The sequence below is a fragment of the Rhamphochromis longiceps genome, linkage group LG11, assembly GCF_057381845.1.
Source record: "Rhamphochromis longiceps isolate RC_006_pf linkage group LG11, R_longiceps_female_GT1.1, whole genome shotgun sequence".
Lineage (NCBI taxonomy): Eukaryota > Metazoa > Chordata > Actinopteri > Cichliformes > Cichlidae > Rhamphochromis > Rhamphochromis longiceps.
Window position 1 is genome coordinate 26,742,726 of NC_140567.1, and position 223,180 is coordinate 26,965,905.

General features: G+C 40.7%; 7 protein-coding genes across 15 annotated transcripts; 6 read left to right on the plus strand and 1 right to left on the minus strand.

The window, feature by feature from the left end:
* The first annotated feature begins 49,708 nt into the window (after positions 1 to 49,708).
* On the plus strand, positions 49,709 to 84,905 carry erfl1 (Ets2 repressor factor like 1). Its single transcript, XM_085421866.1, has 6 exons — positions 49,709 to 49,857; positions 76,216 to 76,289; positions 76,986 to 77,220; positions 78,865 to 79,042; positions 80,742 to 80,871; positions 82,433 to 84,905. The coding sequence occupies exons 2-6, from the start codon at positions 76,229 to 76,231 to the stop codon at positions 83,242 to 83,244; spliced, it is 1,416 nt and encodes a 471-aa protein (XP_085277992.1). The 5' UTR covers positions 49,709 to 49,857; positions 76,216 to 76,228; the 3' UTR covers positions 83,245 to 84,905.
* A 2,288-nt stretch (positions 84,906 to 87,193) lies between these two features.
* Positions 87,194 to 128,168, plus strand: arhgef1 (Rho guanine nucleotide exchange factor (GEF) 1). Of its 7 annotated transcripts, XM_085423385.1 has the most exons (32): positions 87,194 to 87,476; positions 104,288 to 104,374; positions 104,484 to 104,597; positions 105,609 to 105,707; positions 106,857 to 106,899; positions 107,010 to 107,115; positions 110,309 to 110,449; positions 112,220 to 112,249; positions 113,075 to 113,183; positions 113,379 to 113,448; positions 113,587 to 113,619; positions 114,188 to 114,376; positions 114,816 to 114,951; positions 116,012 to 116,023; positions 116,745 to 116,909; positions 117,829 to 118,016; positions 118,128 to 118,274; positions 118,593 to 118,675; positions 118,924 to 119,049; positions 119,238 to 119,352; positions 121,494 to 121,594; positions 121,774 to 121,848; positions 121,964 to 122,039; positions 122,398 to 122,565; positions 122,654 to 122,741; positions 122,834 to 122,950; positions 124,772 to 124,824; positions 124,917 to 125,060; positions 125,184 to 125,309; positions 125,952 to 126,133; positions 126,573 to 126,677; positions 127,169 to 128,168. In XM_085423385.1, the coding sequence occupies exons 2-31, from the start codon at positions 104,324 to 104,326 to the stop codon at positions 126,642 to 126,644; spliced, it is 3,159 nt and encodes a 1,052-aa protein (XP_085279511.1). In that variant the 5' UTR covers positions 87,194 to 87,476; positions 104,288 to 104,323; the 3' UTR covers positions 126,645 to 126,677; positions 127,169 to 128,168. The 7 variants fall into 7 exon arrangements, with proteins under 7 accessions (XP_085279511.1, XP_085279504.1, XP_085279506.1 ...); XM_085423378.1 differs by lacking the exons at positions 116,012 to 116,023; positions 116,745 to 116,909; XM_085423380.1 differs by lacking the exons at positions 116,012 to 116,023; positions 116,745 to 116,909 and having other exon boundaries at positions 114,191 to 114,376.
* A 2,961-nt stretch (positions 128,169 to 131,129) lies between these two features.
* cd79a (CD79a molecule, immunoglobulin-associated alpha) lies at positions 131,130 to 134,460 on the plus strand. 2 transcript variants are annotated; one of them, XM_085423386.1, is made up of 6 exons: positions 131,130 to 131,503; positions 131,889 to 131,949; positions 132,408 to 132,731; positions 133,354 to 133,469; positions 133,691 to 133,753; positions 133,905 to 134,460. In XM_085423386.1, the coding sequence occupies exons 2-6, from the start codon at positions 131,910 to 131,912 to the stop codon at positions 134,028 to 134,030; spliced, it is 669 nt and encodes a 222-aa protein (XP_085279512.1). In that variant the 5' UTR covers positions 131,130 to 131,503; positions 131,889 to 131,909; the 3' UTR covers positions 134,031 to 134,460. The 2 variants fall into 2 exon arrangements, with proteins under 2 accessions (XP_085279512.1, XP_085279513.1); XM_085423387.1 differs by having other exon boundaries at positions 131,130 to 131,344.
* Positions 134,461 to 134,712: 252 nt separating this feature from the next.
* Positions 134,713 to 163,518, plus strand: lipeb (lipase, hormone-sensitive b). Of its 2 annotated transcripts, none has more exons than XM_085423388.1 (13): positions 134,713 to 134,832; positions 142,125 to 142,366; positions 143,247 to 143,531; positions 144,266 to 144,356; positions 145,405 to 145,550; positions 145,977 to 146,162; positions 148,667 to 148,819; positions 151,474 to 151,618; positions 153,267 to 153,494; positions 156,070 to 156,255; positions 157,193 to 157,374; positions 158,320 to 158,586; positions 159,366 to 163,518. In XM_085423388.1, the coding sequence occupies exons 1-13, from the start codon at positions 134,742 to 134,744 to the stop codon at positions 159,765 to 159,767; spliced, it is 2,604 nt and encodes an 867-aa protein (XP_085279514.1). In that variant the 5' UTR covers positions 134,713 to 134,741; the 3' UTR covers positions 159,768 to 163,518. The 2 variants fall into 2 exon arrangements, with proteins under 2 accessions (XP_085279514.1, XP_085279515.1); XM_085423389.1 differs by lacking the exon at positions 134,713 to 134,832 and adding an exon at positions 138,272 to 138,312.
* Positions 163,519 to 164,429: 911 nt separating this feature from the next.
* tmem145 (transmembrane protein 145) lies at positions 164,430 to 213,061 on the plus strand. Its single transcript, XM_085423391.1, has 15 exons — positions 164,430 to 164,706; positions 181,302 to 181,376; positions 181,825 to 181,902; positions 186,072 to 186,158; positions 186,805 to 186,906; positions 200,373 to 200,457; positions 201,052 to 201,123; positions 203,862 to 203,930; positions 204,539 to 204,619; positions 204,926 to 205,004; positions 206,586 to 206,679; positions 209,581 to 209,753; positions 210,441 to 210,561; positions 210,915 to 211,103; positions 212,572 to 213,061. The coding sequence occupies exons 1-15, from the start codon at positions 164,596 to 164,598 to the stop codon at positions 212,809 to 212,811; spliced, it is 1,656 nt and encodes a 551-aa protein (XP_085279517.1). The 5' UTR covers positions 164,430 to 164,595; the 3' UTR covers positions 212,812 to 213,061.
* On the plus strand, positions 173,618 to 176,785 carry LOC146659377 (uncharacterized). Its single transcript, XM_085423390.1, has 2 exons — positions 173,618 to 174,013; positions 174,455 to 176,785. The coding sequence occupies exon 2, from the start codon at positions 175,168 to 175,170 to the stop codon at positions 176,299 to 176,301; it is 1,134 nt and encodes a 377-aa protein (XP_085279516.1). The 5' UTR covers positions 173,618 to 174,013; positions 174,455 to 175,167; the 3' UTR covers positions 176,302 to 176,785.
* Positions 213,062 to 218,003: 4,942 nt separating the features above from the next.
* Positions 218,004 to 221,170, minus strand: mrpl17 (mitochondrial ribosomal protein L17). Its single transcript, XM_085423392.1, has 3 exons — positions 220,794 to 221,170; positions 218,657 to 218,725; positions 218,004 to 218,550 (listed from the first exon to the last, which is right to left on the minus strand). Exons 1-3 carry the CDS (start codon positions 220,965 to 220,967, stop codon positions 218,296 to 218,298), a joined length of 498 nt encoding a protein of 165 aa, XP_085279518.1. The 5' UTR covers positions 220,968 to 221,170; the 3' UTR covers positions 218,004 to 218,295.
* Between the last annotated feature and the right edge of the window lie 2,010 nt (positions 221,171 to 223,180).

Here is a 223,180-nt window from a genome sequence, read left to right on the forward strand (position 1 = left end):
CACACTATGGAAGAGAGCCCAAGATTAATAATGACTAATGATTACATGCAGAGTGATGTGTAAGCACATAGTGAGTGAAAAAGGTAGGTAGGAAGGCCCCAGTCTTGGCCTAGTGCAGAGGGAGAATCCAGGGTTACCTTGTTGAGCCCCAATTATATGCTTGAATATGTCAGCATTAAGTGGCTTAACAAACAAGACATGCCTCGTAAAATGGTCAGGTGCAAGGAGTCAACTGAAAATGAGTGAAAAAGCAATCAAATCCAAAGACCAACATTAAAGGACCTGTAGAAAGCCTGGAAAACTATAAATCGAGGCCACTTTTAAAAAACTCACAAAGTCTGGCTCCTTGAAAGCAGACTATCTAGAAATCAGGGATGGCTCAAGACCTTTTCACAGTACAGGCATTTGAAGTAGGCATTTGCGTTAGGTCCTTAAAATGACCTTAATCTAGTATGCATAAACCACGGCTACCCATTAAGTGGCATGCACCACTGTTAATACACCTGTGCTTTTCCTGCTATATGTCAGATTGTCAGCTGTGAAAAGAAGGTATGCCGGCCAGGATTGCCTCCAAGACATGTCCAAGACTGTGCTGTTGAGCATCATATGCTTAAATTGGCCTCTTCAGTTTGTCATATAATCAATAACTTTCCCTTTGTATTTAAAATGAAGCGAGGGGATGTGACATATTTTCATTTGATATGTTTTTAGTTCACACTTCTGCTTTCAGAACTACACAGATGATGTAGAAACACTGAAAATAATCTCAGCAAACAAAAACCTCAGAGACTGAAACCTCATGGGATTTAGGCATTAAGTAACAAGCCACAGAAGTTCAGTTTGAGTCGGTCCTGTTTATGATATACCTCAGTACTACTCTTTGTAATAATGTAAGCATTTACTTTACATTACAATGACATAATAATAAAATCCCTTTTTAGGTTAATATATGACATTAAATGTCTGTACACTGCAGTTATTTTTGTCTACACTGATGAGAAGGCAGCTGGTAAGATGACCAAGCTTGCTAAGACAGATCTGCAGTCAGATTGCAAACACCATGCAGAATTCAAAGACATACAAGACTGCCATTATAAGCCGGAGACTGCAGGAAATGAGGCAGATCTTTGGCGAGATTGTGTTCCCCAAAATCATTTATTGACCCAAAACCAAAACTACAGTTTTCAATCCCACAAAAACTGAGGTATGTTGACCAGGATTGCCTCCAAGCAGTTCTAAAAAAACATTACACACTTTGGGAGAATGACAGACATTATCTTGCACTGAAAAGAATACTTTACAGTGCAGTGAAGTACACACCATTAATAACAACTTTGTCAAGTCTGCAAAATGAGCTAGAATCACACTGTACTAAATATAAAGGAGAGCTGAGGAGTGAACAAGAGAGCTCAGGCTGGAATAATGTTAACTGTAAACAATTCAAAGAGGTGCCAGCAGAAACCGAGATGCATGAAACGTACCTTTTAACAAAGTTTGGGTATTGGGAATTTAAAGGCTTGGAGGCATTTGTTAAGGAAGATACTGATGCATGCTTAACTGGACTCTATGAGGTGACACCACAAGCTGAGGCAGTGGAAAGCAACATTGGTAAGTTGCTTCATACATAATCTTTTACTGATCCTTGTCTTTCAGCTAGATGTATGATAAGGTATTTTAAGCTTTAAACAATTGGAACTCTCATTGGAATATCTTTTTTTTATTTGTTCAGATCAGAGCAGGGTTGTTTTCAAGATTCAGCTTTCGTTTTGCCATTTCTGCTTATTTTTTGTTATAGTTCCTGCTGTAGCAAACAGTCAATCAAGTTCAGGAGAACTCATACAATCACATTTGATACCTTTTCAAACCATTCATTACAAGTAAACCATGTACACTCATGCAACTCCTCATCTAAATCCCTTTTCAAACAGAGTAGTTGTATTGTGCTGGTCAACACAAAGTTATTATTTTCTGAACAGTAAGATTTGAATGCTGTAATTTGTCTGGCCTCTCAGACCCAGATTGAGAAAAAAACTCCTAATGCTGCCACTATTGTTGCACTACAATAAAAAGCAGAGCTGAATTATTAAAATGTTCAGTCTCCAAGCAGTTCTTTATAACTTCACCATCACAAGGTTTTAACTTTCATCTAAAATAAAAACACCTAAGAGAAAAAAATCAGTTTCCTGAAATGAAAGAGGGTTTTTATTTTTGCAAATACCAAAGGACTAAATGCCAGCACTGATATTTGATGTTTGTTGTGTAGGAAACCAGAAAGGTGCTGAGCAGTATGTAAAAACAGATCAACAGGCTATAAGAAACAAGAAGAAGAATGTTTCTCGTTTTCATGTCGTTTCTGGGAAATCACACATGCCCAGTTTGTTTTGAGGAGTTGCTGTCACCAGGTATAGCATGGTATTGGGAATAGTGGTAACTACATTGCTCCCATTGTACAGGTAATATCTATAGTTCCTGGTGACACAAACCTCATGAGTGTGTTTACAAAAAACGATAGAAAGGTGCAGGAGTTGAAAGTATATTCGCATGAAAATACCAGAGAAAATGCCTTATCACTGCAAGGTGCATGACAGGCTGTGGGATTTATTCTATGTGTGACGTGACACAGTGGTAAGACGGCACACGGATGGTGACAGACCTAAAGGTGTAACTGCATTAAAGGCCCAGCTGAGCATCTCACAGTAGGAAATGTAGAACTTGATGTTGTCCATGGGTCTCGAGTTCAGACAGTCACTGAATGCAAAGGATTTGATTATGATGATTATATCTGCAAAAGATTAACAGACTAGCATAATAAAGGCCTGTTTTGCCAGTTAGAAATGCTAGATTATTATAGGGCTTATTATAGGGCACACAAGACATCTGATTTAAAAGCCCAAAACAAAAGTATATTTTGAACATGAGAAAAAAAAAACCCAGTGGGCCTAATGGAATGTTTAGTAGGAAAAAAATAAATGATAAACTTAATAAATGACAAAGCTCTGTGAGAGGGAAACATATTCTGAAACAATGCATAGAAAAGAAAAGCTCCATTTATATCTTTCAGATGCGTAAAATGCATTGCTTTGTGTCTTTTTCACTTTATTTCCTATTTGGATTGTTATATATAAATATGTGTGTATATCTACCTCTAGTAAGGCAGTCATCAGAGGAAAACCTTGTTCACGTTCATTTACACCCAGGATATGCATCACTAGGACACGGGCCGCAACCAAACCTGTCTCGATCAATCCAGTGGGAATTGGTCTATTATTTTTATGTCCGCAATTACAGGGACAGAGTAGTAACTACGATTCCAGCACAGATAACAAAGATATATTTAGGAGTAAATAATATTGACTGTACCTTTGTTTAAAGCTGGAATCAATACTTCTTAAAGCGTGTCCATTTTTCATTTAGCTGCGTCATGTCTGTGTGGAGGAGGGGCAGAGAGATGAATGGGTGGATTCTCTAATTCCCCCTGTTGCAGTTATCATAATTGTTGAACATCCACGGTTTTTAAAGATCGGGCTCGAGGAGAGGCAGGCCACACAAAGAAAGTTAATAGATTTGGAAAATTGAGATAGATTGCACAGCAGCCATTTTTGGAATGTTCCATCGGCGTGGCAGGCAGATGGACAAATATGATCCAGGGATGAGAAAGTGGTGGGGGGAGCGATGGAGCACACAAACACAGGATGGGAGAGAATGGGTCCTGATAAATAATGGTGTTACTCTTTACCCTTTCCATACAGTGTTATGCGTATCTTATCCCCAGTTGAGTGACAGCTGGATGCGTCACAGTTTGAGGCCTACACCAGTCTTAGACCGGGCGAGCTGGCTGAAGATTTCTCCCCAAAGAGACCACCTTTTGAAATGGCAGTAGTTCCTCTCTTGAGACACCAGGGGGAAATGGATAGCTGTGGAAAGGATGCTTCGGGGAATGAGTGAGCTCAGGAAATGTCTCCTGCTCAGAAGTTTAGGCGATTTGTTTGAACTACCGTATGGAGTGAGCGTGCGGTTGGCACTGTATGTAGAAAATATGTTTTATGTTCCATTGTAAAGTAACATTTTACCTCCTCCCTCATCATAAACAGTGCTGCTTCATCTTACAGCGCTCCCCGTGAAAGACCTCTGACCTTCTCATTTGTCAGCTGAAGATGGCTTTTAGGATCTCTAAAAGAGATTTTACAGCAGTGATTTATCCACAGGGGCCCGCATTTGTTTCCATCCGTTTTGATATCCGTCATTGTTTTCACATTTGATGCATTCAGGCTTTCCTCTGCTCTTCAGAAATCTTTCCCATATCCAATTTTCGCCTTTCCTATGTCCAATTTTCCCTAATATTCAGATGATTATGGCAGGATGCTTTCCTTCCCCCCCTCTCAGCGTTCTGCTCTTTTCCTCCCCTGCTTCTATTTTCCCTTCATTCTCTTTCACTGTCCTTCTTGGATTCGAACATGCAGCTGTATTATTTCAATGTTTACAGTGACATTACATTTTATCAGGGAAGATATAGAAGCACTAAAATGGCCAAGAATCTACTGCAAATCATCAACAAATTGACAACGTAAAACCTTACATTTATTTAGGTTTCCCCGTCTGAAAGCCAAATGGCCAAAAACATTTTCAATCAGCCACCTTTGACAGACACTTGGTAGTGTTTTAGGTTGCAGACTGAGAATTAAATTACCCCATATTGAATCTTATAAAAGTCCAGTTGAGAGGATTTTCTTTTTGTGATGTAATTTGAGCTATCCAATTTTCCTTGTATTTACTGTCTATATTTTTGTCAATTTGGCAGAGGAACACATTGCGCGCGTTGGCGCTGCGTGTCACTGATGTCGTCATGCTACAGTGGTTTTGGTGTTGGCTGGCCTCCGAGGTCAGTGTGTGGGAAGAGATGGTGGCTCTGCAGGGCTTTGCGGCGGCTCTTGGCCTGTCCCTTTGGGCTCTGGTAGGCCCACATCCATTCCTCTCATTCATGAAGGGGTCAACACACGGGTCAAAACACACAGTTTGACTCGCTGCAACACACTGCTGCATGTAGGCGTAGATGAAACCAGGTATTTTGTGGGCCTTTGGTAAGCTGCTGCTGGTAGCGGCTCTTACTTCTCTCCCTCTCAAGTCCACTTTGCCTAAAAGCATGGCTCACACAAAGGAAGGAGAGAAAACTGAGAGTGGGCTGCTGAGTTACACATAAAAGGATGGAAAGACGCTGTTTATTCCCTATTACCATCACCACATTGACAGCTTGGTCGAGAGGTACGCGGGATTTCTCTCTCACTCCGACGCCAAATGCTAGCATTGACAAACTATGCTAGTCCATACTAACGTGGTCCCCACCAGGCCAGCTGCTATCGTGCTGACTGCTGAAGTGGATCTCTTTGCATTGGCCTCCCTCCTCCTCTCATCCCACTGTAACCTCTTGCTCTCTCTGTCTCTTTAGTGGAGGAATAGAGATGTGGAGGGCAAGAGAGACTGACAGTGTGCGCTCCCCTGCTCAGTAAATATGAACTGCACCCAGCAGACAGACTCATTCATCACAGGGGAAAGAGGGGGAAAAGAGGGTGTAGAGGCAGGGTGGAGGGATACCGAAAGGACCAAGAGAAGTGTCCAAAAGACAGAAAGACAGAGGGAGGAAGAGGAGAGGTGGGAGGAATAGGAAGCAGATGGAGAGAGAATGAAAGAAAGGAAAGTGTTCTGGGAGAAGTGAGTGGGAGAAAGGGATAACAGGCTGAAAAAGAAGAGAGTGCCTTGGATGATTGAAGGATAAATAAAGGATGGAAGAAAGGATGTGCAAGGGAGGAGAAACCTCAAGCATGGGAAAACTGATGAAATATAGGAGGACATTTTATATCTCATCACCAAGAGATCTTGTGTTGTGATCGGTGCCCTTAAGCATCTTGTTACAACAGAAATATTAGTTTTTCTGCCCTGCAGTCAGAAAGCTTGCGTCTCACACAGACTTGGTGTTTTTAGCCTTTTTTTTTAACCTTAAATATGTAGTTGTACTACATAGTGAGTGTATTAATTCCTGCATAAACATACCCCCCCCCCCCCCCCCAAAAAAAAGAAGTTATTAGGTTTTCAAAAAAGTATTAACATTACATTAAGAGTACCTAGTTTGCTTTTTTTTAAAGAGAAAAAAAATAAATGTCTTGATTTATTTAATGTGGGAAATAAGCCGGTATCACATATCTGTGCGTGGATGAAGTATGTGATCCTTGTGTAATAGTTTTAGAGGTAACTAAAGGAACAAGGCTAATTCAAGCCACCGAAGTCCTCTGTCATATTTGATCATGCTTATGGTGGCCCATCAGGAGAACCCTAAACAACAATGAGCTTCAAAGATAAAGTCAGTCTGAGCAGCAAAGAACATCATTGGCCATCTGCATCTTGCTAAATATCACAGGAATAAATTGGAAGGTTGTTTTAACTATGTTAATGAATGAGACCAATAAGAAACATTCTGTTGGGAGGAAGGTAAATACCTTAAATAGCTCATCTGTGAAATGGGGTGGTTGTAGTATCATGGTGGAGCAATGAATTGTGAAATATGCCAGCACCTTTTAATGGAAAATGTCTTTTAACTAAAAAGAATAAAGTTGGTCATGTAGAAAGACAGTGTTTTACCTTAATGCTTTTAATGAAGATAATGCTTTGGAAATGTAAAATCAAAGTCCTGCCTGTAATCTAGCTGAAAGATTTGGACTTTTGAAAATATTTGAAATAAGCAGTCCATGAGAGCACACCAACCATAAAGGCTATCTTATATCCAGGGCTGACTGACAGATATTTAAATGCATTTATTGCTTCACAAAGGTACTGAAATATCCCCCCCCCCCCCCCCCCCCCCAACACACACACACACAGATATTTTGATTATGTAATGACAATGTATCCATCTGCCATTATCTCTACAATTCACAGGACTCACTTCTTCTCACATAGTTTGGGTCTTCACCCAAACTGCACTTAAAGGGGAAAGTCACATTTGGAGTTTCACAAGAATTGCTACTCCTGCTACAGAAATAACTGTTTGTGAGCCTCCTTCACTTCTCAGTGGATTTTAATTCTCATCATTTTGAACAATTCAGCAAACTAGTGATAACTAAACTTAGAACTTTCTTTCTGTAGTCCACAAATTACAAACCTGTGAATTGTGATGGATCATGAGCAGGGTGAGCCACTACATCACTGACATTCTGGTTTTCTCGTTTGTTGTACTTTAAGGATGCTTTAGGTCATATCTCTGCAGAAATATAGAAAATATTAAAGGGTTGACAAACATTGTGTATGCATTTGGATATTAGGTCATATTTCATCACTGGAAACAATGATTTTTTTTCATCCATATTATGAGTATATTTCCAGTTAGGACTCAGTCAGGAGAATGTACTAGCTGTCTATATCTAAATTTCATGTTTTTAAAGTTTAAGGCTAACAATGCTCCAGGTTTTATTTTTGTCAGTAAGTCATGCATAAAGCACTCCCAGTACTTTATATGCCTCAAACAAAATATTTCTTGGAAACCCCATATAGTCCTTTGCCCTTTCTGGTCCATGTCTGCAATTTCCAACAACTTCCCCGTCTTCACTCTCACCAGCACCACCTCCTTTCCATCTTTTTCCACTCCAAAGAAAGACAGGAGAGAGGGAAGATGATGTGTGACAGATGCCATATTTCGACTTTCTGTCAGGGAGATTAATATTGACACATTGTGTTTCTTGGGGCTTGTTGACTGTGTGTGTTGGGCTTTGATTTCATTATCCTCTGCTCAGCCACTTTTTTCTTAAGAATCAGACAATAACAGATGTGGCGACTGAAATAGAGACAGCGATATTGGAGGGGCTGAGTGAGCAAGTCATATTGGGTGGGTCGGCCATCAGTCCTGTTTGCTGTGGAAGTGCAAACCCCCCAAGGATATCCAGAGTACAGAGACCTTTCCATCTTATCAAGCCTTTCAGCTCATCAGTAGCACGAGCCTTAAGCTTGTCCTACAGTAGTTTCCATGCATAAATGCTTTAGTTTGAACTTAATGTAGCAGTGTATCATTATAACATAGAACCTGCATGTTTTACAATTATTTAATTTTCTGTTATAGACTGATTTACTCCCTTCATAGCCACATATTGGACTTTTAATACATGTATTTGGCAGTTATAGTCAATAATATATTATATTAAGAGTCTGAGCAAAAGATCAAATGTATTTTAACACAATAACTATGAAGCAAGACTGATATGGAGCAGATTTTTTGAAGTTGGTATTTGAATTTAAAATATTCTCATACAAATGTATCTGCCAGTGCACCTTTTATAAAGAGAAACACACCTTTTAATAAGAGTTGAGCTTTAACACATTTTAAAGATAATATAAAGTGAGTGAAGTTTAATTGTGTCACAGTTTTTAAATGACTTAAAAACCATAAAAATCTGTCTATAAATATAAATGAATGAATATGCTGTTTATACATGATTTTGGATCTTTAATCAAGGATTGATGATGTTTTAGCTGAATGACAATTATTTTGCGATATATCAAAGTACTGGTAACTGTGGTCCCTTTGCCTGGCCATAGATTGCCTTTCAGGGCTATAAATGAACTCCTAAATTTATCAGTGTAAAATAAAATCAAATTAGTTCAACATTAATTACTTTGCTGATCTAAAGTTGGATCTGAAAGTGGATTCATTTCTCTGAGACAAAACTCACCGGCCTTCGTCTCCAACCTGTAAGCCTTTGAGAACTTTCTGATGATTATCGAAATATTTCTGAGGTGGATACGAGAGATGGATTCTACAGCTTCCTGATTTTGTAATTTCAAAGTGTGGAGCTTGCTGTTAGTGGAAGAATAAAATCAATAGGCCTCTCTTGAGAGGAATAGGTATAGGCTTGTAGTCCTATGATATGAGAGAGGATCCGAAACAGGAAACACAGGCAAAGGATGAGGAAATAGGGAGGAGCAAAGCACCTTCAGTGAATAAACAAATAGAAAGCAAAGCAAGAGAGATAATGCAAGAAGGAGACGAGAGACCAAGGGGGGAAACAGTTGTCACCAGAGACTTTTATTGACTTTTTCCCCCCTCCTCTGGCCACGTGACTACCAGATAAATTCACACAGAGAGGGAGAAGGGTAGTGAGGGGAGAGAGAGAGAAATGAGAAAATAAATTACTCTGGAAAGATATGACGATAGGCTACACGCGGCTTTAAATCTAAAAGGGAATTCACGACACACTCGACCAATTTGTCACTGTGCTTTTTGCCTCTTTTCATTTCTTTTTTGATACTTTGCCCCCCTATTATTTTTCACCCCCTCTATACCCCGATGCCCCTAATTTACCCCACTTTTCTCATGCAGGCCTGTCCAATTCTTCTTCACTTCATGTTTTCCTAATCTTCTTCAGGATCTACACATTGTGGAGACATCATTGAGTCTTTCTTTTGTTCGTTCCTTTTTCTTTCTTTCTTAAACGAATTTCCCATGAATGGAAAACCTGTAAATCCATCCAACCTAACTCATCCTACCTTCATCTGTAACTACAGTCAGATCCACGCCGCCACCAGCTTCGCAAACGCGGGTCTATCAAAATCTAAGAGAAAAGAGGAAATGAGATGCATCGTAAAAAAGGAATGAGCGGGCGGACGGTAAAGGATGGCTGGAAAAGAGGTGGAAGAATGGAATGGAAAAGAGAAAAGAAAGAAAATGCAGACTTAAAGTATACCCCCCTCTCTTTTATTTAATTTAGACGCCAGGCGAAAATCGATCCTGCCATTCGATACGCAATCCGAATCAAGGCGAATTAAGCGGGCGGAAATTAACTCTGAAAATATTTTTGATGGAGTGGCTTGTAGTCTCTCGGCCAAATGGACTGCAAAGTGGAACAAATGACAGGGGCCTAGTGGTGGAGACAGCGCCGCTCCATCTTCCATTAGGCCGTAATGGGATAGGTCCAGCCCCCTAGCTCGACTCGGCTGCATTAATCAAAACAGCCGCTATATGAAGATTTATGGTTCTCCACTCCAGCGAAGCTGGAGCTGGAGCCAGTTCTCGGTGTGTATGTTTGAAGGAGGGGGTCGGGAGTCTTTCTCCCCTTCTTTCTCTCTCCTTCCTTTCCATCTATCCTGTAGACTTTGCCCCTACCTGTGGGCCTACACACACACACACACACACACACACACACACACACACACTGCATCTTTAATCCAGGGACTGTGTAATCGCATCTTGTCATATATTGTCAACATTCATGTCAAGTCATTCATGTCAAGTAATATACCTGTAATAGCCAGTCTATATGCATATGAGCATGCTCCTTAATCAAACATTATGTTAAGTGATGTGGTGGGAAATAAAAAAGGGATCTAGATGACCTTCAGATGATGTAAGGTAAACTATAAACAGTAAGTCGGGCATTAGAAAAAAAACGACCACATTTTCTTTATTTAAGAAAAATCTGTATTGTGGATAAGTGTGTTTTTCTTATCCCCTTAGATCAGAACAGAAAATGTTGCCAACACTTGATTTGCTGCTTTTTGGTTTTTTCAGATCTTTCATTTCTCCTTCTCATCCACTGCCTGTGCAGTTTTCCTATTGCCACATATTTCTCGTCCAACACAACAAACAGCAGACAAACTAACACGGGGATCCTCTGCTGTTCAGAAGTGAGACTTTAGATTATAGCCTGTATTGCTGCAGCTCCTCTCTCTGTGGCAGCTGATTAGGAGCGTATAGCCCAGTAAGCAGGCCACTGCTGTGACGAGCCAAAGGGACAGACAGGGGGAGACAGTGTGACGGAGAAGAGTGTGGCGCCTTGAGTAGATTGGAGCTGGAAGCCATCCAAAAAACTTCAGCCAAGTTTTGATGAGATGAGACTGATGGGACCCACTGCTGAGAAACCCTGTTTTACTTTCTTTCATTCTCTTTGTTTCTCACTGTTTCTTCAATAGGGGGAGGATGGATGAACTCTTCCCAACAGATGGATCGTACCTCCATCTATTCACACACACACACACCTCTATTACCTAACTTTCACCGCTCTTTCCTATTCTCCTCTCCCTTAACCCGTGTATCTTGTCAGTGTTTTCCCCCATTATTTGTGTCCTATCTCTGCTTCTTCTAGCTCCCTATCTTATTCCACTTCAGTCTATATATTCCTCCACTCTCCTTTCCTCTCCTCTGGCCTCTAACGATCCCATGCGGATAAGCAAACCAGCACAGAGACATCTCAATATCCATCTATCTATCGCTCCTTTCCTTTTGCCCTCCCTTTTTTCCCTTTTTGCTTTCTTCTCCATCTTTTCCTTGCAAGCAAAGGGGAAGCTCGCTGCCAGTTTCAGTCTGCCAAAGGGTTTATTTAAATTAGAAACGCTTCAGTCTCCTCATCCCCCTTTCCCATCTCTCCCCCCTCTCTCTCTCACACACACACACTCATTTCCTTTCTTACCCCTTTCTCTTGGCTGGGGGTGAGTCCCTCTCTTTCCTGCTGACAGCCTCTCGGGTCCCGTCAATGCCAGGCAACTTTGTTTTGTAGATGTTATTGGTGGAAAGGAGGCTTGGAAGGAGAGAGGAAGAGGAAAAGTAGAGTTGGGAGAGCGGGAGTTGGAGAAGGGTCAGGGGAGACCTGTTAGTCGGTGTACTTTAGTTCCTTCTTCCTCTCACGGCTCATTCCACCCAGATTAGGACCTGTAAATGGCTTTAGACTACCTCACCTGGCTTTGGATTTCCCCATTTCACAGGAACACAAGCAAACTATTACCTTTCACTCCCTCATTATCACAGCCTCAGATATGCCTTGTACTCACCTTTGTCATTTTTTTCCAGTTCTGGTGCAGAGTTTGACCTCTAATTATTGCCAAACAACTCTTCCACTGTTTCTGTGACCAGGAAGGGCCACTCATTGCACCTAATCATCTTGTCTGTTAACAATGACCCATCTCCCTGATAATCCTTCTATTCCTCCCTCCCCAGGCTCTAATCCCCCTCACGCCCACCCTTCTCCCCCATTAACACACAATTATCTCGGGGTGGGGGGGGGGGGGGGGGGGGGGGGGGACACGGGCGAGGGGGAGGAAACGAGGTGTGGAGAACACAGAGAGTCTGTCTCTCTAATGGCTGACTGACATCAGACGAGCTCATAGATCATGGAGATTATTAATACCACTGTTAAACACCCCATTCAGGGGCCACCACTATCCGCACGCGCTATCGCACACAACCGAAATCCACACACCCACATTCTCAGATCCCCCATCATATCTCATTCCCAGCACACATCTTCATATGAGCTGTCATTCATGCTTGGTGAATCGGCATCAATTTAATTTGAGTCATTTAAAAAATGCCGGGTGTTCATTACAGCGTGTGGTTTAGGGGTAGAATCAGATTTACAATTACAACTCTCATTGGCAGTGTTGGCTATTATTCACAGAGTCTTTTCCTTATGATTCGCCTCCTGCAATATTTCTAATGATGGTAATCCCAGGTTTGATCTGATTATTGTGCATACAGTGAGGTGAGAGATTCTCTTTGACTCACTAGTAATGACCAGGGAAATGTGGCCTTTATGTGGGAGTGGGGCCTATCTAGGGGAAGGGAGATTGAAAGATAGGCAGAGAGGGGGTGTGTGTGCGCCTGTGTGTATCAATGACCTGTCCGTTTAACCGGTGGGGTTCTGGGGAGATGGCAGTGGGAGCCAGGCATCCCTGGGGAGCAGGGTCTGGGGAAATCACACTCTCACTTTCACCAAACAACAAGGAGGCTGCATGGCAGCTGGCAACAGCCATAAGCACACTCCCACTCTCCATATTCTAGTTTATATGCAAAGAGATTGGTAAACACACTTGATCTGCTATGTATAGACTATGTAAAAAATGATATGTGGCTCCTCTGCCAGAAACAGCCACTGGTTCTGTTTCTCAAACACACCGGAGAAGGGAACCCAAATGCATCCAGAGCTTCATCCATTATTGTTAATATTTATTGGAAGTTTTATTTGGCACTTGAGTGGCTTTTTAAAACATCCCTTGCTTTCTGGATCGGGAGATTACGCTTGCAGAAACGAGCCAATAACAAAAGGAGTTTGTAGTCAGAGCAGGGGTGTAAAAGCTTACTTTGGAGTTCTACTGCTCCATTAGCTGATCCCAGGTCTCCCTCTGAGCTCTGCTAGTGCCAGCTCATTGATTCCTTAACTAATCACTCTAATTAAAATGCCTTTTATTCATTCAGTGGTTTACATGCCAGCCTACTGCTTGCATTTAAAGATCAATTGCCACTCAGATATACAGAAATTTCTGTCAACAATTTCAGTGTCTGCTTGTCTGCCTGGTGTTTTTTTTTTTTTGTTTTTTTTTTGGTAAAGCTCTGCATTTGTACAGATTTTTTTGTTTGTTTGTACCCTTGTTTGGCAATTCACTATTTAATTAAGTGAGAAGATTCTGGTTCAAGCGAGTAGCAGGCCAGGACCACATGAAGCGTGAATGTAGCCACTGGCTGGCTTTTCCTAAAAATAATTTGTCACCTGAGGAAGTTAGTTTCCTGTTTATGCTGCATTGTTCTCTTTGTCTATGAGTAATTCAGGCAGAAAGAACATACAACCTCATTATTTGAAGACATTAGAATGGTATAGTCATTAAATAATTAAATTATACTGCCAAAGAATTATACATTGTCTCAAGCTGTCTTGTTTTGATGGATGTCTGTTTATGACTCGTTCCGCCTAGAAATTCCTACAACATTTCTTTCCTGATAATATATCAATTTATCAGCAGAGATTTTTATGTTAATTTCCTCCCCCTCCCCCCCAAAACAAAGTATCTCACTCTCAAACGATCTCGAACTAATTAAGCAAGCGTTAATTAAAAATTCGAGAGAGAGAATAAACGTGGTAGGATTGTTATGGAAACGTTGAAGTTAATCAAGCTTTCAAATTATTGATAACATCCTTAGTACAGTGATCGATCGGGAAGACATTAAGTGGCAAAATAAAGCAGCAGCATTCAGATGTGATGGGTGTCCTTGCGTGCGCGCGCAAAGCAATGTGCAAAAACAATTAGGCCCATAATATATAATATTAGTCCGCGTGTCAAAGAGGATATCTTCTGTGTCATTCTAAACTTGCCTGCGTGCGCGTGCGAAACCACGCGCCGTGCACGCGCACACGCATGCGGGTGACTGAGTGCGGGGCGGAGGCATCTCTTTATCACGCGAACGCCATTAATCAAATGCGTGCGTTCAAATTGCGCCGTGAACTCCGCCAGACTGAAATATTGACGTCTGCTGATATGAATATTTCCCTGTTTGCGCCTGTTTTAAAAGCGGCGCGCTTCCCCGCGTGTTTACATGTTTCTCCCCGGCCTGCATGTCTGTTTACCCCGGTGTCAAAGCCTGTGTGGCATGTACTTACAAGGCGCTTCATCATCCCACCAGCGATAGGAGCAATTCACCCATAAAGTGGGTCTTTCGCCCATAAATAATATTCAAGTCCCTCTATTGTTAAGTGAAAAGTTGACTGGTGTTTGATTTTTTTCTTATTTTTTTTCTTCTTCTTCTTTTCCGCAGCGACCTCGGGTTAGGACTCATACATCACGGGATGACAGCTATAGAAAGGCCCTAAATTAGCAACTAAATCGAATATTGATCAGCTATGTGCGGCCCTGCGAGTCGCGCCTCCTTGCCGTTTTTTTTCCAGAGAGAAAGAGAGAGGGAGTTAGGGGAGTGGAGGAGGGGGGGGGGCGAAAACGAGAGATAGAGGGGAGACGGAGGAGAGGAGGAGAGGGGGGGGGGGGGGTGAAAGGTGCATCACTCCTCTCTTTCTCCTCTCTGTTTGAGTTAAAGTGTTGTGTGCATTTTATTGTCCATCGCTAGAGCAAAAGCATATGTCCTGAAATTGTTATTATTATTATTATTATTATTATTATTATTATTATTTATGCATTCGTACGCCTGTTTTGTTTGTTTTATAAGCTGCGAGTCTACAGTGACACTAGTCTTTATATTTATATATTTATATTTAGCCAAATATAGCTTCTTATTGTTATATAAAGTCCCTCATTACCCGCTCGCCTATTGGCTCCTGTTTATGGATCATTGACTATGTTGCATCGACCCCCCATCCCCGCTGCTGGGACGTGTGGGAGGTCGGCGGCGCGCACTTGCGCTTAAGCGGGGACGCATTTGATGAAACGATCAAGCGGGCTCTTTTGTCTCTCCTGGGAAGCTTGTGTGTCCGGGGCGGCGATGAGCCAGGCACAATGCTGGGGGGAGTGGGTGGTCAAGGTTGCGCCGGGTCAGTGAGATTACCCCCGGCGTGCTGTGTAACAAAGGGCCTGATCGTCAGGTACCTCAAAGTTCGGATCAAAGTACTGGTTGTAAAACAAGGCTGCCATAAGACAGGGATGAGCTGTGGATTATAGGGGGCTAATTGGAGAGGGTACTTTCCCTTTGCTGGTACTCTTATATGGATCAGGGTTCCTTAATTGTTGATGTTTCTTTTACTTTTGCAAAGATTTTGAATAAGGGTCCGGAAATATGCTGCATTTCGCAGCATAAGCGTTTGGTGATTTGCAGGCAGTTGTGGACGAAGTGCTGAAACTCTTTAGTGGAATTACCACGTCGTAAAATGGTCTGTTGAGTGAAAATGTATCTAAAATGATATTTAATATACCTGGATTCGTTTGTTTTTTTTAACAGATTTTGTTTTTTAATTCTCTCGTTTTACTGCGATTTGTCTTGTTACAGTGGCATCACTCTGTCTGACACGCAATCATTCAATCGTCGCTCTCCTCTATTTAGTTCGCCTCTGTCCATAAATGACACAACTTCAGTACTGTGATTACCTCACCAAGGTCAGCACTTATCGGTGTTTTTCGCTTCGCTGTCCACGGTGCTGAATTTGCCGACCCCACCGTGAACATAAAGTTTGCTGTCCAAGGTGCTGAAACCACCACAGCGCACACTCTTCAAGTTCAAACTCTCGCCTTCTTTTCTTCTTTTAGCCACTTCTTGAGTTCGACGCAGATGAAGAATGCCAGTTTATCTTCCCAGGGTTTTTTTTAATAACAAAAAAAAGGTTAGACTGAAACAACCAATAAATACCCATCTGTAACCAAGTAACCGGAAACCACATCTCACCCTGAAGAGGTCACGTCATTTAACTCCAAGCTTCTCTAGCTTTGTCATATCAGCGACCCATGAAACAAGACATGCTTCCTGCTGAAATCTGTTCATATCAGCGGGGATGCAGTGGTGAAATAAAAACTGGTAAACTTAACCTGACAGAGTGGCTTATCATTCCCAGTCTAAGACATAATATAGCTACCTCTGTTTGTCTTTTTCCCAGATTTTATGAGTTGGGAAAATGTTGTGTAGGTGCTTCCACTACAGCTCTGCATCACTGTTTGTAGTCTAAACAACAATGGTGTTAGATGATAAGGTAAAGTGAGTAAGATAACAGTGAACTGAATCTGCTTTAAGAGCTCACTGCGTGGCAACATAATCACATTGAACTATTATTAAGTATCCTAATGGAGCGGGAAGATGGAGAGCTACACAGAGAGAGAGACACGAGAAGTTAAGTTTGTCTGAGAGACATCGCGCTCCCTCCCTCCTTCACGCGCCTCGGAGGCTAGTCGCAGCTCCTCTGAAGTCTGCTCGAGGACATTCCGGGAACCATCTGTTTCCGGGAGAGTGCCGGGCGCGAGGCATACAGGAAGCGAGGCTCACAAATTTGCGAGGAAAGGGTGGTTGTCTGCCAATGTGCTTGTTGAGAAATACCCCTCCCCTTGAATTCTTATCAGTCTTGTTATAAACCTAACAGGAGCAATGAAGTGCTGCAGAACAGAGCATCGGCCTAATAACTCTGCAGGAGGAGAGAGGGTGAAAGCACAGTGCAGTATATTACAGAGTAGTTGACTGCATACAGTCGTGAGCAACTAACCTGTTAATGGCAGTTTGGCCTGGTCCAGGCAAACACAGAACAGGTGTTAGGGCAAGTCCTAGGTTGCTAACGATATTACACATGGGCGTAAATACACTTCAGATGAAGTCCCCTCATTTGCAACATCCAGTCCATCAATGCAAGAAACATATGATCCATGTTTCTGCTCTGCGGATCTGCTTACGCACATACGGAGAGTACTGTCAGCAGCACGGTGACTAATAGCATGCTTGTTTCAGCATACAGCAATAAAGCCTTTGTGCCCTCATCTCTTTTGCATTCTGTTGCTGGATTTGGGGCTAATCCAGGAAAATTTGCTCGTTCTCTCTTTAGGAGGCAAGTTTTTTTCTACTCGGGTTGATTGTGCCCTGCAGAAGTGGCACCTGAGACCAAAGTAACCTACAGACACTTTAACAGTGAGTGGAAAGTGTTAACAGGTCTGTAGCCTAAGGTCGAAGCGTGCAGTGCCAATTAATGTATATTCAACAGAACACATTATTCCATTCCTGTGCTGCGAATGGATTTCATTGTTGTATTTGCTGCTTTTTTAATTAAATAATTCAAATTACCACATACAGAATCCACACAGTGCTCTTGTTTTAAACTGTATAGATTTTTTTTAATTTCTCTTTAAACCTATAAATGACAGGGTTTTGATAAAACAGTGCAAACTTATAATGAAACAGACTTTAAATACACACAACCTGTAAATAACTTAATCACAATTACAAATGCTGCAACAATCATTGCAGGTACAATGCCAATTAGCAGGTATCCTCAGCCAAAAACAGGTCTGGCAATTAACGCTTTGATCTGTGAGTTTTCAAAGAAACAGAAGCTAACAGAAAAGTCAGGCTATCTGTGAAAAAAAAAACCCATTTCAGTCAACAAAACTGCAAAATGATTTCCCCGTTTCAGAAACAACTTAAAATCTGGACAAATAGCATCAAATAATTACTTATTCAACAAAGGGATGCGATGAATATATTTATATAGACCTAGCAGACACTGCAGATGGTCATGTATCCTAAAGTAGCATACCTTTTCAATGCTAAATCTTGAGTAGTAAATTGGTGGTTGTTTTTCTCACCTCTACATTTGTTCACAAGTGTAATGTATGTTTTTTTTTCTTTTTTTTTTCTTGGCCAGATTGCAGAGGCTCAGAGAAGAATGTTACACATTTGGAGAGTGATATTGATTAATGAGAACCTTGTTGTCACACACAGAGGATACGGGAGACTGATCACTAAAGATCAAAACAAAGAAGAGAGCCAGGTAAGAGCAAACAACCAGGAACAATAAGTACAACTGACAATGGTAGACACGGTGTTGTTAGCAGAACATGACTGGAGAGACAAAGAAAAAGAGGAAAGAGACACTAAAAAAAGAAAAGAAAAGAAAATCTCAGAAAGTGAATCTGAGTAGCGCCTGGAGGAGAAGGATAGAAGTCGTATAAAGAGAGGGAAAGAGGTAGGAAAGAATGAATGAGGGATAATTGCATTAGAAAGAAGAGAGGCCCAAAAGGAAGGAAATGATTAGAGGAGAAGGGACTGATATCCGATAGAAAGAAGGAGCATGAAGGAGAGAATGGGCGGGAGAGGAGGGCTCACTTACCGCCCGCCGTTCAATACATGCTGACACTCTCTCTCTCTGTGTCAATACACACTGTATGTGTGCGTGCTGGTATAGGTCTGTTAATCCTAGTCTAGCATCCTATCTCATCGCTGTCCCATGCAGACTCTTCAAGAACCTTCATGTCAGCCTTGCTTGATCCCTGCTCTTCAGTTCCTATTCAAACTTCCATATTGCCACCTTGAATTTAAAGAAAAGACCTGGCAAAATAAAATTTTCATCATTTGTTACCTCCTGCTCAAATCTTTTTGGCAATAAAATTAGTCAAATCACATTTACTACAGTCTGAACCATTACTAAATATTGTCTTGTTTGGTCTTGACACCTTCTCTACTTCATGTTTCTCTTTCTTCCTCTGTCTGCCATCTTCCCATTTGTTTCTTTTGTCTTTCACCTTTTACGTCTTTTTCTTCAGCTGTATTATCTCAGTGCATATCTTGTGCCTCCCTATCTATGAACCTTCTTCCCCTCCTATCCCCTCAGCTTTCTCTCTCCTTTCTGTGTTCCCTCTTTCCAGGCGGCCTACCTTTTGTCATTGACCCCCTGCCCCGGGTGTCTGGGCATTGACTGGCTCTCTCCGTGTCACTGGAGCTCCCTGTCAATACTTACCAGGTTTGGCCACCCTCTGCGCTGTGGTCAGAGAGTCGGGGAGAGAGGGAGATACACGAGATGCTCCACAGCACCGGGAGATAAAATAAAAATGAATGTGAGGGAGAGTAAAACAAAGAGCGATGGCGAAGAAAATGACAGAGTGAGGCTGTGTGTGAAACAGCTGGTCAGCAACCTTATAAGGCTGTTACACTTTGGTGGCAAACTGTAACTCTACATCTTCTTACCCTGCAGCAGATTATGTCTGGCACATAAAAACAAAATGAAGAAATATGACATCGACCATTTTTAAAATAATTAAAACGGCAATTAACTTAGCCAGTTTATGGGCAGACAGCTGCATTTAGTCAATATTTATTTTAAAATTACTGTTACAAGTCAAACAGCTGTTATATTGCTTATTAATGATTGGTTACATGATTGGATTCATTTTGGCTAGCCTGTATTTTTGCTCACACAAACTACAGTTAGCTTAGCTTCACATAGTCACTGACGCACATAATCCCTCACCCCCCTATTCATGTTTCTTAAATATGAAAATACCTTAAATATGATATATTTTTGTGATGTAGCCTCGTGGAAATAAATCAGTACTGGTATATTGGCTAAATGTAATTTAAACTTCAAGTATATCTGAAGAATTTAAACATATATATTTCGGTTAAGCTAAAAATCTTGGAGTAATACATTCTAACAATCCAAATGTCCAAGGTCAGTCAGAAAAAAATGAATAAGAACTGTAAAATATTTGTCAACGTTTGGAAATTCTGTTGTGATTGGTGGACAAACCAAAGTAAAACACACCCAAACAGAAGAAACCAATACTGAGAATAAGTGAAAGGCAAACATAATGATTGCTGGTAATAAGTATTTATTGTTCACACTGATTCTACACACATTCATGGTGTACGCTGAGGTAAACAATGACATGTATCTGGTATGAGGTATCCCAAATCATGGTTTGCGGTTGTCATCGTAGATTCATAAAGTATCGTTCATAAACTATGTGGGCGTCACTCCCTGTTTTACAGTCTACTCCATCTGCAACACGCTCGGCCTCCCATTCCCTCTTCCCCTCTTTCCTCTTTACTCTTTTCATTTCCTCTAATCTCTCGCTCCCCCTTGCTCTACCTCCATGTCACTTTGATTTCCCTATCCACTGGCCTGTGGCGTGTGTGTGTGTGTGAGTGAGTGAGTGAGTCAGAGAGAGAGGAAGGAAAGAGTGTGCATGTGTATTGTGTGTTAAGAGAGCAAGACTTAATTGTGTAAAGCAGTCTCACAATTGTAAGTGAATCAGTGGATGTGTCCTTTAGCACATCAGTAGACGTGGCATTGGAATTACATGGAAAGTCTTGTGTAATCCATGTACCCCAGAAACACACACGCTCACGTTTTTATTTTGCTTGCAGATGTCCCAAAACATTTTCTGCTCTGTTTAAAAAGAGTTGATATTGATATCAGCGAGAGAGCTTTTCGTGAATACATATGTGTATGTCTCCATATATATATATACATGCATGTCTGCGAGTCCATCCGTGCATATGCGATTGTGTCGTGCATATGTCTGTGTTTACCAACGTGTGCGTGTAAATGCAGGCGTAAATCTGTGTGTTTTCGTACTTGTGTGCATGTGTGTGTGTGTGCGCACAGATGCCCCCGCGTCTGGGCTCAAGCCTGGATGGGCCTGTGTATATGAGAGTAGACAGTGTGCGCGAGGAGAGCAGGGGAGTGAGAAGGACGTAGCGGCAGTTGGGGGGGGGGGGGAGGCAGGCCAGGCCGAGGGGCCCCCCTCTTGTAGACAGTTTGACTGATGACATGCATTAAACAGTTAATCTGTCTGATTGAATGTTTGCTTCCTCCAAATTGAAACATTAAACAACAAGGCGAGAGAGAGAGGGAGGGGAGAGCCCGAAGAGGAGAGAGGGATATGGCTTCATCTATTGCCCAAATCATGCAAAGCATGAGACTGGAATATATAATACTGTCCTGTGAGCTAGAGAGAGGGGGAGGCAAGGGGAGGAGAGAGATTGGAAGGGACAGAGCGAGGAGTGTGAATGAGGGAAAGAAAAAACGAGTGAGGGAGAGAGATGAGAATGGAAAGGTTCAGGGTAGGTGGATGGGATCGGGGGGGGGGGGGGATGGGTGAGACGCAGAGGATGCAGCAGAATAGGCCCATAGAGAGGAGGAGGCTCTGTAAAATAAAAGTTTTATTTATCCTACAGCTCAATGGAAATGCACAGATGAAATTGTATCTTTAAAAGGATCATATCTCTATTTTAAACAAGGAAAAACTTTAACAATTAGGACAGTTTTGTCTCTTTGGAAACTTCTTCGGTGAAAACAAACTTTTGGGCACTTCCATTTATTTATTTGTCAAAAATGCCTTGTCTGGCTTTAAGTTCCAGGCAGGAGACTTTGAAGCAGTTGTTGTCTGGTTTTACTTCCTGGGTTCATGACCCTCGAGCATCTTAAAAGCTCCTTATGTTATCAGCGCTCTCCCGGTGGAACGGACACAAAGTAAGGTGCTGCTTTTCAAACAACATAATGTGATCATCGATTACATCCATCTTTGGGTAATTTCCTCAGTATTTCTGACACTGGCAGGATTTGTCTTTAGTGAGAGAAATGTACAGTAAAGTAGAAAATTGCTCTAAAGTAGACCAATTATATTCACACTTTTTTTCATAAATCATTTTATGGATCAAAGATGCTCTGCTTTTATTTTTTTATAGCACATCAGATGATTTCATGGGCAGAAGAATAGAAGAACACTAAAAGACAGACATATAAACGAGACATTAGTTTTGAACAGAGCTGTTGCCACAGAAATGCTGCTACTAGATTGGGAGAAATTGGGTGACCCCTAGCTGGTAATGTGATATGTCATTTAGCCTTAGCCTGACCCTGTCCCCTCCCAGGGTTCACCATCATCACCATGTTCCAAATGGGCTTCCCTTCCCTTTGTCTCAAGTGCATATTCTCCTCTGTCAAAATGACCCTCATTTTCTCCAACAGCTGATTTTGGTCCAGCTCTAAGACTGTGGTATAATTGCACAAACACACACCTTGTGTCTTGATGAGCACATGAGCTTAAAGCCACTTTTCCACCCAACAGCCGGCACCCAGAGAGAAGGGGGGGGGGGGAACAGGGAAAGATGAAAACATTAATGGATAGGTTGCAGGATGGACGGATAAATTGATAGATCTTTTAGAGAAGGTCAAACTTCTGTGCCCACACGCGGGACCATCATGAAGAGAAGAGAAATTGATTGCCGCTCACAAAGGCACTAAAATGACTAGAGAAATTATTTTCTGGGCAATGAACATTCTAGGAGGTATGGTGGTGGTGGTGGTGGTGGGGGGAGCGCTGGGGGAAAGTGCAAACCTTTCTCAAAGGGTACAAAATGGCTCAAGCAAGCTGCTGTCAAGTGCAGTTGTTGGTGAGAAAGCCCAATGAGTGTATCTTCAGGTAGATCCTCAACAAGCTCAGGTTGTTAGGGCATGTATGTGTGTAAGTGTGTGTATGTACAGTACATATACACACCAGGTGGTGTGGTGTCTAAAAAGGCTGTGTGGGGTCTTCTATTATTAGATACCTCATCCAAACTGCAGCAGAGCCTTGGTATTAAATAGCATCTATCTTTTGTAACTCATGTGTAGGGATGGGTATTGATAAGATTTTCACGATTCCGATTCTATTTTCGATTCTGTTTAACGATTCGATTCTTTATCGATTCTCTTATCGATTCTTTTTTTTTAAAAGGAGAACACTAAGGTCGATTAGCATAGAACTTTGTTTCATATCTTCTCTTTGAACAAGATAGAAATTTAGGAGTAACATGGCCTTACAAACCCAACAGTGAGATCTTAAGAGATCAGCCTACAGCTCTTCAATGGGGTGTCACAGGGTCCCCAGGGAAAAAAATTGTAAATGTAAAATAATAAAATAAATATTCTTCTGTAGCAATAACAAAGTATAACATAAATTATTCTGTAGAAATTACACAAGAATATCCAGTAATGTCCCTGCCTACAATTAAACACATTCACTTACTGAAAATCGGGGGCATCTTCTGTGGCAAATGGGTTCAAGCCTTTTACCACAAACTTAGTCACTGCTCGGTGACATTCGTCTATCCTGGCCTGAAAGGAGACGCTACCGGTAGACTGCAGGGAGAACTGCCAGCATCTGAGCCAGACTCTGTCTGTCTCATCATGGTCACCTAAATGCACAGTAATGGCAGGTTTTGTAATAAGGCAGATCTCACTAACATAATATGCACTGTTAGTTGATTATTTACCTGCCGCATTAACGGGAGAGGACGTGCAAACGTTACCGCTGCTGCTGGGTTGAGATTCACGAGTCCGGAGCGGAATTAAAAACATGACATTCATTTAAGGTCATCGCGTGTTTTGTGAGCAAATGCTTTTGCATATTCGTAGTGTTTCCTCCCTTAAATGAAATATCTACTTTGCAAGTTGCCCTGTTGCAAGTATAACCAAACTTTTGAGCCGCCATGTTTCCTGCCAGGTAAATGACGCTCCGCAACGTGGTGACATCATTTGGGGCGACTGGAATCGATAAGGGATTCGTTTGCAAAAATGGCAAACAATTCCAAGGAATTGAATCAGTGGGAACAGGTTCTCACCAAGAACCGGTTTTCGATACCCATCCCTACTCATGTGACAACTGAATTGTCAGCACCTTCTGAAATTTTACAGATCATTTTTCCCAACATAAATCCATGGACACTGCTGCGGTTTAGGTTTATTTAAGCACAGAATAAGTTAAGCCTGAGTTAAAATTTGTGGAAACAGTTAAAACTCTTCTTTTCACCGAAGGACGGGGCAAACATGCCTGTTAATGTAGTGCAAATGTGGGAGAAATCTCCCTGCTGAAATATTTGCTTTGGGTGAACTATAGGCTATATTTCTATAAATTCCAAGGAGTATGAATTTTGATTTGCCATATTATCTATGTTTTAGCTCTTTGAGTGCACAGGTAGAGTAGAAGAGCGCTGTATAAGAACTAGTACACTTACCATTTACTTTCAGACATCAAACAGTGATGCTGCACTTGCTAGTCTTTAAAGAAAATACAATAACCTCAACAGCTTTTTGCTGTGACTCTTACATGGTTTTAACTTTGCTCCCTTTTTAGTCATCATAAAAGCTATTTCCAACATGTCCACATGTGTGCAGTTTTATCCCCATCTGAACATATCGTGGCCCTTTTGTTTGACGATCCTTTAACTGTGGTCCTTTTGGAAAAGCTATGAACATCTTTATCATCGGCTGCTTCTACCTCATATTTTCTGCATTTTCCCTGGAGTTGCACTAGGAAGGGAACTCAGGTGAGAATGATCTCAATGGCAAATGGATCTTTCACTATACATATATATACATATGTCTTTACTAACAAAGGCCCAGAGTGGCATCACTAGTATTGCTCATGTAATTTAGCTATCAGTGTTGTATTAAACACCTCCATCGTGAATGCGAAACGATAAACAAACTGCTCCCATGAGACTTCAAATAAATTCGTTTTCATCACATTACAAGAGTCACACTCCTTGAGCGCTCCCCCATTAAACCCCACACCTAAAATTACAACATAATGAATTAATCTCATTCTTGTTTATGTTGTGGATTTGATGAGGGATGATGAGTGATCCCTTGACACACAAAGTCTTCTTTCTACCAACTTATTGCCGCACTTGGTAAATATATTAATTCCTTCATACATAAACAAATCTTTGACCTCCGCATCTAAACCTCATCACAAAAATGAGTGATCCTCCTGTCTGCTGACAGTCCCCCACTTTCTGATGACAGTGGGGCCCCTTCCTCCTCTGAGCTTGCCTAATGACACTCAGATTGATAGAGACCTCCACCAGCAGCCCAATAAATGGCCCAGCTTCAGGACCAGAAGAATGGAGTACAGTGGCGGATATGTAGATTGGGGGGAGAGCAGACAGAGATGGATCAGGGGGGCTTATGTGTGGATAAACAGAGTGAGTTTGATTGCTAGCACAGAGAGGGGCCATTACGGCGAATCCGCACGCTAATCATAATGAATCACTTACTTATTAAGCGTTAATTATGGCATGCAAATACATCCCATGCAGGCGAGCGAGCAGGGATGGTGCTTGCCACCGTTCTGGGGGGTACAGGAGGAGGCGAGGAGGCCACATTAATTTATTCTTATTTATTAATTTCCCTAATTAAAACAACAAGGCTGTGGAATAGAAGTGTTTTCTTTGGGTGAAACAAATGAAGGCCCTGGAAAAGCGATATGAAACCAGGCGTGGCATGGTGTAAACATTAAATCATGTGAAGTGATGGTGCTTGTTCAGCTGTTCATTATTAGAATAGCTTTATCCAATTGGGCTGCCCCCTCTTACCCTTTTTCTTTGTTATTATACCACACGGCAGCCCCTCCTCAGTCATGACGAACACACACACATTCCCAAACACTTGTACTCTGGTGATGGGGATGGCAGATTTCATCATCATTATTCAGTAAATGGTTTACTTGCCACAGGCAGTATCACAATAAGCCACAGTTCCTCTTTAAACGCATCCTGCACAAATGCCATAAAATCAGACAAACGCCCCATCTTCCCCATTTGATTGTCAGATGTTTATACCTCCTCTGCACAACTGTAGAGGCCTTTACTGAATCTAAACTGCTTCTCCCATTTTCTCAAATTCATCTATCTCATCGTTACCCTCCCTCCTTCTCCACAGCGCCTTCTCTCAATTTCCTGATCTCTCTCTTTTGGTCCCGGAGTGGCCCACCTGAGCGGGCGGAGCGCGATAATGGCGTTAATGCCCAGTAATACGGGCCAGATATTATAATCTCAACACTGTCACATTGCGTTAGCTGCGGGAGACTGACGTGTCAATGCCACGGCGAGCAGGTGACGCGCGGGGCTCAGGAAGCGTGGCCCGGTAATCGTCCAATACAGACACATTTATTTTAGAGTTGAATATTTCGCCACGCTGCTTTTGCAGGAGCGCAGCAGGTATTTGTGGGGAAACTTGTGTCAGCCTGTCCAGGGATGAGGCACAGCTCCTTCTGGTATAAACTTTTTAGCTGCTCTGAAATAGGTTTCTGTTTTCTTGAGCTGGTTAAAATTGAAATCTCTGTGATTTCTCTGCAGTGCATAGGTGGTGCTGTGAATACAGATTACTATAATAACTACAGGATTTATAGAGTATCAGAAAGTATAACAGCATTTGTATTTTACAGGTCTGAAACTGAATTTTTGAATCAAGAAATGCAGCAGCCTGGTTAGCATTTTTGCTTTTTCATGTTGATAAAAATCCAAAGCCCAACTTTAGGTCCTGTAATGTAAAATATTGCTATAATTGTATTTTAGATTGGAAAAATTCACAAATGGTGAATTTTGCCTGATTTTGCTGAAAAAAAGAGCAAAATCTTTGTGATTCTTTGGATTTTCATGTAGTGCTAATACTGTTATTTTACGCAAAACATCATCAGCATCAGAAGACCTTAAAAGGCTGCTTTTGGTTAATTTGTGTCACTCCTAGTATATTTAAACACTGCAGATGACAACATGTACAGAAGGAAACAGGCAGTATTAAATCCTTATTAATACACAATATTATCACACACATAGCGATAGTGCTATTTACAGATACAAACATTTTCCTTACACATACATAATGCAGAAAAATAACCCGTGGAGTAATTATTTAAAAATGGTCTTATCCCATAATTTGTCTACTTAGGCTCCTGATTTCATTGTTTACAACATGCCCAGGCTGCAGCACATGTAGCTGTGTAGCATTACAGCTGAACAGACGGTGATATAAAGCAAAGTGTTGCCTTCACAGCAATTTAGTAAGTTTATACACAATGACACTATCATTTTTTTCTTTTCACCTCAACCATCCAAAGATTTAAAAGCAGTATCAACTCCTAAAACTATCAGCTGGTGCTCTACCAGATAAGATAACATGTAACAGGATACATTTCATACTTTAATATTGATTGTTGGGGGTGTTTGAGAAATCATATTTGTTTGTGAGTCTTGCAAAGTTCTTCACATTCAATATTAAGTAGTGCAATATACACTCATGGGACACTTTACTAGGTACTAATGTTGGTACTGAGTTGGACCCCCTTTACAGCAAGGTGCTGAAAACATTCCTCAGAGGTTTATACTCACATACTGACGTGATTACTGGTAATAATCTGACTCTCTGCTTTTGGCCTGTCTCTCTCCCCTCACCCCCAACCAGCTGCACTAGATGGCTCCTGTTTCCTGAACCTGGTTCTATCGGAGGTTTCTTCATGTTAAAAAGGAGATTTTCCTTGTCCTTGTCACCAATTGCTTGCTCATAGAGGATTGTCTGATTGTTGGGGTTTTCGCTCTGTTATTGTAGGGTTTTTACTTTACAATATAAATCACCTTGATGCCCCTTCTCCCAAAGGTGCTCTGTTGGATTGGATTAATGACTGTGGAGGGCATTTAAGTACATTATCATGTTCAAGAAACCAGTTTGAGATGATTTGTGCTTTCTGCCGTGGTGTGTTATCTTACTGGAAGTATAGCCATCAGAATATGGGATGGACGGGTAGCTGTGGAAATACCTGGTAGGCTGTGGAGTTTAAATAATCCTCGCTTGGTGCTAAGGGGCTCGAAGTGCGCTAAGAACCATTACACCATATGAGGCACTGATACAAGGCAGGATGATCTGTGCTTTAATGCTGTTTACGTCAAATTGTGTTGCAGCAGAAATCGAGATTCATCAGATCAGATAATGTTTTTCCAATCTTCTGTTGTTCAATATGGTGAGCCTGAGCAGATTGTAGCCTCAGTTTTCCACCCCATCTGACAACAACAACCACACGACGCTTAAAGTCACTGTAATTACCTTTCTTCCCCATTCTGATGCTGGGCTTGCACTTCAGCAGGTTTTCTTGACCATGTCTACAAGCCTAGATGCATTGAGTTTCTGCCATGTGATTGGCTGATTACATATATGTATTAATGAGCAGACAAATAGGCATGCCTAACAAAGAGGTATCATATGTTGCATTTCATAACTTGCTGCATGCTAGGTATATAGACTGCTTACAGGTACGTGGTGTAATGTTATACACAATATTTTGATAGCATTTTGATTCCCAAACCGGTCTATCTGCAGTGACTCCATATTTTTTCCATATTGTTTTTATCTAAGCCCCATATCTTTGCATTTTAGGAAGACAGTGGGACAGAGAGTCAGTAAAACCTCCCTTCGTAAAGGTTTATAGCTCATTTTGGTGATAAATCCAACAATTGTTTTTATTTAGAAGGTGAACTTCGTTTGCACTGGAACTTTGATTTTGGGACACGGCCAGACAAATAACATATTATTACATATGTTATGCATACATGGTCTCGTATTTTCAAACCAAGAATGCACTTAATAAATACTTTGTAAGCTCACACCATTCCAACTTTGCCTGCAGCCGTGCTCTTCCTTCTACTGTATATACGTCTGAAAATCTTTGTTCTTTTCTAGCTGCAGAAGAAGAAGAAGAAAAAAGAATGGAAAAAGAAAATGATCCATCCCTCAAATGTCTGTGTGGGGACTCATGGGTGCACGGTTCGTCAGTGATTTATGCGTGTGTGTAATTGAGTGTTAATAAAAAGTGTGTCCGGAGCGCGTGTAATTGTGTGTTTTCAAGACCCACCATGTGTGAGCTTGTGTGTAATTGGGTGTTATCGATGTTGTGAGAGTATGTCGGGGATGAAAGACCAAATGGACAGGTTACAGTGTGATTGCTGTGTGAAAAGTCGAAAGTTTATTTTTATTTATATATAGTTGGAAGGATATTTTTATATTTTCCAGGAAGGAATATTTTATTATCTTCTTGAACTTACAGTTAACAGATTAGAAATAATAGCAGTAACCTTTACTCTGTGCTCTGTTTGCGTGAGAACATGGCAATGACTAATTTATCATATAACACAAAAGACTTAAGAGCAGGTACATTTCAAAGTCAGTCTTTTTTTGTATATATTTAGAAATCAATTGCGCTGGGAACATATAACAAACCAGCATAGCTATGAAACATAGATCACTAAAGATAGAGTCATTTATTTTTTGCATTTTGCTTTTTTTGTGTTAGTTTTGATATGCATGTATGCTGTATTTGTGCACACGCCTATGTTGAGTGTTGCGGTAACAGAAAAGGCATGTGTGTGGAAGGTGTGTGTGTTTGTATGTGGTGGTGATGGTAGTAGATAGAATAGGTATATGTGTGTGTGTATATATAGTGCGGTGCAGGTGCTGTTTAATTGATGCGGGCTGGCCATCGATCCCTCCCGCCCAGCCTAATGAAGGCCTGATTGGTTTGTGAGGGCTGGCTGGTTCTGCTTAGCTGCCTCTGTCTGCTGCCCTGGCTGCACACACTATAACACACACGCACACACTAAATTCAAGATCATTCTTTTTTCTCTCTCTCTCGGTCTCATGCTTTGTCTCTGTCTCCCACTTTACATTTTTGTTTGGACTTTCTCTTTGTCTCACTGTCTCTAACGGTCTCTACAGCCTTCTCTGGTTTACTCTTTGTGGTGGCGAATCCATTCTCTCTGAATCCTAAAATGGCAACGAAATTCCCCATAATTTAGAGCAAAGTGCTACACTTACTGATAATGAAAATTCATTTTGTGGTGAAATTTCAAGATACAACACTCAGTGATCCATTAACTGGAAATCTTGTGTGCTCAAACTTGACCCGAGCTGTGTGAAATCTTGGCCCGCTCTTTTTATGATCGATTTGAAAAAACTTGGAGTCGGCGTGTCAGTACAATAAGTAAAATTATGTTGACATATTCCTGTGTGTTGCTATCCCATGTGTAAGCCTTGTAGAACATGTGACTCTTCCCTTACTCGGACGTGATCCATGTCCCATCTCTTGTCTCCATCGCTGTTTCGGTGGTGTCGGTGTCTCTGTGTGCCTTTATCTGTCAACCAGCTTGCAGTCCACTCACTCAGTCAGTCAGATGTCACAGTGCTTCTCCTGTCATGGCAGTGCCCATAAATGTCTTTCTGTGTCATTCAGCTCACTACAGACACAGGCATTACACCACCCTGTTAATGGCTTTGTCAGATGGCCTTTTCACAGAGCCACTCACGAAGACAGACGGGACCTTCTATCAGTTCGTGCATGTGCGTGCGTGTAAATGTGTATGTTTCACTCACTGGCATCTGTTCAGGAAATAAAAGACCACCCAAATATCTGCCAGTCATGTATCAACAAAATTCCTCAGAGTGGCTTTTCAGTCAGGCCACAGAACAGTTATTCTTTTCTGTCACTGTCATTCAACCTGCCATCGCACTGAGGAATCTGTCTGATACATTCTTCCTCTAAAAGCAAAATTACTTCCCAAACCAGGTCACTTAACAAATCTGCATCACATAAGTTAGAGTTTACGTCTCTGCGGTGTAGTGCTATGATCCCACTTAGAACTGTCATTGCTGTGGGGCCAAAACTGGATGCTATAAACTGTGGAAACAGAACACACATCCTAATTTTTCTAGTGTGTTTACAGTATTATGACGTGCCTCGTAATGTGATCAGGGAAATGTATCTTTAATGTAATGATGCAGTTGCTTTTAGCTATTTTAAAGGTTGAGGCTAGTAATGCTTTTGCCATTTTAATAAATATAGCTCGCATTTAATCCAGATCAACGTACATGAAACAATATTTACATCACCAGGACCTGGTTTTAAAAAACAACAAAAAACCTCTCATTAAAGAACACAAGTGGGTTTTTAAAATGTCTTTTTAATATTTTGAGATTTAGTTGTGACGTGTAAAAAGTGGGAAACGGCCAGACGAGGCTCACAGACAGTATAAAAGTGCAGACACCACAAGCCTTATTCCATAGCGTCTGTATAAATATTCAGCGTTTTCTGTAACCATCCACATTGCGGTAGTTGCAGTTTTAGAGCAAAAGGGTGTCGAGAGTGACCGGCAGCGCACTGATCAAACTGCTTTTCAACCTGTTGTGCATCTTTATTTCACGTCTGTCCGTCTGCTAAGGCAGCCAACACCTCTGGCCTCATATACCACAGCCTTCACCTCTCCAGCCTTCACCAACAAATACACAACAGCATACACTGTGATAAGTGGTGTGTGTTTACAGCTTGTTCATTTCCACTCTCCAGCTCTCAGCAGAGGAAAAAGAACGGGGGAGAGTGGGAAAAAAGAGAGAAGGGTAGAAACGATGGGGAGAGAGAAGGGGGCTATCGGAAAGTAGAGGGAGGGCTTGCGGGGAGTGTTTTTGTCCTGGAGAGAAATAGCCCTCTAGGTTGTAATTGGAGGTAGAGAAAGGGACAGAGGGAGAGAAAGAGAGTGAGGGAGAGGAGGGAGGAAGAGACAGCAGAAATTGCTTGGCTGGGGCTGTGTGGGATGATAGTGTTTTTGACAGGTAAATAAGGCTGTGATTGTCGACAGTTACACTGCACCTCGCTGACCCTCACACACACCGGCCTCCTCCATCTATATTTCACTCTGACACACATGCTGACTCTCTGCCTCTCTCATGTCTCTGCTTACACACACACACACACACACACACACACACACACACACACACACACACACACACACATAAACAAACACACACGCATTTATGCACATGAATGGCATGCGCACAAGTTTGCTTATGTTATATTAAATGCACATGTTAAGAGTGCTGTTGAAATGATTTTAAGCTACTGTCATATGAATGATCACTGAATAGCAACTTCCCACTTCCAAGAGCATTTCTCATTTGTAGTGATCCTTAAGTCCATACACATTACTTGAATGATGGTGACTCACTGCAAAGTTTACCACATAACATTTTAAAATGCACAAAAAAAAAAAAAAAGCCCAAACAACATTTAATCAGTGTACCATCCATCTACCCTAGCATCTAAATCTAGGCAGGGAGAAAATAACAGGAAACATCATCAAAAATAACTACAGAGTTATTGCAACATATCTTTAACAAAATAGAGACACACATAAGATTCTCAAATATGGCAGTTTTTATTTCAAGTGGATTGTACGTCTAATTTTATCCACCTTTGTGTAGATCTGCCTTTATCTTCTGCTTTTAAAGATAGATAGACTGCTGCTGTTTCTGCAACACCACCAGTAGTATCTCTTCTTCCTACCCCCTTTCCCCTTCCTTCCATCTTCCCATTCTCTTTTATCAAGTCAACAGCAGTCTCCCCCTCCCCTCCTGCCTGCCCTTGCCTCCCTCCTCTCCTCGCTTCTCTCTTGCTCACTCCCTCTCTCTCCCTCTCTCACTTCAATCTCAAGTGTTTTCAATTTTATTCTAGAGTGGAATTAACTACCCCCGATGTCAAATTGCCGACGAAATCGATAATAATATCTTTACAAAAGAGGATATTCCAGTCTCTCGCGTCGGCTTTTGAAAAATGGAAAATTTAGCCGAGATTGATTCATTAGTTGACACGTTATAGGACGGTATAAGTATTGATCGCGGCCTGTCATGTCCCATCTCGGCTAATCGAAGCTGAGGCGCTCTGTCGATGGGCGCATTTTTCATAATTCCGTCGCCGGGGAGAGAGACCAGCCGGCAGAGGCGACTGCAAGGCACAGAGAGAAAAAGGGGAGAGTATAGGGGGGCAGAAGAAAGATAGACGGGGGGAGAGAGATGACTTGGGGGGAAATAGGTAGGGGGCAAAGAGTGGAAGAGCGAGAAATAGAGTGAAAAAGAGGCATGGGGTAAAAAGGAACAGGGAGAGAAAGAGAGAGCGGTTTTGTGTGTCTGTGCGTGTGCGCGGGTATAGCCGTGTGTCCATACGGCATCTCCTGCCCAGAGGCCTCGGGGTGAGGCAGTGATGGAGCCACGGGAAGGAGAGGCTATGTTAATGGTGCAGGTATTGGGGCGTAGATAATTAATGCATTAACTAATTAAAGCCAAATGGGGGAGATAACGAGGTGGAGGCAAGTATAAGGAAAGGGAAAAGACAGCGGGGTGGAGAATTAGGGCGACAACAGGGGGAAGAATGGATTTTAATGGCGAGCGGGGAGATGCGGAGAGGTGTGAAAAGGGAGAGATGAGAAGGAGGATGAGGGAGACGGGGGAGGTGTTGGGTGGCGCGGGTGGGAGAGCTTGAGGAGTGGAGGGGTGAAATAAATAGAAATTGAATGGTTTGGGTGCGAGCAGAGAGAAGTTCTGAGGCGGAAAAAAATATATAAAGAGGAGTGAGAGAAGACACAACGACAATGATGGAGAAACTTTTGATAGTTGTGCAGTTCGTTTGGAAAGTTGGCATTGGCGTGCTCAAGACTTATAAGTCCAACATAATGCCACTCCTCTGGCAGTCTTGTCACGAGCTGCACAAATCCAGGGTCCCCGTCAATCAACAAAAGGAGTTTGTTGGAAAGGAATGGAGCCTACCTGTTTGTCTTTTGGTCTAAAGTCTCAAACCCGCAAACTCCATTGTCCCATGTTGGGTATAAAACGCTAGATTATAGGCCATCATATTGCACAGGGATCCATAGAGGTTTTCTAATAAATGCCAAAAAGGTGCAGTCACCTACTCCACTGAAAGATCCAAACAGACGCCCCAAAAACACACTTGGTCAATAGTGCCTGTGCACTTTTATCCTTTAGATTTTTTTTTCGCTGGGCTCTTTTAAGCTTTTGTTTTTGTGTTAATTCATCATAAAGAAGGCCCTACTGTCCCAAGAAAGGGTCTCTCAAAGGTCAAGTGGATCTGTCATGAACTCATCCTTTCATTATTTATCATCTAATAGCCCCAAATAACCCAAATGTATTGTTAATTTCTTGACCTGCCTCTACATTTTGGAAACTGTGGCAAGGAGCTTCACACAGTTTTACGCACCAAAAAAATAAAATTAAAAACCCCATAAAGAAAAACCAAAGAGTTCACCAGGAGACAACGTCAAAGAGTTGCTATGTGTTGCAGTGGCTAGAGCCTTTGCTCTAACATCTACGCGGGAGAGAACCACGCGAATCTCAATCCCATAATTGATTTTGATAAACTAACATGCATGGTGTGAGGAAGTCCTTTTGCACTGAGAGAAAATGAGAGTGTGTCCAAGAGGCCACCCCCAAATCAGCAATGATAAAAGTGGAGCTGAAATGGGTTGTGGGATGGAATCAAGAGAAATGAGATACACCAAATTAGAAGAGATTGGCCTGATGGACTTGGATTAGAAGGAAAAGAGGTATATAGGGAGGGGATGACGAGAAAAGGAGGAGAGTGAGTGAGGGACTGTGTGAGTGAGTGCATATGTGGAAGATGGGGGGGAAAGGGGAAGGGAGGAGGGGGTCTCGGTACTTGGCAGTCTCTGGGTATCTCAGGTTCTCTCCGGCCGGGAAAGCGGTCGATATTTAATTGTTATTGCTAGCATGGAACGCACGGAAGCGGGGCCTGTACGAAAATTTCTCATTTATTTGGTATTCTTGTTTTCTCTCCTTTTCCTCCCTTCACCCACCACCCCTGTTTGCGGGGTGGAGGAAAGTGAAAGGAGGTGTGGGGGTCTTGTGCGCACACTGGGGGCAAATGGAGAAAGGGGATGAGATCCTTGGATGACTCTGAAGGGGGGAAAAACACTGCGTCCTCCTCGCCCAAGTTTAGTTTCTGTCCCTAGACACATCATATCCACCCACCATCACCTCCACTCTGCCCCCCACCTCACTCACTCTATCTACCCCCACCTGTCCAAAATGAAAAATCCGTCATTTTCATCAAACGTCCAACCAAATATTATCTACACTCCATTCCCGAAGATCGAATCTTATTTAGGGGCGACGGGATTCGCCATCTGTTTTTAAATTTCATTCCTCCATGAACTTTATTTTCCCTCGACTTTTGGACAAAATTATAACCCGATCGATCCGCTTTCTGGCCACCACCCGTCTACATATATTTTCCTTGTGCGGTCTCTTCACTGTGTGGGTCAATTTTCTGTCTCACGTCCACATGAACACGTGCAGAACACCGTCTGCAGCTGATAGAAACTTAAATGCAGTCCGGCTGATGTGGGGTGGAGGTTCAGGCTCTGCACCTTCGTTTTTTTTAAACCTTCCCCCTATTTCTGCGCTCTCATCCTTACATCCCTCCCAGCGCCCGGATCTCTACCTTTTCGCGCGCTCTCCCCTCGCACCTCTGACCGTTTCTCCTTGTTTTCCTTTTCATGTTTTGCTAACATTGCTAATATAAACTATATCATAACAGAATAGGGACACAAGCAGATTGGGGTCCCTTTTTTTCTTCGTCAACTTTTTTTCCCGCTCCGAGGATAACTTTTCTCCGGCTATAGTCCGCGCGCTGTTTGCTCATCTTGATTTTTTTTTCTGACGCCCTACGGGCGGTATTCACTCTTATTGCCGCTCATACGTCATGCCAGTGTAACACTTCACCAATGTGGTTTAATGCAGGAGGAAGGATTCGCTGTCCGATCTGTTAAATTGCTCGATTACCACCAGTCCTCTGCGCACGTCGACAGGATTCCCATCAACCTAAGTAGGAGCTGCCGGACAAGTCAATGAAGGTGCTTCGATGAAGGTAAGCATCCTACTTTCCCATTCTGTTACAGACAAGTGGCATTAATAATAGAGAAAAGCGTCAGGAATAAGAATCCCACGAGAAATATAATGCACTTTAGTGCGAGGGAAACATGCGCACCTACTGCAGAAATTGATTGATGTAGGCTGTGTACGCTTGTGCGCCGGAGTTTGTCGAACAGCGCGCTGTACGCGGTACTTTCCCCTCAAATAGATCGGCAACAACTCCTAAAAGGTTCCTGCTTTAAAGTGAAAGCGTGTTTATGCGTTGAATTCGTGGGTTTGTATCCTACAGCGGCTTCGGGGACTCAGACGCTAAGGAGAGGGGATGAAGGTAAACAAATGTGCGGTGGAAAGTATAGCAGCTGTCGGGGAACTGAAACATGAACTTGGCAAATGAAGATATTCGCTTCAAAAACTTGTTCAGCCAGGATGGAGCGTGTCCATTTGCGAGCATATCTCAGTACTCCATGCATTTAATTCCAGTGTGCATATGCATGGAATTATGGATTCATTTTAATCGTAAAAGTGGCTAAAGACATAGATCCTCTCAGATGCTAACCTGTACCTCTAGAAGAGTTTACACGGGGGTATTTAACAGTAGTTTATGTCCGTAAAGCTAAACCACAATAATTTTACCAGCTGAAAATTCAAATGCAGCTCCTTCTTTTGTGTATTATGCTTCACAAACGCCTATCTTATTACTTTTAAAAATATTTACCTTTTGGATTATGTCAAGTGTAATGTGTGTGGGTGCTGCGATGAAAGGGAATTTCACACAGTTCAAGATCCCAGCATCATCCTCGTGCTTTTGTCGTGCGTTTTCGTGTTTTTGTGATTATGAAGAACAACCCAAACATAGACAGCAGAGAAATGAGACTCTAATCTTTGAGGTCCCACTGATGTCACTCTGCAGCTGCTGCTTTGATGCAGGAAATCAGACTGACTTTGTGTATTCATACAGCGCTGGAATTTTTATACTTTTAATACTTTTTCATGCATTTTGTTGTGTTAATTTTAGTTACAAATCAGTGAAGGTTGGCCAAAAGGTCAAGGTCACATGGACCTTTCCTCTATACGTGTATAACCTTTTTTCATCTAACAATTTTTCACATTCCCAAACCTGAACATGTGCAGTTTTATTATGATAATTTTTATGACCAGTCCTTAAATAAATTTAAGGTGATGGCTTTTTTATGTGGAATAATGAAAAATGTACTGAAAAGCGCTGCGAAAATTTTAGTGTAAAAACTGTTTCTCACACTCTGCCCTGCTTGTGGGTCCACAGTGGCCTGAAGGGCAGTCTGGATACTGTCAGCTTGACCTTTGCATTGATTTCAACTTCACGTCACACAAGGTCAAAAGCATCACACTGATGGCTCGGGTGCTTTTCAAATATACACTCAAAATGATGCATTTACATCGACATGTGTGCACGTCTCAGTAGCCTATGCAACTGCATGCAATTTATTTATCTATGTAATTATGGATTAATAATAATGTATTCTATAATGCATAATTATTAATCAATCAGTATTATTAATCATACAGATCCTCTCAGATACTAATCTAAGAATGTAGAAGAGTTTACATATATTTATGTCTGTGCCAACAGACATAAAGCACCCAGGAATTATTTTGGAAAATAAGAAATGTCGTCCATGTCTGTGTTAGCCGTGCAGTCATACGTGAGAGAGCCAGACTGCTGCTGCTGTTGTTAGATGATATATAATTTACAGTGTTTAGGTAATATTCTGAAGTAGTGTAATAAAAAAAATCAGTGCAAACAGCCTGAAAATGGCTGAGAGTGTTTAATCTCAGCCAAATTGATTATATGTTTTTGCTGCTAAGATGTGACAAAATTGGTTTTCCCTATAAATCGTTGAGCAGAACCCAAAGACAAAGCATGAGCTTTAACTCCCCCCCCAATTAATCTTGAATACATGCACAAATTCCATTTTAGAGTCATATTAATTATTACTTTTCATAAATGTGCATCATTGCTGTTGCCAAGATGCTGCCTATCAGTGACATCTGTGCCGCTAATCAGAAAGAAACCTGTTAAGATATTAGAGAAAACTTTTGCGTGACTAAAAGTAGAAAAAAAAAGCTTTTTCTTGTTGTATTTCTGTATTGTTTGTGTTTACTTTGTTTTGAAAGATAAAAACTCATTTGAACATATTTTCAGATTGCTCATATGAAAGTTTTCACATAACTTAGTGTTTTACTCCTTGAAGTATTTGAAATGTAACAGGGTGCCTCGCTTAAGGCTTCGGAAACCATCTTATCTCACTTAATCACACGAGAAACCTTCCTTTTGTGAACTGGGAAATGTTTTGATTTCCTAGGCTTGTAGAACCTGGACTCACAACTAATCTGTAACACCGGCACCCAACAATGGGAGAGTGACCCTGCCGTAGAGTTAAGTCTGAATTTCTCTCAGGGGCAGGCAGGAAGGTGTGTAGTTCCCACTGCAGTCTTTTCATGTTTTTTTTTTCAACAGCTATCCCAGTACCCCTGCAGTTTTTACTTCTTCCTGAAAAACCCTTTCCTATTGACACTGATAATGTGTTAATCAATATGGTAGTTTTGTGCTTATTCTAAACAACATTATATCCGCACCCACAGTATGAATCAAGGCTCTGCGAGGGCCCACTCCAAGAGAGTTCCCCTCCATTGATTAAGTATTAGCTTCAGCACCTCCAACGCCCAGCCACTTGTTTGCAAACGGTGCTCTATTTCCGAGGTAATTCAAACGATCACTAAGCATGGGAGCCAATATTTATAGAGGCTTTAACAGGTTCATTATAGTCAGAGGAGCCAGTTCCACCGGGGGATGAAGCACTCATAAAGGGCCCAGCAGAGTTAGTCCCTATCCACTGAGCATTTGACAGTACAGTCAATGGCTCCAATCATTCCTCATCTGCTTTATGGCTGCATCAATGTTTATAGCTGTTATGGGGTTAAAATAAAGCATTAACGGATGCAAAGGGTAAGGTGGTGCATTTAATCAAAGGTCACTCTGTGTGAAGTCTATAATCCACTTGGTGACAGCTAGAGCCATCCAGAGTTTTGACTGTGTGCACACTTTGTTTTGTTGACAATTGTTGAAATGCATTTTACTGTTTGGGGGGGGGGGGGGGCTGTCCTGAACACTGTTGATCACTTATACTCAGTCTAGTTTTGATGCTGAAAGCTTCACCAGCTAAAATATATACAGACAAAAGTATAAGTATCCATAATTTTGCATCAATTTCATCTATTGATAAGCTTTTTCGGGAATACTTTCGGTATTTGTTAAATATAAACACTTTAAAATCCCTGAATGCCCCAAGTCAACTTTTACTCCTTTATACTATTTATATGTATTCTGACATGCAAGTGCTGCTGAAATGTAGTTTCTGTCTTAACACACACTTTTATTTCCTTTCATGTGTTCAGACGTAAACTTAAACTTGCAGCTTGTGTATACTAATTCCTCTCTCACATCATTATTATTCTCTTACACTTCCTGCTTTACCTTCTTCAGCCCTGCTGAATGTTACTAAAACTATCCATTTGTGTTCCTGCTTCATTTTCTATCATCGCCATCTTCTTCTGCTCCTAAAGCAGCATTTCTTTTAGACAATTTGAACCCTGTTTTGGAGTCACTGACCCCACTACTCGGCTTCTCTTCTCCATACCCCGTCTCCCACTTAACCCCATATTTCACAGCTGAACTACGGTTAATTTCCCCCCAGTCCTGCGAACAACGCTCTCTATACTGCTGGAGCACGCTTAATTACCCACAATTAAAGCCAAACGCTAACAAGAAAATTGCCCTGTTATGAAATGACTTCAAAAGGACTAGAGTAAGTAGAATAGATTGAAGGAAAAGTTGGGTGGTAGCCTCGGGTGGAAGGGAAGAGATTCTCTGCTGTGTTTTCCCCTCAAGCTGTCTCAGTGGAAGTCAGTAAGCAAAGTCTCTGTTGGCAATACCCAAAGCTGTAGACTCCAGTTTTTAACAGCTAAATTAAAGCACTGGTACTGAGAAAGCACAAGTAAGGCTGTTCATTTTACTAATGGAAGAAGGACTCTGTGAAAGCTTTGTTTTGAAAAGGGAAACTTTGGCTTCATCTTTGGTTTCTTTTATAACATCAGTTCAAAAATATACTCACCTGGACAGCTTAACTTGCGTCTTATGTGTCTCACTTAAAAAATATATACTGTGGATCATGTTTCATGACTGCACAGGAATAATCATGGTCACCGGAACAAGTGTGGCCAAATGAATTCCAACAGTTTGCCATAAATAACTCTCAAAGATATACATGATGTGTAACCCTGTTACAAATGTAAAATGTAAATCACAGAATTCAGTGTTTTTATAATAATTAAAAACCTTCATCCATGTGTATTTGAAAACAGTACCAAAACAACATATCAAGTGGCAACAATTAAAGTTTTACAGTAAAAGATCAAGTGAATGTATCTTCAGAGTATCCAGTTCAGGTACAATGTGGAGCTAATACACCCTGAACAGGCTGCCAGTTTTTCGCAGGGCTAATACAGACAGATGGGCCGCCCGTAATGCTCACATTCATTTTGGAATTTTAGAATCGCCAGTAAACCTGATCCATGCATAGCTTTGGACTGTGAGAAAACACCAGGGAAAAACTCCTGCAGATCCTGGAGGAACATGTAAACTCCACACAGAAAGGTCTCTGCCTGGTTTCAAACCCAGGGCCTTCTTGCTGCAAAGCAACAGTGCTAACCACCACAGCTCCTCATGTGGCACCGGCCAGAAAAGACAATTCAGTAATATAAGATCAATACATGAGCTCTGAAACACTCTATCCATGAGTGCAAGTTTAATCTTCCATACAGTGACAAAAACGTATTTACATAAGGTCCTGAAATTCCATTAAATGCTCTTGGTACACCAAATAGAGGTGAAGTGGAAAGCGCACCTCTGGGTTGAAGAGGAGACGGATCATCCAGCTTATTAACAACACACTTTTTAAATGTGTATCAACTCCTTGTGTTCCTCTAGGCTTGATACGGTAACTTTGCCACCACTGCTGTGTGAGCCTGTGTCTCAGTGGGTGAAACACATTATAAAGCTCTTTATAGACTCAAGCTAAAGTTAAAAGATATAAGTGCAATCCTTTTTCTGCTTGGTTATTTGCGTATCTATGAAGGCTGCATTAGGAGAACTTATGCTGCCATACAAACATCTAATATATCATAGACCTAGCTTATTTCAACAAGACAACGCCAAAGCAGACTAACCTCATATCACAACAGCATGGCTCCATGCTGTTGTGATATGTTAGAAAACAGTCACATTCTCTGTTAAAATGTTTCCTGTCATGTCCCTATGCCCTATTTAGCAGTTAGGTACATTGTTCAAATTATTGCGATTTTTGTGTATTTGGTTTTTTTTTAAGCTACCCTCACAGTATCTGACTTTTGGGAGACCGGCGATCTATATCAGTCGCAGGTGCATCTTTGAAGAAACAGCTGCAAAGGATTTTAGTCACGTATTTGGACACAGGGCTGCAGAGTTTTGCACCCTATAGGTGAGGGTTCACAAAAACATGTTTTTTTTCCCAACTACAACAAAATATAATGCTGCACAGTCAAGAATTTGACATGATCAGCTCACTCAGATGTTAAAACTGAAACATTTGGAATCTGCAACTAGTCTAGCGATTAAAAAAAAAAAGGGCAAATATACTCTTTTAAAACATTTGTCTAGAAAACATCTGCTTTCTTTACCTAACGCCATGCTGAACAAAAGCTATTGTCAGTATTTTGATATATACAAACTAAAAATGTTCAAAAGGTTTAACTAAATTTAAAGTTAAGGGACTGCCAAGTTATTCGAGTTTGGAAGACATGGATTTTACTATGGTGTTTGAGGAAAATTCAGGGAATAACCAGTGCGAAGGGGCTTCTTCCCATGGTATTATTGGATGGTAAATGTACTAATTGTTGAAAAACATTTATTCTGTAAAAAAGTAATCAACCAACCACAAAGGGATACATTTTTCTAGAGAAAGGGTTGTGTCACTCTGGAAAATTCACCAGTTTTATTAAGAAAAGCATAGAAAATAATGAAATTCTTCACATGTTGTGTGTGGGCTGAGAAACGTATTGTTGGGAAGAGATACTGATCTAAAATGTTATTTCTCCTATTTCTCATCACTGTCAGCACACAGCTGTAATTCCATTCAAGTCCATTTTTGGGGGGTTGGGATTTGAGACCCATGTAGTTCAATATGAGGCCACAAAAACTGAAGATATACACATGACTAGTCAACAGACGTAAGACAGAAAATAGAGTACTGTGAAACAGTTCCTAAAACCAAAAACTAAAGCACAAACTCAAAATAATTTATGTGAATAATATTGCATAATGGGTAAGTAGTCTTCAAAGTGGATGAGTGGTTAGCATGGTTGCCTCGCAGGATGGGTTCCTGGGTTCAAACCTGGGTAGAACCTCCTGTATGGACCCTGTATGTCCTCATCACGCTTAAGTGGGTTTTCTCCAGGAGCTCCCACTACTGAAAAACATTGTAGGTCTTGCAAAAAATGTTCTTAATCTCAAGAGTTTCAGTTTCTTGTTAAAGAGAAAGGTTATAAAAGTGCCTCGTTTTCTTCCACAACACTTTATCCAGAGTATTTTCTGTTGTGTTTAGGTGCGCCCCCACCATTAAAGCCGAGGATCTGAGATGCCTGACAGAATTAAAAAAAAATAATGGTGCAATATAAGATCCAGAACACAACCACCAATAAGAAGATCGTGAACACATTCTTGTAACAAAACAGTACCTATTGAAGCCCTGCTGGTACAACCTCACAGCAGCTGAGAGGAATTGAGACACCCAGATGTTGGAGTGTGTCTAGGACAATATAACTGACCACAGATCCCATTCTCTGTCACTGAGGAATGGGCCGAGCCTTCAATGCCATCAACAACCCTCCATGCACGCTTCCCCTCCATCCTCCCAAAGCAATCCAATCTACAGCTGGCAAAATGAAACAAATAAACACTAATTTGGATTATTTACGTCCAGTTTACACCACAGGAGGCAAGGTATGAGACGGAGGAAAGAAGAGCTATATGGTCGGAGGATAATTGTAACAGTGGTAGTAATAAGTGCAGCAGCTACAGTGATAACAATTAGATTTGATTTCATTTGAGAATGCCTCCACAGCTGCTCCTCACTCACCCCCTTAACCCCCTTCTTTCCCTTCCCCCTCCTCTCCCTCCCCTCACTCCTCTCCCCCTAGATTAAAGTGGGTGTGTTAATTCCGTGGTGTAGCGATCGAACAGCTCTGGCAACAATGGGAAATGGGCTATTGATCAGAACAGCTCAGATTAAGACTAGGCAGTGGAGCTCTTTCTTGCTCTCTTTCCCCTCCTTTTCTCTCCATTTCCCACCTTCTACTGCCTGTCTTCCTGTCTGTCCTGCTTGTGTCACCCCCTCCTATACACACACACACGCACACACGGACACGCACACTTCTCTCTCTTGTCTTTCAACCTCAAAGAGGAAGAGAGTGTTTGCATGCATAAGAGTCTATGAGGATTTCCTGTCCTTTCCTCCTTGTCCCTTCTCTCTATCTCGGCTCCTCCCGCTTCTAATTTCTCTGCTGACAACGCCTCTCCTAACTCAATGTCCCAAAAACATAATATTTTAGCTTCATCAAAAGCAAAGAATGCACGGAATCCAATAACTACGGTAGTCTCAAAAGGCATAGAGCTCGAGTCTTTTAACGGTTCACTCTGCAGCAATTTGACATCCATTCACATGAGATTTTATATCAGTCAGTCACAGGGAGGCCTTGTGTTGTGCCACCACAATTAAAATCTGCCCTATCAAAATGCCTCGCATACCAAAATTAGCTGTCATGATTGTGCTGCAGGACGGAACACATTGAGTTTGCATTGAATAGACATAGAACATGCCAAATGTGAGGAGACAGCAAATCCATACAGTGAAAAGTGAGCTAAGAATCCCCAGCTCTACTTATATTAATTAACTCAGTCAATGGGGATGTGATAGGTCATTTATTCATCCTCTTCCAGTGCCTCCCTACTCTGTCACATATACCTCCCAGGTGTCAGAGGCTCAGACGCTCCAGCTGCTGAGCAGATATCATTGGGAGGGAAAAAAACATGGATGAATGGGCTGGTCTGAGATCAGTGGCTGGAGGTTACTAGCATGTTTCAGTGTTTCTCTATGTGCTTTTGCCCTTTTGGATTTTAGAGGTGACATGGAGAAATGCAGCAGACACCGTATACATGTACATGCACCAGCAATATTTACGCACACACACACACCAGTGGTCACATCAATATTGCTGTGACCCTCAGGGGACTCAGAGTACTGGCGAAGCTTTTATCTGCAGAGTGTGTGAGTGTCCTTGCTCCTGACATGGCCATCCGTACAAAGCTGATGAACATTAAAGACAAAAGCTATGCGCACAAGCAAATACACTCATAAACTGGTGTTGCAGCATGGCGTTATGTCCAATGTGAGCCGAAAATCCGGGCAAAAAAGTTGAGAAGCACTGGTGTCTGCTGGAAGCCTTAACAAGCTGTGATGGAAGGCTGAGATCAAAAGTGGACACCAGAGGGCGATAAAGAGGTCCGTGTGTCGTTGTCTGAATTTATTGTATGGACTCCGTGTGTGTGCGTGGCTGTGGCCATAGCCGTGTTGTGCAACTGATGCTCATTCAGTAGTTTTGGCCCTTCCAAATATTTTTGGAAAGATCTTTCTGTTTGTGTGTTTTCGCGGGAATTAGAGCCAATTTGCATTTTTCTAATTGCTGATTAGGACAGAAACTAATAATATTTTGCTTCACGGCTGATTTTTTAATCAATCAACAAGCCTTTGAAAGCTTCTGAAAACACTGAAACGTACTCACCGTGTTTTTGTAGAGTCCAACGTGTGGCTTTCAGCTTCTTTCCCATGCTTCCATCTCCAACCCCTTCCCTTGATACCCTTGTCATAGGCTTTGGCTCTCTGCACTCAAGTGAGTTTCATTGGTTTACCTAATTGATTATTAACTTGCTTATTGAGGATCGATTAAATAATTAAAGTTTGTTAAGGGCAGAGTTGATTCAGTCGCACAAGAGCTGGGGCATTCTTTCCGCTGCGCTGCGTGCTTGTGCGGGTGTGTGATTTTCATTTATGCAGACACTTGATGGAAGTCACGAGTTGAAGGAAGACGATTTGTTTCACTGTAGTGTGGATTTTGCTACAGGGACAGCAAACAAATAACAGTTTGCTTAAGCCAGACTGACAGGTGGGGCTCGACCTTTAGTGAGTGTCGTTTAAGGTTTCCTTTATATTCATTGAAAACAAAGAAAATATTGCTTTGGCTAGGTAGCATTTTATTTAGCACATAGGAAATCACAGTGATTCCTCTAGTCTCAGACTTCAATCCGACTTCAGCTGTAGGTGGAAGGTTTTTGTGTCATAGAAAACACTGTCAGGCACATCAGTCCCCAGTCGCATTGGCACTGGAAACGCACTGAAGTGGCCACTTTCATTGCTTGTTTGGGGAATTGGTGCCCAATTCAATGTGAGTAACTTTTAGGGTCAGGTCAACAGGGTGGTGAGTACTGTGACTCTTCAAAGCCGGCGGGGGGAGACGCGATGGAGGGGCTCCTCTTGTGGCAGCAAAGAGAGCCCTGAATAAGAGAGAGGGAGAAAGAAAATCACACCCAGTCACAAACACACACAATTACACTACACACATACACACACACACACTCTCTCACACACAGAGACCTCATATATGAGACACGGGAGCGGAAACGGGTCGAATCCTACTTCAAATTCTCTTTCCTCTCGGCTTGTCGACCGGGGAAAACAAACCGACCCGAGGCACAGCGAATAGGGATTTACTAATTAACTGCTTACACACACACACACACACACACACACACACACACACACACACACACACACACACACACACACACACACACACACACACAGGGAGAAAGAGAAGAGAGAGAGAAGAGAGAGAGAAAGATACACACCTTCTCTCCTCCCTCCTCCCCCCTCCCTCTGCTCTCCTTCCCGGGTTCAGGCTGGTAGTAGTGCTGCCTCTCCGGTCTCTGGCTCGGTGCGCCGTCAGAGTGAATGCGTGTGGATAGACTGGTCGCCGGTGAGAAAACAATTTACTAAAAAAAAAATCATACTAGAGGTATGTTTTCCTCTTTGTGCATTTTATTTATTGCGTGTAATATTTATAGACATTGAATTTGATATTTTTATTGTTTGTTTTGGGGGGTTTTCCCCTCGAGGAAAAAAGTTGGGGTTCTAGTGAGTTAGTAAGTGTTTTTAAAAAAGCATTTCACGATACGTCTGCGCTGGGCGATATTATTCTTCACGGCTGTCATTTTTGCTATAAATAAGATGTTTATGTTTTCCTGTATGGCATTCTCTCCGCAGTGTAATCTTGTAACAAAAAAGTTGGACTGCACGTAATTCACACAGGCTCTTTTAGCCACCATTACTGGGATTTTGTGTTGTTGTTGTTTTTTGTTTTTAAATATTTGTCTTTTTTGAAATATTGCAAACGTTTAAGTGCTCTTTGCATCCTTTGCAAGTAGACACTCACACAAACACACCAGAAAGGTGGTTAAATAGTCCACTTCTTCAGTGCATGTGTGAAGCCTCGCCTGTTCGGGCGCACTTGGATGCGTTCAGCTGTCTGCGTTGGCCCGGATTAGCCTTTAAATGTCTCTATTTGTTAAGGCGTCCAGATCTCACCTCCACACCGCCTTATCAATCAGTCAATTAAACAGCCACTCACACGCGGCGAGCTGCACAAGTCCTCAGCCGGTGTATCTCTCTCTCTCTCTGTCTCTCTCTCGCTCTGCTCCATTTGTTTGTGTGTGTGCGAGTGGCCTCATGCAATTTATAAATATTGTATAATAAAGTGTGCCTGTGTGACGTTTGGATCTTGTTTTTTGTGGGGGGGTTTCATTGTGCGAGTGCGTCTTGTTGCCTGCATGCTTGTGCCATGTCCTCAACTTTGGGACGTGCACGTGTTGCACGTGGTCATATTTTGATTTGGTTTTAGTTTATTTCATTATTTGACTTTTTGTTTTCTTTAATTTCTCGTCTTTAAGTTAGAGTCAGCTTTCACGGTTATCGACAGTTTTCCAATTTCTCAGTACAAGCTACCAACGTTTAGGTTGTTCGAGTTTATTCCAAGTTTTGGCCCAACACACACACACACACACACACACACACACACACACACACACACACACACACACACACACACACACACACACACACACACACACACACACCACAAGAGAAAATAAATAAATAAATCAACAACCAAGCAGCAAAGAAGTGGTTTGCTCTCTGTGACCATCCTTCAGTGTGCTCACCACAGAAAAATATTGAAGTTTACTCCAGCAGGAATGAAGCCGGCGATATGTGTGTGTGTGTGTGTGTGTGTGTGTGTGCGCGCGCGCGCGCGTGTATCTGCCTGTATATGTGTTTTCAGACTCACATGGGAGTTTGTTTCAGAAGTGGGCGCATCGATACATTTCGGAGTCTAGCTTAAAAATATATATATTTGGAATAATCTTTATTTGATTTCGCTGGTCTCTCCCTCATATGGTGTTTTCTTTTTAGGTGTTTGCCCCTTTGCAACTTTGATGCATATTTATGCGCGCCGTGGGTGTACTCCATCAATTATTTGTGCCAGTATAATTCTAGATAAACAGTGTTTGTAAATCAATACATGCATGTAACTATTGCAGATTAAGAGATCGATCAATGGATCCACCGTAACCCCAACCAGTGCTGTTTTTTCCTTCCTCTCTCTCTTTTTTCGAGTCAGTTACAACTCACATCTAACTTTTCACATCTGTCTAAAAAGAAGTTTTAATGCGTGTGAAAGTGCTTGTTTGTGTCTGTGAAAAACATTTTTGACATTTGAGGAAACTTTAGAGTTTTCTATTTTATAATAACCAGAAATTACTTAAATATGCCCAGATTGTGCGTAATAATGTTAATAATAATAATAATAATAATAATAATAATAATAATAATAATAATAATAATAATGTCTTGTTCTTATAATTAATTTTGTTTTTGTATTTATTTTTCGTCACCCTCGTGGCCTCCGTCAGTTTTCCCCTCTCTGTGTTTCCTGTGTGTGAACTTTCAGACCAACGTGTTGAACCTCGGTAATTGGATAATATTCCTGCTTTTTGCGCCGCTCCTTGCCAGTCGCCTCATCCGTCTCACTGCTGTCAATACAATAACATAATAATGTTGGAAATGTTTCCGACATTAAATGCCATTCGGGGAAATTTCTCTCCACGTCACTCACCCTCCCCTCCTTAATCGTTCACCTCTGCACGGCTTGAACTTGTTAACGTGTCCAATTTATTATAATACCAGCACTTTAACGCAAATGTTTATTTAAACACACGGTTCACACAGTAATTAAGAATATGTCTCCGTTCCTTCCTGCCTAATAATAATAATAATAATAATAATAATAATAATAATAATAATAATAATAATAATAATAATAATAATAATAATAACTAGTGTATTTTCGTTTTAAAATAATGGACATTTTCGATTATTATTATTATTATTATTATTATTATTATTATTATTATTATTATTATTATTATTATTACATCAAATAACATGCCTTGCCTAAATGCCTAAAACTTCAAATTTCTCTTTCCGATTATCTTACTTCGTTGTTAGGACAATTGTTTATTAATTTAATTTGCTCGGATTCATATTTTAGTTTTTCTTTTATGTCTACAGAAAAAAATACATTTACTCTTGCTCTTTTTTCTGCAATTCATTTGTATTTTACCTGCCGTCACTTCTAAAAGGTAAATATAAATATCGTTTCTTCCTTTTATGTCCGTGTTTTTATTCGTTTCTCGCTTTGTTATTATTATATTTTATTATTATTACGTTAGTTTTTTTTTAAGCCGTCCCAGCTTTTTAATGTCAGTTACATCAAATCAAACTTACTTTTCAGGCTTATGATCATAATTATTTGATAAGGAATTTGGATATTGGATGCGCCCTCGCTTCCTCATTTTCTCCTTTGTTTTTCGCCTTTTTCCTTTACTCGTTTCTGAAATAGACTATTGACTTCATTTTATTCATCAAGACAATCCACCTATGGGGTCTCGCACCTCTCCTCATCTCCATCTCGTCTAGAGGAGAAACTTCTGACAGGTGCGAGAAGCGGGTTTGATTTTTAAAAAATGCTCTCATCCTTAATGTGTTGTCATCTGGAAAGCAATTTCGTATGATCAAAGTGCGGCTAGTTAGTGCGGTCAATATTCTTTCCAGCAAGCATCTCATATATCGATAACAAGACAGCAAAGCCTCTCGCCGAACTGCATTCAGGCCCTGTATGTGCCGATAATCCCGGGTACATCCTGTGCGTAAAATGCGTTATAGCCTCATATACATTTCAGGAAGCTTTAATATAAATATAGGAAAGAATATACCTCATTTATAAGGATTTTATAGGAATACTGCAGAGAGAAAAACTCGAGGAAATGCTGTCTAGTGCGATAAGGTCATCCACAAATGGGTGGCAAATACGCACGAAGTCATTATGTGAGTATTATAAGCTCTAACTGGCTCTTCCTCTCTCTTGCTGTCACGGTTACTGTATGACAGTAAGGAGTAAATAAGGTGATTGATCTGTGGTCTATGAAGCAGCAGTGGTCCTGCGGGAAAACATCAGAACACAAGCCAAAGGATCGACTCCAGTCAGCTGGGCCAAAGCGCCACCTCCCCTGTTTCCTGTTACTTCATTTATTTTCATTAATTATTTGAATTGAGGGCAACCCCGCGTACGTACTTGTCCTTTTAACGGAGGATCTTCCAGTCGTACTAATATATATATATAATTTTTTTTTCAGTGACGCCTTCGTGCGACAGCGACACTTTCCTCCTTGTTTCCTCCTTTCCGGTCGGATCAAGCGAAGCAGCGAAGAAACTTCAAGTCCAGTCCGTGAGACCGTGATCGGGCTTCGGCCTCAGGTGCATCTCTGAGGCGGAGCGACGCGGAGGTCCAGGTGGGTGAATTCAACCCCCCCCCCCCCCCCCCCTCCTTTTTTATTTTTTTTAACCGTGTGTCTTTAGTGTTTATTTTCTTCCATTGCTTCTCTTCTGCGGTTGCATTTTCTAATTACAGTCGAACCTTTTTCTATAATAATTAAAATAGTTTAAAATGTTTTTAAGGTAATCTGAGGTCACTTAAGTCAAGATGCTTTCCAGTGGGTGGAGTCATTTGTTGCTGATTTAAAAAAAAGAAAAGAAAACGGAACTGTATTTTACAAAGAGAGTCCGTGTAGAGATGCAACGTTAAACCAACGTAACCATTCAAAGTGGTAATTTAAACTTTATAAGACAGCTTTCTGCACTCTATGAAATCTTTCAGACTCACCTATTTCTTAAAGATTCACAGAAGAACAACTTCTAAAAATTATGAAAAGAAAATAATTTTTTTAATGTGTGGAAATGCTTTTCAAAATTTCAAGATTGTCCTGTTTTTCTATTTTAAAAAACACTGCAATTAAAAAAATAAATAAATAAATCCAAACACCTCTTTTTGGATTTTGAAAATGTGTCAGTGACAAAGTGGCACAGAACTATCTACAAATAATCAAAGGTGTCCAGTCTACTATCCAGTAACCCTTGGCCATGTGCAAGATTGCTCTCCATCAAGGTAATGAATGCTTCCTTCGTTTCTTCTGCACCCGTCTAATTCTTCCCGTTTGATATTACACTCTTAAAATTTGTATTTTAGTATTTATGATTCAATATTCATTAATGTCTGCTGGAAGAGAAAATTCTACCTCTTACTCTCGTAGCCTTATAGGGGAACTGAAGGACTTCTCCATATCTTTTCCATCATCTGCAAACACTCCCTCTTTCTCCGCCCCCCAACCCCCTCCTGTCGTCTTTCCCTGCCACACCTGGTAACTACAAACTTGTACACAATAATAACAGCCAGATGTATCCATCTATCTCTCTATCTAGCCTGTCGACAGTTAGTGGAGTGGCTGAGAGACTTGCAGGCGTGAAAGGTCAGTTAATCAATGGCGCACAATTTGACAAATCCCAGTGACTCTTATCATCCTCACGGGTGTTTAGGGCCGAAAGGAGGACCACCGAGATAAATGCTTAATCCTGAGTGCTCAGTGAAAGAGAGAGAGCGAGAAAGAGAAAGGACAAGGACGGGAGCGCTCTGAAGCAGATGGGCATGCAGAGAGGTTGAACGCCAGGGTTGGTAGTGGAGGGCAGTGGACTTTGGAAGAGTTGACAAGTAGAGATAGAAATTGAAGAAAGAAAGAGATTCGGAAGTGACTCAGTGCAACAACTGGAAGGTGAAAAATGTGCCTGCTTTTGGAAATGACAGATTATACTTTTGTCTGTCGCAATCAAAGGACATGTGCAACTTTGTGGCTCTCAGATCACAGAACATTGCCTCAGGCTGGACAGGCCGAACACATGCCTTCTGGTCTGACAAAGAAATCCTGGTTCACTCTCGGTTATGGCTCTGCTTCTGTGTGTAAAGTTGAGAAAAACCTGAGGAAAACAAAGGTGTATGAGTGGTTGAATTCTCCTGTGGCATGTTAGCCCGCCTGCAGCAGTGTGCAACCAAGAGGAAAATGAGCTTTTGTCCACAAGGCTGGCCTCTTTTTTCCTTCAGTTTTTTTTAAACTGCAGGGGTTTTGGAAGAGGGAACAATTTCTCTGTCCTTATACCCTTAACAAACATCACCTCAGTAGGACATGTCGTCACTTGTTTTCTATACTGAACTGCTAGGACCTTGTTATTTCCTGTTTTAATATTGGCATACATCACATTTAGTTAAAGAATCCAAATAGCATTACTGTCACCAAAAGTGATGGCTTGAATCTGAGGGCATGAATGGAATTTCCTTGCCGTGTGTGTTTTATCTTTTTTTCACATGGGTGCAAGAGAACTGGAGCTCTTTGAGCAATCACACAGACAGACCCTCATGTCCTTTATCTCCATCTCAATACAAGTTCAATGTAATTCAATTGAGATTAGTTGAACTGGCATGACAGCAGATCCGTAGTATTGCCAAAGCACTTAGGAGGCAATGACAGAACCACATCGATGTGGACTAACACATACACAACGCTGCACGACCAGCCAACCTTGTAGTGAGACTAAGACACACACATGCACACACAAAGTATAGGATCGAGCGAGAGAGTGACAGTCAAGTCAAAGAGGTTTTGGCAAATCTCGGGATGATGAAGTTAAAGGCTGATAGAAACTTGTCTAAAAAATGCGAAAAGAAGGAGAGAGGAATGATAAAGGGACCCGGACGATGAGTAGAGCTCATGTATGACAGAGTTCGTCCAAAAAAGATGAAAGAATGATTGACTCTCGGGGAGCACGATGGAGAGAGAAGAAGAAGGAAGGACAGAAAAAGGGGAAGAGGAGGACGTGACAAAGTGAAAGAGGTGAGCGATGCTGAGGAGAGCGAGAGAAGAGAAGGAGCGAGTGAGGAGAAAGCGCTGAAGGCGAAAAAAAGGAGAGGACAAGAGATAAAGAGAGCAAAGGGGGGGGGGGGGGCAAGAAAGGATAAAATGTATAAGAGTGATGTACGAGAAGAGGGGAGAGGAAGAGATTTACTAGAAGAGAGATTAAGTCAAGTTGTCCCCGGTCAGTCATTAATCCGATTTAAGAGCAATTAAGGTGAGACTGATTCCTTCCTAGAGAGAAAGAAATAGATGGAGAGGGTGAAGAGAAGGGGGGAAGAAAAGAGGAGACAGGGAGGGAGACAAGGAAGGAGTGATTGAAAGAGAAAAGTGGGAAAATAGAACAGGTGCCTGAACTCTGGATGTCAGTTAGTGGACAAATTACAAGCAATGTACTGAAAAACTAACAGGAACACTGGCAGAATACTCTAATCTGTTTATTTGACTGTCATGTAAAATTGGACAAATCTAAAACTTGCTAAAAGTCACAGGTTAGGGAGCGAGGTGAAATAAATTTTTCAAAAGGCACTCCAGAAGTTTGGTCGTGGCTTTTCGTGTATTCTCGCATTCGTTGACTAACACACATTCCCTTTTGATCAAACCATGGATTTTCCGTGACATTGGGATCATAGAAGGGTACCTCCACACTCTGTTAACAGAAACTAACATCTAAAGTCTGCGTGTTATAGCTCAGTTATCTGTGAGATTTGTTTTGTGAGAGTGGACAGGAGACGTGAAGTTGAATTTCAGGTGAAAGTGCAGCGGCTGCTTCCCTCCAGTCAACATTAGACAGCGAAGGGCAAAGAGGAGAAAGAGACAGTGTTAGAGAGAAGGAGAGTGAAAGACAAAGTGGATGACTCTCCTCTGAATGAAAATGAAAAGCACGGGAGCAATGAAGAGTTTCCCTCCTCCTCCTCTTCCTCTTCCTCCTACTGCAACAAACCCCTCCAATCCCCACTCGGTGTGCTCTGTTGTTCCAGATATGTATCAGGGGTCTCGGGGTCAGCAGAGGGGTCCCTCCACTTGCTGTAGTGTTTCTATGTCTATTGGGAGATGGTGGTCCTGATAGCTTGGCCGTCTGACACGTACACAACAGTACATAAATCAAAGGCGCACATACACACCCTCACTCCGTTTATCTCCCACTCAAACAGTGCGGTGATAGCAGCCAACTCTGCATAGAGTCAGACAGAGGGAGAGGTTGTGGTCTGTCTTGTTAAGTGGGAAAGTAATAGGTAGCTGTAAAAGGTTTACTTCTGTTGCTGCCATCTCTATTGTTCAGGCTTTTCCAGTGTTTGTGCCTCTTTTGTTTGATGTGCTTCAATAGTATATAGCACACTCAACTACGTACATAATTGCTGTTCCACATAACTGCAGGACAGCAGCATGTTATTATGAAGTCTTTTAAGGCAAAGAATGTAGCAAATTGAAAGTGAGGTTATAGATTTTGTTTGTAACATTTTAGGTATCTGAATGGAAATGGTTTTACATGATTTCATTGACTTACATCAGTCACAAATGCACGTTTTTCAAAAGAACTCGGCCATTACTGGGAAAATGCACTTATACACATCTCTTTATTTCATTTTCTGTTTTGTCCTGGCTTTTCTCCTATTAAGATTCTCTCTATATTTCTGTGGCGCATCTATTGCAGTTTCTGTGGACCAATCTGTAGACCATCGCAAGTCACAGATTGAGAGGCCATTTGGCTGCTGTTGACAGGAGACAGCAGCTATTGACAGGGCCCTGCCGGGGAGGCGTGTCTCAGGCCCCACGTCCAAAGCGTTTGTGGCATTTAATACACTGTAGCAGTGGTCCTCACAGCCCTCACCCTGCGTGCTACTGCCATAGGGATCAATATGCACTGGGTTAGAGAGAAATGGACCATCTGATGCACACTCAGAGAGGGGGATGAGAGGAAAAAAGAGTGTAAGAGATGGAATCAGCGGGGAGGGGTGGGGTAGCAAGGGATTTAAGGGAAGAGAGGCAAAAGACTTGAAAAGGGGGAAATGGTGAGACCTAAAAGTGAAGAAAAGAAGAGAGGAAATGATTAGAGGCATGGTTTAAAAAGACATGGAGGCAGAGTGTTGCCCAGCACAGAGATAGATAGCAAGGGAGAGAAAGTGGTCAGTGGTTGAAAGAGACATTCAGCTGGGAAAGAAAACAGATTGGAGGGAACGGGGATAGACACTGAAAAAGAGGAAGGCTCTAGACACCAGGGAGGATACACACAGGAAAGGAAAAAAGACATAAGGGAAGAGACGAGTGGGAGATAGGAAGGGAGAGGGGGAGTAGAAGGAAGAAAGGAGAGGGGAGAAAAACAGAGGTGGTGGTGGGGGGGGGGGGGGGGTGCTGGGAAGGATGAGGAGGAAAGGAGGGGAGTGGGGGGGGGACTAAAATTTCCATCAGGTTTTCAATTGGGGCGGATCAATAGTGTATTAGAGCTCACCTTGACCCCATCCCTCCCCCCTCTCCCTGGCCCAGCACACAGGCCAAGCTACTCTCCCTCACAGCAGGGGACAGAGAGGGGGAGAGATTGCATTACGGCCCCCCTTTCTTGGACCAAAGTGGCAGAAAATGGCACAATAAAAGCAAGAGCGGACAGAAAGAAAGAGGAAAACTAAGTCGCGGCAGGTAGAAACAGAGAAAGTGGGAGACGAGGAGTAAGAGACCACGGAATGAGCTGGAGGAGAACCCAGCAGGTGCTGCCGTGCTTGTTCGGATGGAACTTTCTAAGAGAGGAAACTTGTTGGGCAGGGTGGTGTGTGCATGACTTGTGTGCATTTGTATCACTATAACACTCAAAAGGACAGATTGGAACTGAAATGTGTGATCCACATAAAACACAAGCATGTTTTTTGAACATGTATAGAATTTGGTTAAGTAACTGTGCTAAGTGTTGACGCAGTCACGGGGCTGCTGAACCTTGAAAGACGGAGAGTTTTGTTCATCAGTGTAAAAAAATGCACTCATATGGACTCGAACAAGTCCGTGCATTAGTATTTTTATTTTATTAATATGCCACTAGTTTAAAAATTGTAATATTCTGCATAGAATACCTTAAATATATAACTATTGGCATTGGTTAGGCTACAAAGCCTACCAATGCTTTTAAGGTGTGGTGTACAAATCGGTGATCTGCTGCACGGTTACACACAAATGCTCAGTTAAATAAGTTGGTAGATGTGCACGAGACTGGTAGGACACCCTCCATCACTGGAGGACAGCGGGACTTGAAGCTGTTGCAGAAGGACAGAGGCAGGGGCCAGAGTGAGGGTGATGATGGGGGGAGAGGTTGAATAAAAAAATTGATCTAGGAATTTAGCATTTAGACACAGTTTGCAAAGTGATATAGAGGGGAGGCAGAGGAGCAGAGGGGACAGTGCGGGGGAGGACACTTAACTTTACAATAGGTCAGCTCTGCTGCTAAGTCTCTTACTAACTGGAATCTTGACATCCTGCCTCATATGCCGCTCTGTGCATATTCCCCAGAAAATAAACACAAAATGCGATTCCGAGATTCTTTCAATGATCCATCTTGAGCGTGTGATTTAGCTGTTTAGACAGGAGCTTGTTTGTAAAAGCACAGACCTACTAGCAGCACCATCCTCATCTCTTCTCCACATTTCCTAATGCTGTTCCTATTGTCACCCATCCACACTCCAGTGCACATACACACGCCAAGATGCCCGGCAAAACAACACGCAAATGCACACGCGCACCCTGTGTCAGGCGTACGCACACACAGTAACACACAAACTCGTCCCACTCACTGAGGGGGAGAAAAGGAAAGAAAAAAGGAGAGAAAAAAGAAATCGATCGCCGGGGATAGCGGTGCGCGTCGGAGGATCGTATCTTGTCAAAATAATATATTACCCTCATCCCCGCCTGATCGATGCGGTGGATTAGGGACGGAGGGCTCCCTCTCTCCCCTCCTCTCTCTCCCTCTCTTCCTCCTCGGTGCTTGGTGCAGTTTAATATTTACCTCCGTGAAAGAACGGCCGCGACGGCTCTCAGCCCTAATTGATTCCGACACATGGGGCTCTGTGCTCAGGCTGCGGATGAGAGAGGGAGGGCCGGCTGGAATGCAGAGGTAGAGAGGCGAAAGAAAGAAAAAGAAAAGAGGAGGGAGAGAAGGAACCTCAGGACAGCAGCATCAAAAAACAAAATAGCAGGAATATGTGAAAAGGAAGGCTAGGAAAAGAAAAGATTTCCATAAGGAAGAAAAAAGAAGCTGTGGGAAGAAATGGAAAACTGAAAAGGGTGAGATAAAGTATGGAGTTTGAAAAAATGGATGGATAAAGGTTAGGGTGGTGGAAGAGAGACGAATGAACTTAAAACCTTGGAGGAAAACCTGGGAGGTCAGAGGAAATACAGTTAGAAAGGTATAAGATGGAGACAGCTGAGCCAGAGGGTGGAGAGGAATGGCAATGTATGTGGCACAAATAGAGGAGAGAGGGATGAATGGAACGGATAGCAGATAGGAAATGAATCAGGAAGAATGAGGGAAACGGGGAGAGTAGGTGGAAATGGGACTGCACGCGAAAGTGGCTTCAGGAGAGCAGGAAGAGAAACGGGAGGGATGAGGGCAGAGGAGAGCAAATGAGAGGGGATTAAGAGAGCGACAGGAAGATGGATAGAAATGGAGGAGTGAAACATGACGGGTGGAATGTAGAGCACCAATAAAAAGGCAAGAACGGGGAGCAAAGAAATAGGGGGATGATGGAAAAAAGAGCCCGGCGCAGAGGTGACAGAATGATATCAGGTGGGATAGACAGAAAACAGGAGTGATAGCGGAGCGAGAGGCGGGAGGGTATAGAGGGACCATATTTTCCGCTGAAGGAACTGGCCTGTCATGCTGTTCCGCCAGCGCAGAGCGGCTCTATAAAATACAGGGAGCAGGCGGGTCGTGTCGGGTGACTTATGTGTATATCTAGGCTTTGTCAATATTTCTTTCTGTCTTCTTTCCTCTGTGCTCTCCCTATTGCTCCCTGACTTTCTTTTTCCAATTGTGCTTCCACTGTCTCCCCATTTCTTACTACAAGTGTGTGTTCGTCCCAGTTAAGTGCTCACTCCATCTCCAGCACTGTTTGTCCACCTTCCTGTTCTTTCTGGGAAGTGAGAGCACATACAAGAGATATAAGCTGTAGAAGTCACCTGCACCTTTTGAGCTTGCAAGCCAAACACGACTGTGGTGCAACAACTTGAGGACTTATTGAGGTTTTATTCTTCAGTCATTCTCCATTATGAGGCGATAGAGGCAGGATGATGAGGCTTGCGGTTAAATTTACATCAACAGAGCACCAACACAAATACTCTCATTGGGGTTCATATTTTAAAGTCTATCTCCAGATTAAGAACATAGAGACACACACGGCTGGTTCCCTCTCTCAAACAGAAGCCGTCTTACCTGTTAAGACGGCTTCTCTTTTGCATAAGTGCGGGGATAAATGAATTCATCTGGTTGTGTACATCTTTCTGTAAATCCACTTTTCTAGTTTGTGTTTCTCCAAGTACAGAAGCACCGGGTGGTAGGCTGATTTATTCATGTGATCCCACGTTGGGTTACACCTCCTCTTCCTCATTTGGCATGGTTTAGTATCCTGCACACAGGTCTGTGGAGACCTGGATCCATGGGGGGGCCAGGCATCCTGCAGATACACTACCCCAGTGCACAACTAGTGGACACTCACAAATTACCCTGCTCTACATTTCATGTATATTTATTAAGAAAATACATTAAAACTTCTCCGAACTGTTTCTGTCTTGCCATGTAAGTGAGAGTACTACAATGTTGCCCTCATTTTTGACTTCACCAAAGTCCTGGTGGGACTTGGCGATGAGAAAAACATTCAGTTCTATTTCTACCTACCTGTGTCGCCACAGAAAAAGTGAGGAGGGGAGGGGGAACATAGAGGACACAGAAGTTGAAATGGAATGAAACAGAACTTATTTATTTTTTAAAAATAAGCCCCAAATTTCCAATCTATCCCCATGACTTCCTCTGCCTCGGTGCTATGGTTTCTTTTTCCTTCCCCTTTCTCTCTCTCTCTCTCTCTCTCTCTCTGTCGCTGTGTCTGTTCTTTATTTACACCTCTCTCCTGCTCTCTGCAGTGGCTCAGGGAGCGGTAACAGAAGTGTCACTTGTCATTATTGGTCTAATTCAGTAATCCGTCATCGTGCACTCACTGTATGCAGCGCATTATACGCCAGCACAGCAGGTGTACTACGCACCGAGGTGGAGATTCGATTTGACACGCACACACAGGCGAGAGAGCCAACGGGGGCCGTAGCAGACGGGCACCGAATGTGTGTGTTTGTGTGCGTACATTTTGTTTTCTGTGTGTCGGAGAAAGTGGAAGGGGAACAGATAGAAAGATGGAGAAATTGAATTTTTGTGTGCATGTCTGTGGATATATTGTAGTTTCAATAGAAATACAGCGGTCTAAGATGTCTCTGTAGTGGGACGAGACATCAGCGACGGGACAGAGACAGCAGAACGAGTCAGAGCAGAGACTGTGAGCGGTAGCACGTGTGGGACCAGATGCGAAAGAAGATATTTGCAGTAAAGAAAAATGAACAAAATCCAACAATATATTATTACAGCGTGCTTTCCATTCATTTACAATCTGCAATTATCAAATCAAAGTTTACGTCTTCATCTGAGGGCTGAATATGTTTTATAACCCAGCCTGGAAGCAAAGCTATAACACAATCTACTGTTCAAAACACGGTATTGAGTTTCCATGATTCTGTTGTTCAACACTTTTACTTGGCTATAAAAGTTTTGCTTTATCCTCATAGCATTTTCTAAAGCAGTTCATTAGAAAGTAATATTTTTATTTCTTAAGCGAATATGATGGCTGACCAGCCAAGAAAGTCAATTCAGTCTGATTTATAAATTAGTTGTCTGACTTTTAAGTTTGGTGAAACTTATAGTTTATTATGTTTTTCCCAATTGAACTGCTTGGCTATTTAAACCACATTAATGCCAATTTTTCTCCAGTATTTTCATTTAGCTGCTACACTACACAAATAGGACCACATGCCTCTACCTACCAGTGGAGAAAGAAAAAGAATAGACACAATGACATGCAAGACAAGGAACATCCAGCTTATGTGGTCAGCGTCTTGGACTTCACCTGGACTCTCTAGATTTAATTATGAGAGTATATGGACTCATTGTCATTGTACAAAAACATAATGTGTTGTGCTTTTCACCTACCTCATCCTGCTATAGTGGGAAAAAAATCCATGAAGCGATATGATTGCTAAGTCTCCCAGATCTCTGTTCAGCTTGCGGCATTGCTAACTTCTGCACTACAGTGTGAAATTATGGATTCTCCTGAGATTATGCTTAGAAGCACCTAGATAGATCTCCAAACCCAATGTTTGTTTTATATAACGGTCAAGTCTAGATTCAAGTTAGACATGGTGAGGTGAACCCTGCTGCAGTCAGGGTTGTGGTCTGTAAGACTGATCCATTATCCATGAAGTCAAACACCGATTTTATCTGCTTTAGCCTCGCCCATATTTATGTTTGTTTTTGCCAGTATAGGCATCACAGATGGCTAATCAATCAGTCAATCAATCAATAATCAATATTGGTACAGATTTTTTTTTTATTTAACCTGTTAGTGCTTTATCAGTTTAAATGATTTTAAGTGTAGTTTAGCGTTTTTAGTGCCGCTTTCCTCAGCTTACACATAGATATCATTTTAGATGCAAGAATGTCAGACACTTTATCAACTTGACTTATGCTTGGTATTGGTAGCTGTTATTCAAGTTCATTTTATTCATTTATTTTTTAGTTTGTTTATTCTGCATGTAGTATATACAGCTGGATGCTTTCATATCAAGGAAATAAACACAAAGGCAAAGTCCGATAAAAACAAAGGAAAGTGGAAGTACCATCCCTGAAAATCCTTTCACTTCATGTATGATATGTAAATATGATATGAATGGATCTTAAAACAGGAGTAGGTAGAAGCTTAACACTGCACTGCACACAAAAATGTGCATACAGTCCAAACTTGGCACACTTCTAAGTCAAAGCTATCTACAACTTGGTGCTCCGGTGGGTCCAATCGAAAGAAAGGCAAAGCCAAGCTTTGTATGCAGCATTGACAGTCCCACCTCCCTTGGGGTTGGAGATGGTTCCCCCTACATTCTGGGTACTAGAGTTTTATTCTATGTGAACAAGTGTAAGGGTGATAGGGTTTAAGATGTGATGGAGCTTCACCTCTTCTCTTTATCAATGGCAATTTGTATGTGAGCACACACCTCTGGAGTCCCAGCGGACACAGTGGATTTCATCAAGTTCTTAACCCCACAAGGCTACAAATCCGGTTACCACTGTAAGTGTTTTAAACTGTTTAAACTATCACAGCACTCCATGCTGAGTCCCAGCCCGTGTGCAAGTCACGCCCAGATCACACCGAAGCATATGAGTGTAACTGCATTTACTCTACTTTTTTCTCTTATTTTATTTTTGCTTTATATAACACCTGCCATTTCCACCAGCACATCAAACCCCGGCTGTAAGCTGACTCCGAGGGGATTCACTTCTATTGTTTTGTGAAACCTTTTTACAGCTGCTTTTATTGATTCATTTTTATCATTCCTTTTTTCATTAAGAACATATGGAAGACATTTTTTATGTGATTTGACTACACCCCAAATTTCTGCTGCTGATTTTACTGTAAGATTGTGAGATCCTCTCGGTGATACTGATGATGCAGAGTAGGGCAATGCAGTTTATACACTGAATACTAATAGCCACGGTTGCTAATTGTTAATTGCAAGATTTTTCTAATTACTACTCATTAGTGTAATTTGCATAACTCTAAATGTATGGTGAACTATGATGTGCCCAGTTCAGAATCAACAGCTCAACCAATGAAAACAATGAAAAAACATCACAGTATGTCTTTATTTGCCATTTCTTAGAAATTATTTTGTCATTGGTCATCAGTAGAATTTCAGACATGTGATTGAGCTAAATCACCAATCCTCTTTTACATCAGGAGCAAACCAAAACACTTTTTCAAACAGACATCGACTGCACAATTTAAAGCTGTCGCTGCATCTGATTGTTTACTAATCGCTAATTTATCCGAGAAAGTATTCAGTTCAAGAAAGTGAGGTGAGAAATTACAATTGAACTAAGAGAGAGAGAGAAAAATAGATTTTTATGTTAAAGATGTTAGACTTTTACTTATTTTTTCTCCAGAGGCCTTCTTCCCCTTCACCCACCCAAAAGACAAGAGTAAAGCCTTTCAGTCACATATAGCCAGAGAATTAGAGATAGGTATATGAGGCTAATCCTTCAATGTGGTATAAACAGTAACAGGTAGTTTCTCATTGTTGTTGGTTTATAAATTATAGCTCTTGAATTTAAATTACAAAAAAAACCTTTTACTATACAATATTATTAGGTTAACATGAACTGTAAACAAAACATGCTTAAAAGTTGAAAGAATGAAATGGCAGGAGCTGTTTGTTTTGGATTTCACAGAGCAGACAAAAAATGTTATGTCAAAACATCTTAATTTTATAATGAACTAGTTATTTTGACTTAAAGGCTACACTGAAAGGTCATTAATATCTGAAGGTTTGCTTATTTGCTTATATCTCCAATGGATCATTTAACCTATTGACAAAGAGCCCTTTGATTTTATCTATTGCCTGCCTGATGGTGATCATCGACTGGGGAGTTATTTTGTATTAAATAATCAGAGGTGATCAATACCGCTCAATAACTGTCTTCCTTCTCCTTCTTATCAGCCCCACAATGTCTCCATGTTGAAAGACCCATAGGCGCACACTGCTGACATGGTTATAAGATGGTCGGAATATATATATATATATATGTAATCTGTTGATCCTCTGGCGTTTTACAGTTACTTTGTCTTTGTTAAGGAGCTGAATTGCACAATAGCATCCACCAAATGATGGCCAGCGCACAATGAGCTACTTCTCCTCCTCTGCATCAGTTGATCAAAACCGCCTGGAGTTATGCAGTTAATGGCATCATTATTGTAAAAGAGAGAGAGAGAGAGAAAAGGAGATAGGAGAGCGAGAAAAAAGGGGGTGGGAAGAACAAAGTTGGAAAAGGAGAAGGAGGAGGAGGGAAGGAAGGAAAGTGTTTGAATTATTATCCTGTATATGCTCGAGTGGACACGAGACAGAGAGCAGGGGGCGATTTGGCGAGTTGTTGAAGAAAAGATGAGAGGTGAGGCCTACGGTGGGGAGGAGAGAGCAGGAGGGAGGGCCGGTGATGAATGGAAGGAGAACAGGGATGAGAGACGGAGCAGCATGAAAGAGTATATACGGTGCGCGGTCCCGCTCCGAGGATGATGAAACGTTAATTAAAGTAAACGAGCTACCTGAGCTCCCCGGCTAACCCCCTGTCACACTCTGTCAGGAGACAGAAAGAGGGAGGTGGGGGGCAAGGGGGGAAAGAGGGGGGGCGGGGGGGGGGGGGCGGTGGAAATTTGACTGGAGAGGAGAGAAGTTGGATAATCCAGCTGTGGCTTTAGTTCAAGGTTGATTGCTGTCACAGTTTCTAGCACAGATATCATGTATGTGCACACCAGCGAATGTGAATAAATATGACTTCAATATGATCATTTAATCATTTACGGGTTTTTTTGTGCATTATTATTAAAGTATTTCCCATTAATTCCTCGCAGGCTCCATCCAAGATTTCGTGTGAGACCCGCCGAGCTCTCCGCAATGACATCTCACATGCGGGAACAGAACATTTTGAATGAATCGATCAGCCGTGCGAATGTGCCTGAAATGTTGCTGCGTGGATCAGTAATTACAAACTACTTTTTGGGCAAAAGTGTGCCCTAATTTTCAAAAGAAAGCCCCACCCATCCTCTCCCCCTCGAATATGTTTCAGCCTGTTCTCCTCTGTGTATGTAATCCTTATTTCCCGTTCAATCCACGCAAGGTTTCATCCGCCAAGATCACCTTTGTTTCTTTTTAATGCTCATATTCATTCAATTAATCTGGGCTCTAATTCGTTTATATATTTATTTACTCGGTCTCGCCATCACTCTCTTCTTTTTTTCATCTCTCTCCAACGATTATCCTGGCGTCTAATTAGAAATCGATGCCGCTTGGCCGCCGGGTATTTGCAATGTGTTTGTGGACGTTGAGAACAATTCCCCGGACAGAAAAGACTGAGAGAAGAAAGAGAGAGGAAGAGGAAACGCTACACTACACCGCACTGCACTATATGCACACACACACACGCGAGCGCGCAGATTCTGACAACCGACTTAACTGCTTGCAGCGATTCTTCTTTCTAAAAAAGCAGTAGGCTAAGTTTAAAAAAACAGAAAAGAAAGAATGCAAGGAAAGGAAAAATGAAAAGAAAATGATTTTTTTAACGACTGACGCGAGGGATTTGTGCAGAATTGTTGAGGACTGTTTCCCCGTCTTTTAGGAAAACAAACAAACCTCGAAGTGGAAAAGCACTTTAAATGTGATGGCCTGCATCTAACCCTAGCCAAAAGTCGAAGGAGCCAATTCATCACAAGGTTATAACAATCCAGTGCGCCGAGCCTCTATTGCAATGGTATTCTTATTTTAGCATCGGGCTTCTATTTTTGAGCGTTTGGGGCCTGCGTATGTAATTAATGCATTAGTCCGAAATGCAAACTTCAATGAAAAAAAGTGTAAGAGCCTCTACGTGCGTTTAATAGCAGCCAAACTTTGTTGAAATTAGCCTTCAGTAATTGAGCAATCGTTCATTTGCCTTTCTCCCTTTAAGGCGAATATTTCGGGAAGTTGGAAACTCAAAGTCTAAATTACTACAAACTTTGTGTGAACTATGGCACCCGTTCTCTTTTCCCTTTTTTGTGCCATAACCGGTGTCTTCTCTGATGCTCATTCCGAGCCGGCATCGCCTCCTCTCTGTCGCGTCCCGCGGAGAGGAGTCGGTATGGAGACGACGGGTTAGCGCTATTACCGGGGCCAATCGAACCAAACCGGATTAGCAGCTGCCAGATGAAAAACGAAATCGTTCCAACCAAGTGAAAAAAAATGTAGGGAACCAGAGCCTCGCACTTTTATTAGTTCAGCTTTACACCACAGTGTGTTTACCATCTGTGCGCAACCTTTTATTGGCTCTCCCCATAATCTGTTTTTCAGACGCCGTTTCTCTCTGTTTACTGTGTTCATCATCCCAAACGAGATGCATCACTTTCTCTCCCCCCTTTCCCTCCCCTCCCCGTGTGTGTGTGTTTCTCCAATAACTCCGTGGGTTCACCAGTCAGGAAGTGTCATATCGGGAAATGCAGTGTTGGAGTGTCACCCCCCTCTGCATGATAAGGAAAACTGAATAACTTGCTTCTTCTCCTTGTTGCTTCACATTTCATCAACCCCTGTGATGCTTTACTTGTGCCAAAACCATCAGCCTGGGCTCCCTGGTGTCTGTGTGTGTGTGTTGTGTGGTTCCACATGTGTGCATGTGTATGCATGTGAGTGTCTGTGTGTCTTTGTTGCTCTGTGCAGTAAGTCATATTTGAGACTTCATCCTTGCATTTTCTGTCAGTCTATCTTTCCATCTTGCACGCTCATTAAACGTCCCTCCCTCACACAGACACACAGACACCATCTCTCTCTCTCTCTCTCTCTCTCTCTCTCTCTCTCTCTCACTCACACACACACATACACACACACACACACACACACACATTCCCTCTCTCACTCTCTCTCTGAGTCTCTCCCTCTCCTTCTTCTTCCTCCGCGCCTCACGCTCCCCTTGCCCGTGGCTATATGATCGTGAAAAATGTGTTTACAAAACTCGCTCTCTTGCAGATCAAACCGTACGGACGAATCAAAGACTTTGGAGAGAGAGGCAGAAAAGAAGCGAGGGAAGATAGAGAAAGAGAGATAGAAGGGGTATGAGCAGAGGGTGTGTAGAGGCCTTATAATTTTAAAATTCTCTGTGTGTTATTCTCTCTCTCTCCCTCTCACTTTTTTTCCTCCTCATGTAGTTGTGTGTGCGTCTGCATCTCCTTTGGTAATACAATATCTTTAAGGCCCCCAAAACAACTATCTGTGTCTCACAGTTAAACATGAGATAATGCAATATTGATGTCTCCTTGTCTTTGCTATAACGCAATACTAGACCCATTCAGGCTGGACACGCTAACATAGGCCGATAGTGCCCTTGCACTTAAAAGAATTACTCTGCTCCTGTAATAAATTTTAGAGGGATGCTACACAAATATGAAGTCCCACAAGGAATATAGAAGCCTGTGAGAACATAGAAGTAAAAAAAAAAAAAACACTCCCAAAGAAGCATCAGGTCACCTTTCATATTATGTATTCAGTACAAGGCACATAGTAATATTGGGCTGTATTAGCTTTCAGCTGGTTCTTTGTGCATTTGGGTTTCAAGGGAGTGATTTGAGACATGTTTACTGGTCCAAGTTTTGAGCGACTTTGTGTTAGCTGAGGCCTCTGGAAGTCCTCAGAGTTATGAAGGCTATTTGCGCTTCATTTTGTGCATCACTTGTTCACGTAATTAAAATTTCAGACTTTTTAGTTCATTAACAAACAAGGACATTATTCTGAAGTCCAACGCTGGGTGCTTGTCACTGCTGTCTTACTAAAAGTTGTTGAACTGTTTAAAGACCAGGAACACTATTCAATCAGTGCTGGTGGTATACAATTTGGGTGCATTATTTTACTAAGATTTTATTAAGTAGCCGAACCAAATAGAACCAAAACTGCGTCATTTTAGAATCCATAAACGCACAAAATCTGACATGGTGTTGTACATAACAAATGACATCAAGTGCAATAAAACGTGTGATAACCTTTTTAAAACTGGTTTATACTCTTGTGGTTGGAAATATGTTTCTCAAGTGCCCATATGATACATTACTTCTATGACAAGACTTCTTTTTTTTATCACAATGTCAAATTGCCTGATGAGGGTGCAAAGGCAGGAAAGGTGTGAGGAGTTATTTTTAAATAGAAATATCAGAATTGCTGCTCTTAATGTTTATGACAGGTTTGATAATTATGAGAAAAGAGCATCTAAAATCCACAGACAAGGACAGGAAGAAGACACAAAAAGATGAAGGAAGGGGAGGAAAGGGATTGTGAGGGGATGATGGTGAATGTGGTGAAGGAGGAGAGGGGAATTAGGGGGGTGGGGGGCAGACAGACAGGCAGGGGGAGCGATTATAGCAGGGTTTATGTATGAGCTATTGATTGAGTCGGTGGTGACTTCTTGAGTGGTTAATTCGGGAAGTGAGAGCGATAGAGAGAGTAACTCACTGACCAGAGAGGGGAGGGAGAGTGAATGGGGGGGATAAAGAGAGAGATAGAGTAGGAGAGCGTGAGGAGGAGGAGGAGAGATACAGAGGAAGAAAAAAGTGGACTTCCCAAAGTTAAAAGTGTGGAACATAAGATTCTATTTGGCAAGGAATTAATTTGTGGTTCATGATTACTAACAGGAGCAATTTATGAAAGAATGAAGCAGGGTTGTTTTGTTTTTTTGTCTTTTGACCCTTCTCAAAACTGCTGAACTTTTCTCCAAGTGTTTCACACAAACACTTGGAAAAAAATTCAGCCAATATTTAAAGGATTTCTATTACAGAAAAAAAGTCTTAAGATTTGTTTATTATGTGGATTATGCATATATGCTCCTTCTGTTTGGCACAAAACAGCAACTAAAAGGGAAAATAAATGAAATCCACATTTACCTGTGTAGGGTTTTAGAGAGGGCACGGTACCTCGGAGCAGGAAGGGTTCAAATCCAGTCTGAGGCTTTTTGTGTGATGTGTGCATGTTCTCCCCATGAATGTGTGGGTTCTATCCAAGTACTCCGACTTCCTCCAAAAGTCCAACAACATGGACTGGTTTAGGTGAACTTCTGATTCCAAAGGGGCCGTAGGTGTGAATGTGAGCATGAATGGTTGTCTTTCTCTACGTGTTAGCCCTGCAACCCATCCCGGGTGTTCCTTGTCTCTTGCCCTATGACAGCTGGGATGGGCTCCAGCCCCCTTTCAGCAACCCTGAATTAGATAAGGGGAAGGAGGTGGATGGCTGGATGGATTTTAGAGTAACATATAACCAGGCTTTGAGCTGGAGTCTCTACCTCAAATCTAAATTCTCAATCATACTGGTTCCAAAGCAGTTATCACTAATTTAGAGGGGAAGTGTCATTAAGCATGAAGGTGATTAAACACCATTATGAGCTGCTAAAGGGTCTCTATGACCCCAAACACACAGAAAACAGTGCAGTCACATTCAAACACTGTGTAAGTTATAATGATCACACAGCTTCTGATCTGCCTTAGTATTGCTTCAGTCCCACCACGGGTTTCTTTGGGAAATTAACTGAAGATCTGAGCAACCTGCGTTCATGTCCTGAACATACTCAACTCAATTAAAGCCTTCCGCTCTCCATCACACATAAACACTGAGCGAGATCAGACAGTTTCTTCTCTGGACTTAAGCCTATAGGACACTCGTGCGATCGCTGGAAACCACAGAAGGATCTGTTGGTCTCACTGCATCACCTTGTCTGAGGAAAAAATAGTCAAGAGCAACAACTCTGAGTGGGAAACAGGGTGGTGTGTGCGTTTGTTGGACGTGTTTGTAGTGTAGTGAGCGTGAAGGTTCTCAGTAATAGCCTATAGACAGAGTGGTTATTATTCCAAATGTGTCCGATGCATATTCGCCCGCAGTTTGATTTGCAATGCATCTCTCAGTTTGTTCGCTGGTAGGATATCCTGGATAGGATATCAAATTCCGAAAAGCTGCGCGCGCGAGTGACGCTACGTGGGTTTTGCGTGCATCGGTGTGTGTGTGTGCGTGCGTGCGTGCGTGCGTGCGCATGTGTGTGTGAAGGTCAGCTCGCCGGCGCAGTTTCTTTTCCTATTTCTCTTCCCTCTCGCGCAGGTTTTGATCTCTCAGCCGCGAGATCAAAGGCGCTCTCTGGCTATTAGTCAGCGCGAGCCATTGATCCCTCATCGATCCACGCGAGACACAGCCGCCCCGTGAACACCGCGCGAGGCTCCCAAAAGCTCCTCCCGCGCGTCAGGAGAGAGAGGGAGAGAGAAAGCAGAGGAGGGAGATGGAGCGGTGTCTGTGTGTGCGCGCGCGCGTGTGTATTTTTCTACTGGCGCGGGCAGAGCCAAACTCGAGCTTTTTCTTTGCCGCGGGACATGAAACAATGAGGCTCGAGCCGGTTTTAATAAAGCGCGCTTTCCCTCCTTTCAACTCTGGCGCGAGGCGGACGAGCCGGCAGCGGAGAGCGATCGATAATTAATGACGATGAATAATTTAACCCTATCGATTGATACTTTTTTCTTCATCCTTTTTCCTTATTTTCTTAAGGCCAGCGTTCTATATCATACTAATGCCGTTTTCACGCGCTCAACATCCTCATCTTCACTCACCTCTTCTTAAACTTGTTGGAGTTCACCACGGATCGTGAAAGTCTGGAGAAAAAAAAATCAGGTTTCCTTATTTATCAAAGTAGGGGAGACCGGGGATAGTTGTAACGTGGGTCAGTTGTAACACTTCCAATTTCTCCAATCAGGGCTAAGTTTCAAATGATGTGACTCATCCTGTGCATGCCCAACTCAGTTCTGCTATCACATGTGAAAAATCAGCACATTTTGTCAAACACAGACAATTTAACATGAAAAAAAAGTAATTTGTATGCCAAAAAGTAAGTTTTTCTACTTTATTTCAATGTTTAATAGCATTATCTGCTTTGCAGTTAAACTCATCAAACTTAAATTATGTTATTTGTATGTCTATGGGGATATATTCTGTGTAGGTCTTTAGTGCTAATGTTTTAGCCGTTGGCTGTAATGTTAGCTAGTTCATGGCTATAGGAGTCTGGGTCAGTTGTAACAATAATGCAGATGTTACAACTTACCACACTATTACTTTAACTTATATTAAACAAGTTGGGGCAACGGCATCAGCAGAGAGAGGTTCACTGGTCGCTTTTGTATATGCGGTTAATGCCATTGGCAACACAATTCCTCCACTGTTTGTGTTCCCACACACACATTATGCAGACCACTGTGTCAGAGATGGACCAGTAGGAAGTATTGGTAGTGGAAATAAATCAGGATGGGTGCAAGAAACAGATTTCCTCATCTTTCTGAAGCACTTTGCAAACCACACCAAGGTAAGCCAGGATAAAAAGTAATGGAATTGCGATGCTGGTGAACAACTACATTTTTTCAGCTTCATTGTTATGTTCAAAATTGGTGCAAGAGCTGTAGGTTATAATGCCCACTGAGCCAATGAGGCCAAACTCAAGGAAGACCAACCAAAATTAATGAAATATTCAGTTGCAGAAAATTCCATAATTTGTCTTTTTTGGGGGGTTGGAATATGTTCAAAAGTTAGATTTCTGCATTCTGTCACACACACACGTAGCTACATAAATGGCTCTAAGTGCATTCATGTGTTGAATAAACAAAGATTACATGTTAATATTTTGTCAGTACCCTTATTTCATTGTGTTACATTTCACCCCAGGATATGTTACAACTAACCCAGACTATGGGGTTAATTGTAACATTTCACTCTTTGTGTTTGAGACCATACCATGCAATGGGCAATTGTGCTGCAGAGAAAATAGCTGCACTATTTAATAGCCGAGACATGTAAATACTTTGCATTACATTTTGAATCCACTACCTTAAACGAGCTCCAATTTACAGACAGAAATGTCAAAAATGTTACAACTATCCCCGGTCTCCCCTACTCTATTTATGACCCGAGCTGGAGTCTAAATTTCTCTCCGTGAATTGAGCTGGCCTTTTCTTCTTCTTCTTTTTAAAACCGCAAGGTGTTGTGTTTGTCATAAAAGCCAAATATGCACATCATACCCCATTACAATTAGCCCAAGAAACGAGCCATGATATTCGACCTTTTAACATATTTTTTCTGCTAACACTTCATTTATTACAGTCAATCCCTCTCACACACTCCTGGTGTTACTCTGTGACTTAAAGTAGTGTTATAATGTAGTAAAATCTCCAAAGCTCAACTCATGAAAGAACACATAAAGCTCTTACTCATTTTAAAGCACTCATATTTTCAGCAGGGGTATCTGTGCTCAGCGTTGACTTTAAGCTATGTATTCATAGATTTAGGAACTTGATGCAAATTCTAAACCCAGCCTTATTCCTTAAGCCGTGAACCAAACAGTTCAGTGTGAAATTATGTTTCTTAAGTTTTCAGATATGGACTTTAATATTTCTCTGCCCTATTACTCCCTGCCTCTGTTGTCACATCTTGTACCGCTGCTCTACTGTATCTTTCAAAGTACATTTCACTGGATGATATTCTGGCCGGGCAGTCCTGTCAGATGATAGCCTGTCTCAGTGTGAAGGACTCAGTATTAGCTTTGCCCCTGCAGTGTGGAGTAATGGGTGCTCTGTGGGAGAACAACTAGATTCAGCCAGTACTCCTGTAACGATATGTCTTGGTTAAATACACTGATGCTGCTGCACCGCTGCCTGCTCCTATTATAGTGACTGCACTGATTTCTCACTCTTTCACATTGCAGTGTGATGGGTGTGTAAGGTACAAAGGAGGGATTGTGGGGAAATCTAGCGGCTATAAGTTGCAACATGATCAGTATTGCTGTGATTATCTGCGCAGTTTCAGTGATTAAAATGTAATCTTTTTTCATTTTTTATGGATTTTCACAGATTCAAAGCTTAAATGGTAAAAGTGAAAACCTTAATGTACAACATGAAATGCAGAACAAAAAAAATAAATATCAATAATTTAAAAAAAACAACCAGTGATGGTTTTAATGTTTTATGATTCATCGAGTGTGTAATATCCTGCGAACAGGTCAAATTGTCTGAAAAACCTAGTAATTGAGACCAAATTTTTAACTTGTGAAGTTTTGAGAGTCTTTGGGATGCTGAGGTTGACTCTTTTTTTCGTTATGTAAAGGGGAAGTTAATTTTGTTGATGGCAAGGTTTCAGTCATTGTTTGTCTTAGTTTGAAAAAGCACGTAGAACTTTTTGTTTGTCACATACAAAATCCAAAGAACCTTTTTAATTGGATGCTCAAACAAGATGTAGATGAGATGCATATTTGGGCTTCAAAACAAAATTTGTAGCTTGATATTTTAAGATGTAACTAAATATTATTTTTAAAAATCATATAAAGAATGTTTTTTTGGTAATTAAGATGGAACTTAAGCTAAATAAGAAGGTTTATAGGCCAGTGTATGGATAGAATTTAATTCTGTGTTGACTTTTCTCTTCAACATTTGGATAGATAGGTTCTTTTCCCTCTTCCTGACCAACCCCCTTTCCTCCTCTCCTCCTCCTTCTTCTCTCTTCTGTCTCTCTCCTCATTTCTCCTCTCTCCTTCTTTCCATCTCCTCTAACAAACCCATAGCAGAGTCCCTCTGTTCTTCCACCCTGAGGCTGACCAGTGTGTCAGAGCTAACCAGGGAGAGGAACAGAGAGAGAAAGACAGAGATAGCAGGAGAGAGGCAAGCAGAGTGAAAGGAAGAGAGAGAGAGAGTTTTCAGTCGGGCCTTTTTCAGGGGCAACCAAAAAAAGGAAGATGAGACAGATGTACAGAGTCCTTTTCATCTAGTGGAAAAAGAAAGCGGGAGAGGCCAGACTTTTCATGCCTCTCACATTTTTCTATCTTTTTATATCGTGACCCATCACTCTTTCCTTCTTTAGACAGCACTGGAGACATAATGTTGCCTGAATGTCAGGCTGCCCTCCTTCCTCGCTCTACCCCAGTCACTCTGCAGAATTTCAAAACGTAGTTTGTACTACAGTATATCCCTCACACTGGTTTCTTTTCACTCCCGTCAGTGTCCTACTAACCTTGGCGTCACAAGTATGCCAGTTCTGCCTTTACTTTAGCAACATTGTTACAGAGTTGATGTTTGGGAGATACATGCAAAAGTTACAAATACAAATCTGTGACCTTTGTGGCGAGACTGACCTCTTAAAACTCAGTGGGACTGGTCCAATCCTGACTCTTGGATATGCTTTTTCAGTCCTTTTCTTACTCTTAGTCCCCACTTGGGCAAGAAAGTCGAGAGGTCACAGGAAGTTCATCAGTTGAGAAAATACAAGTTTCAGTTTACTGCTGAAAGAAGGATGGTTCACGCACACGTTTACCTGAACATGATGCAAACATACCAATTTGGTCATTGCAACACTGTAGTAATTTTCATCTTTCTTTCTTTGGACTTTGTCCCTCGTCAGTTACAATAGATGGAAACGATTGCTCTCGTTGATGTAGGAGTTTGTCTTTAGAAGACCCATCTGCTTGTCCTATTGTCCTTTTTTTCCAAAGCAGTTTTCCAATGATCAAAACAGGTTTGGCATTACATGACTGAAAGGTTATTTATAGGAAGCGACTGAACTTTATTTGCACTGTGTGAAATTCAAGAAGAAGAGAAATAAACTGAGTGAAAAATGCATTTTATCTCCTCTCCAATCATTATTAAATCTGCAGTGAGCAGTATAACAGTATAGTACCTTGCACTGTGGGTTTGCTAGCAGACAGCTTAATTTCTTATATTGTATGAATTTTGAGGGACTTTGTCCATAATTTTCACTCTCTAAGGCTTTGAAAATGGCTAAAAGTAAGTACAGAGAGCAAATGTGGAGGGATTTCTGAGATTTACATGTTGAGCAGTGACAACAGCAGAAACCTTTAACCTTTCAGCCATGACACAGGAAGTTTGTGTATCCCTGCAATGTTGTTGTGTCCTAAAGTCACAAAAAACAAAGTGCACTCTTTCAAGCGTTAAACTATAGAAAAGCCTCTGAATCATCAACACACCAGAGATTTTCCAGCAGTAATGATCCATTTGCTAGATCTAGTGCAGGCCTACACTTCAGATTATGTGTAGGAACACAGCTGAGGTGTTTTTGTGAAGATGTGATTGTGTGAAGTAACTTAGTGAATCTATTGAGTGTGCTTACTATTGTCACCGGTAGCCGTGTGATCCATCATCCACGCTGGGTTTCACAGGTGACCTTTTGTGGGAGAGGGGTCCTTTGTTTGGACTCTGTGTCTCTTTGTCCAAATAAAGCAGTGTTTTTTCTGCCCACATCTCTCTATCAGTAAACCAGAATCTTTAGTAAGCAAAGTGCATTCTCTTTTTCAGCTCGGTGAGATCTGTGTTAGTGTGCCGATATTGATTCAGTCAATATCTATGGGCTCCATGTCTTACTTTGTGTGCTGCGTCGTACAGTGTGTGTGCGACGGCTACCTGAATGCCTGCGTATTTGTGCCATATCTGCTTGAGACTGTGTTTACTGTGCATGCACAATCCCTTACAATCTGTGAGTGTCTGTATCTGACAGTCTGTGCATGCATGTGTGTGTTCGAGTGTGTGCGTATGAGGAGCAGTATTCCCTGGGCTGCTAGTTATAATGTTTCTGGGGGTGATGGGGGGAACTTGAAAGCCCTGTGCTGCCCAAATCAAAACTAACAAGGAAATGATGGGGGCTCCTTTATCTCCTCTCTGGCCTGGGGGGCCGAGGGGGGGGCGAGAACGGGAGACTGGGCAGGGAGGGAAAGAAGAAGAGGTGGGAGGGAGGGAGAGAGAGAGAAAGGGAGAGAGTGAGGGGAGGAGGAGGAGGAGGAGGAGAAGGGGGGGGGGGTAGCCTGGCTTCCTCTTTGATTTGTAAAAAATGCATTACCTCCGAAATCAAACGGAAAATTACTGCGCCGAAGCAAAACACACAGAGCAGAAGAGAGGGAGAAGGGTGGAGTGGAAGGGAGGGCGGGGGAGAAGACAGTGGATAGGTGTGTGAATAGAAAGGAGGTGGGAAAGAGGAAAGGAGGAGTCACCTGTATAGATATGCTGTTGGATATGAAAAGGGAAGGAAGAGTATAGATTTGAGGTAATGCGTAGGTGGTATGAGAGGAAGTTGGAAAGACTGTGAAAGACAGGAGCTCACATATATGTTTTCCGCAGAGGAGATGAGCTTATACATGCCGTGGACCATGAGAATACGGCAAATGAAAGAGATGATGCAGTATTGATGACCTGTAGCCCACGGGGAAGAGGAAAGTTATGGATTGCTACCTCCAACACAACGTATATCTCATTTTGTAAAGACCAATCTTCGCAACGGCCTTCCTGTCAGATGAGGTCAACATTTTCATGGAAAGATGACAGTTTTAAATGTTTTCAAAAATCTCCAAACATGTGAACAGCGGGGTGTATTTTGATATCCTACTGGTAAACGGTCTAATCAAAATATTTGATCCTTTTCTAAAAATGAGTCGCACGGGATGAGTGCAGACAGAGTCTCCAGATAGTTTAATGACCAAAAAAAAGAGAGAAAAGGAACAATAAGAGTAAAAATAATAATGATTATTATAATAAATAGAATTAATGTCAGCTCTGCACTCATAGACAGAGAGAGCAGACTGAAAACAAGGAAGATGAAGAGCGGGAGGGGAGGGGAGAGAGGAGACAGCGAGCGGGGCCACAATCCAAAGGCTTGAAGCGGGGTGAGAGCGAACGTGAGACAGAAAGAGTCAGAGAGTGAGAGAGTGAGAAATGCCTGGAGTTAGCAATAATAATTTATACAAACACACCTTAATAATTCACGTTTCATTTCAATGCTGGAGGGAAAATCCAAAATTCACAGAGCATAATTAAATAGAGGCAGAGAGTGAAGGGAGAGATAGAGAGGCCAGCATTAAAGATACCAGTGTAGCAGCAGGCTATCTCTTCCATCTGAGCTTTGTAAAACAACCCTGATGAAACTGTGATATCCAAACTAGATTCCATCTCAGAGTTCCCCTCTTCATCACAGAAACACCAAGATCTCCTCATCTTCTCGCATCAGCAGATGTCTATATGAATATATTTAGGAGGCCTTATGATCATAAGCTCTTGTATTATAAAAAGGCCTACCCTACCTCACTGACACGTGCACGTATCATTCAACATTCAATGCAGAGCATGAAGCGATGTGATGGGGTGAAAAAATAAAAGTTTGGGGGTTTTTTTGTAAATCTTCAGATTTCAAAATGCACAGAAGTAAAAACAAAATCAGGTTTTTAAATAGTTTGGACAGTTTATTTTCTTGTGATATTAAACATGGACGTGTTCACTGGACTCACTGCATCATTTCTGACTTTTATTCCAACAATTTTGTGTGTTTTAAAAAAAAACGTGTAGTTTTATATAACCATATACTATAATTATAGGGGGTATAATTTAATATTACAAGTACAGATGTGAAGTGTTTTCTCGCTTTTGCTTGTTCACACTCAGCTATGCAGTGACTACTAAACAGTACATCCGACAATTAAAATAGCTCTAACTCAATCAACTAATAAAACGACACTCTTGTATGTTCAAATCTTTATGCAATTTGGCACTATTTGTAGTACTTACCTGACTTACCTAGGATACCTAAGGTGATATGAAAGACATTTTACCAAAAACTATAGCCCTTTAAATCCTTTTGAAACTTTCCTCATCTGGCAGACAATTAAACCTAACCTCTAATAGTTGGTTTTCAAAAGTCTATTTAATTCCTCCTGTTCATAAATGCACTATAGGGATGTCCACCACGTTGCATCAGACACAGCCTCAGGTGGCCACATCCATCAAACACCTGATCTCTACCAAAGACATATGAAACATAACCTTGCTATATTTCACATCGATTTAAAGTATCATTTTGAACTCATGTTGTGCCTTTAGACCTTATGCAATACCTTCAGTTTCAACAAAATGTACTCTCTTCTACTCTGACTTGGTGTAATAAATGCAATAAACATGCTGGGTAGTTGAAACTGGCTTAAGCAAATACATCTCTGCAAAATTCTCTGTTTTTCATTTGTAAAAGTTAATGCCTTCTCTCTCTTTTGTTTTGTTCCAGGTTTTGTGGAGGCATGGACTGTAACTGCGTCAGTGATCTGCTGCTCCCCCCGGTGCCCGCCCTCTGGACGCCAGGTCGGTACTCTCATCAAAGTTAGTGACATGAAGGCAGGAGACTATTACATTCTTGCTTTTCTGCATCAAATCTCCTTAAAGTTCTTATTTGTAACATTTAAAATCTTTCAACTTATCTTTAAATCTAGTCCTAAGCCACATGTGTAAATCGGGTGAACCCAGACAGCCAAAACAAGCAAATACTTAAGAAGCAGCTACTTCATTATTAAAATTGCATGTTGAAATTCATCCCCAATATTCATCTATTTAAAAAGATTAACCATACACATTCATGTTTGCCAAACAAGTTCAGACTCTGGTAGTAATTGGTTCAATGTGTAATGTATTTACAAGGCTAGTTAGTGCCAGATTCACTTTGGCCTGAGTCAAAAAGCTACTTAACTTCATCTCTGATGGTCATAGAGTTGGCTTTTAAAATTCAGACCTGAGCAGCATCAGTCAGATCTCTCCCAGTGAGCTGTCATCATCCCACTGACCAATCTGTTGAGGCTAGAGGGCATTAGCTCAGACTAACATTGCTCAAGGCACGTGCTGTGATATTAAACACATCATCCCTCACCTCCATCACTCATCAGTCATTCAGACAGTGAACTCCCCCCCCCCAGACACACACACACACATGCACACACTCCCTGTGAGCAACTGGACAAACAGGCATGAACCTCACCCTGCTTCTTCCTCCTCCCCTTTGCCCAGGGATCGCCTTCCCAGAGTGGGCCTACAAGCCCGAGTCGAGCCCCGGCTCCAGACAGATCCAGCTGTGGCACTTCATCCTAGAGCTCCTGCAGAAGGAAGAGTACCAAGGGGTGATAGCCTGGCAGGGAGACTACGGGGAGTTTGTCATCAAGGACCCAGACGAGGTGGCCCGACTGTGGGGGATAAGGAAATGCAAACCTCACATGAACTATGACAAACTGAGCAGGGCTCTGAGGTATGTGTTCATACGAGATGTGTTGAATGTCAGGCAGCCGCACTGTTTGCATCAGATAAATCAGGCTACAACCCTGCGGTTTCCATAAATTGTTTACTCTTGTTGGATTTAATCCCCACTTAACATCTCTCTTTTCCATGTTGGCAAAAATGGAAAGATAAAGGTGGGATTTTTCCTGGGGAACGTCAATACCCTCAATTTCTCCTTATCTCTGGACATCCTAATGGAAAGTTCACCATTGAGCTGCCAAATAAAAAATTCAATAGGGATTTCAAAATTAAGCCCCAGTGTGAAATTGGACTTTTTCAGAACAGCAAAACTACTCGACACTGAACTTGCTGAAGGTGATTAAAACAATGCCACACTCCATACCTTCAGCAGTTTACACCCCCAGCCAGTCACACACAATCTTCTTATGCAAATACCCACTACCCAACTTGTTCCCCTACCCCACCCCCTCCCTCTGCTTTCCTTCGGCCTCTCGTTAATGGGGACTGTCGTCAGAGTTTAATTGTTATAAATTGGCTGGGGCCACAATTAGCCTTCTTAATTAGCCTTACTTAATTGCTCAATTAAGGGCCATGGCACAATTGCCACGCAAAGCAAAACATGTACACATCATTGCACTGGGCTCAGCCAGTGTGGATACATGCAGATATGTACACGCTGCTGTGTTTGTTGATATAGTGTGCCTGCATAATGAGCTCACCACTATTTAATGCTGAGGTTGTCTCATGAATTCTGTGTTTAGCACGCTCACTGTGGCTGCACTCACACAAAGGAGTCCAAAAAGTCCACAAGGAAACCAGATTTAAACTTGTATTTCACAATAAGACATCTGCAGGTTTTTTAATTTGTCGCATCCCACTTCGCCCCCACCCCCTACGCTCCTCCACCTGAGCACTCAGCTTTTACCTGGGCCAGATGGCTCCATGTTTTTCCTTTGCTGCCGATCAACGTGGCATCCTGGCAGATTGTACATTGTGACACCTCTGTGGGTGGCAAAGGAAACTGGTACGATGACGACCTGACATGCCCAGCGGGAGACACTGGGGGTCGTTACCATGGAGACCTCTCTTGCTGTCCCACCTCTTTGTGAATGTGCTTTGCTATTGGAAACGGTGATGTCTTTTGGTGTCATGTCAAATGGTGTCATTCCGACAAATTTCTAATTTTCTGGAAACAAAAAAGTCTCGAGCTCATCTGATAGTGTAACGTGATGCTCACATTATTTCTTCAATTGATAAATAGTCCTGTGCATAATGAAAGGAACATTTACTTCTTGTGTAGTATTTCTGTGTGAGAGGTTCAAACGAATTTAGATTTTGGGGGGTTTTGAGGCGGGGGGGGGGGGTTGATAATTGCTGAATATAAAATTCACTTTACAAAACCATATTGTATTGAATAGAGGCAGCCAGACATGAATTGATTTGAGAAAGGAGGAGATGAATAAAAACACTGGGAAATCAGCACAGCTCTTGCCTCACAGCACTGAAGTTGTTTATACTTTACTTATAGTGATGAAACACAAAACCTTGATGTGTATTATATTAATCCTTCCCACCTCTTTTCCTTTTCCTCTTCCTTTTTTGTTTATCAATTCACTCCATCCCTCCATCAATATTCTCTCCCGCTCCTTTGCAGGTATTACTACAACAAGCGTATTTTGCACAAAACCAAAGGGAAGCGTTTCACCTACAAGTTTAACTTCAGTAAGGTTGTGCTGGTGAACTACCCCATCCTGGACATGGCCAGCTCGCCCTTCTTCCTTGCCCAGAACCATTTCAACGGGGGCTCCACCACACCAGACTGCAGCCCAGAGGTACACAGGGTAGGATGGAGGGTTTGTGAGAGGGGGTGGATGGGTAAAAGGATATATGCTGTATGCAAGTAGTAGATTTAGTAGCATATAAATAGAAAATTGTGTGAATAATGTGAGAAATCATACCTATGTATGTTCAAATTGTGTCTCTATAGCAGGTAATAAAAAGAACTAACATTTTAAAACAGAGGGAATTTAAAAAAGCCAAACTTTAAACAAAGAAAAAGGATGAAATATAGCAGGACACCGCACTCTGCTTCCTTAAATTTTTATCAACAAAAATTTAATTCAGGTAACTGAAAACCATTCAACTCGAGCTGTTATATTTCTCAGGCACCTGCTGTGCATTCCCCCTTTTTTGCAAAAGAATGGTGGTATTCATCGTAGCTATCTTTTATTCACTCTGTCTAATGGGGGTCATAATAGACTACAGTTTGATTATTATTTGCCCTAAGAGATTGTAAAATTTTTACAGAGATAAAATGTGTCAGAACACAAAAAAAGATGGAGGCGTAAACAAAAATGTCCTAATTTGGTTAAAAAAAAATAATGTTATGACTTTACTTGTGTTTATAAGATATTTAGAGATTTTTCTTTCTTTCTTTTTAATGGAAAAAAAATCAATTTCTGCGTTTCAGATTCTACACTAAATTATAGATGTGGCTGCACAAATTGATGAAGAAGGCTATTTTTTTTTACTTGGGTATAAGTGCTGGTGTGCAGATAATTTTATTTTAGATGACTAATGTCCTAGAAAGTACAAGTAACTTGAAAGTACAGTAAGAGAGAATCATTCATCAATTGTCTGTGCCGTCCTTAAGATGGGGATAAGGAGACGCGAGCTCTGAAGGAGACCGTGGAGGGGGGACGGTTTTAACTTGCCCTTAAAACAAAAGAAGACGTTATCCCCTCTTTCTCTCATCCCTGTCTCCTATGGCGTATCCATCTGTCATCGATTGAAAATGAAAGAAATAGAAAGAAAAGGGGTCGCGTCAGATCAGATCAATGGCGGGTCATTAATGCGGTTTGTTAAGCAACGCAGATCTCGCAGCTTGGGAGTACAGTCTCGCCTTTCAAACTTGGGGCTGCAGGGTGACAGATACTACTGATCCGCAATCACGCTAGGGGGGAAAAGAAATCCCCCCGTGTCCCCTTGATTCCTAAGATTAAACTGTTCCACTTATTTTACCTCTTCTTTGCAAATTTTAGACAGAAAAAAATCTACGCACTCACTGACACGCACACAGCTGCCCTACTTCTAAATGGATGTCATTCTCTCACATCTCACTGCTATTCGTCCTGTGTCCCTTTACACAAGCTGGCCCACAATCCCTCTTTCTTCTTTTCATTTATCCTTTGTGCCCACAATCTTAATCATTGGTCTCCATTTGACTCTGTACTTTTCCTCCCTTTGAGTCTCTGAGCCCGTGCGTCCTCCTGCCTCCCGTTTTTTTTTTACCCCAAGTCCCATGGCTTCCCTTTTTATCCTGTCCTTGCTGCGACTGTGTCACTGTTTGCATCACACTCTGCAGGGTGCTGCTGTCAACATATGACTTTACCCAGCAAAGTGCAGCAGCATCATAAAGGCAGATTTGTAGGAATATGTACGCAAGCTTTTTTTATTATTATTATTTCATGGTACAAACTCATCTCTAACCTCCTTTTCTACTCTTTGCTTGTGTCTCTTTCTGCCGCTCAGGCCATACAGTCCTTGTTTCCTCGTTTGCCAGACACCAGCAGAGGAACTTCCCTTTTCGATCGGGGGACCACAGCACCAGGACCTGAAGGGGACAAACTGAGACTGGACTCATTTCCTTTCCTAAGTTCAGGTGAGCAGAGAGAATGACAAAGTTGGTCAGATACATGCCGGTCTTCCTCTATTGCATGAAGAAAAATACACTTATATATATATATATAAAGTGTATGATTGGCAGTGTACAAACAAAGGGAGGAGGAGAAGGTAGCAATGTAAGTTGAGCAGAGAGAGAAATGAGGATACAGTGAGGCATGAACATTTATTGTTAAAGGAAATAAGAGAGATGGCTGTCCCATAGCAGTCTACAGTGAGACTGTGCTCCAGGTGAGAAAGCCCAGGTTAGCTGGTGAATTATGCATGTCAGCTGTAGTGAGACACAAGTCGAGGGCTGGAGAAATCATCCACTTTTTCAGCGCAACTGTTCACATTTGTCCCCTTCTATCTCAGAAAGTGAGTTCAACCAAACACAGCACGGAAGTGTCATTGTTTGCTTGACTGATGGCACGCATGCACAAATGCATTTCATTTGCAATCTCTGCACACGCATAAGAAGGTATACGAATCTGCAGAGCTCGAGAGGTAGTGTGTAAACAGACTCACTCACACACAGATGCAATTCTCATCCCAGAACCGGCACCCTCTCCCTCCTCCCTATTCTGTTTGTCCTCAGGTCCTATTCCCCCCTTCTTCCCTTCTCACCCTCCTCTCCCTCCCATGTGTCCCCGCTGTCCTAATCCCTTCCCAGGCAGGAAGGCCCTAATTGAGGGTGCAGGCTTCAGTTTGTGGCCTGTGGGCGCCCATTACTGTGTTTTCATAAGCAAGTGAGGCCTGCCTGACTGATTCAATATTCATGTGTCTGCCAGCTACTCCTGGCCCAGCACGCAGAGACTTCACCACTGTCAAATTAGCCCTGCATAGTAAATAACAGAGTGAAAGAGAAAAAGAGAGTGAGAACGGCTGGGAGAGAGGTGGAGGGTGCAGCAGAGAGAGAATCTTTGAGTCGGTTGTCATTTGGAAGGAAGTAGACTAGGTTGAGAGGCAATGCGTTTGTTTGTTCATTAAAATTGCATTCCTGCATCACCTCAAATTTGCCCCCTCGTTCTGTTTTCAAGTGATTGAATTCAAATACGCAACGCAATTTGCTGCACCATAAGTGTTTTTTGCTTAATTTGAAATGATATCATGACATGTCAGAGCATTGCGGGGACAAATGTCGACATTATTTCTCAGTGAGAATTTTCAACAGTGTGACTGGTTTCACCGCAATGATGCGCAATCAAAACAGAAGCAGAGTCACTTCACATATTTCTTTTCTTTTAAATATACAAGGAAATGATAAGCCGTTTGGAAGACGGGAACTCTTCTTAATTGTTTTTCACTGCAGTGGAGAATCTTTGTGTTGACATCTGGTTTGCAGCGGTGTGAAGTGGGTGTACTACACAGTACCGGCATGCATAAATGAACCATCAGGTTTTGTGTTGAAAGCAGCCGTGCCAGAATTAGCCCCTGTGGCTCCTGATTAGAATTGCTAATACCACTGACTATAATTAGTGAACATTCTTGGATGTTGTATGTCAGGAAACCTTTGCCCCTTCTGAGAGCTAACCTCCATCTCTGGATTTTCTCTGTCCTAGGTGCACCGTGCTATTCAAAACCCCCGTCCCTGCTGGGCCCGTACCCTCGCAACCCACCCTTTGACTACCCCTGGGGCTTCAATCCCTACCTCCCAGGGGCCTTCTCTCTCAACAACTGCCCAAAACTGCCCCCTGGCTCCCTCTACCCCTCCCAGTTTTACCCCAACCCCTTGCAGAGCAGCCTTTCACAGCTGCCTCACCCCTTCTCCTCCCTGCTCCCGCCTGGAGAGGCAGGTGGGGGTGAGAGGGGAGCAGCGGGGCAAACTGGCGGGACAAATGGCACAGCGGGTGGTCAGCCGGCCAGACTCTGCCTGCCGCCGTACCAGGGCAGCCTGTCGATGGGTCGGACAGACATTGGCAGCGGGGCGACACTGGGAGAAAGGGTGGAGCCCAATCCTCCGGGTCTCGGCTTGACCTTGGGCCTGGGAGCGGTCAGCTTAGGAGCTGGGACTGGGACAGACCAGCAGAGCCCCACAGAGAGAAGAGGAGGGGTGAAGCAGGACCCAGAGTCAGACTCAGACCTGGAGATAACAGATCTGAGCGACTGCAGCTCGGACAATGAAAATGAGCATGAATTTGGCATTCGGAAGGAATCCAGCCATGCGAACCGATCACAGCTTGTGTTAGATGGGAAGAAAGGAAGCGTGTTGCCTCCCATCTCCTCTCTTCCTCCACCAGTGTCCCCACATCCACTGAAGAGCCTGATGCCCATTACTCCTCCTCCCCCATCCCTGCCTAGGTCACTCTCACCTTCCATGGCTCTGCATGAAAGACACAGGGAGACAGAGACTCTCAAACTGATACACAGCTAAGACATTTTCTGATGTGTCCTCCATCTTGCCAGTCTATGGTCTGATAACTCTCTTTTTCTCTCCTTTTGTTTCTCTGAGATGAATTTTCCACTTTAAATCATCAGATCTTTTCCAGCCCTTTTCCAGGAATGGCAGTTAACTTCTTTTACTTCTAAAACTGCAGTTTTCCTGTTTGCTGTGCAAGTTTTGAGCTTGCCAGCAGTCCATTACACTACTGATTCATTCATCTTAGAATATATGGGGTGTACAGTTTTTAGAGTGTCGGCTGTCTCGTCCTTTTTATTTTGATCTCTCGCACCAAATGGTTTGTAGATTTGCTTTATGCATTGCCAGCACTAGTCTACAATTTGCTGTCTGCAGCTGAGCTACGAAAGAAGGCATCGAGGTGGGAAATTACAACACAGCAATTCCTGCCTTGACAAACATTAACAAACAACATCCCTAAACTAACAGAACAACAAATGATGCTCAGATCGATCCAATTTTACAGATTTGTCCTGTAATTCTACAGATTTAGACTATAAATAATTACTGTGGCTTTTAAGACATGGTCAAATACTGCCACCTAGTGGTCCTTTCACTCAATGTCGTTTTCAAAGAACTGCAAGTGTGTGAGTGAAGCTACTGCCCTGAGTTCATTTTGCACTGTTTTTTAAAATATATATATTGTTTATTGTGGGTTAATTTAAATGTTAACAATCCATCTGTTCAATAGTGCTAACTGTGACGGTCTGTGCGTATTTACTTTGTCTTGGTGCACATTTTCTAACAGGAAAGAAAAAGAGAGCAGGAAGGAGCTGGACCAATCTAGAATTTGTATGAATATTTCTGTATATATTTTAATATGGTGTACATGACATTTAATTATAATTCACTATGATAAGATTTAGCTGTATTGTTGTGATTTTATTCAGTATTTAAACATGTTGGAAAATTATAAGCTTAGGTGTATCAAAATTGAAATTATTAATGGCAGAAGATCTGCACTCTGAAGACTTTTTTTTAATGTTGAGGACTGAGCTCACGTTGGGATTTGTCTCTGATTTCCTCAACCCCAGTTAATTGTGCCCTTTGGTCATTTTGTTCTTGCCAGATGCCCAGTGTACAAACCCTTTGGGTTCAAAAACATGCCGGCAGACTTATTTTTCTAGTTAGCATTCACCCAATGTTCCTGTACTGTAATTAATCTAATGTGAATAATATTGGTCTTTGCATTTTCTTCTTTAAATCCTCCCCCCAAAATCTGTTTTGATTATTTTTCAATCGATTCTTTTTGTCCATGCCAGCAGCAGAGCAATTTGTTTTGCTTGAGGACACTAAACAGTGGTGGGAGGGAATACTTACAAAAAAAACTGTACCTTTCCTCTCCCCAGATCTTATGACCAACATCCTTTCTACAGCCCTGTTTCTCAGCGTGGAGTGAACAGTGAATCATATTGTACAGTTTCATAGCCTTTATGCCGATGGTTTGTCAAACAGTGGCAGTATACCGATTATTTGTGAAAGCTCTATTGTAAAGTTAATGTAAAACTCTATGTTTGTTGAGTTGCTCCAGGAAAGGCCTCCAGTCACCTCCACAGGAAGAACACTAACAGCTGTAAATACTATTTCCTCGTGTGTGTGTGTGTGTGTATGTGTGTACACATCCAGAAATGACAGTGCAGTGGTTTTACCTGTCATCTTTCTTTGTTTTACTGTAAAGAGGAAAAATGGAAAGTGCAAAAAGAAGAAAAAGAGTAATATCTTCAAAAGCAATAAATATTATTCTGGATAGCGGACTGTTGACTGTGTTGTTGAAAAGATTTAAAAAATACGGTGCTTCATACATCACAATTCTGACACAATCTGTGGAATTCAGGTCAGTGAAAAGAAATATTATATTATATTATATTATATTATATTATATTATATTATATTATATTATATTATATTATATTATATTATATTATATTATATTATATTGACACCAATAATGATTTGATTTTTTTATGCATTGGTGAAAAGTCCATGAAAAGTGTCTCTTAAACTGAAAAAGCACAGTAATTGCACACCATGCCAATTTAATCTGAACTTTTCTTTTCCTATAAATAATTAAATCTTGTTTACATTTAGAGATCTCTGCCCAAACTTTCTGTTACTTTCTGTTGTGTTTAACTAATTGTTTACCTGCTTTTCTTTTAGATTGGCTTTTACAAGCTGGCAAAATGCAGACAAATGAGACATTACAATTACACATGCAGAAGTTGTTATCACCATTTTGATGTATATTTTAATGTTTTAAGATGATTGTTAGGATGTTTTATATATGCCACTTAATGATAGGAAACATATTCCATTCAGGGAATGTAAAATTTTAAAACTGTTTGTTTGCCATCTACAAAAAAAGGGGGAATTTATAAAGCATTGCGTAATAGCACAAATCATACTGAGGCACTTTCAATGAACCTCTTAGTATTACAGAGAGGAATTTATTACTCGCACTTAAGCTCAGTCAGCATGTGAAAAATATTTTAAAGAAAAAACACCTCACTATCAAACAAGAAACGTCACTGTGCTTGTGATGATCACTGGTACTCACTAGACAAAACATTTGCAATTGTCATTATCAACTGTAACTAAATTTGTTTGACAAATACACAAGGAGTGGGGCTGCAGACATAGAGGGTGAGTCTTTTAGAAAGGTGTGCAACAGAAAATAGTAACATCATCATTAAAGTTCAGATCATTTAATGTATATGTGGCATCCACGTCATGTGTACATCATTTGTCACCAAGCGCTTAGGCCTCACTACTTTTCTACGTTAATCCAGGGAGAGATTAAATTAATTTTCAAAGAAGTTTGTCAACCTGGAAAAAGATTTAAAGGTCAAAGAGAATTTATAAGCTGACACAGTACAGGTAGAGACATGTATTAATGATTTAGAGGTCAATTTGGAGACATTGTTTGCATCTACAATGTGTTCTTTCAGACTAGTGACACAAAAAATTCCCAAATACACATTTAAGGGTTTATTTTGCTACATTTTTTTTATTTATGTAACACAGTGCATATTAATCAGACATTATATTTGTATATGTAAACACTTTACTCATGTTACAAGAAACAGTTGCCTTAATGTAAGAAAAAAAAACAAATCTTCTAAATCTTTATTGTTAGATGTATTTGGAACGTTTGCCCTTTTTATCTCAGGGTCAAAAAATCTCAATGTAGAGCAAAAATAAATACTTAAATATTCATTCAGTCAGTCAATACACACACACACACACACACACACACACACACACACACACACACACACACACACACACACACACACACATATATCGTTAGGTGTAGATTTGTTGCCTGGTCGTTATCATATTTCTCCACAGTGCGGCGCCAGAAGGCTGGAAAATAAGTGAAGCATCGAGAAAACCAGGGAGAAAAGTTTTTTGAGAGTTCAAGCCTGTAAAATATAAATAATTCATATTAATACTTAATTTCCCGCAGACATAGTTCCTTCAGACATTTCTGATTTCTTAGCTTCGCAGTAGTGAAGATAATTTTTTTCTAAGCAGATACAGAGATTGACACCATCCTACATATCAATAATTTATGCTTTACACTGTCGGTCTTTGTTCAGAACATAATACACATTTTTAGAAAGAAAAAACTGTTTTGTTTTTGCTGCAACATTAATTATAAAAGAAAACTGAAGACGAATGGGTTTAACAGGTTTCATGTAAGTAGCGGACTGGCTAAGTAAACAATAGACAGAGGAAGGGTTTCATTTTGTATTGTGTTAATAACACTTTTTGGGTATCTCGTCTAGATATTTCTAAATGGTAGTAAGCGAATTCGTGTTTACACAAATATAAAGGGTCCATAAACACCGTGCTAATAAAATTCTCTTGTGTTGCAGAGAGTAGGTTCTTAATGGGGACAGGTTACTGTGTAACACAGTGCGGAAACAAGCCGTTTGTAGGGGTTACTGTTACGTTTTTATATAACATTCAAACCTTAAAACACACGTAAATTGACAAAAAGTTATAATATTGCCACTTTTATTTATTGCGTACTCGATAATTTCGAAGCGGTACACTGTAACTTCCCCCCCTCGCGGTTAATCACTCAGTTTTTTTTATGTGTACTTCCGCGTACAATGTTATTTTTTTTCTTCCCACTGACACACGGCAACTTCGAACAGGAAACCTCTTAGACGTCTCGCCTGTCGGTTTCTCTGTATTTACGGGTAAGTACACCATTCATAATGTTCACATGCTTGTGAACATTATCACGCTTTTGGACTTTTACGGGTTTCAGTGCTATAGTTTGAGTGGTTTTTGGCTATTTGTTGGCGCTGGCTTCCCCCCCATACAGCCAGAGCGGCAGACGATAGCGTCCGCATACAGGAACGCTGTACTCGGCTCACTGCACGACATCTCGTCCTGTGCGATCAAAGCCCATCTGCAGACGATTTTATTCAACATTTTGGCCATTTTCATTAGCACTGGGATAGCCACAGGTTTATTTTGTGAACTTGTTTAACAAAGGCATGGGAGTAACAGGGGAAAGAAAAAAGAAAAGGAAAAAAAAACTTAAGGTAGCAAACTTGTCTTTGTGTATTTTTTGGCAAAGCCATCGAAATTTTATACGACTGTCCTCAGTTTCGGTTTAGCCCAAACTACAAATCACTTTAATATTCTCAAATGGAGTTATGCTTTGTATTGAGCTAGTCAGTGGGAAGTTTATAGCTTGTGACCTTGAGAATTTTTATGTATTTTTTTCTTATCTTCTTTGAAATAGTATCTTTATGAAATGTATCATATGGGTAATCTGGTTGTTACAGCTATACAGTGTGAACCTGTGTGTATTTTACCTCATAAATGTTTTTATTATATCTAGCCTGTGATGCAAGTATACACACACATACAAAAAATACTCTCAGCACATTATAGAGGCTTAGGAAACCACTACCAGATCAATTCCTCTGTTTTCCTCTCATTTATTTGTCGACACTTTTTTCCCACAACATGAAAAGTAGCATCTGTCTTATCCCTCCCAGTTTTTCCCCCCTCCCCCTTTGCTTCCTGTTTCTATATAACTCACTTATCAGATCGGCCTATAGACTGGGGGTCTCAATGCAGACAAAGTTCAATAATTAGTGTCTGTATGTAATTGATTGCCAGTGGTGATGTTTTTTCTCTCACCAAGTGCATTGCCTGTGCAAAACAGGCAACAGTTTCCTGTGCTCACAGGAAACTATAATTACTGTACATCTAGTGGTGCATCTAGTACAGCTTCAGTATCTCATGCTACCCTAGACAGAGGATGCTAGGGTAGTGTGGGCTGTGTATGCCAGTAAGCTGTAAGTTAGTAATTAGTCCTCAAAGAAAAACGGTTGCTTTTAAACAAGTTGTCAGGGCAGTTTATCCAGGCTTTTTTTTAAAGTCACCAATCATGAGCTCAGTCAAAGCCACCTTAGAATCACCCTAAATTTTGATGATGCTTATTGCCCATTATTTGACTCTGCCTGTGTGGTAAGGGCATTGGAGCTGGCGGTTTTAGAGACTGTGACTTGTTCCCAGTCAGCCGCTGCACCCCAGAGGCCCCATGTGAAGCAGGCTCTGCCACTTCCTGTTACGCTCTGTTAGACTAGAGGTGCACTGCACTTGTCATCTTTCTCTCGCTACATTTTACAAGTGCAGGCTTGTCTGGAGCCCAAAGGCTACCTTCTCTTCCTTTTAAAGGAGTGTTGGCTATTTAATCTGAGTTGCTGCACTGCTCTCTCCCTCTCTTTCTTCCACTCTCTATTGTTTTAGACCTACATAAACTCAGCCATATCCCCTCTTTCTTAGTGAGGAGGAAGATAAACTCAGGATATCGCTACAGTGAGCCATTTTCAGTTGTTGTTTAGCCTATGTGAACGATACCAAACAACTGGAATGACGGGTAATGCACTTTCAGTGGAACAGCCAGCAGCTGTCCTAAGGGCCTGGTGGTGTATTGCTAGCACAATGATAATTTACTGTACTTGGCCTCTGACTTCAAAGGGAGCACAGGTATTCTTCTCTGGCTGAAGATAGTCTGACAAACAGTCAGCAGATAATGAGAGATGGAGTGGACTCCCTGCTATTCTCTCTGTGAGTCAGAAATCTCCTGATTCCTCCTGAATGAGCTCACTAGGTGAGGTGGGGTGAAGTTCCAAACAACTGTGTGAGATGGTGAACAGGAAGGTGCTCATGCTCTTCGGCGTGTGTGACGTGAGTTTTTGTGAAACCGCAACATATGACCTCTGATCAAGGCACAACACTATTGTGTCATTGTAACTACTTCTGCATTGGTTTGCATGGATCTCTCATACAGCAATAACAGCACAGATTTGTTGGCTGCATAGATATAATGTTGTAGCTTCTTTGCATAGTTTTTTTTGTTGTTGTTGTTTTTGCACGGTTGTGAAATTGTACCTGTACCTTTTTGTTGCATTTGCATAAAGAGAAAAAGGAGGCACTTTGCAACATCATATTTTTATTCTTGGACTTTGCTTGTGTAGCTTTGCGTGATTCACAGTTCAGACTAAAGTCGTGTCGTCTTGTACTGGGCTTCAGTGCAGTCTCTCTCTCTACATCCACCCCTGAGCAACACATTTCAGGACCTATCTATTTCTGACTGTCTTCTGATTGGCAGTCTCTTGCAAACAAAGGATTTGAACAGTAGGTGGGTTGGGCTGCAGTGCTTACAGGTTGACCATATTATTAGGGGTTATCAGTGCTCGCTGAAAGGAAATGTTTAGACCAGTCTCACGTTGTGAGCTTTTGCCTCCGCTGAATCATTTGCATATATGCTCATGATTAATATGAGCATCCATCATTGTAATAGCGCATATGTGTCAGAAAATAAGAAAGAGCGTAATAGAGAGCGAGCAGTATGTTTCTATGAGTATTTATGGTGCCTATGTGGCCTACATGTGGGAGTTCCCCTTTAATTGAGTAATACATTATTCATGTGTCATTATGGCTTTCCAGCATAGACCAGAATGTATCTGTTCTGGGCTTCTTCTGTGTTTTTACTTGGCTTGTCTGTTTTTGTTTTTGTTTTTCTCACCTGTTAAGTTCCGTCTTCCCTCTGCTGTCATTTATGTTCTGCTCAAACTGCATGTGCTCGAAGTGGATTTGCAACTTATGAGTCATATGTGTGCAGCAGTGATGTCCCGCTGCAAATGAAGCAGCCCTTTTGATTTCAAAATGAATGCAGCACGAATCCTTATGAGCTTTCTGACTGATGATAGGAGTTTTTTGTGCAATTTCAGCCTTGTCTCCAGGAGCTTAAGCGTCTCGTATGAAAAAGAAAGAAAATGGAAAGACTTGCATCTATCTGTCCAAATGTGAGTCAGACGGGCTGGCTGGAAGGCCGATGTGACAGGGGGTGAGGGAGTGAAGAAGCAGAGAATGAGCTCTTTCATTTGAGGGTCAGAGTGGAAAAAGCGAGACCAGACTCCACTCTTATGTTTACTCTCGAGGAGTGAAAGATGGTGGGGGCTTGGTGGGGTGAAAGGTCCTCCAGTCAAGTGTGTGGAGACAGTGTGTTGACTGTGTGTTAGCACACAGCTCTTTACAAACAATCGCTCATCCTGTGTTATACAATAAGTCATCATTTCTATTGTCATTTTAAATAATGGCAACTTCTATATTTATATTTTGATTACACTGTTCCACTGCTAGTCTACCCTACATAATGTATTACTTTTAACTGTGATGTTTGGTGCACATTTAGCCTTACAGCTTCATACATGTTCAAGGGAAAAATTAAAAAGAGAAACCCCAGAAAAAGCAAGAGGAGAGGATGAGGGATTCGTCTTTTATGCTGGCTAGGTAGTTGGATAGTTTTCACACACAGAAATGTGGCTCTGAACTTGAAGCATTCCTTGTGAAGTACCGGTACACTGGAAGATTATTATTGTGACATACCGAAAATAATTCAGATACCTCTCCTAATACATGGAGCTTATTCTTAGAGCTTTATCTATCGACCTTAAAAATAGGCCCCTGATAAAAGTAGTAGCATTGCAACTAAGTGTTCCTATTATTAGGAGTGTTATAGTATAGCATTGTTTGTTAATTGGAAATATTTAAAAAATGAAATATTAATTTGTTTTTTTGTTAATGACAGAGCCCAACTGATACAGGAGACTGACACCGATATTTAGAGATTTAAAGAATGAGATATTATTTTATATCAGCCGATGTTTTTTTTTCTTCTTTCATACACATGAAAGATAAACATTTATTTATTCCTTTACACTCTTTCCAACTCTGCCGGGATCAGGTTGTTGTTGTGTTTGTGGTGTTCCAAACACTTGTGTTTCCATCAGCGAAGTTGCCCTTTTGAGGACAAACTATGCAACATCAACTCTTATAATATTACTGAAGGGTGTTTCTTCCATCTCTTATTTACTTTTTAAATTTGAATTTATGAGGGTTTTAACATCCACATACCTGTGTTGATTTCATTGACCAATAGTTGTCGTCATTTTTTTTCCTGACAATGCAAGACAAGACAATAGCTAAATAAAAACTAATGCACAAAGGCAAAAATTATGATGAAATGTGTCAACACTTTCCTCAACTAATAAAAATGCAACTAAACTAATTTGGCTGTATAGAAAGGCGGGACAAGTTTGAAAGTGATCCAATCAGAAGTAATATCTTTGTGCAGTAAAGCTAGATGCACACATCTGATATGCCGCCGACAAACAAGGTGGAGGTGGGGGCAGAGGTGGTGGTTTCTCAAGAAAACACAGCAAAATGTCAACGCTTGGGAGGAAGAGCAGAAATTTCACAGCTGATGTGAAGGGAAAGATGCTGCTTTGTAAACTGAGTGGAGCCACTGTCACCAGAAAAAGACAACAAACATTTACAATTTAAATTTAGAAAATAATTTAGATGCCCAAATTATGAGTTTTAGTCAAAAGGTTATGACTAAAACTAAATTAAAAAAAAAAAAACTGTCAAAATTAACACTGCTAGATTAGCAAAAGTTAAAATCATTGGAGTGCATCTGCCGACTGATACATTGGTGGCTCTATACATGCAGCTCTAGTTAATAACACAGAGCTGTGGGGCTGGTTTAGTTATATCTTAACTAAACCAGCCCCAATGACTAGCTAACCATTGTATCTGGTTGTATTTTCACAATTCACATTTTTGCTTTTTGTAGCTTTTAAAATTTCCTTCATTTATTGTGATATCATCATCATTCATTCCTTTGGTTGTGTTTACAATGTGGTAAAAAATCTTTAGAGACAGGTCAATTTTCAGTAATGAATAATTCAATAATCAGTTTAATGTATGGTCTATAAAAATTTAAAAAGAAGTGCATTATTTCACTATGGTTGGCCGCTTTGGGGGTGCTCTCTATACTGTGCTCCAGTTTTTCCATCCAGTGTTTCCATTTTTCACTGCAGTCCTAGCAGTGAAAAATGGAAACCTTTCTCCAAAGTTGGAGTTGATGTATTTCAAAGGTTATTTTGCCAGCAGTCTTTTACGGTAAGAGCTCTGTATAGTAAGAGAATCGGATCAAAATATGACCCAAGTTACACTTTTTTAGAGGTAGCATACAGCGTGAGATAATCCACTAAATATCCAGTCACAGTTCTGCAGATTCTTCCATTTGGTTTAGACAAGGGCATTGGTCGTGCGGATCATAGCACACCAGACAACCATTTTCTCATTGCGGTTTACCAGAAAATTTACCTATGCCAGTCTCACATTGGTTCAGTTGGACATCACACAAGCTTCTTACTAGGAAACTAACATGTAATGTTAGTTGGGTAATGTTTAGAAAGGTTCAAGGCTACAGTGCATATGTGAAAGAAGGAAATTATTTCTGTTGGCAAAATTGGAGCCAGTGAATATTGGCATCTGTGTCTTTAAAAAAGGCACAAGAACCATAATCTCTAGCTGAATGACTTGTAACTAATTTGGAGACCGGATTTTGACAAGAAAGAAGCCTGTGGGGATATTTGCAGTCCTGCTGCACTCTTTTCATTTTTTTCTTTTTTCTTTTTTTTTTTTTTAAACTGCAGGCACACTTTGAGAAATATTATTTCTCAACATGTGTATTTCATTACTTGGAATGCTACTGGCTATAGCCTCCCAAATGTATTGTCAGTCAGTGTTTGCTTTAAGTTTTTATATTGATAACTGTCAATAATATTGACATATCAATTCACACTTGAATAACTGTGTTCTTAGAAAAATCTTCATTGCCAACCATGAGAATGATGTTTGAAGCATCCTGAACCAAGGTGCGCCTGTGTGCAAGTACACAAGCATTTTTTGGCAATGTTAACCTCAGAAGCTTTGAATCTGGGCAGGCTAAATTCCTTCCAGAAATATTCATCCTGTTCCCTGGCATTTCTGGCTTTGTTTGGTATAGTCTTAAAATCAGCAGCAAACGAACCTACAGTGGACACACTAATGCACGCAACAGACCTGTGAATTAGTCGGGAGTTGTTTTGGTCCGAAAATGCTAATCAGAGATGTCTGTGTTTGGTTTTTAGCAATTACTGCTCCACACACACACACACACACACACACACACACACACACACACACACACATGGAAGCAGTTAGGACAAGCTAGAGGTTCACTGTGAACTGCCAATCCATGCCAGTCGATTTGCCTCAGCCTATCAACTGTTTCCATGAAGCCAGTGACCTCTATATGGGGATAAGGCGAGAGAGAGGGGATGGGGCGTTTTTGGCTTGGAGTTGAGGGTTATGAGAGTAGGAAAGTGAAGTATGCTTTAGCTCTGAGGAGCGACAAGAAAATGAATCAAACGTCTGTTAAGCCTTCATGAATATGTGTGCATGAGGACATGGAGGGGAGGTTATAGCTCTCGTTATATGGGATGCCTTGTTAACCTCTTTAAACTAACAAACACTGAGGAGTATTGCGCTGAGAGTTGGTTGGGGGGTTCTGTCCAGCATCATTAAAAACCTCTGAATCTGCTCAACTAAAACCATATGAAAAGAAGGTCATTGATTCTTTGCAGAGGTTTTGTCCAGATAAAGGTCACTGGACTGTTGCAACAGTCCAGTGGCCAATGTAGGATCTTGTGAAGCAATGAAGAAAAAAATCTGCCTGTGCTTTGCCCGCTCTGTTGGCCATAATCTTATTTTAGCCACTACGTAATGGTTGTTGAATTACATAATTGACCCTTGTCTACTAGCTATGAATGCACTGGCTGTTTTAGAAGTGGGTGTAAAAGGGGCCACTTTGTTTAACGCCAGAGGTAGAGGAGAAGAAAGTAATATATACTTAGAGAGATGAAAGTCACAGAGGGGAAAAAAATGAATGGTAGACGAAAGCTGTGGTAATGCAGAGGAGGAGAAAAGGCAGTCTTACCTCTTCAGTGCTGATGAGCCACTCCCTTATTGCACATGCACTGATGCACCGACTTCCCCTGTGCATGCACGCTGCTGTGCAACATAATTATGTCACAGGTAGCCTTTTTTTGTTTTTTGCTCATTCCCTGCCTAGTGACAAGGTTTCAAGGATAACTTTGCCCTCATGTAATGCTCAGACTTCTGTTCTGTTGCCCTTTTCTCTCACACAACATTCATAATGTGACATTCAGTCACATCAGGACTACTTATCCTGAAATGTCTTATTGCTGAGAATATGACTTTTAATCAGATATGTTTGTTTCCTATGTCTTTGAGCTGATCTCTGCAGGAGTAATGCCCATGAGTCATACAAATTAAATAACATTCTCTTTGTACTGCACTGAGGCATTTTACACCTCACACGTGTTCTGCTCAAACCCTGCTCCTTCCTTCCAGCCCAACCCATAGCCTTTCAGTGCATGTGCATTTAGGCCTGCACTTTTTCATACTTGTGGATGTTCGATTTATATGCCATCATGTCCATAGGTTTGAACCTGATGTGGTTGGAATGCAAACTTTATGTTTTAATTCAAGGCTTGAGTTGGTTAGATGCTGGGAAAGGATTAGTGATCCTCCATTTCAGTTGTCATCTGTGGTCTTTCATGCTGTTTGGTGTTCCTGAGCTGGCCAGTGCATTCCTTCTATTTAAGAATGTACCAGATTGTTGATATGGCCACTCCTCAAGTTTTTGTTATCTCTCTGATAGGTTTATTTTGTTTATTCAGCCTAATGACAGCCTCCCTCGCTTTCATCAACATCGCTTTGAGAGTTTCGGTAAAAAGATGCCAAATACAAGTTGAATCTTGTCTTTGTTTTGTCAGCTGGCCATGGCTTGTCAGTTAGATGTCCAATTACTTTTGAGCCTATAAAAATAGGGCTTATATATAAAAATGTGTATAATGCGATACTTTTGTTAAACACCAAAAATTCAAGCTGAAGGTCTGCACTTCAATCAAATCTTAACTGTTTGATTTTTAAATCAACTGTGATGGTGCACAGACACAAAATTACAAAAGAATGTGTCCAAATTCCTATGGATCTTACTGTGACCTTTTTGTGACCACAGGATGCTTATTAAGTATAAAGATGTATAAACACAACATCGGGGCTTTATGTGTTGCCACATCAATTTTGTGCTGGCTAAACATTCAAAGATAATGTGATGATGAGCTGAAAGACTTTAAAACTGTTGAGTTATTTTCTTTATAGAGCCGGCTGTCGGCTAAGTTGTTAATCTAAACATCTGTGTGGACTTGACATCCCAACACACAGCACATGCTCTACAGTCAAGAGTTCCCTTTGGTTTTGTTTATCCTGAGGTGCTAGCTTACTGTCAGCTCTGCCAGCTGCAGCTAAAACCATTTGGTCAAGGTTGGAAGAATCTAGTGTGCGTGCTTGTTTATACTTGCTGAAGAGCAGATGTATACTCTGTAGGCCTTCAGGTGCAGGGCCATGCTCTTAACAGTGTTTCTCAGTACTTACATGCTTGCTACTCTTTCCAGGGTGTTTCACATTTATGTTTCCATTGCCTGTTTTCTCTGTTTTTCCATCGTGGCAGCCTTGTTCTTAATTTCCTGTTGAAGTGTGTCCCTTCTTTCTTTCTTTTTTTAAATTTCTGCTCCACACTCCCTCTCCTCCTCCTCCTCCACCTTCACCTCCTTCCTTACCAGACCACTGGTTTTACTTCTTCTGTCTTCCATAAGGTCAGTATAAACTATATACTGGTGCTTATAGCCACAGTTTGTTTTTTGTTTTGTTTGGTTTCTTGCTTTCTTAGTTATTCAAGAGCTTTAGATTCCAAGATCACTAAAACAGGATATATGTAATACATATAATCATTTTTTGGGAGTTTTTTTTTTTAACATGTGTGTAGTTAACAAAAGAAAAATCCTGATCCACTGAAGCCATGCCTGCTCTTTAAACAGTTAAATGGTTGTGCTGCATAAGTGGGTACATTTGAAGAATGTGCAACTTATTAAATAATTTTTCATATCCGGCCAATTTTACATTTTGATAAGCGAGCCGCTACCTTTGTTATGTGGCCACATTTGGCCTTAAGTGTTAACCACAAGAGATGACTAGACCTAATACAGGAAAGTCAGGTTACCAGTTTTAGATGTCAGGCTTTTGTTGGTAGCAGCGTTGTGATATAACAACTACTGGAAAGTCCAAACTTGACTTTTTGCACAGTAGATTTAACAAAATGCAGCCACACTGCTGTCTTATTTGATGTGGCGTCAGTTTGGAGCCAAGTCTAAGCAAATCTTCAGAAAATGTAATCAAGCTAGTTTTCATAATAAGGTTTGAGTAAGTCCACAGTTGTGAAAACTTGGGAGTGTTCTTCAGAAGCAGCTTGTTTCTCCTGCTGCTCAATGAGTTAGTCATGAAAAGCTATTGTAGCAGTGCCTGCTGTTGTCTCGCCAATGGGAATTTAATTGGATGAGAGCATATTGACCAAACAATCAACCAGATTTTGAGATCAGTCTGATATGTCTAAGTGTCTTATTTAGCTTTTATTTTAAATATATATAATGTTGGAAAAAAATATTTTGAATATGTTTTAGCTGCAAGTCAGAGCACAATGTGTAGCCAGGCCCTGTAATTTAAGGCCATTTGCCCCTATTCACACCATTATCATTTGAGTTCTGTTCCTCATTTGTTCAACACTGGGTTTCATTTATGCACTGCATTAACTTCCTTATCTGGTTCCCATGTGAACTAAGAGATGAGCGGGACCGGAGGTTTGTTTGATTCAGTTTTGACAACCATGTTTCATGCGGAAACACTTGTGGGCACCAACTTTTTTTTTTCTTTTCAAAATGTCTCACTCATTCTCATCTCTTTTCTGTCTCGCTTCCTCTCTCTCTTCGCATCTGATAGGTCATACAGGAAATGGTTCTGATAGCTTCCTGAGGAAATTACACCCACTTCCTGTCTGTGTGCCTCCCCATTTGCCACCTTGTCCATTTTTTTTTCCAAGTCTTTTCTCAGGCTCCTCAAGGATAAGCCACTGGGGGAGTGGAGGAGCAGCAATACTGCTAGAAATCCCCCAGTTAGTGCTAATGAGGTTGAGGCCTGATGAGCAAGCCAGATAAACCATACAGCAGTACAAACACAGCAGGCAATGGCCATTAGCTGTTGGGTTATTTTTGGATGCTACCCTCATAGCATATAGAGAACAGGACACAACCTATTGTGACCAAGTATAAGAAGGGAGCAGTGACATATGTGTATACAATGGATTCTGTAGCCAGGTGCACCAAGTAATTGTAAACAAGTCTACATCTATCTAAATTTAGTGTTTTCAGTACAGGATGTATGTGTCTACATCAACTGGTTCCTCACAAATTTCTCATATTTTCACTTAGAATAATTTCTTACTCTATCAGATATTTACTTATTCCAACTTGAGAGCCACTTGCTCACACTTCCTTTTTTTCTCTCTCACAATCTCTTGGGTGGTTCAGTTTGACTTTTAAAGCACTTTCAAAATATCAGCAAACCCTTGACCTGGTGTGAAAACCTTTTCTAATCTCTCTGATTAAGAACTTCAAATTTGACATCACCAATGGGGCTGACTAGCAGTGTGGTTTGTTGCAGAAATATGAAATCTTTTACTGCAATAGTTCAACTTTTTTTTTTAAACTAAAACATGAAAAGAAAAGAAGGGATCCTAAAGTTCCCCTCCAGACAAAAGTGTATTTTGTTTATTGTTACATTACATTTGACCTCCATTGTGTTCGAGGAAGCATGCTAAAGTTTTACTCCATTAAGCGGTTTTCATTTTCAATTTCTAAGGAGAGAAAACTACTGTGATCAAATCAAATGTGTAAGGATGATTTTGTGATAGCATAACTAGTTTGTAAACTCCTTGTTGTTGTGTTGTGAACTTCAAAAGTGTCAGTGCACAGTTACTAAGAGTGGACCAAAAATCATAGATTTGGGATTTTCGTGTAAGCAAGAAGCAGAGGTAGTTTAGAATTCGGGAATTGAATTGATTTCTGTGTACGTGTGCAAAAATGAAATACATGTCAGACACAAGTTATTATGTAAAGCATGGATTTTAAACATCTCTTCTGAACACATATGTTAATAAAATGTGTCCATAGCAAATGATCAAAATTCATCCAGTGTTGCACTGTTTATCTTTCTGTGCACACTTGGCTGAACGTATACTTCCACAGGTTTATAGCGTTCCTCTTGTTGCTGGCACTAGTTTTTCAAACTGCGGCATGGTTCGGGGTGACCTCTTAAGCTCTGTAAATAAATGTCTGCATAATATTATGTTAACATAATGTTGCAGTGGAGATTGCTCCTGTGGTTCAGTAACCTGAATGTGTTTTTTCTTTGGATAATGAACCTTTTAGTTCTTGGTTTTAAAAATGTTGCCATGCCATTTCTCCTCTGCGGTGCATCATTTAAACTTATTTATAACACAGGGGTCTGACAGCCACTGCCATGTGATTGCAGGAGTTTGATTGACAGGTGCAATGCAGATTTTGGGGTGATGTCACAGTTTGACGACTCCACTCTTCTTGGTCATAGGAGTTGTGCTAAAAAGCTCATTGTTTTAATGTCTTGCAAGTGAATGTGGGGTTTACATGAGAGCTGATGCAAGTGTTATCATGCTGCAGCAAAACCTTGGTGACCTGGTGGAAATATAAAATGTTAAACTGTGCAGGCTGGTTGCTGCTTTTTTTTTTTTTTTTTTCCTCCCATCTTTTTTTCCAATTTTAAGTGTTAGACGTCTGCATGGTCTGAGATGAAGAGGAATGCTTTGTAAAGACCAGCTGTCAGAGAGCACACACACAAACACACAAGTTTACCAGCAGCTCTCTACAATAACATAGGAATGGCCCCCTCCCATATACGTGCTAGGTCCTAATGCACACACACACACACACAAAGGCACGTACGCTTGATGGCTATCATTAGATTGATGCCACCTGACACTTAGTTAGTACTGGAATGTGATGGAAGGGAGGGGTGGTGGGCAGCTGCCGACTCAGGAGCACCGGACCTGATCTCCGCGCTTCTGGGACGCTCTGTTCAAAAACTCACACCCTTCCTTTTTTTCCCCTTAGCAACGCCTGTATCAGACTGGAAAGACACTTGCAGCCTAGAGCTTATGCCAGTTATCCTGTAATGTATGTGATGGGCAGAGGGTCTGGTTATTGCTCAAGACCAAGACTGTATCCATCTGTTGTCTGAATTGTGCCATATGCTGGAATGCACCACTTGGCTCATTCTGGTCAGAGGAGTCCCTTCATAGTCCTAACCCTGCAATTAGCTTCCCTCTGCCTACCCCAGTTTGTCTTTCAATGTGTGAACTTGTACTGCAGCTCCTCTGAAATCAACCAAGACATAACAATAACAAAGGCTCAGATTTCGCTGTCCTGTAATAAGGAGAGTGAAATGCTGAGAACCAGTATTAAAAGCATTTTATGAATGTTTATATTCTTTAAACATTTAGTCAGTAATAATTGGGGAAACTACTATAAATAACTGCTATAACTACTATACCAGTATAGTAAGTTTGTGCACTTTAAGACAGTTGTTGGCTCATTTTTTCAGCTAAAACTCCAGTGCGGTTTGATGGTCAGAGAGTAAGTAAAGAATAAATATAAAATCTAATTCAAACAGTTACTTGGTATATGTGAACTTTAGAACCTCTTACTGTACACTGAGCTCCATGGATCTTACAAGATTGCTGATGCAATTTTCTGGTGAATTGACTGGTTAGTAGACATTTATTTTGTACCTGTAAGTCTGCATAAGTTACCATAGCAATGTACCCCGTTTTAAAAGTTGACCACTTTCACAGCACTGAAAACACAGTATTAGTAATGGAGTTAGCTGGTTAAGCCCAAATTCTACTTCATATTATGACCCTCTGGACATATACATAATACAGTAGCAACATGTCCATAATAGCCTTTATAATAGGTATTACTACTGATTAAATAAATTAAGCTAATTATTTCTGGTTATTTTTGGTTAAACTCAATAGGAATGGCCAAAATTGTTCAGGAGTTCTGGGCACTTTTTGCCAAACAGAAGTAACCAGAAGTCAATAGGAATGGCTAAATTTGCCCAGGATTTTCTTTCTCAGTTCAGTTTTTGTTCTCACGCACCTATTGTTAAAACTTGAGTGTGTTAAGAAACGTCCACAGCATTTTATCTTTCCAGTAAATGCGTAGATATGTTTTTCCAGCACTAATCATTGTCGTCATGGTGTCAGAACTTCTTCAGTGGCATGATAAGGTATCTTTGATGGTCTCACTTTAGTATGGCGTTGGCAGTTGGGTCTATGGGTGTGAAAAAGAGGAGACGTTTCCCTCTGTGTCATGTTTGTGTATGTCCGTGCAGATGTGCGTTCATGGCCCTGGCAGGCCTGTGTCTCTCTGTTTGGCTAACCCCTCCTACGCATGTTGCTCCAACACTGGCCTTTCTCAACCTGCAGCCCACTGGAAATGGCCATGAATGAACACATTCTCTCACTTTCTGCCTGTTTGCAATCTTACCCACTGTTTCACTCCCTCACTTTACCAGAGCTCACGGTGACTTTCATGTCTTTCTCACCCCACTTATCTTCTATTGAACACATACACTGAAATCAGGCCATAAATCAAATAATGATCATCTACACAGTCACATTTCCTTATAAACTCTAACCACTTAGTGAGTTATTTGTTCCTACTTAACAGACAACATGCAAAACCGCATATGTGAGCAAGTTTACAATGGCACAAAAAGTGTACTTAAAGTATGAAAAGACACTGAGAAACTCTGTGGATTTCATGAATCTTTTTTTTTTTTAGAAGAAGCTAATATAGTGAGTTTATCAAATATCTTACAAATTACAAGTTATGTAACTACATTGATGTAATAATCCTGAGAATTTAATATTGCTATAACAGGATATTCTTGTCTACACTGGTTAAAAAATAGTAAAGGTACAATTACCGGAGTATAAATGGCGATGCAAAGCTGAATAGCTGACACCTTTTCATAGTTTGCACTGTATACAGATTATAATAGGAAACTTGCTGTAAAAAGCACAACACTTATCCAAATCTGACTGTCTTTAGTCTTGACTCTGGGCTAGAATAGAATGTAAAGCTCTATATCATTAGTCCCTCCTACACTAAATACATACAGGTACTCTGCTATTTAAACAAAATTAAATAGAAAAGAATGAATGTAAATGAGTCCTTATACTAAAGAGGTGCTAGATGAAACGTTCAAATATGCTTCTTGCTAACATTTGGTCATGACTTTCTCTTCTTTTTCCCCCTCCTATGTTTTTAAGATGAATCAGTTTTTAACCATTTTGTCTCTGTACTCACTGTAGTGTTCTCACCTAACACTACAGTGCAGCTTTTTAACGTGTGTTTGTGTGACTGTGTGTATGTAATTGGGTGTTCCCTGGTGGCGGCTCTGGGTCTGCAACCTTCAGAGGACTGAATACAAGGGCTGTGTGTTGTTTGTGTGTTTTGGGGAAGAGGAAATGGTTTGGGCTGTAAAAGGGTGCGGCTAAATTGATGTACTTTTTCCCATTCATCATTTTCTAAAGCAAAAATTAGAATAAACCTTTTATTTCCAATTACTTGAGCTGCATTTTTAGACCTGAAGAGCTTGTGTCCCAACTAGAGGAGAGATTTCTGCAGAATGTTTTTACTGAACCCAACACAAGTCTGGAAAAATAAGGGACAAAATCTGGACACACTTCAGAGAATGTGATATTTTCCAATGCATGTTATACCCCAGGGAGAATTGAAGGAAGAAGTAGAATCCAAGGAAATCTCTCTAAAAAATTAAAAAGGAACAAGGTTGAAAACCAATATTTAAAGCCTGTTATCTTCAAGTCATCAGCCAGCACTGCATTGCAAACAGCCGTATAAATCACTGTGTGGACTCCAGAATTCTTCCTAAACCTATCATGAGTGAACACAGTTTGTCACAGGGTCCATAATTGCCTATTAAATAAATTAAAGGTTCACCTAAGAAAAGTGGGAAAACTTGAACCCATACCCTGGGTTTAAGAGTAGATGGCCATATAGTTTCTCAGTAGATGGTTCAAAAGCCTCTATCCATAATGGTACTACATGGGAGATGCAACAAGGCATGGCTGTCTTATTCATCTATAAAGGCCCCATAAATGCTAATGTATACAAGTTTTGTAGCAGCATATGCCACCATCCATATGATGTCTTTCCTATTTCAGCAGGGCAACATTCAGTTCATGTTACAACAGCACTGGTCTATGGAGGGAAGAAACCCTGGTGCTAAACTGGACTATGTTTTCTTATTGAGTAAAAATCGTAAAACAATTCCCCTCAATTCCCAAAAGGTTGAGTGTGGTTATAAAGGTACTCACTGTAAACTCATAAGTTCAAAACGATTACAGCCTCACCAAAATGTAATGCATCCCTCACTCATTATGAGCCAACCAGCTGACACACAGATGGATATGTATAAGTAGCTGCTCTCCTCATTTGTGCAAACGGATAGTAAAGGTCAAGTTACTAACTTAGTTCCAAAAATACAACTATATGTGATTAGCTGTCTATCAAATTGTTACCGGGGGCACCTCTAAATGGATTTCCTAAACATTTTGGTGCTTTACTCTAGAGATAAGTTTTTGTTCTCATGTTCATACCTATAGTAAGTTTAGAATCACGTTTAACATCTTGATCCATACTCAATAATCCAGTTAAAGTAAATCCCAGAAAGATGATTGTGTTCATCATTCTATTTTGATTGTTATGCAACTGTACTGTTTATAAGGTTGGAGAAACCTGCAGGGAGCTGAGACTGAAGAAGTCAGTGATGAAACATTCTCCCACGGTGCCTCCAGATGAACAGAATCAACTTTCTGGGAATCACCAGTTAACGAAACTTGTATATTTAAACACAAACTTCACACAGAACAGGAAGTTTTAACCCAGAACTTCGTAGAGTAAGGCAGCAGTACTAACCACACCTATCTTGTCTAATTTACTTTTTTTTTAATTTGTGTTACGGTGGTGGCTATATTAACACAGTCTCATAAAGCATTGTCTTCTAGTCATTAAAAAAACCCAATTTTAAATCAAATTCAGAAATACAGTTAGCAATAGTTCCTTTTAAAAGAAGTAGTAAGGACATTGGTAAGCATACCCCAGCTTTTCATTTAACAGGTATTAAATTTAAAATGAACAGATCTTCTTTAAAAACATTTATAAATTTTTATTTAATAGCACTCATTGTTAGTGAAAAATAAATAATGCATTGAATTTTTGTGACTTTCTTGGATTGTATGAATGGGATTCTACTTAAAGCAGGTCTCTGCTTCTAATACAAGGACCCCACAACTATTATGGCCCATCAGGATTGTCTCGATCTCTCCAGAAGGCTGGTTTAGAAGCTGTGACATTTTCCCCCATGTTTCTGCTTGAACTTGTAGAACACTGGGAAAGTTCACTGTGTTTAAACTGTCATCTGGCTTTATGTCTGGCTCTGCTCAGTGGGAGCCCAGGACGTCAAAGAGATACCCTACCACTTCAAAGTATAGCACATAACTTTTGCTAATTGTTTTGTTTTCTTCCCCTCCCTGCCTCTTTCTCCATAGCAGGGTGTGTCTGGACCTCAGTGCTCTAACCCAGCCATGAGCATCATCGGGGCTGAGGATGAGGATTTTGAAAACGATCTGAATGAGGTGAGTGCAGAAAACAGTGGCACATGAAGGACTGAATGTTACTTGATCATCATATCTCAGATAAGTTATTCCATCTCCTTTTACACCTATTTATTTTTGTCTGTCTCAGTACGTGGAAGACCGGTCCAACACCTTTAACCACATAGAGCAGTTGAAGAGTCGGCCGACCCACCTGCTGGTTTTCCTGCAACATGTCATTCTGCAGTTTGACCCTGCTCCCCTGGTGAGAACTCACATTATGCAAGGTCCACTACAGCCAACAAGCTATATGAAACTGAGATAACACAAGCTTCCACAGAGCAGCTGCTGTTAACAGATATTTTTACAAAGTTAGTGACGATAATGATGAGTAACTCTAAATGCAGAGTTAGTATATCACCTTTTAGATATGATCTAATCATGAAATCCAAATCATAATAGTCATCAGTTTCTGTCTGGCTTGTGTGAAACACATGAAACAGCTATTTTGATGTCCACTGTACCTCAGTGTGGATTAAGACTGTTTTACCTATGAGTCCAATTTTACTTTTCAGAGTTAATATTTGGATTTAGGATAAAGGTTAGAATTAGTTGTTGGTTGGGGTTAAATTGGAGACCATGGAATGCATAATACCGATGAGTAACCCCCATGGGAATAGAGAAAAAGGTTTGTTTGAGTGTGTATGTCAGTGCTGATCAAAGGCATGCCTGTCCTTTTCCCTTTATTCTGCATGCAGAGAACATGACCCACCCAGGTACTGTTACACGTTTCACACCCATGATGTGCTCCATCACCCCCCTGCTTTTCCCTCATGTTTGTCACGACTTGAGTCGTGTAGTCTGTTAACAAAATATTTGTAATTCTGCAGCATTTAAGAAAATGTGGTTTGCATCAGTGGTTGCGTGCTCAATTTGCTTTGGGGTTATAGTGCGTCCACTAGACAAATGCAGGTTGGTCTATGTGCATGATAATCTCTGGAGGGGACAATAACTACTTTATGGGATACTGTCATTAGGATTCAACTATTAAATTGATGTCAGTCATTTTGTGTTAGACATGTAAGCACACTGAGTCAAACTGAAGTTAGGTTTTTATGTCTGGCATGCCTTTATGTGATGTAGGTGTTTGTGATCTTTAGTGGTCATGTCAAATAAAATTGTGACAGCTGTGGTCATAAATTGGCACAAGTAGTTATTTTAAAAGATTTTGGAGCTATTCAGTACTAAATAAAATTGTCTTTTTCCCAATTGTCAGCTCTGTTACCTCCATGCTGAGCTCTTCAAAAACCTCAGTGCCAAAGAGACCAAAAAGCAGTTTGGGGATTTTTACACAACCTTCTTGGACAAGGGTGCAGTAAGTAGCAGACTACTCAACATTTCTGTCTTTTTTAAAGCCGTCTCGATTATCAAAAATTGGCCCAAATGTTTATACCTTTCATAGCCAAAATAGAGATAAAGATGTAAAGCTTGAAACATTAAATTTATTGCAGACTTCATGCAAAAAACAAAAGCAAAAAAAAAAAACACAGAACAATTCAGTACAGAGAGGGAATGAAGTCACTCTGATAATTAAATACAAAGTATTTTATACTCTTTATACTCTTTATCTTATCTGTCCTTATTTACCTTTTGCTGTAAATGGAGTTATAATTGCACTGTAAAAAAAATTGATAACCACTAAAATGATTTCTTCCCTCAGATTCTTTTGGCTCAAGTTCTGCTTGCATGATTTGAAATATACCCATAATAACAGACTGTAGGGTTGGCTCCTTGTCTATGTATTTTTAGATCATTGATATTCTCTTAATTCTTAGGTTTAAACTTATCTTTGAGCTTCTTAACTTCAAGGTTAGTAAGACAAAAGTAGCCTTTGTATGATCAGTACAATATTGTGTTTTATTTTTCTAAAATTATGAATTTACTGAGCTGCTCAGCTCAATAAATAAGATGAACTTATGAGAGAGGAATCCATTGTTTTTGTTTGCTTTGTCTGTACAGTATCTGTCTTGCACACCTGGCCCACATTACTGTCCGTTATATTTGCTCCTCAGAGCTCATGCACTGTACATGTCTATCAGTTGAGTCAAACTCCCTGCCAGCCCGTACAGCCTCACAGCTTCCTGTCGAGATCGTGGGAAAGCCCTGTAGAAGGAATCATCTTCGCTCAGTCCCTCCTTTCAGGGTGGAAAAAGGAGGGACTGAAAAAAGGAGGTTAACCCTCTGTTAACCTATTGACGTAAAGTTGGCCCATGTGGTTATTTTCATGTCAATGACAGAGCTGACATGAGCACAGAGCATCCCCCTTTGGAGTATCTGTTTTTTCTCTTATCTATATTTCCTGTGTTAAAATGCCACCCTGTGGTGACATCTAGCTACTGCATCACAGTGTTTTACAAAACAAACTGAGAATCCATACTGTCAGTTAGTCTGAATGTTGTCTGAATCGTATCTCATTTTTCTATTTTTCACTCTGTATCTTTTTGTCATTTGCTTCACATTACAGGTTCTGAAAGTGGCAGTACCAGCTCACGTAAACTCTGAGTTGGGTAAGTTATTTTCCAGTGATGTTTATAGATATAAGTCAGTGCATTGTTGTTTTGTTCCTCTCTAGTTTTTGACTCACTCTTTCCTTTCTCTTTTCCGTCTTCTCCCTAAGATCGATCCCGTCTAGATGTGCTCACAGATGATATCCAAAAGCGCTTTGTTCAGGACATTCAGAGCGTCCAAGTTGCTGAAGTGGCCAAACAGTTGGAGGATTTCAGGTGAGAACTCTACTCAGTCTTTACATACTTTACTAAATTGGCAAGAAGTTTATAAATGCACAACAAGCATCTCACAACATGATTAGAACATCCAGGGTTGGGATTAATGGCTGGTATGTGATCAGGGACATTCTTGAAACTTTGGTTAATTAATTTTTAAAAAATTACTACAATAATAATTACACTTTTTATTAATCTAAAGGTTGGTGTTGTTGGTGTTTCTCCTCACTAAAAAAAAGAAAGCTTCCGTTTGATGATCTGTCTTGTTATTGTCTTTGATACATTTTCAGTGAGTTACTTCAAAACAAGCTGAAAAATAATTTTCAAATTTTGGTCTCAAAAAGTTTATTTTGTTTGTTGTTGGAAATGAGAGTTAAAAGGTGTAACAACACTTATCTGGACACTGAGCTGCTTTAAATTACCATCTCAGTTCTTTTGCATTGTTAACCCAATAACTACAATTCTGCATTACTCGAGTAACTTGAAACAGTTTTTTAAAGTAATTAATTGGATTCAACTTCTAGGTCTAGAGCTATTTATGAATGTTAGTATTTGACAACATTCAACAGTTATGTGAACTTAACATTACTGTGCATATCCTGATTGTAGGTATGTAATTTATAAAATCTAGCCCTCCTCCATTTAGAATTGCAACAGTGACTAATACACATTAGTCACTAAAGGGAAGATTAATACAAAACTACCAGTGTTTACACATAAAGATTTCAATATGAAATTTTTATGTGTAAACACTACAAAAGGTTGTCTTGTCTTTCTCTATTCTACAGTGGGGCAAAAAAGTATTTAGTCAGCCACCGATTGTGCAAGTTCCCCCACTTAAAATGATGACAGAGGTCAGTAATTTGCACCAGAGGTACACTTCAACTGTGAGAGACAGAATGTGAAAAAAAAATCCATGAATCCACATGGTAGGATTTGTAAAGAATTTATTCGTAAATCAGGGTGGCAAATAAGTATTTGGTCACCTCAAACAAGGAAAATCTCTGGCTCTCACAGACCTGTAACATCTTCTGTAAGACGCTTTTCTGTCCCCCACTCGTTACCTGTATGAATGGCACCTGTTTGAATTCATCATCTGTATAAAAGACACCTGACACAGCCTCAAACAGTCAGACTCCAAACTCCGCCATGGTCAAGACCAAAGAGCTCTCGAAGGACACCAGGAAAAGTATTGTAGACCTGCACCAGACTGGGAAGAGTGAATCTACAATAGGAAAGCAGCTTGGTGTGAAAAAATCAACTGTGGGAGCAGTCATCAGAAAATGGAAGACATACAAGACCACTGATAATCTCCCTCGATCTGGGGCTCCACGCAAGATCTCATCCCGTGGGGTCAAAATGATCATGAGAACGGTGAGCAAAGATCCCAGAACCACACGGGGGGGACCTGGTGAATGACCTGCAGAGAGCTGGGACCAAAGTAACAAAGGTCACCATCAGTAACACACTACAACGGCAGGGAATCAAATCCCGCAGTGCCAGACGTGTTCCGCTGCTGAAGCCAGTGCATGTCCAGGCCCGTCTGAAGTTTGCCAGAGAGCACATGGATGATACAGCAGAGGATTGGGAGAATGTCATGTGGTCAGATGAAACCAAAGTAGAACTTTTTGGTATAAACTCAACTCGTCGTGTTTGGAGGAAGAAGAATACTGCGTTGCATCCCAAGAACACCATACCTACTGTGAAGCATGGGGGTGGAAACATCATGCTATGGGGCTGTTTTTCTGCCAAGGGGACAGGACGACTGATCCGTGTTAAGGACAGAATGAATGGGGCCATGTATCGTGAGATTTTGAGCCAGAACCTCCTTCCATCAGTGAGAACTTTGAAGATGAAACGAGGCTGGGTCTTCCAACATGACAATGATCCAAAACACACCGCCCGGGCAACAAAGGAGTGGCTCCGTAAGAAGCATTTGAAAGTCCTGGAGTGGCCTAGCCAGTCTCCAGACCTCAACCCCATAGAAAATCTGTGGCGGGAGTTGAAAGTCCGTGTTGCTCGGCGACAGCCCCAAAACATCACTGCTCTCGAGAAGATCTGCATGGAGGAATGGGCCAAAATACCAGCTACTGTGTGTGCAAACCTGGTAAAGACCTATAGTAAACGTTTGACCTCTGTTATTGCCAACAAAGGTTATGTTACAAAGTATTGAGTTGTATTTTTGTTATTGACCAAATACTTATTTTCCACCCTGATTTACGAATAAATTCTTTACAAATCCTACCATGTGGATTCATGGATTTTTTTTTTTCACATTCTGTCTCTCACAGTTGAAGTGTACCTCTGATGCAAATTACTGACCTCTGTCATCATTTTAGGTGGGGGAACTTGCACAATCGGTGGCTGACTAAATACTTTTTTGCCCCACTGTATGTTAATGACACCTGTGCTTAGGTAAACAGAAATATGCAGGCTACTCTTTACCAAAATCCATATGAAGGACACTGATCTGACATTTGAGAGTAAGATGACAAAGGAAGGTTGAAGGTCATGGAGAAAAAATGAGTAGGTGATTCTATAATTTAAAAGGTTGCCCATTTTTTGCCCATTTCTCAGTCCTAGATTTATGTGTACCTTTTTAATGAATTAGAAAAACATAATGAACTTTGCAAAAGTCTTGAACCACCCCTCATTTTTTATGTGCAAGCTTAAATTGAAATACGGAATATAAGGTAAAAACACAGTTTGAACAATTCAAAGAAACTTGAAAGTAAGTATTTGGTATGACCACATCTATCCTTCAACACTGCGTAAACTTCTTTAGGCGACTTTCTTGTCATTTCTTTAAGTACTCTTCAGGAATGGTCCAAAGCTCTTCTTTGGATGCTATCTGCCTTTTGTTCACTTTTTCACCAAGATGAACTCACACTGCTTCAATGTTGTTGAGGTCTGACCTCTGGAGAGACCAGTCCATGACTGGTTCTATTGTATGTTTTTCTATCTGGGTGTACTTTTACTGCTTTAGCAGTGTGTTTGGGGATCACTGTGATGCTGACAAATGATGCTATTGCTACTCATACACTTACCAGTCGGTATTACATGGTGGATCAAAAGCTGACTGTGCTTTTCTGTTACTTTTGCACAACACTGTCTTCATTTTATCCTTTTAGTGTTAAAAGTTTGAGATGTTTTTGCTAAACTTGATTCTCTGCTCTTGCTCTGTGTTGCCTAGGCAAAAGAGGATGATGGGTATGACCCTCAGTGAGGCTGAGCTAAATGACGTGGACAGCCACTATCCCACCGACCGTGTCCCAACGGATATGAAGGAGAAGTCTGTTGCTGAGAACCTCCTAGAGAAGATGTCTGAGACACAGTGAGTTTTACTCCACTTTTCAACAAATATTTCAGGTATCCAGCCTCCACAAAGTGAAGTTCAAGTCATTTTCTGCATAGAGATTCTGCTGGATGTGCTTAAAATGCCAACGATTACTAATAATGGGTAACCACTTTACATATTACAATAATTTTTTGTTAGATGTTCTTGGGAGCTATTTTCTCTGCTATTACTTTCTGCTGTGCACATGAAGATGACTGATCTGTTGGCTAAAGCTGGTAGTTTTGTATTAATCTTCCCTTATCTTGCTTCTAAACTTCCTTAAAAGGAAAGCGTTAGCATTAGTCGTGCACAAATCCATTTCCAAACAGCTTATAAAGCAGGTAATTGATGAAATTAAGATGACAAGGGACTTGTGATTGAAACACAACAAAACAGAGCCAGAAAGACATGAGGAAGCGGAGAAGAAAAATGGAGTCAGTAGTGCCACGCTGGCAGGAAGGCTCTCCCCTGGCATTTTGCCAACTGAAGGAGGGCTGGTAGTGGGAGGTGGAGGGGGTAAGACAGCAGAAGAGACAAAGGAAAAGAAAGGGCCAGAGGGTTATCGATGCTGGATAGCTCCTGCCCTGAACACAGTTAAAGAAAGAAAGTAAGAGATCTAGGGGAAAGTTAATCTATCCTTGACCCCGTGGCAAACCACAATGTGTTATCCTCTACAAGAAATGAGTCAGACAGAGAGGGAGACGAGGCCAGGGAAAGGGGCAGAAGACTGTCTAACTTCATCTTGTCAAAGAGAGAAAAAAAGATCAGCAGAAACGAAAAGAGGTGCACTGTGCACAAGCAGCACTCATCCTGTGAATATAACCACGATGAGAGTGGAGGAGACACAAAAAGCCTGCAAAGGAGTCTCTATCAAAGACGTGATAATTCAGTTTTGACTCACTCAATTACTATCACACAGTTGGATCTTTATCTCCAGTGCACAAACGATTCATTCAGCCTCACTCCATTCAGTCCTGCTCGCTATTCCTCTCCGGCACTCCCACACTCAGTCACCCCTCTGCACTCACACGCACACACCTCCCTCCATTCTTGACCACAACACAGTGACCTCACCCCATCTGTTTCTTATTGGTCTCTTTGATGAAGCGAACAAGGCAACCAGTCGATGTGATTGGATTATGCAAGGAAATCCCGAGGAAACCCCTCCCATCCTTTATGTTCATCTCAAAACATCAGTATCCAATTTCCACAGTCTTGCCTGCATGTTGCATCAGACAAACATGGTTAAATAGACATTTCCGCTGCGCTGGAGCACTTCTGATTTTGCTTTGCAGGCGGCTGACTGAAGAGACAAAGCAGGGCAGAGAATTTTTGATACTGAGGACAGCAGTTTGGTTTTTCTTTTGCAAATCGCCAAGTGTGCAGATTGAGTTTAAAATTTCTGGAACAGGCAGAAGAGTAGCTTTTGAAGCATCTTTTGCACTTTTAATCTTTTTTTTTTGTTTTAGATTTTTAGTTTTTCTTTCCTTTTTTGGTGGATTCTTAGAATATGATCAATAGCTGCAGCTCTGACCCCAACAGCATAACAATCAGTTTTGAGTTGTATCAAGAAAAGCTTAATCACTTCAGATTCCACAGGCCTAAAACAGAGTTCATAGTTAGTCGAGCAAGAGAAAGAAAAAATGTTACTTAAAAGGAAGAGGTGAGTTAGATGCAGCATCAGAATTACTTTTGTTGTTTGTTTCTTTGTTTTGTTTTTTCTGTCTACAATAGTGACATCGCTGACACTTGTCTCTGTTCTTTCAGATCAACAGGTGCCTTTGATGAGGATAAATGGTGAGTCAATGGTGTTGTTGTGTATATATATTTTTTCTTCTTTGTGTAGCAGCTTTGACCTCTGCAAGCCTGGGTGTGGTCCGGCCAAACATTTGGCATACTGTTTCAAAATGTATGTTGCTGTAGAAGTATGTTAGAAAATCCAATCCAAAAATATATATTTTTTCTGTATTGTCACTGCACTCGTTTTTATTCTATTTGCATTAAATTTTTCTTTTAATGTCCTTATTAGACAATATATTCTCTTAGTGCATATATTTGACTAACCTTGTCATGCATGCCTTAGTGTCTTTAGGCTACTCTCTGAGGACTCCTCGTCCTCTTCAGTTCAAATTCTTTATTGTACGCCTTGTACTCAGGCGGCAGACTCTGAGAAACTGTGCAGTGTCTGGTAATGTGATGCACTTTTGTTCTATGCACATCCCCAGTGTCTCCTCCCTTTCCTAGCTCCTTTAATATCTCCTCAGCTCTTTGTGTCTCTTCTTTTTCCCTTCCCACTCTTCTGAGCTCCTCCTCTCATGCTCCTCCTCTGGACATCTGCAATTCTCCAACTCCCTCTTTCCTTCTAGTCTTTCATGAAGTTCGTCCTTTTTTTTTTTTTTTTTTTTTTTTTTTAAACCAAGTGTCTCAACTGTATTACTTGGAGATAGAATAAGCACACTGGTATTTTTGCTGCCATTAATGTGAGGACACATGCGTCTGTAGGGACTTTAAATATAAAATATATATATATATATATAGATATATATTCTGGGAATTTAAGCAAGTTCATTTGTTTAAAAACTATATATTATTATTAACACAAGTTTCTTGTTTCTCCACTAGCCAAACCATCTTTAATGCTGTGGTCTTGTACATGAAACACCTCGGGGTTAAAAACAAGGCAGCTGACAGTAAGAAGTCCAAAGGAGGTTTCTTCACTAGAAAGACTAAGGTAAGGTAAACTGACAGCATTGGTATCCTATTAGAAAGCTAAATAAATGCATCAACAATCAGAACAGTGCAAGGCAATTATTGGCCTGCAGTGTTCTTCTTAAACCATTTTGTAGTTGAATTTGTATTTTTTCAGCCTTTTGATCTTATTTTAATTTTACCTTATTTTTTAATTTCCTACCTGGTGATATTGCAGCCCAAGAGTAAGGATGATATCCCAAAGGCCAAAAGCTCAAGAGTGTTTCCTGTTTTACCAAACTGGATGGGTGTGTATAAATTTTTTTATTTTTCCTGTGTTATAATTAATATACTAAACTATATAATATACTGACTTTTAAAATTTGCTAAGTGATGTTGATGAATAATGTGGATATGAAAATATTTTGTCCTACCCTTCTTTCCAGTTACAGTTGAGTCCAAAATTAAAGTGGATGAAGGTAGTCACTGTTCAGAATCCTCCCCTTCTGCTTTTTAACTTGTAGATTGAGAATGGTACTAATTAACCCGCAAGCATGTGTGCATGTCCTGAATCAGTACAGCAAAGCATGTGGGTGGAGCATTGTTTAATTGATGTTGTGCATTGGAGTGGTTCTTTACAAATATTATACTAGCACTGAGTCTTTAAACACTGAAAATGTCATAAGTTTTCATAAATATTTTCTAATCTAAATGGTTGTTCCTCAACTCTTAGACCTTGTTGGCTAAAATCACTTGTGTGGCCCCCTAACCCATACCCATCCAAATCTCGTAGTTGATGACTTTGCACTTTAACTCAGGATTCCCCATTTGTTTTGTGTCTTGCAGAGACTTGCATTAATCTAAAAAACATTGTTGATATACTTTTTGTTTCAAACCAGTCCTTTTGTTAGCTGCAGAAGTCCTGTCTGTCTGACTTACAAAATCTGCTGTGTGCTGTTTTTTGTTTTTGTTTGTTGTTAAGTGAATGAGGTTCTTTGTGGTCATGGTTTTTTGTTTGTTTGGGTTTTTTTTCTTCGTCCTCTCAAGCAGACAGGGATAGAGGGTCAGTCGATCGCAAAGGTCCTGGTGCTAAAACCACCCCGAATGACTCTGGAGTTCCCACTATATCGTTGAACAAGAAGCAGAGTCTAGTCCCTCCTGTGCAACCTGCGGTAGATGTTGATTCCCCAAGCAACAACGCCACCAGCACGACTACCATAGAGGCACACAGTGACGGTAAGGTTGCTCATTGATACTGATGAATGAGATACACCACAGTTGTTTTGGTGTCCTTGTTTAGTATTTTATTGCACTGCCGCTGTCATGGTGTCATGACATGCTTTTTCAGGAGATTATTTGAAATGATGGTGAAACATTTATCTGGCCAGAAATAGTTTTCAGTTTAAAACTCTTTTCTAAAATGAAAACATGTTGTGATTTGGGCTAAATTCTAACATTCTCCTAAAAGTCGCACCCTGACAGTACTAATGTACACAAGATATAACACACAGGCATTTTATGGGCACATAAAAATTGTATCACTATTATATTATACCAGCCTTCAGAGTGATTTGATGTGTTCTTGTAAAATGATTTCCATTATTTCTTTTGCTTAAAACAGAAGGTCAATTTTATTTAACAGAAAAATGCTAAATTTAATTTTCAATTCTTCTAGCTGTCCCAAGCAATCGTTTAGAGCTTCCAACTCTGCAAGATGACTTGCCCTCTGGGCCTGCAGGTGGGCTGATCGAGCCCATCTCGCCCATCTCACCCAGTGACATCCCGCCTGAGGAGCCTGTGGAGAAAGAAAGGTGAGAAGGACGGAGATAGTAATAACAAGTATTGTCTAGGGAGTAAGATAATATCTGCAGTGTAATGAGTAAGAGATTATAAGCATTTCACAGATTTAGAGATTGTAATCAGATTATAATTAGACTTTATGGGAGACGAATGACCAGGGTAAAGTGGGGGAACAAAATGTGTTTGAATTGCTGAGGCTGGGGCGAGCATGGTAAAACTCCCCCAGCAGTCTGTCCCTGCTGTGTGCTAGCTTTTGTCATGCTGCCCATTGCTCGCTAGCTAACAGAGTCTTCAGTCTTGAGATGGACCCCGATCAGGTGAACCCAAATCCAGCCTTCTACTTCCAGCACTCTGCCTTTCCTTTCCTCATTCCCTCTCTCCTTTTTCTTCTCCATAATGGCACGTGTGCTCTTTCAAATATCTTCTGTGTTTTTTGTGTCTGCGTCCTTTGCATCTCTTGTTGATGTTTACAGCAGAGCTTTATTGCAGGTTTTGTCGCATATAGACATCCGCTGTGCAATTCTATCTTTTTTGGGGGGGATTGAGGTACATGTTGGCAATAAAAAGGCATATTTATCCATACTTGCATATTTGTGATCATAATAGTGCCATTGCATCAATATTGACTCTTTCTAAGTCACAGCCATTAGCCTTGTTAAGCCAAAGTAAAAGCTTTATAAGAATTTGAATATTGGCAAGTTGTTCTACTGCCAGGCTTGAGACAAAACTTAACACTATGTAATTACATTAATAGTCAAATATAGACACTACATTTAGTTCAGCGTTTTTAGTTCATTAGAGCTTTTTATTTTATGTGCTTTTCAAGGTGTCTCTGTCTGTTGCCATGGTCAGGGCCCGTCCTTTGTCCTGCTTGTGTCCACCGTATGTGGTGTTAAATGTTGTGCCAGGGGCTTTGGCATCGTTTTTGGCATGCTATTCTGACAGAGGTTTTAAAATTAGTTTAGGATAGTATGGAGGGATGTGCTTTTTGAACGTTATGGTTGTCACTGTGGCTTACAATAGTTGTGTAAAGGCGAGTGTGTAACAATGTGGTGTCCCGTGTTTTTGCAGACGGAAGACAAGGTGGGTGTCAGCGCCTTGACAGAGTCATGGACATGCTTCAGGCCTTATACTGATCGCATATCACACAAACACAGAACACAACACTCACATGCACATGCTCACATTGAGCTTCACAGTGCTTTGCAGATACGTAACATAAACATGGTGAAACATTTTTAACCTGCTTGTGAAAGAATTAGCTGATTGTTGAGATTAGCTGGATTTTTTGTTGTGTGAAACTGGAGAACTGCTGAGATAGCTTAAAGTTGCAAAACTGGAAACTTGTACAGTATAGTCCACAAAGTACAAGCAATGCCTGGCTAGTTTAACATACCTTTTGTAGATTGGCAGTTTAATGCAGTGTATGAAATATACTTTTACTATCTAAACATATGCATGTCATATCATGCATATTTGCTTGTTATCCATTTTCTTTTTCTCTACCTTTTGCTGATATGATTTATATTTTTGTGTAAATTCTCTATTGATTTATCTCATCCTCTTTATCATCCTAATTACCTATCTTCATATGTACATCTGCTACGTACATCTGCTGTCTTTTCCTTCTACTATGTTTTCTGTTTTTTCTTTTTATTCTCTGGCCTCCCTTTTCCTCTTAAAATCCACACATTTTCCTCTTTTCTTCCTGCTGCTTTCTTTTGTTTCCACCTGTCATTTCTCTTTATTCTGTCTCAAACTGACTCCTTCCTCCCACATCCTTTCCCAACTTCAACCCCTTCAGTAGGAAAGTGGCACGCAGTGAAAGTGCCCGAGTGGACCGACAGTCATCACGGCGGCGTGGCTCTTCTCGGGCCAAACAGTCTCGCTCCCGTAGCGATGTGGACCTGCAGCCACCCTCTTCCACGACAACAACACCTGCCCCGCTCACCCCCCAACACCTCCATCCGTAAGATGGGCAAACCTTCTCTTAATGCCTCTCTTCCTCGTGAGGTGCACAGCAGGGACAGACAGGATGTCAAGTTGAAGTAGGAACAGTGCTGCAGTCCTGAAATAATCAGGAAGCACTTTAAAAATAAAAAATAATTTTGAAGGCTTAAAGCCACCTGGCTCACCACTGTAAAGATCACTTAGGAGGCATATCTGTTAATATCTGTTAAATATTCATGGAAAATAGTGCTAATTGTGTGGATGAGTGGAAATTATTTAAAAAGGCACATTTCTGTTTTCTCCTGTTGAAATTGATCACTCTGGCACTGTTACTGACTAACAGTTGCCTGACACATTGGCTGCTTTCTAATAGTTGACCTGTGCTGTGAGCATCGGGGAGTGAAGCATTTAAACAGCACTCTCATTTACAATGATAACGAGGTTCTTTAGGGGAACGAGGTCGGTCAATATTGACCGTTTGATAAACATTAAGTGCCCTTTTATTAGCTTAATTTGCTGTTTTCGAATGTAAAGAATTTTGCAGTTTCTTCTTTGATTATATTTTTATATAGTAATAGGAAATGGTGCGTTTTTCAAAGTTTAGATTTAATCTCAATTATTCTTGAATCACTTTAAAGCCAAAAAAATCTCGGTTTTATCTGAGCCATTGCCTGTTATTTATTGGTGAATTATCACAAGCTACTGAAATCGTGTTATTCTCAGTGAACATTTACTACCTAGATTATCTAATGTTAACATGTCCCTGATATGCATTTAGAAAGACCAGCTGTTTCACAACTACTTTTGTTCCACAGCCAACAGCCTCCAGCTGTGCTGCCAGAAAGAGTCACATAATTTGATAACTGACTGGTCGCATTTCGTCTAAGCTGTAGTTCTTGTTCTGAAGTAATCCCTCTCGCCCCACATTCATTCTTCAGCCCAGAAGGACTAAGTTTTGCCCCAGACCCTGGCCACTCCCCCACCAGCCCTTTCCCGCAGGTGGAGGAGGTGGATCCGCGGCTGCAGGAGTTTGAGTCTGATCCACCCAACTGGAGGGAGCTGGCCTCTCCTGAGGCTCTGTCCAAACTGACCAAGAAGGAGACCAAAATGCAAGAAGTCATAAATGGTAATTAGAGAGAGACAAACAGTTGATGAGACGATAGAGGAGTTTGTTGTATAGACTATATTTAAATTTCCTATTAATCACTCATACTTTTACTACTGTCTTTCCTCTCAGAGTTGTTTACAACAGAGCACGCACATGTGCGAATGCTGAGTGTCCTTCAGGTGATCTTTGTCAGACCATTGGAGAGAGAGGAGCTTCTGACCTCAACTGAGTTGGCCGCCGTCTTCCCCAACCTTGATGAGATCACTGAAATGCACAGTAAGGGCTGCTGCAAAGAAGCATTTGTAAACACAGCCAGACAGCTGAATATAGCACCCTTCCTTCAACGAATATGCCATTATGCAAATAACACTCTTCCTTACTCATTAGTGAAATCACTAACTGCATGTACTACCTGCAATTGAGGGCACTGTCGTTAAAAAAGCATGATGCTAAATTTGTTCTGGCCAATAGTACCAAGTGTAGATACAAGACGAATGCATAGTGCTGCCTGAATTGCCAACACAGTGTTAGGAAAGAGAATATGCTCACTATCTACTTATAAGTCAGTTGTCTTTTTCTAACTTTCAATTTCAGGTAACTTCTATGAGAGCCTTAAGAAACAGCGTTTGGATAACAACTTCATAGTTAAATCCATCAGCACCACAGTGCTCAACAGAGTGAGTCGTCACAGTCTTTCACTTCATTTCATCATACAATATTTCTCTTTTCTCTCTGTGCATATTGTACAAAGTCAGTATGTGCCAACAAGTTCATTTTACACAATATTACTGTAAAAATGCAACAAGGATTTTGGCCTTTTCTGCACTTCTCGAGTTTGACTCACTTCATTATTATGATTTTTTTTTTCCAACTAGCCACAACACAATCTTTGATTGTAATGTTTGTGTGTGCACGTGTGTTTCAGTTTGGTGGTACAGAGGGGGAGTGGTTCCAGAAACTGACAGCAAGGTTCTGCAGCCACCAGTCATGGGCCCTGGACCAGATCAAGACCAGGCAGAAGCGAGATCCACGCTTCAACATTTTCATACAGGTACCACATACACACAAACATATCCCCCAAGATTGAACAGAGACATACATGGACGCACTTTGCAGATGCAAAGTAATGCAAAATGTGACAAAGGTGTTCTAGTCTGACTGTGTGTGTGTGTGTGTGTGTGTGTGTGTGTGTGTGTGTGTGTGTGTGTGTGTGTGTGTGTGTGTGTGTGTGTGTCTCAGGAGGCGGAGAGTAAGCCCCAGTGCCGTAGGCTGCAGCTCAAGGACATCATTCCCATAGAGATGCAGAGGCTGACCAAGTACCCACTGCTGCTGGAGAATATCGCAAAGAACACAGGTGTGTGTCTGTATGTGTCCCTGGCCTGTTTGTTGCTCACTTTCATGTGTCAGTATATGTGCATCGATATTGTAAAACTTATTGCATTCTTACTTTCTTTACATTCTTACTTTTTACATTTATTCTTTCCTGATATATAAGATAGTCAAATGCATTTTTATTACACTGTGTATCATCATATTACTCAGCTATATAATGCTGTATATCTGGGTTTGAAAATGTAATCGGAAGTACCACCATCACCAATGATTATGATAGATGTTTGTGGTGTGATACATGAACGTGCACGTGCATGATCCATAAGAATTTCCCTCCTGCTCAGAATCTCTTTCTCTCTCACTTGCTTTATATAATGCTCTGTTTGTTATATACATAACAAGCCAAGGAAGAGAATGGTGAAGGAAGGTGGTTTAAATGACTTTGAATCTGGCATGATTTTTGGTGCCAGATGAGGTTGTCTGAGCATTTCAGAAACTGCTGCTCTACTGTGATTTTCCTGCCCAGCCATCTCTTGGGTTTACAGACTGGTCCAAAAAAGAGAGAAATATTCATTGAGTGGTTGTTCTCTAAGCAAAAATGCCTGGTTGACGCCAGATAGGGCTGTTCGATATAACGATATATATCGGATGACGATGTAAAACCGTCTATTGTTTCATTTTACGCTATCGTTTGTTTCGTGGTGTCGCAAAATAAACTGTTTACGGCAATATTTTTTCGGTTGATCTGATATCCTCGTGTTGGTGTTGTTCCCAGACCATCATGAAAATGTTGTTCCAGGATCAACATTGCAAGTGACCAATCAGAATGATGGTCTGGGAACAACACCAACACGAGGATATCAGATCATCCCTCTCTTTCATCGTTTTGATGGTCACTGGTAGTGGCTATATTAATTTCTTGAAGTTCTCTCTTTCTCTTATATTTAATATAACCACACTACGGACGGGCAAGCGCCTGTTTTTATGCGTTGTGGTTAGCAACAACAACAGTAACACCATGTTTCACATAAACCTTTCACAATAAAGCTCAAGATCCTGTTGAGACTTTTCAAAATAAACCGAATCACGTGAAAGACCAGATTATTTACGGATGAGAAATAAAAAAGAGCCGCCAGGTGCTAAAAAATAAACCTTAGACTCAAATGTTAGAACAGGCTTTTCCCCGCAGCACGCTGTGTATTAAATACTCACAAAGGAAACGGCAGTCGTTACAACTTATGACTAAAAATGTATCGTTTCATGCATCGGTTAAAACACTCGACTCCAGCTACATGACGCGCAGCTGGAAACACTTCCCGCAAGTCGAGCTGCCCGAGATTCACAGAATTTACAGTTTACATTTTTGTAATTTATATCGTTATCGGGACGATAGAATTCCTATATCGGGATATGAGATTTTGGTCATATCGCACAGCCCTAACACCCAGAGGTCATTGGAGAACGGCCAGACTGCTGTAAGCTGATAGAAAAGTAGCCAAAATAATCATTTTACGATCAAGATATGCAAAAGAGCATCTCTGAATGCACAACTCAAGAGTATTTACAGCAACTTGTTAAATCTGTGACACAGAGAATTAAAAATGCATAGAACTGTGATGTTCTTTAAGGGACATTAAAGTAAAATAAACATATCTTGAGAATTTACAGCCTAAAGAGGTTTCAGCAGGATTCCTGTCTTCCTTCGTTTGAAGGATCAGCACAGAGTTCTATTGCAGTAAATCTTTTATATTCTTCAATGCCTCCATCAAAACAACTCACTGAAATAGGCAGCACCCTGATTGGGTGCCCCCAAGAGTATCGTAGAGTATCCCCAAAAGCTAAGGAAGAAAGCCAGAGTTAACAAAGAAAGTTACTAATTGCCCTTATGATAGCTGTCATCTCTTGCTTCAAAGTATATCCCCCTTCTGCAGGTGTTGATGTATGAACTATAACATAACACTTCTTGAGTACTTTGACTCTGTGACCAGAAAGTTGGTACCACGAGGAGGACCAATGGAAAGTTTTGGTGTGGGTTTTTTTTTTTGTTTGTTTGTTTGTTTATTTTTTGTTAGTGTTTTGTTACACTCTTGATTTATGGCTTTTGTCTGGGCTTTGCTGTTAAAGACATATTTTTCTCATCTCTGTATTTCTCTCTAACTGCAGAGGATCTAACGGAGAAGGCAGCAATTGAGAAGAGTGCAGAGTGTTGCAGAAAGATCCTCAACCACGTCAATGAGGAAGTCAAAGTGATGGAAAACCTGTTGGTAAGAAATGCTCAATTCACCACTCAGCCAACAGCTGCGTGGTAACTTGGCACCAATTGAAGTTTTGTAAATGAATTTTGAGACTTCTTTAGCTCACTGCTTATAAGAGTACATCTTTTTCTGTGCTATGTTATCAAACAGACCACAGTCTGACTCACAATCATTCTCTCTGCTCCCAGACTCTGAGGGAATACCAGCGCAAATTAGACACATCAGGACTAAAACCCAGTAATGAGCTCTATAGTGAATATAGGGTGGGTTTCTTTCAACTAAACTTGTCTTTTGCACACAGTGTTGCAATATTCCTTTTTTTTTCCTCCAAGATTTTGTTGAAACATATTCATGTTATTCTCCTCCTGTCTGTACTAGAACATTGACTTGACTCAGAAGAAGATGCTTTATGAAGGCCCACTGATATGGAAAGTCACCAAAGAAAAGGCCGTTGGTAAATATGTGCTATATTACAGGCCTTTCTTTCACAGCAACAAGGTCAAACATTTCAATATATTGCAAAGTAATACTTTTCACACTTAAACTAAAAAAGATTTTTAAAAGGAAGAAAAGATTTTGTAGAACGTCATACAGATTTTATGTCTTTCACTTCTCTTTTATGAACATCAAAATCGGCAAAAAAAACCCCAAAGAAACAGACTGACATAGTGATTTATTTACTTCCCCTTTAGCATTATTTCAGTTGAATTACCGAAATTTGGCAAGTTAATGAGAATCAAATAGGCAGCATAATGGTTGGCCTGTTGCCTCGCAGCAAGAAGGTCCCACTCTTTCTGTTCCCTGTCCTTCAGAGGTGCAATGTGTGTTGCTTGCGGACTTACTGGTGCTCCTCCAGAAGCAGGATGACAAGATGGTCGTCAAATGCCACAGTAAGAGTAACATCGCTGCACAGGACGGCAAGCTGATGCTGAGCCCAATTATTAAGCTGGACTCAGTCTTTCTCCGTGATGTGGCCACAGGTTAGCAGTGCACCACAGTACAGTAGTTTGCAAGTCACTCTAATCGTAAGATAAGTCTTTGAATTGCTGTTTTCTCCTGTTGTGTCAGATCGAAAGGCTTTCTACGTGATATTTACCTGGGAAAGCGGCGCTCAGATTTATGAACTAGTGGCTCAGTCTGTTGGAGAAGTAAAAATGTAAATACCAAAGAGAATTGTATTCATAAATCATGTTTCCTTTTGATTTCAAAGCGCAGGATAATTTTCCCCCCGTATTTCCATATTTTTAGTTGGACTCAAGTGATAAAGAAAGCAGTGGATGACCTGAAGAAGAGTGGCAGCACAACCAAGAAGTTGACGGTGGCTCCTGGAGTTGGAGTTGTAGGACCTCCCTTCAGTCCCATCAGGTAAGTGTGTGTGTGTGTGTGTGTGTGTGTGTGTGTGTGTGTGTGTGTGTGTGTGTGTGTGTGTGTGTGTGTGTGTGTGTGTGTGTGTTCCTGTCTAACTATCTTTGTGAAGACTGAAATGTGCATTCTACTATAAGATAAGATAACCTTTATTAGTCCCACACGTGGGAAATTTGTTTTGTCACAGCAGGAAGTGGACAGTGCAAAAGTTATGAGGCAAAAATTAGAATACAATAAGAATAAATACAGTACACAACTGTACAGAATAGAATAAAATAAAATACTATATACAGTAGAATAAAATAAAATAAATATACAATAAGATAAAAATAGAATACAAATACAAATACTATATACAACTGAGTAAAAATACAACGATGACAGAAAGGATTATTGCACTTAGTATTATTGCATATGTATGGATGTGTGTGCTTGATCAGTTAAAGTCTTTATTATGGAGTCTGACAGCAGTGGGGAGGAAAGACCTGCGAAATCTCTCCGTCCCACACCGTGGGTGCCGCAGTCTCCCACTGAAGGAGCTGCTCAGTGCTGTCACAGTCTGCTGCATGGGGTGGGAGATGTTGTCCATCAGGGATGACAGCTTAGCCGCCGTTCTCCTGTCACTCACCACCTCCACTGGGTCCAGAGGGCATCCTAGAACAGAGCTGGCCCTTCGGATCACCCTGTTCAGTCTCTTCCTGTCCCCAGCAGAGATGCTGCCGCCCCAGCAGACCACACCATAAAAGATAGCAGAAGCCACAACAGAGTCATAGAATTTCTTCAGGAGTGGGCCCTCCACCCCAAACGACCTGAGTCTCCACAGCAGGTACAGCCTGCTCTGCCCTTTCCTGTAGAGGGCGTCTGAGTTATGAGTCCAGTCCAGTCTATTGTTCAGATGAACACCAAGGTACCTGTAGCTGTCCACAGCCTCAATGTCCATACCTTGGATGTTCAGTGGTTGCAGTGGAGAATGCTTGTGCCTGCGGAAGTCTACCACCAGTTCCTTGGTTTTACTGGCGTTGATCTGGAGGTAGTTCAGCTGGCACCAGTCCACAAAGTCTTGAGTCAGTCCTCTGTACTCCTTGTCGTCCCCATCAGTGATGAGGCTGACTATTGCAGAGTCATCAGAGAACTTCTGCAGGAAGCACTGGGTGGAATTGTGGGAGAAGTCTGCAGTGTAGATGGTGAAGAGGAACGGAGCCAGAACCGTTCCCTGTGGGGCCCCCGTACTGCAGACGACCCTGTCCGACACACAGCCCTGAGTCCTCACATACTGTGGTCGGTCGGTGAGGTAGTCCAAAATCCAGGTAGTGAGGTGATGGTCCACTCCAGAGTTCACCAGCTTGTCCTTTAGAACCGAGGGAAGAATGGTGTCGAAGGCACTGGAGAAATCAAAGAACATGATTCTCACAGTGCTTCCAGCGGTCTCCAGGTGAGCGAGGGAACGATGTAGGAGGTGAATACTTGTGAGAACCAACAGTCACTTGTGAGGACACACGCACCGGTCCGCACAAATTTGAAGGCCTTTTTGAGCCTCAAAATGCGGTTTTAGAGTCAGGGTTACAATTAGGTTATGGTTAGGTTTAGGGTCAGGGTTAGGCATTCATTTTTAATGGTTAGGGTAAGGGGCTAGGGAAACCATTATGTCAGTGAAGGTCCTCACTAAGATGGCTGAACGTGTGTGTGTGTGTGTGTGTGTGTGTGTGTGTGTGTGTGTGTGTGTGTGTTGGAAAAAGTGAGAGATATTCATATATTGCCAAAGTTTATTTATCAAAAAATCCAATTTCCTTGTTTTTACTTTTTTTTCCTCCTTTCTTTTAGTCTGAATCCCCCTATGAGCCCGATTGAGAATGGAGCTTTGAAAAGCAGCAGTGGTGAGACCGTTGTGACTGCACACCTACAAATTTGCCATTGTTACACACTCATAAAGACATAAGCAAAATTTAAGACTTATCTCTGTCTGTAGATCAAGATAAGGACAACTTGAAAGATAAAAAGTCGACCGATCCCAGGCACAGGCTGATTGATTTCCTGTCTGACAAAGGGTTTGACTTGATAGGCCACACCAAAAATGATCAGGAGAAAGTGGCTAACAGTGCATTAGATGAAGGTGAATAGGGGTCTTCCTTGTACTTATATTCATGAACTATAAATGACTATATTTTTGGCTTTACTTTCTTTCAAAGTAGCTTACCTATCCTAATAAAGCCAATGAATCTGTCTCCTCTGTTAGTCATGTCCCTGAAAAGGCTCCTGGTCGGCAGCATCAGTCTATCAGAGGACTCACAACCTGATGAAGAACATGAAGTAGGGCAATCAAAAGGCCCTGGGCAAGATGTGGAACAGCATCAGTTAACAGGTTTGGCCTATTTTTTTGTCTTTCTTTTTTCTTTTCTTTTTTCTTATTTTTTTAAAGGAATAGTTTCATAGCGATAGATGAAGAGAAGCTTAATACCACTCATATCTGTAAGCTAAATAGAGCCATCTTAGCTTAGTCTTGGTAGTTTTATCTGTACAACTTCCCAGAATATTTTTTTTCTTAAGCAGTGACTTTCCAGAGTTGTTAACATTAGCGGATGCAGCAAGGCTAGCTGCTTCCTATCTCCTCTTGATGAATTGTTATTAAGCATTTAATGTTGAAACCTCTGGCATGTAGTTTCTTGTCCTTATTTTTCACCCTCAAAACCCCAGTGTTACCTGATTTATTTGTTTTTTTTAATTAGCGACTTTACACATGATTCTACACATTAATCAAAAGTATTAAAGTATTTCTAATATCACAATTTGATATCAGTATATCCATTTTAAAAGCAGGATTGCAAATCCCCTCGCGTTAAAGCAGGATTTCGTGTATGTGTGTACTATTCTATTTAATGCAGTATTATAAGGAACTTACAATGTCAAAGGATTTTTGCAGTGCTAATTATTAATGGCCAGAATTTATTATTATTTAAAGACTGCTGACTCTTGACACTTTCAAACTAAATATTTCTATCCACAGATGAAAGTCAGACCACGAACGAAGTAGCTGAGGAGACGAACCCCACGAGTACAGACAAAGAAGGTCAAAACCCAAAAGGAGACGATGAGAGCATCAGCGCGCCCCTGGTGCTGTCCCAGGAGAGGAAGGAGGAAGTGTGCAGGAGGCTACGCAGCCTGGAGGAACAACTAAAGAGACTACAGGTGAACAGAGGGGGAGATGGAGGGGAATATTGAGAGAAAACTGTAAGCAGGGAGCAGGACGTATGACAGGGGCAAATAGAAATGTCAGTTCTAACAAAAGATTGGAACTGACTAGAAAGAGACTCAAAGCTGGGCATCAAGATTTCAGTGGGGATAACTTGAGTAAGGAGTGAGCTGTGGACAAATGGGGCCAAATGGCACAAAAGAGAAACCAGAGAATAGAAAACCATTTAACTGCTGCTGTTATTGCTTTGCTGAAAATTGCCTTGTGAAATTGGACTTCTCTAAAAATGGCTATTATGTCCAGCACTTGCAATGGGATGTGTCAGAGAAGCAGTGAGGGAGACGAAGAGAGGATGTTAAGAGGAGAAGGTTGAATTGTGTGTGTGTGTTTGTGTGTTCTCAGTTCCTAAGGTTATATTGATTTTGTGTGTTGCAGACTGTAGAAGAGGAACACCACAAGCTGCAGGAGGCCCTTTCCAAGTTCTCACTGGAGGGGGGCAGCTTCTAGTGACCCACCTTAATGCCTCCTGCTGGCCATTAGGTGAGAACACTAAACTAGATAGTCATGTTAAGTATTGAATTGTCATTATGATTAATGGTATAGAGCCATTTCCACTCATGAATGGACAAGGTTAAAAGAATCAGGTTTAGCTTTTGGACAGCTTTTTATTTCACCCTGAAAAATATGTGCAGTGTTATAGTTAAGCTGTGTATATCTCAAGAAAAATCCATAAACAGGTTGGGGCAGCTTGTACGTGGCCTGAGAGGTGAAGCCCAAGGCAAAAACAAAAACCACTTACTGCTGGTAGTTGCAACTATTGGCCGTGAGCTAATGGCAACATTTGAAGGTGACTGATGACAGCAGCTGCATTTTTATGAGCTCTTCTCAAGCTGCATTTGCATTTTTGTGACTGTAAAGTCTGAAGAATCAAAATGAGTCTACAAAAATACTAGATTTAAAAAAACAAAAACAAAACAGGATTTATATTTAAAAAAATGTTTGTTTTTTTGTTTGTTTTGTTTTCTGTGCAGGTTTTGACTGGTTCTGGTTTGGACTGAGTGACTTTCAGAGGCTTTCCTGGAAATTCCTATACCATCACACGTCTATGACCGGACCATCGATACATTTCTTTTTCTTCCCCTCTTGCGTGTGTGTGGGTGTGTATGTCAGCTGTTTGCAGCCAATCAGAAGTTTTATTTTATTTTTTCTCCTTTTACCAATTGGCCATTTAGGGAAGGGCTTTGTGCACAGTGCAGTGGTTCAGTAATGGAACATGTGTATGTGCGCGTGCATGCTGGATAGAGGGCTATACAAAAAAGAAAAAAACAATCCTAAATTGGGGTTTGAGGATGCTGTTAGTGAGAGGTGCCAAAGGAAATGAAGCAATATTTTGCTGTTAGTGAGTTGCTGCCTAAGAAAATATAGTGATTTGAGTCTGCTGTAACACACATACGCAAACCAGAAACATGCATGATGGAAAATAATTTACAGTAATGCCAAATTCTAATGTACAGTAACAGAGAGAGCCTTAAATGGCCAATATAGCATTAGGTCTATTGAAATACTACTACTGATATATAGTGTTATTTCTAGTCTATGCCAAAGTAAAACAGAGATGCACTTTTAATCAAAACAAGATGAACGCACACAGTTATTGCTAAATTTGTTACTTTTAGCTCTGTATTCTGTATGGTTATTAAGGCACCCCTCATTATTGAAACGATGCATGCAAGAAAGTGTGTGTGTATGTGCGTTACAATTTTTTTAATTAAGGATATATTTCTTCAGATGATTCTTACTGTAATTAGGTCACATAAAAATCATTTATAAATAGTGGCAGTATAAGTAATCTTGCTGTTAATAGTGGAGATTTGTTTGTATGTACCGCTTTTATTTATTCCCTTGAGTCCTTGTGTGTCAGTGAGCTTCTTCACCTGAGTGAAGCTGATACAATGCCAGGCCAGAAACAAAAAGTGATGTGCAACTGTCGGACAGGACAGACAAAAACGAAGCTGGCGTGTGTGAAGCAGATCAGAGTGGAATAGAAAAGTGAAAGAACTGGGAACTGGTTTCAAGGGGGTTGCTTTTTAGAAACCTTTAACTTGATGGTCATGAGAGAGTAGAAAGTAGGAGATTGGGATTTGCGCCCCTATATTAAATAAATAAATATATATAGCGCTCAGTATTACTATGCTCATATCATTTCAGAAGTTTCAACTTACCTTTAGAGAGGGTTCCCAAATGCTCGTCCAAAACACTTTAGTTGGGGTTATACTTTTCAGACGTATTATGAGATCAGATTGATTTAGTATATTGCAAATTTGAGCTAAGGTGATATTTTATTGAGCGTTGACTATGGTAATATAATTTCTGATCTGTGGCGTAACTGGGGCTGTGCACACAGGACCAAAGAAGTAACAGCAAACCGCTAGATCCTCATTTGTACAACAGCTTTATTAGTGACGTGCATCATCTGTGTAGTAGTGTGTCACAAAATGTTGATGCGGGAATGGTGGCTCAGTAATGCAGTCTGGAATCAGCAGCCGCTTTTCTTCACCCCAAACACGAAGGGATTTTAAAAGCACATTGAATAATAAAAACACTTCTTTCTTTTTTTAAAGTTAATGTAAAGAAAATACCAAGATGAAAAACGTTAGATTATTTGGGATTAGTCATAAGACATGAACAATCTATAGGACTGGGAAGTTTAAAATTGAATGAAAAAGTTGCGCTATAGAGGATTAAGAGACGCACCGAACATGCCCCTGGTACTAAGCTGAACATATGGGGCTGATACTGACACAGCAGCAATACTGTAGCCAGATGAGGACACAAAGGAAATGCTGAAGGTCTGGAGGAAGGAAAACTGTAGACTCATTCCTACAGAAGCACGTCAGGAGCACTTCCTGACATCCATTCTTATTGTTGTTGTTGCCACAACAACAAATGCCACCTTTGAACCTACTGAACCTCACCGGGTTTGCTCATTTTGATCACTTAAGTGTTCATAGGCTTCAAAAACTATATATGATTCTAGCATCTCTCTCCACGTATTGTTCTTTGGAAGTGTATATAAATGTAGTTTGAAGGCAAAAAAAGACAAAGACAAAAAAATAATAGCTCCCCTCTGTGTCTTAAGCTCTTTTTTTTTTTTTTTAGCTACACACTCTTCTTCATAACACACTCACACCTTTTAATTGCGTAATCACTTGTTTCTACTGCACAGTTTTATCCTACATTTTGTGTATTGAGTCACTTAAGTAGGTTGGGGAGGGAGTATTTTCCACAGAGGCTTTTGTAATTTTTTACTATGCATTTTCCACAATGGTGAGAGAGGCAGGACTTGCCTGTAACTTGTCTTTGCATTTTGATGATTGTGAATCAATTGAAAAAAAAAATATTCAGTGCCAACCAGCTCTGTACTGTGGGTACTATACCTCAGGCTACCCACAGTGCTTTTTAAGAAAAATTCAATGTCAGTGGTAGACATTTGGAGTCCAGCTACCACCAGCATCAGCTGATTCCTTCAGTCTCCACTGGCTCAACGACTACTACAGGCACTTCTCGCGCTCTCTCCTTTAAATGCTTTTCCTCATGTATTCCATATACAAAATGTATAGAAAACTTTATTTATAGAGTGGTGCCTTGTTCTAACGATCAAGTTGTTTGCTTCATAAAAGACTCTTTAGTTGAACACAATCACTGCTGTGTACCTCAATGAGAAACATGACTAGTAAGCAGAGAAAAATCATGACAGGATTCAGATTTTGGTGGTTTAAGGTTTGAGGGTTGTTTCTATATGTAGATTTAACTTGGGCTTCATCGCACTATTTTTGTGTCCATCTCTATCTCATAGTGAGGATGTAAGCCCTCTACCAACTCAGCCGACCAGTGCCCAGTATATTTAAAAAAACAAAATAGACATTGCTCCTTGCCATACTGGTGTTTGCCACCTTATCTATAAACATTGTATATGCAAGAACTATACTGTGTATTTGGGTTTGATTTTTATTGTGTAAGATGCTCTTTAATGATGTATACCTAAACAAATTTGTGGTACGTTCTATTTTTTAATTCTTTTTTTTTTTTTTTTTTCAATAAACTGGGGAAATTTTTTTCTGTTTTCTTATTTACAGTTGGGAGAACATCATGACAATTGTTTAGGGTTCAACCATAGTTGGGCTTCACTCCATTTGTTTTGAAATATACAGTGCATATTTTAAAACACATGAATTATAGAATATCAGGATTCCATGTAAATCCCAGTCCTTTAAATTCTAAATATTTAATTGAAAAAATGATGTGTCAAATCTCAAAGCTGATAATATTAATCTGCAATATTCAGTTAAATAATTGTGCCCAGAAAGGTATTTAAAAGGTAAAGATAATGGCTTTATATGCAAGTAGCTATCTCTTTCTAAATGTTGAATTGCAAAGAATTTACAGGGTTTTTTTTAATAGACAGGGAACAAGGCTGAAAAATATTAAATGGATATTAAGGCAAAGCTGTTTGAAACAATAGATTTCTGTAGTGAAAGGCACTGCATTAGTTCAGGAACACAGTTCATGACACTGCATGCACCAATTAAACAAAGCTCCGCTATAAAACAAGAAAGGTAAACAAGATCCAGAAACTCTCCACCTATGGGTCTGACCTCATTTGAGACAAAGTGTTTGTTTTGTCTGATTAATCTAAATTTGACATTCTTTTAGTTTTGATGGGTGCACTCTGTAACAATCCAGCTATATCACTGGAAGGTTTGGATCAGCCATCAAACAGGACAAGAACAGACTACAAAGGACTGTGAGGTCTGCAAAAAAATAAAACACACCCTAGACATGACCTCTTCCAACTATTCCCCTCCAGTAGGTGCTATAACAAGCAGTGTCACTACTAGAATTTGGCAACACTGGGACCTTAAACAGGTTGCACAGGTATTCCAACTCCTCCAGGAAAGTACAGCAATATTTGCCATTGCCAGAAAGCTTCCAGTGTCTTCCAGTAATGGTCTTAAGAGCATAAAGGTTCCAAGAGACAGGCAGTTACTTTAAGAGAGCAGAAAAGGTACCTGCTCCTTTGTGCAAGGAGGAACAGCTGGAAAACTACAAAATGACCTCCAGCAGACTACAGAGGGTGGCCGGAACATTGATGTCCTCTAGTGGGTCCTGTGCTCACTGGAGATGATATGTATTCATATCATTAGCAGGTAATGTAGATGTTTAAATGTTAGGGATTTAAATGTTAATCAGAGTGGTGATGAGTGGGAGGAACAACAGCATGGCTCCAAACTGAAATGGTCTCACCCAGTGGAAACACAAGACACTGAAAAGAAAAACGACTGACCAAGGCTCCGAACTGTTTAAAAGTAAGACTTTTACTTCAAAGCTCGAACAGTTTGTCTCCTGAGTTAATGCTTTCAGAAAGAAGAAGAAATGCAATACATTGTCCCTCTATCAACTGTTCCATTTCCACTTTTTATATTTGCAATTTTCAGTCAAGAGCAGCATTTAGTTGCTATTTGCATGTTTAACAGACTTTTTTTTTCTTTTTTTTTTTAAACAAAGTTCTATTTTTTTTAAGCATTTGGATGCAGCACTTAAGCAAATGTGGGCTGGTGGAAATTTATTCAAGCATAAATCCTGCCACTGAAAAACAAGACACCAGTGTGATCTTGCAGAAGAGAAGACTGAAGCAGAGCTGTGTGTAGAATTTTTTTTTTTAATCAGAATTTTATCCTTTTTTATTCCTAGATTGAATTTTGGCTTACAAAAATGGGGATGGTTGTAATATTTGTCCTCTCCAGCTTGGTGGGTGAGTCAGATTATATTTTTAATACCGTACATTCAAGTATTTGAACTTGTTTTATTTAGAAGTAATCATTGACATCATCCATTTATTATATATTTCAGTAATATCAGTTATGTTTTTGAAAGATTAATTATTTCAGCGTGTCATATTTCTACATATCGGTTCAGTATATATGTACTTATGTATTCATTTTTGTTTAACTCTTTTGAGTTCTGCTTCAGTGAACCACATTTCCTGTCAAAACAGATGGCTGTGCTATCATGATGACATTTTTGCTTCAGTCGTTCTGGTTACTTATGCTATACAATTATAGATCATTTGGCATTTTTAAAGCATATTTTAATACTTTGTCAGTTTTGAATATGGGTTGTGAAATTATATGCAGTCATCATTAAATAATCGGAGACCTCAATAACAAATCCTACAACATAACCTGTCTTAACATGCGCTTTCTTCAACAGTGGGTTTTGCTTGGGGTGAGCTGATTTTAGAACCAGACAGACCCTCACTGAGTGTGCCAGTCTCTGAAAATGCTTCACTGGAATGCTGCTATAAATCACCGTCGGGGAGAGTGAATGTCCACTGGATCCACTATTATAACAAAACTCGGCAGATGTTGTTAGATAAAACAGCTGAATCACAGAAAGATTCCAAATCTGAAAAAATATATTGTGCCCAACTGAACTTCCCTGAAGTAAAGCTGGAGAACCTTGGATTTTACCATTGTCTGCTGAATGATAGTGGCAACACATATTACACACATGGAACCTACCTGCGTGTCTACAGTGAGTGTGTGTGTGTGCATGTGTTGTTGTTGGGGCGGGGTGTCACTACTTCATAAACCATAAATCCTGTTATTGTTAATCTGCCCAAAAGCTGTGAAAGTGGCAGCATCCACATATATTCAATTTATTTAATCTTTACATCTTCAGGATTGTTGCATTGCAGTATGCTGCACCATTCATTCACTTTAAATAGCACCAAATTTAGAATTAAATTTCAGTCAATGTGCAAAGGCATTAGTCACACTGAAAGGCCACTTCACACACTAATCTCATTAAAACCAGATGGTAGATGAGGAAACATAAAACTGCCAATCTGAGGGATTATGTGTGCGATAACCTGCATTGTTAACGTGACTTAACAGTACCACCAATTGTATGTTTAACTGTGATCCTTATGCTAAATTTAACCGTTATATAACAAAACTATCAGTGTCATAATAAATCTCCCAGTAAGGCTTTTGAGTAATTATTTTGTTAGCCTGCGTTTTCATGTGCAGGCTAACAAATACGCAGCATTCACGTGTTCACACTTAAAGCAGAAAAAGATAACTCGTGTTTAAAAACCAATACGTGCAACTGCTAATTTGTTTGTTTGACCTCTGAACCCTTTCTGCATTCCTAGAGCCAATGGAGAAGACCATAAACCTGAGAGAAACCACCAAAAACAAGATCCTGATAGCTGAGGGATTCTTACTGTTACTGTGTGTGATGCTGCCTTCTGCCATTCTTCTGTTCAAGGTCGTTGCATTATTATACAATGATCAGCAGCACTACTGTTGAAGCTATGCTTAATTTCAAGCATTTTCCCAAAAGAGCATTACTTTTACTTTATTATTCATGCATTTAAAAGTAATGGCAGAGCTGTGCGACTCTGGCATGGATTTGTTTTTCTTCCTTCTCCGTCAACAATGGGAATTTGCAACATTTGACTGATTTATTACTTTTGGTTTGCCCTACAGTCAAAGAAGCTTAATGAACTGGAGAAAAAGAAAGCAAAGAAAGAAGAGGAAAATATATATCAGGTCAACATTACATATTCTCAATCTCTTTCCATTACACAAGGCAAAGCAGGAGCTAAGAAATGAACACCATTTCTAGTTGTTGTTGATGTGTATATCTTTCACTGATAATAGCCTTTGCATGATTTCCTTTTTGCATTTTCTCAAAAACCAGGGGCTAAATCTGGATGACTGTTGTGCAACATACGATCAGATTGAACGCTCCCAAGCACAGGGCCCGTACCAGGATGTGGGCAACATTAAGGAAGAAGAGGAAGAAATCCAGCTGGAGAAACCATAAAACAAAGTGAATAACAGACAGTTACGAGTGTTACATGTAAATAGCAGGCTTCTTACAACACGCTCTGATTTCAGAGTTTTGTTCTCTGAAGTTTTTTATTTTTTAAGATTTTATCTGTATTTGTCAAAACAATCATAACACAATATCCACTGGTCTGCAACCAGGATTTTAGAAATACTTCCTTATCAACATATCAACTATAAACTTTTTTTCAGTTTTTTTATGATGTTTTTAAATATACTCCTTTACATTTTTAAATATATGTAGGTGTTTTGCTTTAGCTTTTTTATTCTAATTTTGCACACAGATTCCAGAAAAAAAATGACGGGTCAGACTGGTTACGTATGTACCCCAGGTTGCGTTGTCGGCTTTTTAAATATTCATTGACGTGCATCTGCTACAATTATGTGTTTTTTGCTATTTCTGTGAGTGCTGTAATAATAAAATAATATTTAAAAAATCCATCAAATCTCTCTGTAAATTGTCTGAGTAATACAATTGCCCTCTGTGTGCAGTGAATAGGATAGGATTGTTTCTTTTAGGGGGTTGCACAATAAAGAGAGTAGGGCGGCACTTACGAAATTTTGATTTGTCCTGATTGGTTACTAAACAGAAGTAGGTTTTCATTGGCTTACATTTCTTGCGCGGGCGTGGTCTCATGGCTTCTCAGGTAGAAATGTGAGAGGCGGCGCATAAACAGAGTGGGCGAATATGGCGTCCAGCAAGAAGGGTAGTGGGACTAGCAGACTGGAAAAAGGTGTGAATGGAAGGCGCTCGTCCAAACACAAAGAGGGTCCACTGGGTGAGGTTTTTTTTTTTTTTTTTTTTTTAATTTGGTGTACCTACTACGCTCCCTCTGTGGCTTGTCCCTTTAATAACACCCCCGCCCCCCAATTTGTACGCTGTGTCCTCCTGCTAACGTTCGTTAGCGGCTAAGTTAGCTGTCCTTTGGTAGCTGCCGCTAGGTCTGTTTTAGCAGTAAAAGTCTCGTGATTCTTGTATGACAGAAAGAGGCGCTGAGTTAACATGTGTGAGCTGTTGGTGAAATAATTGTCAAGACAAACTCTGACACTCTGTTGCTGGCACGTCTCTAGTTAGAGCATCCTTTAGACGTAGAAGCCGCCTGCACACTGTTAGTAGTCATTGTAACGTTAGCAGCTAGGTTATCTATGTAATAGACTTTAATTAACGGGACACATACTGTATGTAGCACGTGCTCGTATTTATGTTCACTTGTCACTTTTCGTGACTCTAGCGTCGACCGCTGACACCGACCGGACCCACCTGAACAGGTACGCCAAAAACAACCACTAGAGGAGAAGACTAGATTAACCAGATTAAAGCTGCGAGCGTAACACATGCACACAAAGGGGGAGTTTATAGTTGTACTGCCCTGTGCACTAATCGATTAAGGTGGACTGATGGTGACGCTGTCACTAGTTCGACCGGTGTGACGCAAGAGCAGGGTGACACATGGTGACTAACAGCAAGTCTCTGAAAGGCGGTGGCAGACTTTCAAAGCACGCTGCTCGTAGGGACTGTGGACGTGCTATTATTACTAAACACACTCTCGATTTTGCTCTGTTCGTCTGGTAACTAGTCTTCTGTCTCATTGTTTCTAAGAACAGTCCAGGCCACCACGTTCAAAAGGCCATATTTCTGACCGCAGTCTGAATCTTATCTTTGTCTTTGCTATCTAAACAAATGGCATTGTGTGTTGTAAGCACTTATAACTGGATAGGAAACGCTTCCCTAATCTTATTTGTTATGTAAATTTCCTAACATGCTCAGGTTTTATCATCAGACTTATAATTTTCTTTTCCTATAATGCTATGATGTTATAAAACTTACGTGAACCTATTTATGTAAAGGGTGTGGAGGCTCATTGTTGCAAGTTTCCTGTTGTTGAGTTTGGACTTGTGTGCGTGTGAAGGTGCTCTGTTTGGTAGAAAGGTCAAAACTTCGTTCTCATTATACTACTGGGCTCCTGCTGTGCGCTCTTCTGTTTTGCCTTTGCCCTGGACAAAGATGTCTTTCTATAGATTTAATTCTTTGAGTATGACACATGATGTGGCAACTGTCACATCATATGTAAAGAGACCATCTTTCAGAGGTTGTGCTGTGATGGAGGGTGCCTTTTGAAAAACAGCCATTTTTTATGTGCTTGGGACTATAATTACCCACTTTTCTACAGCATGGGTCTGTTTAGGCTTGATAAAGTGGGGAAACAAACACCAACGAGTTAGAGAAGGCTTAGACAAGATCAGTACAGTAAGTCAAACTGGCATTGAGAAGATACTTCAATATAACAACTTCGGTAGTGTTTTCTGAGTGGAAGGAATTTCAAGTGAGAATTTATAGTCAAGACAAAAGGAAAGCTCTTAAGTTTATTTATTCACTGCAGTCACCTGACATTTGGAAAAGCACAGGTGTTACAAGCAATGACAAGAATTCCCATGGGGCAGTGAGCCGGTCCTCACAGTCAGTCCAAATCCAGATGGAATGAGAAACATTCATTTTATTATTTACATCTGTTTCTCATTATAAAATGTTTTTATATCTCCTGAAAATTAACATAAAAATAAACATCTGTCTGTCCATTTTCTTAACTGAATCAGAATCGTGTTTATTGGCCAAATATATGTGCAGACACATACAGGGAAACTGCTTAAGAAAATGAGAAGAGCCCTGTATTACAAAGTCAGTTCAATGTACCAAGGTATTTTTTTTTTTTTGTCATCATCTGGATTCACTTGCTCTACCCTGGTAACAATAAAAGCAATAAAATTGTTTTAGATTTTCAGCAAAGAGGGGAAAAAAAACAATCAAGGAATAATGTTGCGACTAAGAATCTGTTTCTTAGTAATGCTCATCAGGGACATAAAATTAAAAAAACAAAACAAAACAAAAAAAACCCAAAACCAAAATATTAGATGCTTTTTAAAAACAAAACTTAAACCCCTCCTAGTGTCTGTGCCCAAAGGTCTGAGTGATGTTCCTGGAATGGTGACACCATTTTTCCGGAGAAGGTCAGTAGGTGGTGATTTCATATCTGTCGTTTTCTAATCTGAAACTTAACCTGTACTTATGCCGAAATGTATTCTGCTCAGGAGGTTAAGTTAGGCAGTTCATGCTCATACTCTCACTTAAGGCCAGTTTAGAAGCACCAATTTCAACAATATCTTTGGACTGGGAGAGAGATGCAGGCACTGGGAGAGAATGCAGCGGAGCCTTTTGTTCTGCTGCACAGTAGTGTGTGTGTGTGTGTGTGTGTGTGTGTGTGTGTGTAAAAGTTTGTTTATCTCAGTATTTCTATAAGTAGGTGAAGGTTCATGACTCCATTCACTGAGTTATGAAACTGTGATATCAGTCAAAAAGTTCTCACTGAGGTCCGAAAGGAAAATATCCTTCAAATCATGTTTTCACCATCTGTTTTTGGGTGTTCACGTGCTGTCCATGTCCTGCATTCATCCCTGAACATTAGTGTTTCTCAAGAGTTGGTGCAAACTGCATGTTTCTGATGCTTAAATTAATACGAATGTATTAAAGGCACCTCAAATACTCAAAACTCTAACACATGGGGTCACAACACTAAAGTGTTATTGGCACTTTAGGTGTAATGCATATGAGTTAGACTAATGCTGGTGCTAAGTGGTGGAAGGTTTAGTTAATTAATCATAATGTTTTGATAATTTAACAATTTTAAAGTGAATTTTGTTGGGGTAACCATTTGTGAAGGTAGTTTTGTGTAGGGTTTTTTTTATGTAGTTTTTCCTAAAAAGTCTAACTGTTAGTTCTTGGTAACAAGTAAACTTTGTTCTATTTTATTTAAATATTTAATATTAAAAACCAAACAAACATTTTAACAGTTAATATATTGCTATCATATCATAATCTTATGGTTGTAGTTTGCCAATTAAGTTTAAGGTCACAGGGAGTTCCAAGCTGATCTGCCAATAGCAAAATAGCCTCGAGTTACAGGGAGAAAGTTAACTGGGCAAGGGTCGTCCTTGCTGTCCGTCCTTTTAAAAGAGGCATGGTTAGGATCAACAGAACACAGGGAAGAGCAGCATATTGCTTCTTGTTACAACGTCTGAGAGGTAAAGAGATACATCACAAAGACAAGCGAGCAAGACAACAGAGCTGGAAATCACTTTCTCTTTCCTTTAGACAACACCAGCATCTATTTTTCTTTCTCTCTCATTCTCTCCTTTTTTCCCTCCATGCTCTCATTGTGGAAGAGAGGACACAGACATGGACAGAGCCTTGAACTCAGATGCTGGTAAACACTTTCACTTTTTTCTCTTTAAGCTATTCAGTTTTGATTTTTGTTTTTTTGTTTTTTTTACTACTTCATCCTGTCAGTTGTATGTTATGCCAGTGGCAGTCAGCAGGTATTTTTATGGATGCTAAATTCACACTGTCTTTGGGCCCCACAGGGAACATTATGTGTCTGTAATGTTGTTGGTGTTGGTTGTTGTACATGACTTATTAATGCTGACTCTCATCCATCTTTAATGTGGAGAGACTAGGTACAGCTTAATGGTTGCAGTGGCCACTTGTTTTACAAAAATATGGAAAACAAGGCATGTTGAGACATTTTCAGTATTGACATACTAGCTAGAGGAAGCCTGGAGCATTTGTGAATGCATACAAAGCGGATGTGATAAGGACAGTAGGTGAGTCATGTCTGATGGTATATTTACCATCTGTAAATGTACCGTTCCTGTAATGTTATCAGCTTGTGTGGGTGCATGTGTTTCATTATGGAAAATCCTGGCAAGATGACAAGATTATATGCCTGTGGAGAAGTTTTATCAATGCAAAACTTTATCACAACTTTGCACGACGGTTTCACAAAACATCACAAGTTTGTAGTTGAGTCTAGCTGAAGATGAATGTGGTTTTATGCATGGTGTAATGTACCATTGTTTACGCCAACACATGGGTTGAATGCCAGCATTTGACAGGTGTTTAAATGCTTTGCAAGATACTTTCTAGTAACAGCTATCCTTTTCCCTCTGTTCTAGGCATTATCATTTGTCAAACAAAGGTGAAGTCTTTATTGGATCATTGTATGTTTGAACTCTTAATAAGATGGTACTGGTTTGCCTAACTTTGTTCATTTGCATTTCATTTGCGTGTAATTTGGTCCCTGCAGTTAGATAGGGTTGTAATGTCTCCTGGCTTAATTTTCATTAAACAAGTTTCAGAGCAGCTTATGCTTATCCAAGGGTTCATAAAGTTCAGGCCCTTTCAACATCAAGCTTATTGGCATGCTCAGATGAGAGAGTTGCACCGCCGGCTCTAATTAGGCAATGTAATTTTAATATTGGGTTTGTGCCCAAACTGGTTTGACTGCATTAGCATTGCTTTTGGGTGATTACTTGACTAGCACCACTCACTGTATCACTTTAGGTCACACTGCTGTGAATGTGTTTATGCAGAAAGATAAAAGTATATTTATAGATGTTCTTTGTTTGTGTCCTTTGGTACTTCATTCTGATGTCATTGTACATTACATGACTGCTTCCTGTGTTGTCAGGCTCTGAACGTTTGCAGTCCACACATAATCCACTAGCTCTTGGTCAAATCCTGAAATTGAGCAAGAGTTGTATAGATCTGCAGGTAGCTGTTGAGTTGTTTTGAGTCTTAGTCTAGGTTTACTTCATTGATCTTTACCAGGAATATGAGTAAGTAATGCTTGTGTAACATGTCAGGGTGAGTGGGACATTGAAACTCTGGAAAACATCCACCAAATAAATGTAAATCGCCATTGTTTTCCTTTGTCTGATACACCTGGGCTTGCTTGCAAACATGGACGAGTCAATCTGAGAAGCTGTCAATATTGAGACAAATCTAAAAAAGTGAGAGAAGTCCTACCAGTCTACAAACCTAAAAAGTATTGATGTTTAAGGAGTTTAAGTAATTGTCCATATTTCTAAATGATAAACTCGTGGTTCATTGAGTTTGAGCAGCACAACGTTTCAGAATCCCCAGAAATCATGTGATGATATTAGACCACAAAAAGTATTCCTTTCACATGGCTGAACTGGTTGGAAATTTGCCCTGAAGCTGCTTCATTAAGCTTTGGATGAATAAACAGAACTATTTTAAGCTGAAATTTTTAAAAAAGAAACCCTTTTCCCACTGCAATGCTGTCCTGTTTAGTTCAGTGATTTTTGGTTCCACATTTGTTTTGGTCTTTCTGTATTCCCCAGGGTCAATAAATGCAGAAACTAACATTGCTCACATAAATCACATAAATTCAGAGGGTTTTGTGTTTGTAGAGAAACGTTTTCTGCTTTTGACAAAAGCAAGTTAAAACAGACACAACTGAGTGGACAGTGGACATAATATCACAGCACATAATGACTGTTTGCTGATTTGGAAAACAAACAAGCCTCAGCTCTGTAAAATGTGGACTTGGAATTAGGTGTATTCAGATGATGCATATTTTAAAACAATCAAGGAAGATCTGCTTGATGTAATTAAATCATTTATTACTAAGTGTACAACAGTTACAAAAGTTGATTCTTCAGAGGCTCTCTTCTAGGATATGAACAAATTGTTGTTTTTTGTGTTTGTTTGTTTTGTTTTTGGGGTTTTTCTTTGTCAGAGTAGGGGAGTGAGAAGCAGATGCCAGTCAGGAAAATGAGCGTGTGCGCGTGTGCATGCGTGCTATAAGTTGTCTGGCTGATAAATGTCTCTTTGCAGATATCAGGGGGACGTGATTCCTCCCAGCAGTCTGAAATTGCCTCTCCTATTACTCTTCCTGAATGGCAGAGAATAGCAGAATAATTGTGCGATTAGGGCTCCATTATTTCTTTGACCCTTGAAACAATATTTCTCTCTGTTATCTGTTCACTTTTCAGCATGCAGAGCCTACTCCTGCTTCCCAATCAATTATGTCTCTTTGGGCATTGTTTTACCAGAGTTATTTATCTGCATTTGTTCTGTATTGCTTTTTCAAAGTTGAAAATGTAAAATCCAAAGTTAAAGGATTGAGGCTAATTCTTAGAGTTGTCATTTAATTTAGCATCACTTAAGTGGTGATAATTTACTCTACGAACTGATTACTATCGACATATTGCCATACTAATGAAAATCTATTAAATCAAGAAACAACAAAAAAACCTGTTTCCATTTCTCCCATAGTTTCTCGTCTTTTTTTTTTTTTTTTTTTGTTGTTGTTGTTTTGTTTTGAATTGAATTGAACTTTTCTGCGTGTCCAGTGCCCCTTCTTTTCTTTCCTCTTTCTCAGCATGCCAGAAACCTTATACAAGTACCAGCTAGTTCCCAGAGATGTTATGGAAACTCTGATCTCAAGTGACTCAGTAGGAGAACGCCATCCTACAGTGATAATCCAACAGGGCAAAAGTGCTACATCTTTGTTATTATTGTTTTTTGTTTGTAATTTCACTAGAGAGGTGGGCACACTTAATAAACACAGTCTGCTGATGGTTGTCTACTGTATACCTCCCTTTGGGATTCGTATGCAAGTTTGTTTATGTGTTTTTTGTCAGTGTATGACTAATCTGTGTTTGTTTCCCAGCAGCATGATACCAGATCTTGGTGGATTTTTGGTGTGCAGCTTTGGTTTACATCATTTAATTTCAAGCCTCGCTTAACACGTTTCAGTTCATGAGATTCCATACATCAGGATGTAGGGGCTCAGTTAATAAGACTAAGAACATTTTGTAGGATATATCCAAAAATATCCCACTTGGTACAGTTTCTACATGCTGATTACAGCTGTGGGTGTGGTGCAGAATATTGATCAGGGTGCTACTTTTTATGGTAGTTGGAGCAGATGCCAGCTTTCAGTCAGGTTTTTAGAAACGCAGCATATAAGAATACATTTGGGATTAGAAGGATAGTGGTATTAGTAACAACAATGTTACTAATAACAGGAACTGCAAATTATTGCGATTACACCCCTAAATCATCAGTTACGTGCCTACAAGTGAAAAGAGACATTCCCCAGTGGAATACATACTCATGTTAAAAGAATGTTGTTATTCTTACCCACAGTAAATCTGATTCTTTCATTGTTTCATTCGTGGCCTTTTCCTTTTGTTTCACTGCTTTTAGTGATGGATACCAAAGCAGTATTTGCGGCCCTGTACGGTGTGTGCGAAGAAAATGCAGCTTTCTTCTCAGGGGGAGCCAAGGGGTCACAGGGTGATGCTGCACGGCGGCTGGTGGAGGCCATGAAGCAGATTCAGGAGCACGCTCGCAATCTGGAACCTGTTATTTCTGGCTTTGCTAATGTTTACCATCACTTTGATTTTGATCCACATATACCAGCTAATGGCTATCGCTCCCTGGTCAAGGTAGGCTTTCTGATGTTTTAAGGTCTTTTTGCGTGTATAAATGAACTCTTGGATGTGTGTTTTGTTTTGTTTTTATTTAATCTCTGTGCAGCTTGGAGAAATGGTACCTCTTCTGCAATACATTCTTATCAATATTCTTTCCACACTGTGAGAAACTATTCACAGCACCTCTTTGCTTGAATATCACTTTGTTTCAAGGTCAGTCCATTTGTTTTACAGATTGATTTTATGTTACAAAGTGGGCAAGATAAATTCCTCCAGCTGCGAATATCTGCCTCTACTGTATCCACTGTACTTTATCTTGTACAGTTATTGATGAAACATCATGACCTTCGGTTACTGCAGCCCACCACAACAGAATGAGTCTAGTAGAGCAGCAAATGAATCCTGTTCTGTTTTCTGGCTTCTCTGTTTCCACATTTATAATCCTTCTCATTCCAGCAGTACCACTCTTGCTAATCTGTAACACCCAGTGAAGCAGGAAGTTTTTTACATGTTCTCATTTAGCCATGCTTTCACACATCCTCTCCTTTCCCTTTAGGCTTACCACACTAATCTTAATCACAACTTAAGCACACCCAGAAGACTTGTCTCTTTAATGAGTGCACAAATGGAGATTTTAGGTTTTGTTTTTTGTTCTTTCAAATAATGCGTATTGCTGTGTATCTTCATTTCAAGAATAAATATAATTCTATAAAATTGTAACCCTTTAACACCTAGTAATATGTTTCCTAATACTTATATTAGTACTTAATAAAGTTTTTAAGGTTCGTGTAATGTGATTTAGAATTTGCTGAATGTCAAAGTAAACTTTATTGTGTGGCGGATGTTTTCTAATTTTAGGTACCGGTATTTTATTGTCACTTTTTTTATTTTCTAGGTTGTGCGTTGCTGCCTTCTCCACATCATCCACAAGGGCCACTACATCACAGCCAACCGCCGCAGCATCTTCTTCCGAGCAGCACATAATGCAGGGGAAATGGAGGCGTACTGTAATGCTCTGTGCCAGCTGCGTGCCCTGCTTTACCTGGCTCAGCGCATGCTACATGACAACAGCCACGGCAATTTGTTTTTCCAGGATGAAAGCGGGCTCAGCGAAAGTTTTGTCCGTGAATATGCATCCATGCACAAGGGTTGCTTCTATGGCCGTTGTCTGGGCTTTCAGGTGAGATGAGCTGTTTTAGCAGTCATATGATGTGACAAGGATAAGCACTGGGAACTGTGGAGTGGTGAGAGTAAGAAAACGTGTAAAACTCTTATAACAGTATAGATGAGCAGCACTACTCATAGCTACAGTTCTGGTAAAGGTTATATACATTTTTCATTCATCAAATTTTTCATATTGCATTCTACACCTTTAACTTTTTTATATTTTGTGTTGTGTTAGGACTAGTTAGTTGCGGAATAGAGGTCTCAAAGATTTCTATAGTAATTTGTAAAGTATTCTTTAGTTTTGTAAAAGAAAGAACTTGTTTATGTTTGAGGCAACTGGCCTGTTACCTGGTCTGTGTATATTCCCCTGCTTTTATTTTAGAAATAGGAATTGACCCTAAAAAGAGATGTTAAGGCTATGAGAAATACAGAACGACGATCTGGTCATCTTTACAGCAGTTCCCATTTTTCTCAGTTGAGCTTAACAAGGGAGGCTGAACTCTCACAGCACAGAGGTCAAAAGCAAACTAAAGGGAAAAAATGATGAAGCTCCCTTTGAGTCTATTTTCTATCAATTTGTAATCTCTTACAATTCTGATATTATGAGATCTTCTCATTCTTTTTTTCACTTTCTTTTGTAGTGATTCTAGTCACATTTGTGTTCTATTTCTTATGTTTAAATGTGTGGATAGTGGACTGGAATTGAAATTATTTTCTCTGTTTTTGTACATGCCTTCTCCCCTCTAGTTCACTCCAGCCATTCGCCCCTTTCTTCAGACCATCGCTATCGGCCTTGTGGCCTTTGGAGAAAACTACAAGCGGCATCAGTCAGGAATAGGTCAGCAACATCTTGTCTGCATCTGCACCCTCTCATCATCCAGCCAGATCGTTTTCATTCATAGATCGTACTCATCCAGCCCCACACCTCTTCTACATTGCTCCCTTGCCCCTGACTGTGTAACTTTTGATGTTGTGTTTGGATTGTAGATGCTCTTTCATCCCTTGGAATCTTGAGGGCTTGCTGCTGTGCTTCTTTTATATTTCAGAATGTTTTGAACATGCACATAGTCATGTACAGAGGCAGCAAGAGAAGAACATGCACTGTCATAGACACACATGTATTGTGCATGTGTGTACACAGACAGAAAACTATTTAACATTCAGTAAAGAATTATCCATTTCTCATGGTTTCTTGTGCTCTCTGCTGCACCACAGTGGAAGCAGGAGGTATTGCACCATATGGTGAGTGTGCTAGACCACCACCCCTTTTATAATATTCCTCTGTAGTGGTCTGTATAACTGTGTGAAGAAACTTATTTTATTCTAAAGCTCTTACTCTGCCAAATTGTTCTGCATTTAGCACTGTAAGCTACATTAGCATTCCTGTGCCTGTATATCATCATGATAAAAGGCCTTTCCTTACTGCCCATCCTTGACCCATAATCGTGGGCAGTAAATAAACCGCTGAAAGCAAGAGAAGATTGATAATACAATTGAGTCCTTGTGTGGCTTACCATGAGCCCAGTACAGTAGACTTAAAAATCCCTGTGGCAAAAATGACTATAGTGTTTTGACTATGTAAAAGCCAATTTCACCCTTCTGTTTTTTTTTTTTGTTTTTTTTTTCTCCCCTGCTAGGGACCAGACACTTGAAACTTTAATGTTCATTCCCTCCTCCACTTGTTCCTGCTCTTTGTCTGTGTGTTAAATGTGGCTCCCTTACCTGTTATTTTTTTTTAATCTTTTGTCCTTGCTATTTAGTTTCTGTTCCATTTTTAACCCATCATTATCATAATATGCATTCCTCTTTTTTTTTCTTTTTTTTTTTTTCCATCGCTTTATCTCGGTCTCCTCCTCATCATATATGCTTCTCCCTACTTTTTTCAGGGGTAGCAGCCAGCTCTTTCTTTACCTCAGGAAAGTATGCCATTGACCCCGAGTTGAGGGGGACTGAATTTGACCGCATCACCCAGAACCTGGATGTCCATTTCTGGAAGACATTCTGGAACATCACTGAAACTGAAGTCCTGTCTGTGAGTAGACTGTTAATGTTTTTTGTGTCTGTCTGTTGACAAACACACAGAGACACCCGCTCTTGGACATCTGTAATTGAGAAGAGTTATCTTTGCTAACTCATGTACCAGGATCTGCACAGTGCTGTTTTTAATTTCGACGCAGTATCAGGGATACTTTGCTTTCCTCTGGTAATGGTACCTTTCTATCATTATGCATTTCACCTACAGGCTGTTAGTAATAATAGAGTGGAATTCAATTTATTCAATGGGGTTCATGATTTATTCATTCAGTTTCTCTTTCCCTCCAGTGGCCTGCCTCACTCTGAAACTTGGACTTTTTTTTTTCCCTCATCTTTCTTTGACTTGTTTTCTCACTAAATGTCTGGGGTTTGTTTTTTTGTTTTGTTTTTTTCTTTTTCTTTCTGTCTGTCTCTTTTACCACAGAGTCTCGCCAGTATGACATCCACTCAAGTCAAGGTAAACCGAGCTCTTTCTGTGCCTCCTGCGACCTTTGACCTTCCCTTGGCGGCCAACCACAGAGCATCAGTAACTATAGCTCCACCATCAGCGCACATCGGCACTGCTCCTGTTCAGATGAGACTCATTTCTTATGATCTGCGTGAAGGACAGGTACTTGAATCTTTATTCAGTCCATACTATAGTGGCATACTTGAAAATTCAATAAAATCTTTATAATCTCAAACTCTCTGCAAAAGTTTATGGAGCTTTTAAAGACTAATGCTGGCACTTGCTGTACACTTGTCTCTATGTCATTGTTATGTTGAGTTCTAATCTCATTCTGGATGACTGCCAGAGATGGGATTGTAATACGTTAATACGGTAATGTGCTTTTCATGCCTGCGTAGTAGGTTGAGACATAACAACAAAGTCAAACTTGTGATCTGAATGACATAAACAACCTGATGAAAGACCCTGGCGCTGATCTGATTATTCTCAAAAAGATTTTAAGTAGGGTTGTAACAGGTCTGAAACTGCTAAGGATACACTGCAGGCACTGCCAGTTAGCATCTGACTTAAGGGCTTCATCTGGAAGCAAGGGAGGCATCAGTCGCTGGTGTTTGATCTAAACCTTGGTGGGCCTGCACACAGCCTTGGTCTGGCTAGCATTTGTGAAGTCTGTTAAAGAAAAACATATAAGGGGAACCTTCCTAACTCACAAGGACACCACCAAGGCAAAAGAATATAGAAAAGTGCAGCTACAAATTTAAATTGTTAAATTGCTTTTAGCATGTACAGCACTTTGTGAACTCTGGTTTTATGTTAAAGTGCTTTATAAATAAAGGTGGTATGGTATTGTCCTTGTGTTGCCCACAATCCACATATGTCTCCATGGTAGAGGTTAAATGTCAGAGAAGTGGTTAGTTATTAGCTGGAGAAGACGGACAGATTCTTTGCTATAGTTCAACATAGTCACAATAACAAAGAACAGTACAACAAAACTAGTAGTCAGAATTTAAAAAAGCAAAAGATACAACGGCGTGAAGCAGTAATCTACCTGTACAATGATTGGAGGTGCAGCGTGGTTTGCAAAGTGTGCCCCTTGAGGAAGTGAACTACTGAAACTCCTGTTAATTGATATTTATACAAAGCCGTTTGTGGAAATGAACTCTTGTCTATGCTCACTCTGGGCTAAAAGGTAGCTAAGACTTGCAGGTTACAAGACAACTGGCATACGCAGTAAAGCACTGACAGCCATTTATCCATCCATTTTCTGCTGCTTGTCCAGATCACGGGGAGCAGCCATAGCAGAGATGCTCAGACCCCTTCTCCCCAGCCACTGGCTTCAACTGCTTTGGAATCACCACTGAAACCTTCACAGGCCCAACATAATCTATCCAGCAGCTGACCCAGAAGGCAACTGGGAAGCATCATAGACTGATGTCCAGACCACTTTATCTAGCTTCTTTTAATGCCAAGCAGTATCTGCTCTTCTCTGAGCCCCTCTTGAATGCCTTAAGCTTCCCACTGTGTCTCTAAGGCTAAGCTCAGGCTCCCCACCACTTGTAGGCACAATTTTATTCTTTCTGTAATTACCCACAGCTTGTAGCTGTAGGCTATGTAGCCAGCTTTGCCTTTGCACTCAGTTCTCTTGATCACTTCAGTGCAGTGTCTGCATCACTGTAGGAGCTGCACCAATTCTTTGTCAATCTTTGACAACCAGTGACAACAAATACAACCTGAGCACTTAGACAAGAAGATAAGTAGAACGCCAGTGCTGGGTGCTAGGCCAGTCCACAGGTTGTTTGTGTCAACCAGATGACACCTGCATCTTTCTTGGTATTATCTGTGTGTGTGATGCATATTTAAGTAGCCAATTCTGGTGGTTAGGAAAGTGTACTGAAATAGGTTAGTTTTCCTCCATATGTTTTTGCTGACCTTGCATATATCAGACATTTAAAAAAAAAAAAAATCTTTCAGTGAACAACTCAACAATATTTGTTGGCATATGTGGCATTTTCCTTGTTTCTTGTTTAAACAGCAGCTTGAAATCATCATCTTATTCTGCTTAATTCTCACACACACACACACACACACACACACACACACACACACACACACACACACACACACACACACACACACACACACACACACACAAAATGTCATTACTTTCTTTCTTTCTTTCTTTTTCTTTTCCCTTTGCCTCCCTTTTTCTCTTGGGAGACTCCCCCTTTATCCGAGCTGCTCTTGTAGCCTGGCAGTTAACCAGACATACAATTTCTCATATTGATCATCCAACAAACAACAGTCCTTTTTATGTCACAAAACACAAGCCTGCATCAGTCGAAACACTTTCTTAGCCTCCGTCCTTGTTTCTGTTAATTAATGGGAATTAGTATGTGTTCCTGCAGCCAAGCAAGGTTGTCAGCAAGCTGCTGCAGAACAACTGGTTAATCCACTTCTCAAAGGAACCCTGTTGCTAACATTAGAAAATTTATCAGCAATAAGACACTGTTTGGAACCACAGACACTGTGAATACTAGACCCAAATAGGAGATCTTGATTGTTTGTCTTTCTGTTCATCTTCTAAGTTATTCGTTCTCCTAATAATGTGTTTTTTTTTTTTTTTTTTTTTTTTTTTTTAATATATATATATAATCTCACTCTCTCAGGACAGTGAAACACTGCTGTCTCTGTCCCGCTCCGAGGGGGGTGCTATCTCTCTTTCCCTGGGGCTGAAGACCAAGCGCCTCCCCTCTTCTCCATGTCTCCTGATCCATTTCCATGGTGGAGGCTTTGTGGCACAGACCTCAAAGTCTCATGAGGTGAGAAACTACTGTTCTACTGAAGTTAGCTCAGTTTCAGAAGTGTTTTATTTTGACTAGAGATTCATTATGATTACCTCTGTCTTGCATGATAAAGCTGGTTAGATTCAATGGACTGCTTTTCCTTGTATTTAATGGAGGTTTGTATAGGACAGTATTGATGTGTTTGTAAGATTTTATAATAGAACACAGACCAAGAAAACGTGGCACTTACCTGTTCAAAGCACTAACAACAATACACCTCTAGCATTAGATGCCAAGTTCAGGTTTTGAGCCTCTATCACCAAAGCTGTCATCCAGCTAATTTCATCCTCTCATCCCTTCAATCATGTTTTCTCAGACTAATTGTAATGAAAACCCAACTAATTAAAGTGTTGATGAGACAGACACTAGTTGACAGCAGAGGAGAAGAGGGGTTACCAGTCTGAGTCTCTTCCCCTGTCAATAGTGTGACATGGATTGAGAATTTAGACTAATTATTTTTATAATTATCCCCTGAAAACTTAACAGAGACTCTCTGACCTTACTCTGTGGCTTACTTACTGGTAAGGTGCTTGCAGAGCTGACCCTTGTCTGTCATTGCTTTCTGTCATCTAATTCATCCTCACTCCTTTTTGTTCTCATAAAGGAGGAACTTGTATCCTAGATTTAATTTCTGGATCACTGTGCTAGAAAAAAGAAGCACACAGACACTAGCCTTGTATATTATTACTATGTAAAAAACCCTTAAAGTCTTTTTTTTTTTACCCTTTTGATCATAAGTTTAAATTGGTGGCAGTAAATAAATTTTAACAGGAAGACTGCATATTAGTGTGGTTTGTTGATTTATAAATAGGAAGATTTTTTTTAAAAATATAGTTTGTACCCCTGTACTTTATCCTGTGCTTGTGTGGTCATTATGTGGCATGAAGCTACTTATAGCTGCTTTAAGACAGGGCTCTGTGAAATTGCAAAGGACATTGGCATCCTTGATCTGCAGCTGCATAGCAACCAAAGGATGAGAGGGAGCAATCAGAGAAGGGATGTGTGGGGCTGTCATGTTGAATTAACAGAGAACTGTACAACCCCGCAGAGAAAGATTACCCAGGGCACTAATGGAAGACTTGTCAGACTATCCTTCTCTCTTTTTTTCTAGGCGCTCGTTTCTTTTTCTTTTCTTATTACATCCTCCTTCTCAATCTTTTTGATATCACAAAATCATTTTTGTTCACTTTGTGTCCTTTTTCTACATCTCAGTTTAGTTGTATTTGGACATCACTTTACTTTCTTTCCCCCTTTTGCCTTTTTGGATCCCTCTACCAAGACCCAGAAATGAGGAATACAAAAATGAAAGATTTTATGATGGAGTGGAGATGAGCATTTTTGCCTTCAGTAGCTCATTTAACCTCTTCTGGATCCTGTATCTCCCATCATATGGGTGAGATGAACAGTTCAACCTCAGATGAAGAAGCCTGTGGTGGTCTCAGTGCATAATGATGCTGATATCACAGGAATAAATGTACTTAGAGTCTATGTATTTAGTAACTTGGGCACAAACCCACATTCAGTAAATGTTGAGGTATTTGCAGATTAACTGCTATTTCTGTCTAAGAATCAGTAGGACAGCAGCTCCTCTTAATTCCAGCTTAGAGGATAGATTTGGGACCCTTTAAAATTATGTGTGTGAGAAGAGTTTCCTGAGTCATTTAAATTTATACAGCCTGGTTCCCACCCATTAAAACTCTTGCACACACCTCTTCTCATATTGACTTGTTGTAGACTACCAGTAATGGCTGTTGTTCTCACTAAGTAGAACGCATATACACCTTGGGAGCAGCTTTACTGATTTGCACAAACTCACATTGCCTTTCCTGCTCAGTGCTCGGACTGCATGCACACACTTATCTGTGTCCTCACACCGAGATTTATCGTGACAGGTAGAGTTTTAAGACATCACAGCTGACTGCTGGAGCTGCTACTTTTCTTTTTGTCATACTACGGTAAATCAATGAGGGATGAGACAGCACATAAACATGTACACACTGTGCTCTTCCTGCCATTGTGAATGGTGATCTGTTGCTTTTACCAACACCTATCACAGCAAACGTATAGGTGTTGGAATTTGATAAAGACAGAAGAGGAAAAGTAATATTGTCAGAACTCATCGTGCCTTTCTCACATTTCAAGGTCACTGCCTAAGCAGAGTAAACACTTAACCTGACTGTAACAATATAAAAAAACGATCAGTATTCTGACAGCAAGTCTGTATCTATGGATTTTCTTTGTATATCCACACCACCTCCTTCTCTTTGTCCTCTCTCTTCATACTTCACCAAATAGGACATGTGGGCACATTTGTTATTGCAGTGCAAAAAGAAGGAAAATGGATTTGACTGTGAGGGCAGCGCTCATTCTCCCTTTGTCTAGACAGTAAGCCAGAAAGCAGACAGATGACATCAGAAGAAAGCATAATTTTCATAACTTTTTGTCCTTCTTTTCAAATGTTCCACACAGCAGGCTTTTCCTCAATCACTTCTCTTTTTTATTTCTCTCTCCCTGCCTCTGTGTTTTATTATGGCTGCTGTTGTGTGTCATAAATTTACCAACATAAAAAAAGCATTGTTTTTCCTTTTATAAAGTCATGTCTTTGTATCATTATCTTCTGTTTGAAACAGCCCTATCTAAAGAGTTGGTCCCAGGACCTTGGTGTTCCCATACTGTCAGTGGACTACTCTCTGGCCCCTGAGGCACCCTTCCCACGCGCCCTAGAGGAATGTTTCTATGCCTACTGCTGGGCTTTGAGAAACCACCACCTATTAGGTATATGCATCACACAGCATTGTTTATACTTGAGTATGGCTGTGTATCTCTCTTGTATATTTTCTGTTTCTTCTTTAAAGTCATGGGAATAGTATACAGCAGATTCACAAAGTACTCAAACCCTCTCATATTTTGTTCACTTTATTGTACTAAAGATTTAATTTAAAATGGATAAACAAAGCCATGGAGTCAGCTGGGAGCTTTCTGTAGATATATGCAGTAAGACTTGAGGCATAAATCAAAGTGAGGGGTACAAAGCAACTTTTAAATCTGAGTGTTCCCAGGAGTCCGGTGTCCTCAATAACTGTGAAATGAAAGAAATTAACTACCAGGAATGTTCCTAGTATTAACTTTGTAGTGACATAGACCTTCAGTGTGATTTGATAGACATATTGGTCTTTGGGCAAAACTCTGAGCCTTATACCTTTCAAACACCAGGCACTGCTCATTACTTGCTAATACTAGCCTATGGTGAGGCATGGTGGTAGCAGCATGGGGTTATGGAGGAACTCTGTGACAGAATAAGCAATAACTTGTCAGAACTGACGAAACGCAGCAATGATTTCAAGCATGGAAAGGCATATTCTGGACCACTCAAGGATCAAAGTATGTCCTAAAGCCCACAGTTAAACCCCGGAGAGTGGAGATACCTCAAGATACAAGTTCATTTTCTTGCAATCCAGTCTGTTGGAGGTTGAGAGGATCCGCAAGGAAGAGTAGATAAACTGCCCAAATCGAGCTTGTATAAGCTGCCAGGGATCTTCTACAAGCTACTGATTTCATGTCTGAATACGTTAAATGGTTTTAAAGGAGATTTGAGTTTTTGATTTCTGGTTTTTAAAAAAAAAAAAAAAGAGAAGAAAAAAAATCTAAACAATTTTGTGTTAAAAGTAAAGCTGTCTCTCTCTGTGTGTGTGTGTGTGTGTGTGTGTGTGTGTGTGTGTGTGTGTGTGTGTGTGTGTATTCTACATCTTTGTATGCAGAAGTAACAGTATGTCCCTTAGGCAGATGAAAGAGAAGAACGTTATTAGAATTACTGAGCAGGCACGTTGAAGGGATAACACCCACCTATTTCAGCGTGAAGGTTTCTGTGGAGTGCTTCTCTAAATCCTCCGCTGCGTTCACCAATTGCTTGTACCTCCTGAGAGGATTCATTTATCACTTTGAAAGTGATCATGCTGTATGCTTCTTGCACTTTACTTGCTGTTCAGTGCTATCACACCAGTTGTGATGCTCAGTATTTCGACAGAAAAAAAGAAGCCATCTGGTCGGTTTGGGGTACGCTCGTCCGCTGAAGCACACTGTGTCAAATTAACAGAGATTGCAGTGCAATATGCTACTGCTGTAGTACAAGTCCTCAATATCATGGCTATGAAGTAGATAGGGAAACCCTAGTTACAAGAGCTGCCTATTACCACAATGGTGAACAGAAAAGAGAGTGTTGCTGTTACACTGCCTTTTTTTTTCTTCTTTCATCTCAGTAATGTCATAGTTTTTGTTTTTTTTCCCTTTAGAAAAGATGTATAAAAAAAGAAGTTCTTGTCCCCTTCATGTTATCTCATTTTTCAAAGTTTTCCCTGTGAATTACTTTTCTTTCTATCCGTCCTTGTACCAGAAGTCTATAATTTTTATTTATTTTTCCTTACAGGGTGGACTGGAGAGAAGGTGTGTCTGGCTGGTGACAGTGCAGGAGGCAATTTATGTGTGACGACATCGATGCGAGCTGCTGCTTTTGGTGTGCGAATGCCAGATGGCATCGTGGCAGCCTATCCAGCTACCCTGCTGACAGCCTACGCATCCCCTTCCCGTCTGCTAACACTCATGGATCCCCTGCTGCCACTCAGTGTGCTCTCTAGGTGTCTCAGTGCCTACGCAGGTAGGTTTGTGTGCATGTGTGTATTTCTGATTTTTACCTGAAGTTGAGATTTAAGTTGAATCCTATTTTTCATTTCTGTCGAGCACATCTGTCTACTCCTTGTTATACATTACATAAACATATTGGTCAACCACCAGGTGACAGCTTTACTCTACTGGATGTATGATAAATTTTTATTGAAATAAGTTGTCAGGTGGGTAACAAACATTAAAAGATAAAAGGTCAAGTTTTCAGCTCAACACACAAACAACTCACACAAAAAAAACCTAGAGTTACATCACTATATTCAGGAGGCCAACAACGGCAGGGAGAAATGAGTTCTTAAATCTGCATCTTGGCAGATTAAATCTGCAGCTAGAAGGAAGAAACCTGCACTGTTGAGTAGTGATATCCGATACCAAGTAATATTCAGGGTGGTATCGACGATACTGATCCGATACCGGTACTTTGTACAAAAACTTATTTTATTTATTGTATCTCAAATTATAGCATAATAATGATTATAGGACATCAGATTACTTGTTCTTATCGCTTAATGCAGGGTTTATCATATAGAAATAAAAAACTGAAGTTGTGGCTATTTGAACACCTTGCCTGCCTGCAGCACTAAAGGACTCCGTGAGAGACGTCTGTCTCGCCCTAGCAGCACCTGTCCCTGTCCTCCTCTTCAGTTCGTCTCAACATACGCTCGTCATATTCTGTGATATGATTTACTCTGAGGTGTTTGACAAGGTTAGTGATGTTGCCACAACCATACATGCCAACCCTCCCGATTTTTCCGGGAGAATCCGGAATTTCAGTGCCCCTCCCGAAAATCTCCCGGCGCCACCATTCTCCCAAATTTCTCTGAATTTTCCACCTGGACAACAAAATTGAAAAACCATATTGCAGAATTCATAGCGCGGCCCAGCCAATTCCAGTCTCCAACAATGACGACAGCTACTTAGTTTTAATATTACTCTTATTTCTCTTTCTGGGTCGCAAAAAAAAACGTTTAACATATTTTCAGGTGAGAATGTAGCTGTGTAAACTTCAAATATCTGAGCCAACCGACACATCGTTTTCAAACCCCCGTGGTCTTGCGCTACTCGGGTTAAACATGATATATAAGTCACTTTGATAACTTAAAAATGTTATTGTTTGGCTTTTTCAGTGTTTTATTTGTTCGTGGGTAAATCGGTTTGGCTGAGATTAAAGTTATTCGATTAGATTAAATTAAATGTAACTTTATTAATCCATCGGGTGGGTTCCTCTGGGGTTTTCACACAGCTGAATAAACGTCAAACAGAAAACGATTAAAGAGAAGCGTGAAACGGTCGAGAGTTTACGTCAGCGCCCGGTTATATTTTAGATAGCAAGGAGCAGACGGCCGAGTTTCACTCCACGGAGGGAGCTCGTGACGTGCTACCCGGTTTTCTTTAGGCCGCGAAGGCCGGGTCCTCAGGTGGAAGCAGCCTCTGAATTTGGACACCCCCGCTGTTTCCAGGCCGGTCAATAATAATGGTGACATTTAATGTATTTTATCCGATAAATAAACACTGTAAAATGTATTTATCACCCCCCCCACCCCAACAGCCCTTTTGAATATCTCTCTAATTCTGAGTTCTCAAGGTTTGCAAGTATGGCCACAACACCTCACTCTTGGAGCACTTTTTTGCCACATGTATCGCAAACTACGTCTCAGCTGTTTGTGGAGATAAAATAAATCCGCACATGACTCCAATTACGCTCAGCCATTGTTGTGAGTGCGCACGCCAGCGGTTGCGAGACATTAATACAGCTGTATTTCGCACATAACTATGAAAGGCAGAAGAGGAAGTAGTTCCTTTGAATGTAGACAATCCGAATGTTATAGTTTCTTTCCACTGTGTTCCTGTTAATGATAAACTACAAATTTACCCTAAATTACTAAAATATCGATATTTTAATGTGAGAATCGATTCTAGAACATAATTGATTGGTACGTTGAAACCAAGCACACCATTGTTTTTTCTTGTGACATTACCAATAAGTTTGATGTGTTACATGGCCCTCTTCCTATTGAAAAAAACAAAAGTTGTATCCAAGATGGCCGACTTCTAAATGGCCACCATGGTCACCACCCATCTTGAGGAGTTTGCCCCCTCACATATACTAATGTGCCACAAACAGGACTTTAATATCACCAACCATCCCCGTGTGTGTGTGTGTGTGTGTGTGTGTGTGTGTGTGTGTGTGTGTGTGAGATAAATTTTAGTTTCACAAGGCAGGAGAACTGAGGACAATGAATGACTGCAGGAATTGGCTAACAATTTGTGACAAAGAGATTGGCTATGCTGACTCTCCTTTCAATAACTGAACTAAAACACTCATCATTTTTCTGTTCCTTCCTGCTGTCCACATTGTGTATTGTTGGCTTTGCAAATAATTGTATGGCAGTATTGAACGCACTCTGTCAGCGTTTACTGGACTATTATACCTCTTATTATTGCTTTCCTGTCTTCTCTGTTGTTATTCATTTGTGCTTACTGAAGAATAACAAACACTTTTATCCATTTTGTACATTTACTTCCTTCTTTTATGTCTTCTTCTCCAGGCAGTGGGCCACAGACCGAGAAGCAGGTGGAGAAGGTGAGCACGCTGAGCCTGGTGAGGAGAGACACTGCACTTCTGCTGCGAGATTTCCGACAGGGAGCCTCCAACTGGATCCACTCTCTGATCGATTCTAGCAGAGCTCCAGCCTCCACCAGCACAGCACCAGAGGCACCAACAGAAGCCACAGGTATACAAGTAACTGTTATAGTTGTTAGTTGTCAGGTTGGAACATTAGGTGTGGCTTGAATGTATTTGATAGGCAGTTGCAGTCTGTCCATGTCTTGGTCATCTGCCCCTGCTCAGATATGTGTGGGTGTATATCTCCCACATTCTGTGTTTTCATTGAGCCAATTAATATAAGTGTTCCCCAAGTTCATTTACACCTCTCATGAAAGAGGTCAGTGATATGAGAACTTCTTATGCAGCATCTAACTAATTATTGCTTTAGCCAAACCATTTGTGTAGTACTCCTGTGTCCATATTCATATCAGTTCTCATCTTTGGGATAGCAAAGCATTGACAGTAATTGTTAATTGTAGCCACCGTAAATCTGGTGGCGAATTGTAATTTTCATGGTGTGCCCCTTACCTTGGTGACACCCCCACAGCTGCAAGCCCAGTCTAATGAGAGTATCATTGGTGGGTGTACATTAGTAAAAGGCCATCGTGGTGCTGAGATGGTTCATTATTAAAGAGATAGGAGATCGGTAGAGCTTTGTGAGACCAGCTACTAACTGCTGTGTTTTGACAGTTCAGGGCGGGCAGATGCTATCATCGTGTGACAGCACTTTTTGAATTTCCTCCACCTACTTCTCATCTCTTCCAGATATAGCTCAATTTGCATTCTAGGCTTTTAACTATTGGCTGTCAACCAGAGGACATATGATAAGTGGAAACAGTAGATGAAGTGAAAGTGATTGTGTGTCACCAGTGTTATTTTTCATGTGTCCTTCAACTGTGGTTAGTCCAAATGAACTAAATGCCCTCTTCATTCTTAATATGCTCTGATCTGTCAATCCTGTGTCGTTTCTGAAACTTAATTGTACTATATGTTTGTTTCTCATTGGCATTCTTAATTTCAGTTGTGCATTCATCAATATGGTTCCTTCTGTCCTTGCTTCCTAGATGCAGTGAGGAAGAGCATTTCGGAGGCGAACATCTCTTCTCCTCATACAGACCCACCTGTCCCCACGGATCTTTCGGAGTTCCCCAACAGGAAATTATCAGTGAAGAGCCAGACGTGCCAGAACTTGGGATCCCACAGCAATCCCATTCCCAGCAGTGCACCGCTGCTCTCTGAGCGTGCTGTAGGTCATGCTTGAACAGCTTGCTTTCAGCTGATGCTCTTATGCAGAAGAACCTAACAGTATTAAATGGCCAAGATCTGTTTCTTTAATAACACCTGGCTGTTAGTGGGAATCATTGTGAGAATTAAACCTGTCGTTATTTGACAATGGGTAATTTAATGATGATTGTAGCACCACTTTAGTGAAGTGAAATCCTACTAGCCTCTTGTCTTTGATCAGGATATCTCTGCTTTCAGCTTGCTTTAAAAGGATTTGGCACGCAGTTGTAGCCTTTTTAAGAGGTCGAACATTTTTGGGGCATTGAAATATTTTGGCCGTTGATCAAACAATGCTGTCTACCCTGTAGTGATGTGCATGTGTCACTTTGATGAACTCATCCGAGATTGTGTCACCCATCCCTCACAAACAGATTTGGCTTTGAAATGCTGACAGGATATCAAAAGGTTTTGGTTGTGCGAGTACTGGCAAGGTGTTGCAGATTATCCTCATATTTTCTCGCAGGCACACTGGATTAGTGGCTGGCGCAAGCAAAATTAGCAAGCAGAGGTGACGTAAGATATTAAATATGCTTTTCCTTCTGAAATGGGAATCGCTCAGCCAAGAGTCAGGCACTGAGCCAAGATTTTTCCAAGGACAAAGTGGCGTGTGTGTTTACATAACTGTGGCTCATGGCTCATCGCTAGGCAGTGGTGCAAGTTTCAGTCATTATGCAACTGTAATGTTTAGTAAGTTTGGGGAAACCTGCAGTCAGCTTAGATTGAAGAAGTCATTTGGACGAGTGATGAAGCAGTTCTCCCATTGAAAACTGAATCCAGATGGATAGAATAAACTTTATAGGACTTATAAAACCAACTTTTCTTGTAAAAATGTTTTAGCCTTTCTTATTTTTTATTGATATAAAGATATCCTTTGAACTAACCTAATATTTTCTCATCCTTTATGTAGCCAGAAGATGTCAGTTTCTTCTTTGCCAAAGATGAAGATCCCTCAGTGATCACTGACCTGTCTTCAGTGGCCATACCACCCCCTGCTGGAGAGGAGGGCTCACAGCAGGAGCACCCCAGGGAATTTCCTCTTGGGTTTGAGCCACTGCGCTCAGAGCAACTAGCAGAGATGAAGGTGGAGAGCTCTCCAGTGGTCAAGGATCCTTTCTGCTCACCTCTGCTAGCCCCTGACAGCATGCTGAAAGGGCTGCCACCTGTACACATAGTGGTAAGAGGACGTAAACGGTTAATTACTGAAATTACTGGTTCGCAGGTTACTTGTACAAATCTATTGTTTGCGTTACTCATTGTGTGCTAACAGTAGTCTATATTTTATAGCAAAGTGTTTTCTGTGAGAACGTGTGTGAGATTCAACTTCAAGTATAAGTTGAGCATTATAAAGGTAGACTGGCAAAAGCACATGCTCCCATGGTAGTGGCTATGGAGTTTTCTGTGGAAGCGCAGCCTCCCTCAGTAGATGGAGTTTAACTGTGTGTCACATAACTGTACATATTTACTGTCTAGTCTTCTGAGCACTTTCTGAAGACTTATTGTTCACTTAAAAGTTGAGACTTGGGGGGCAATGGTGTCATCACTGGCTGGAATTGGAGCTTTTGATTGTATTACACAATCCCTTTCGATGCATTATATACTATACATGGTGCTGCAGAGGCATTAAAGTGTTAACTGACAGCATACCAAAAGATGTACGTGGTTTACAGATATTGAAGTGAAACAGTGTGATGGGAGAGAGAGGGTAGGTTAAAGTTATGTTTTTCCTTTTCTCTTTTCTTATTTTTGTTGTTGTTGGGTTTTTGTTTTGTTTTTTTTTTTAATTCGCTGGAGTGAGTCAGTGAGAATGTAAAGAAATTGGGGACAAAAGAGACTGAGGATGCTTGGCTTCGTTTTCTTCATCCACTAATTAAGATTCATGACATGTCTGAAGGGAATCCAGATTTGCTTCTCACCATTTCTAACCCTTCTTTTCCTCTCTCTCCCCACCCTCAGGCTTGTGCACTAGACCCCATGCTGGACGACTCTGTAATGTTTGCCAAGCGTTTGAGGAACATAAACCAGCCCGTCACTCTCTGTGTGGTGGACGACTTACCCCATGGCTTTCTCAGCCTATCTCAACTCTCAAGGGAGACGAGGGAGGCTGCCAATGTCTGCGTGGAGCGAATTCGCGCCGTCTTCACACAGGACACACCCCCAGAGCCACGGAAGCACCGCAAGTTGGAACGGACCGACGGGGGTGTGTCAGCATCTTCAGGGGAAACCAGTTCTCTCTTTGTTGGCCCCACTGAGGGAGGAGAGCTAGCTGTCGGGAGAGGGGCTAAAATTGCTGATGGGGAGGGCGCAGTTGCTGTGGCAGCCCAGAATAACACTGATGCTGGTGGCATTGGGGCTTAAATAAGGGTATATAATAAAAAAGGGGGACTGCATTTCACTCGAGGAGCGAAGAGAGAAGGAGTAAATGAAAGTCGGACAAATTTAGGCAGCGTAGTGCCTATATGCAAGGCAAAGCATCCTGAAAACAGACAGGGGGTGGGAAATGCAGTCTAGCATATCGCCCAGTGTTTGAGAGACAAAAAAACAGCAGAGGAGGAGCACTGAAATATAACTTCCTCTGCTTTACAATTCCTGCCACTTGTCTGTGCACCATTATACACCAACGCAAATCTGGCAGACAAAGTGAATGCACCCACAAGAGACAGTCATGTTTTAGAATAAAATTATTTAGCAGCTACTTAGATCAAAGACCAGCACTCACCCACACACACACAGCAGTTGTACTTAACAGAGTTGCTGTGAGGCAGCAAAGGCTCGGACATAAAGAGGCACAGACTATTCTCGAGACGAGGCCTGAATGGGTGATTCATATAGGCCGAGGCAGTGATTCAAGGCCCTAATCAGATAGTAGTAGGGACACTATATGCTTCAGTGTGGAGTCACCTCTATCAGAATGGCCATTTGTCCGTTAGGGAGCGACTCTAAATAACACTTAATAGCTCCACATTGTGTTCTCAATTATGCCAGTTTAGCAGTCAATACAGCTCACTTTGTGGATGGTAACTGTGTAGACTCTCTCCAAAATAGAATTACAAAGCTAGAACAACAGCGTGAAACACTTGAAACTGGATAATTGATTCACTTCTTTTCTCATATTTGTTGCAGTTTTAAATCATTTTATGAATTCTATGCAGTAGTATTAGTTTTGTTATTTATATCAGTTTTTATTGCAGTTATGCCAGGCTTAAATGTTCTTTTCTGTTCTATATTATATAATGAACTCTTTTCATTTCTTTCCCCCCATGTTTTTCAGTGTGCTGAATATTTACCTCTGCTTTTGTGTGTGTGTGTGTGTGTAGCAGCAGCTGTTCTGACATCGCTGGCCTTTCCAATTAAGCTTCTGTTCTACCCTCAGCAATATACAATGATCAGAGTAAATGTAGAACATTACACAGGCACAGAGTGCCCTGCCTTGTGCATTTTTGTAGTGATATAATAATGCTAGTACAAAGACTGGACTGCATTAGTTTGTAGAAAAGTACACTTAGGATACATCTTGTAGGTCTTTCAGTGACAATCATTGCTTTGATATTTTAAAATGTTTTTTCTTTTTTTCTTTTTTTTTTCCTTTTTTTGTTACAGCAGCAAAAAGTCCAGCTCTCAGTTATCAATACACATTTAAAATTTCACTACAGTGATTTCCTCTCAAGTTGCCCTGGTCACTGACTGTGTGCTACTGTTCACTACTTCTCTGCACAGTAGGGACTGTGTCAAAGTGCCACTTCTCTGTAGCTGTGGGATTTCCTGCCTGACAACTCTTTTTCTTTCTTTCTTTCTTTCTTTCTTTCTTTCTTTCTTTTTTTTTTTTAATTACAAATTGGAGGCTTTTAGGAAAAACTTAAGCAAAGGAAAGGGATTGCAGAGGTGCGCTGTAAAAGCCATTAAGACTTTTGTAAGACATTTTTGACCAACTAAATGTGTCTGGTCCATCATATATATATTTTTTAGCTCCCCACTGTCAGATTTGGGCGTTTCTTTGTTTACGATAACCTGAGGGCACTCCCTTTTGCATGTTGCTATCAAAACACTTTTAAGTATGCAAAAATGTCCTTTGTAGGGTCAGTCCCTCTATCACGTCTAAGTAAATATAGATGCCAACAATGCTGGCACTGTCCTGCCCTTGCCTGGTAAGAGGGCTGGGGTTGTCAGGTCTGTAGAGAGGGATGCTGTGTGATGAATTGGATTTAGCTGATGCTCAGAGAGCAAAATCCTCCCCCTGTTGAAGAGCAGGATTTTCAGTAGGAAAGTCATGCTACAGGATTATACCATACTCAGTTGTCAGCTTCAAGTACTTACTGCAGTATTTTTAGTCAGATTGATGGAGAGAACAAGGACCGAGAAGAGGAAGAAAGTTATACAGTCGCTCTTTCCGAGATGCTGGGCTGAAGCAAGTGTTTGCTTTACTAGCCGCTGTTTATGCTCACTGTGCACTTTTGCAGTAGTTGCACTGTCGCTCAGTACAAGTTTAATTTAAGCAAAGCTTGAACATGTCACCTCCCTCCCCTCTCCCCGCTCTGTGCCTCTGTCTGTGGCTGAAATGGAGAATGGCTGCACACATAATCACAGTTGTCTGCTACGTGTTGAGAAACACGACCTCTTTGTGTTGTGTTCATATCAGACAGGAATGGCACTTCACACTCTAAACTATTCATAGTATTAATTAGCTGTTGTTGAGAGATGTCTCTAATGTAGTCAAGCCTCTGTGAGACAACAGTTTTTATCTGATATAATGTACACAACCTCATCCATACTGAAGTCAACACCGCACAGGATGAACAACAAAGGTGACGGGCCATTAGCAGTTTCTTCTATAAGGAATTTGAGTTAACTTGCTTTATTTTGATTTTGTTTAAATTGTGTCAAATTCTTATAGGCCTTCCTATGCCTCATATCCTTGATGACCCTCGAGCATCAGGCTAACCTGAGTGCAGGCGGTGGACCAGGGAGTCCTTGTGGTGTTCTGATCAGACAGGCTTGCTGATTCTCATTTTTGCTTCTTTTGTTGAACCGTTTGGTGCTTTAATGCTGCCTACAACTATTAGCTGAAATATTTTGTTCAGTATTGATTCATTTAAAGCTCGGTTGATGTTGTCTCGTGTGTTGATTATTTTGTTTAATGAGCAGCTGCTGTGGTAGTTGTTTAATATAGCTGTGTTGGTGTTGTTGTTGTTGTTATTGTCATTATTGTTGTTATTATTATTATTATTATTATTATTATTATTATTATTATTAATTCAGTCTCAAGTCGTGCAGTATACCTCTACAGTTTGACTCTATTCACTAGAGATTTTCTTTGCCTCAGGCTGTTTCCAGTGAAATGCAATGCTAAGTGCAATACTGCTACAACATGAGCCATTGGAGCAACATTTGCAGCAAACCTGTGTAGTTACACACCAGCACAATATTTTTTTCTTTTCATTCCCTGCTTCCTCCATCACATTTTTTTTTTTTTTTTTTTTTTTTTTTTTTTTTTTTTTTTTTTTTTTGGTGCAATATGTTTGACTCACTTCACAGCTCATATGTAGGTTCCTTGAAGCTTGCTTCCTTTACAAACACCTCTGTGTTAAACTGACTTTAAGCACTTTGCAGAAATGTTACATGTCATTCATTTATGGATAAAGTTTCAAGTTGAACCAAAGACTGAAGCCAGAGTCTTGTAACAGAGATGTGCTGACATTACTGCTTAATGTTCACTGTTCTCATTGAAAATGCAGGTGCTAGTCAGTGTCATAGTCTGCCTGCACTCCATATGCAAATTGCACTGCATCAGTTCTGATGTAGAATATGATTAGCCTTTAAAAAAAAAAGCTTGTATACATGACAAGCCATAGACTATAAAAGTGAGATGTTTTTAAGTTTGTTTTGTTGCTGTTCTTTAAAAACACCGTAAGTGCAAACCCATGAATAAAAAGAATGTATATTAAATATTATGATTTATGTAGATATTTTTACTTAAATTTGTTAATCAGATTGGTTGTAGATTGATTTTTGACTGCATTTCTTTGCAGGTTCCACGTTAGGGTGATGTGTCTGCTGCGCCAGGCTAGTTACTTCCTTTGTTGATTTTTATCCAAATAAAATTCTGACATGAACCCTGCTGTTTTTGTATTTAAATTTTTTGAATTAACCTTTGTTTATCATTGATCTCACAAAAGGTTAACTAAAAGTCACAGACTATGACATACTGGTTATAATTCAATCAGATATGACTTTTTATACAAATTGAATTAGGATTCGGGATTACATTTTTGGACAACGAAATTGCTTAAATTAACTTTTCTAACATTTTGATTCAGCTTAGATTTTGGAAAAGGTCAATAAGAAGTGTGACCTTTAGCTAAAAAGTGTCATCTAAAACCAAAAGTACACAGCACAGACGGCTCTCTGCAGAGAGGTGCGAAATGAAAAAGTACTCTTAAGTAGTTTTGAGGCGCTTGCCATTTGCATGAGTGTTTTCATGTGATGCCACTTCTCTCCACATTGCACATGCAAAGACCTGCAAGCTCACAAACTGCTGAACTTCTGATTGCTACAATTATTTTACAGATCAACGTGGTCATAAAGGTGATTGTGTGACTCGAACAACACAACCGCAAGTAAATATGTAAATTGGCTCTATTTCATCCACTTCAATTGGAACTGTAACAAAGTAATACTTAAGTTTGCATATAGTAATTTTATTGTAACAGCATTTTACATCCTAAAAATGCCCTATACCTAAATGATGGAACCCCCCCCCCATCTTTTTCTCATGGGTAATTTTCCAAGTAACTCGGCCCATTGAGTCACGTTGCCGCTGATTCTTCTGGTTAGTAATATCATATTTGGGGCCAGGAGACCAACCAGCATCTGTCTCAGCGCAACTTCATTAGAAGTGCGTGACCTCTAATGGAAACATGATTGTAATCAGCCATGGCATTTTGAGCGTGTGGACATGTCGCATTGACGAAGCACGAGCGGAACCGTGCGCGCGCTCGGCAGCCGCCACCCCCTCCTTCCTAAACAACCGCCATCCAGCTTCACCTGCCGGAGGGGGGGGCACATGCATTGAGGCAGCCGGCGCGAGCGCGCCTGATTCCTCTCTCTCTCCGTCAACGCGCGCTCTCGCGCGGAGACTGGCTTCTGGGAGCTCGGAGAGCAGACGAGCGGCAGCTGAGGAGAGAGAAAGATGGAGGTGAGGGTCGGGGAGAGACTCCTGTGCCTGGCCGTGCTGTCCAGCGTCCTCTGCATGGATTCAGTCCTCGGGAAATACGTGAGAGGCGTCGTCAACACAAAAGAGGTGAGCGTTTGTTTCCCCCCCCCCCCCTCTATCTTTAATTTGTTGCCTTGCGACAATGACCCCACCGCTCGCTGACAGAAGCGAAACCGACTTGACTGCGAATCCGTTCGCAGGTGTCTCTTTGGTGGACTGTTCCGTTAGACGAGGGGCCAACAGCCGATTCACGGATCAAGTTGCCTCGCATATGTGCACGGCTCTAGTGTCAGCGTGTGAAACACACTCACCTCTATTCTACCCTAAAATCCCGCGCCATCTACGTGCGTATCATGCGTGGCGTATGTTTTACCCTCATCACGATAGTCTTCTGTATTATTGCTGCCTCTAAAGCGGCATCACGCCAGTTCAGAGCTGGAAATAAATCCTAGGAAGTGGTTACTCTTCTTTAAGTCCCATCCGTGTGTCCGGGGTTTTGTTGCCATGCTTGGATGTAAATTAGCAGCGGCTTTTCTGTTTATGATCGGAGGACCTGTCACAGGTGTGAGTCATATGGCCCGTGGCACGCGGCGGTGGTTTGCTGTTTGTTGAACCTGGGCTTAGTACCGCCTGTTAAGGGTTTGGGGGGAAGCTGTCAGCATCGGGATCACTGTTGTCCTGACGAGATCTGCGAGTTCAAATGTTGACTCTGCAGCTGGAGCAGGTATCTCTGCGCTGCTTGGAATTTACCACCTCCTGTGTCACATCTCTGCAGGCATCCACGCGAGTTTGTTGGGATCAACTTTTACATAAATGAGCAGTAGAGTTGGGTCTACCATTTTGTTGTGAGTGAAGCAATAGCTCAATCAGAAGAAAGAAGCAACCACCTCCGACAAAGTTATTAATGGCTGTTTTGAACGTGATCGGGATACTTAGAATATCTGGTAAAAAGCGAAGGAGACAATGTGGAATCAGCTGTTAGTGTGTAACATACACACAACATTGAGATTATGAAGTCAAAATGCATATGCTGCCGAAGTAGTTTCTTTTTCATCGCGGGTTTGTTTTTACTTGATAAAATAATAGTTTCAGCTTAACAGGGGCGCTCTCAGCTCTTAAAGCCTCCTGTTGCCACAGTGGAGTCACTCAGTGACCAGAAGCAGGGAGGTAGGGTCCATTGTTCCACTGTGTGGCTCAGATATCTCTTTGAAAAAGGCGGTGGTGGTGTTTGGTCAGATATTTTGCTCACGTCATTGTACAGTTTTACCTCACTCGTCCCAAAAAGATGATTTAAACAGAAACACCAGACATAATAAGCTTTGATGATTCCTCTTACCTGCTGACATGCACTGCTGGCTTGTGTGCTCTTGACTGCAGTTTAAGAGGAGTTGAGCCAAACGGTGACATTGAAGTCACCATTTTTAAATCTGCAGGATGACGATGGAGATCAGAATAGATAAATTGAACAGGAGGCACTCATCCATCCATCACGGCTGGAGAGATGCCCTTGAACACAGGCTGAATGTGCACCTGCTCCAGTGGAGCTGCACAGTGGCCAGCAATATAGGCTGCACTGGGCAACTTCCAACTGTTTGTGTGCATGTGTGTGACTGTCCAGCTGCTGAGCAGAAGGACAGCCATCTACTCTTCTAGAAAACCACAGTGAAAAAAGATTTAGTTTTTCTTTATTGCTGGCCTTGTTGTGGCAGGCTGGTAATAAAATATTATTCATGAAAAGTAAATCTCATAATTTCATGAACCACTGTAGGCTGATTTTTTTTGTTCTCACAGTTAATTATTTCATCAATCAGAAGTGGACAAAATTTCACCAAAAAGGGCGATGCCAGTGAATTTCTTTTCTTTTTCTTGCTTAAAAATTATTAAAATAATTGCTGAAATTGTTGCTATTGGGTTACTTGTTAATTTATCAGCATGTACCTTTTTTGGTTTTATTGCAGAAGAAAAAAGAAGAAGAAATATTATGAGAATAAATAAATGAATAAAAGGAAAAAAACGAACGCTTGGTGTCTCCTAAAAAGTTGTGGTGCACTTTTTTTTTTTGGTTTCGTTCTGTAGCTGGTCAGATATTAGTTGAGTGCCTAAAGAAAACAGAGCACTTTGAATGACATCCTGCAACACTGGGCTTGACATATTGATATTGCGTGTGTGCGTGTGTCTCTGTGGTTCACTCCTCATCAGTCTTGCTTGCGCATTCCTGCCCCAAGGTCATCCACTAACTTTACTCAATATCCTGCCTCTCTTAGATACAGACACACACACACTCCCATGCACACAATCATGTTGACTTCACACTCCTATCAGTCTGTCGCGCTCACATGCTCACTCATTGAATAAACTCTGCTTCGGTCCCTTGATGCAGTAGCTGTGTCAATGCCTGCAGAGGTGAAGGCTGAGTTTGTGCAGAGCTACAAATTGATAAATGAAATTTACCTCACTGGGAGAGGGATGAGCTGTTGAAAAGTGCTGGACAGCTGGAGAAATATATGGAGAGGCACACGCCTAGTTGTCCAAAGGCAGTGGTGCGGACTTGTCAACAGCTTTCTTGGGGCTGGTCGATGTGTACAATTAGTCTAAGTGGCTCATAGTGTGTGGACGCACTGATAAAATGTCCCTACAGAGGGGTGGTGGTGCTGTTAGATTAAAGGACAGGAGAAGGACGCCATTTTTAAAACCAGTTGGGAAATTTTGAGAGGGAGAAAAAGTTTGCCCTTCTTTAGCACACAATGGCACAGGACCTCTGAGTAAGGCAGTAAATCCACCCTATGCTTCAGTCTGGGTCTCTTGTGTTAATGTCCATAGAAGCGTATGAGTTTGCAGCATACTGATATTAAAAATCAGCTGAAGCAAAGACTTTATTCAACCAAGCTATATACAGCTGAGCTGTATCTCGGTTACATTTTAGCGGCACACACCTGCCGTTGAACCGTGAAAGTTTAAGTGCCCGCCTTTAGCTTTGGTGTTTTAAGTACTAAAGCTGAGAAACGTTAAACGCTCAGAAATCTTGTATTTTGTCCTGCCATGAATGAAACGTCTGTTACTGACACCATCCAAGCAAATATTGCAATCCAGTTAGAAAAAGTGAATAAACTTGGTTAGTGAGCTGTAAAAATGACTTCTTTGTATTTTTCCCCAGGATGCTGGGAGTTGGTTTTAGAATGGGGCGGGGAAGCCCATTGAGCAGAGGTGTGCTGATAAATATCGTTGCTAATGTTTCCAATTGTTTAGCACCATTATGCAGACTTTTAAAACAGCTGGAACTTTTCATTGTTTGACTTACAGACAGAACAGATAATTATAGATTTCAGTTTATTAAGGGTCATTTAATTGCAGTTAATCAAAGTAAATTTGTCTACAGCAGTTGTTAAGTAGCTAAAAAACACTGTAAATTGATTTGTAGAGAAGTGTTGTTATTGAAGGAAAAGAAATGGAGCAGTTTCTGGGTCAAACTTGCTTGATTAGAAACTTTTTGAGTATTTAACTGCAATTTAAAAGCAGTGGACTCTTTCAAATTACAGTTTTGGTATTGATAAATCAGTAAATTAATCATTTAGTCCTAGTTTTCTGCCAACTATTGGGCATTAAAAGGGAGGTGGGCTTGAGGATTCAGTGCTGAATACAGATATTAAATAAAAATGTCCATGAGCAGGTTTAAATGTTTGTGTTCTTCACAGTTAATTAAAATTTGTGGTTTTATAAAGAAAGGTCTTCAAACGGTTGCCTTTTAAAAATCAACAAATGGCCTTGAAACTTCTGTTTCTAAATGAAAAATCTAACACCACGTTCAGCAGCATACTGCTGCCCACCGGGCCTTTCCCCGTCCTAAAAATCAGCACCTCACATCACATAACACTGACATATGTCTGGGTTGATAAAAGCAGCAGATCTGAAATGAGGGATTTTGCCAGGAGTTCTTGGTTTAATAGGATCATGAAGAAGCCTCATATGTGATGTCTTACTTTAATTAATGCCGTGTCTTATCTTAAAACATGCCAGTTTTGAACTCTTGAAATTCACCCAGCAAGACTTTTAAGAGTCACTTAAAAGTCCTTTAGCTTGACTTTGAAGTAAGTTTTGGGAACCCTGTGTGGATAGTATTATCTAGTCCACAACTCAATCAGTTTTCCTTTATCTCTTTTTAATGAGGACATTGTGATCAGATACAGGTGCCGTATGTGTGTAAGTAGGTGTGGCGAGTGGGCGTTTCATGTGCTCATAAGCTGGGTTTGACATGTATGTGTATTTTTATGTCTGCAAACCCAGCGTGTGCTCACTGAACCCCCCCCCCCAAAAAGACAAAAAAGAGAGCTGAGTGTGTTTGCATGTGTGCCTGTGCGTGAGTGTGTTTAATGCATTGCAGCATTGTGTAACCCTGACTAATGAATCATTGAGAAGCCCAGCGGGCCAGGGGTGACTTGACTAGCTGATTGGTAATTAATTGTTAATGAGGCTTAGCAAGCAAACAGGGTTTTTGGTGAGAAAGAGAAAAAAGATAGAAAGCTACTGAGATGAAAGGACAAAGTGTGAGGGAGGGGGAAAGAAAGGAGGAAAGAATAGGACTGCGAGAGGCTGAATTGACCAGATACTGCATCAAGGCATTGCACTTGATTAATGGGCATACATACACACATGTACAAGTGCAACAATGCACACACACTCTGGAAGGTGGTTGAGTGACTCTGCATCACAATGCAGCGGCCTTGGGGAAATAGGAAGACTAAAAGGGGATTAAGGTAGACACCTCATCCACTGTTGCTGTTCTCCCAGGCTCATTGTCTTTTCTGGACTTCACTCACACACACACATACACACACACAAACACACACACACACACACACTAGTGGGAACGTAGTTGTTAACGTTTGTGGAATTGCTCAACACCTGTGTTGAACTATCTTTGCATCCATCCAACAGTATACAAGCTTGCTGATGTTGTCATGACTCAGTTAGACTCTGTTAGCTGCTTGATTTAAAGCATCCACTGTGGAATTGCAGTGCTGGGAAAGTTAAGTAGGAAACATAGCTGCATTTAAAAAATTATAAATAAATTGCTAAGTAAATAAATGAATACTGCACTATTCACAGAAAAATGTCATCCTTGACTCTGCATGTCAGTCAGACCCCTGCCTTCTAGAAACTTTGGGGTATTGGACATAACATGATTAATAAGTCAGGCAACTTCACTGGTAATGTTTTAATAGATGTAATGAATCAGTACTAATAATGAGTACAACTGGAACCTAATATGTGCTAGTTACCGGTGAGCTTACTGTCCAACTTCCCAGAATCATCCTGAGACCTAAATCTGTCCCTAAAACACATCACCTCAGCACTGTGGGCTTTTCATAAGAACAAATTACAAGCAATGTAATATTTTTGTTGATAGCACATCTAGTTTGTTTTAAATATGGGTGGTCAGCAGGGGTTCAGTAATGTATAGTAATAATCCCCCAGATTTATAGTTTTATTAGTAAACGACACAGAAATGACAATTTGCATGTAACTTAACTACTGAAATCTAAAAGCACACATGGGTAGTTGATCTGCTAGCAAGCTACTGAAAAATGTAGTTAAACTGGTTTAACTACATTCATTGTATCACATGCTGTTTAACTCTGTAGCAGCAGCAAAATATATTTTTCTTCATTTATTAATCCTGCTCATCAAATCATTGACTGATCACTTGATCAACAAGGTTGAAGGTTGTAATTATATACAGTCACCAGTCTGAAATCACTGTTTGGTGTTTTAGCCTGAAAAGTGACCAAAGCTACTCCAGTAATTAGAATAATTACCTGCTATACCAATAATATTTATTCTTTTGCGTTCAATGCTGGAGCCACATTTTCTGCTTCAGCGTGATGATATCATATACACAAGGGCAGGTCCATAGAAAGGGCTCTCTGAGTGTGTTGAGGAAATACTTGACTGGTGTGCACAGAATGCTCAGACCCATCAAACACCTTTCGGGATGAAGTGGATTGCCAATTGCAAGCCGGGCCTTATCGCTGACATCAGTGCCTGACCTCAGTAATGCTACTGCGGCAGAAAAGAACCAAATCCCTGCAGCCAGGTTCAGAAAACTTGAGTAAAGACTTTCTACAATAATATTGACTTTTATAGTGATATTCTTATGTCTATGGCTTAGGAATATTTGTTCTCAAACACATATAGATGTGATGACTGGATGTCAACGGGCTTTGTTCAGCAGTTCACATAATTTTGACTATGTACTGTGTTTTATTTTGTGTTTGGCTCCACTACTTTGTTGTTTCCCACACATAGACTTGGGGGAACCATCCAGGTCTATTAACAGTTGCCCAATGAAGGCAAATTAGCCTTTTTTCTTTTATCTATCCAAAATAATAACATAATCAAGCTCATTTGCTCTTACTGTGAAAGTTCAGTTGCAGGAAATCAGCTAGTCCTGTCTCCTGTTTCAGGTTGCTGTTACGGCAGTCCTTCAAGTCGCTCAGCTTGCTTGTCTCTCGATCATACACTCCTACTCCTACGTTACCTTCTTGGAATGCAGCTGGTAACTGTGGTCCCGTTTTGCACTGGAGATTTGCTGTAAGCTGAAGGGTGACTCTCACCAGAACGTGTAGCAGGTGGAGAGCTGAGGCTCAACGAAGCTGCAGAGCAGAACAAGGACTGCCATCAGTACCTGGGGTTCAAGACAGTGGAATTTGAGTCTGTTCAGGGGTCTTGGACATTAGTGTGCACCCACTGCAGTCTAATTATGTGGCAAACACTGAAGTCTTTTAAGTCTATTAAGCATTTAATGGCAGTATGCATGACCAGTAGATACTGGGTCACTCATTGATGGTTTAGTTGATGCAATGCTTAAATTTGAGATGAGAAATTTTCAGTAGGATCTTGATAACTGGAAATTCATCAACTCTGTTTTTATTCTCGAGTCTTTTAGATTCATTTTTTTGTCACTTCATTAATCAGTAATTCACTTATTTGAACTTGATCCAGAAATTAGTGTGTGAGATTCCTGACTGTCCTCTTCAGTGTGAGAAGCTTATAGAGTTGGCAAGTAAGTTGAACTTAAATCCGCATTGAACCTCATTGTTTGGACTTGTATTCTACTCCCGGGTACCTGTGCAGGAAATTGAAGGACAAGTACACAGCAAAAACACAAAACAAGGATTGTGTGTTGCTTAATGTTTCTATGGCAGCTGCAAATGAAGGTATGCTGTGGTTGCTATGGCACTAATGGGGGAGGAGAGAGGTTTGTGTGTGCATTAAGTGATCTTTATCGAAGGGTAGGCATGTGTCACGTTGGCCATGGCATGCTGTAAAGTGTGTGATGGATGCATTCGAGCAATTCTGTGTGTGTTCGTGTAACAAAAGGGTCTTTCACAGTCCTGGCCTGTGGTGAGTTAAATTACACCCCCCACTATCTCAATAACCCAACTGGACCACCCCTCTCTCCTCTCTCCAGGGATTCATCTCTGGGTCAGTGTTTTCCTCTCCTGCCCTGGTTGTCGTGGTTACTGCCTTAAGCGTCACCCAGGACGACGCACGGAGGTGGACTTGAGTCCCGGGCTTCACTGACTTTTGGAGTTTGCCATGAATTATAACCCAGAGGCTCCAGGGGCTGAAGCTGGCTGGCAGTAGCTGAAATATGGCTGCAGTTTTGTTTTGCTGTGATATATGGAGGCGGCGGCGCTAGCCATGCTACGCTGCTCTGGATGCACTTTATTTCTCAGCACAGAAATCACCGTGCTTGTTTATGTAGGGAGAAGGCAGGGCAGAGGTAATTACAGTATAATGGTGCATGGGGAGTTTTCTTGGTTGGTTGGAGATCAAGAGTTCATAACAACTAACCTCAAGGCTTGTTTTAATAAGAAAGAGGCAAACTGTGGTCTTTGGAGAGGTTGAAACGTGCAACAGGATGATACGCACACTGTGCAAGAAAATGTGCTCATGTTTTGGATCAGTGTGTTTTTAACATTTGAGGAGCACAATTGATTTTAAGGATAGTAAATATTAAGCACAACTCTGAGATCAGCGTGAAGTTTGGACACACTAACCGACTCGTATAGGTGCTGGTACTGCACAATAATAAAATATTTTATCCACATTTCAGGGGCTATATCTGATTTTCTGCACAGCATGTTATAGTTTAAATGAGCTTTTACCAGTGAAGCTAAATTAGTTAATTCAGTTATCATCTTATATGTTATATGCATGTGCCTGTTCCATTGTCATAGCCTCAATAGTAATCAGCAATCTTAGGTTAGTAAATAACTTAAAAGCCTCATATGTGGCCACACCAAGTCAAGCCGAACCAAAATTTCGAAGACAGAATAGAGTAAAATAGCCTCTACGTCCTCTGATTTGTTGTCAGATAGTATTGTCAAAGAAAAGCACTTTTGATAGACCATATGCAGCATATGGACGCAGCATGATACCTGCAATTTTTTAGTAGTGTTTCTACTTCAGTAGCATTTACCTACTCTGTATTGTCTTATCAGTGAATTTTGTACAATTCGGCGAACTGTCTTGCTGACGTGAATCGGCTAATATTAGCCAGCTTCTGTTGACAGATTACACACTCGGGCTGAGACCTGTTCACAGACCAGTGAAAGCAAAAGATAGATAGCTTCTGCTGTTAAGTCGCACCTTTTTTTTCTCTTTTGTTTAGGTGGTGGACATCTGCACTGGTGGTTAGTTGCAATTGCTCTACGTGCGAGTGATTTATTTATATTTTTTCCCCTCACGGGATTTACTATCCTTCTCGCTTTCAATCAAACATTCATTGTGTCACGCTGTCATGATTTCCACCATCTGGCAGCTGCACGAAGGGACTGGAGTTCCTTTTGACAGTTTAAAGATGTATTTTTAGGAGAAATGAATGTGTACAAACCACTGATACAGTAGACTAATGATTAATTCATACCTTTTGTGCAGTTGCATCTTGCAATAATAATGAATAGTTGTAAAAAGGTTGGTAGGGCTTCTTGACTAGGGTTGCAAAATTCCCGGAATTTTCAAAGATGGAATCTTTCCATGGGAATTAACGGGAATTTATGGGAATTAACGGGAATTAACGGGAATTTATGGGAATAAAGTGGGAATTTTCAAAATTGAAGGTTGGCTCTTCTTAGGGAACTTAAATATAGTTGAGGAAAGTATATTTTAGCATAATATTGACAAAAACAAACAAATGCAATTCAAATACACTTGAATATCCATGCCATTCCTTAATCACATGTACAGAGCACAAGCTTGCTGCATGGCTATTGAGACCACCTACTGGCACTGTGCATGCCTCCATCACATGTACACATGGACCACACTTTTGAGCCTGAAGGACAAAGAGTGTTAAAGGCACACATTTGAGCCTGTGGACTTAACAAGTGAGGTAAGTTTTGATGATATTATGGGAAAATATATTCATTAAATGTTTAAATTGTGAATATCACATAAAATGTATTAATCTGGTAGATAGCAATCTGATAAGATGCTAAATAAAATGCTAGCATCTGATAAGATGCTAAATAAAATGCTAGCATCTGATAAGATGCTAAATAAAATGCTAGCATCTGATAAGATGCTAAATAAAATGCTAGCATCTGTTAGATGCTAAATAAAATGCCAGCATCTGTTAGATGCTAAATAAGCCATAGCTAGTATAACATAAAGAAGATGCTAGCTTCCTCATTTGGTTGTTTTGTTTTGAAGATCATTCCAGTTGTTTAGCTAGCCTTACTATTTATATCTGTTTATTATCATATTGCAATTGTATTATTACGATCTCTTGCATTGCATTAGCATTTTTACAAGCTCTTGTTTTATTTTACAGAAAAATGCCACGTGCGCTATCTGATGTGTGGAGACATTTTACACCAGCTAATGTACAAGGGAAATCTGTATATATGTGTAAGTATTGTGATAAGACGTACGTGAAGAATGCCACAAAAATGCAGCAGCACATTGCAAAGTGCAAAAAAATTCCTCAAGGCCCAACACATGCAGCAGCCAGGAGTTCCACTCAAGGGGAAAATGAATCTGTTTCAGCTGTATCAGAGTCAGATACCCACTCATCAGCTCCTGGTCCCTCTGGCATCAGAGGATTCTTTGATTTTATGGATGACACTAGCCAGAAAAACGCAGATGAGTGTTTCGCTCGTGCAATCTATGCAGCTGGCTCACCCCTGATGCTGACATCCAATGTGTACTGGAAGAGATTTTTGAATGTTCTCCGACCAGCATACATTCCCCCAACCAGACATGCATTGTCTACTGGATGAAGAGTTCAGTCGAGTTCAAGCAAAGGTGAAACAGACCATTGACCAAGCTGACTGTATTTCAGTCATCTCTGATGGATGGTCCAATATCAGGGGACAAGGAATTATTAACTACATAATCACCACTCCTCAGCCTGTGTTCTACTAGAGTGTAGACACAAAGGAAAACAGACACACAGGCCAATACATTGCAGATGAGCTAAAAGTGATCATCAATGACCTTGGACCAGATAAGGTTTTTGCACTGGTCACTGACAATGCAGCCAACATGAAGGTTGCCTGGGCACATGTGGAGGAGACCTACCCTCATATAACTACTATTGGCTGTGCAGCCCATACACTAAACCTTCTCCTAAAAGACATAATGGCACTAAAAACAATGGACACTCTGAATAAGAGAGTGAAGCAAGTTCTGAAATATGTTAAAGGCAAACAAGTAACTTCCGCTACATTTCTGTCAAAGCAAAAGTTAAAGAACAAGAGTACTACACTGAAGCTTCCCAGCATAACGCGATGGGGTGGTGTTGTTATCATGTTTGACAGCCTTCTGAAGGGAAAGGAGTCTCTGCAAGAGATGGCCATATCCCAGTCTGTAGGCATCGACAGTGACATCAAGAAGGTCATCTTGGATGATGTGTTCTGGGTATCTAGAGTATCTAGCAGTCAGAAAATCCTCAAACCTATTGCAGCAGCAATAGCGAAGATAGAGGGGGATGGTGCCATCTTGTCAGATGTCCAGTGCCTTTTTGCAGAACTCAAAGAAGAAATCCAGACAATTCTGCCCACTTCCCTACTACTGAAAGCAGAGGAAACGGCTGTGGTCAAGTCATTGGAACAGCGGAGGGAGTTCTGCATGAAGCCAGTGCATGCAGCAGCATACATGCTGGACCCCAAATATGACAAGGGCATACTTTCTGGGGAAGAGATCAACGGTGCCTATGCGGTCATTACAGCCATGTCTGACCACCTGGGTCTCGATAAAGGCAAAGTTCTAGGCAGTTTGGCAAAGTATCGAACAAAGCAAGGCCTTTGGAAAGGGGATGGAATATGGCAGTCATGCCAGCACATATCTGCAGCCACCTGGTGGAAGGGACTATGTGAATCTGAGGCCCTTGCACCTGTAGCCTCCATTCTCCTCCAAATCCCACCATCATCAGCTGCCTCCGAGCACAACTGGTCACTGTTTGGGAACACCCACACAAAGGTTCGCAACAGGCTCACAAATGTGAGAGTGGAAAAGCTGGTCGGCATTCGGGCAAACCTACGGCTCTTTGAGCCTGACACAGAGCCATCCTCAACAAGGCTGGAAAGTGACACTGAAGAGGAAGACTCAGAGTTGGATGCTGAGGAAGTGGACATGTTGTTGGATGATGATGAGGTCCAGGAAGAGTCTATTGACTGAGCAAAAATGAGAAAAGAGGATTGCTTGAAGGAAGATTTGCATGTTTAATGGGACGTTTTGGAGGATAAGTGGCATTTTTCATTTAACCTTTTGAATGGGACTTTGTGGAGATTTTTGGACAGGGGGCATTTTTGAATGAGCGGGGTTAGGGGATGGTAATATTGAACTCAACATTTCTGTTTTTATTCATCCATGAAACAAGTTATTGAAACGTGTTCTATTCTACTGTACTTACAAATAAATCTGTTTAAATATCTGTTGAAAACATTTTGCATGGAGGTTTTCTTATGATTTCTGTTTATATTTATGCTTGGAAATAATATATTCCCAGTTAGTTCTCCTAAATTCCCATTAATTTCCATAATTCCCATTATTTCCATGGACAGTTTCCAATATGGAATATTTCCAAAATTCCCAAGCTTAACTTACCATGGAAATTTACCGGAAACTTTTCGGAAATTTACCGGAAATTTTCCGCCCCTTTGCAACCCTATTCTTGACTGAAATTTTTGTTTGGTAAAAGCCAAATAAAATGAGTTTTCAAGTTTATCATCAGTTCAAGTCTTAATTAGGAAATCAGAACAAATTGTAATTTTATAGCAAAATTCTTGAATGGTTACATTTTTTTAGAACAAATTAAAGTGCAGATTTCTTCATTGTAACTTACTGTAAACCTTTAGTGCAGCTTTTAGGATGTGATGATCAGCATGTGCTTATGTGCGTATTGGTATCTCATGATAAAGTTTTGTGGGAGTTTGCGAAAGGCTTTTGGAGCCTCGTTTCTTCGACATATGTGACAGTGTATTTCTTTTATATGTTTCTTGTCAATTAAATAGACCAGCAGCATCTCTCCTTAGGTGACAACCTCAGAGAATATCTGGGATTGTGACATTTATAATGCAACACCTGCTGTCAAGGTTACCATATGCATCTTATATAGCTTGTAGAACCACTTTTAACAGGAATATTTTAAAGCAACCATTTTCTGTATGACTTGATAAGTCTCCCATCATTGTTGAGGAATTATGGCTCACTCTTCTTTATAAGGTTGTTTATTGAGTTCATTGATTTTTGGGCATTTGTTTATGCACAGCTCTCTTAAGGTCCCCCTCATCATGAAAATCTGAACTTTGTCTAGAAAACACCTTTTTAATTATTTTGTTTTTCAGCAGATTTGCTGCTGTGTTTGGGGCCAATGTCCTCTTGCATGACCTAATTGTGGTCAAGCTCCAGCTTGGCTCTAGAATACTTAAGCACACAGAAGAGTTCATGTTTAACTCAATGACTGCAAGGAACCCAGGGTCTGTGGCTGCACAGTAAGCTCATACATAACCTCTCCACCATTGTGCTTGACAGTTGGTGTGAGGTGCAATATGAGCAAACATCTCCACTTTGGTCTCATCTCACCAAAGACATTGTTCCATAAGTCTCATGCTTTGTTCAGATGCAACTTCACACACTTAAGCTGTGCTGCAAGGTACTTTTTTAGAGAGAAGATGACTTCTGCAGGCAAAACAGGCCATTCTTGTTCAGTCTTCTGAGGCCTGTAGAATCTGAGATGTAGAACTTGGGTTTTTTGCAGTTTCCTTAAGCATTGCATCGTCTGATCTTTGGGTGGGTTTGCTGGGACATCCACTCCTGGGAAGAATGATGTTTTCCACTAATGAATCATCATTCTCACTGTAGGTGGAATTCAGATTGTTTGGAAATGACCTTATAACGCTTCTTAGATTTATGTGCGGCAACAATTACTTCTTTAAGACTGCTGATGACTTTCCTCTTTAGCATTTTGTTAACACACGCTTGAATACTCCAGACCAAAACATCTGCATTTATAGAGGTGGTCACACTTACTGATGATCAGTTAATTAAGTGCATTTGATTAGCAGCGCCTGGCTGCTCCTTGTAAATTGCAGCATGTAAATTGTTCTAATCTTTAAGATAACAGTCTTGCTTCATTTGACGTCATCTGTGGATCAGCATTAAAGCTTTTTCGTATTGTTTTTTTTGTCACAAATACAACAGAAGCTAAACTGGAAATTGTTTTAGTGCTGGAAGTAAATACTGTAATTGTAGGTAAGTACAGCTCAGTGCTTGTAACAAAAATGTGTTGTATTGTATGTAGTTTGATTTCAAAAATGAAAATTGTAAAAAGAAAATGAGGAGCTGCTTTTGGCTGCTCATTATTTCTCATGGGGTTACTCTGTTAGATGGATCTGTATGTTTGATTTCCCATTTTTATACTGGATGCTTTTCCTGATTCAAGCCTCCTCTTTATCTGGACTCGGGACAGGGGTTAAGTCTCCTGCTGGTCTCGAGCCAGGGGTCCTAGTGTGCAAGTTGAATTTGTTAACTGCTACGTATAAATCAAAATTCACAATGTTTCTTGCCTCAATGATTTATTTATTTACATTTCAAATGCATTGTTTAAACAGCTTTGTATTGTGTAAGTATCAAAATTAATCTAATACCAGCAGTGTGCAAACCTTTAAAAATGACATCCAGCACTAGATGTAAGCCAGAAATACTTTGACTTTGTCAGAAACGCCCAGCCTGTACCCTAAATTTAATCAGCTACTTTTGTAAACTGCAGAGGCCATTGTCTGTCATTTTGCTAGCCAAGCACTTAAGATATTGTTAATCACAGGCGACACCCTAGTGACTGTGAGGCTTTTACCACAAACCTGCAGTATTTCAAATATAAATCCAGCCTCAGTCTTTCCCCTAATGCCATTTGTACAAATGAGACTTCTACCATTTGGTGTATTAATTTTACAAGATTAGCTGTTACAACTTCTTAAGGATTTGATGTCTCATTTTAGTTTTAAAGCAGTTCATTCATTCTGGCTGCCTCAGTAGGGCCTACTCGCACTGGGTAGTCATCCAGACGGAGAAGCGTGTGTAAACAACATATAAGTGATGTGGTGTTAGTGCTGTGTTCAGCACTATGATCCATATCTACAGTGTGTGTCTACCTACAGCTGTATAGAACAATTTATAGAGAGATCACCAGTGACTGATCCACCATCCTCACGCTGCTGCAAGTACCTTATGTAAGCTCAGTGAAGTACACCATCAGCACTGTTATCTGGTCTCATGCTGCTAAGTTTATGGATGAATAATATTAAGAAGAAATACTTTTTTCTTCCTCTCCACCTCTTTCTTATTAATGTGCTCAGCAGCCCCCTAATGCCCTTTCTGCTTACCCTTTCTAGAGGTTTATGCTCTTGGCACTAGCTCTTTCATTTATACTTTTCTTTTTGTTCTTATTCTGTCAACTTCTTGGTTTTTCACTGCTTTTCTGCTTTCTTTTTTTTCTTTTAATGCTTCTTAACTCTTCCCTGCTGTTATAACTCGCTTTCCCGGTGTTTGCTCTTACTTGTCTTTATAGCTCCATTTATGTCCTCACCATCTCTTATTTTCTTTCTTCTCTTCCCTCCAGCTCCCCTTCCTTTTATATCTTTAACTTCCATATGTCTCCTTCCCCGCAGTCTCTCTGTTCTTTAGCCGAGCTGGTGCTGTAGCTTTCAGGCAAGTTAATGTCTGGCTGCTGGTTGGTCTGTTTACTGATATATCCAAGTAATTATTGGATAAGCTTTTAAATACATTTTGGATGCAATATCAGCATTACCCAGAGAATGTACGCAATTAAAAGTTTTTTGTTTTTTAACTTGTGCAACATCTAAATGTCTAATCTATTCTCCAACTTTACCTAAAGAAAAAACTCAACCATTGGAGTTGACTTTATCAGTCCTTGTGGAGGAATTTTGTGGGTTGTGGGGATTCATTTATGCACATCTCTCTAAGGTCATGCCGCAGCAGTTTTATGCAGTTTAGGTCTGGACTTTAACTGGGTCATTGCAACACCTTGATTCTTTTCTTCCTCAGACATCCTGCTGTGGATTTGTTGCTGTGCTTGGGCTCATTGTCCTATTTCATAACCCACTTTCAGCCAAATTTTAGCTATCAGACAGATGGCCTGACATTTGACTCTAGAATACTTTGGTATTTCATGGATGACTCAGTGACTGCAAGGTGCCCAGGTCCTGTGGCTGCACAGTAAGCCTAAATCATCACCTCCACCACTGTGTTTGACAGTTAGTATGAGGTGTTTGTGCTGATATGCTGTGGCGCTGTGCATCTCCACTTTAGTCTCTGCATTTTTTTTTCTTTTTAGAGAGAAAAGGCTTTTTCCTCACCTTTTTGAATTTTCATAACTTGCTTTAGATTAATCTAATGAACAAGTAAGAATTTTAATTTATCTAATACTTTTGAAATAAGCCTTAGTATTTAGTGCTAATTAGCTTATAGCTGGCATATAAAGATAATATGATGGGGACCATAATTTGCTAGACAAGCTCCATGTTGTATTGTGAAACAGTTGAAACTACTGATTGAATTTATGAACTCCACGGAAAAATGTTAACTGAGGTCATAGCTCAAAATGTTTCTCTGACAAGTTTAAGGCACTTCCACAGGCCTCATCACTGCAGCCAACACTTTTCTAAGGTGCAGCTTTTATTTTGAAAGCAAACGGTCTCCTTTTCTGGTTTGTGTTACACTTATCAAACTTTCTTCACTGCTGCGATTGTAGTTGGACAGTTCTTATGGATGAGGTTGCGTGCTCCATGCAAACTACGAATGAGGTTTTTACCAACCGGTTGGGGAAAACACATTTATTTCCTCACAAACGTTGGTTGCCAGATGGTTGCAGACTGGTGTCTTGGCCCATGTGTGTGACTTGAGGCTTATTAACTTGATCCTATAGTGTCACAAATCCAAAATAGTGGACAATCTAAGATTGCATGGTTAGTGGTCTTTTAACTACAAAACTTCAATACAGTCTGATATTGACAGCAGCGTGAGGCAAATGCTTAGAGAACTGCTGTGATGGCTGAAAAAATGAATAGTAGCATGCTGGTAAAAGTTTCATTTTACCTTGATTATATCAATTTTTTAATTTATTTTACATTTTAGCTTCTTTCTTTTCTTGATTACAGGACTGGGTTTTCCTTACACGCTTCTGCTTTCTTACCGAGTTTGGGCGGTTGGATTTCCGATTTCGCTACCCAAAGGTAGGATGCCTCATGTTAAGTTTAATGTGTGTCTGTTACACATTACTTTTGCGTTCATCATCTGCTCTGTCTTCACAATTTTTTTTTAATTGTTTAGTGTTTTCCTCTCGGCTAATTCTGTCTTTTTTCTCACCTAATAAAAACTGATACCACTGCTCTTTTCCTTCTCTCCTCCTTCCTCTGGCTGTTCCTGCTCTATCTGCTTCATCCCTTTTGTTAATGCCCTAAAAAAAAGAAAAAGGAGGAGTCCTTTTTTCCCTTTAGAGTGTTTTGTACATCCACTCCATCCTTTCTTTCCCTTGCGTTGCTTTACTGCTTTTGCCCGCAGACTTTGGAAACAATTTTGTCAAATAAATCTCATATTGTCTCACTGCCTCCTCTCTGATATCCACAAACCAGCGCAATCTCTTTCTCATTCTCCTTTTCTCTCTCTGTCTCCTCTTTGCAGTCTCGTTGCTGTCAGAACATATTGCTCTACTTTGATGACAGTTCTCAGTGGCCAGCTGTGTACAAGAGGCCTGAAAAGGTGAGACATCGACACCCTCAGCATCATGTCCCTGACAAGCTATTATCAAAGGAAAGTGCTGCTCCATTTGCTTATTCACATGTCATCGCTGGTGCTAATTTTCACATTTAAACCTTTGGATCACACGTTTCTCGCTCTGCTCCGAATAAAGAAAAGTTGTCCTTAAAAGCTGACAGTCTGGGGGGAAAAGGAGGGGTTTTTTTTTTTTTTTAGGTTTTTTTTACTATCTTTTTACTATTTACTATCAGGCAATTGTGTATTATTGATGATATTTGCAGTGAACACAAAGCAAGACACTAGGGAGCCCCGTGTGAACCGAAATGACAGAATAAGCTTCCTTCATATAAATGTCTACTTTCTAAAAGTAATACGGTAACACAAAATTAAAGGCTGGTTCAAGAACATTTTTTGTTGTTCCCATGCTTTTCCCTAACATATTGGATTACAGTGCATACTCATGAGCTTAATTTGATCACATTTATATCAGTTTTGGTGAGCAACATAACCTTGTCTTTATACGAGGAAACTGATCAAAGGCTCGGGCTCTATCTTTAAATGGTCTGTAAATCCTTTGCACTGACTGAATAGACTTTTAGCTTCAAATACCCTCAAAGCAAACAGCCTGCACTTCATTAGTGTATTAATGCAGTTTGTTTAATCCAATATACTTGAGAGAAAAGGCAAAACAATAGAACAATTTATGTATGTGCACATATCAACCCACATTTAGTAAAACTCATATCTATCTATCTATCTATCTATCTATCTATCTATCTATCTATCTATCTATCTATCTATCTATCTATCTATCTATCTATCTATCTATCTATCTATCTATCTATCTATCTATCTATCTATCTATCTATCTATCTATCTATCTATCTATCTATCTATCTATCTATCTATCTATCTATCTATCTATCTATCTATCTATCTATCTATCTATCTATCTATCTATCTATCTATCTATCTATCTATCTATCTATCTATCTATCTATCTATCTATCTATCTATCTATCTATCTATCTATCTATCTATCTATCTATCTATCTATCTATCTATCTATCTATCTATCTATCTATCTATCTATCTATCTATCTATCTATCTATCTATCTATCTATCTATCTATCTATCTATCTATCTATCTATCTATCTATCTATCTATCTATCTATCTATCTATCTATCTATCTATCTATCTATCTATCTATCTATCTATCTATCTATCTATCTATCTATCTATCTATCTATCTATCTATCTATCTATCTATCTATCTATCTATCTATCTATCTATCTATCTATCTATCTATCTATCTATCTATCTATCTATCTATCTATCTATCTATCTATCTATCTATCTATCTATCTATCTATCTATCTATCTATCTATCTATCTATCTATCTATCTATCTATCTATCTATCTATCTATCTATCTATCTATCTATCTATCTATCTATCTATCTATCTATCTATCTATCTATCTATCTATCTATCTATCTATCTATCTATCTATCTATCTATCTATCTATCTATCTATCTATCTATCTATCTATCTATCTATCTATCTATCTATCTATCTATCTATCTATCTATCTATCTATCTATCTATCTATCTATCTATCTATCTATCTATCTATCTATCTATCTATCTATCTATCTATCTATCTATCTATCTATCTACTAAAGATTGCATAAAAATGCTGAGCCATTGAAACAATGCTTTTTTTATTATTATTATTATTATTTGTTTTTAGACCACCCAATGTGAGGTTTATGCCATAGCTGACCTAAGTTAACAGTATTGTATTGGTAATTACTTAAATCTCTTTTTGATGTTTGTTGTAATGGTTAATCCACCAATATGCAGAAGCTCTCTAATTGAGAAGATTACATTAAATGACTTTTAATGCTAAAATATAATTATTACTATCCACTTTTTCAAATCTACTGTTAATTAATTAATACTTGATTAGTTTCTGACTTCTCAGAAAAGACCAGCGTGCCGGCTCAAATTTTATTTGCCTAATAAATAACAATATAATTTTCAGTTTCAAAGAACTTTTTGACTCATTTCTAAATATTAATATTTTATTTTTTGTGACGAGTAGTCTAATAATTGGTCTAATAATTTCGGACTGTATCCATGTGATGTTATAAGATATACTGTATCGAGATCTATATATCTTAACACATGACATGTTTATTGGTTGATTATACGATAATAACTAAACATTGCACAAAAATCTGGAGGGAATAGGGAACTTTTAAATATTTTGGTTCGTGTTAAACAGAAATACTCTATTTATTGAAATGCAGCGTTTTGCACTGTTTTCCAACTGAGATCTGGGGAAACATTTCCAAAAAGAGGATGGAGCTGGCATGTCACAGAGAACCCAGTAATGAGATGTGTTGGTGTGTGTGTGTGTAAGGAGGGTGGAAAGGATCTGGTCAGAACAGTATGCTGTGCAGTGATGTTCTGATGCTGATGTGGAAATGAAAAACAGAATTACATTCAGGATGATAAATTCTTCATTCCTGCACGTAATGAAGTCTCAAAAAGAACTTTTCCTTGTCATGTTCAGTTCTTGTAATTTAAACACAGAGTCTTGATGTTAAACTAGGGCTGTGCGATATGCCCAAAATCTCATATCCTGATATAAGAATTCTATCGTCCGATAACGATATAAATCACAAAAATGGAACATTTTCTGTAAATTCTGTGAATCTCGGGCAGCTCGTCTTGCGGGAAGTGTTTCCAGCTGCGTGTCATGTAGCTGATACAAACGATACATTTTTAGACATAAGTTGTAAAGGCCGCCGTTTCTTTGTGAGTATTTATTACACAGCGTGCTGCGGGGAAAAGCCTGTTCTAACGTTTGAGTCTAAGGTTTATTTTTTAGCACCTGGCGGCTCTTTTTTAATTCTCATCCGTAAATAATCTGCTCTTTCACGTGATTCAGTTTATTTTGAAAAGTCTCAACAGGATCTTGAGCTTTATTGTGAAAGGTTTATGTGGAACATAAACAAGCGGACCCGCGATGGTGACACCGTCGCTGTTGCTAACGACAACGCATAAAAACAGGCGTTTGTCCGTCTTTAGTGTGGTTATATAAAATATAAGAGAAAGAGAGAAGTTTAAGAAATTAATATAGCCACTACAGTGACCATCAAAACGATGAAAAAAATATTGTCGTAAACAGTTTATTTTGCGACACCACGAAACAAACGATAGCGTAAAATGAAACGATAGACGTTTTTATCGTCATCTGATATATATCGTTATATCGAACAGCCCTATATTAAACTGTTTTTTTTAATGATCCTATTAAATGCTGCTGTAATTTTCTTCGTAAGTTAAGCTGTGTGACGAGAGTGAAGGTATATCTACTGTAGGAAATGTGTTTGTCGCTTTGATGATGAAAAGTGGTCAGTTTAAAGTACTTTTTGACCTTTGATTTACCCTCTGTCAGTATATAATTTTACATCTGTCTTCTGTAAAAGCCTTGTGGTCCAGCAGCATGTGTGGAAATTAACCTTCTGTTTTTTTATAAGTTTCTAGTGTTTTTTAAACCAGGGCGAATTTCAGAGTTGGAAATGTAACAGTTATTTAGGTTATGAAGTGTTTTGCGGCATATTGGAAAAATCCGTGCTAAAATGGTTTAGAACAGCCAAAAAAAAAAAAAAAAAATGACCCAAATACAGTGCATTTCTTGGCTGGTGCACTAAAGTAATTTGGTTGGTGGTGTATTCTTCTTCTCCCTGACATCTTGTGACACACAGACATCATGTTGAGATATTTTCAGTGCACTTACAAACAGCACATCATTTCTCAGCTTTCAGTCAGTTTCTCGTGTCAGATTCTCTAAATCAAACACTGCGGCTCTTATACGTCACACAGCTTTTAACATTAATGTCAAACAGTCAGACAGGGAACAGAAATCCACTGCAGAAGAGTCAGAAAACATCAGTTTTATTTGCAGCATTCAAACAGATCAGAAGCACGTTTTCAATCAGATTTCAACTAAAATCACCATGAATTCTGTGCACGGAGAAATATCTCTCTGGGAGCCCAACAACTGTGGGTACATCTTGTCCTGAGGTTTACTGAAAAGCACTTCGTGGAGGCTTTAAAAACTTGTTTTGATATTTCTGTGTCCGCTGATGTCAGAACTGCTACCAGAAGGAAGCCGTGCTGAGGCCTGAAAACAACCAGGTCATCAACCTCACCACACGCTACACCTGGTCAGGCTGTGTGGTAAGAGCATCACACAAACACAGATTTATATATACACGCACAGTTGCACTCTACAGCATCTTGTCCCTAAGCGAGAAACAAAGCAAATCTTTGGAAATCCAGTGCAGGGATGCTTTTCTGTATTTGAAGTTGACCACTGAGCTTGCTGTCTTGAACAGCATGTGTGTCCTTTACAGAGTATGATGTTTTCTCCTTTTATCATCCGACAGTTGAGCATATTATTTTCGTTCCTATTGTATACTCTTCTGTAAAGTAAGAGAGCAAATCAGTAAACCGAGAGGGAGTGAGAGCTAAAGGCGAGTAATGTGTTTGCATAACGTTTTACTTATTTACATTTTTCCTCTGGTAATGATGCATCTCAATCAAACAGAAAGGTTCCCAAAGATCTTTCTTCACACTTTTTTTTTTTTTTTAACCAAGCAACACAAAGTGGTGTATTACTTTAGAATGTGTGACTAACAGCATGACTCTGTTGTTGTTGCGGTTACTGGATCTTGTTGCCACATTTCAGGCTACGCTGGGGTGTGAAATATGTTTGTATCTTGATATTTCAGGCTCCAAAATCTACTATGACAGCTCAGTGTCTCTGTGAGGCAAAATGTGCTGCATTTCTGGATAATAATACGTGCATTTTTTCCCCTCCCAGGTGGAAGGGGATGGAAACGAGGAGGTCCTGAGCTGCGTGGGTGGCCGCAGCTTCCGCTCGGTGAGGGAGCGATGGTGGTATATCGCTCTCAGCAAGTGCGGGGTAAGCACTGACCTCTGACCCTCCGCAGCCTTCCCTGACCCTGCTGCCCTGGTTTTCTTTAGAAAGAGCAGGTTCACCACCAGACAATGCCGTGATGACGCTACACCTTTTTAAATGGAAAAACACAGAGAGAGCTCACAAACCCACTCCTGTGGTCACTGTGTGATTCTGTTTGTATTCTAAGACAAACGCGCGTCATTACTGCCATCACCCTCCACGTCATCGTCTGCTCTAGCCCCCCCCTCTAGACACTGAGGAAGCAGGGAGTTATATTCTTGTCTTAGATACCAATAAATTGATTTAAATGCTTTTTTTTTTTTGCGCATTCCGGCAGAAAGCTCATACATTTCTGGTGCAAACAGCTGAATCAGATATTAAAATAGGAAAGCTCAGGCAAAAATACATCCAGCACACCCCGAGGAGGGCTCTGTGAAATATTGGATATTTTAAGGCTACTTTTTTGTGCTGCTTCCCAATAAATTTTAAATCAACGTGAGCATAATTTCTGTCCCAGTGTATGCTTACCCATTTGGGCATTTTGCACCAGGCTAGACTTTAAATAGTGGAAGTAAAAATATCTAAATAGGGGAAAAAAGAATTATAATCCAGTGATTTAGAGTACTTATTCAAGCTCCTAACCCAGTTAGACAGATACTCTTACAAACATTTAGAAACTGGTCTTCAGATAAGGATTATGCCACATGTTACGTTAAAGATTTGTGTGTAAAATGCCACACAGACACCCCTAAATTCATCTCCTCAGATGTTACAACCGATCCTTTATCTGTGTATCTGTCTCTGGATTTCCGCCTGACACTCTGAAGTGTCTTATCTCTCCCTTCATACTGCTACACTTTCTGCATCAAAGCACAGAGACTCTGAGTATGCAGCCGTCTGCTTCAACTGAGTTAAACATGCCTTGTGAGGCCTCCGCTGTAGCTGACTGGCTCGCTTTGGGGACATTGATGCATTGTGTTGCTTTATAATGGGATTGGTGTTGTGGTAATGGTGTGCCGGGAGAAAATGACCAAAGTGCTAGCTGTGGTGTGTTGTTTGTTGATACGAGTCTAGGCTGGGGCACCCTGTCCAAAAATTGTGAGCCTGGCTGATGATAGCTCAGTGATGATACCGTATATCCTCCTTCAGTCAAGGACAAATCCCAGTGATAGCTGTGTTTTTTGTTGTTGTTGTTGTTTCTTTCTTTCTTTTTATTTTTTAGAATGCAGGTAAGAGAAAGTGTTAAATATCTGCTGAAGGTGTACCCCAGCATGCCTGCCTATCAATGGCACACTCACCTGTATGCGAGCATGTCATGCTCCGATTCTGTGTGTAATTGTGTGTGAGCATTCCTGGCCTTATATTTTTTGGGGGAGGGGTACGTAGGGTTGTTTTTGTGCTGCCACTTGAGAGCCCTAGCTGAAGAGGGATATGATTAGAATGGATGCTTCCTGGAGAGTATGGTTTAGTGTCACGCCAGCATCCGCTGAAAGACACGCTGCCTAATGCTGTTGGACTTGAGAATAAAGGCTCGCCTCCACTCCTGGGGAAATATGCATGCTACGTCCCGCAGCCAATTTCCACCCCTCGTCTCTCACGGCTTGCGTTCTCGCTTCCGTTTTGCTTCCACACCTCTTCATCTTTCTTACCTCTGTCGCTCACAATCTTTAGCTGTGTCTCTCTTTCAACTCTGTCACCAAGCTGTGACGCGCTCCACGCCATTTCATATCTATTTACTCCTGCATCTCCTGTTCCTCTCTGTCAGCCTGTGCCTAATTGTGTTTCTCCTCTCCATCTTGCAATCTCACTGGTCTCATTTCTTTTTTTGCCTCTCGCTCATTTAATGCATTTTCCCCAGCACCCTCACTTTTATCTGCTACTCCCTGTTTCCCACTTTGTTCCTGTTTCTCTCTTATCCGGCTCTTTTTTTGTTTCGTGTACTTTCCATCTCACTCTTTACCTGTGGAAGTGGGTCTAAATCCAAATCAGCTCCTAAGTCCTTAAAACAAGAGGACGTCTGTTCTCAATTCCCTTGCCAGCATAAACTGGTAAAATGTGAGGCTGGTCTTTATTTAACATTTCCAAGAAATTTCACTTGATTAATTATAGCAGGAAACCTCAAGGCTGCAAATAATTATTATTTCATCAGGGGAGGAAAAAAAAAAAAGACATTAATAAATAAACTTGAAGTCATCCCAGAATTTCACATGATGATTCATAACATCAAAACTTTTACAAAGCTTTACAAAAAAAATCGTTGTTATTATACTGTTGTCATTAGACTGTTTTGAAAAGTTGGTATATTAATAAAACTTGTCATGTAACTAATTGGGTACCATCAATAGAAAGTGAAGAGAAAACAGAGCAAATGCAGAATAATTACTTGCATTTGTACGAGCAACTGTTGTCGGAGCATTATTGTGTACTTTCAAACACAAGTGAAGATGTAGAAGGCTTTGAATTGCTGTAATCAACTTTTTCTTTATTATTCCAAGCAGAACTACTGCTAATGAAGCAAAATTACTTCAGCAGGGAACCAAGAAAGAACTGAAATTAGCTTGGCTGTAAAGAGGCAGGGGTTAAAGAAACGGCCAGAACTTTGCAGCTGTCAGCTTGGCCGAGCGACAAATCACAGCTACTGTATTTTGTCCAGGTTCTCCTGTTCTAGACAGGGAGCCAGTTTGAACATGAAACATTGCGCTTGTTCAGTGTAATAAATAACAACAACAAAAAAATAACAGGATTAGCTGACAGTGTTATGAGTCTTCTGGGAGATATATTTACCCATATAAAAAAAAATCAGACTTTGTGATTTGTAGAATGTAGTAGTAGTTCTGGTGTGAACACAGAGTGCAACAGTTAAAACTGTGATTCTAGTAACATGTTCCTACAGTACACAGTGTATGCACCATCTGTGTGTGAGCTGCAACTAACATTTACCTGAACGATTAGGTGCTAATTACTTTTTTCATCAACTATCAGCTCACGGTCATCACAATTCCTGAAAGTGCAAGGTGATGCCAACACCTAAATATAAATTACATTATGTTATTTTACATTGTATAGATTAAAAAATATGTGGACAGGATCCCTCGCTGAAGAAACCTAACAAAAAATCTCGTCTGCTATTTTACCCATCTGTCACCTTCTTCTTCACTGCAATTTAAAAATTTCATTCATATGATAAATCGCCACCACAAAGGGTCATGGAGCAGTGACTCTGGCAGGGAACTTTTTAAAGGGTTTGCATGTTTTTCTATTTTAAAAGCGTAAAGGATTTTGCAGCCATGATACAGTATATTTCTGTGTTTTGTCCTACACTGATACAGGAGTGTACTTTTGGCCTGAAGGTGCTTATCATGGTCTGGGCTCTGCTCCTTAGATCTATAAAAGGAAATCTTAATCTGTTAATCTGAGTTTGTTGTTGAAGCATTTCTCTGACCGTCTGGCAATTTCAGTATGAGTTGTAGCACCAACTGCGAGTCAGGTCTTATCTCCCGACATCCATGCCTGACCTCACTGATACTTCAGTACCTGGCTGTGAGAAAATCCCCTGGTTATAAAATCCTGTGGCAGGCCTTCCTAGAAGAATGGCTGCAATTTCAGCATTATGGGAGATTTCACCTAAATTTTAATAACCACTTGAATTTACTGGTCATGCTCAGTGCTACAAGCTTGTGAAAGCAGATGTTTAATGGCCTCTGTAGCTTTAGAGAAGCAAATGATGCTTAAATAATCATAGTCATCAGGGCTAAGCTGACTTTAGTCAGGGAATTACCCAAGTAGATGCTATAATATTGCTACAGTGGTTTGGGTTTATTGGAGGCAAACGGGGACTACAAATCGGGATTTCTCCCCAAAGATGTCACGGATCGATCATCAAATAAAGCAGCTTTAGAAACCATCTGATCTTGACTGATTGTATGTTGGACATGGACAAATGTTCAAAAAAGTCTTTCTGTTAATTAACTTCAATATTACCAGGCTAAGGGGTCTTATCCCACCTTCCCTTTATTTCTTGTAAGAAATAAGTCAACTCTCATTTGAAAAGTGAGGTTTTTTGAGAGTATAGGTCATGATATTGAGATCATCATACCACAAAAAGAGTTTAGTGAATGCTACTAATGATCTGGACCATGAACTTGTGTCTGTGCTTGTCTGAGTGCAGCATCCAGCATTACCAACATTTTACATCAGAGGAAAAACAGCAGTGCTGGTTGGAGTCATGATTATCTGATGATGAATTGTTTTATTCACGTAAATGACACACAAAAGATAGTCTTAGAGTTTTACAGGGTTCTATTCTTGGGCCAGTGTGTATGACATCATCCATGCCTTGCTCAAGTAACATTCATTGAAAATGTTGCATACATTTCCACTGCTCTGCAAGTAATATTTAAATCTGCATTGCAGATTAACTACTATCAAGTCCCAATTAAATTAAAGCCTAGATGACTTGAAATGTTCTAATTCTAAATTCACACTAAACTGAAGTTACTGTATTTTTAAAAACCCATTCTGGATGGCATTACCTTGGCCTCCGGTATTACTTTGAAGAACCTTGGAGACATTTTTGAAAAGGATACATCTTTATACTCACACATAAAACTGACTGTGCAAACACAATTTTTGGAGAAAAAAGGGTTTGTTGCACTCAAACGCTACCCGAACATTTACGTTCCAGAGGCACACTCTCTCAAAAGACTCAGACATCCTTTGAAAATATTGTTATCTGCAGCTTAAGGGATCAAAAGTTGTATCAGACTGTTTTGATGTTGGGTGAGAACACCTTCAGTGTGCGATACATCAGTGCGGTACGTCGAAAGTGGGTGCCTTTTACACCAGAAACCACCCAGCAACCCTAAACTCATCTGTGAACCCTGTGGAGAGAAGTCCTGCAGTGAAGTGCCACTTCTTCCCTCATCTCCCCTCTTTCCCGTGCATCTATTTCTCTCTCTCCCTTTTTGCATTTTCTTGTTTCCTCAACCTCTCTTTCTCTCTACCTGTATTTTAAACTTTCTCTCTCCACATCTATCACTCTCCTTATCTCTGTCTCCTTGCTCTTTGTGTCTGTATTGATTTTGTGGCAGTGCACGCTCCACGCTTCTCGCCCTTTTTTGATAGAGGGAGTGAGATGGAGTCTCAGGCTGCCAAATGAAATCAGTCTTTTCCCTCCCCCTCCCTCTCTGGTCCCTCGCTCAAGCAACAAGCGCGAACTCCATCGGCTTTGAACTTACGTCTGTGAAATGAGCTCTCTGTGCTCTGATTGTCAACCCATCTTTGTGCACTTTCTCTTGTTCTTGCTCCCCATACGTCTTTTTTCTCACCTCCCAAATTCATTTCAATTTGATGCTTTTTGTGTTGAGAACTGACAAGTAAACATTCACATTAATCCAATATTGGCTTGCCACAGGGGCATGCTAGTTTTCTTTGTGATGTTTCTCCTGACTTAAATAAAAATAAATATTCTCTCTTTGTGATAGCTTTCATACCACCGCACTGTCAGGCAGTTATATCAGATCAACATTTGAAGATATTGAGCTTAACAAATAATTAAAATCACAGTATTAATAATTGAGACCAAGAATACTCAGACTTAAGCAAGAGAAAGCTGTTGCTATGGCTATGATCTTTTCATCTTTCCTGTAATTTGAGCATCTCTGGATTTGCAGCACAGTGTCGGCAGAACAGCCCAGATTCCCTTTTCTTTACCCATCAACTTTTTCCGTACACCTGGAGGATCCTGAGGTACGCCGAGGCCAGCTCGAAGAATGACTAAATGACACAGTTGCATTCAATGCATTCAGTTGTAATCAGGTATACCATACCTGTCTCCTCATAGTAAATTACCAGATATGCACCAATTGCCATTTTCTTAGTCGAGTCCAATTCCTCTGTCGATTTTTTGCAGAACTCCGATTTTCTTTCTGGGAACAATGACTTGCAGTATATGCAACCAAAAAATAAATAAATAAATACAAAATATAATTTTCATAATAAAAGAAATAATTAAAATTCACAATTTTCCCCAAACTGGAGAAGGTTACAGAAACGTCACTTAATCAACTGAAAATAAATCGCTCTGCTACTGGAACGAGGCACAGATAATTAACTGAAAACGAATTACTGGACACCCACCTTTACCTGACATATTTTTCACCTTACCAAACAAAAGCAGGTGCAACATATTTATTTATTTATTTATTTATTTTTTTCATTTTTATTTTTTTCCCCCTTAAATGACATCAGAAACAGCAGTATGCGACATTACGTGATGGCAGAGCTTCAGTTCATCCTTTGTCATTTTTTTTATTTTTTTATTTTTTTATTTTTTATTTTTATTTTTTTTTAATAAATAGGACAGGGGGAATTAATGAGAGAAAGAAGGGGAGAGAAAGAAAGAAAACCAAAGGGGAGAAGAGACGGTGAGAAGGGGGGGGGAAGAGAGAGAAAAAAAAAAAAAAAAAAAAAAGAACTCCTGGGTCACCTGTATGGAGAAAAAAAACAAACAAACAAAAAAAAACAAACAGAGGAGACAGCAAACAACAAAGAGCAACATAATAATAGAGAAAACAAAGCACCATCACAATAAACTAGCTAGCCATAGATATCAATATTTACTAAATAATAAACGATATTGTGCAGCACGCAAGATAGACAGCGCACAGTGTGCTTTGAGGTAGCAGCCAAGAAAGCTTTAGTCCGCGTCTGTGAATACCCATGTGTGCATACCTGTGTGGATCAGCATGCTTGCATTCCAAAGGTTTCTCCATGTAATGATCTGCTAGGGAGTGTGGGGGGGCCACAGCCCCGTCCTCCAGGGTGTGAAGCGGGTATGGAGGAGATCAAAACTCCAGACATCCAGAGGCCCCCAGAACACAAGAGACCATGGAAGACCAACAGAGGGGCAGCCGCGCCACTGTTCCAGTAAGAGCTGAGGAGAGTCCCAGATGAGGGCTCGCCCAGCAGCCGCGGAGCAGAAGTCAGGGGGAGTTGCAGTGACGCGCCCGTGAGCTCCGCCGGCCCCCAGCTGCGCCTGAGTGACCGAGCCCCAGGCCGAGAGGCCGGGGGCACCCCACCTCCAAAGGGGCCCGAGCGAGCCCCAGGCCCCGACAAGCGGCCGCCAAGGAGTGAGCCGGTGTGTACCCGGACGCCCACCCCCAGACACAAAGAACCACCGACACCTGAGGGAGTCCGCCACCGGCAGGGGAAGTGGTGGTGGGTGGAGATAGGCCTCCAAACCTTGGAGGGCCTGAGGTGTCCCCAGAGAGGTGGCGTCTGATACCCAACCTGACATATAGACACAGACATACAGGCACACACAGACACAAACATCCATTCCCACCCTCATGCTCTCATATGCACTCACTCCACACTCAACCAACGTGGAGACAGACATAAAGAGACGCTGTACACACAATCACACTCCCCAAGCGTACTCTACAAACCGGGTCTAGGTACCCTTGTCCCTGGAGGGGGGAATTGCACCCAGACCCAGGTGGTGTTACCCTTTTCCCTGCGGTGGGGAGAGGCAGACCACCCCGACTCCGCAGCAGCAGGGAGGCCCCACACCCCAGACCGCAGTCGGACGGCCAACTCCTCCTACTAGCCCTCCCGCTCCAGCAGGCCGCAGAGAATGGGGGTGGGAGAAGACTCCAAACCTCCCTCCACCCGCTCATTGTAGTGTTGATGCATATGTGTTCTAAGGTGCAATTAAAACCCAGGAGGGCATGGAGCTACCTGCCATGGAGCATCAGGTAAGCGCATAGTCCCTCCTGCTAGCCCTCAATGACTAAGTGTATTTAAAATTGAGAGGTGGGCAACGACGTCAGGGGTGAGGTATACACCCTGATGGTAAATTGGACTCCGTGATTGTGCCCACCCCCAAGATCCTATATGTATGTGTAATGAGAGTGTGAATAATGTGAATGTCTAAGTTGTGGGATAAAATTGAGGCAGAGGCAGCCAGAAGGGGACAGGGGGGGGGTAGCCTCCTCTGCACCCTGGTGACATACCCCCACTCCAAGGCCCTGCATGTGTGGGTGGTTGTGGAGGAGCGGGAAGAGGGAGGCAGCTGGAGATGGGGAGGGAAGGAAGGGAGGGGCAGGTAACCCCTCCCTGGGGCCAGCTCCCCCGCTGACCCCAGTAGGCACTCCCACCCTCCGCGACCCGCCAGGGAAGGGGGGCCCAGGCCCATCAGACCGGGGCCCAGTGCAGTAGCGCCCTCCGGCTCCACAGAGCCCTGGACAGTCCACCCAACCCCACCACAGAGAAAACTGCACCCACCCCACCATCCACACATCTTCCAGACTACATAAGACGGTAAACGCCCAGGCTGAGATCTTCCTCCACCTCTCCTGTATCTCCCCCTCCCGCAGAGAGTTCCTGAAGAGAAGAAAGCTCCTGCAAGATGTGACCATCCCCCCCACCAGATGAAGAGCCCCCCAGGCGGCTCGACGCACCGGCGGCACCCTGCTCCAGGGCCGGGCCCCCATGCACCCACCCGCCCACAACCCCGGCAACACACCAACCAGGACCCAAGCCCCCGAGGCCCGGCCCGGGCCCCAGCCCAGAGACGGAGCGCCCCCAGAACCTCACGCCCATCCCGGACCCACCCAGGGGCAGCCAGGTTGCCAGGTCAGTAACCCACGTCCGTCAGCACAGACCCTCCCCTAGCCCCGCTGCACGCAGCCGCGAGGAAACAGTCACCTGAGAGCCAACAGAGCCCCCAACCGGACGTGACCGCTACCCCGGGTTGAGCCCCCCAAGGAAGATGCCTCCGGGGAACCCCCCGACGCCCTAAGCCTGTCCCTACCCCCTCACCAATCACAACAGTGAAGGCGGGACCAAACTATGACCCCCCCACCCCCACTAGGTGATGGAGCTGATAAAAGGGGCCCAGAGCAATTGATCTAATGTGGTGGCAGAGGCTGTGTCAAGACTAATGTAATCTAATAGATAATTTCTATATTGGTTAGAATTAAGATTATTTTTATTTTTCCAGTTCATGAGGACTGTTTTCTTGGCTATGCATAGGGCAGTGAAGATCATATGGGCTATATTCTTTTCTGAAGTGACATTATCTAAGCTGCCCAGTAGACACACTAAGGGGGAAGTTGGAATGTTACATTTCAGACACTTTGATAAGTCTTCACATATCTCGCGCCAAAACTTTTGCACTGGTGGACAGAACCAAAGAGCGTGGATGTAATTGTCTGGTGTATTGCCTTGACAGTGTGAGCAGTTGTTGGAAAATGTAAAGCCCATCTTGAACATCCGATGACCTGTATAGTGCACTCTATGAAGTATTTTGTATTGTATTAATTGCAGACTGGGATTTTTAATTAATTTGAAAGTTTTTAAGCAAATCTGAGACCAGAAGTTTTGGTCTAGGTTGACTGATAAATCTGCTTCCCACTTTGCAGTAGGAAGGGATATTGATTCATCTAATTTAGAAAGTGTTCTGTATATTTTAGATAATAATTTGGGGGATTTAAGAGTAAAAAAATGTGCCACACTTAGTGGTGTTTGTAATTCAACTTGACTGAGGTTAAATTTCTTTTTTACTATGGATTTAATTTGTTGATATTCTAAAAACCTTGTCTTGTTGATCCCATATTGTTCAACTAGTCTGTCAAATGGAATAAATTCTGTTCCCTCTAATATATGTTCTAAGTATTTAATTCCTTTACAACTCCATTCTGGGAAATTAATCATATTATTGTTTTGTAATATGTCAGGGTTATTCCAGATAGGTGTACGTTTGCATGGGATTAATGAAGACTCCGTTATTTTTAGAAACTCCCACCATGCTGTTAGAGAAAAGCTGATGTTGATACTTTTAAAGCATTCATGTCTTTTGATGTTTGAGCTAATAAATGGTAGGTCTGAAATCTCTAGATCCTTGCATAGTGCCTGTTCAACATCTAGCCAGGGCTCAACTAAGAAGGTATGTTTTAACCATTCTAAGATGAACTGAAGCCTGTTGGCTAAGAAGTATTGGTGAAAATTAGGCAGATCTAATCCTCCTCTATCCTTGGTTCTTTGTAGCGTTTTTAAGCTAATACCCGGGGGTTTATCTTTCCAAAGGAATTTGGAAATATATGAATCCAGAGATCTGAACCAATCTTGTGATGGTTTGTTAGGGATCATCAAAAATAAGTAATTTATTTTTGGCAAGATCATCATTTTTATAGTGGCGACCCTTCCCATGAGTGATATGGGTAAAGATTTCCATCTAGTCAGATCGCCTTCTACTTTCTTTAGAAGTGGGATGTGGTTTAGTTTAGTTAAGTCTGAAAGCTTAGGAGAGACATTAATACCTAAATATTTAATATTTCCGGATTGCAGTGGGGCAGAGGAAGAATTATGGAAGGAGCAGTTAATGGGGAGAACTGTAGATTTTGGCCAGTTAATTGAATAATCTGAAACTCTTGAAAACCAGTTTATTAAAGTAATTACCTCAGAGAGGTTGGTTTGTGTGTTTTGCAGAAAAAGCAACACATCATCCGCATAGAGACTGATTTTATGTTCTATGTTCTTACATTTTATGCCCTTAATTGTTGTAGCCTGTCTAAATGCTGCTGCTAGAGGTTCGATAAAAATTGCAAAAAGTGAAGGGGAGAGTGGGCATCCCTGTCTGGTGCCCCTCAGGAGACAGAAGCTGGAGGATGTCTGGTCATTTGTTCTGATACGAGCCGTTGGGGAATTGTATAATATTCTTATCCAGTTTATGAAAGAGTTTCCAAAACCAAATTTGTGTAAAGTTGCGAATAAAAATTTCCAATTAACTCTGTCAAATGCTTTTTCTGCATCTAGAGATAATATTATGGTTTCGATGTTTTTATCGTATGAGTAGTCTATTAAATTAAGTAATCTACGAGTGTTTGTTGAGGAGTGCCGACCTTTTATGAAACCAGATTGGTCAGGATGAATTAAGAGGGGGGTCATTTTCTCTAACCTCTTTGAGAGAGCTTTGCAGATTATTTTAAGGTCTACATTTAAAAGAGAAATTGGACGATAGCTTGAGGGAAATAAAGGGTCTTTGCCTGGTTTTAGCAGGAGACTAATGTTGGCAGAATTCATATTTGGTGGTAGTCTGCCCTTTTCCTCGATTTCCTGCAACATGCTGTGGAATACTGGTGCCAAAATTGTCCAGAATTCTTTGTAGAATTCTGCAGGGAAGCCGTCTGGACCTGGAGCCTTATTATTGGGCATACTTATCAGGGCTTCCTGGAGTTCACTTGGCGTCAGTGGCGAATCCAGTTCCATTGCTTGACTGTCTAGTAATTTTGGAAGAGTTACGTTGTCAAGAAACAGATCAATTTCATTTTTAGATGGGTTTATTTGTGGTGAGTATAAAGTTTCATAGAAATCCCTAAAAATGTTGTTTATTCTTCCAGGATCATATATTGTGTTCCCCGATAAATCTTTAGCAGCACATATAGTTATTTTTTCTTTATTTATTTTTAGCTGGTTAGCTAGAAATCGACCTGATTTGTTACTGTGTTCAAAATTCTGCAAGCGAAGTCTTTGTATAAGGAATTGTGTTTTTTTATTAATAGTTTCATTTAATTCTAGTTTTGTTTTGCATATTTTGTTCAATGTTTCCTGATCTTGGTGGGACGCGTAGGCTTTTTCTAGTGATTTGATGTTTTTTTCTAATTCCTGAATATTTTTGTTTTCTTCTTTCTTTTTGTGTGATGAGAAAGAAATTATTTTACCTCTCATCACAGCTTTCCCTGCTTCCCATAGAACAGAAGCAGATATTCCGGGAGTGTCATTAAAGTCTAAATATGAAGTCCATTCCTTTTTAAAGTATTTAATAAAGTCTTCATCTTTAAGTAGTGATATATTAAATCTCCAGTTTTTACTTGGCGTAGTATTATTCTTGTGCATTAGTGTTAAAGATACAGGAGCATGATCGCTGACAGCTATAGGATGAATCTCAGTGTCTGAAATGTCACACAGCAGTGAGCTGCTGACCAAAAAATAATCCAGACGAGAGTAAGAGTGATGAACATGCGAGAAAAAAGTATATTCCTTACTGGTGGGGTGAAGAGAGCGCCATGCATCGCAAAGACCAAAGTCGTTCATATACTGTTTGATTATATTTGTGGACTGCCAATTACGCTGAGTTCCTGTTGTGTTGAGCCTATCCATTTCTTCATTTAGTCCAAGCAACATATTTATATAACAAAGCAACTGTCAGGTACTTAACAACACTTTCCAATATATGCGTAACTTCACCAGGATGTTGACCCTTTTTTCGCTCATCTCTATAATTTTCCTAGTATCTGCTTTGATTCTTTGTTCACACTGAGGCTGCAGGCTTGTGGCTGGCTCCTGAGCTCTGGATGGCTTTGTCCAGTTTTCCTTTGTAACCTCTTTCAAAAAACCAATGTTGATTTAAGTGCTGGAATAAGTTTGTGTTCATGAACCTTTTCGTGGTGGTCCCGCATAATTTACTTTCACATACTTTGTTTTTATCTTCACAGTGAAAAGCCTCCATGGTAATGGCACACCAGCATGTGGCTCTAAATATGCATGTATTTAAATATATATATTTCGGGTTTCTAAGACTTTAATTATGACAGACATTTGAGAGTAAACAGGAAAGGTGGGAGAGCGGGGCAAAGTAAATAGCAAATGGCACACGGTGGAACCGAACTAAGGCCTCTGTAATAGCCTTGAAGCATATGGATCACCTGCTTAACCCCGTGAGCTTGTGGATAAATATTTGACTGCGACAGTGTATGTGGTGCGCATACAAGAAAGGGAGCTGCTCCTAATCTATAATTTACAACAATGCAACCATTAACTGTATTTGGTAGTTATAATGATATCACTCATTAGCCTAACATTATTATTCTTTGGAGCCATATTTGGAGGAGAAAGCTTCCAGCTAATGTTAGCAAGTTGGTTAGCTAGGTTCAGTAACAAACAATGCATACAAATAAAAGGCCACAATATGACTCACCTAAACTTCTTGGGCAAGTTCTTGATACAATTAGCTGCAAAGAAAGCTAAATAATTTGTCATTAAAAATGCTTCACAAGGGCCCAAGTGCACAAAAACGGTCAAGGAGTTGAATTAGCCAAATGGATGTCTAACAGCCGGCTAATGTCACTCGAAATGCCCATGCCCCTAATAATGCATAACTTTAAATGGGTAAGTTATGAAAAATTCACCCACCCTGTATGGTTGCATACAGGGTAAAAAATAGCTATAGAGACCAAAATCATTTTTCGGAACTAGCTGTAAACATGTTTACTTCCCCTCTAAAGTAATTTGGTCTGTGGGAGTGGATTTGCTTTTTTTGAGCCAGCCTTGAGTGACCATTTGTAAAAGCAAAAATATCACCCAAATTCATTTTTATGAAGATCATAGATAAACATAGTGCATTAATATTTTGTACAAATCTGCTAACCATCCACTGTCCACTTCTGCTGCTCTCTTATGTCTTGCAGGGAGATGGCCTGCAGCTGGAGTATGAGATGAAACTGACCAATGGCCAGTCTTTCTGGACGCAGCATTTCTCTGCTGACGAGTTTGGTAAGTGTGATTAGACTGAAAGTGAGAGATTATGGAATGAATCGCTGATGGCACAAGCCTACGCCACTTAGCACGGCCAATAAAGCACCTTCAACTGAACAAATTACACAAATGACAATAATGAAGGGATGGCTGAATGAATTAATGATGCTAGATAAACTGAGAGGAAGGGATGAAAAGAATAAAAGAGGGCCAACGTAGCATCTAAATTAATTATTCCTACATCACTAATGTTTCCTCCGATCTCTCACACTCTTGCTCTACTGTAACTGCCTCTCACTTTTTCTCATTTAATCCAATATATGGCTATAGGATCAAATGAGAATCCAAAGAGCAGGGTGCTTGATATGGATCAAGCACCCTGCTCTTTGGATTTATTGTCCCTTGTAAATTATCTGTCTTTCCCTCATACGTTCTACTTTCTTTTATTGATCTGAACACTTTGTACACCTTATTTACTCCTTCTTCCTTTGTATCTAAACCCACTGTGTATCTTGTACATTTGCCTTCTTTCATATTTCTATTTCGTTCTTTCTCCTCAAATGTTCTCCTTTTATCACAAGTTTTCTTGAATTTTTCTTCCTCCTTTCACAGGCATCTTGGAAACAGACATCACGTTCCTGATCATCTTCTCCATGGTGTTCCTTCTCTCCTGCTACTTTGCTTGTAAGTACTGCCTTTTATTTCACTCTTTTAATGTAATAGGAATTCAAAGCCCCCCAGAAATGCAATTTTTGTGTCAGATCTATTATAAAATCTACATGGTTTCTTGATGGGATGGGAGTAAGTTCTCGTGTTTGTTCAGATAAGTAAAGGTGGAGCCTGTGCCGTTTTCATTTTGGGCTGAGACTGAACACGAGCATCAGGGAAGCAGGAAAGAGGAGACGGTGATAGCGAGCCTTGGTTTTCAAGTAAAGGTGAACGGTTGAGTGGAGAAGGTAGCTGCAGCCTTAAGGTTACTGAAGCGAGTTTGTCACGTAAAGGTCAAAGCTGAAATAACCCTGAAGCAACTGAGAACAACAGCTCCTGGCAAAATCCCCTGCTTTCTTCACGTCGGGCGTTTCTGTGCTATCATATGCATATCTTCCTTTTTATAAACTGGCAAGGGGGCAGAATCACTTGTATTGCACCTAATCTGTAGTTTGCTTCTCTAGACGATCACAATTAAGCATCCATTTAATGATCTTTGGACCCAATGAGGCACGCTTCAGATTAAGAATGGAAGGTTGAATCGCACAATCTTTCACAGCACTGAGAGTCAGATTTATATTTTTAAGTCTGCCTACTAAATTAAGTTCTGGTGAGATTTTTCTGTTAGCGCTGTTAACTCTCACTTTTTGTCCAGCTGTGAACAAACTGATGCATGTGTTTTGTTTTGTTTTTCCCATGTGAATGCTTTTTCTGACATCTTTATTGGGGTCCTTACTGACGCTGGGTCTTGAGATTGACTTCATTCTGAAAATCTTCAGAGGATTTTAAATTAAACAGTCAAGATGTGGCTGAATTGACTTTTAGCTTTAATACAAGGATTTTAACAAAAGTAATGCATTAACTGTTTAGCAATTGCAGTCAATTCTATATGTAATTTTTAGTATAGAGACACAAAATTGTGTCATTGTCCTTATGAACATAGAAGAAAAGCCATATAACCAAACAGAACGCAAGGATTTCACCCTTTATTTGACTAAAAATGACAACAAAAAAGAACAAGAAAAAGAAAAGATCTCAAATTTTGAAATGGGTAAATATGTGTGTTTTTAAGTATGTAGTCTTATCTGAAATTTGTTGACAGAAATAAACTTCAAAAAATTGAAACATGGTAAAAAATACTTCGAAAAGTTGTTCAATGTCTTAAAAAAAAAACCTTAGTCGAATCTACACATACACACACTGTTGTAACAGATTGGCTGTTTTACCTTTGGTCGCTGAAACTATTTTTCCTGCAGTTTTTTTTCTTCCTCTTTTGATGTTGCCTTTACTAAAGCCAAAAATGTGTCCAAACAACAGATGTAGATTTTTTTATTTGGCACAAGCTGCTCGAGTTGCACAGTGGGCTCGGTGTTTGAGTTTTTCCTCCATGATGTTACCATGGCGCAGGCTGGACGGGGCGGGCTCACGTGACGACGCTCTGAGTACTGTTTTAAAGGGGACTGTAAATACCGGCTGGAGTATTAACAGAGTTCGAAAAAAGCAACAAGAAAAACGAAACAAACTCAGAAATAACCAACGTGGGCAAGATTACGTCGATTAGAGGTTCTGACTGTCGGTTTCAGTTCTCTTTGGATTAATCCCCCTGCTCCACTTGAGTCTCTAGTGGAAATCACTGCATGCTCTCAGAAACACTTCTGAGCACTGTTTGTTGCTGCATCCATAAAATGCAAGTTGCAATACTACTACGCAGGAAAAAAGCACTTGTAAACAAGATCCAGAAATGCCTTAGCTTCTCTGGGCTCAGCTCATTAAAGGCTGACTGAGGAGAAATGGAAACTGTTTTCAAGTCTGAATAATCAAAAATGTAATATCTTTTTAGAATTCATGGACGCTTTGTCCGTTAGAGTACAGAGGAGAGGGCACTTGTTAACGGCACACAGTCCAAAAGACGATGAGGGTAAAAAGGAAACGTGGGATGGGTAACTTGCACATCTGTATGCAGCATTAATACTGAACCACACATGGAGATTTTGGAGCAGCATGTCCTGTCATTGAGATTAAGGCTTTGTTCTTTAGGGGAGGCCTTGCTTTATTATCACCACATTCTATACATACTACAGCAACGTGTCTCTGTTTTAAAAAACAGGAACAGAAAACTCGAGAGACGCGCACTCGCAGAGAGGGGGGGAAAGCGCAACAACAGTGTTTGCAAAAGCTTCAAAGGGCTGTAAATGAATATGAAATTTTTTGGAAGTTTTTGTCTCTTTAAAAAATATCATTAGAGCACCCGCAAAATTCCCAGGAGGATTCAGCAACACTTGGCTGGCTAAGCCTGCTGTAATACAGGAGAGCTAAAAGAGTGTGATCGTTTATGACCCTCCTTCTCTCTATAAATTTTCCCCCTAGGCCACTGCTGTTTGCCGGAGTGTTTTGGTAGTAAAATAGGCTGCTTAAATACGCATTAAGAATATTTCCTCTCGGATTATGTGCCGTGAACAGAGAAGATGTATAAGGCGTCATCTGGAGATGTGCATCATGAGATGGATGCATACTAATGATCGCTCCCGCCCATTTATCTGGCCCGTTCCCTTGTTCTTGCTCTTTTCTTCTGCCTCCCAGTCTCTGTACCTCTCCTGCTCTCCTTCGCCATCTGTCAGTGTATCCTCATCCTTTTTATCTTTCCCCCAGCACACACACCTCTGTCACCTTTATCTCTTGTTATTTTATTTATTTATTTATTTTTTTACCTGTAGACAATCTGAAGGGAAGACAGCTTCTTCACACAACCTACAAAATGTTTATGACGGCAGCAGGTGTGGAAGGTGAGAGCTTCTGTCCTGAACAGACACGCACACTGACAGAACACACACACTCAAGATGACTGAGCCTCTTGCACGGTTGCAGCATCTCACACCTTAATCCCCACTTCAAGAGCACAGATATTATCGCACTTATTAGCCTCTGAATAGGACCTACTGCAAACAGTCGCCCTGTGTTACAGTGTTTAGTGGAGCATGCTGTTACTGATGAACCCCCTCCCCGCTCTCCTCATCCTGTCCTCTTCTTTTTCTTCACCCCCTTATCTCACTTTCTTCTTTCTTGCCTGCTTGTCCTCTGTCTAAATCCCTTCTCGATTCTCGTGCCACCCCTGAATTCGCTTTCACCCACTCCTCCCACTTCTCTCAAGGATTTTGCTCCTTTTATAAATTCCTTCTTTTTTTCTGTCTTGCTTCCCTTCTCTCCTCCCTCATTATCATCTGCCTGTCACCTTTGTTCTGTGTATTTTCTTAACTCCCACATCTCTTCCTCTTAATGCCTTTTCTCCTCTTCTGTAACGCCTGCTCACCCATCTCTTTTCCCTCTTTTCTTCCTTCTGGTGTTTTTTTTTTTTTTAAATTTCTCTCCTCCCTGCATCCTTTCCACTTGGCAGTGCTCAGCCTGCTGTTCCATTGTGTCTACTGGGGCCTGTATGCTAGAGAAGGAGTTGGCAATGGCAGCCTCAAAATACTTGGTGAGTTCCTCTCCTGCATCGATCACTGACTCAATGACTGACACTAACTCTGCACTGGAAAATCGCTCACTGCCTGAGCAGAATGAATGATAGGATGCTGATGGGTGCGTGTGCAGCTGAAGAAATGTAATAGGTGGTTCAGCGTGCACGGGCTGGATTGGGTGTGATTGTATGTGACTGTGTGCGGTGACCTGATTTTATCGTTCCCCTCTGATATCTCAGATTCGGAAACCACAACCTAATTACCCCTTCTGTCTCCTCTCTCTCATTTTCTGTCTCTCCCTCCACCTCTGTGACCATCTCCAGGGAAATTACTGTTCTCCGTCAGTTTCTTGGTGTTCCTTCTGATGCTCATATTGTTGGGCAAAGGTTTCACTGTCACCAGGTGGGCGCTTTGTCTGTGTGTACATGTATTATCTCACTACACTGCAGTGTTGTGCGTGTGTGTGTCTGTTTATACAAGCCTGTCACATTTTGTAGGTATTTTTATGCTGAGAATGTCACTCACTGTCAGCACTTACCGTCACCATGATGACTTGATGATGCCGGGTGACAGGAGTCAAAAAGTCAGTTAGGATGCTGCGTCTAATAATGTGGGCGAGCGCCTGATGTGTGTGAAGGGATGTCATGGATAAATGATGTTATGGTGTGAACTTTCTCATGCTGAAGCATTACCTTTGGCTCGCAGAGCCGGCTGACAGGTTTTTTGTTTGCTCACTAGTTTCTGGCAAGAGTTAGCAGACATTTGCTTGGGACAGGCAGTTAGACAGCACAATGGATTATTTAAGAGTGCTTTTCTTCACTGGAATGTCAGCATTTATCCATCTTCCACATGACTGGACAAATGCCCTGCTCATCCAACTGTCATTGGTCTTGCCTGTTTTCGAATGCTGGATTCAAACTCCAGTTATCAAACGGGAGAAACGTGCCAGTTTTTAATTTGACATCAGTTTCTGAGTTAGCTTTATGTGCGAAGAAAAAGTCATGCAGCTATACGATCTTGCTTTTTTACAAATCACCTCTGTTTATAAGGTATTTTTTAGAATCTTGATTTTATTTTTCTGGCAAGTCATCATCTAAACATGTGTCAAAGTTTGAAGATTGGTTTTGCTTTGGCTTGGCACAAACTAAATCTCTTTTTTCATACAGAACTCACAGCAAAAACTTAGCTTGCAAAATTTTTAAGCTGGCTTTTTTGACTCTAGGATTAGATCCTCCTCTGGGTTCAGAAGATTTCTAGACGTATTAAACTCTCTTAAAACCCCAGTGAATAAAACGAACTGCTTCACGGCTAAGCATGAGGCAGAGCTATTTATCTGCAGCATTTAACTAGTTGACAATTTGCAGATAACTACTCAACAACTTTGATTTCTTTTTTCTTTTCTTTTTTGGTTGAGCGTAATGATGAATTAGCTGTGCAAAAAGATCTTTGAAATGCTGATGAAGGCTTAACGCTGAAATGCTTATTTGTTGACAGCTACAAATAGAGAAGCATTAATTTCTGTTTTTGCTCCATCCATAAGCCTGCAGCTGTTTTAAATATATAAATAGCAGAGAGTTTAATGCTCACATATCTTTGTGCTGTGTAGTTCTGAATAGCTGTTTTTTGATTAAGCTGTCTGCTTGAGTGTAAAGAAGCAAATGCAGGATTTTGTGTCTTTCTGTGTGTGTGTGTGTGTGTGTGTGTGTGTGTGTGTGTGTGCGTGTGCGTGTGTGTGTGTGTGTGTGCGTGTGTGTGCGTCTGTGTGTGTGTGTGTGTGTGTGTGTGCGTCTGTGTGTGTGTGTGTGTGCGTGTGTGTGTGTGCGTCTGTGTGCGTGTGTGTGTGTGTGCGTCTGTGTGTGTGTGTGTGTGTTTTGTATCTTAGCTTTCCTTTGTGTCTCTTAAAGTGTGTCATTGTATTTTCTTCTTATCTTCCTCCAACTTGTGTGCAACCTCTGACCCTGTGTTTATCCTTGCATATCACAGGGCGAGGATCAGTCACAGTGGGTCTGTGAAACTGAGCATCTACATGACGGTTTACACAATCACCTACGTCATCCTCTTCATCTATGAGGCGGAGGTACTGTTTACACAATCACCAACACTGCTGGAAGGGACTGGAAGTTTATTTTTAATATCGATTTTATCTATACATATATTTCTAGCCAGCAGTATAGCATCATACTTTTAGAGCCAGTTACTGTGCCCAGAAATAATCATGCTGACTTTTTCCACTATGTAAGATTGACAGGCTTGTGATAATGTGAGTAGGTGTGCAGGGAAGTAGCTTGGCAGCTATAGTGTGGATTGTTGGCAAAATTTGAACGCCATGCAGTCGACTGGCATAACTCTGAAGTTCTTATTGTTTTAATTTGTCCAATAATTCTTTGGTAACAAAATGCCTGCGAAACTGTACTGGAGCATCAGCTGTGTTCTTGTTTTAATCGCCAATTAGTTTGAGCAGACTAGGACATTTAACTAAGATAGTAAGCAAAATCTTAATCCTGCTAAACATTAGCACATCTTCACCCCTGTGAAGCTGTAAAATGCTCAGTAATGAAAAAAATAATCTTAATTGTTAATGATGCTGATACAGTATGACCATAAACATGTGTGATTCATTTTTAGTTTTCAAAAGATTGCTATACAAATACATATTTGAGGGCTACGTGTGAGAATATTGTTGATGTTATTTACTTAAGCCTGAGCCTGTTCGGTCACGATTTGTTATATAGGTGGGGATCTTATATTCATTTTTTTGCACAGTCTGTTTACTATGTGGTGACTGAATAGATAAATATTAATTATCAAAATTGTGGTCAGGCCCTGTGATAGACTGGGCACCTGTTGAGGCTGTACTTTGCCTCTCACTCTGACATCTGGGATAAACTTCAGGCCCCGGGAGACCCCGAATTGGAGAAAGTTGAAGGAAAATGTATGGATGGATAGAAAATTGTTCTAAATTAATTGAATATTGATTAATTTGCTAATTCAACTATAGCTCCAGAGTCAAAATGAATTAATAATTATGCTAATAATGATTTAATACCAAGCATTTTCTGGTTTCACCTTGTCAAATGTGTGAATTTCATGCTTTTTATAATGCTTTGGTTTTGAAGTCTTCAGTGGATAGAATGAAATAGTTGTCTTTTGTACGGATATATTAATTAAAGCAAGATTGATTGCTTCAATGGGGGAATAACTGAAAGAATAATCAAGACTGAAAATATCCGTTAGTGCCAGTCCTGTGAACGGTGGCGATCAAAGCTTTCAGTTCAAATACGAAAACTTTCCGATCCCTTTGCCCTTCAGGTGTGACATGAAAATAGCGTCTGAATTATATCCGGGATGATTGGGTACAAGATTTCTCACACACCTAAACTCGACACAGCATCTGCACTTGTGTTATTGCTGTCTTTGGCTTTTTTAATAATCTCATAAATATTCATAGAAGAGTTGGGCCCATAGATCAGCGTGGGGCGTAATGGCTTTTCCTGTCAAGTTATTCATTACATTGATACATTACTAATTATGAAAATGCATCAAGTTGATTGTAAAAACAAAATGCTGAAATTCATTGATGAGTTACAAATTTTCTATCTTGACAGAAACAACCAGACAGTTCCCAAGTGCAACCACAACATTTATGGTTCCTTATGATCAAGAACCTTTAGAGTTTTCCTTGACAGGGACGTTAGACTTTGTAATCAGCCTCCACTCATTAATTCTTATGCCTCTCTAGGTTCCAGCTTCGATGAGCTTATGAATTAATAACAGACTCGTTGCATACATCTCTGCATACTGTAAAGCCTGCAGCAACGTGACATGTAAACATGGTAAATGCAGGGACGGTGGATTACAGTGTTTGAGGACAGCACGGTGGTGATACATTTGGCACAGTGTAGTGGAAGCTCACTGATAACTCTCACAATACAATATGTGGATCTGAGGCAGTATAATTTCTCTGGTGCCTGCCCTCTTATATGGTCGCTGCTATTAAAGAGCTCAAAACTCCAGGGAGCTCCTGCTAAAAATAAGCTTAACTAGGTTACAATTGGAACTGAAAGGAAAACTTGTACACTGTTTCTTGGGTTGCAGTCAGGAATCTGCCAGGCCCTCTGAAATCAAAGCAGGGCTGTGTTCTAAGTGTTATAGCTGTCTATTACCATATCTGAATGTGTGAAAGCATTTAGTGTGACTCTTTCCAAGTGTCTGAATGAGTGAAAACAATGTTGAATTATTTCTAATCATTCCTACTGGCGATTCAGGAGGAAGTATCAAAAGTGTTTGTACTTCAAATTTTATTTGTGCTTTAAGAGCAAACTCGTGGCCGTAAAAGTGGGATTTTGTCATAGTTAAGTTCTGCCTGAATTTCCTTTTCACCCTTAAATCATAGACAGACAACTTCAAGCTGTTGTGGAAAACCTGTTCACAAAATTCATCCACAGCACAACCACACGTGTCCCTGCAGGTTCAAATCTACATCTTTGCATCTTCTTTTCTCATTCTTAAATTTATACAAAAATTGTGTACCCTTTTAGATATTGCAATACAGAATTAAAATACTTTGTGACTCTCTGGTGTGCTGGGGAGGTTTCAAGCAGGTCCACACAAACTACTCAGATCTATGCATTATGCAGTATGAGTAACCCTGGATGGCCCATGCTATCCTGTCACTGGACTGTGAAATGCAATCTAGTATCAGCAGATTCAAGCACATGCCCCAAATACACACATACAAAGCCGTGCACACAAATACCAGTGACCTAGTTGTGAAGTATCGGTGTCAAAGACTCACACTGAATGCTACAAGCAGAGCTTTGCCTCTGTCATCACAGTGGCTCTGCTGAACCATGAGCTATCCATCTTAGTAATTAAAGCACCAGCTTCAGTATAAAGCTTCTTCCCTCCTTTTGTGTAAAATATTTTGTACTTGTTTTAATGTGCGCGTGGTAATTTTGGCATCATTTCCTCCTGCCAGTTCTTTGACCCAGGTGAAGTGCTGTACGCCTACGACAGCCCTGCAGGATACGGACTCATGGGCCTGCAGCTGGTTGCGTATGTGTGGTTCTGCTATGCCGTGCTGGTCTCCCTGAAGCACTACCCCGAGAAGCAGCCCTTCTACGTCCCTTTCTTCACCACATACACACTATGGTGAGACCTGCACTGCTCTCTGCGCTTAATAGCACCAGAGATGGTACTGGGGTTTTGATTGCACAAGTATAAAAAAAATACACATTTCTCTGCTTGAGGACTCTCGATTTGAATAATTTATGCTGTTCTGTGGGAAAAAAGTGCATGAGAAAGCTCATGTTTGAGCTATCTGGGAATAAAAAGGTGTTTACACATCTTCTCTGCAGTAGTGTGCGGCCAAACACTTTTACCTCACACGGTTGCAGTGTATCATTGTTTCTGACTGCATGATTGCTAAACAATACTGTGTGTTTTTCTGAGTTGGTGAGATATCTTCTATTAGAATAATTTATGCTTCTTTATATGTGTGCCAGATATTCAGTGCTTTGTACTGGATCAGCTACATACTTCTACACAATCCTGAGAAAAAAAAATCTTGAAATTACACTGCTTAGTATCTCTAGCCGTCACCCACTTATATATAACAGCAGAGGCTTGAAATGAAGAGTAGATTACAAAGACTAATATTATCTATGTATTTCTCCCTCATTGCAACCACAATCCCCCGCCTCATTATCCACATCTCTGCTCTTTCCATCTTTATCTCTCTATATGCTTTAAATCTTTTAATCTCTCCCACCATCAGACCACATTCTTGTAGTTTTTTGGGGGTCTTTATGTCTAAATGTGTTCACTTTTCCTCCTCAGGTTTTTTGCTGTCCCTGTTATGGCTCTGATTGCCAACTTTGGGATTCCTCGTTGGGCTCGGGAGAAGATCGTCAACGGCATTCAGCTCGGGATCCATCTCTACGCTCACATCGTCTTTCTTGTTCGTATCGATCGCCCACTCCCATGCAGACGAGTTCATATTATTTAAGTCACTTTTTCCGTTGTCAGTCATACATTATTTCTTACTTAACTTCCTCATGCTGGTTGTCTTTTACACACATCATTATCTTCCTTTTTCTCACCTTCGACACGTTATTATTTAGTAATGAGCCCGGCTCAGGCAAATTTCCGTTCGCATGCCTGCTCACTACATTCCTCGCACTTTCCTCTTCTCGCTTGGATCTGGATGCGTGAAAGCTATTATATACCCTGATTTTAAACTGCGTCTATATGTATATGTGTGTTTATTTTATATGCACATCTGTGTCATTTTCTAATCTGTTTGCCTTTTAGGTTATCACACGGCCTTCAGCTGCCAATAAGAACTTCCCATATCATGTACGGACATCCCAAATCGGGATTCTGCTGTCCAGTCCGAAAGGCGGTGAGGGGGCGGAGAGTTTTCCTCATCATGCCTATGGAAATAGCTCCTTCCTGGGAGACTCGCAACCCAACTTCACCGAACTTTTCTCCATCCAATCAGTAAGTGTAAACTGCAAGTGTTTATGTATATTTGAATTTATACTATATAGAATATAACTGGATCAGTTGTTTCCTAATCCTTTTCAAATGTGCACATTTCTGTGAAAAGTGAAATTACCTCATTGCCTCACCCTAAAAAATTCCATTAGCTTAATAATAAAGTAACTAAGGGAAAATGTTTACAGGGATTACTTCTTCCCAGAAACTTTCATAGCTTCCTAAATGTGACAGGCGAGTGCAGTGAACACAGACTGATATTAAAACACTTTAGCACAGTGAAATAATAATTAAATAGGAACTTTGACCTGATTTGACCAGAAGTATTTTTTAGTCAGATGCATTTACACCCCCCCCCCCCCCCCCTCCCAAAAAAACAAACAAACATCAAGCCCCTGACATTTAGGTGGTGCAACATATCTACAAACTTGTTTTTCTGCCCCTACGAGGTTGTGGTGTTCAGGTTTCAAGTTGAGTAGCAATTTTCTTAGAATAATTCCTCCTCTTGAAGCCCTTGACTGTGAAAGTTGAGACCTGATAGATGAGTGCCATGAACAAACTCTAGGTTGGTATATCCAGACCTTGGACTTCTCTGGCAGGCCTGATTTGTTAGTGGAAACCAGCCAAGTTTCCAGTCTTTGGTTGATATTTGATCGATGCCGCGTCACTCAGGCTGTTGTAAGGGACTCTTCTCAAGCCCTTCACTGGTTTCTTGTGATGGATGGTATCTGAAAGTTTCAGCTTCAATTAGAGCATGGAGACTTTTCTTTCCTTCAGCACCAGCAATCTAAACCAACTAGATAATCTGGCATTGCAGTCAAGACACATTTTGAGTGTGGTCCCACTTGCATTTCATCCACTGGACCACTATTTCTCCTGTGCTTTCCAGTTTTATCTCCATACCTGTGTACTACAGACACCTCTATTAGGATTCCTGCTTTCTGGAGTAACTGAGGAGGTATTCTGCCCCCTCAGGCACCTGTCAGGCCCACTAAGCAGGAAGATGGTTGGGTAGATCTGGGGCATTCATCACCGTGGGCTGCACTGGCCTGTGAGCCAGAGCCCAATAGCTGTAGTTACTGTGAACAATTACACTTCCATCAGAGGCCTAGAGACCTGGTAGATATTCAGAGAGCACAAGGTGTTACACACGCTTTCCAAAACACATTTTATACCTTTTTGTTTTCCACTGGTGTTCTTTCTTCTTCAAGAAGAAATACTAGGTCAGACTAAAGACTAAAGATATTTCTGTGTCTTCTGGTGTTATCATTCTGTTATTGGTAGTCATTAAAGGCCACTGTTCCAGTCAGGTAAACCTGTATATGTTTAATTTCCCTCAAAGTATCTCGGGCATTTGCTGCCATAGTTGGTTTACTGATTGGTGTCTGCAAAGTCCTAATTTATGGTCAAGACAGCCTATGTAGAGGATCAGACCATGACAAATGTGAAACTCTCTTCTTCTTTTTTCCAGGAACCGGTAAAGACGGTGGAGGAGACAGTGGCCCGTAAAGGGCCAGATGTGCAGAGAAATAGCGAACAGAAGATCGTCACCACTGCTGCAGACTTAACGTCGATATTGCCCTCACCTCCGCCTCCAATACCCCCGCGCCCGGCCACACGATCACCCCCACTCCCACCCCGGCTTCCGTCCTTTACAGAGTATTTCACCATGCAGAGTGGAGGAGGAGCAGGATTTGGAACAAAGGCATGAGATGGAGAGAAAGGCAGGACAGAGGAAGTTGGGCAGTAGGGCGGGGGGGAGCATGAAAGCAAGGACAGAATGACAATAAAAATAGAAATAGTGACAATAACTTAAGAAATATAGTGGAATTCAAAGTATTACACTTATGACAGAAAAGGTCAGCCGAAAAAAAAAAGAAATGAAAATGTTTGGAAGGACGAAGAAGAGATCATCAGAAAAGTGAATCCCTAAACGGTCGCTTTTCACCTTTGAATGGAAACGATCAGAATGGAGGAGTGAGGAGAAATGGCTGAGGCACAAGTGCAGAGCTTGTTAAAGAATAAAGAAGCAATAAATATTTGATGTTGACCAGTAAAAGGCACACAGGGAGAAAGATGACAAAGTGGATGTAGCCAGAGCAAAAAATGATAGCTGTGCACAAAGCGGAAATGAACAAAATTCTTGAAATAGTTTTCATTCAAAAATTCATGAGGCATTGATGGTGTGCCTGAAAGAGTTTGTAAATAGCTAAACCCGGTGAGTGCTACCAATCTACATAATTTTTTATTTTTTTTTAAAGAAGGAAAGATTTATTTTTGTTTTTTCCACATCATTAAATTGTAGTTGGTGCTGTGACCATAGAGAAACATCATGCCATTACATGTTCTGGGTTAATCTAAAAAAGGATTTTTTTTTTAATTTTTGACACTGTTTGATAAAGCTTAGATACATTTACTCTATACGAAATCTGTTCGGTTTATTTATATTCTTATATGCCTTCATTGCAGCTGGCTATACTGGATTGATATGCTGATGTGTAACTGTAAATGTCACGTTTACTGTGGGCACTCCTAGGTACAGTGCTTGTAAAAACACGCATGTTTGTATTGTATTTCCTGTCTGATTATATGTACTCAACATGACCACACAATATTTGCATATTGTGTGTATTGAACTCTTTCATTTTGTAAATGCATACAATAAGCTTCAGTATATTTCGATTGGATAAACTCTGTTGTTACTCCAGTCAAAAGCGTCTTGCGCTGTTTGAGACACAATATAAAACAAATGTTATATTGTTTTTTTGTTTTTTTTTCTTTGGTTGAATTTTCACTAGAGTACAGAATATGCCTGTTTAAAAAAAAAAAGTCATTTCTGTGTATGTAGACGTTGGTGAATGTACTGATGCAATACAGCACAAGGACAGGGGTGATTTTCAAGTTACTGGAATTACTCTAGTATACCTTTTGTCAATTTTTCTTTTTGCCTCTCTTTGGCTTCCTTACATCTGACACATCCATGACTTAAAAGCTGGAGGCTGCCTTTTTTTATAGAATACAAGTAACTTCATTCTCACCTCTGTCTCAATCCTGAAACACGAATATTATATTTGTCGGGTTCTCGCGCCTGAATAATTTACCCAGTGTGAGAAGCTGAACAAATATTACTAGTTTTGTATCCCCTAATATTGAGCTATAACAAGAAAAAACAACAAAAAAAAACTTGTAGATGAACTGTGAAACAGATACCGTGTACATTTCGTCTGTCCTGCATGGAGCACTTTAATGTTCCTGGTCTTAGTCTGTTTATTCGTGATGATGTCACCTTATAAGACTGCTTTGAAACCTGTATTCCTACAACATCGAGTACTATTCCAGATGCATACACCTGTAAATACAGTCCAAAAACGCCATCAACTGTCCAAACGTTTGAAGTTAACGTTTCATGCTTAGTCAGTGTAACACAACACTGAGTCTCACATGCTGGTAAGATTTATGTAAGGGTGTCATTGAGACTGAGTACACTTGACAAATTCAGTGTTTTTTTTTATCTCGACCTTTCATTCATTTCTGGCTTATAAAATCTGTGGCTCTGCTAATTATCCACAGATGTGTCACTGGCAATCTTTCTGTAATGGAGTTTAGGCAACGTTAGGACTGTGGTGTGTACCTTGTAATGTAATCAGAGGTGTAACTTAGTCTGTGCAGCTGAATGATACTTGAATTGGAGTATTAGCTGTTATTTCTGATTATGTTTCTGATTTGTATTTGGCATGTCTGCCATTTCGTCATCTGTTGACCATTGTTATGGTTGCCATGACTTGACAGATTAGAAACTGGGTGACTCGATATACCTACTGAATTGTGTATCCCTGCTTCAACCTTGTTTATAATGACTTTTAATTACAGAAATGACACAAAGAACTGGGGACAGAGCGCAAAGAAAAGAGATTGTGTATGCATGACAGAAAACAGCACAGCTTTTAGGCTACTCAGAGTGATCTGGTTAAGAGCACATCATTAAAGCACCGTCAAATGCATTTTAATGGTGTCAAATAATAATTCTAAAGAAGCTGTACATATACACTTTTTGCCAAAATAATAAAAAAAATCTTTGGTTTTATTAGAGGCTTTGCCTGGCTTTGTGTTATATGGCTCCTGTGTTACGATCCAGTTAGGACAAGGGCACGTGTCCAAAGGAGTAAATCTAATATTTGTAAATCAAATTTAGAATCTGTTCTCATTACAAGTCCATTAAAGTAAAACACCACAGGGACAGACTCCAGCCTGCTCACAATCTGATGTAGGCTAGCCTAATTGTTTCGCAGTCACTGCCAATATCCTGTTTGGTGACCCCTGAAGTACAGAGCCACAACAAAATGCCAGTGTTTGAGTTTCAGGTAGAGACACAAGCTTTCATTATGACTAATGTAACAGTCTTCAGAGAAAAAAATGAAAAAATATAATGCTTGGTAATGAGCAGTGTGATATAAAGCAATGTTGCTTCCCAGCAAGAAGGTGCCTGGTTTAAAGCCAGGCTGGGGCCTTTTTTCTGTGGAGTTTGCATGTTAGAGTAACCGGTGAATCTAAACCGAGAATGAGTGGTTATCTGTCTCTATGTGTTAGCTCTGCAATAGACTGGCAGCCTGTCCAGCCCAGCTGTGATCCTGAATTGGATAAGAGGATGGATGAATTTGTTTTTTTCTTTAGTTTAAAAATACACAGCTATTGCTGGAGCCATGGCTAATGTTATTAGTTACACGTGTGCTTCCACACTGAGTCATTCACTGCTCCCTAGATGATAAACACTGTATACCAAAAGGTGCACTTTTATAGTCTAGTAAGCAATAAACTGACAATTTGAGCACATGAATCACCGCTGTTATTGTTCCCAGAAAAAGTGACATGTGACACATTGTATTAGGGATTTGTCAGTATGAAGTAGTGTATATGCAAAGGCACTAATAACAGGATGGTGGAGGGAAGATGTAGGCCATTATTTTGTAAATTTAGGTCTTAGATGTGAGATTGGCTGCCACTTTATTAGGTACATTTTACTAGTTATCATTTTGGACCCTGTTTTGTCTTCAGAACTCCATTAATTTATTGTGACATGGATCTAACAAGGTGCTTGACACAATCCTGAGAGATTTGGTCCTTATTGACATAATATCACAGAGTTCCTGAAGAACCCAAAGATACTCTGTTGGATTGAGGTCTGGTGACTGTTCAGGCAATTTGAGTGCAGTGAACTAATTTCTATTTTCAAGAAACCAGTTTGAGGAAATGCACTGTGATGCTAACCTGCTGGAAGCATCCACCAGCAGACGGGTACATCGTGCTCATAAAGGGTGAGCAACAATACTCAGATTGTGACATGTAAATTACACTGTTTGTGCCAAATTCTGACGTTCCCATCAAAATGTTGCAACAGAAATCAAGACCAGGAAATCTTTTGTTACTCATTTTTTTGTGAGTCTGTGCAAATTGTAGCCTTGGCTTCCTGTTTCTGACAGCAGTGCACCTAGTGTGAACTTCTGCTGCTATAGTCCATCTGCTTCAAGGTTCAACATGTTGTGCATTCAGAGTTGTTCTGATCATGGTGGTCCAGGAAAATCAGAGTAGATCAGCAGTTTCTGAAATACTGACCAGCCCATCTGCCATGAATGAATTGAGCTTCTGCCACAGATTATCTGATTAGATATTTGCAACAGTGAGTCGCTGAACAGGTGTACCTAACAAGATGGGTAGTGATTGTACAGTTGTGCTTTATATAAATGAAATTTGAACATGTCCATAATTCCTTGTGTTAGTTCCGCTGTTGACTAATTTTATTTATGGCGTGTCTACCATTGTCTGTGCTGTTGCATGTCAATAGACGTGACTCAGGTGGCTGAATCACTACTTCAACCTTGTCTATACTGACATTAACTACAAGACTGGAAAACGATTAGTGAAGAGAACTTAGAGACAACGTACTGTCCAGAAGTCCTCCTTTAAACTGGAATTACACCAATTTGCACATGAAAGCAACCCTGTATAACCCTGCCACGTGTATTATATTTGAAGTTTAGAGACTTTTACATCATCACTGCAATCCTTATCCTGAAAAACATAAACTGCGCAAAAATAACAGATGTAGCAACAAGTATATATATTAAAACTCATATATGTAAATTGCTAGTTTTAATTTGTTTTTTGTTAACACTCAACAGTCAACACTCTGAATTTTCTGGCAATTATTTAATTGCTCAGGCTTTACAGGGTTAAAACCAGTCATATGTAAATTACATTACTCACCTGGTTACAGTGCACTGTACTACTGGTAAACTGATTGCTGCTGTTCATGGGGTTACTTTAACATGCATCGCACACCTAAACAGTACTGCAGGACAAGCATACCCTAACGCTGCAGTGCCCATACCAAGCAGGACAATGAGCTCTGGCACACCGCAAAAAGTGCAACAGCTCAGGGGACTTGACAAAGAGTTCAAGGGGTTGACCCAGCCTCCAAACTCCCCAGATCCCAGTCCAATCGAACATCCGTGGAATGCGCCATTACAAATCCCATTCCACGGAGGCTCCACTGTGCAACCCACAGGACTCACAATCATCTACTGCCATTCACCACAGAACTCTCCCAGAGGTCCCATGCCCCAGCAGGTCAGAGCTATTTCGCCAGCTTGAGGAGAGCTGTGTAATGTAATTCAGGAGGTTTTAATGTTGTGGTTGATTGGTGTATATGTCACAAGGAGCGCTATGCATCCTGTAACGCCTTCAGAAAATTGATGACATGTCCAAAAATAATAGTAACATTGCTTGTGCTTGAAAACAACAAATTTATAAGAGTCATGCTGTTATAAACAGGAGATATGGAATATGCAGTTGTAGAGTAGCACAATTTTGATCATTACTTTGACTCTTTTAAAATTATAACCACAATCACCACACAGGAAAAGCAGTTTATTTGTGAACCTATTTATGAATGCTCAACAGCATGAATCTGGATTCATTAACAATCAAAGGAAAACCAAACATTTCTTGCTTATCTTAAGAAAGAATATTTATTAATACACAATCAGAAATACTTTACAGAGCTGCGGCTTCTTTTGGTAAAGAACTGCATCAGTGTCTTTAAGCCACAGTCTGCAGAATATGCAAGTGGCTCTTCAGGAGCATTTCAGTACCCCACCATCACCCTTCAGCAATCTTTGATCCATCTCCATGGTGGCAACTACGGCTTTGTGTCTAACTGTTGTGCCCTGTCCTCTCTGTAGCCTTTGAGGAGCTGGTTGATAAGAGTCAGTTCATTTTCCTTTTTTGCAGGATAAAGGGGTGGGAAAGGGTTGCCTTTGTACTCCAGAACAGCCATCTTAGCTCTGTCCAGGTTCTGTCTGTTGGGGATGCGTGCCAGCCGTGTGTAGCTGTTTGAGTGGTTCTCAAACCGTGGAGCCAGGACCTTGAAGAGCTTTGGGACCAGATCCTTCTCCTGAAGAGAAGAAGCATACTTAAAATAAGCTTCACATCAACTGTTTTATATTCAGAGCTACACGGTTATTATCTTTACAAAGTGAAGAAGAGCTGCAGACACATACCGTCAGCCAAAAACTGGCCATTTTCATCGCCTTCTCATCAGTGTCTCCCTTTTTGGCATAGTCTACCAGCTAGAGGGAAAAAAGAAAAGATAAAAGAAAACATCGAAAGTCAGACGCATGTCAAAGAAAATGAATTAAAGACCTCTTTCAAAAAATATAAGGCTTTCAAACCTTGTTAAGAAGTTTGAACCATGTTTTTTTAATATGCTAGAAGACAAGTCATGAACAAATAAAACAAATTTAAAAAAACAAAACAAAAACAGCTACTATTGCAGCATGCTAATTAAAATGAAAATCACAAATTCAGGCAGTCAGGATTTCACACATATACCGAATATTAGGGCAGGGCTCATGTTATCTGCATGTCCTCGTTTTGTTTCAGTTAAGTGTGAGAATCTGCTGCTTTTTCTGTCATTTACAGTTGCGTGAGTTTCGTCATCTCATCCGTGTCTTACACTGATCCACGTGAAAACAGAGCAAAGAAGTGATGATTAATTTGACTTGACAACTTGTGATGTTGCCCTGAGAGAGGGGAAAAAACAAACCTTTCTTACAAGTGTTAATCTATTTAATTGTTATATTTGTATTAACATGTTTTGTTGATTCACTTTAATAGCTGAAACTTGCTAATTCTCAGTGTGGTACAGGCTCTGTATATTTTGTCAGGATCCTCTAAAACACTCAGTTTTACGTAGCGAGCAATTTTGTGAGTGCGGAGCCAAGGCGTGTGGCGAAGACCAATTTACATATTCACAGATGTCTGCATACTGAATAAGGCAAAGTTTTAGAGTTAGAACAATTTTAATGCAATAAAGGGTTATTTTTATATGAAAAACAACTTCTAAACAGGGATGAGCAAAACTATTTCAACTTCCTTCTAATAACACTCAGTAGGAGTCTACACAGTGCAGACATGCACACATATTAATATGCATAACCAGTTCCTATCAACTGAATAATGAAAAACTTTTAAGCCGCAAACTGCTCAGTGACATACTATATGCACAAATTTCCCACACAGGGGTTCTCCACCGCAATATGATGAAACTTGAGTGTGCTTCACACACACCTAAACCCAATTTAAACTACACACCAGGACTCACTAAACACTATTCGTGTTCAACGCAAATAAAGGATCCCTATAAGATAAAAGGCAGTTAGAGACATCTCTCTAATCCAGTGGAAGGTGCGACATGAGAAAGCCTAACCCTAACCATAGTGGGGAACAGATGTTTTGAGAGGCATGTGCACACCTCATCCCATGCTGCTGTAGGGCAGGCGTGTGCAGAAACACTAATATGTGTCCCTTTGGGAGTGGATACACCTGTTAGTCAATATTCCACAGCACCAGTGATCCGCTACCTGCTCTTGCTGTGGAAGTATTTTTTATACTCTTTTTGTTATTCTGGGGGGTGGGTGGGGTATTCTCACAAATCATATCAAGACATTTGGAGCCAGAAAGAAGTGGAAAGGTAAAAGCTACAATCAGTTTTGGCAAAATGGCCAAGAAAGCTGCAGAAATTGCAGTCAAAACATAACATAGCAGTGGTATTATAAATATTTTAAGCAGCCAAGAAGTACTGTTTTGATAGTAGGTACAATAGTACAGAAATTACTTTTTTGCTTACAAAAAAGGTCACTTATTTAATATATAAATTACTTATAAAACTCCTTTAATATTTTCTATATACAGCCTATACGGCTCAGATCTCAGTCAGACGGTGCAGGCTTATGAATGAATGAATGTGTATTTTCACAATCTGCAGTGGAAACAATGAGCTGTGAAAACCAGCAAGCGTTCAATTCATTGATTGGTTGGAAGAACGTGTCTGTTTCAGCTGACCGGAGAGTGACCCGAGTGTTGCACTGGCCAATATGAACTGATTGATTAAAACGTTGTTTATATTAATTGTTATGTTAGTAACATTAGTGAGCTGCTGTGGGTGTAACAATCCTCTTAAGATGCGAGTCCACGTGTTTCTACCTAATAACTGTACTGGCCTTATTAGAAAGGCATCCCCGCAGATTAAACAATAATGTTATTAATAATTACTCATATTGAATTTGGCTAGTTAGAACTACTCAGATACTGTTAGATTTCACCGTTTCTAAGCATACTGGTTCCTCACATGGTCACCTTTTCGGCGTAGAAGCGGACTTCATCTGCTCGGGCCAGCGTGGTTTCTATCCTCTCGTGTCGGACCAGTCCTGTCAAAATGTTGCGCAGCATGTCGATCCTGGACCGCGGGCCCAAACCCATCCTCCGGGCCATCCGGCCGTGGGAGATCAACATTTGCAACGTGAGGCGCATTTTGTCGGATAGCTTCGCCTACGAGAGCCCGCGTCAGACAAAATAAAACTCAAAAAGCAAAGAAACGTTTAGAATATAATCTACCTAAACCACTGTTTATACACAAAATAGAGCAGGTTACCTAAATGTTAGAAATATTCCGGAGGTCACATATATCAACGATATATGTGCAAGAGTTGACATTGGTGGTACGTCGGCTAATACGTCCGACTGGGTTGCGAAATTGCGAGAAGATAGTTCCGCTTAACACCGCCGCTACCTCACCTACAACTGGGGTCCTTTTTAAAAAAACACCTTCTCTATATGTTTTTGTTTGCTTGGTTAAAAAGCATTGTTATACTGTTGTTGCGTGTGTGCATGTAAACTGTGTAAACTGATGAATGTTACGAAACTATTCATATCTAGATAACTTTTAGGCATTGTTGTGCCTCCCACGACTCAAAAGGTTATGACCCAGTCTCAAAATTTCGACTTATTCCTGTTTCAAAATTGCTGAACTTTTTTCAGATGCCACCCCAAAAAGGTTGTTTCAGCGGTAAAAAGTTTTTTTTTAATGATAAACTATCAGAGCATTATTAACCCAAGAGTTTGCAGGCTGATTTTAAAAGGGTTAGCTGGACTGAACTAGACCCATTCACCACTGAGTCAAGACAGAAGTACAGATACACCTGAAAGGGCTGTATCTGAGTGTTGTGTGGTATAGATGTATAATAGAAGGTTTTGACAATGACAACTACTTAATAATAGTAGTTTGCTTTAAAGAGGAACAAATATTGTTCTTTGTATAGAAGAATTATTTTGAAATGTACAGGTTTTTGTATCACATATTTTCCTGTTTGAAAGGCATAAGAACCAATAAATGATGTGACTGATTGACACAAGAAGGAGTTACTGACCAGTCTATGCTTTCAACAGATGCTAATATGAAAGCTTTGACATAGTAATGAATAAACCTCCCAAAACATGACTCGTGGATTTAATAGGACCGATGGGAATTTGGAGAATTTCTGTCACAAAAATACAGATTGAATCCATGCATCCATTTTCTTTTGCTTATCCTTTTAAGGGTCAGGGAGCAAAGTTTGCTGGTATGCATAACCAGCAGCATACATTAAATAGGTGATAATGGTTTATGTTAAAGAAATGGTCCTGGTCTCTGTGCATTACTTTGATATAAATGACAGGGGTTTTTTTTGTCAGTACATCCATAACCCCCAAAGGCACAACACTCTGAGAGCAAGGTAAGCAACCGATATTTGAATGAGTTTCAAATCTATCTAGCTATGAAACTATATGTATGAAACTTTTACAGCCATACCTTCTATATAGGATGCAAGCACAGCAAAATGTACTTTGTAATCACTAACCTTGACTTGGCTGTAGCCTGTTGCACTCCAGATATATATAAAAACACCCAGCACGCCCCTGCGGGCGGTTTATCCTTCAAGCTCGGGTCCTCTACCAGAGGCCTGGGAGCTTGAGGGTCCTGCGCAGTATCTTAGCTGTTCCCAGGACTGCGCTCTTCTGGACAGAGATCTCCGATGTTGTTCCTGGGATCTGCTGGAGCCACTCGCCTAGCTTGGGAGTCACCGCACCTAGTGCTCCGATTACCACGGGGACCACCGTTACCTTCACCCTCCACATCCTCTCGAGCTCTTCTCTGAGCCCTTGGTATTTCTCCAGCTTCTCGTGTTCCTTCTTCCTGATATTGCTGTCATTCGGAACCGCTACATCGATCACTACGGCCGTCTTCTTCTGTTTGTCTACCACCACTATGTCCGGTTGGTTAGCCACCACCATTTTGTCCGTCTGTATCTGGAAGTCCCACAGGATCTTAGCTCGGTCATTCTCCACCACCCTTGGGGGCATCTCCCATTTTGACCTCGGGACTTCCAGGTTATACTCGGCACAGATGTTCCTGTACACTATGCCGGCCACTTGGTTATGGCGTTCCATGTATGCCTTGCCTGCTAGCATCTTGCACCCTGCTGTTATGTGCTGGATTGTCTCTGGGGCATCTTTACACAGCCTGCACCTGGGGTCTTGCCTGGTGTGATAGACCCCAGCCTCTATGGATCTTGTGCTCAGAGCTTGTTCTTGTGCTGCCATGATTAGTGCCTCTGTGCTGTCTTTCAGTCCAGCTTTGTCCAGCCACTGGTAGGATTTCTGGATATCAGCCACCCCCTCTATCTGCCGGTGGTACATACCGTGCA

Bases quoted from the DNA above. Each gene is read 5' to 3' on its own strand.
- arhgef1 (XM_085423385.1), top strand. From the start codon at position 104,324: ATGAGCATCATCGGGGCTGAGGATGAGGATTTTGAAAACGATCTGAAT. The intron at 114,377-114,815 runs GTAAGGTTGCTC...CAATTCTTCTAG, and splicing joins CATAGAGGCACACAGTGACG to CTGTCCCAAGCAATCGTTTA. The intron at 122,951-124,771 runs GTAAGTGTGTGT...CCTTTCTTTTAG, and splicing joins CCTCCCTTCAGTCCCATCAG to TCTGAATCCCCCTATGAGCC.
- erfl1 (XM_085421866.1), top strand. From the start codon at position 76,229: ATGGACTGTAACTGCGTCAGTGATCTGCTGCTCCCCCCGGTGCCCGCC. The intron at 76,290-76,985 runs GTCGGTACTCTC...CCCTTTGCCCAG, and splicing joins GCCCGCCCTCTGGACGCCAG to GGATCGCCTTCCCAGAGTGG. The intron at 80,872-82,432 runs GTGAGCAGAGAG...TCTCTGTCCTAG, and splicing joins ATTTCCTTTCCTAAGTTCAG to GTGCACCGTGCTATTCAAAA.
- LOC146659377 (XM_085423390.1), top strand. From the start codon at position 175,168: ATGAAGGTTGCCTGGGCACATGTGGAGGAGACCTACCCTCATATAACT.
- lipeb (XM_085423388.1), top strand. From the start codon at position 134,742: ATGGCGTCCAGCAAGAAGGGTAGTGGGACTAGCAGACTGGAAAAAGGT. The intron at 148,820-151,473 runs GTGAGAAACTAC...TGTTTGAAACAG, and splicing joins AGACCTCAAAGTCTCATGAG to CCCTATCTAAAGAGTTGGTC. The intron at 158,587-159,365 runs GTAAGAGGACGT...CCCCACCCTCAG, and splicing joins TGCCACCTGTACACATAGTG to GCTTGTGCACTAGACCCCAT.
- mrpl17 (XM_085423392.1), bottom strand. From the start codon at position 220,967: ATGCGCCTCACGTTGCAAATGTTGATCTCCCACGGCCGGATGGCCCGG. The intron at 218,726-220,793 runs GTGACCATGTGA...TTTTCCCTCTAG, and splicing joins TCCGCTTCTACGCCGAAAAG to CTGGTAGACTATGCCAAAAA. The intron at 218,551-218,656 runs GTATGTGTCTGC...TCTTCTCTTCAG, and splicing joins TGGCCAGTTTTTGGCTGACG to GAGAAGGATCTGGTCCCAAA.
- tmem145 (XM_085423391.1), top strand. From the start codon at position 164,596: ATGGAGGTGAGGGTCGGGGAGAGACTCCTGTGCCTGGCCGTGCTGTCC. The intron at 203,931-204,538 runs GTGAGAGCTTCT...TCCACTTGGCAG, and splicing joins GACGGCAGCAGGTGTGGAAG to TGCTCAGCCTGCTGTTCCAT. The intron at 204,620-204,925 runs GTGAGTTCCTCT...GACCATCTCCAG, and splicing joins TGGCAGCCTCAAAATACTTG to GGAAATTACTGTTCTCCGTC.
- cd79a (XM_085423386.1), top strand. From the start codon at position 131,910: ATGGGGATGGTTGTAATATTTGTCCTCTCCAGCTTGGTGG. The intron at 131,950-132,407 runs GTGAGTCAGATT...TTTCTTCAACAG, and splicing joins TGTCCTCTCCAGCTTGGTGG to TGGGTTTTGCTTGGGGTGAG. The intron at 133,470-133,690 runs GTCGTTGCATTA...TTTGCCCTACAG, and splicing joins CTGCCATTCTTCTGTTCAAG to TCAAAGAAGCTTAATGAACT.